Source organism: Lampetra fluviatilis, chromosome 49, assembly GCF_964198595.1.
Source record: "Lampetra fluviatilis chromosome 49, kcLamFluv1.1, whole genome shotgun sequence".
Classification (NCBI taxonomy): Eukaryota; Metazoa; Chordata; class Hyperoartia; order Petromyzontiformes; family Petromyzontidae; genus Lampetra; species Lampetra fluviatilis.
In genome coordinates, this window is record NC_136323.1 from 438,604 (window position 1) to 709,404 (window position 270,801).

The window sequence follows — 270,801 nt, forward strand, 5'->3', positions numbered from 1 at the left end:
CTTTGTAACAATCACTTTCTGGCCCAGCATTTCACTCACGCTGCAGACCTGGTAACAATTATTGGGACATGAAGATACTCTACCACTGAGAATGCAGCTGCAATGACATCATTTTTTATTATCAATTTATATTTTAACTTCACCACTTCTTACCCTAACCTCAACCCCCCGCCCTCATTGCCAGCGTAAAGCACCTTCAGAATGTATGAAAGGCGCGCCACGGTGGCTAGGAGATGTTAACTACCTCGCCTGGTATACAGGAGGTCGTCGGTTCGAACCTGACCTCTGACGCCTGCTGCTGTATATTTGGAGTTTGCGTGTGTCTCTCCGAGTTAATTTTTCTCCAGGTCCTCCGGTTTTCCCCTCCACATTTAGAAACATGCGTTTAGAGTCATTGGTTGCTATAATTTTCCACATGATATACTCCACGTTGTTGGGCTATCATTTGTGGCCACGTCATTTCTGAAAAAGAGTTATATTTCTCAGTGGGTCTTGCCTGGTAAAATCAAAATTAGTTTAGTTTATATGAGCTGTGATTATAATTGTTATCAGCATGGTGATTGTGGGGGCTTGGGTGCCAATAATAACGTGATTTTATGAGTTTTTTGTTCTCTGTCATTTATTTTTCAGGGATTTTATCAGTGAATCTTCATCCAATCATGTTCTACTTATGTAGAACGTATGCACAATGAACCCAGCCGCCAGAGTTTGAATCCTGGGCACGGCTCACATCAATGCAGCCACGTTAAGGTAAAACGTTTCCCACGATGGACAGGAGGCCAGTGGTATATTGATATGATCGTCATGATCAGCCATGCTCTATCCACTGGTGGATGAAGTCCTTCCCAAGTCATCACCATTTCTCACAATCCATCGCTCAACGCCCTTCCCGACCACACTGCACAGTGGCGTGATGTTAACTACCTCGTCTGGTATGCAGGAGGTCGGGGCTTTGATCCCAACCCTCACGCCTGCTGCTGTATATTTTGGAGTTTGCGTCTCTCTGTCCCCGTGGTCGTGTGGCTTTTTTTCCTCCGAGTCCTCCGGGTTTCCCCTCCACATTTAGAAACATGCAATTACATTATTTGGCTGCTATACATTTTCACGCGATAATCCACTTCCCTGATCTATCATTTGTGCCCAGATCGCTTCTAAAAAAGAAGCTAATAGCTCAGTCAACTTTTTTCTGGTAAAATAAAAGTATATTTGGATGATATATATGTCCAGTGATTGCTTCCCTTTCCTACACTTTGCACTCCTGTCGTGTTTGTGTATTGTTTGTTGGACATCTGTGACAAAGAGCTGCATAGCTCATCGCATTCCTCCAGCAGTCTAAATACATACTCAGATGATTCTGATGCCCTCCGTTAGCCGCCAAATCCCAACCACCAGCCATCATCCCTTCTCGTCACGTGACCTGCCCAAGCACACATACTTTTCTTAACAGTCAAGATTATATCTGTAGACCTGCTCTGGTTATCTAATCCAAGTGTAGATTGTTAAAGGACTTAAAATATTTACTCAACAATGGTTTAAATGCTGGGCCGTTTACCTATCAAGCAGCACAGTGTGCTTAAAGCAGCATAATGTCCCCAACAAGAGAGTATGTTACATCTGCAAGAGCGTTCCCCTTCATTGAAACCCATTGTTAATCGTCAGTCATTTCAAAGCAGTGGGTCTTTTTCAAGACAAAGGCTTTTGCGTTTCCACCCCCTGGGGTAATTATTTTCAGGAGTTAAGAACTTTGAGATTCAAAAGCAAAGAGTGTCGTCACCAAAGGCTGTGGGGATACAAGTGAGTGCACGTTTGTAACCATGACGTCGTTCAGAATATCAAGAGACTATAACGTCGATTGAATACAGTCGCCTGAAATTAATCCTCAAAATTGTCTCTGAGAAGAGAAAGGTAAAATGATTTCCCTTGTGTCTGCTTTTGACCTTTTTTTTTAAATAACAAAATGAACACGCCTTCCTTTCCCCACGATGTGCACATTCGCCACTGGGGTTGTATCGCACCTCCGATCAGCACGGTTGGCTACGTACGGTGCGAAAGAAGTTCATCATACATACAGACACGCGATTGCATTTGGCCGCTCTGTAAACCCAGCGCGTACTGTATTCCTCATTTCGGCTGCAACGGATGACGACCAACACTTGGGGCTTTCTCTGTTGCAGAGCGCTGACCAACAACCACGACTCACAGCCCCGGCGGTGGCCACGTGCGCCACGGCTCGCTCGCCACGTTGTCTGTGAAGCGCTTTTGTATTTAGGACATTTGCGAGTGCGCCCCGGGGAACACTCGTGCATACTCCATGCCCCAAAGTGGTGTGCTTTTAAACGGAGCCCAATACCGACATAAAAAAACTACGATCACCTCTCACCCCCAATTATCAATGATAATTGGGGGTGAGAGGTGCAGCTGGCGGATGACTTGGGGCAATCGCCACCCCATGTCTTGAGACATCGATGTGGACAGTATTTTCCGCTTCTGTCGTATAGCTGCTGATGTAGATGCAGAGCATCTACATTTCACATTCAGGTGATACACTCCGCTGCTGCTGCTGCTGACGCAGCATTGCATCGTTATACGTTGTACTGCGGTCTGTTCTGGATGACCACAGTCGCACCACTACTGGAGCGTTTATTTTTATTTTCCTTTTGTGCATCAGGTATCCATAACACATATATATATTTATGTTTAAGTTGGAGACAGTGGCAGTTGTGTTTTTGGTTGTGTTTGGCTCTCAACTAAGATAGAGTATATCTCAATAAAACTAATTAAGCTGCTAATTCCAACTAATTTTAAGCTGAACTTTAATTAAAATTCAATGTTGATTTAAAAATGCAATCATTTAATTAAAATTTTGATGAAATTTGGCTCACGGAAATAATGCGTCACCAAACAAATCGAGGAATGTTCATACACACGCCCATGGGGTTGCATCAGCGGCAATGGTGTCATCGTGAACGTTCCAGACCCCGAGCTGCACCAGACGCTACCTCGCGTGGTGGGTTTCTTGCCCTTTGCACATCTGTGGTGTGACCAGTGACGTCAGACACGGCTCTACCAAGTCACCACCGGCACGTGGGGCAACACTGCATTAAAATAGCCCTGAGTCCCAGGTTTACTGGCTCTGCTTAGATTTAACAAGAATACAGTCCACACAAAGCGTGTTTGTCAAAGAATCTTTGCCGCAGAAATAAATTGGCTCAATCTCCCCAAGCAAAACACACTGATTCAGAGGACGCCGAGGGTAACGATTTTAAACAAGGCCACTATTATGAAATAACTTTGCCTCTCTTGGGATGTCAATGTGTCACCATCGCAGCCAACGACTCTACCACACCTCTCCATTCCTTACTTTTGATCGATGCCCACGGTTAAAAATGTGCGCTTCCCTTCCAGTGGCTGCTGTGTGCGTCTCCCACGGTCTTCACCCTTTGGTCTCTGACCTCCGGGTGCCACTACAGTGCCGGTCTCGGTGACCTGCCCTCCTCCACACCGCACACACGCCCCACCGGTCGCAATTTCTTAATCACGACGGACATGTACAACAGTCCAAAATGTACAAGATTTTCATTGTTTAACAAGAATTTCCCACCATGAAATGCCCACACACGTGTGTATGTTGAATTTATGTCGCACCCTACGGAGCCAAACGTGCCGATGCGCAGCAGAATCCCCGATAACCTGAGTCGCCGTGACAGAGATGTGACGTCGACGAGGCGTGTGGTGGACTCGACGAGGCGTGTGGTGGACTCGACGAGGCGTGCGGTGGACTCGACGAGGCGTGCGGTGGACTCGACGAGGCGTGCGGTGGACTCGACGAGGCGTGCGGTGGACTCGACGAGGCGTGCGGTGGACTCGACGAGGCGTGCGGTGGACTCGACGAGGCGTGCGGTGGACTCGACGAGGCGTGCGGTGGACTCGACGAGGCGTGCGGTGGACTCGAGGAGGCGTGCGGTGGACTCGACGAGGCGTGTGGTGGCCTCGAGGAGGATTTAGCTGCGCGACTCCAAAAATCCACGAAACGTTTCCGGACTGTCGGGTTGAGGGTGTTCCGTGCGGCTCCATTAATGTGCGACACATTCACCGCTGGAGGCGCCCATTTTTCTTAAGACCCAAATGGAGCAGTAACATGAAGAGCCCATTTTAAAAGTGATTTGCTTTTTTTAGACACATTTCTTGACTGATATCAAGTCTACAAAAATGTAAACTCATTTAGGACTCGGCAGATGACATCAACACGGCTCGTGTTGCTTTGTAAATTAGCCGGCAGCTTCTGTGAAGTTTTTATTTAAGTGCTGCGCATTGCAAAAAGGTCGCCAGCTTCTTGCAACGTGCAGTCAACGTCTTTAAAGCGCTGTGCATTGCAAAGACAAATTACAATATGCAGACTCCACCGGCTTGCGGTGTACAGGAGCAATTAGCCACGACTGAAATAGATCCAGGCAGTGGGAGAAGTTCAGGGATTTGTGGATTCTGCTGTACTCGAGCAGGACATTAACACATGCCTTGAACACCCCTGTACTTTTACACTTGAATTGACATCTCTACACTTTCAAAGTGGCTCTATTTAGTCAAAACCCACGCTTCCTAATATATCTTATCACTACAAAGCCTTGTATTATGCACATTTCCTAGCCCTCAATTGCGGTCACATTTGATCACTTTCTACCGACACCTGCTACATGGCCCATTCCCCAACCACTGCCATTTAACTTCTTGTTTCACAAAAGCAAATTTATACTGAAATGCATCAGCCAAAGTTATATAAGTGCCTCTACCCGATCCATGCTTTTAGTGAATAGCCAAGCATGACAAAGCTGGGATTTAGAAATTAACCGAAATTGGTGTTCTCTCTCAAGCTTATGGGCAAGTGTGTGCAAATCACAGTGCAAGTAGTTGTCTGTGAAGCACGCGACAGCTTCAGGAGTGAGGCGACTCATGCCGCTCCAGTCCCGCCGGAGAGGGGGAGGAGGATGCGGCTGTTCGCGATGTGGTTCCATCGTCTGGTTCGGGTGGCCGCGGTCACACCGTGGGTTGTCTGGAATCCTCCTCCTGTGGAGGTGTGCGTAGCGACCTCTTGCTGTTCTGAAACGGTGAATGGAGCGCCGTAGTTTTCTTGGCAGATCAACGCAGTGCATAGCAGTCGTGGGGTCGTCGTTGAGGCTTTTATTTGGAATGTCGACAGAACTCCACAGTGTTCGCCAGCGGTCTTCAATTGACCCCGCTTCATCCAATTGTCTCGCACGATCCCAGATTGGTTTCCGGGATCTCAGATGCGTTCGTGGAGGGTGTCAAGCAGGTCTTGTTGTAATGATACAGGTCCACTTTCTCAGATTTTTGCCAATAGGTTTGCTGGCGTAATGTTGGCCAGAACCGGTAGCCACTCAGTGGGAGTGGATTTCAGATCTGGACGTCCAATTTCTGTGGGCGCTTGATGCCCCAGACCGGCGCGCAAGACTCGGCGCTGGAGCACGCCGAGCGCGGTTGTTTTTGGTGGCGGCTTCCCACGTTGTACCGCCCAGTTTGCGTAACAGAGCCCCTCTGCATTGCTTTTCCACACACCTTTTCGACGGCGAGGCTTCTGTCTCGTGTTATGCTCAAGTCCTTGGGATATGGGTCACTTTTGACGGGTTACCATAGAATGTCACTTACAACTGGGCCAAAAAAGCTGCGGGATTTTTTGGCTTTGGTGGCCAGAAAAGCGCCAGCAATCTCTTCCCTGGAGTATGGACGGGAGAGATCGTGGAGCTTGTTGGTAGGCTCCTGAAGGTTGCAGCGAGATCTTTGCGCACATCTTGTTTGTGTTGTTGCTTGTTCATTGTGGTGGCTTTGTGCAGGTTAGGAGGCGAGGCGATTTGGTTGTCGGTGATTTGCTGCACCTTTTTTTTTATAAATACGCTGGCGCCAAGATGGTAAAGATTGCACGCTTTGCGGCTGGAGTGTGCAAAGTTAATCTCAACGGTTTCTCGCCATCGCTGTTGTCTGGCCGAAATTAGAGCCTCTAATCGTGCTAATTTGGTGTGGATGCTGTTGTGTGCACTACCAATTGTTTCGGTACTCTACACGCCATTAGAAAGTCAAAGGATCAAGAATTCAATTCAGCTCAAGCATAACACGCAACAAAAGTCTCAAAGTGAACCTTTCAAGGTTTGTTTTATTTTATTACCCAAAAACCAAGATACTGGACGACCAAGACTGCATGGTAAAACATCACGAAATACCAGACACACCATGGCACTTCATCCTATATACCCTGTAAATTCTACAGGCTTCAAGACATCACAGATGCATTTAAAAGTTAACGCCTTTTACAAGTAAAAACACCACATTTAATAAGAGGTCTTAGTGGGTGCAAATTTGAAAAAGTACAAAACTACTTTCTGCACTGCTATGTTACATGTACTGAATTACAAAAAGCTTGCCAGTAAAAAAATGCCCCATTTTAAAAGTTTTTTTTTTACTTTTAATGCTTCTCAGAAAAGCCGACTTGCATTCAAAAACCAACAGTTCACACGAAACAAAACAGTTTAAGCTTTGTGCCAGTTTAGATTTGTATTACTTCCAACCAAATGTTATGATTTTCATTTCTTTTAATTTGCATTGACCACAGAAACAATCTAAACCAGAAATAGAAACCTTAGAAATGTTGACAGTTTGAAAGCACACAATTTGAACCGTTCAAAAGTGGATGAAAATAATTAGACTTCCAAAAAGGACTCTTTTACAAACAAACAAGGCAAGCTTTAAATATTGCATCAGGTTAACGCTTGGCAGACAACAGGCTTGCAGTAGCATACAGTCGAAACACGATCTCAAACATTTGTCTGAGACTTGTAAGATACAGCACCCCTTTAAGTATGTCCGAACAAGTTATGTTTTAGTAAACAACGACTCCTAAACAATTTGAATATTCTGGTATTGTATTATTGCAACGTGATTTGCGTTAATTTATATAAAACTAAAAACGCAAGATTCATAAGCAAAGAGAAAAAAACGTCAAAGGCTTAAAATAACTGTTTAAAAATAAACGGTAAAAGCAGAGACTACATTTAACCTTGAATGAGAATTTAAACGGAGCATTACATTCTTGTGAACAGCCGAGGTTGCTCAGCCCGTGTACCAGCCAACGAGAATCAAAGTGCAATCTAAATCATAAGACAACGACCGCGTGGGATGGGCAAGAACACGCACACACACACAGCAAAAGCTAAATAATTATAATCATTCACTGCACTTGTGATATGACTGTTAACAGTTAAATAATGATCAAGGAAAAAAATTAGCGTCAAAAATGTATTATAATCCATTCGCTACCATGAGCAGTGGCACTAAGCGGATGGGAAACAAAACCAAAATGCCCCACGAGAATCTCGCACGAGAAACACATCATGGGTGGTTGTTATTGTTGTTACGTTCACTCATTTCTCCTCGCACCAGGTGAGCAGTTTCCGGAAAGGAATAATAAAACCAAACAAAAAAACCCTGAAAACAATCGAGGGTGACGGAGAACGAAGGGACACAGCGGTGGTGACGACACGCGCGGCTCAACGGGGACGACGAGCGGGAATGGCGGCGGCGGTGGGAGTGGATGGACGGGCAGGGAGCGGCTCGCGCTGCCCTAAGCCTTCTCGTCCTTGTCGCTGTACACGGTCGGCGTGTCGCCGCTCTCGTGCAGCAAACACGTGCGGATCAGCGCTTCCGTCACGGCGTACGGGTTGCAGTTGGCCGAGGGGCGGCGGTCCTCCATGTAGCCGCAGCCGTCCTGGCCCACCTGGCGCGGGATGCGGATCGACGCGCCGCGGTTGGCCACGCCGGCGGAGAACTCGTGGATGCTCGACGTTTCGTGGGAGCCCGTGAGGCGGCGCGCGTTGTCCAGGCCCCCGCGCGGGTCGTACGCGCGGATGTGGAAGCTGTGCCGCTTGCCCAGCTTCTCGATCGCCTCCTCTATGTGCCTGGCGTGACGGGGGACAGGCGGAGGACACGCAGAGGGGATGCGAACGTTAGTTGCGTTACAATTTGGGTTTGCGTGGATAATAAAAGTCCGTGCGTAGGCAGGCATGTTCACCACCCTCATCATCATGGAGGAGAAAACCAAGCTGTCAGTTCAATTGCGGAAATTAAAATTTTAATTTAGTCCATATTCGTAATTAGAGGTCTTTACCAGATGCAGGAAGTAATTTAAAAAGTGATAGCTAAAATTGAGTTTTGGTCCAGGGCTATGAAACACCTATTTGATTCCATCCACAGGGTAAAAATAGATAAAAGCATTTAGCAATAGGTCGATGGGCCAACACAAATAGACAAAGTCCATCTCTCCATGCACACGTCAACAGACCCATCCAGAGTGCAAAGCTCACGGATGTTATTAAGAAAGTTGACGACTATACTTTGATGCCAAATGATGGCCCATCCGGCCCAGATATTGCCAATTTGCGCAGCAACATTTTACAAACGGATCGTTACGACCGGAAACAGAATGGGAGAGGAGAATGAAACTTACTGCAGGCCACCCTCCTCCCGCATGGGCAGGGTGCTGAAGTTGGTGTGACAGCCGGCGCCGTTCCAGTTGCCCGTGATGGGCTTGGGGTCGAACGTGGCCACGACACCAAAGTCCTCGCACACGCGGTGCAGGATGAAGCGCGCCACCCACAGGTGGTCGCCCATGTCGATGCCTTCGCAGGGCCCGACCTGGAACTCCCACTACGCAGGGGGGGGGGGGACCAAGGACGAGGTTAACATCGTGCACAAATGGGCAGGCGGAAGCTGACGAAGAGTGACCGACCGCGGAGGCTGTCGAATTAAACGCCGTTAACGACCACCTATTGGGGCACGCGAGGTATGCGAGTGGCCAGTGTAAACCACAACACACGACACCGTTGCCAGGAATTAAACACGAGTAATCGGATTTATAGCACTGATGTACAACTGCTCCCTTCATGAATTTGTAAAAAAAGACCCCATATACTTCATTGATGAGAGCAGGCCTTCTTAACTGGCTGCCACTGATGTTGAAGAAGTGAAGAAATCTCAACATCAATGGTAAGCACTCGGAATACAATTTTAAGCAGGGTCCAATATTTCTAATGAAGCATCATGTCCAAAAATGCAATTACGAACGCAATTCTGTCAGGTAAAAGCCATTTGTTCTCAAGAAAATGCTGCACAGATAAAGTAACATTTCACAATTTGAGTTACTGGGTGCAGTCTTGACATTTTCTTAAACGGCATTTTAAGTGTAAATTAATTTCCTTCTGCGACAACTACTTGCGTCATTTAATGTGCGATCTCGGGTGACAGCAGTTCACACCGTGGGTGTGGATGTCAAATAGTTCACATTTTAGTCTGCCTCTGCAGAGCCAGAGGGGAAATGTGTGGCCAATAATCCCAACGTCGTCAAATACATAAACAAACATTTGATCCCCACTGCTTCTTGCACAAGACCGACAAAATATTACAACTGCCAAAATAAGAATTTCTTCACTTCGCAGCAAGTGCGTGTTGACAGGATAAAACCCATTCCGATTAACGAGCACTCGGTAGTAACGACATTTTGGCTTCCCAGCGTTACTACACCCCTTTCGCAATTCTGATCAGAGGTCTAGTAAATACACCGAGCAACTGAAAACATATCTAGCACAATTTAAACGCGTGTGCAGCTATCGCTTCAATACATTGTGAACAAGAATTGCGGCAATAACAAATGCGGAAAATGTAATTGCTAAAAGTGCCGATGGTTCTCGCAACAAGATTGTGTTTGACTGCCAGTCTAGGGTATGTATCAACATGCCAACTCATTAGACACGTCTACAAATGTAATTGGATAAACAGAAAGCATTACCCTATAAACTTTAACATATATGAACAGGTCAACTTTAAATAAAAAAAATGCCAAGACAAACTAAAACGAGGCCCTTGCCTTCACTTCCAGAAAACATCGTGACATTTCATTTAACCTTACCCCATCACGATGCAATAAAGCAAAATAAATCAAGAGGCCAAACAAAGTGCATCGACCGAGTTTGACGAATCGATCCATTTGACTGGTCATTTGCACATGTCACGATCGAGACGAGCGTGTCAAGGATGCCGTATCCCCCTTGTTTACCTGCGAGGGCATGACCTCTGCGTTGGTGCCACAGATCTTCACGCCGGCGTAGAGGCATGCTCGGTAATGCGCCTCCACGATGTCCCGACCGTAGGCCTTATCAGAGCCCACACCGCAGTAATATGGACCTGCAGGCACAAAGACGGGGCAGTTGGTCAAACACTCGCCCCAGTCATTGGTTGCCACCACATGTACTCACATAAACCAGGCGTCCTTTATTTATAACTGTGAAACACCACATTGCCAGGTACAAGGTTTTTTAAAACCATCTAGAGCAGCCTTCACCACCGTTTGCCACCACTGCCAATAGCCCAATTATAGTTGTGATTCAATGGTAAATCACATAAGAATTGGAACCTATACTACCCAAGTTAGCAGTTTATACAGAATGGCCATATATCACCGCAAGAGCAGTGCTGCCAGGAAATTTCATGAGAAGGAACAGTCAAATAACCTGAAACATTTACGATTCAGCACAAATGCTCAAGACTGAACAAAACAGGATGCATACCGAGAGAAAAGTCCTGCACCAGCCTACAGAGCTGCTTTGTTTCTTCAATAGTGACCACATTCACCCGTGCAGCCCACAACAAAGACTATGCACGCGTCACCCCCAGCGCTCACCCTGGGGCCCGGGGAAGCCGTTGGACGGCCAGCCGAAGGGGTGCCCATCCACACCGAGGATCGTGTACTCCTGCTCCATGCCGAACCACGGCACCTGCGCCCGAATGCGCTCCATCACCATTTTACAGGTCCCACGCAGGTTTGTCTCTGCAGGGCGAAAAAAAAACCACACAAACACAGAGACGGTAAGCAAGTGAACATTCAAGAGGCTCCTCGGAGCGAACTGGAAATTGTGGCATGGCCCCATCTTAGCTCCACCTCGAGTTGGCCCACACTGCCCTCCAAATGCACAAGCGGCGCTTCATTTTAATATAAATCACAGGCCTGGCTCTATAGCGCAGTTATCCGTCGTTTACAAAATATCCTTACAGGCAAATAGGAAATGTATAATGTGGCTTGGTCTAAATGTAATGTCAATAATCCGCAACAAAATTGAAGACGTATATACTCGCACATTTGAGGCCTTATTTTAAAACAATTCAATCCAGCTATATATACACATTCAAGGAGCTACAAGAATGGATAGTTTTTTTTTGCAAGCAAAAACACAACGTAAATCAGGTAGCCAGGCAAGTGGGTCGACCAAAAAAGACAGGCACTTGCAGAAGCTCACCGGCCGGCTTGCGGTTGTACTTGAGGACCTCGCAGAGCACCAGCTTGTTGGGGTCCTTGCGGAAGGGATCCTTGAACATGGCCACAGGGATCAGGTACATGTCGCTGTTGGACCCCTCCGCCTGGTACGTACTCGAGCCATCGAAGTTCCATTCGGGCAGATCTGTACAGAGATTGGCAAAGGAAGGATTCACAATTGATTCAACCAGCTCCCATTCAAGCCCCCAATGAGGATGCTTTTATTTGGTATTTCTGCTAGCTAGTTTCAAGTGTCTTGTTGGTGGTTTGGACCAGAGAGGAATCACAAGCCACCCAGCCAAGTGCAGGGGGGGGCATCAGCCACTTCACAATCATTCACGACAATTGTTTGGCAGATTACCAAGTTTAGGTCCCTGTTAGAATTCCGATGCGGTGCCAAAAAGGTAACGGCTTACTGTCGCAGGCTACTTCACACAATTATAAGACAATGTGCAGGTTTTATAGCAAATAAAGTCCCCTTCCCCCATTTAATTACAATGAGGTGAACGAATTTAGATTTAAGCTGATAACCCCTGGGGCGAAAAACAAGAGTGCAGGCCTCACAAAGCCACACAGCCCCAGCAAGCGACGTGTACAAACCTCAGGAGCGGGCCACCAAATAATCACTTAACAGCCAAAACAACAAACCACTAAATTATTTCTCCACTACATCTTAAGATTTGGGTATCTGCGCGAAACATTTGAGGGATAGGTTTGAAATATTTGGCAAATTCATTTGTATAACACTACAAGAGAAACCCAACAAACCCGAGCTAAATCTGGGCTACTTGCCGTACTGTCTACAGCTAGATGGTGCCAGTCATCTCGGTCAACCCAAAACACCGGGCAGGGCTCCGTTCTGCCAGGTTCTGCCATCTCCTGCCACGGTGAAAGCCACCGCTACTGTGGTGAATAGGGGGCTGTTGTGGTGGTTCACGCACCGGCCACGGTTTTGGGTTCCGTGTCGAGGGTGCGCGTCTTGCAGCGCAGGCCCTCCCCCGTGCCGTCCAGCCAGATGTACATGGCCTGCACCGCGTCGCCCTGCGGCAGCTCCATGTACTTGCTCTTCACCATCTTGTTGAGCCGCGAGCTCTCCGAAGTGGCCATGGCAGCAGCTAGGTTCTGGAGGTGGGGGGGGGAGAAACCCGCACATTTTAGTCTCGCCACAAACGATGGGAGAAGAAGACACCGCGTCTCTGCAGCAACACGACTACACGTGGATAGACAATGGCCTGGATTGTAATTCATCAGGTGGCTGATGCTGAAGCAGATTAATCCAAGCGCACAAGCTTTAACGAGGAGCACGAAGAGAGCATTCACGCCACAAAGCTTCAAGTTAACAACCACCTCACATGGTGGATGGTGACCACGAAACCATCTCCCCATCAGTACAACTATCATGCGTTCTCATTTAGGGCAGCAAGCTTAGCAGCTGGACGTTTAAACTCCATGTATTCCACAGATTTCACAATTATTCAGCTTCACTCCAGAGTTAGAAATTTATTTTATTTCTACCTACGTGACTTTACCAAAATAACCAAAGAGTAAATATTATCGGAATTTACGTTTGCTACTGCTACAGTTTGAACAAAAAAAAGAGGCCAACAGAACCCCGGTTACATTTTAAAACCGCATGTGAACTCCACTGCCCACTCTTCAGCCAACTGAACATCGTCTACAATCTATTTAATTTCTTATGTAACCTAAAATTATGTTGCCAACAACATAATCTAACACCGGATTGAGGGGAGATGGTGTATGCAGCCAAATCGGGTTTTAAAAAAAAGTCCAACTAGTTTAGCATTCAATTATTCAATCCATCTTATCTGCTGTAAACTCTAATCTAAACTGTAAACTCTCATATAAACTGATCGAGGGGGAAGGTGAAACTGCATACGGTGCCAGGTCTCGACAAGGGACTATTCTCTTTGGTTTTTTCGGTAAAGTCACGTAGGTAAAAAAATAAAATAAAAACAAATAAATCTTTATTTAGGTAAAAAAATAAAATAGTATTTATTTTTATTTTTTTACCTACGTGACTTTACCTTAAAAAACCCAAAGAGTATGGACCCTTGCAGTCACGAAAACTTCAAATCTAGAATTAAGGGCCTTATTGGCCAGCAGACCAAAACTACAATGAAAATTGTGAACCCTTTGAATGGACATCGCGGCGCTCTGGGTTTAAGAGGGGCAAGAGGCCCGGTCTGTTTGTGGCGAGACACCCACTTTTCAAGCAAAGATATTATTGCCAAAGAGATGGCTCCCGGAACGGAACTCCAGCTGTATTGAAAATAAACGCTCACGGTTTAAAAATAGGTGCTTGTAACGATAGCCAAGCACGGACTTACTACAACAGAGGCATTTGAAACAACCCCCTTACAACGGCTGGATAAATTGAGAAGCCATCATTCAAATGTAACCCTAAACGTTCCAGAATTTCTCCGCAAACGTCGTCCCCAATTTTCAGGATGGAATTCACGAAAAAAAAATGTTCAAAGGCATTCTTAATTTTTTTTTTATGTGATCATTATACAGGAGCCATGATAAATGGGCCAATCTGAAGAATCAACTTTTGCGATTGCCAATCTAAGGATCGGTTTGAAAACGCCGTTTTTCATTCTATCCTGTTCACCTATATAACACTTGCCAATCAGGTGGTCTTGACACCATTCATCATTAATGTCGAGTCGCCTTGCAATCACGCGGATTCGTGTGGCCGAGAGGAGAGCAAACGGAGGCTCTTTGAGGACTGCTTCGTGACATCATTTACACAAATTAATTACGGCTCTTGAAAGATTTAGTTTTTTGTTTACCCAATTCCAATAAAATGGCTCTCCGTGTGATTTTGCTTTGCGGCCCGCTGGTCTGGGCTGGCACCTCAAGGTGGAGTACACGAGTAGCTGTGATGTGGGCTTCGTGCCCAATGTAAACCATCGTTTAGGGCAGATTCCTCACATGGCCGGCACAGCCAGTGGAGTGCCCATCTTAGAGTCGCCCTAAGCCACCAAGGAGGGACCTCAATGCCCTCTGCCACGAATGCCTTTGTGTGGCGGCACTCCGCCTCAACCACACACGGCATGTCCTGGCAGCAGCGATAGCCACCATTGCGTGACCAAGCAAAGGGTTAAAACAACAATCGCCTTGCCTCCCAGGTCATCCCGGCAGACACATTCCACAATTTATCATCAAATTGGGAATAAAAATCTCAAAATGTCACCATCTATTGCATTGGCCGTGGTATAGCAAAACGAAGCTCATCGCGTTTACTGAAGGTAATCTCACGAGCCTGCGGATTCGCCTACATTCTCTATCGCTCCCCTAGACTCGTCCACATCCCGTGGTTACGCAATGGCGTATCCCACCATAATTTATAGAACATCCACATCGATTCTGTTTCACCAAAATACAAAATGGCATTCCAAAAATATATACAAATTCGGCTTAAAACACCACACTATTAACCCAACACAATACAAAATTACACATTCACAAATATACATCAGAGTCTAATACTGTAATTGTATAACATCCACATCTTAATCCACATTATCAGGTCGTTTCTGTACTAATGTACACATACATACGTAGATTAGTGCAATTGATATATTACCGAATGCAAGCCTACACACACAGCCAGAGCTGGCAAATTCGTGCCCACGTGCTCTCTGAAACAAAGGATAACGCTACTCTGCATATCACCATTTCGTGTAAACATTTTAAACAATTGCATTACGAATGTAACCCCCCCCCCCGACTCCAAAGCGTTGTGTAACACTCTGCCGTGTAGCACTTGGCAGGGGTTCTCATTCCGCTGCCCTCTGGCTATTATTGTTCGGAGCTGGTACACAAAGACCACAATTACTGCACCGCAAACCCCATGGCAACACATCCAGCAGCAACAACAGCAACAACGTACCTGTGCGCGCTCTTGACAAATAAAAACCGAACAAAATCGGGGCGGGAGAGAGTGCTTCCCGAACCTGAAATGAGCAGGTTACACCTTGAGACCAGTCGGCAGGTGTCGTGTTAGTTCGAGTTGGATGCCACGTTGCCTATCAACTGCTGGCTTAGACAGCGACCCACCCCGCGCACCGCTCAACAACAGAAAGAGGAGACACGTGGCGGCTACAACTGGCGACTGAATGGCAAAGACGCCGAGCGCTTTTATTTATAGCCGAAGCTCGTCGATGATTGGTCGGTCGGGCGCGTGATAGAGCCATGCTCGGCGCGAGACGCGTTGTGATTGGTTGAGGGGAGTGAGTGGTGGACCCCCCCCGCACCCCCGCCCCTGTGCCCCCCCCCCCCCTTTCAGGAACGAGGAACTCCTCATTGGGAGTAATGGCCACGTCGGGTGTTGTTTTCCATTCTTCACAGAACACGGTTGTTCAATTTCGTAGGCAGCAACAACACCTTGTGACGGTCAACAGCGAGACGAACGACAACTTTAATTCGCCATAAAGTCTAAGAACAGGTCTCCCTTGACAAAGGTCCTTTTTTGGGCATAATCCCAAATAGAAATGCTAATTAAACAGCTTATTTGTCATTACAATGCTGGATGAACGCTTCCACCCGCACACCCTTTTCGTAGTCATCGGGGTTGTTTCTACCACACTTTACCAAGTTTTCAAGTTTAATTTATTTCAAGTTTCATTTATTTGGTATAGCCCTGTGACACCAAAGTTATGTACAACAAGTTGACAACAAAAAACCCGGACATATATCTGTATGAGAGACACACGTGTAAACAAGCATGATCACAATGAGGTGAATGAGTGTGTCAACAAAACAACCCGCGGACAAACACGAATGGAAGAAGGCCGTAGTTCGAGACTAAGGAAGAAGTGGCCTCTAAAGGAGGATCTCCACCGCAGAGATGGAGATCGTCTTGAGTGGAGGAGCTTGGATTGACGTTTGCACCTTGAGATTCTGAGAGTCATGGCTTTGGGTAGCATTAAGCTAGCTGTGGATAGAGTGTGGCTGCTGATGGTGATGTTAAAATCATTTTCTTAATTTAGATATGGGATTTTACTGTGGTACACATTATTGAGTCGTCTTGGATAGTATATGTCTAACACTTAATTCCTGCTGTATTTAAGATGCACACCAACACGCGCGCTTAAATGACCAGTTCGCTGTACACGGCATGGAGCTGTTGACCGCCAGTGGCACAGTGGAGATGAACATCTCCCGTGGCTGGACGTAAGAGGGCTCAAGTGAAAAAACACATTCACAAGATGTTTTCTGGGCAGTCGTCACTAAGGTGACACCATCACACTCACGACAGTAGAGAAGCTGGCTTTAATATGGTTGACTAAAACTCAGATTTGAATTCAGGAGACATCTATTCACCTATAAATAATGGTGTTGGGAACTAACAGGAAAGTGTAAACATCATCAGTGTTCTTTGGTTCTTTCGGTTAAGTCACGTCTAAAGATAAAATAATAAATTAAAATAATAGCAATTATTTTAATTTATTGCTATTATCTTTAGACGTGACTTAACCGAAATAACCAAAGAATAATTCCTGCAGTCACGAAAGCTCTAAAATCAAGATCATCAGAGTGTTTAAACACAAAGCATAAACATATAAACACTGATTTTCACATGAATTACATCCTCAATAACCCCAAATCGTTACCCTGTTGCTATTTTTATTACAGGATCACTCAAACATGTATACAACAATTTGTATTTACAGTTTAAATGTAGTTTGGTGCATTCACTGCTGGATGAAAGCTTCCCCACACCAATGCCACCCCTCATGGTACGGCAATGCCATCATCAATCTGGCTACTCCACATGAGCTGAACATTTTGCGTTGCTGTTTCTCAGCACAGAATTCTCAACGCATTTTTAAACGGTGACCTGGTCTGCATTTTTTCCACCATACTGACGCAACAATTACTTTTTGCATCTCAAGGTGTTTTCCTTAATAGTTAGCAAAACAACGTCACCCATGGTCTATCACAACGTGTAGTCAGCATCACATGGAAAAGCATGATTCCCGTATAGGCATGTGGCTGGGTGACACATTGGCATTATTTGAGTCACAACCAACGACATTTTGTGTTCCACTCTGAACATTTAACCATACATGTGGGACGTATCTCAAGAGGTCCACAGCTGAAGGTGGAAGAGTGTGAGAAGTGGAACAGGAAACTCCGCGAGAGACACTGAAGATCGCGGACGATGCAGAGTGTCTGTCAGGGACATCAGCCACTCACTTCGAGGATGACACTCGGATTGGGAGACCCTGGTGGAGTTCACTGACGGCACTGAAGCCATCAGTCTTTTTGTGCTTCGTGTGTTGTTCTTCCCCCGCACCTTAGCATGGTTGGCTACGTACGGTGCAAAGGAAGTTCAACATACATTCATACAGTTGTAACGCTAAAAGCAGATACCTTTGCTATATCTATATGCCTAATTTCCAGAGTGTACCTCACAAGTATACATATTGTATATTTTCATCGTCTTGATACTGCCAAAAAGGTCCCCCTAGATATATTCAGTTTTCGTTCAGATTCCCATCGCCACCCCTGTGCATGGCCAGGAATCGAACCCAGCGGTGACCTGAGGCTCTGGCGTGGTGTGACCCATTCCACTCCTCTCGCGCGCGCGTCATGATATGCACAGAGCTTATGCCAATGTTTGACGTGCGCAGCCGAAATAACGCCAAGAGGCAATGTTTGGTGTTGGGATCCCGAGCGGTGTCTGCTCAAGAGATGACACGTATTGTAGAGAAGGTTACTTCGAGGGTGGTCATTTTCCACTCGACGTGTGTCTCTACATTCCGGCGGCTCTCGTTTCGTCCGGAACGCTGGCGAGTGGCGAGTTCGTGTTTGCTGTAAATTCGCACTTTTATTTGAGTGAAATAGCACAGCGCAGTACGTACGTACAGGGCCGGCCCGAGGCATAAGCGAACTAAGCGGCTGCTTGGGGCCCCCTGGCCACCAGGGGGCCCCCGAATCGTTTTTTTTTTACAATTAAATAACTTAAACAAGTGATATAAATGAATTAATGAATGAATGAATAAATGATTCAAGACAAGAAAATTCTGTCGACAACTGCTGCTTTGTCACGGCTCACGGATGTCACGGCTCATTGACAATTCGCGTGGGCGCGGGCGCGGGCGCGGGCAGGTGCGCGCAATTGTACGTCACGATAATAAATACGCCTAAGCCATGTCACAAAAAAGGACGTATCCCTCTGGTGCCGAAAAAAGAAAAAAGAAAAGGACCGAGGAGGAGAAAAAAGAGCGAGTAATCTTCTAGCACAGATGAGTCTGCGTGGTGGGAGGGGGGCCCCCAAATCAAATTCTGCTTAGGGCCCCCAAGAGGCTCGGGCCGGCACTGCGTACGTATGTAGAACTTCTTTCGCTCCGTACGTGGCCAACCGTGCTAATCTAAGGATAGAGGGTTACACTGACAGAAAAGCAGGAGTTTAATTTATAAAGCATAGTCAAGAACAACATCTCGCACAAATTGAATTAAACTTACTTTGATGTATTTTATTAGGCAAAGTGCACGTTTTGTGTACCAACGCCACAAAGTATAAATATGTTTCATTGTTTACCCATCTTGGCATTCCTACAAGTATCTACATACTGCTGTGGAGTGCTAAAATCAGTAAACAGGTCTAGCCTCGAGAAGTTGATGGTATATGTGGAATATGACTTTCTTTTCTATAAAATATAAGTACTAAACTATGTATATACACTCTCTACATGACGTCAAATTATTGTTATAAAACCTCTTGATTGTTTCTACGCCGTATAAATCCCAACCCTATATAGTATTGCTGAGGTGCGCACAGTAACACAACGTTTAATTTAATCCCATGAACCTCTCTTTACACAGCACGAAGGCGCGCCATCCAGAGTTGCTCAAGAGTCGCTAATTGAAGTGACAAGCTGGAGGGTGGAAGGCTGCGTTCTTCATCGCAAGCCTGGCGGGTCACTGGCGCCCCCTGGTGGCCTCTAGTGCGGCCCCTGACAATACACACCGAGTGAGAACACCACCACCACCCATCATCAGCATCGTGCTGCTGTCAAACTCCCAATGGTTTCAAATGTGTGGCGTCCTTCACACTGACGATGTCTTATCGGCGTAAGTGGCCTCCCCTCTGAAAATGAGTGAGGAACGGACACTGGTAGATGGGGTTATCTTCTGGGATTATTCCCCGACATTAAAGTTGTGTGTTTGAGACAATAGAACCGCAATCCATGTGGTCCTCTCCATGGTGCTCTTTGTAAATTCCCAGCATCCATTGTTGTGTCCGTGCAGTTGTCGAGAATTCTCATCCCAGGGCAGGTAATTAATTGGTAATGATTGAAAAACTTTGCAGGCTCATTGGAATGTTATTTTTAATTGCCAAATATATTTCTTCTAAACACATCTATCGTGCTCACCTTCACTTCTTTACGTCAAATCATTTTCATCCCAATCTGCCTTCACACGCTAGAATTTATTAAAGCCACTGAACAAGTGTCACGGTGGCGAGAAGTGAACTTTCTCGCCTCGAACACAGCAGGTCGGGAGTTGAATCCCGGGCCTGACACCTCTATAATTAGAGTTTGCATGTTCTCCCTGTGGTCGTGTCTTTCTCTCCACATTTAGAAACATGCATTTAGAGTGTTTGGTTGCTATACATTTCCACACTACGCCACTTAGTTGAGCCATTATTTGTGGCCAGTTCGCTTCTGACAAAGAGCTGGAAAGCTCAGTGGGCCTTACCTGCTAAAATAAAATAAAAATACTGGTGACAGAATGGCAGCAAAAGGTGGGAATACACCTGATAGTACGAACACCATGGAGATTAAGTGATGAAATCAGTTTGTACACAGTAATAATATAACATTTGTGTAGTGCAAATTCACGGTCGTATTCAACATAATCAGCCTCTGTCTATGCACTGCTGGATGAAGGTCTCGGAACGCCGAACTCGTCATCAACATTCCTGAGAAGAGTCCATATGGTACATCCCATGTGTGATGCCTGGTGAGTCGAATCCGCAGCTATTTCCAAGCACATCTTCTAAAGGTCGTTTTGCAAAGCCATTAAATTATCCTGAGTGATGCAATGGTCGTTTGCTGCAACGATAAAAAGTACCTTTGTAAAAAATATCGGTTTTAATTACTTATTTGAATTTCGCCCCGATAAGTGCTGCCTGCAAAGTGCACTTTCGCCCCGATACTTGTCATGGTCACAGATAAAGTTCCTGGAAAGTCTGATTTTATGGCTACTACAGAAGAGAGTGCATGTGTCTAGTGAGCACTGTAGTATTACGTAATGCAAGGATGTCAAAGGCTTCGTTGAGTCGAAAAGTGTAGTGTAAGCATGGATTCATTAAATTGCATGTCAACTCTTGACTTAAAGCTTTCGTGACTGCAGGAATTCATATTCTCTGGGTCTTTCGGTAAAGCCACGTAGATAGAAAAAAATAATACAAATATCACGACGTTACGATCGCAACACAAGTAATCGTCATCAGGTGAAACAATACTCGATCAGATGAGTCTTCTTGTCTCGAAGTTAGATCTTTTAACAAAATTCGAGACAAGAAGGCTCATCTAATCAAGTATTTTTTCACCTGATGACGATTGCTTGTGTTGCGATCGAAACGTCGTGATATTTGTATTATTTTTTCTATCTACGTCACTTTACCGAAAGACCCAAAGAATATGCATGCCAACTATTAATTTATGTAACTAGCATCGCCGAATTGCAAAATCGCATGACTATAACGGTGCATTCATGTTCAATGTTGATAGTAATATGAACCAATTGCTCACAAGTGAAATGTGCATCACGATCCAGTGTGTTGTTGTAACTTTATTTAGGCCAGCAAATTATACGTATGGATATCCAACAAGCAGTGGCAATGGCAGCAATGAGCTACAGCAACTCGTAGTTTCCACACCTGCACACCGCAAGAGGGCACGCAGTTTGCACACACCCATTGCTTATCTCTTGCTCAGTGTCTCACTAAACGACGTGTTATCTCTGTTGCAAAAGTGTTATTTTTATTGGTGGTGTACGCACGCTCTGGGTGGCCCAACAGTTATGGTTACCATAATAAATGCGTTGTTATTTTCCCACTGAACCAATAAAACCCACAATCATTGATGCCATCCTGTATTATTATGGTGGCATCAATAGTTGAGACTGTTCCCTTACAAGCAGTAGTGGTTGTGCACGAAGAACGGAGCGGCCACGAGTTGCTTCAGAGGTAACGTGAACATCGATTCTTACCAACGTGATTCGATACACGTATCACTATGAATCAATTAATCAAAACATGTCTACACGCCCAATAGGGCAGTGTTTAAAAATATAATAATTTTAAATTAAGCTCCCTTGTCAGACTCAACTCACTACTGGATGAAAGTCTACTCATGCTGTGTTGGTTATGGTAACTGTTTGACTATACTTCCACCACGTTGGTCAGGAGCACCTGTACAGATATCGCTCAGAACTGATGTTCGGTCGGGATAAGAATTTAATTGAAAAGGGCGCCGCGGTGGCTAGGAGATGTGAACTCTCTCGCCTGCTCTACAGGAGGTCGTGGGTTCGATCCGGACCCTGACGCCTGCAAAACATTTGAAGTTTGCGTGTCTCTCTCTTCGTAGCCGCGTGGATTTTTCTCTGATATTTCCCTCCACATTTAGTTACGTGCGTTTCTAGTATTTGGCTGCTCTACATTTCCACGTGACAAGTCACTCTGTTGAGCTATCACTTGTGGCCAGGTCGCTTCTGGAAAATAGCTATATAGCTCAGTGGGCCTTACCTGGAAAAAATAAACATAGTTTAGATTTGAAGCTTTCGTGACTGCAAGGATTCATACTCGTAGGTTTTTTCGGTAAAGTCACGTGGGTAACAATAAATAATCAATAATAAAAATAATATAAATAATAAATATTTTATTTCTATTACTATTTATATAAAGTTTATTATTTATTTTTACCTACGTGACTTTACCGAAAAAACCTAAGAGTATAAACATAGTTTAGTTTTACATATTTTTAGTTTAGAATTCGTGTGGCCAACAAGTTCACAGCGCACTGCACGAACCACTGGATCACCGCCCCTGCGGCAGTGATGCATCATCATCATCACCATCGTCATCGTCATAGTCCGTGCTCTATCCACGGCTGGATGGAGACCTCCCCAAGCGGTCGCAGTGAGTCGAAGTAGACCAATATTTGTTGGTCGTCTTCCGCCATCTGCTGACAGCTCACCAAACACAACCATCCGATGTGTTTTCGGGTTGGTACAGTACAGCGGTGTTGTTCGGTACGATGTCCGACGTTTCACGCGACAGGCTGGAATCAGTGCCGGATTAAGCGAGTGGGGCTGTAGCATATGTTATAAAGGGGCCCTAAGGGGCCGTCCATAAGTGACGTCACGCGATTTTGGACCATTTTTGACCCCCCCCCTTCGTCACACGACGCCACAAAAAGTCATACCCCCCCCCCTCAAATATGACGTCACAAAGCTCTGCCCCCCCCAAAATAAAACATGCTTCAAATCGCTTTAAACTATTGTCATTGTAGAGCGTATTTAATGTGGCGCTGCACTCTGATGTTGTAGGAGAAAACATTTATTAAAAAGTCTATTTAACTAGCAGGACGTTTTGTCTATATTTATTTAAATTTGCGCATTTTGATGTGACGTCACATTTCTCACCCCCCCCCCCCCCCCCCAGGTGCGTGACATAATTTATGGACGGCCCCTAAATTTAAAAAAACCCACATAGATATTAAAACATACATTTGTAACTTGTGTAGTAACATTGAATGGGTCACTGTAGCGCGTGGCGCTGGGAGACTGGTAGACAATGGGATTGGGGGTAGCAGCGCGTTCTACCACTTGGAGCTGTGGGCTGTGGTCTTCGCCTCTTCAAGCTGTGGGTCTGGCAGCGTGTTGGCTGTCCTGACTCGGTGTGTGGTTATCCCCTAAGGCTGTGGAGGCCGGAATAAACAAGGGAGAGTGCCTCCTACTAGTGTCTCAGAATTAGTACAATACACTTGCATAGTAAAGTAATTGTATCTTTTCATTTGCTATACAGCCAGATTATACGACAAATCGCTCACCTAAAACACCCAGTTCATAAAAGTTGAAGGCAGTATAGTACTATAGCAAGAGCATGTGCAGAATCACTGAACCGGAATTGATAGCTTGGACGCATTTAGCACGGGGCCCTTGATAGTGCGGGGCCCGTAACATTTGTTACTTTTGCTACAACGATTATCCGGCAATGGGTGGAACCTCCCGGCACGTGGAGAGATACAGCACAATTGCGATAACATACACGCAGTAGCTCGTCCAAAGACCTGTACACTTCACTGGATTGATATTTGTTATACATTTAATTGGAAGTTGAGAAGGGTTTTACCCAACAATACTTGTCTGGCATTGACATGTCTTACTATATTAGAAACACGTTTTGCTGGCTGTATTCATGGCTGCCTGGCTGGCTGCCTGGCTGGCTGACTGGCGCTCGGATGTTCGCGTGTACGGTGGCGACGTCACCGCGCACATCTGCGTGATTGCGTCACCAGCACTGTGAGAAACAAGGTTTGCTCGCTGGCTGGATGACCCATCACCATCACTCACCACCAATAATCACGACCCATCACCATCACTCACCACCAATAATCACGACCCATCACCATCACTCACCACCAACAATCACGACCCATCACCATCACTCACCACCAATAATCACGACCCATCACTCACCACCAACAATCACGACCCATCACCGGCACTCACCACCAACAATCACGACCCATCACCGGCACTCGCCACCAAGGGGCGCAGCTTACCTGGAGTGCCACAAGCCAGCGGGTATTGGTGAGATTCTGCATGTGACTTGTGCTTGTTGTATCAGACATCGTCCTCAAACCTGCCTCCGTACATGGACGCCTCACGAGATAATTCTTGGCAGGATCCTCCTCCCGACAAAACAGGCTCGACACTCAGTGAGGCGCTCGTGGGTGAACACGTGTAGTGAGCACATCAAATTGTATCCATGGCGCTCGGACTGAAACGGGCCTTGTCTCTAAGCGTTGGGTGATTCGTGTCTCTGTGTGTGGGCGCAAGGGAAGTCCGCTCGCTCATCTCTAGTGGTAGCCACGACCTCATGGTAAACATTCCACATTCGTCTGACGGGCACCATGCACACACATAATTAAACAAGCACTTCATTTAACTCCCGAGTGCTTAAATCTCACCAAGGGTTCCGTTTACCGACCCCAGGAGCTATGATGATTGATGATTGGACCGTGGGGTGAACATGATGCAGCTGGTGATGGCGTTGTGGGAGCATTGCCCTCGAGCGCCACTTGAAGTCACCGACCTCAACTCTTGAGCCCGATTGGTCCCCCAACTAAGCCAGAATGCTTCCACTCTGTGCGACTTACACACACACCATGTCTATACTGTACGTGGTATATTATATACAGCACATGTGTGTGCTTACACATATATACTGCACCTATGTACTTACATAGTATGTTGAACCTGTTTCGCACCGTACGTAGCCAACCTTGCTAATCGGAATGGCGGGGTTAAGGACGAGAAACCAAACACCAGTGCTAAAGAAATTAGTTTTCAATGTTCAATTACGTACTCTGTATACATGTACAAATATAACAACAGATGCCATTCCCTTACTAAGTGACGGCAACATCGCCACCACCACAGTACTGTGCTTGTGCCAGGCTAGGTGCACATTGACGCCACCCGAAGTCTCGAAGGCTTGCGGCAGGAATGAGGCCACAGGATTGACGCAGGTGCCATCGGTTCGACTGAGATGTCTGGCACATGCACCACCTGCGCTCCCCACGCTGCCACCTGGGGCAGACGACTGCCAAGTGATCGTAATCATTCGTTGTTTTACGGCGTTGTTGTTCATGCAAATGAGCATCTCACAATCCCCGAGAACCCGCAGACAAGCTGGGAAGCAGTCAGGCGGTGAGTCGGTGCGCACAAGCTTCGCACTCCTGCATACACTAAGATGTTCGCGTCCAAATAATGAGAGTGTGTGTGTGTGTGATATACATGTTGGAGGAAACCGGAGCAGCCGGGAGGAAACCCACGCGTGCGAGGGGGCAACGCTCTATCCCAGGGACAGATGGCGAGCCAGGGGTCATGGCTCCTCCACATTTCGCACGGCGGTTGGCTACGTACGGTGCGAAAGAGGTTTAATACCCGGGTGCTTCAAAATAATGTTAACACTTGTATGGGACTCTCGTGATTAATAGAGCAAGCACGGATAACACTGCGACATGATAGCAAATGTATCTTGATAGCTTCAAAACGTCAAAGAGTCTCCACTTGCTCGCCGTCATTGCCGACACGTGCCTGGAATCTTCTCCAGGTGGTCTCCAGAGCTCGGAGGAGGAGGCACTTTTCTCGTGCATGGTGTTGTTGAAAATTCTCGGAAGTGTTCACGTTCTTTTGAAGCGCCCTGTACGTGTACACACCGGGGGTTTCACGACGTCTCCGTGATCCATCAACCCTCGCTGATGCATCCACAGGCCACGTACTTCGCTACCCGGCTAAGCACCTACACATGGGATACACGTGTACATATATATACAGTACAACAAAGGCAACGAGCCCCTTTTATAGCCTCAGCAGACTGTTTTGGCGAGTGCTGCTAGCGAGTCGCTGCACCTATGAAGGTCGCATGGCACACGATGGAGTTTGGTGAGAAAAAACCCACACCCGGCCGCCTTTGTCCCCCCAGTGTTTATGTTCACACACCGCACAAGTTACTCATTTGAGGCTGAGTACACACACACAAGACAAAGATCCCCCGTGGAGCCTTCACAGACTGTCCAGCCAAGTGCCGTTAGCAAACACCGATGAAGGCCGGAACGGTGCACGAGGAGGTGGGTGGCCAGCACCATACCCGACCGCCTTTGTCTCCCCAATGGCGATGTTTACACACCGCACCAGGTACTCATTGGAGGCTGAGTCGACCGAGGGGAGGCCCGGGAGCGGTTCAGGTAATCGTCACCGGTGTTGGCCGTGAGCGGGAATCGAACTCGGGTGGCCGGGTTTGGAGCGCAGCACGCTAACCGCTACACTACCACTCCGCACACATACACACACACGTGCACACACGTGCACACACACACGTGCCCACACACACGTGCACACACAATAACAACCGCCATTCGCCACTAAGTGGCGGTGACGTCACCACGACGCTTGTGCCAGGCCATGTGCACCTTGAGGCCACGTGAAGTATCGAACGCCCGCTGGCAGGTCACGGGGCAGACCCAGCAGGTGCCACGGGTCGACTGACTGAGATGACCGAGATGACTGGCTGATGCACCACCTGTGTCCCCTACTGTGCCACCTTGTAGTGCTTTAGCCACCCGGCGCTCCGCTCGTTGTTGTGAGCGTCGCTCCTCTGCCCTCTGTTGTTGCTGGAGGGCGACTGCCTCCAACTGCCCAGTAGCGTCCTTCACGAGCCTCCTCCACAGAGGCCGATCATGACACCGCTGGTACCGGTCATCGGCAAGTCTACTCCGCTCCACGTCCTCCTGTGCCACATCACTCCATCTCTTCTCTAGCCCGTGCCGCGCCCGTTTAGACCCCTCGATCCGGCCGAACAAAAGCTGTTTCGGCATGCGGTGGCTGGGTATGCGGGCTACATGATCCATCCAACGCAGCCTTGCCTGCCGGAGGAGCTCACCTATTGGACTTTGCCCAGATCTTGCAAGGATTTGTGAGCTCCTCACACAATCCAGCCTGGTAAAACCCAGGATGGATCGTAGGCAGGCCAGCCTAAATATTTCCAACCGTGGCTTGCCGAGTTGCGTCGTTGTCACTCGCTCAGCGCTTTGTGCCTTCCTGCTCCTGCTGCTGCTGCGGCGGCGATATGATTGCCTCGTGCGTCAGCCAATGTTTGTATTTGCCGGTGCAATGTCGAGCACGTGTGGGGTGGGTGGCTCAGCTGGTGGACAAAAGGCGTTCAGACTTTAGATCGCTGGTAAACATGGCAGAGTTCACCTGAGCCAGTGCGTGTGTGTGTGAGACTGAATGGAAAATGCCCGAGACTTTGCAATGTAGACTATAGCACATTGTGTTCGTGTGTGGTGTGTGTCAATATTTGTGCATGATGCAGCACAGTACAGGGAAGTCAATGTTATTGTTCCCGCATCATTGGTGATATTCTTTCTCGAGAAAACTATCAACGAATATTACATTTTTACATATAAAAATCTATTTAGCTTTTTTCTTTTGTATTTATTTTATTTCCCCCCCCCCCCCCCCAATCGAATTGTCGATTTGGCTTCTGATTGTCATCCGTCATGAGACCGGGCATCCAGTCCGCTCGCCTCTGTGTTGCGGTCGGAGGTTTGGAAACTGCACCGGTCCACACCATGGGGGGGGGGGGGGGGGGTCTGATGAGAATCACATTGAAACCAAACATTCTGATGACCAATTTTTAAACGGCCATTTGATTAGTTACCTACTCGTGGCTATTGATGATAGGAATACGTTTTATTACAGTAATACTTTTGAATAAACTCATCAGTATCAAATGTAAAATTGTAAGGTTTGTCCGGACAAAATGAAAGCGTTCATCACGCAAAACATGTGTAAATTAGGCTTTTTAATATATTGTTAACCTGCACAGAACCGGGGGTGAAGACATAACATGTTCGTTTTTATTTCTTCTTAAAGTAATCGTGTTTACTTGCTGACGTGATTGCGGTCACGTGGGGCACCGAATCACCGACCCTCGACGAGTGAGGAGCGGATGTGCACAAAAAAAGATTTCATATATTTTTCCACATCCCTGATAATCATGATTTAGTAAAGAGTTGTATTTCTCAGCAGTGGCAAAATGCGTTCATTGCGCTGATGCTCGTGGGCTACCCACAATTTGGTCCCAAAACCAAAACCCTTGCATGGTGTATTAGACAAGGCACGTGACCATTGATGCACGGTGGTGCTGGATCATTCTCTGCAATGCGGCACACAGTACTGTATTCCTTTAGAGCAGGGGCGGGGAACGTCCGGCCCGCGGGCCGTACAAGGCCCGGGGAATCATTTCGTCTGGCCCTGCCGAGGCAACCGCAGGCGGGACTCGAAATTCAATAAATCTCGGAGCAAACCTGGAAAAGCAGTTGCGAGTAGCAACATCATCAATACCAGCTAACATCACACGCCTCACCAAAGAGAAGCAGTTCCAGCCATCGCATTAGGGGTGAGTTAATTAAATGTTTGACCAAATATAACGGGCTAATTTTTAAGTTGTTTTAAATATCCAAATGGCCCTTGGTAGAAAAAAGGTTCCCCACCGCTGCTTTATAGAATCGTCACTCAGATGACAAAGTGTCAGTCGCCACATCGGGCAGTCACTGTTCATTTCCTACAAGATGGTACCTGTTTTATTGACACCGTGGGGATGATGGGCTTCACAAAGAGGGAACTTGAAGATGGGGAGAGCTCACACCAACGTGGTGCGATTGGTGTGTTGACATCGCCCTTTGACACCGCAACAAACGATTTGGCACGGTGGATCGGCAATTGCTGCGATGATCCACTGCTAGATGAAGGCCTCCCCAGGCCGTCGCCAGCCATGGGGCTCCGAGCTCGCGTTGAGCGGCCTGAAATACTCGCTCAGTCCGAACATGTTCACAAAACGAGAGCTGTGTAATCGTTGGGCCACATTTCCCTCTTTAAGCGCCAATACAAGTTCTCCCCTCTGTAGATTTGGGCTCCTGTGAAAGTGACGCTCATTGGCTGATGCAAGTCCCACTGGTGGAGGGGCTCATGGCAGAAATTTGGCCAGAACATGACGTGGCCGAACTTAAGAATTAATTACGAATCATAATACTGACTGTGGGAAAAAAGGTAATAAGTTCCACTGTGTTGTAGAATTTCTGTCAATCTGTGTCAAAACCCATCACTCACAAGGATACATCACTTTTCTCATTCTACTATTGAGCATGAAGCTAATGTCGAGGTCTGCGGCTCGCCACGACGAGAGGGCTTCAGGAGACAGAGTTGGTGTCGTTTTGCTGTTCCTCGTCCACTGAAGGAGCCCAACCCATTGTGGTTTATTAGACTGTATATGGCCCAGAGTTGTCACTTATTAATGTGCGTCAATAAATCCAACCCGTATTTGTTTTTAGGTTAGGGCCACGCACTAGATGTATGCCAAAATTATTCTCATTAACCCTCCACAACCCGACAAGATATTCCCGTTTATACATATATTATTTATACGTGGCCAGTGTAGTCATAACATCCTCACCGATGAAGCTCTTCCTCACCGATGGCTTCAGACTTTTCACGACTGAGTTCAACATCAACGTGCAACGACGTTTCGCTCCCACTGCTGAGCCCTCCATCAGGAAGTGAGCACGAGGGTGGAGATGAACCAACCCACCCCTCTCACCGCCGCTCAGTACGACTCCTCAGTTTACCGGATGTCTGGGCAGGAATCATGGGTCACAAGTTACACAGTCAGGTTTTATTGCCACTAGATTTGGGCAGGAGCGCATGCAACTTTTGCACCCGCAGTTATCAAAGTTCACTTTGGAAATAAGGAAAATGGATTTAAACGGGTTCTCACTCGGTGAATTAAAGAACGTAGGTGTGTAGGTCGACTCAGCATCATGAGCACCTGGTGCGGTGTGTAAACATCGCGACTCGGGAGACAAAGGCGGCCGGGCGTGGTGCTGGCCACCTATCCCATCGTGTGCCGTGCCCGTCTTCATAGGTGCTCGCGAACAGCACTTGCCCCAACAGTGTGTTAAAGCTACACGGGGGATTTTTGTATTTTTCCTGTATATAATGAAAATTCTACATCATGGGACCTCCTTTGCTCTCATTACTCTGATGGTGCATTGTCTTTGGGCTGTACGCCCTTTGGCGTCCTCTGGTCTAACACCGTTTGAGATAAAGAAAGCTGTCTGGTGTGGACCAATCACTTTCAAAGACAATGCATATATTATAATATATGCATAATTATCAGAGTACGTTTTTTTTGCATTTTGACCACAAGTACTGTGGTTAATGCAGACATGATTCCTTGTAAAAGGTTTCGGTTTGGTGTTTTAACAAGTTAACACCTGTTTTGTTGCCAGATAAAAGGGGAAACCCTATTCTCACAATGAAAATTCATAAATGGTGCTCTAAAACTGTGCAGTTATTTCTTGAGTTAAAATACTAAACGGGCGAGTTGTGGTGCAGTGGTTCGTACAACACGCTCTGAACCCAGCAGCCAGAGCTCACGTCCGGGCCATGGATAACGTGAGTGGCGAGTGATTATTAATTATGGCGAGTGATTATTGATTATGGCGAGTGATTGCTGAACTGGTCCCAGGCCGGCACCCTCACCTCCTTACCAACCCGTTCTGACCAGCGTGGTGAAGTATGGTCACACAAACCCTCAAGAACAACACAACACAGGGAGGCCCAAATGCCGCGGTGGACTGTCAACGGGCTCTCAGTTGTTACCATATTACAATACAATATAGACACTATGGATGTGGGTAATTGAAACAGTAACACATTTGCACGTGTGCAACTTGACGTACGTTCTTTGTCGTCACTGGACGTATGAAAGAATGAACTTCTTAGCTCAGTTGGGGCCATACTCGCACTCGTCTGACTGCCTGACTTCGTCATCTGTGAGACGACCGCTGCCTTTGCTCCCTTTGCTCTCTCACGTGGAAGACAAGAAGCGCCGTTTGCGGCATATCGTTCAGAATCGGAAACCAACAACATCGAGAGCGCGTGCTGAAATTTCAGCAGCCGGATTTCATTTCATTTTCCTTAGCGTGGCAATTATTGTACAACAAGGGGACGACTCTGAGCAAACAATGAGAGACAAGACGTGGCGTGGACACGCGGCTCGGGAACGTGCACACATCCCGGTCCGCCCTGGCATGCTGAGACACCGCTGCTGCTGCTGCTGGGTGCGCTTTGTAGCGCGCTCCTACAACTCAACTAAAAACATTATGTTTTATTTTAACAGATAAGGCCCACTGGGCTATGTAGCTGTTTTTTTCAGGAGCGACCTGGCCACAACCGATAGCTCAACGAAGTGGTTTATCACGTGGACATTTATAGCAGCCAAATACTCTAAACGCGTGGTGTTGCTTCTCAATGTGGAGGGGAAAAAACCCGGAAGACCCGGAGAAAATATCCACGCCGACCACGGCATCAGGGTCAGAATCGAACCCACGACCTCATGTGTACCAGGCGAGGTAGTTAACATCTCGCCATCGTGCGCTCGACTACTCGCTCACAACCAGCACCGCACGCACCACCACGGAGGGGCTGGCCACGGTCTTGCCAGCCAGCCCACCATGTTGATCCCTGCCAGTGGTAAAGCCTGAACTAATTTTAGGATGAGTTAACCTAGAGGAAGACCAGATTCAATCCAACTAAACGATGTCAGCGCATAATGCGGTCGCGTCTTTACGCGTTGCTGAAACCGACGCGTCACCTTCGTGAATGACTAAAGCGTCTGGAGCGCCGTCTCTGAATATTACTGAGACTCGCCAAGTCCTCCCTCTATGCCTTGCTGACATGGAAGATGCCCAGCTTCATGCATCGATTAAACAATTGACGAGCGTCTTCATGCACGACTGATTTCACATCACGCGAAGACGTGGTCACCAAGCTGTCATGCTGGCACTAAATCCCATTGGCCGTAAATCATTTGCGATGAGCTATAAAGACAGAGGGATAGATGACCTCTATTTATGAGCAGATAAGTGCTCATTGGAGGGCAGGAGGAGTGGTGGTGCAGTGGTTAGCGCACTGCACTATTGAACCCTGTTGCCTGAGTTCATCATCCAGCCACGGCTGACGTAGAGTCGCGATCTGTCTGGGAGTGACCCGCACGGTCCAGGAATCGGCGTCCGTGTCCGGGTGGCAGGAATTGATTTTCACCGAGAGTTCGTTCCACTTACTGTGTTGAAATGTATCATTGCCTGCTGCTGCTGTATATTTTGAGTTTGGGTGTCTCTCTCTCTCTCGCCGTGGTCACTGCGTGGATTTCCCTCCGGGTCCTCCGGGTTTTCCCTCCACATTTAGAATCAACGTCCCGCGTTTAGAGTAGTTTTGGCCGCTGTATATTTGCCCGTGATAAACCACGTGGTTTAGCCATCATGTGTGGCCAGGTCGCTTCAGTATATAGCTTAGTGGGCCTTACCTTGTAAAATACAAACATTGCAGTTTTAGTTTATATTCTCCACGAGGTTCCATGACAATGACGTTACCGGCTGCAGAAATGCAAAACAACAAACGGATACACATCGAGAGCAGCTGCTAAAACACGCGGCAGTCAAAGAGAGACGCGGCACTTCCACGTAGAACACGAGAGCGCCTCCACTCACATCGCTGCGAGCTGTCGGGAATAATCGTTGCGTGTCAGCAACCACCCCTTGGTGGCTGTGGCTCAGATTGCCTGGCCCCAGTGTTTCATAGACACGACGATGCCTGTTTACTTCGCGTGATGCAGCAGCAGCAGCGAATAGACTGCGAATTGTGTGCCGGGCGGGTGGCTTGCAGGACAGATGAATAATAACGATGATGATGATGACTGAACGCTCAGACGACACCAGCACCTCGGCCACGAGGACAAGAGACACTGGGAAACACAGCGGAGTGTGCAGAGAGACACAGTAGACACAGAGAGACACAGAGTGACACAGACACTGAGAGACACAGACGCAGAGAGACAGACGCAGAGAGACACAGACACAGAGAGACACAGAGGGACACAGACGCAGAGAGACACAGGGGAAGACACTGGGAGACACAGGGTAGACATTGAGTGAGACAGACACAATGGAGTGGTAGACAGTGAGTGAGACACACAGAGAGACACTCGGACAGAAGACACTGGGACAGGAGACACCCATTAGGTCTGACTGGGACGGAGCTGTACAGAGATAACCGCATTAGGATTTGAAGACAAATCGTCAAACAGAGAGACATGTGGATATAGGATTGCCAACAGGGTGATAGAGACAGTAGCACAGTGATAGAGAGACCACGGTGTTTTAGGAGACAGGATCTCTGGTTACATGGACGGATAGATGGCGTGAAAGAGAGATACACGGTCGAGACAGACTGATAGCAGAGTGACAGGCACAGGCTGAGAGAGAGGGAGCCTGTGATAGTGACCCAGCCAGACGTGGTGATTGAGAAAGAGTGATAGTCACAACGTGATAAAGACATTGAGACATACAGCAGACAAAGGTGTCAAATACACATACACAGTGACACAGTGTGAGACAAACACACACAGTAGCACAGTGTGAGAGAGACACATACACAGTGACACACACACAGTGACAGGCACAGTGAAAGACACACACAGTGTGAGAGACACACACAGTGACACACACACAGTGACACACACACAGTGTGAGAGAGACACACCTACACAGTGACAGACACAGTGAAAGACACACACAGTGACACACACACAGTGAGAGAGAGAGAGAGACAGGGGGAGGGGCGCGCGTGACAGGACCGGGGGGGGGGTGAGAGCGTCCTGCCGGTGCCAGGCACCACAGCACCACGACCTGCTGCCACTGCCGCTGCTGCTGCCACTGCCGCTGCCACACGCAGTGACACACTTGGTTCGCACGCGCCCAGCACAGGCCCGAGTGTGACAACAGCAACAACAGCAGCGGCAGCAGCAGCGGGGTCCACGAAGCTGCGAGCGGCTGGGAAGGCCCCCCCCCCCGGGTGGAGGTGTCGGGATGAATCCAGGTGAGCACTGAGGTCTACAGCCACTTGGCAAGTTGGTAGCTTGTGCATTTTTGTTCTTGAACTTGTTTTTTTTTCGGCAAGATTGTTTATTTGTGTTGTTGTTGTTGGTGGTGTTTAGAAAGAATGCAATCACGAGGGTTTTCAGTTGGTTTGTGTTTAACCAGGTGAGCAGTGAGGGGAGAGTCTCATGTGCAAGAGTCCCGACAGAGACCTTCTGTAAATCCACTGCTGGATTACGAGGGCCTCACTACGCCGTGCGGTTGTTTCACCAGACTCTCACCACGATGGTTAGTGAGGACCGTAGATGTGGTGACATAGAACTACAGTACAACAATCAGTTTTTTTGCTGTACAATTATTATGGAGTTGCCACCAGCGTAATTCTCATTGTGAGGTTTTGCTCCTCACGGCATCGTATAGACATCGTTTCTTACGTTGATTTAGCTGTCAAATTGTATTTAGTTTCTAATTGTTTTATCTGTATGCATCTGTAGTTTGTTGTTTAGCTGGATATGCACTCAATACAGCTATCCGCTTGTATCCATGGGTTATAAACTTCTAAGTGTCATCATTTTGCCAATCCACTGCTGCACGAACGCCTCTCTATGTTATGTCAATCACTCAAGGTGGGGGTTGTTGTTTGACCATACTTCACCACGCTGGTCATCGTGAAGGGCGTGGCGAGGATTGGTTGATGTATCATGCGAGCCATGTCCATCATTCATCGAGAGCGGGGGGTGGGCGACCTCTTCAAAAACGTGCTCGTGACGTTATTCACGTTGCACGGCGCCTCTTAAAACGTTGGAGTGAATTACCGAATTCGCCAAAAATGTCTCTTGTTTACTCTTTGGTTTCTTCGGTAAAGTCACGTAGGTAATAAATAAATACATAAATAATGGAAACAACTAAATTAAATCACGACGTTTCGGGCGCAACACAAGCGTCCGTCTCCAGGTGGGGACAACGCAGCGGAAGCACAACCGCTTCAGTGTGTCTAAGAGATGGCTGTGACGAGGAGTTATATATATGTGTGTGTCTCAGAGATGGCTGTGACGAGGAGTTATCTTGTCCCCACCTGAAGACGGACGCTTGTGTTGCGCCCGAAACGTCGTGATTTAATTTAGTTGTTTTCATTTTTTTATTAAATTTATTTTTTACCTACGTGACTTTAACGAAAAACCCAAAGAGTATATGAATCGTTGCAGTCACGAAAACTTCAAATCTAGAATGTCTCTTCGTGTTCTTTGGGATGCCGACCCCAGATCGAGATTCTAGACAATCTGACGTCTTCCCTCCTAGACACTCATCAAGACCATGGCCTGGACTCGAACTCAGGTGACCGGGTTGATGGTACAGTGCAATCACCGCTACTGTTACCTGGCCATAAATCAAGCAATCTCCTCGGCCTGCTGCAGCTGCTGCTGCTGCTGCACAGAAGCGGCACAGACACTCGTCAGGGGCTAGGATGCATTCCTGAAATACTCGACACTGTTGCAGTGGCGATGGCCGTGTAAACTTTGTTCATGAACCTAATTACAACTATTGTCGACAACAAAGTGTTTATCTTATATATATATTTTAGTAACCGGTTACTTTGAGTTGACGATAATCATCAAACGTGAAAATGACTGAAATTATCCACCAATATCACCATCAATGATATCACCATCAATGACGTGATCATCGATGATATCACCATCAATGATATCACCATCAATGATATCACCACCATCACTCTGGAAGACAAAGATCCCCCGTATTGCCTTAACGTGCAACAAGTTGATGACTAAACCAAGACATTGACTTGGGAGACTGCCTTGAATCCCACTGTTCTATTGGCCGGGTCTGGATTAACCTAAAAGAAGGTGACTCATTGATCCATGTACCTACTATGATGTTCAACATCTTCCTGTGTGAGTCCATGCAACAACCCTGCAGCATGCGCCGTTAACGCTCCATTGTCCAGGGCGACAGATGAACCGCGCTCATCCGTCCCGTACTCAATGAACTCAGCCCGGTGTCATTATTGACTGCTCCTCACTCGTCGAGGGTCGGTGACTCGGCAGTGACGGGGATCATCGCAAACGTGGCGAGAAGTAAGCCGCTTGCATTCATAAACGGTGCAAAGTAAACAACGTGAAGCACTCTCCGGCTTCACCCGCAACTCTACGTGGGTAAAACAGTAAGTTTGTTTCGAAATCCTCCTGAGATTTCTGTTTTACCCGTGCCGTGACTCCAGTCAATGAAGCGTTGGCTTGTAGACCACAGACATCGTCATCCCGGGTCTCTCGGCGCCACGGCTGCATCCGAGGAATCAACCATACACCCCAATTCAGAACCTTCCAGAAATAGATTTGAGACTCGGCAAGGCTGTCAAGGATAAACACGTGACGACGTCACCATCATTAGACCGGAGACAGACACACGTGGGGAGAGGCATCCTTGGAATCGAAGTGAGAGACGGAGGTGCCCGTGGACTGGAGAACATACAGCAGGTTCGCGACGTGATCCAAACTGCTTAAAAAAAGAGTGGAAGCCAAGGAATGGAACGCGTCTGATAATACGTCCCCCAGAGAGATGGAACGATAGAATCAGCTTGCGTGCAGGTGTGCTCGGTGGAGTGTTACATCGCGTGATTGCGACAGATGGTGCTGGCTTTCGGATGTCTTCATTCAGCAGTGGATTGACCATGGCTGATGATGTTGATGAAGCATATCCCTTGGTGGAAAGTCAACAGTGGTTGTTCTAATCACGGGAGGATTCTGGTATTGGCTCACGCTCAATACTCGCGGTAGGATATACACATTTCGTGTTGTAAAGATGTCTTCAGTTTCAGCGCGGAATGTTTAGCACACATGGAGGCGCGCGCTGGATGGAGGTGGCAAGAGTTCGCGAGAAGTGGAAGGCACGGGCGGAGGTCTTTGGCGAGCAGTGGGGGACGTTGGAACAGCTCACAGATGACATTGAAATTCTCTCTTTTCACGGAGGGTCCAATGACATCGGGATGCTTGGCCGGCACCAACACCGTACGCGCCGCACGCGCTCAGCTCTGGCAGGTAACGGGAGAATGCGGAGAAAAACCCGCGCGTGTCCCTTCTGCCGTCCGCGCAGAAAACGAAGACGGCTCGAGCGGACGAGACGCCGCGGGTGCGGGCTCGGCCGAGTCGGCGCGCCGGGGGGGCAAGTCGGAGCTCGCCGGCGCTCCCCCGGCCTACACCAACGCGGGCTTCGTGGGCGACCCGCCCCCGTACTCCCCCACCGACCACAAGAGCCCCACGCCGCCGCCGTTCTACCCCGGCCCGGGCGGCCCGTCCGGCGAACTCGGCTACGCAGCGTTCCCGCCGGGGCTCTACCCAGGACCGTACCCGGGACCGTACCCGGTGCCGCCTCCCGGCGTCGGCGTGGGCTACCCGATCCAGCAGCAGCAGCCGCCGTACCCCGTCTTCGCTGCGGGGCACACGGTGAGTGCGCGGAGCCTCGCCTGCGAGTCGGCGCCGAACCCCTCGCACGTGTGAGGGTTTCCCCCGGGTGCTCCGGTTTCCTTCCACATGGAAACACTCACTGACTGGCCGGTAACAACTTAATGTATAGGGGACTGCAGAGATGGGGGGGGGATTGAATCAGAATATTTATCCTGGAGGAATCTGATGAGCTATGAAGCTTTTTTGCGCGAATGTCCAGTCGGGGCAGGTCAGGACGTTACAACAACAAACAATACAACAACATAATACAGCAAACAATACAGCAGCAAACAATACAAAAACAAACAATACAACAAACAATGCAGCAGTAAACAATACAACAACATAATACAGCAAACAATACAGCAGCAAACAATACAAAAACAAACAATACAACAAGCAATACAGCAACAAACAATACAACAAACAATACAACAACATAATACAGCAAACAATACAGCAGCAAACAATGCAAAAACAAACAATACAACAAACAATACAGCAACAAACAATACAACAAACAATACAGCAACAAACAATACAGCAACACGATGGGAGTGTGGCTGTAGCCCTGCCCAACACCCGTCTGTGTTCTCTCCCCGTGCCTCTCCGAGTTCTTTCTCTTCGCGAGCGAGCACATCCTGTGTGGCGTGTTAGAAGTTTAAATTATTATTATTATCTTTAACTCTGCTGATGACACTGAGAAGGTCGAAACCCATTCAGAGTTTTCTTGCAGAAATGAAAGCTGTTGGATAATAGGCATGGCTTTTCTCCAGGTCCTCCAGTTTCCTGGTGTAAATAAAACAGCATACAGGATCATCATCTTTATTTATACTGGAGGAATCCGATAAGCTATGAAGCTCTTTTACAATGCCATCGGTGTTCGTCAAACATCGCAATGTAACAGGACCCTCTTGAAAGAACATTTAAACTTAGTGTGGCTTTTCTGAGTAGGGAAGTAATTATTATTATCTTGAAATTGTCTGGAAAGCAAATAGTTTGATGGACCCGAGGGGGGGGGGGGTGTCAAGTGTAATGGTGGACTCAGCTTGGTCACCAGTGACTTCAAATACAATTTGGGATTATACTGAGAATACTCGTTTCAGTTTGACTGCCATGAAACAAACATTTAATTTAGCAGGTTGTTGCGGGAAAGTAACATGCCCCCAAGTGTGTGTGTGCATAAGAGGCCACTTGAAGGAATTTCAGAATTATTTCTGTGATATCTGCCTCCGCGGGACCATTTCTAGCACTTGACGATGCACCGCTCTGTACGAGTCCCAAATGATTGCGTGGGGCCTGGTTCGTGTCGCTATTTCTGCCGCAATTCCATCGCCTTTTGATAGAATGATGTCTCATTCTGCCTCGCTCTTCAGAAAAAATGAAAAATTCACAAATCCTGCGTGGCCAGTATTCGCACAAAAATGTAACCAATCCGCTGCTGCTGATGGCACAATTGCGTCTGTGCGTTAGCTCTGGAGTGCACAGCTTTTGCTGTGCACTCCATATGCACAGGAAGATGACTTTGAAGATATCAACGCAAAATAAGATATGATGATATGTAAAGATGCTGCTGCTTTATTGATTATTATGAAAGATGAGTTTAGTTTAGTTAAGTTCATTTATTTTTACTTAACCTGGACGGGCCCATTGAGCTAAACAACAATCTGTCAAGGGTGATGCTGGAAGAGATGATGATGATGATGATGCAGTAGCTGCTGATAATGATGATGACAAAAGTGGTGGTGCTGATGATGATGAAGAGGATGATGGTAATGTAAAATGATGATACATTGATGCTGCTGCAGATGATGATGGTGAGGATGTTGCTGGAACCTTTGTTGCTGTTATTGACCCGGGGTGCAAGAAGGCCAGGAGTGGATGAATTTTGTTTTCGTTCACCACCAACTAGGGGGTCAGCGGCCTGCTGTTGGCTGTGTGCTGTTCTCTGCTAATCTGCGCATTGCTGCCACCCAGGTTTGCTGTCTTCTCAACCTTTATTGCTCCGGCGTATCTTTCCCTTTCATCTCGAGCCATACAAACATAATTAGTGTGGAGCCCTTTGTGGGGCGGCTGCCTTTGAGTTTACGGTAAATGTGGGGGATTGTTTTGCATTTTGCCCTATGAACCCGCCGACTTGCACTCAATGACGAGCCACACACACACACTTCCGTGGTGCCTGTTCTGAGCCTCCTTTAGAGCGACTCAGCCCTAAACCGGTGCCTGGTTTGTTGTGTGCGTTGGACGTGAGGGTTGGTGGATCTCTATGGGGTAGGGGCTCATGTGGGTTGGAGCTGACATTTTAAAGCTCCCGCTCGCAAACCTCCTGGAGGAGGTGCTGACGAGAGCACCGGCACCAAACTGAGGATCAACTCACGCTGGAGGGGACACGGCACGCCGCCCCGTCTCCATTATACCCTCTCCACTCTAACCTCCCAGTCTCCGTTCTAACCGCCCAGTCTCCGTTCTAACCGCCCAGTCTCCGTTCAACCTCCCAGTCTCCGTTCTAACCGCCCAGTCTCCGTTCTAACCTCCCAGTCTCCGTTCTAACCGCCCAGTCTCCGTTCTAACCGCCCAGTCTCCACTCTAACCGCCCAGTCTCCGTTCTAACCGCCCAGTCTCCGTTCAACCTCCCAGTCTCTGTTCTAACCGCCCAGTCTCCGTTCTAACCGCCCGTTGTCACTTCAAAGGGTGCCGCAGATCTTTGTAAATTCGAGGTCCAAAGCTCAGGCACTGGCACGCCGCTGACCCCCCACCATGCGGGTTTCAGCGGTCAGCGCGAACCCCGCTCCGAGCACGCCGCTCCGCACTCGCAAAGCTGATTAAAGAGGGACGCTTCATCATGTTCCCCTTCTTCTTTCGTACGGCGGCTGATGTAGACGCAAAGCAACGACTACAATCTCACATTCAGCTGGTCAAGCCCAGACAGCTGCGTCAGCAGCAGCGGAGTAGTGTATCATCATCGCCGTGGTGTCTCCTTCGTGTTTGTGCGGGACATCAATGTCACCGTGGGTTGTCGTCACGTCGCCCGGGAGATTCCCTTAATGTCCATTTGGAGGATCCTCTTCCCTCGGGCCCATGTGGCGCGCTGCTGGGCCCTGAGCAGGGCCCAGCTGCTTGGCCCTGAGCAGGGCCGTGGCCTCGTAGCTCTTGTTGTCGCTCTGGAGAGCGCGAGGTCGACTATCCATGTTCAGTCGCCGCGTTGACCGCATCCGTCATGGTTTGTCACTCAACGGAGTGGGCCGCCTAAAGGCTGCTGCCATCTTCCACTCCCAACGGGACGCTAACCATGGTGGAGAACGGCCTAGCGGCACACTGGGTTGGCAACGCAGAGGAGGTCGCCCGTCTGATCTCCCAGCGCGGCAATCGGAACGGTGCAAGTTTCTTAAACCCACCGCCACTGCCTCCGTCCACCCAGCAGCAGTATGATCGGCAGGCATCACCGCAGCGAGTCCGTCGACAGCTAGCGTGTGGTGGGGTAGAGTGTGCGTTTACCAAATCTATTCCAAGATGTCTGACCAGCATTGAAGAGGAGGCCAACATTCACCTATGAAGCGTCGTGACGGAGAAGCGTGTTGTGTGCGTGTGTTTGTGTGTTTTCGTGTGTTTGTGTGTGTGTGTGGTGCGTGCGTGTGTTTGTGTGTGTGTGTTTGCGTGTGTTTGTGTGTGTGGTGCGTGCGTGTGTTTGTGTGTGTGTGTGGTGCGTGCGTGTGTTTGTGTGTGTGGTGCGTACGTGTGTTTGCGTGTGTGGTGCGTGCGTGTGTTTGCGTGTGTGCGTGTGTTTGCGTGTGTGGTGCGTGCGTGTGTTTGCGTGTGTCTGTGTGTGTTTGCGTGTGTGGTGCGTGCGTGTGTTTGCGTGTGTGTGTGTGTTGCGTGCGTGTGTTTGCGTGTGTCTGTGTGTGTTTACGTGTGTGTTTGTGTGTGTTGTCCGTGCGTGTGTTTGCGTGTGTTTGTGGGGAGCGGTAGTGTCGGGGTTAGCGCTACGAACCCGACGACCCCAGTACGATTCCCGCTCAAGGCCAAAATCAGTGACGATTATCAGAACCGGTCCTGGGCCTCCCTTAGGTCGACTCAGCCTCAAATGAGTACCTGGTGCGATGCGTAAACATCGCCACTGGGATGACAAAGGCGGCTGGGCGTGATGTTGGCCACCCACCTCCTCGTGTGCCGTTCTGCTCTTCATAGGTTATCGCTAACAGCACTTGCCCCAACAGTCTGTTAAGGCTATACGGGGGATCTTTGTTTTTATGTGTGCGTGTGTTTGTGTGCGTGTGTTTGTGTGTTTGTGTGTGTGTACACCAGCAGTGACGGCCACGGTAGTCGTCTCGAGGGCACACGTGCTGAGCGCATGCTTCAGCAGCCACATGCTGCCATTCTAAGGAACTAATTAACAAAACTCAACAAAATTCCGTGAATAACGCTGTCATAAAAATATATAATCAGTCACATTTCGGGCGATGCTTAGAAGAAGCGCCATTGTATTTGCTTGTTGAAGAGTGTTGATTTTGTTTGTTAATTATGCTTCGTGCACCACTGACAATGCAGTATCATCACCAACTAATTTATTTAGCATTGGTGAGGTTCCCAAAATAACTATGATTCAGGAGCAGACGAGATAGGTTTGGACATCTATGGTCACCCTAACATTTCAATTAACACCACCCTGGTCACTGTATTGGCCTCTTGAGTGAGTTCCCACCTATTGAAACAAAATAACCTTGAAACCTAAACAGAGTCCAACAAGTTGTAACATATTTTAGGACTCGGTAAACTAAAAAAATGCCCCCTCCCTTGGAAGTTTTATGGCTCGAACCCCATAAGAAACACGGCCAGGATTTGGCTCTCAGTACATCACCGGCTTACAACTCGGTGTGAACGGGGGACGTGGGGGGCAGTGGCGCTCAGCGGCTCCCCGCCGCCTCGGTGACACGGGGTGGTGGGTCAAGCAGATCTTGGGAAGCTCCCAAAGCCCCGCGGGAGTTGGCTTGGAGATGGCAGAGTGGGAAGTGGATTCGTGAACACATCTGTGTGGATTCTGTGAGCGGTGTCCCCTCCCCCCGGTTTGGGGTTGGTTGTGATCGTTTGCTCTCTATGTTGTTTTTGCTCCACGTGTAAAGCACCAGAACGGACAGGTCAACCATCCCAAACGCAGGCCCCCGAAGTGAGCCTTTCCTAGTTTAAATAAGGACTATTATCACGATTATTATCACGATTACATTATATCATGTAGGGTTTCAACCGGTTGAGACAGCACTGAAATAACGCATATTTTTTGCGAGGTAGTTGGCGTTTTATTCATTAAGATCACCAGCTTCTGAGATGAGTGATTACCTTCCCTGGGTTAACGTGACCTCAAATGAGCACTTGGCGGTCTGACATTTACCAGCACAGACCAAGAAGGGGACTTTGGCCACTTCAGCGCCCTGATCAGCCCCGCTCACACTCGATAACCGACTTAACCTGTAATCTCACTTCTCCACCGAGCAAATAAAACGCATACGGTGTTTATATCCCATATAAAGGGATACCTTTAACAGGTGGCTTATCTTACCATGAATGCCTTTAAAATCTTCAACCTCAACACGGCCCTGGCATTTCAGTGGCAATGGCACCCAGCTGTGCATGCCCTCTCACAACAATCGATCTTTACTGCGATTTTGGGCCTTTTGAATCAGAATATATATTCATACCGGATGAATCCGATGAGCTGTGACGCTCTTTTTCACAGACATCTATGAATGAAGTCACCAGAAAGTACTGCACGATTGAATTAATTATATATATATATACCGTATATAAAACAATTGTAGTGCTCAAAACAACTTTGTAAAGAATAACGAACTCCATTTTTTGCAATCCATCCGTGCTGTCGACTGACTCCCTGCCCTCTGTTCAAGTCTAAGCTCAAGGCCTTCCTCTTTTCCTGTGTATACCACGTAACGCCTCTCTCTCTCCAGAAAATACAAAAAAAACATTCCCGTGCCGTTCCTCTCTGGCAGAGGTGACCAACCTGTAACAGACTGAGTCAAACAGCACCCAGGAGTTCTGCAGGGAGCCAATTGTATATATATGTCTGTATGTGTGTGTATAGACACAGTTGTTGGCAGAGCACGGGAGACATTCGCTGTTGTTTGCTACGCCTGTGACAGCGGCGCGTTCCACGTGACGCCCCTTCCACAGAGCCGCGTGCGGTGCATTGAAGAGCCGCCGCACGCGGCTCGGGAGACGCCGGGCGGCCCCCGCTGCTCTGCAGCGTCTCGATGCGCTGCAGGTTCCCAATTGGGTTCCCACTTGGGCCGGCGACGCAGCTCCGCGTCGCGCGTCGTGAGATGAGCCGAGAGCGCCACGAAAGCAAAGCGGCGCACACGTACACACACACACGTACACACGTGTGTGTGTGCTCGCTAACAGCACTTGCCCCTACAGTCTGTTAAGGCTATACGTGTGTGCGTGTGTGTGTATGTGTGTGTATGTGTGTATGTGTGTGGTGCTGGCCACCCACCCCCTTGTGTACCGTTCCGGCCTTCATAAGTGCTCGCTAACAGCACTTGCCCCTGCAGTCTGTTAAGGCTATACCGGGGATCTTTATCTTTGTGCGTGTGTGTGTATGTACGCGTGTGTGTGCGTACGTTTAACTTCTTTCGCACCGTACGTCGCCAACCGCGCTAATCGGAGGTGCGGCTGACGGCTCTCCCCGCCGCCTGTGCCCGTGTCCAGGTGCTGGACCTCAGCGCGCAAGTCCAGGCGCCACCCAAAGACTACCTGCTCGAGTCCATCCTCGTCACGCTCTTCTGCTGCCTGTGTACCGGCTTCTGCGCCATCGTCACCTCCAACGAGGTGGGGAGGGGGGGGGCTGCAACGGCGCCAATGACGACGACGATGATGACGACGACGACGACGATGATGATGATGACGACGATGACGACGACAATGACGACGACGACGATGATGATGACGACAATGACAATGATGACGACGACGATGAGTCGCCGACCATTGCTGGTGACGACGAGAGCCCGCTGAGACACAGGACCCCATAGCGCACTGGGCCCCAACTAGACGCAGGGATTCTAGGAACCCACTGGAGCTCCGTGTGGGTGAAAGCGGTGGCAGAGTCGTTTGCGCACTGCACTACGAACCTGGTGGCCCAAGTTCGATTGCAACTCATGGTTAGCAGGAGCATTTAATATCTGAAACCGGTTTTAGGCCTCTCCGAGGTTAACTGACCCACCCATGACGACCTGGTGAGGTGGTGCAGACACCAGCACTGGGAAGACAAAGATGCCACACCAGTAGCACTTGCCCAAACAGCCTTTGAAGGTTATATGGGGGATATTTGTCTTTGTCCGACCACGTGTCCATGCATTCCATGTTTTCACGTACCTGGCGTGTGTATATGTCTAATTGTCCATCTGACCATAACTATTACCGTGTCTCTATGCGAGTGGATCGGCCGTGCGTGCTACGGGCTCGGCTATCTCCTCGTGCGCCGTGCCGGCCTTCGTAGATGCTTAAGAAGAGCACTTGCCCCAACAGTCTGTTAAAGGCTATGTGGGGGATCTTTGTCTTTGTGTGTCGGCATGACCATGCGTATGTGCCCACGATTGTGATCATGTGACCATAGTACCGTTGTGTGTCCACCTGTTCACGCGTTCACGTGAATGTCCGTGCGGTCTCCACTGCGTCCATGCAGGCATCTGTACGAGCGAGTGTAGTAGTAGGTGTGTGTAGTAGTAGGTGTGTGTAGTAGTAGGTGTGTGTAGTAGTAGGTGCGTGTAGTAGTAGGTGTGTGTAGTAGTAGGTGTGTGTAGTAGTAGGTGTGTGTAGTAGTAGGTGTGTGTAGTAGTAGGTGTGTGTAGTAGTAGGTGTGTGTAGTAGTAGGTGCGTTTAGTAGTAGGTGCGTTTAGTAGTAGGTGCGTGTAGTAGTAGGTGTGTGTAGTAGTAGGTGCGTGTAGTAGTAGGTGCGTGTAGTAGTAGGTGCGTGTAGTAGTAGGTGCGTGTAGTAGTAGGTGCGTGTAGTAGTAGGTGTGTGTAGTAGTAGGTGTGTGTAGTAGTAGGTGTGTGTAGTAGTAGGTGCGTTTAGTAGTAGGTGCGTTTAGTAGTAGGTGCGTTTAGTAGTAGGTGCGTTTAGTAGTAGGTGCGTGTAGTAGTAGGTGCGTGTAGTAGTAGGTGTGTGTAGTAGTAGGTGCGTTTAGTAGTAGGTGTGTGTAGTAGTAGGTGCGTTTAGTAGTAGGTGCGTTTAGTAGTAGGTGCGTGTAGTAGTAGGTGCGTGTAGTAGTAGGTTCCTTGTAGTAGTAGGTGCGTGTAGTAGTAGGTGCGTTTAGTAGTAGGTGCGTTTAGTAGTAGGTGCGTGTAGTAGTAGGTGCGTGTAGTAGTAGGTTCCTTGTAGTAGTAGGTGCGTTTAGTAGTAGGTGCGTTTAGTAGTAGGTGTGTGTAGTAGTAGGTGCGTTTAGTAGTAGGTGCGTTTAGTAGTAGGTGCGTTTAGTAGTAGGTGCGTTTAGTAGTAGGTTCCTTGTAGTAGTAGGTGCGTGTAGTAGTAGGTGCGTTTAGTAGTAGGTGCGTTTAGTAGTAGGTGCGTGTAGTAGTAGGTTCCTTGTAGTAGTAGGTGCGTGTAGTAGTAGGTGCGTTTAGTAGTAGGTGCGTTTAGTAGTAGGTGCGTGTAGTAGTAGGTGCGTGTAGTAGTAGGTTCCTTGTAGTAGTAGGTGCGTGTAGTAGTAGGTGCGTTTAGTAGTAGGTGCGTTTAGTAGTAGGTGCGTGTAGTAGTAGGTGCGTGTAGTAGTAGGTTCCTTGTAGTAGTAGGTGCGTTTAGTAGTAGGTGCGTTTAGTAGTAGGTGTGTGTAGTAGTAGGTGCGTTTAGTAGTAGGTGCGTTTAGTAGTAGGTGCGTTTAGTAGTAGGTGCGTTTAGTAGTAGGTTCCTTGTAGTAGTAGGTGCGTGTAGTAGTAGGTGCGTTTAGTAGTAGGTGCGTTTAGTAGTAGGTGCGTTTAGTAGTAGGTGCGTGTAGTAGTAGGTGCGTTTAGTAGTAGGTGTGTGTAGTAGTAGGTGCGTTTAGTAGTAGGTGCGTGTAGTAGTAGGTGCGTTTAGTAGTAGGTGTGTGTAGTAGTAGGTGCGTTTAGTAGTAGGTTCCTTGTAGTAGTAGGTGCGTGTAGTAGTAGGTGCGTTTAGTAGTAGGTGCGTTTAGTAGTAGGTTCCTTGTAGTAGTAGGTGCGTGTAGTAGTAGGTGCGTTTAGTAGTAGGTGCGTTTAGTAGTAGGTGCGTTTAGTAGTAGGTGCGTGTAGTAGTAGGTGCGTTTAGTAGTAGGTGTGTGTAGTAGTAGGTGCGTTTAGTAGTAGGTGCGTGTAGTAGTAGGTGCGTTTAGTAGTAGGTGTGTGTAGTAGTAGGTGCGTTTAGTAGTAGGTTCCTTGTAGTAGTAGGTGCGTGTAGTAGTAGGTGCGTTTAGTAGTCGGTGTGTGTAGTAGTAGGTGCGTGTAGTAGTAGTAGGTAACGTGTAGTAGTAGTCGGTGCGTAACCGCTCGCTGTGCACCGTCTTCCTTCGTGCCCTCCCTCCTCCGTAGACGCGCAACGCGTTCCACCGGGGGGACCTGCTGGCGGCGCAGGAGTCGTCGCGACGCACCCGGGCCCTCGTGCTCTTCAGCCTCTCGTTCGGCCTGTGCCTCTGCGTCTGCTGGCTCGCCTTCGTCATCGTGCAGCTCTACATGTGAGCGGTGGCGGGCGACGCGGCCCGGCGCGCCGTGTCCCCTCCACCGCGAGGGGATCCTCGGTTTGATCCCCAGTGCTCTCGTCAGCACGCCTCGAGGAGGGTTGAGAGCCGGGGGTTTGAAATGGCAGCTCCATGCGACTCCGTGGCTCTTCACAGAGACACCGTCACTCTTCACAGAGACACCGTCACTCTTCAGAGACCCCACGTCTCCCTACAGAGCCCCGTGTTTGCTCACAGACACGCAGTGTCTCCGGCGTGAGATGATTCTCAGTTTGATCTCCAATGCTCTGGTCAGGCCCTGGGAGATTTGAGAGCGGGGTTTTAAAATGGCAGCTGCAAGCGACATCAAGTGTCCTGACAAGGCAGCCTGTGACCCCAGTGTGAGGCGATTCTTGGCTTGGAACCGTGGTTCTCTTTAGGACTTTAGCGATGACGTGGCCGAGCGGTAGCGCACTTGCCACTCGTTGCACAGGTTCGAGGTCACGAGCCCCCTTGGCCGCCCTGGTCAATACTACGGCCGGATTAACCAAACGCTACTCATCTTCCACAACACAGGGGGCGTCAGCTCGGTCGTACGTCGAAGGTCCCGCGACGTTATTCCACAAAGTTGGCCATTGTGTGTCGTTCACGGTCCAACTTTGGCAAATTTGAAATCCGATTGGAAATGACCTAATCGGGTAAACCCACATAGACGACCCCCCCCCCACCCCCTGCAGGCTCTCACTGTCTGTGTGGCACAGCGCCTTCGCGACAGACAGCCGTGCACCGGAGGCGAATACCGCGAGGAGTGAACGTCACCCCTGTGATCTCATTCCTCTGGGAGGTGTGGAGAGCAGCGCTTTAATGGCGGTTCCAGGAAGGGGCTTTTACGACACTGCCCCACATCCTATTGTAGCCCAACACCCCACTCCCTACCGCCATTAAGCGGTCGTATTTGGCCTCTTAGATGCTCTCAGTTTTATGCCGATGGCGGCGTGCGGCTGATGTGCTGGCCGCATGGCCAATACCTCTGTCGCAATCATTCACCCGCCATCTCTTTAGCCCATTGACAGTGGACGCACTGTGTTTTATAGCTCCAGCAGTGTTTTATGAGGGATGTGTGTAATGCACCACAGACGCAAAGATCCCCGTATAGTCTTCAACGCGATTTTACCCAAAAAAACCTTTATTATGGATATTGGTCGCGAAAGGCTTCGTGTTAAACGTGAACGGACCCTTGGGGCAAGTCCTGTTAGCGAGCACCTATGAAGGCCAGCGAGGCACACGAGGGGGTGAGTGGCTACCACCACGCCATCCGCCTTTGTCTCCACAGTGCTGATGTTTCCGCACCACAACAGGTCCTCCTCCGAGGCTGAGTAGACCGAGGGGAGGCCCAGGACTGTATTCGTCACTGGTGTTGATGGCTGTCAATGGGAATCGAACTTGGGTCGCCGGGTTCGTAGTGCAGTGCGCTAACCGCTAAACTACCACTCACCTCAATATGATACAAGACGATGCCAGATCACAATTAGACACCAATACAAAGCCAGGCCATGACAATGAGAGGTTAAGACAATGCCAGGTTGTGACAATTAGAGACCAAGAGAATGCCAGCTCGTGACAATGGGACAACAAGAAGATGTCAGGTCATGTAGGAGCATCAGAGGCCATGTCCCAGTTGGGGCGGTGTCTTCTGCTCCGTAGCGTCGTAGATTTAGTTCCAGTAACAATGGCTGGCTTGCATGACACCAATGTCAATACTTTTCTGTTTATAATTAAAAACGTGTGAACGGTACAGAATTAATTCACAGCGATATTCAATGGACGAGTATATGGCACATGATATGATAATGTAGGACTGAGGATGCATATAAATAATGTTGCATTGTATAATGTTGCATTGTATAATGTTGTATTGTATGTTATTCTAATCGGGTTTGTGTGAACAAACAGCACTTAGCGTGGGTGATGATTGATATGCATTTGCATAAGGAATGTCTGTTCATTATGAACACACGGGTCGTTCAACATTTTGACGTTTGTATTCATACTCGTCATAATCACGCGATCTTAGTTAACAGCAACCAAAGATGGTTTAATTATATTAAACGTGTAAGAGAAACGGGTAACTTAAGTCGTTTTTTTAATGTACGTAGATAATTAGAATGGCATGGTGTTCAAGGTTTCCACTACAATGTCATCATGATCTGTATTTAGACTGGGGGAATCCGATGAGCTATAAAGCTCTTCTCCACAGATGCTCAGCACGTCTGAACATACACGAAGGGTGCCCATAAAGTATTACCCCACGTCTTTTTTCTCGGCCAGAATCCATTGAAGAAAAAGTGAAACCTACCGTCAGGAAGAGCAAATTGATTTGTTTGAAGGCGCATTGCAATTCCACTGTGACCCCCTTCGACCCCGACGGCTTTACGCCATCGCGGGTATTCCTTGGCAGTGGCCAATTCGTTTGTGGGCGACCGTCGTCGTCAGCTGCCCTCCCCTTCTGTTCACACCACGGCTGTCTACAGCGGACGTTTTGGGCAGTGAGCGGTATGCTTCTATAGCACGCGGTTTGTTTTGTTTGAATTATAAACATTTTTGAGTATATTTAAAGCACGTTTTCATTTTTGTGTAATCCCATCACCATCATCAATAATAATAATAATAAACACATTCACGAGATGTCAGACGACGATTTCCAGTTGCAGCTCGGAGGCTCGGCAGGGCCAGGCTCGTGGTTCGTTCTCATCCGGCCGAGGAAACCGATCCCAGCGGCCTTCACCACCGTCTCGAACACGCAGTGGTGATGCGATGCTGCTCCTGTTGCCCATGTGTTGAAGTATACATAGTGACACACCGTACCGACACGACAAAGTTTGAGTTGCTGTTGGACGTTGCGTATTGTTACCAACGTATGTGTGATACCACAAAAGTACTTTAATTGCCTATTTTTCTCACATTTTAATTAAATGATACATTGACATTCATTCATGGAAATGTCATGCCATGATCATGTCACGTGTAAGAAGCCCTCCCTCCTACATGACCGTGCAAGGCCACGCACGCGCGTCACTCTGAGATGACCGCGGACATTGCTGGGTGGACTGTGCGTGCCCATCCACCGTACAGCCCAGATCTGGCACTCTCATATTTTCAACTTGTTTGGTTATTTAAAGTTTGACCTACGTGGACTACATGTTGAAAATTATGCTGCAGAACTGCACAGGATGATATTCGCAGACCGCTTAAATGGCACCAATAAATATTGAACTTATTTTCGCACCGAATGTAGGCAACCGTGCAAATTGGAAGTGTGGGTGAAGGACAAACTAAACACGAAAACGAAATTCTAAAGAAAGGAGTTTTATATCGAGATTTAAAAGTGCAAAGCTCCAGCAGCTTCCTAATATCTGAAGAGCGTTCCAGACGGTCGCAGAAGCGCATCTGAAAGTGCGCGATGCAGTGACTGCTGCGAGCATGGCCAGAGTTTGCGTGATGATCGTTTATACTCCTCGACGAGATCAGCGACGTATTGTCGTTCAAATCCTCCGAGTGATGGAATTGTGGCCCTGGTTTGCACGTTGGTGCAAATGCGTGGGAAAGGTCGGAGGATGTTGACAAATGGGCAAACACTGGTGACATCTCCACGAATGCGAGGGTTGATATCTGTTCAATACAAAGTTGTTGCAACAGGAGTACAGTGGCATAACTACGTTAAGAGGAGCTTGCGATGCGACATGAGGAAGGGCTGCTCTTCATGAACACCGTCGTTTTGTCACGGTATTCACGGAAAGCGTGAGTTTTAATAGTAAAGTCCATGTAATCCCACCATGTTGGATGAGGCACTTCCTATAAAAAATGCCGTGTGTCAGGTGGTTGAGGTGGGCAAGGCTCTCAGCGTTATTCCGTGAATGTTTTCTGGTACCTCGGCCATGAATTTTGCTCAAACTTCCCTTGACAAAGTACAAAGGGGTCGGGCGACTCAGATGTTAAGGGCCAACACCGCTGATATATTAGTTTTGAATCCAGGTTTCAGCCACGACTTGTGGTTAAACTCGGTACTTGAGTGTACAAAGTTGATGGTTTCTGCCCGGTCACCAATGACTGCACAAATAAATAAGTAAATATCACATTCAACTTGGTTCTACATCTTATTTAGCTAATTTGCAGCTCGCAGAACGATATTCGTTTGACTATCACGCGACAATCATTACTCTGTCAAGAGTGGGTGGGAAAATGCTGCCCCCTCGTGCTTACGAGGTCTTTAGAGATTTCAGAAGCAAATCTGTGACGTTTCCTTCTGCAGTCCGTTCTCCAACACAGGGGGCTGATGCACGACTCTGTGACTTATCCTCCTGCATGGTCTCATGACACGAACCTGCACCTCCGATTAGCAATGTTGGATACGTACGGTGCATAAGAAGTTCAACATACATACAGAGCACAATCGGGATGAAGTTTGGAAAAAAGATAAAAAGCTCAATATTGCTATTCTCTGGTTCTTTCGGTAAAGTCACGTAGATAGAAAAAATAATCACAATAATATTGTTGACTTTATTTAGATTTAGATTATTTTTTATATCGACGTGGCTTTACCGAAAGACCCAAAGAATAAGAATAAAAAATAAATAAAAACCACGTTTCGATCGCAACACAAGCGGTCGTCATCACGATGTGATCGAAACGTCGGAGTTCAATTTTTTATTCACTTCATTATTTTTTCTATCTACGTGACTTTACCGAAAGAACATGAATTCCTGCAGTCACGAAAATTTTAAGTCAACATTGCTGCAGTTAGTTTTGTTTAACCAGATGAGAACTCAAGGGTGCGGGATTTGATGGTAGGGGGCCCACATCAGCGCCAGCCCTGTGTGGGAGCGGCGTCGTAAGATGAAGAAACATCCTCTGGTAGAACTCCTCCAGTCAGCAGAGCCTCGCACCCAACGGTCTTACCAAAGACGTTTTAACTTTCTTTCGTTTAACAAGGCGCTGACTCAAGAGACCATGGCTTTCCGCTGTTTCAGGAGTAACTTGGGGGCATAAGTCTGCTAGTAGGGGTGGGCGACTATTGCCAAGTCGTCCCAGTTGAGTGTTGAGGGCAATTTTCGAATTTAAAATGTGGACGCGCTGCCTCACCGCATTATGCAACCCGGTCACAGGAGCCAGAGCAGCAGAGAATTCTGCGCAGTGCTCGAATCCGTCTCGAGAACAGCCACAAAAGCCAAGGCGGCAATGCTTTCATTCACACAGTTTATTTTTAGTTTTATATTACTATCGCTTGCACAAAATGTCCTGGAAACATGCACGGCGGGCCGCTCGCAGCGCTGTGGCGTCGCGGCAACGGGCACGGAAGCGAGCGACGTAAGACATCTTCATGGGGTGGCGCGGCCTCGTTGCAGCCACGCCACACGCGGGGCCGGGGGCGGCAGGGGGCGGCAGGGGGCACGAGCGCTCCCGAGAACACCGCGCCACGCTGTACCGGGGAAGTAGCCCAAAGCAAGCGTGGCCCGTTTCTTGTGACGGCAACTCATCATCTCACTTCCCCGAACTCCACAGCCCGACTTTCCGCAGCAGTGGTACCAAATTTAAGAGCTGCTTCTTGTATCTGAATGTTGAACTTCTTTCACACCCGATGTAGCCAACCTTGCTCATCGTAGGTGCAGGGGAAGGACAACAAACTCGACTAAATCACTCCACGCAGTGCCAATTTCTCAATGACTCGGGCTCGGCCACGTGCTTTTGCGTTTCGTCTCTCAAGCTTTGACCACACACGACTGGGGGTGGTCACCTTCAGGCATCTTCAACTCCTGAAGACGCTCACAGCAGTGCATGGCGAAAGCGTGAGAGAAACGTTTAACGCGTGAGAGAAACGTTTAGCGCGTGCGCTCACGTGGAAGACCATTCTCGGATGATGAATTGGCTGTGATAACCTACGAGCTCCATTGACATTTCTGCATGTCCAGACAGGAACCGTTCTCGAGCGTTCGCCTCTCGTGTGTGGGCGCTGCAGCCTCCTGCCACAGGCAAAAACACTCAACAGGGGATTTGGCCAAACAACCCCGCTGAAAAAAAGCCTTGAGACTCAGCGAGGCCTCGATGGGTAAAGGATACGAGTCATCTTTATGCCAAGTGGACAGAGCATGGCCATCATGCTTTTGTGAAGGTCACATCTCTCATATTTACACTGGAAGCAACGGTGAAATCAAACTGCACAGAGTACCACAGCCCAAACTGCAGGAGCCGCATGCATCAACAGCAACTGCAAAACGGGTTTCGCCGTGTCCGGTGAGGAAGGGGTTAAAATTGGCACCACCACTGCCACCACTAACAGAGTGAGAGAGTCTCCAGCCACAGGGGAACGCTGTACACTCATCTCAACAAGCAGCTGTTCAATTATTACATTTTCACATGGCGCACGCAGACACACACACACAAAAGTACATTGACACACACACGAGTCAGCAATTTACAACAATTCTGAATTGGGAGTCATGTAGTGACCTACTTCTGAGCCTGACCTTCACATTCTAAATTGGTTAAGGAATAGTTTCAAACTTCAATAAAAAAACACTGTCTGACCCTCAAACGTCTCGTGAAGCAGCAATAACTTCACAAAGCGGTGCCTCGTTCAGCCAGACGATAGCAACAAGTAAGCAGAGCACTGGAGGTTCCAAAGCGTTTATACTTTCTGCCCGCAGTACCCTGAACATGGAATTAGCTGACAAAGGTAGCAATGCATTACTTTTTCAAACACCAGCGCTTGCAACCTTGGTCCCTGAAGTCAATTCACCTCTGAAAGACTCAGTCCAGACAGTTTTGTACTTTTCTAGGTGAAACAAAAGCATGCGATGGAAACGGAAATCACAAAAAGAAGAAACCAAGCGTTGAAAATGGCAGAACGTCCACCGATGATTTGTTGGATGTTGATCACACAGATCCGCCAAACTCCCAAACGCGCAGAGTCGCACACTGGCCAGGAGACAGCAGTACAGCAAGTAGGTTTTAGACCTGCCTGCACTACACTTTATTTCCCTGTAAGGATTGGGTATCTCCAGATACTCATTCCACAGTTGTCAAACGTTCTTCGAATGGAATTAGCCAATCAACCCCAATTCAGGACTCTCCTGAAACAAGAGTCTAGAGACACGGGCAGTACATGGACTATGTTTTTGAAAACCTACTATTAATTGGCTTTTCCTGTAGTCTGATTGGATCTTACCGACGAGTATTATGACAACTGGATTTTTATCAGTGTCTGCATTCTATCCGCAGTGCGAGTGTAGTTATTGTTATTGTCGGGTTTTCCCATATTTCTATCGGATTTTATCGACACTTGCGAGTTCGTTTTCTTCTTCTGTATAGCACTTTTGAGATATTTCGATGTGACAGGTGCTTTATAAAATAAATAATATTATTGTTATTATGTTTCTGCAGCCAGAGCGGAGGGGGTGGAGACCCTGCAAATCACTTCACAGTGTAAAGTAGAGCGGGAGGAATATGAACACTTTGGTGCAGATTCCCACGCGCGGAGGAGTGTACTTTAAAGCATCTCTACCAAGATAACGACAAGACTCCAGCGAAAGGAGTAGGCGGAAACGATTGAAGTCTACGCTTGAATTTTAAATGTGGGAGCGCAACTTGAAAAAACAAAAACACAATGCACTAAATAGAAGCGCACACTCAGCCTCAGAGGCGTGTGTGCGTGCACACCCCGGTATTTAGAAAATTTGGCTTAGTTTGCTAAACATTTAAGGAGAATCCAGTTGATGCGACTGGCATCGTTCGGAACGGATCACCGAGTAGGTCTGGCCTTAAATGTCAATAGCGCTCCGTAGTTAAAAAGAGAACTTAGTTTTCTGGTAACACTCCTGCAATGTCGCCATTTGCTACGCGTAATGCGACTCCTCTTGCGTGCCAACGCGACCCCATTACACACGCGCTTTGTGACGCAAGCTGGAAATTTTTTATCAAATTATTGTCGCCCCCCGCTCACCGCTTTGTGACCTGGGTAGTGGCCCTCATCACCCCCCTCCGCTCCCCTGAGGAGCCCTGCCACTGCTGAGAGGGCAACAGAGACACGTGCCAGTTCCATGGCTTGAGGGTTGCTCAATACACAACACTCCATGGTTTTTTTGGGGAAATTGACTTAAAAACGCATTCCATCAAAATCAAAGTGTCCACTTGGTCCAGAAAATGAATGGCGCCCATGACACCAGACGTGTATGGCAATACAACGTATACACCCAAACAAGGAGAGAGTTCATAAAAATGAAAGACTTTTAAATGAAGTATCGTAGTCCTAGACCGACTTCTAAATTACACACAGACACTGCACATGGGCAAAACGTTTATGCTCAGTATTCCAAGAAAGCAGCCGGAATTTTTTGTTGTAAATGGTTGCAATGACGATCGTTCAATCTCAGTCTGGCATTCGCTTCAAATCATTTGTCACCTTCTGGCCTGAAACTAAAACAACCCGAACCGACTTGGAGATTCCAAATGAATAAGAGCCGCATGTGAAAAAACACATTCTCTTTTGAACGGACAAACAAAACTGAACAGAGAAATGGGGATGCGCGTATGGAGGAAGCCGACTGCTCAGCGGAGACCCGGGCAGCGGAGGCACCTCCAGGGAGCCTTCAAGCCTGCACGGTGTGCTCTCAATTAAGCAGCTCAAGGTACGTGACCGGAACTTTTCCTTTCTGGTTCCCGCGTTCCCCCATCAGCCAATCCGAGTCCATCCCCGGCAGACTGTACACCGTGACCACCTGCGGAAAGATAACCACAGAAAAACCACGAGGGATGTTTAGACTCGAGATGCCTGAAGGCGATCCGGCAGACTCGGCGTTCAAGAAGCCGGGGCTTCGCAGTTCGGTTCTGGCTTGGCACGGTAAGAAGCCAACGGCAACCCAAATAGGCCGCAGAAATGCGGGGGCCCTGTGCTGGCTCAGCTGGATGTGCCGGTGACAAGTGGGACAGAAGCCAATGCTTGAGCCAGCACCTCGGAGATCCTGGCCTCGCGACACAAGCTCAGACATCAGCACTGAGACGCACGTGTCGACCGCCCTGCCCGCTCACCCCGTTGGGGAGAGCCCGCTCACCCCGTTGGGGAGAGCCCGCTCACCCCGTTGGGGAGAGCCCGCTCACCCCGTTGGGGAGAGCCCGCTCACCCCGTTGGGGAGAGCCCGCTCACCCCGTTGGGGAGAGCCCGCTCACCCCGTTGGGGAGAGCCCGCTCACCCCGTTGGGGAGAGCCCGCTCACCCCGTTGGGGAGAGCCCGCTCACCCCGTTGGGGAGAGCCCGCTCACCCCGTTGGGGAGAGCCCGCTCACCCCGTTGGGGAGAGCCCGCTCACCCCGTTGGGGAGAGCCCGCTCACCCCGTTGGGGAGAGCCCGCTCACCCCGTTGGGGAGAGCCCGCTCACCCCGTTGGGGAGAGCCCGCTCACCCCGTTGGGGAGAACCGGCTCACCCCGTTGGGGAGAGCCCGCTCACCCCGTTGGGGAGAGCCCGCTCACCCCGTTGGGGAGAGCCCGCTCACCCCGTTGGGGAGAGCCCGCTCACCCCGTTGGGGAGAACCGGCTCACCCCGTTGGGGAGAGCCCGCTCACCCCGTTGGGGAGAGCCCGCTCACCCCGTTGGGGAGAGCCCGCTCACCCCGTTGGGGAGAACCGGCTCACCCCGTTGGGGAGAGCCCGCTCACCCCGTTGGGGAGAGCCCGCTCACCCCGTTGGGGAGAGCCCGCTCACCCCGTTGGGGAGAGCCCGCTCACCCCGTTGGGGAGAGCCCGCTCACCCCGTTGGGGAGAGCCCGCTCACCCCGTTGGGGAGAGCCCGCTCACCTCGTTGGGGAGAGCCCGCTCACCCCGTTGGGGAGAGCCCGCTCACCCCGTTGGGGAGAGCCCGCTCACCCCGTTGGGGAGAGCCCGCTCACCCCGTTGGGGAGAGCCCGCTCACCTCGTTGGGGAGAGCCCGCTCACCCCGTTGGGGAGAGCCCGCTCACCCCGTTGGGGAGAGCCCGCTCACCTCGTTGGGGAGAGCCCGCTCACCCCGTTGGGGAGAGCCCGCTCACCCCGTTGGGGAGAGCCCGCTCACCCCGTTGGGGAGAGCCCGCTCACCCCGTTGGGGAGAGCCCGCTCACCTCGTTGGGGAGAGCCCGCTCACCTCGTCGGCGAGCAGGGACAGCTCGCTCATGTCGGCTGCGTCGTAGTCGTAGAGGACGCGCGCTCGCCGCGTGCCGGTCACCAGAGGGGGGGCGCCCTCGGCTGACGGGAGCCCCAGGATGGATGGCGTGGGGACCGGTGGCGCAGAGCCGCCACCACCGGTGCCGGCCGAGGCAGCGCCGGAACCCGCGGCCCCCGCCAGGTTGTTGTTGGAGACGAAGGACGTGGGGAAGCTGAGAAGACGAAGGGGTTGGTGGACTCCGTAAGTCACGTGGGAAAAAGCATCGGTCTCCGACGCGTTGTTGTGTTGCGCCGTGCGTTGTTCGACATGGCAAATTCGTGCCGCATTTTCTACTTTATTTTGCAAAGCGTCTTGAAATGCGTTTAGGTTATTACTGCCAGATGTATCCTATCATACTATGTTACAAACAAAAAAAACTTTGCTGGTTGGCTTCCAGACAGGACATCAGTGAAACACAACGCCATCCTTCGTGATGACAGCATTGTGACTGACAGCACGGATTTAGAGACTGAGAGCCTCTCACCTGCCCAGCTCCTTCTGCAGCTCCACCATGCTCTGGTAACACTTGGCATAGTATGCAGCCTGGGCCTCCACAAACTCTTTGAGTGCACGGTGGTGGTTCGCCTGTCACACACACGCAAACAAACACGCAAACACACAGATCCCTGTTTAGTCTGACTGACTGCAAGTGCTGTTAGTGAGCACCTATTAAGGCAGGCATGGGACACAAGGTGGTGGTATGGCCAGCACCACACCAGGCCATTTTGTCTCCCCAGTACTGATGTTCAAACACTGCACCACATACTCATAGGGGAGGCCAAGGACCAGTTTGGAAATTCGTCACTGGTGTTGCTCATGAGCAGGAATCAAACTGGAATCAGCAGGTTTGCAGCACAATGCGCTAACCACCACGAAACCGCTCCAACACTCCATGCACACACAGTCCGAGTACCCTCCACCCGTTGACTGGTGCCATCCAGAACTGCACAGTGCCAAGTCTGCAGCTTGAATAGCAGCAGCGTTTCATAGATCACCTGTCGTACACTCCTGGAATGTGGGGTAGATGGCCCATGCCAAGATTACGTATGCGAGACACCCAACTTGCAGGGCTATAAATTGGCCAGTAAATGGCAGTGGAGCAAGTGGATTAGTGCCCTAATCTGTTCATTCTGTTGAGTGTTGGCCCAATATATGTTTTTCACCATTAGGATTCACTGCATTGGCCAGCAGTAACGACGTGTGCACGTGCCCGTGTGTACATGTCTGTGTGTGTGCTGGCAGAGGGGTGGCGTCGTAGTTAGTGCACTGCGTTGTGAACCCTGCATCCCAAATACGGTTTACAGCCAGAGTTCACATCAGTTGGGATTATCTGATCTCAGCCTTAAATGAGTACAAGGTGTGGTACGTACATCAGCACCTGGGAGACAAAGGCAGCCCTGGAAACACCACCCACTAATGCTGCCCTAAATCGGTTAATGGCACTTGCCCCAGCAGCCTATGTAGGCTATATGGTGGATCTTTGTCATTGTCTCTTTAAGCGTGTGTGCGTGCACTCACATGCGTGCTCCCAATCCCTTCCAGCAACAGGCGCGTGATCTCTGCTTGCCGGTCAAACTCCGTCTGCGTCACACGTAGCTCTTGTTCGGCCTGCAAAGAACACGAGCGCACGGGCAGCACACACGGGCAGCATGCGCACGGGGGGAGGGGGGGGGAGCGGGACCGCGTTATTAACAACGGCAGCCGAGGGCGGCGAGCCCGATGAGAAAACACAGATGTACGTGTTTGTGCGTGTTGAACTTCTTTCGCAGCGTACGTAGCCAACCGCGCTAATCGGAGGTGCGGGGGGTGAGGGGAAGGACACTCGGCGGACGGGGCTGACGAACGCCATCACGACGAAAAGTGTGCAAATCCGTGCTCGCGCGGTACTCACTCTCGCCACTTCGTCCGCCCAGAGCTTGGGTCACGTAAAGCACAACAAGGGAGACACACGCCGTCACTTTCACTTCAAGCGCCATCACAGGGCTCATGAGGTGTGCATGGGATGGTTATGTTGGTGCTCGAATTTAAACTAAACTTTTTATTTTACCAGATAAGGCCCATTGAGATATAGAGCTCTTTCTCAGAAGCAATCTGACCACAAATGATAGCTCAACGAAGTGGCTTATCACGTGGAAATGTATAGCAGCCAAATGCTCGAAACAGACGTTGATTTTAAATGTGGAGGGAAAAGCCGGAGAACCCGAAGAAAAATCCAAGCGACCACAGGGAGGGAGACACCGCAAACTCCAAATATACAAGCATTACGGTCGGGATCGAACACACGACCACGTGTATACCAGGTGAGGTAGTTAACATCTCGCCACCGTGGCGCCCCACAATACTTCCACTATGCCGGTCAGTGAGGGTTACTGAAGACGGGGAGCAAAGAAGCAGAAGCATGGTATATTACAACAATAATGCTGCTCTATATGGTCCTCAGCTGCCCACACGGTAGCCCGGCCACAACGTCGTATAGCCGATGACACCTGCCATGCACGGTGGTCGCCCATCCGAGCAATATCCAGGCTCAATTCCGCTTAGCTTTTGATTTGGTCATTGGCCATTGAGTTTGGAGGTGATAATTATGTTCTTATAATCTCTTCAATTATAAAGCACCAGCAAGTCACGTGGCGTTCTTTATTAATATTTGTGGCGTGCATGGCCACACGAGACTCTGGACAAAGTGTGGACTAACAGATTCACGCACGGAAAACCAAAATCTCTTTTTTAAAGTTTTTACGCCATCGCCTCTCCGCCCAGGGAATTCCATTTCACCAGAGTCGTGGCGTATGGCGAATTTAGACTCTGCCACCGTGGGCTCTGCCACGGAATGAGACACACACACGGGACGCAGGCCCGTGGTGCCAACATCGCGGTCGCGTTTGCACCACAGAGGACGTGGCGAGGGGAGGGGAAGCCCGGCAGACGCTCGTGCACTCGCAGGCCAAGGCAGGGAGAGATGCGGTGATCCACTGCAACATCTTCCCTACCATGCTGGAGGCTGTGTATGTGTGGCAATGTATATTATATATATGAGCTGCAGTTACTTTTTGGCTAGTTTATTGGCGACTGCTCAGATTTATGAGATGAGAGTTAGTTTATTACGTGAACGCTAGGCGCGCAAGACATAATCAATCTTCAACTCCCCCCAGATTGAATTAACTGTCATGATTTACAGTTATGAATCAATTCGTTTTTGCCACGCTACACTGTCGTTTGTAGACTCTGCCTGTCAAATTGTGTTTTCTGTCTCGTTCGTTCCAACCAATGACCTAGAGGAAAGCTGTGGCCAATTCGAACATAATTCTCAAACGTGCAGATATCTGCATTATTGTGACCATAGGATACATTCAAAACAGATATTTTACTCATTATTGCATCCCAATTGTGGTATCGATGGCATGCCATGAGATGAATGAATCCATGAGAACCCTCAAAGAGCCGCCCCTCATGTTACCGAAGCGGATATCACTGAGCTCCCTCTTGAGATCCCTACCAGTGAAACTCCAGTCCACAGCGTATCAGGAGAATGCCTTCCCTGCCAGCTCCTATGTTCGTCGCAATACAGTCAATCCGATACTTTTAAATTCTCAGACCCGGGGTTTAGCCAAATTAATTGAAGAACCACGTGACCAGTCTGAGACCCAGCATCAACTCCCTAAAACTGAGAACCCAGTTTAATCACAGCAGTGGCATAGGCACTCTGACCACTGAGCCACGCGGTCACTGACAACGTGGGAGTTCATTTCAATTGACGAATCATCACATGACGATTAAAAACGGCATCCGAATAGTCAAGGTGCAGAGAGCAGCATAGACTCACCCGATACAGGACCCTCATCTCATTTTTAGAAAGTAATAAATTCACTGTCCGAGTTCAGTCAATAGCAATTAGCCATTATCTGCAGTGCATATATATCAAAATGCTGGCATTCATTTCCACAGCATGTTGGATATCCCAGAATGGAGCACACCAACAATTGGCACCAACAAGATTAAGGGAAAGATGAATGCGCATGCATTTAAATAATAACACAAAGGTCCCATTTGGCCTTGAGGAACGTCAGTTCATGTACTGTAAGCGAGCACTTATGAAGAATGGGACGGCACACGAGATGGATCGTGGGGTCGGCATCACGCACTTCCGGAACGAAAGTTGACCACATGGCCACATCAAGCAATCGGTTAAGATGCAGCCAACCTAGGAGAGGTCCCACCAGGTTCAGATCCCCAAATTGTCACGAGGTGATAATGTGCCAACGGTCATTGCAGACAGGTATCAAAGGTCGCAGTGATGAACAGAACACGGTGCACTACTAACTATTACACCACAGGCAAACCCACACACACACAACCGCCCCCCCTTTGTCGGACCCGAGGCAGGTGTTGTGCTACGTTTCCACGACCACTGGCAAGAGAGCCCGGCATTTGGCCCAGGAGTGGCTTACAAGGCCCCGAGGTTCCGTGTCTCCACACTCTGTGAGCTGCGAAGCTACGTGGGCTCCGCACCACCACCTCTCTGGCTGGTGGGTGAAGTTTAGCAAGTGCTCAAAACTAAATTTGATTTTAAACGTTTAAAAACAAGGCATTGGGAAAGTTTAGACTAATGTACGCCAACATCTAATTTGTCAATTTCCAGCACATATATTAAACATCAACTCGGCGAGGGAGCTGATCTGAGTTAATCGTGTCACGGCGTGCGTGTCCCATTTCTATGTTGACCCCATGAGCGCATGCGCACTCCCGGGGTCGAGCCAGGTGAGTGCACGCAGCACGGGATGGAGGGTGCTCAGAAGTCTTGGAACCGTGCCCACTTTTACCACTTTTCCACTGACACATCAAAGCCGATCTAACGCAAGGCCCCCATAATATGGATGTATTTCAACTGGTTATTTCTGAGGTAAGATTTTTCTGAACCATGAAACACTCTGGTCTCACAAAACATCTGATTCTGGCTCTGGCTCAGGTTAAAGCTGGACCAGCGACATAGTCACGCGCACGACTCAACTCGTCAATTGAATGTGACGTCAATGACACGGCTTGGGATCTGTAGTGGAAAAAAAACAACAAGGTACCTCCTGAGCCACGCACGCCTCCTGAGCCAGCCTCGGCACGGCCCCCGTGCGGTAATGTTTAATACGGTGGAATCGAGGGCTCGGGTATCGTGTCCGCCCTAGTAAGGCTGCCAGCACTCTTCCCCCAGCGGTCATGAAAACCTGGCATCAGCTTCCTGGCCCAGGGAGCGGCCGGCAGATCGGCAGATCGGCAAAGCGTCCGCCGCCTTACCCCCGCCGCACTGGCCGACAGCACGTAATTTCGCGGGCGGGTCTCGTTGAAATCCGGCTCGGTCTGCGGAGGTGGTCCCAGAAGCGGGTTCCGCAGGGGGGTTACGGGGCGTACGCACGTTCACGCGGAGCCGCAAGAGTCAGCGGCCGAAGAGAGGGAACGAGGAGGAGGAGGAGATGGGAGACACAGCGGGCGATGAGAAAAGTACACGCGGCAAGTTTGTGGCCACGCAGCGTTGAGTGCCAATGCGCACACGCGGCACTGGAGAGCGCCCGTTTTTTTGCAGTGGCTCCAAAGAAGCTGCGTACTGCTGGCCGTTGTAAGACTTAAAAATGTGAACTGCGGATGACATTTTTATTTACCATGCAAGAAATACGCACGGCGATTTTTCTATGCGGCTTGAGCTCACATGACGGAATAAAGCGGACGCATGTGCGGTGAAGGAGCGGTCATGTGATCTTTGGGGCCCGTGAGAGGGGATGATGGTGAATGTGTACCACTAAAGTGCAATAACGTAGTTCTCGGTTCTTTCGGAATTTCAACATTACTCATGAATACAAGGTTGTATTGCATTTTACCAGATTAAAATAACTGTCACTGTCCAAATATGAGGGAAATGACTCAGACCCAAAACCCTGTCTAGGGCGCTGCTCGTACGCATGGTCGTGCTGCCAGCTGTGGGAATGACCACAACATTCCACGCGACATCGTCATGTCCACAGCACTCGGATTTGTCCACACATTGCTCCAGGAATGAGCTTTTGGCCGATGAGCCATAAAGGAGGCGCCGAACCCCATGTGTGAATGTTGATGATCACCGTCATGTGTAGCTGCGAACCCCCTGCTGCTGGTAACCTGAACAAATTGTTGGGGCGAGTGCTGGTAGCGAGCACCTATGAAGGCCAGAACGGCACACGAGGGGGTGGGTGGACAGCACCACGCCTGGGCGCATTTGTCTCCCCAGTGGTGATGTTTTTACACACCGCACCAGGTACTCATTTGAAGTTGAATCGTCACTGGTGTTGGCCATGAGCTGGAATCGAACTCGGGTCGCCGGGATTATAGCGCATCGCGCTAACCGCTACACTTACCGCTCACACGTACACACGATGAATCTCTCAGTCGAGTTATATAATTGGAGTCCGCATTGTTTGCGAGCACCTATTGAGGACGGCGTGACATGCAAGGCAGTAGCCGAGGTCAGTGCCACAAAAACACGCGCGTGCCCAGCCAGCCTCACTCTTCCCCGGCGCTCATGTCGGTGAGCAGATTCACACGCACAGCGATTACGCTCCGACTGAATGGATCAAAAACAACGCGCAAGCACGTTCGTCACAAAAGTAACGCCTCCACGGACGGGGGCATGGGTGAAACGTGGGTGCGAGCGAGCGTACGCACGCACAAGCGCGTGCGCTGTTAACTTTGTGGATGCGCGCGTGGCACTCACCGCAGCCTTGGCCTCAGCGCTGCGAGCTTTCTTCAGCCGGGACTTACATGCGTCCAGGTCCAGGCGCTTGTTTTCCAGAATTTTCTTCTCCTTCTGCATGCAAGAGACAGCAGGAAGCCCACACCACCACCGCCACCATAGTTCTTCGCAACGTCAACACGACCACCATCATTATCTTGGTCATTCACTCAGAGTTCTTGGTCGAGTTTTGCAAACACTAGATTTGGGGTGACCCCACATGTATTCATAACGATAACAGATAACATTTTAAACCAAAGAATAAACCATTAAAAGATTGTAATGGCAGTGTCATATTGCATGACAGAACCGCATCTTCATCAAGACCTGTCCACTCTACCTGCGCATTACTTGTGTTCCCTTTGTCAAACAGTCGAACATAACTATTCACCCAGCCACTAATATATGCATCGAAAATTAGCAAACAGTTGGTTATTTAAACAAATAACGTTAACGTCAGAGAGCATACAAGTCCCATCTGTACACCAGAATCTACCATTGTTATTAAGTACGGACATCTACACTCAAACATGAGAATAATACATTATTGTTGGTAGCGCCAGCTCATCGCGTGGCTGCTGCCTTCCTGCTTGCCTGCGGTTCCTCCTCGTGCCTCCGCGTCATTCTCTCTCTCTATGAGAGTGAGCGAATATTGCACGGTTTACAAGTTGAAATTATTACTTTATTATTATTATATTTTGAACAGTACCAAAAAAACCTTTCCATTATCTCGAGAGAAAACTATGACGCAGATTCGATTCAACATGTGTACAACTGTGTGCATGGGGGCACAGTTGTACAATTCTGGACGTACATATCAGACGTTTTAAACGTTTAGTAAATCGTTGGAGTAATTTTCAATTTCCTTTATATTTGGGTGTCATCTGTGAATCAGTGAGGAGGAATTCATGCGGGAGAATAGCCATAAAGTACCGCAGTCAAGTCGAGCGCACTCCGATGGACTGACTTTCTCATCCACGCCGAAATGTGACTGTGCAATAAATTTTCATATACATCCATAATACAGTTTTTTTGGGTTAGCTCACGTAAATATAAATGTGTCGTTAAACCCGCCACCACCTGCCACAACCAATTAGTAAGGTTTGGCACGTTCTGTTTATGTCACAAACAGAATGTGCCAATTCGTTACTGGTACAGCACACCAGTGTGTTGAGGAGCAAATCCACAACATTTATACATGTCAAACCACTGTTGAATTCCATATATAAGCCATGTGTTTTTTTTACTGCGGTGGGAAGCGGTGGTGCAGTGGTTAGCGCAGTGACCTTAGTGTGATTTCAAGGCACGGCTAAATTTAATTGCGAGTGATAACAGAAACCGATCCTGAGCTCCTGAGCAGTGCAGTGAAGTATGGTCAACAAACCCCCACGAGTGACACGACACGACCATCAGTGGAGTGAAGAGCTGTACATTACTAAAAATGGAAATACCTTCAAAATGACACTTCGTGTGGATTGTTGGGATTGTGAAATATTCACGGTAAGGTCACATCATTTGCGGAACTGGCCCGTTGAAGAAAAACAAAACCGTCTATTTTTGTGCACCGCGCCCGACTCAATGTTTTGACTGTCAAGGTGTGGCCACAGGGAAGGTTGGTTGGGGGAGCGAGCGAGCAGGCGAGCGAGGGAGCGAGTGAATGAGCGAGCGAAGCTATCGGGTCGGAGCGTCCCGGGCGAGTGTGGAGCCTCACAGCGATCGTCCTGAAGTCGCCGTCCAAGAAGTTGCGCAGGGGCGTGAGGAAGCCATTGGCCGTCGTCTGGATAAAATCCTTCTCCGAGATGCCCAAGTCCTTCTGTGTGGTGCCGCACTTGATGAGGGCGCAGCCTGGCACCGGCACACATGCGCACACGCCCACCATATTTGTGTGTGTGCATGTGTGTATGTGGGGAGGCGGTAGTGTAGCGGTTAGCGCGCTGCGCTACGAACCTAGCGACCCGGGTTCGATTCCCGCTCACGGCCAACACCAGTGACGATCATCTGAACCGGTCCTGGGCCTCCCCTAGGTCGACTCAGCCTGAAATGAATACCTGGTGTGGTGTGTAAACATCACCACTAGAGAGACAAAGGTGGTCGGGCGTGGTGCTGGCCACCCACCCCCTCGTGTATCGTTCCGGCCTTCATAGGTGCTCGCTAGCAGCACTTGCCCCTACAGTCTGTTAAGGCTATACAGGGATCTTCATCTTTGTGGGGAACGGTTAGCGGTTAGCGCGCTTGCACCTGCCAAGCTTGAGCCAGCTCTGAACATGGCTGAGCCTCTCTCACGCGTCTATGAAAGCCACCGAGCAGCTCAAGGCTGAGCTGAGCCACGTTAGAGGCCACGCCCAGAGCCGTGCGGCGACCAAGAACACATCCCCGAGTAGCGTGCGATGTTGTGCTATCCTGGGCTGTACACACGAACCCTACCATAGGCAGTGCCCGGTCCAAACTCTTGCCCGGCCTCAATCATGTACTGGCCGAGATACTCCGAGTTGGTGGCCCGAAGGGGAGCCTTCCCTTCCAGCTTCTCAAAGAAGTAGTCTTCTATTCTCGCATCTGGGAGAGGGAGGTGGGGGGGAGAGGGAGGTGGGGGGGGAGAGGGAGGGGACGTGAGCAGCCATCGCAATAAACTAAACTTTTTTAATTTTACCAGGTAAGGCTCACTGAGCTGTGTAGCTCTTTTTCAGAAGCGACCGGACCACAAATGATAGCTCAACGAAGTGGCTTATCAAGTGGAAATTTATAGTTGCCAAATACGCAAAACACATGTTGAAAAACCGGAGGATCCGGAGAAAAATCCATGCGACCGTGGGGAGAACATGCAAACTCCAAACATACAAGCATCAGGGTCAGGATCGAACCTACGACTTCCTGTATACCAGGCGAGGTAGTTAACAACGCCACCGTGGTGCCCAACACAATCAGACCCTCTCAACCCATAACCTCCGCACGTCCGTGTCACTGTTCGCCCTGCAATACGAACTGCAGACAGATTAGTTCCTGGAAGAAAAAAAAACATTGTCAATATCTGATCAGTGGTGCTTGTAATGTCTGGAGTGTGGTCGTCACAAATAAGACAATTTCCTTCTCAGAGGCTCAAGACCGAACCAGAGAGCAAATCAAACCTGAGAAGTTGTCTTCTCTTAATCAGTTATCACAGTATCTGGGTCAGAAGGTCAAGAGGCGATCGGGTTTCTCTCACGGCAGTCCACTGACAATGCCTTTTGTTCTTGCAGTGGTTTTATGTGTGTGCGTACATACTGTGCGGATGTATTATTCAAGTGTGTGTACTGTATTATGCATGTGGGGGTATCATGCTTGTGTGGACATTAAAGGAACGGCAACTCGGTATGCAATTAATCAGATTCTTACGTACGCTCACCCAATGATGACAATAATTTAGGTCCGTTTATCAATCCGCTGCTGGATGAGGGACCCCCCATGCTGTGTCGACACAGGGACAGTGTGACCACACTTTCCTTCGTACAAGACATTTACAACCGGGTTTTAATGCATGCGATATGCGCTGCTTAAAATGGGAAATTTTAAGTGGGGTTAAAATTGCCTCGTCAAAACGGCTCGGTCACATGCTCAGCCATCGTGAAAGTATCAGCACAAAGATCCCTCCTGAGTAGAACCCTTCAGGCCTCGACCAAAATGGCACCGTACAGTCACACGCATGACAGAGTCGAAATCAATTAAGCAAATAAATGTCTTGACACACTGACATTTATTCCTATACAGGAGGTTGGACCCCCAAAAAGCAAAAGAGCTCTCATCTTGTACGTGCATTTCGGCCGTGTGCCCTCTGTCCAACATGAGCTTTCAGCGATAATCGGCACATCCCTGCAATTACTCCATCGCACCACTGCTGGCGGAAAGGCCTCCACTAGGGAGAGGATTTGGTCTTTCTTCCATCCTGATCAAATGTGTTGGAAACGGTGGCAGTACCTCCACTTTACTCCACCACATGCTGGGTGTACAGAGGTGTTGGGACGTAAGAAATGTGGTCACAACTTCACATCCCCGCACGAGAAGATGGTCAGCACACTGCACCGTACGTAGCCAACCGTGCTAGTCGGAGGTGAGGGGGAAGAACAACAAACTAAATATAAAAAGCAGATTTAGAGTAATGAGTTTTCCATCTATATTTAAACGTGCATAGCTCCAGTGGCTTCCTAATACCGTATTATAGTGACTCCATGCCGCTGCGATAAATGTAGAATTTCCCGCAGTTTCTTTACTTGGTCCCACAAGCTTGTGGGAAAACGAGGCGTGGATCGCCCTGTAAAACTATAGAGATTTAAAAAAATATATGCAATCGATAAAAAAGTGAGAGTGAGGCAATGGAATGGCACCAAGGTCAGCGATCAAGACAAAGGCGTAACGAGACGGGGTGTGGACTCCGCAACGCAGCTGTGCGGGCACAAGGAAGTTGATGGCGAAAGGCATTCTCAGATGCTCGATAAATCTCCACCATATTAACCCTTTCCCATGATGTGCATGTACGTCATCAGTTTTTCTTCCGATTCTATTCCGATGACATACGTGTACGTCGTGACATACGTTGTACGTCGTGACATACGTGTACGTCACTGGAACGGAACCGGAAGACAAACTGAAATAAGCTAAGAAGGTTGTCAGAGTACCACGGCTCCCACAGTCTGGCCCCAGCTATAATAGTGCGGTCGTGTAGCTACGGTTCTCTGCGGTGAGCACATTGTCTTCAAAAACAACGGCGCTGCTACGCCTCTCCACAATGAACGCCAAGCTGCTTGCGCATTCCGAGATTCAGCGGTGCACGGGACGCCACCCTGCAACTTGCAGGGAAAGGGTTAACGGCATCATCCGCGATGACCCCTTGACATCGCTAAAATGGGACGCCACCCTGCAACTTGCAGGGAAAGGGTTAACGGCATCATCCGCGATGACCCCTTGACCTCTCTAGAACGCGTCGGTGACGAGGACATGGGTCATCATCTTCGTCGTCATCATTTATTATTTATCCTGCGCCTCCCACGCCCTACGTGTTGAGGTGCCAGAACAAAGGGGGCTTTTGAGATGAGTAACAAAGTGTTTTCAGACCAACACACAACTTTAAAAAACAATGCCGTTTTGACTAATGGTTGGAAAAACTCTGCGAAATGGTCCGCAAATTTCTTGGAACCACAATTATTTTCACAAAAGAAAGGTTGGGAACCACTGGCCGAGACAATATACATTCATTTTTTACCTACGTGACTTTACCGAAAGAACTAAGAGTATCAACAACTCATCTCTTAAATAACCGCTTTTGCATTTAGTTTGTTGTCCTCCCCCCGCACCTCCGATTAGCACGGTTGGCTACGTACACCGCGAAAAAAGTTCAACATACATATACACACGCACACACGGGAGTGAACTAAGTTTAACAAGTTGGCTTACGCAACCAATATAATTCATAAGAGGTTTTATGGGTTAGATTGTGTAAATATAAATGCGTCGATAAACCTGACACCACCCAACAGCCAATCAGTAAGGTTTGTCACGTAAACAAAACAATTCGTTAGTGGTACAGCAGCACACTGGTGTGATGGAGAGTAAAACCACAACATTTACAATTCGAGTATAACATATTGTCAGCAATTACAACTAGCTTCATCAGGTGACACCCAGACTTGTGGAGAAATCCACCTGTTCCAGTCTTAAATAGAGGGTCAACTACGTTGACCAAGCTAACCACTGTGCTTGAGACCGATCTCCGTTTTGTCCACCTCATGAGAGGGCGAGAGACGCGCACGGCCCCTACTCACTGGGGTTGGGCTGGAGCAGGGTCTCCGCCTGGCGCATTATCTTGTCCGTCCAGTGCCGGGTCATCTCCGCACGGCCCAGCAGATTCTCAAAGTGGGCATCGAGCTCCGTGCGTTCCGCCTGGCCCAGCTTCTCTTCCGTGAACTGGAAGCGCAAGGGGCGGAGGTAAAAAGGATAAAGCGATTAGCACAGATGTGGACAGGACATTTGAATTTGTATTATTTGTCATTTGCTGCATTTTAACCTGATTGTGCTGCCGGCGTCATGTATCCAGTTGGATCTCTTAGCAGAGCAGTGCGAGCGACCCTTTGCGTTAGACAACAGAATACAGAAGCAGACATCACAGAGCTACCTCCGAGATTCCCTCAAAGAACCTCTGGGAGACACAGTTGAGCACAGCACATTCGCGCACATTCGGCATGAGAGTACGGTTCATCGCATGGCAGTCAAACTGAAATTTTAATAATTAGAGCTGGAATTTTTACAAATTAAGTACATTACCATATTTAACAATAAGTGTTGTGCAGCCTTTGGTGACTGGGCTGAAATCATTAACTCACTTCACTTGAGGACCCAGTGTAATTATCAGGAGCTAAACTATTTGTATTTTATCAGGTAAGGCCCACTGAGCTTTACAGCTCTTTTTCAGAAGCGACCTGGCCACAAATTACAGCTCAACAAAGTGGCTTATTAGGTAGAAATTTAAAGCAGCCAAATACTCTAAACGCATGTTTCTAAATGGGGAGGGAAAAACCGGAGGACCCGGAGAAAAATCCACATGATCACGGGGAGAACATGCAAACTCCAAACATACATGCATCAGGGTCGGGATCGAACCCACGAACTCCTGTATACCGGGTGAGGTAGTTAACACCTCACCACCATGGCGCCCCAATTATAGGCAGCTGCGTACATTCGAAGCAAGGTTCGTCAGCAGCGCCAGCTCGGCGTGCTGACGTTTGGGCCACCCTGCCACAGCAACAACAACGCTCACCGAGAAGGCGCCGAATCACAAATACCAAACTTCTCAAAGTGCTGCACAACGGGAAGTGTACGAATTGGATACCGAGTGGGGGAAAGGAATGGAAAGAAAACGAAACTTAAACTAGAGACGGTGGAAAGCACGGTCAGCCAAAGATAAACGTTTGTAGTAGAGATTTGAAGAGGGCTAGTGAGGAGAGCCGAAGATGAGAGGGGAGTGAATTCCAGAGAGCGAGGGGGGGGGTAGCGACTGATGGAGCAGTCACCGACGTTGGCGAGGAGCGGGTGAGGGGTGCGGAGATGGTCAGAGTTGGCAGAGGGAAGGGGACAAGCAAGTTTGTGTGGCTGGGGTAAGTTACTCAGGTAGAGAGGGGGGGAAAGACCACCTCACGAACAGCACACCTCCCTAATGAATGTGCATGGTGCACAATTACTACCAAGTTCGTAAAGAAATACAGATTTCTAGCCAACGTTAAACAAGGACATGTGCAATTCTTTGTTGGGCATGCCAATAGATCTCACAAACTACCCAGCTAACCAACAAGGCACCATTACGATGAATAGAGAGATGGCAGCCAAGGGAGACTTGGATTCAGAATATATCAGAGTAGATGGGCTTAAACCACAACCGACTGATCCATGAGGATGAGGTTAATGCTGACTGAAGCAGTATTAATATTACCAGTCATTGAGCACTATATTATTATTGTGCACAGCAAACGTTTACACACTTGCCAATATGTATATGAACGATATACATGCAAATCATTGGTTTCAAAATCAACAGCTTTGTATACCCATTGTGGGTGGAGCGGTGGTGCAGTGGTTTGCAAACTGCTACGTACCAGTTTCCTGAGTTCAATTCCAAACCATGGCTAACACCAGTGAAGAGCGATATCTAAACCTGTCCTGGGTCCAACCTTCACCAACTTACACTGACCAGCATGGCAAGGTATGGTCAAAAACCCCGTTACCGACAACTTCATCCAGCAATGAATTCACAAAAAGCTGTACATTTACAATTATTTGCATACCCTATAGGTAATAGGTCTGTGTGTTTTTTGCAGCTGCCAATAGACGCTCCTATATTCACGATAAAAAAATTATTTGAATAAAATAAGGCCAGGACAACTCACTGAATAGAATGGGGGAGAATCATTATCGGCCTAACATTTGCACACAGTACAGTACTTGACAATACACTCAAGTGAGTACAGTATAATTCCATACGCATTACGTTTGCCAATAAACATCCAAAGTACTTGAACATATCTGCGAACGTGGCTGCAGTGTTGTAAAATAATAGATTCCAGACATTCCCAATCCACCATTGGATGAAGGCCTTACATCATCAGTCATGCGGGATTCATTTTACTGCACTTCACCAGTCAGTGCAGGTTGGTGAAAGAGAAAGGAGGGCAGGACCAGTTCTGATATCACTTGCCACTGATGTCAGCCATGGTTGGTTGCAAAGTGTGATAACCACCGTACCACCGCTCCATCATCTGCATGGTATACATGCATAATTGCAAGATAGTGACTGTCGTTCAGACACGAAATGGTTATCTTAAGCTTCTGCGCTGATAATTTTGCTGCTATAAATTTCCAGGTGATAAGCCACTTATTTGTGGCCAGGTCGCTCAGTGGGCTTTACCTGATTATAAAAAACAACTAGTTTATATTTAAGTAATTTGTTTACCTTTGTTATACTTTGCGCTCCTAGCGTGTGTTTGTATCGTTTGCTGTTGTAACGTTCTGAACCCGCCCCTCCTGGACATCTGTCAAAAATATCTTAATATTTCATCGGATTCCTCCTCCAGTCTAAATAAAGATTCTGATTTCAACTGGGACAGGGCGCCGAGGCTTGAAACGGGCGTCCAATACCTCGCTCGAAGCGGATCTTCGCTTGCGGTGACTCATGCGGCACATGACGCCAGGCGGCTGGGATATATATTTCATTAAGCGCCAACCCTCGCCGACGATACACGCCTGGTTTTGGGTTAAAATAAAAAAAGCATCAACGACGCTAAAACGGCACTACAGTACAAAACCAGACGACGAAAATGGGGACCCAGCTTCCTGTTGACGGAGCCTTTGTTTAGCGGTAAGCGTTTCATAAAATGTGTCGCAGAACGACAGCCACCCCATCTCAGTGAGCGGGGCTGCGCTGTTTACACAACGTCCACCGGGGAGCAGCAGCAGCCTCCGTCTCGATTGCAAACGGCGGTCTGCAAAAACCCGGTGCCAAGCCACCAGGAAACACGGTGACTGCCGGGTTTAAGAATCACCACAGTTTGGAGCTCAGAGCGCCGAGCTGGCACGGCCGAGATCCTCAGTTCAAATCCAGACTCCAATCTGCGATTAACCCGGGTCCTCAAGTGTAGAGAGCTGGGAGTCTCAGTTCAGTCACACCAATGACTGCACACAAAAAACCCCACGTTTAATTTAGTTATGCACTTAAGTTAGGTTAATTCCAGCCTCTGTGACTACTGCTTTGCCTGCTATGCGTTGAACATTACTCTTGATGGCAGAGCAGGTAGGAAAGTGCTGCCCCCTAAAGTGTGTGGATCAGATGTCACTTGAAGGGTTCTCAGAGCTAGTACTAAGTTATCCGCTCTGACATGAAGGGATGCACTGCTTTGTGATCGATCAAAATTAATTTTTCGTCTCATAAAATGACGTCAATAGCACAATTGTGATGAAAGGCAAAAAACGTATGGGTTGTACGTGTACATTTAGTGATCAGACTCAGACCATCAGCTCAATGCACTTTAGAACTAATTCTAATCAGATCAGTGCCTCTGACACAGTATAAGATCATGCCTGGCACTAGGTCTCTTCATGTGCGACTGCCTCATCTTGCCCCGCACCTCCGATTAGCACGAGTGGCTACGTATGGTGCAAAAGAAGTTCAACATACATACATCTCCAATATTGGTCAGTTCTACGATTTCCGAGGAACATTTAAGACACATTAAACATATGGGTAATCATTAGTTTAATCATGACATGGCTTTATATTTGCATAATGTGAATGAATGAGTACAGTATAATTCAGATATAAATAACGTGTCCACCTTTCTTGATTAGAGAGAAAAGCTCATACAATACCACGATATCAGACACTCAGATGGACTGACTGTTTCATCAATGCTGGGATGGTGATGGAAAATTAATGTTCATGTACGTGCCAAACCACTGACTTTTCCCATAAATGAGCCATGTGTTTTTTGCTGAGGTGAGATGCTAGTGGTGCAGTGGGTAGCACAGTGGCCTGAGATTGATTCCAGGCCACGGCTAACATCAGTGGCAAGTGATATCTGAACCAATCTTGAGCAGTGTAAAGTATGGTAAGAAAAAACAACCCCACGAGCGGCACTAAAATAATCATAATTTACATTTATTTTTAAGGCGTCTTCCACTCATGTCTCAAAGGGCCGAAATAAGTCAAAACGACACCGCATATGCCACATTATGGCGATTCCGAAATGTTAGCGGTGGGGTTGTTTAATTTGTGGCACTGCCTAATGGAAGATCCTTACTGTAGGAAGGCCACTGAATGATGCGTTCTCAAAGCGAGACAGCATCTGTCCGTCGACAGCGCTCTCTGTTGCCATGAACACCACCCAGGAGCATCGTGACTCAAGGCAGGAGGCGATGGTTCAGGGCAAGGGGTAATGCCTGCATAATGCAATGTTTGTGATGTGGTATTTGAAGTTGATGTCAATGGACTGCTTGTCAAGAGAAACTCATCCAAAGTTTGACACACTGGCCCACAGAATGCCGAACTCGATGAAAAATATATTTTGAAAATACCTAAATATATTCAATTATTTCAACCTCATGCTTACACAGTATACTCACAGGCAAATGTCGTCTGTACAAGCAATCGCTCTTGTTTAATAATACTCAGAGATTACTTGTGGGGGAAGTGGTGGCACAGTTGTTATCGCGCTGCGCTATGAACACATCGGTCTGAGTGGGATTAAAGGCCATGGCTCACATCAGTGACAAATTAAATCTGAATGGTGGTGGGGTATCCTTCTCTAAGCTCATGACACATGAAGTGACGTATTTAAAATTGTATGTTCAATATATATTGGGTTCATGTCAACCGTGAAGCCACTAGTGGCTGCTACATTCCGAAATTAAAATATACATATATCAATTGACTATAATAATCATGAAAATGTGTCAAATTACTTGGAGGGTGAATCGTTCTACCTCTTAGATAAATTAAGCATGTAAAACAATCATGCCCTCCTTGATGTGCTGAATTTTCACGATTCGGAGTAACAATTCCATCTTGAGAATTTTCACCTGCTTTTGTTGTGTCTTGCTCAGTCCATTAGCCTCAAGTTAAAATTTTACGTAATTTTAAGAACTAAACATAACCGATTCCTTACGTAAAAATGTGGTCATGTACCATGAGCAAAGGGACAATGCTACTCAATTAATCGATGAATTAATATTATGCACAAACTATTGTTGACTTTACAATCTCAAGATCGATAGAACCAATCGTGGAAAAGTTCCGGCGATGCCACCACACCATCGTCTTATGGTTTGTGGCCAGAATAGAACCGCGCACGGACTTGGTTCTGAGCGAGCGCTGAGGCTGCGAAGCTACCCCCAGGCACAATGTGCTGGGTGGAGGTCCCTCCCGGCTCAGATCATTCAGGGCTCACGGTTTTGACGGCGGATCACACAGCGTCGCAGCTGGGCCATTAGCAGATGAGCGTACACACCCTCTGGGAAGAGCGTGACGTCCGCCAACGCGCAAGAAACGCGATTTGATTTTCGAGAGTAGGTCAATTTTACCAGCTCTCCGTTAACTTTTTTTTATACGAATTAAGTTCCGTTAATGCAGATAAAACAAACAGGATGAGAAAATGTGTAATATACGTCCGTGTAAACCGTGAATAATTCGTAATTAGATTATTTGTGGTTAGACTGTGTAAGTATAATACTAATGTTTTACTATAACCCTCGACTCGACAGAGCCAATCAAATCAAGTTGTTATATGGTCGAATGTGCCACTTGATTTGGTTTTTCAGTAAAACTGGCGGAATGTTAAAAGGCAAGGTACACTTCTGTATGGAGGGTTCTCGTAAAAAAAAGCACAGTATACTTACACGATCCAATCCAAAATAAAACAAATTTTGATCATAACATTGTTCGTGAAAGGCAACGTATGAAATGAAACTGTGAACAAGCTTTCATTTTCAATGGATCCCATCCAATTACAGCTTTAATGACGCAGCTGTGAAAGCAACGCGTACATCACACAGCACACAACGCTCGAGGCATCCGATCGAGAGAAACCATTCCATGTTGTGAAACGGTAAAGCCAAGGAACTTGTAGGGATATATTCTGGTTGGAATAAACCGAGTTACCAAGACCAACAAATGGAAACCTTGCGAGCGTGTGCGTGTGTCATTGCTGAAATTGTTGGCAGCAGTTTGTAAACTGGGCGTAACACAGCCTCCCTTCAAATGAGCTGTGTGTGACTGAATCAAGCTATCAATAGTATAAAGGCGGTACAAATGTATACGAATGGGTAGAATTTTTTTTACTAGCCACGAGGAAGCCGTTTTGACCGCACTGTACTAAAGTCACTTTACAGTGACGTCATGCATTGAAGAGAAAATGAGTCTTTAAAAAATACCCCAAGCTAAAAAATGCATGGCATTTGAAAGCAGAAGGTGGCTTTCAATTCAACTCCAACATATCACCAGCTTTACTTCCATTTGCTTTCCTAATGCACGTTTCAACCAATTAGAGGGATGAAATTAAGTTACGTTAACGAATTAAATTACATGGGGGCGTTGTGTGCAGAGTACTTTAAATGTCGAAACAAACAAACACCAAAGCTCACACCCAATTATCGTCGCCCCGATCTTAAAAGCAAGTTCTCGTGACTGAAAGCTTGTTCATGTCAGGCGTTTGGGTTTGTGCTGGGGGTCAAGACTACAGGCCGACGAGGGAGGGGGGTGAAACATCTCCAGTGCTATTTCTTGGCAACAGCTCTGACAAGTGATTTACACACACACAAATACTAGATTATTGATTCTGTGTGCAGTGCGAGAAATTTTGCAGACAAACACATACATATATACAGCCCTTTGTCAGTCCACGACTAAATGAAGGTCCTTACTATGCCACGTCGGCCATGGCTGTTATTTATCCACGCTGGTCAGTGCAGTGGTGAAAGTATGGGCAATCCAGGACCAATTCAGACTTCACTCACCACTCGTGTTATAGCTGTGGCTAAGACTTAAAGCTCACATGAGCGGGTTCATAACATGATGCACGAATATAAGCACTGCGCCACCACTCCACCGCTGATGCTTTCATACGTGGGTTTATATATACACAAGCAGTGACACAAATCATATTTTAGGAATGCTGGAAATATGAGTACTTATTCAATGTTTACTGAATGCGTGCTAGTGAGTATAGGGGCTCATTGGTGGCACTGATTGAGCACCGATCTCTTCTGTAATCTTATTTCAGGTCAAGGATGACCACAAGACCTACAGGCACGAGGTACCTTGGGCGAGGCGTTCCAAAGCCTTGGACTCTAGGCACTCTTTGCCAAACGCGGTTTTCTTTTTAACGTCAGTTTTGTCAGGCCCCACGTGTACATTGGCTTTTCCATGAGTAAGACAGCACATCTGCACGTCAAGACTGCAACACCTGTGTAGCAAGACGACACACATGTATAACTGTGTGTGTGTGCGCATGAAGTACTGTGGGTAGTGCTGGAGTCGTAGTTAGCACATTACATAACTAACCTGGCGATCAGAGTTCAATTCACGATCGTGACCAATAACAGTGACGAATATCTGAACTGGACCTGGGCCTGACCGAGGTCAACTCAGCCTTACATGAGAACCTGGTGTGTAAACATCAGCACTTGGGAGACAAAAGCGGCCTGGCGTGGTGCTGGTCATACCATCCCCTCGTGTGCTATGCCAACCTTCGGAGTGCTTGCTAGCATCACTTGTATCAGTGGTCTCTTTGGGCTACATGGGGAATTTTTGTTTTTAACCATGAAGCCTTGGCCACACATGGAAATATGATCCTCACATGCAGTCACGTGGGTTTTATTCTCTGCCATGCATTAAGGTGTAGTAGTGTGTTGTCTGTACCCGATGCACATCTGCTCCGCATTGCCTCAACCAAAACAAACGAGCATCTGGTGAGTCTGCCTCGGTGCACGGACGATGGAAGCAGCTGCGCACACGTCGTACCCAATTTAAGGAGGCTCACGTTGAAAGGTGCACACATGTCAGCGCGTGTGAATGTGTGAGCATATATCTGGGGGAGTGATGTTGTGGTGGTTATCTGCATCTGCTAGTATTCTGGAAAAATGTGTTAAATTCCTGGGAATATGCATCTATACGAGGCCTGAACTTCCCTAAGTTGAATTAGACTAAAATGAGTGCCTGGTGTGACCACACTACTCCACCATGTGCCATACTAGTACTGAAAGGTGTTTGCTTCATAGGACTTGCCCTAAAAGCCTAAAGGTTAAATAGGAACGCTTTGCATTTTGTAAAAAATAATATCGTAGATCATGGTCCCTACATGATCCTTCAATGATTACCAGAAAACAATAACGATGCCTGGTATAAAACAATAATGTATAATTTGCATCACCTAGCCAGACAGGATAAAAAATAGGATGATATAGTTTTTATTCAAATTAGTCAATTAGGCAACTTAACCCATTTAACCATCAAACTACAAACGGTTTTTATTTTACCAGGTAAGGCCCACTGAGCTATTTCGAGCTCTTCTTCAGAAGCGACCTGACCACAAGTGATAGCTCAAGGATGTCGCTAATCACGTGGAAATTCATAGCAGGCAAATATTGTAAATGCATGCCAAATACACAATCAAGCCGGGCGGCGGTGGCGCACAATAACCTTAATATATATAGGACCGCAGACCTTGGGTAATTGTTGGCACTGGCTCTCCGCGTGGCTGCCTGATCGATTGTCTGTGGGTGAGCGAATACTGTGTGTCAGCGTGGTAAAAGTTGAAATTAATATTATTAATACGTATGGGGGTTACATTTTGAAGGTAGGTATAGAAACAAAGCCCGATGTAAATTGACTTCTGTATGAAGGCCTCTGCAGACTGTTACAGCAGTGGTTGCTGTTTGAAAGAACTTCAACAGGCAGGACAGTGTCGGATGATGAAGGGGAAGGCCCAGGTCACATATCACGAACCTTTGATATTAAACCACGGCTGAGAATACAACTCAAGTAGCTGGGTTCACAGAGCAGTGCGAGAGCCAATGGCACCGCTGCTCCACACGATGGATAAACATGCTGTTGGGAAAGAAAAATCCCAAAGCCAAGCAAGCCTCCTGAAAGAATATCAAGACTTAGCCAGGATTTCCTGGGTAATTTGTACTACAGCTGACACACAGGGCCATTTCCTGTGGGTGTAAGAGCTTCTGGAGCTGTAGTCAAACAAACAAAAGACCACCAACAAAAACACTAAAATTGCCAACTGAAGGCATGGGTGAGACCGAGAACCAGGCCAACACACTTCTCTTCTTTCGAATATATCACGTGGCCTCTGGGTGACGTATTTTAAGCACTGACAGCGGCATTACACGTTCACCAATTACGCAAGTGTGTTGAATTCCCAACAGAACACCATAATTCATGCGGGTTTTCAATAACATACACACGTGACAAATTTGCACTCAAGTGCTCACCATAAGTGCATCTTTTCACATTGGGCACACGGTTGCTGGATTATGTGGTGGACGATATAAGCTAACAATAATAATGCCATTTAGTTATACAGCAAAGTCTCGCTGAATATCAAGACTATTTCTAAAAGGGTCCTGCATCACGATGTTTGGCCAATTCTATGAATGAGCTTCATGTATATGTGAGGATACCGAGGGTACCCGGGGAACACCAACACGTATGAAGGTGTAAGGGGAACCCACTTGCTGTACTGCCATTTCCTGGTAACCACACAGTCCAGCAGGTTTGAGAGAATCACAGATATATGCGATCTACCAACCCATTCTTTCAAAGCGATGGATCACAGGCATGTGCCAAATACACAGCGTCTGGCAGGCAAACTGGATGTCTCAGTGCTGGCGAGACAAAGGCAGTGAGGAAAACATTATCAGAGCACTTGCCAGTCACCCAGTTTGCCTGCAGTTAAATGTCAGACACCCATGCCTTGCTTGTGATTTCTGTGATTAATTACCAAAGCTTGTGCATACTGAAAAGTAGACAGATGTTAAAAGACCCCGTGACAATATTCGCACAGCGCGTTGACGTCATGTATGAAATGACAGGTGTTTGAAATGCCCAGCGGAAAATTGCAATGGGATTAAATGGATGTCCATTATCAGAGTTGGCCAAGCCTGCCTCGCAAAAGATATCAGTTCCAACGTATTCTCGCATTTACACAGAGAAGTGAGGTTTATAATGGAATGGTGACACGTACGTATATTGGAACTGCGATGTTTGTAATTGAGAAAACAACTCTTTACTCGTGAGCACTTAGGAGGGCGTGGGCGCGATCCGAGTGCATGGAGCCCCCAGGAAAGCCTGCCATAGTTTTAACGACCGTGCAAAATTAGATAGGCAGCAGGGCAGATGGGGCCACCGCATGAGAACACTTGCTGTCCATAACATGTTGTGAATACTGAATTAGTGCAACACCGTGGGCTCATATCACCGGTTTAAACCAGAGTTCATGTAGCTGTGGGGTTGTGTCGCTTTACTGTAAGTATATGAATATTATAAAACCACTGTTTCCCCCCCCCCCCCAATTATATTCGAGTTGTGCCGAGTAAAGGGAATGCAGATGTAGTGACATCGCGGATGTCACTGTGTAATGCTGGCTCTCGAGAGGCACGGCGTGCGATGTAGCGACATCGCGGGCACCACGAATATGTGGGTGCAGTACCGGCACTAGAGGGGCTCGGTGAGCGCTGTCTGACAGTGCTGAGTGGCACCACGCTCTGCGTGCAGTGCCGACCCCTACAAGATGAGAGTGCCGGCCATGGGAATGGGGTTATACCACGGGGCATGGCACTTTGGTTCACCCAAAAGGACACGTGACCGGTAAAGTCTACACAGGGGCCCCAGGTGGGGGCTAGGGGTGGTCAGGGTCGAGGACCTGCAAGAGGATTCTAGAAGGTGGGCGTGGCTGAGGGCGGAGCCAGCCATGCCAGAGGATATAAGCCGGGTCCCCGAGCGGGACCGGCTGCTGTTGTTCATCTTTAAGAAATCTACGTTTACGTTCCACGTCCTACAGAGTCTCCAACACGTGGAGCTGGACCCAAGTTGGGGTCCGGTCCGTTGCAGCGAGTTACCGTGAAATTAGTGCAGTTAGCCTGGTGGTCCACTACCACAGGTTGTTATAGTGTTAAGGGGCAGTTACCCCGTGTTGTATTAACACATGTGTTGCCTCCAAAGAGTACGTCTGTGACTCAGTTGAACCAACTACACAAATGTTAAAGTATCTCTTCTCAGTGCACCACTTTGTGCCACAGGATGAAGCCAGAAGACAAGATTGTAAAACTTTTGAAGCGAAGTCAGTAGCCTATTGGCCTTGCTCTGAAAAATGTGATAATAAAATGTCAACCAAATGAGAAAAAATACCTTTTAAGGTGGAATACTTAAAAAATAAAGTGAAAAATATAATTTAGAATGATGGATTATTTTGGGCAAGTAATTTTTTACTGATCTGAGCCCCTTTAACTCGCAATACTCGAGAAGCCAGTATAATAATGGGTACTTGATCACATTCAGTTCTTTAATATGACAATATCCTCTTGAGCCACCCAGTTCAATCTTAAACAAATATTTCGAAATGAAAACAGGCCAACAAGCAACGTATGCTTTATTTTTCTTCGTTTTCACAGTTGGTGGATCTGAATAAGAGAAGCACCAGAGGAAGGTATTGAACCTGTATCTAACCAGCTGACAGCTTTGAATATCTAGGGTGGGGGGAAATTATTCTAAACTATGGGTGAAATCTGACAACTGCAACATTGAAATAAAATTAATTCTCACAAGCATGGTTTGACACATGCATCACAAACCGTAGGCACATAGTAATTATCGATGCATCCTTGCACGCCCAGAAAACTGTAACCTCCAACGTTTGCACATACTTTAGTCGACGTGGAGAGGCTTTCAATCTTGTTCAGCGTAAAGACTTGAGTGCAGCCTCTGACCAAATAACACGCAACGTGCCTAATCTCACCACGTCTCGATCAAGCTGGGTTGAGAGCCTGGATAGTGCTCAATAGGGTGCCCGCCACACAAAAATAGGTTGTTATAGGCTGCTGTGGAGCTACATTGTGGGCAGCGGAGGGCAGTGAAGAAAAACAAATATTGTTGGACTGTACTGTGCTATCATGTCTATGCAACCTTCCTTCTCCAACCCGCACGGGCCAGCATGGTGAAGTATGGCGAAGTCACCTCCACGACCCACACGATGCCGGGAGGACCTCGTACAGGAGTGCATTAATATGTAAAGTGTATTCGTTATATAAAATACAAATGAATCCGTTATGCTGCCCCACGGAGTCAATGAACAACGGAGACATTGTGAACAACAAATGTTTTTTTTTAGAGTCACGAAAAAGGCAAACGTCTCTCGACTTTCGCCCGAGTGGTTTTATTGAGCAAAAGTCAGAGAAAAAAAAAATCCGTAGTGACGTTTAATTAGCAGGCTATTCTTTCAGTGCAGTGATGCAGCAGAATTGTACTCAGGCACTGAAGTGTTTGTCAACTGTCAGTGTGACAAAGACGGGCGTGGCTAAACGGTGCTCAATGCGAGAGAAAGTAAAACAGTTAACGATGACAAACAAAAGGGCTTAATCAAATTTACATCCCTGAGCTTAGAGATGGTAATTTCACATTGCCATGGCAGGGGCCGACTTCCATTTTCGACGCCAGAGTTAATGATCCGTGAACATGTACTTCCATACGGAAGCCCTACACCCGCCATATAGACTCAACACTAAACACTGCAGCAAAACAAACACATCAACAACACAAAACAAAGGGCAGGAGCTGGCAGGAGTGGATACTTCGACGGGAGAATTCCTGTGAATTCTACACGGCGTAGGATGTGCTGCCAGGTGGCGAAAAGACGACTGCGTAGCGAAATTATTGAATCCTCCAGAATTCTGATGTTAACTCCTTTGCGTCAACCACCGGTCCCGCCTTAGTTTCCTCCCCCCCAAACACACACAGGCGTTTAATAAACCAGCCGACAGAGTTCGAATCCCGACCACGGCGGGTGATACCTGAGCCAGCCTTCACCTGCCTGCACTGACCAAGATGGTGAAGTATGGTCAGATGACCCCCCCACGTTCGTGACAGATTTTGAACTGCGCCCACCACTCCACCCACACACCTCGTATTGATGTAATTGTCCAAACAACGTCACGCAGGCAAGAACAACAACGTCTCGGTGGGGCTTCCCTAAACCACGACACTGATATTGTGATGTGGAATTACAAGGATAGCCAGAAAGAGGAAGACATGTGATTCGAGACAGTTTTAACCGGTTAAATGTACGTTTTAACCGGTTAAATGTACGTTTTAACCAGTTAAATGTACGTTTTAAATGTACGCCTGCCACCGTAAAGATCAGTGAGTGGGCTTCGGCAGGACGCGTCGCAGGAATGGGAGATTGTCCGATGGTGAGGAACTAGCGGCAGTGGGGGCAGGGAGAGTGGCAGGGACGAGACGCGTCCAAGAGAGGACAAGAGGCCACAGTGACGGAGCCAAGAGATCAGTGAGCGTGCAAGCTGCCGGATCATCAACATCGCAGGGTCGAGATTCATGGCGACCGCGTACGAGAGGACTTCGCAAAGAAGTTGGATGACCATGGCTGATCTTATTGTGTACGGTAGATGTGGAGCAACAGCTACAATTTAAATCTCAGGTGGTCAAGCCAGATAATAACCGCGTCAGAAGCAAAGGAGAAGTGTATCATCATCGCTGTGATGTCTCCTGCGTGTGTGTGCGTGGTGACACGTCTGTTCTAAGTAGTTCTACGCTGCTGTAATTGTCAGTGAACATCATCGCCATGGCTGATGATGTTCACCGACGACAATGCGACTAGGCCGTAGACGCGGCCGACTCCCGCCTCTCGGCTAGAATCCCGCCGGGTACCCGGCACCGAGACCCGGCCGAGGAGGAGCGCGGCCCGGCGTTGGTGGTCGGGTTTTGGGGGAGCAACGATTCACCGGAGCGGCGGGAGGCGAGGCAGGGGGTGGGGGGGGTCTCGTCACCTGCACGGCGCGGCTGAAGAAAGTCCCCGCGTCAGACGCGAGCTTCCTCACGTTGAAGTCCATGGCTCCACGTCTCTCTCTCTGTGTCTCTCTGTCTCTCCGCCTCTCTCTCTGTCCCCGCGAGCAGCGAGTGGGGGGCGCCGAGGAGGAGACCGCTCACCGGACGTGCGTCCCCGAGCAAAGAACGCCCTCGCGTGACGTCATAGCCTCCCGCAGAGGAAACGACACAAAGCCGCCGCCGCCGCCTCTTACGTCACTTTCGCATTAAACGGCTGACGTGGGGCAGGATGACGCCATTCAGTGTTTTGCCGGCGACACACCCGTGACGTCACTGTTTGTTTACTAAAAACCACGCCCCTTTGACGTCACTTTTCGGTTTACGGAAAACACGGCTGCGTGACGTCACCTCACGTGCGCTGCAAACACGGCGCCAGGTTTTTGCGACGGAACTTTCGAATGGAACGTCGTGACGTGGTGACGTCATCCGTATAATGGGCGTGGTCTTGTGGGGGGTTTCCCACCTTCGTGAGGATTGATGCGGGTGTGGCTGGTCAGAGTAATCGGCCACAAAAAAACGTGGTCGGTTATTATTTGTATCAGGTCAATCTGATCAACTGCACCAGCTGATCAATAAAGTAAGAATCGGAATCTTAATTTATATTGGAGGAATCCCATGAGCTATGAAGTTATTTTTTTCACAGATGTCCAGTATGGGCGGGTCTGCAAATGTGGAAAGGTACAGGTTGTAAAGAACGAGTTGTGTGCAACACCCCAGAACTTTTGAGCATCCGCCAAATGATCCAATCAGGCATGCTCATGGGTTAATGGGCCACCAGGCAGTACCTATGAAATTCAGGAGAACCTTTTTTTCAGTAGATTTATATAACAGTACACGTACTGCATACGAAAGCAACAACCTAAACTCAGTGGACCCACGATTAATCACCGCCCACCAAGAATATGTTCAGTTCAACCCTATTTTGACAGATGGGAGTCATGGATTATATCATAAACTAACCTTTTATTTTATTTGACCAGGTAGGGCCCACTGAGCGATGTAGCGCTTTTTTTTAAGTGAGTGACCTGGCCACACAATAATAGCTCCACGAAGTGGCTTACTACATGTGCAAATATATAGCAGCCAAAAACACGCACGTCTAATGGAAAACCGCAAACTCCAAATATACAGGCATCGTCAGGGTCGGGATCGAACCCACGACCTCCGGTATATTCGGCAAGATAGTTAACATCTCGCGTAGAAGACAGGAGGCTAAATAATCGGGAACTTTGACAAACCTAATCGCAAAACTGCACAACACAACTGAGTGTGATGGGAAGCCGACACGGGTACGTGCACGGTGTTCACAACAGCACAGCAAGAAGTCTCGAGTCCCGAATGGCAACAACGGCTCCATTGACGAGATTGCCATTGGAGTGGTCGATCAACGACCCATGCGGCGACTTGCCAGTCCGGTGACCTCCACGTGTTTGTTTCCAGGTACGGAATCACTCGTGCGTGAGAAAGGCAATTTTCGAGTGACAAAAGAAGCGATGTGTTGAGCTGTGAACGAGTGGGTGTGAAGACAGCAGAGGTCTCAATGCGAATCAGTCGAGCGGCATTATCTTTTCATCGGCCGTGTAACGCTGTGTAAGCTACCTGGTCTATCGCTCCACACGAACCTTCGGGTCTTCGCGGCCACGTTCATGCCCTCCCTTCTCTACGTTTGCGAAACGTTGACCACCTTAATGGAGCATCTTCGCCGGTTTGAAACAGGCTGGCCTGTCTACGATTCATCCTGGGTTTCACCAGGCTGGATTGTGTGAGGAGCTCACAAATTCTCGAAAGATCTGGACAAAGTCCCATCGGTGAGCTCCTCCGGCAGGCAAGGCTGCGTTGGCTGGGTCATGTAGCCCGCATGCCCGGCTACCGCATGCCCAAACAGCTTTTGTTCGGCCGGATAGAGGGGGCTAAACGGGCGCGTTACAGGCTAGATAAGAGATGGAGTGATGTAGTAAAGGAGGATTGTGGAGCTGAGTGGACTTGCCGATGACTGGAAGCAGCGGTGTCAGTATCGGCCTCTGTGGAGGCTCGTGAAGGACACTGCTGGGCAGCTGGAGGCAGTCGCCCTCCAGCAACGGAGGGCAGAGGAGCGACGCTCACAACAACGAGCGGAGCGTCGGGTGTCTAAAGCTCAGCAAGTTGGCACAGTAGGGAGGCCAGTCATCTCAGTCAACCCATGGCAGCGGACGTTCGACACTTCACGTGGCCTCAGCGTGCACGTAGCCTGGCACAAGCGCCGTGGTGACGTCACCACCACTTAGTGGCTTCTTTCTGCCTATATTGTGACTCACTAATCACGTGTTAACATTGACTACATTTCATGACAAGGCCCTTGTGGTCTCCTGGTGGGGTTCCAAAGGAGCCTTAGCGTGAGTGGATTTAGTATGTTTATGCTTAAATTGTTTATTCGAGTAAAGCATATACAATACACAATTTAAAAAAAATGTATTCCACTCAACAGTAAGACACACACTTACGTTTATTCGGAATTAAAGTAACATGTAATGGGGGCACAATTTATTACAATGCAGTGATTATTTTAGAATTCTAATTGGAAACCCAGCGACATTTAAACCTGAAATTCATCAAAATATAAAGAATGTGCCAAGACAGCACTTTGATGGTTTGATCACTTTTTCCTGTAACAACTTAAAAAAGAGCCCAAAGCAACACACGCACCTTTGTACAGCACTTAAATGTCAACACTTAAAAAGTCAACGCTCGTAAGCAAAGCCGATTCATGTCCGTGCCCATTATTCTACATTGTGCCTGAGAACAAATGTATTCACAAGCTCCTTTTCGACCTTCAAAACTTACCATTATAAAATCATAAAAAAAACTTTGTCAGACGTATGGTAACTGCATTACATAACTTCTTCTTGACGATGCACTCTCAAGGAGACATTTCCCTTAACAGAGACTTCTGCATTTACCGTTTCTTTCTTCACTCATTCACCCTCCCACTGCAGTAACACTAAACCTAAAATCAAATTACGAACATTCCCAAAACTAAACGAGTAGAAACATTTTTTTCGCATTTATAAAGCGCCCTTTCTAGGACGCTTTAAGATGAAATCCGACGGCGGCGTTCAGCAAGGAAGGTGATGGAATGGATGGAGGGACAGGGGCTGGCGCTGATGCTGCAGGGGTAGGCAAGGCAGAATAAGGTGGAGTGTGATGGCGAGTCCGCGTGTCTGATGGGTGCAGCGTGGGTGAGAGGCAGTGGGGTATGGGGGACATGCGTGAAGTTGTAAATGGCCATGGAGGAGGATAAGTGGAGGGTGGTAGGGGCAGAGGTATGGTGGCCAGACAGTTGAGCTTATGGAGGAGCGCCGTGTAGGGTTGGGGAAGAGATATGGCCATGTGCACAAAGAGCACGTCGGTGCCGGGGAAAAGGCGGACAAAGTGAGGGAGAGGGGGCGTGGAAAGGCCTGGTGGGGGTGGGGGTGTTCAAGAACGGCAACTTCCACTTGTTTGTAAGATAACTTTAACTTGCTACACGTCGCACATTATCCTCTCACATTGGGGCGGTGCACATGGCCCCCGACGGTAGCACGTCTCGCCGCTCATTCCCACATGCTTGCGGTTCGACTGCAACGGGTATCCCCAATAAAGAAAACAAAAATATATATACACGCCGCCTGCTTCAGTTTGACGGTAAACAGTAAGTCCTTTATTTACGTTGGAGATGCGTCCCTGGGAAACACGACTTAAAGTTGAATGTAAATCAAGAGAATTTACCATTGACTTCATATTTTTGGGATACTTTTTTTGGTCAAAATTTGCACAAAAATATTAAAATGATTACCACAGCAGCTATGCACTTTTATATCCAGATTGGAAACTAATTTCTTTCTTACTTTTTCTCAATGCAAATCGGGACGTCGATCGCGGACTCGCTGTACTGGTGCGTCGTTCACAAGACAGCATTTCCTGCACCTCCGATTGGCGCGGTTGGCTACTTATGGCGCAAAAGAAGTTCCAACATAATAATTTCACTTTATATAGCGTCATTCATTCAATTTAATCCCAAACCGCTGCACAGAAATTATCCAGTTCCGTACACATACACACGCATACGTGTGCTGGCGTCGGAATTAAGAGTAAAAAAAACGCCCTGCAAAATGGTCAATTGTACTACATATACATCAGCCCACCACTGAAACTTGCAGGACCCTTCATAGAAAAATCACGAGACTTTCAGAATTGTACACTTAATTTTTTTGTGTGCTTTCACTTTCCTCGCCGCTGCTATAATGCAATTCGGGGGAGGTGGTGGCGTAATGGTTAGCGCACTTCGCTATGAAGCAAGCGATTCAAATTTAAATGCCAGACATCGCAAACAACCATTGCGAGTGTTATCCGAGCCGGTCCTTGACCCCCACCTTTACCAACCCAGTGGCCAGGCTGGTGAAGTATGGTCAAACAACCCCCACATCTGACAGCGTGGAGAGGCCTTCATCCAGCAGTGGATAGACAAAGGTCTTTAAAATAGAATCATTATAATGTAAAGGGCTCCTACGCTAATTGAAACTCAGTTATATGCCTTTGCCACAATATTTCACAAAGGTGGCTCTCGTGAGCTCTGTTCAAGCGCAAATGCCTCTGGGCTGGAAACTAAATGGGGAAATCATTGAGGTCTTCCTCCTTATCGAGGCCAATGGAGTAGCCAAAATCATCGTCCTGCGCTAGCAGCCCCTCCAAGAAGTCCGTGTCCTCATCCGTGCTCTGGTGGTCAGCCAGCCAGAGGTCGTCCTTATCTTGAACTCCCTCGCCACTTTCTGAAACGGCACATCAAACAAACTTCAGCTACCAAACACCCGGACTGGCGGACGTAGGTGGAAAGAAGTCCTACAAAGTGAAGACACGAGGAGAGAGTGAGAGCTCAAGTTATGTGGTGAAAGCCAAGGTCTCAGATACTTTTGTGAGTTTTAAGGTCTGGATCAGACAGCTTCACAAAGGCCGTCCTGTACGCATGTTGCACTTCTTTCGCACCGTACGTAGCCAACCGTGCTCATCAAGGTGCGGGAGGACAACTGAAGACAAAAGGCTATTCTAAACAAATGAGTTTTCTATCTAGATTTAAAAGTGGATAGCTCCTATGGCTTCCGAATATCAGAAGAGCGTTCCAGACGGCCACAGAAGCACATCTGAAAGGAAGCAATGCAGTGACCATCTTTGTTCTATGGCTAGCCAAAATATTCTGCTGTGAGGATGACCGGAGTTCGCGTGATGGTTTATGCTCCTTGACGAGATCAGCAAGGTGCTGTGGTTCATTTGTGGCAAGCGCACTTTGTGTGTGATGAGTGCGACCTGGTGTCCCGAAGCATTCGCAAAAATCTGGATTTTGTCCCAGGTGAAGATGTTCTGCTCTCATACTTGACCCGTGATATGGACGATGGGCGGTGCTTACCTGAGTAATGGGCGGGGGCTACCCAAGCAGTTGGCAGGGCTAAATGAGCCTGTAACACCCTGCACCACCGTGTGATCGCGCATCGCAGTATTTGGAGTGCGTGCGTGTACCTTTGGAAGGAGCATCTTCAAGGATGTCGACCTCATTGGGTTCACCAACCATGCCCTCTGGATCCTTCTCCCCACCTGGCTGCAATGAGCGCAGAGACCGACACCGTCTACAAACCAGGCATTCTCCACGGATCATGCTCACCTCTACTTTACTAATTAAATAATCGGTGACGTGTAAAATACTGACAACCCACATATATAAAATAAGGTAACCCACGCTGGTTGCATTGCAACTTGTCAATCTGTGATTGATAAGTTCGTATCGTCCTCCCCCTACAGGTGGCCAAACTTGTCAATTCATTTACTTCCAGCCACTTCATGCAAACATTCTTAACAAAAACCTTCCGCACGTTTTTGCATTTTTCCAGACATTGTCAAATGTTTTATAATAGTGCTTCCTTTAATGCAAACTCTTTCGCAAATGCAGGGCTGCAACTTTACATGTTTTTTATCCATATGGGGAGTGGACGGGGGGGTCGGGGATGGAGGCCAGGGTGGGTGGGAATCAACTGTTCTGTAATTAAAACACCACCTCAGTACAGCTGTCCAACATTATTTAATTGGTCAAAAGGTTCAAGGAAACGAGACCCGAGTAGGTACAGGCCATAATAGACGGCACACCCTAAATATACAAACACACATCCACGTCATCCGAGAAACAATTCCTTTCCCAAGAGTAAATCCCGAGCCAACACTGCCAGCAGGGGACGCTGCCTACTCTCCGTACCTGCTTCTGGGCCTTCGTCATGCCCCACTTGCTCGATCCATGCACTTGGGAAGTCTGCCCGGAGCCGCTAGCCTGCAGGTGCTTCTGCAACGCGGTACATCCAGCAGGGCAGCGCAATAGAACGATTTAATCCAAAGGTGAAAAACGTGCACGCACACACGTGCCGTGCCCAGAACTCGCGCACGCACAGCATTAAACCCTTGAACCCAACAGACGCCTCAGCTGCTGTCACCTACTCAGCTCAGCACTGCGTGCGAACCCGCGTCGTTAATTACCTCCGCACTTTGCTGTGGTGAGTGGAACATGATCGTCGAAACTTGAAACGCAACTGCTCGTGCGCTCTCCACAAAACGGTAAGATAATCCAGGGGGGGTAGCGCGGTGACAGAGGGTTAAAAAACGTGCTGCACTACGAACCGGGCCACGGCTAGCAATATCATGCGCACCACCTTCATCCGCATTGATCAGGGTGAAGACGTATGGTCAAACAATCTCGATGACTCACGCAGAGTGGAGGCCTTCACCATCCTGACAAGCGGTTGGATGCTATTATATTATAAGCTATTAGTCAAATAAAAAAAACATTGCCGTACTATTATAGAGCCTAGGGACAAGCTACGAAGCTGTTATTGCCGATAAGACAATTCTTAGAGATGCTCCAGGTCTGAATGGGCTCTTATCTGTTGTAGGGATCATCTATCTTTCAATCTTAATAAAACAGCAAGGGCATTCGCAGAGACCTAGTCTTCTTTTTCATTGGTGGACACAAAAAGGGAAACACTGTTTTCCACAAGTAACGCACACAGAGGCGAGAACGCGTACAATACGGGCAGCTGGCTAGAGGCAGGATACCGCGTCTGCAGGAATTGGGAGTTGTTGTGGCTCGCCCGAGGCTTGCCACACAAAACCGTAGCTCTTCCGCTGGGCGTGCCGAGTCTGCATCCTCCTTGAGCTTCGCCGTTCGGGGAAAAATCGGAGCGCCTTCCATTGCGGCCATGGGACAGGAACATGTGTGCATTAAAAGTGGCACGCTCTGTCATGTGGGCATTGGAAAATGTGGACATTTGAAATTTGACCGTGTAGGGTAGGAAAGGGGATCTTTGGATGAATGGTGGTAATATTAGGCCCGAGGTTTCCTTTGCAAGCGACCTGTTGTGTTCATGGGCTCTTGGGGCTTGTTGCGTCAACAGGGGACTTGGATGAATGATTGGTGACCGAGTCTGTGAGTACAAGCACAGCTGAAGATACCACGGTTCGGGTTCAAGTGCGAGTCGAAGGCTGAATACAATTGACCATTTTGTGCTTGACGTTTTTTGGAGAAAACAAAAATGCCTCTGCCCAAGCAGAGAAAGACCTATGCACAGATTTATATTTTGATAATTCTGGTGGAAAGTGATGGTAAACAGTGGAATGTATGTGGTGAAAGATCCTACACAGGCAATGGCCAAATCTTGAATTGACAACAACAGTGTGGGGTAGAGAAGCAAAGAGGCACAGTCGTAAATTATGGCCAGAACATAGGACAGTGGATTCTCAGAGCGTGCCCACCGATGGTGGTCCGCCCGCCGGTGGCCCTCCAGGTGGTCCGCGGGGCTGTGCTGCCAACGCAGGTTGATTCGGACAATGGCAACATTTTTACCTGTTGTGTCAGACATGAACATTTTACTTATATTAAATTTAACATTTTAATGAGGTAAACTATCTAAGATCTAAATGCCCCCCCCCCCAAAAAACCTTACAGGTGCGTAAAAAAAATTATGATCCAGTACTATAAATAATTTGGTATGACTGGTATTGAGAGAGAAAAGTGAATGTGTTTGGGTGGGGTGGGGCAGAGTGGTCCATGGGCCAAACAAGTTTGAGAAACACCGCTATAGGACGACTGCTTACGATAGAAGGATAGGAGCCATCCATTTAGTACGTACGCATGGAGGGGGGGTTAACTCAAATGCGTTCTCTTGCGTATGGGGGGGGTCTACTGACAATGTACGCGTAGGAAATGGGGGGGGGGGGGGGGTGAAGCCTCGATAATAATGTCTACATTGGCCTTCAAATGAGCCACAGTTCAATTTCTTCAGCTGCCAGACAAGAATTCCAGGGAGAAGTGGGACTGTGGGAGAGGTGTCACTTGTATCACGCTGCTGTGCTTCAGCCTGACATTGCACGTGTTGATGAAATCCATAGAACACGTCACCCATTCGACTGGGTTCACCGGCGTTTGAACCTAGCGGACACGAGACAAACTAGTTTTTATCTTCGGATTGCGAATTGGATAACGTATTAATGATCATGCAGCTAGTGGGAACATTATATATGTTCTAATGTCTGTGTGGGCTGAGGTAAGCATGTCAAATCAGAGTATAGTGAAGGGCTGAAGTTGGATGTCACGATGGAAAAAAGCCACAATGCCATGAACTTTCCCTCCGCTTGTGTGTAAGTACCACATCCTGACAATGGCAGAAAAAAAGATTGCCTTCAATTAAAAGACAGAGAATGCAACTGGGCTTTGTGTTGTTTCATAGGCACCTGTGTGGCAGTGAAGTGGCATGGTTATACACTGCTGATGATCCCATGTAAAAGTGAAAGTGGTTCAATCACCGGGACTTAACTCTTCTCTTCTGGCATTTATGTAAAGTTGAACAGAATTCTTCCAATCCTGCCTTCTCTGGACATGGCAATCAGTGCATGTAAGCCTATAAAATTGCCCTCGATGTCATAAATTCACCTTATGCATGGATGCATAACTCAAACAATTAAAATGACCAGACACTTAAGTTAAAGGTGTATTAGCAGGTGTTGAGACACACCTGTTAACACAGTGATTGCTGGAGAGTTGCTGGATCACTCAGGGATCAGCTAGAAGGCAAAAGGGCAACACCAGGTTGGGCAATTCTGGAGTTGTCTGTACAGCCGAGTTTGAGTGATATATTGCCTGTCATGCATGGATTTCGTCGAGGCACACTGCGATCCAACACTTTGGCAGGCAAGGGTTGGGGGATCATGTATATTTGCGAAATGCTCAAAACCTGCTGCACTGCGAGTATGTATGTACGATGGAACTTCTTTCGCACCGTACGTAGCCAACCGTGCTAATGGCTGTCCAGCCAGCGGATTCACGGATCTGTCTGTGCAGACATTTGAGTGTAAGCCCCTCACGTTTGAGGGGGTTTCTGCTGCTGTACTGGTATCATATCAAGTGAAAAAAAAAATTCTTAAAATTAAATGGAAAAAATCCCAACCCTCCTTGAATGACTGAAAACGGAAAATTATTCAGGTTAAAAATATATAACGGTTTTTTCACGTAGATGCACATTAATAATGGTATTGGTCGTCTATAAATGTGACCACTTATAGGTAAAAATAATCAATACTCAGGGAGGAACTGGCCAAACATCTCAAAATCAGGACTGTTGAGGGAAAAAAAGGTCTTGAGACTCGGCTGCACCTTTCTTCGGCAATAGCGATCATTTAGACTTCACGCAGGGATCGCTTGTTGCTTACCAATAACACATCTGGGGCCTTCAACACTACCAAGGGATCAATATAAATTCAACTCGTAGGCCAGGGTAGTGGAAAATTTTGAAGGCTCTGATGCCGGCCGATTGTGTTGCCACTTAGGCTGTAGCGCAACAACCACGCGTGTGGGCGAAAGTGCGTGAGGGAGGGGGGGCAAATCTCTGGCAGGGAAGCCAAGTGGGACCGGCGGTTGGGAAAGTCCGCGTTGGGTACAGCGACGAAGCGTCCGGGGCGTTTGTTCAGGAGGGGCGTGAGAGAACTGGTGGCATGAGGGTGCGTGGGGGACGCTGCGCTCGGTCGGGCCTTCCCGCGCGTATACCTGAAGTTTGAGAAAGTGAGCGTGCGAGCGGCAGTGAGCCAGCCTCGCCGAGGGCTCCGCGCGGTAGAATTTTTGACACAGGTGGCAGAGCAAGCCACTGACGGTGACGACAAACTCCTCGCCTGTTGGGGGGGACAGGGAGAGGGAGGGCAGAGCAAGGGAAGGCACGAGAGAGCGTTGGGTGTGCGTGCGAGGAAGGAGGTGGAAAGATCGGGGGAGTTCCTCGTGCGTGAAGTGAAAAAAGGAAACGACTGCTTCCTTTAAAGCGATCCGACGATAGCAGGAGATTGAAGGCAGTGGTGGCGAAAGGCTTCTCATTTAAATCGTGAAAGTTCCAGAGTTGAGAGTGCTTGCCAAAGGATGGCGTTTTGCGTGTGAAGGAAGACGTGAAAAACACAAAGACGGAGAGAAGATGGGATCACAGGAAGGGTGGATAAGAGGGGGGGACACGGAGATCTGTGGGTGGGCGCGCAGACGGGATTGTTAATACGATGAGCAGCCACCATCCCAGCTGCAGTGAGGGAAGGAACAGCCGTGGGCTGACAGACATGGCAGGAAAATCCTCCTCCTGGCTCGTGGAATCATAGAAGTGACTTCTCAGAGAGGAATGTGGTTATATGGACAGAACATACCCTCGCACACGCCAAGCGGTCCAAAACTATTCCGTAACCCGGCAATGCCTGTTGACCTCCCTCATCGTGAGCACTGGATGGTTGGTGCTCATGTCATCTTCTCAATCTTATCCAGTGTTGACCAGCCACAGATTGGTACTCAGCATGGTGCTGGTTTAACTGGCTGTGGGTGGGGTTACGTTCGCCATATCTGGGATTTGAAAATTACATATACTGTGTACAAATTAACTATTACAAATTATTCCTTTGACAGAAAAAAATAATTAACTTTTTGGCCAGCAGGCCATGAACAACAATGTTTTACATGGAGCATTATCGAGCACGAGGAACTTAGATTGAGTCATGATTTTAGCACCAATGAATAAGTCACAGCTGATTGAAATACCCCAACGGCATCAGGATGCCTGGACATTACAAGCAAAAGCCATCATTAGGGTATGAAGGCAATTGGAAAAAAACAGTTAAGACGTTAAATCAACAACCCTCTTTCCGTCTGTATATACTGCAGAGGCAAGTTCTGTGATTAACAAAAAATCTGCTAAGGCCAGCAATATGTACGAGGTGGTCATGTGGACAACACCATTGCATCAGATGCTTATTTTAGGACGAGGCCTTGTTCACTTATAACTTCTTTTGCGAGAGCACTGGAATTAACCAGTGCTAAACTCAACACAGCTTCACGCACTCGCACACAACCGCTGCAGTAAATGCACACAGCATCCACACATCACGCGTGTGAAAAAATCCGGCTAGTTCTTACACTCGGATTTAGATGACGATTCTTCCATATGTAAGATGTGTTTGATAGGAGTTTTATAACCCCAGAAGTTATAATAAAAATATGAATTTTAGGACCTCTGTAGTTATTTGGTACTATCTACATAACGCACTACACAACACAGTATAGGTGATTCATAGTATGGGCAATATTGCTAGCGTCAAGTGCCAGATTGACCGATACCTTGCTAAAGAGGGCGACCCTTGATTTACGGTCTTACAAAAATAAGATGTGGTATTTATCACTATTTATCTCACTACGGCAGGAGAACGCAATACGGATTATAGCTTTACTATTTAATTATTGAGTGATACCTCATATCAAGCACGAACTAACAGGCATCACATCAGCATCAAGCCATTCATTGCATTGCCTAGCTCTCACGTAAAGAGTGTGAGAAACACTAATTGATCACTTAAGAGAAGCCAATACTACATTAGGTGTTATCCAAAAATTACTTGAATTTTAGCTGCTGCCCAAAATGGGGAAAAGGCTTTCCCTGTTTGTGGAGAACCACAAGGAGGCGTGTCAAGTAATGTGCAGGACCCCAAGGCCATAAATCCTTGGCCGAAAGTCTTTGAACTCAATGCGGTAACAGAGCAGGCAGCTCCACGTCTCGTGTCTTACCGTACGCCACCTTGGGGTTATATTCCATCTCCGCAGCATTTCCCCCAACACCCATCGCCTACATACACAGACACACAGGTAAATTCATCAGTGTTAGTCGGGCTCGACTGGGGCGAGCGCCGTTAGTAAACCCCGTGAATGCTCGCGTTGTGGCGAGTTTGTGAACGCTAGTGGGCCCAGCTCAGAGGCGTCGCCACAATTATTGAGCAACACACACAGATGTGGCATTCTTGAAACTGTTCCCAGGCTGCACAAGTGCCACGCACTCACAAAGTGATCACAATTCCCCCATCTAGTCTTCCAGCCCGGAAGGGTAAGAGCTATTCATTAAGCACGTTCAGATCGGTACGGTGCGAAAGAGATTGGTGTGACCAGCATTACGCCCGACACTCTGTCCCCTAGTGCTGTTTACACACCACACCAAGTCGTCATTTAAGGCCGAGTCGAACGAGGCCAGACCCAGTCCAGGTTTATTCCAACGGAAAGTGATGGATGTACATCGAGGCCCACAGCTGTACCCCAGTTGTCGATTGGGAGCACAATGTGCGACCCACGATGTCACCGCTCTCAATACAAAAATCAGAAAAACTATGCTGGCAGCAAAAAAAACTGAATCACCTTTTTGTTGAATTTTTCTTTGACGATCTCCGTGCCCGATTGGCTTCCTCCTATCTTGCCGATGTCCTCATCTTTCACTTTGACGTGGAACTTCTCCTCCTCGCGGTCATCGTCATCATCATTATGCTCGTCGATGTCCTCCTTGCTCTCCTGTCCATCGTGGGATGCAGCGCTGTCACTTGCCGGCCTCACGGCTTTTCTCAGCTTCTTGATGGCACAATCCCCTGCGGACTCCTCATTATCCTCATCCTCCTCGTCCTCTTCCTCGTCCTCTTCCTCGTCCTCCTCATCTCCATCCTCGAAGCAGCCCACGGCGTCCACCGTTATCAGCTCCTCCGTTGGCCCTGGGCTCTGTCCAGATTTCCCTGCATTGCCGCTCTGCACCTGTCGAAAGATTAAAATAATATTCCCACAAAAAACGCTAACGTGGTTTGAATTCATAAACTGGTGACAAAACGCAGCCAAGCGGTAGCACATTTCTGCTTGTTGCATGTGTTGTGACATATCATGGGTCACTATGGCGCCTACCGCCATCTACCGACAGAGAGATGAGTTGCATGTGTAGAAACTCATTGCCAGCAGAGTACACGATGTCACGGGAGAGGTCTCTAAGGGAGCATGGTTCTGGGGGCTGGCAGAGTAGGGGGCATTTGAGGATGTAGTAGCCAGATTGGCTGGCAAGGGCACGTGATAGAGCAAGGTGAGGATGTAGGCCAAAGGTGACAGAGGGGACACGTGTTGTAGGGCCAAGAACCTTCAAGTCGGTTCCAGAAGGGGGCGTTACCGAGGGCGCAGAGGGCCACGCCGAGGGGCATACAAGGGGAGTCCCGGGGCTGCATCGAGGCTGTCTGCTCGAATGGAATCCGCCGTGTTACGTCTTCTCCTCGGTCTCCGGTCTTCGTGCTCGGCATCGTGGGTCAGGCAGTGTGCCGACTCACCCCACCCGTTTATATAGTTACCCCGTGGTGGTTACCAGTTATGTAGTTATCCCGTTGTGGTTACTGGTTATGTAGTTATCCCGTGGTGGTTACTGGTTATGTAGTTACCCCGTTGTGGTCGTAGAATAAACGTGTTGCCTCCTGAATTAGTGTGTCTCTCAAGTGAACCCACTGCATCTGTACGTATGTATGCATGTTGAACTTCTATCGCACCGTACGTAGCCGGCGTTCCCCTACTTACCAGCTGTGCGCGCTGCCTGTGCTCCTCCGAGCTCATGTGCTCCACGAACTTGCGCACAGAACGCGTGTTCCACCTGCAGATGGTGCAGTACGGTCTGGTCGAGTTCTTGGCTTTCTACACGCACACAACAACAGCAGCAACAGCCAGGGTTTGTCACCATGTGGCGCTAACATTACAATGATGCACGTGACAGGTTAAGTACGCATTAAGGCTTTGTAGAGCCTGATGCTATGATTTTACAACCTCTTCCAGAAAAAGGAACAGCCCCAGTTTCATCGCAGGATGAGCAGTATGACCCAGGTCCACGTTGCCATACTCCACGAGTCTTGAACATTCCAAAGGCTCAGCAATTCCTGCTCGATCTCCCATGCCCCCTACACCTCCCTACTCTCTATGCTCAAGAAAAGATAATCATTAAAGTTTGTTTTTAACAATGGTTGCTCGGCTGCCTCTCTCTATAAAACTACGATGCACACTGCTTCTATATAGCATCTTGAGATGCAGCTTTGTTTTAAGACACCCTGAAATCCAAACAGTTTTTTTTTTTTATCAACACAGGCTTGTATTAGTGGTGACAATTATATCGGCCCTGGTAAAACTGGGCAAAATGAGAGCGTTTTGGAAGCTCAGCTCCCGAGGCCGTCGGCGTTGGGCTGACCGGGAAGCTGTGTCCGTGTCGAGTAGCTAGTGTGCGCGCGCCAGCGTGCTCTCCCAGTGGCTGTGGAAGCGAGAGCCGCTACCTTATGTATCTGGCTGCGCCGATGTTCCACCACGTTGCAGGTGAAGTATTCCTTGCACGTGCTGCACCAGCGGGAGGCTGGCTTGCCGAGACTGTGGCAAACACACACGCAACACACGTGCCAACATTAACACAAATCAACCGTGGGTCAAGGGGCTACACGACTCATATCGAAGCACTAAGCCTACACCAAATAGATCCTGGATGCCTGCTTTCTGCTTTCAGTAGGAACTAGGGTTTCTGCGAAATTATTTTTCACAATACAATGGCATCAATTTCAATATTACATTTATTGTGATATCAATTGCCCATAAAAGTACAATTATATTTAACATTTTAACTGTATTGTTTTCGTATTTGTCTATACTTCAGTACAAATAAACATGACTTAAAAGTTCCTCAATTACAGTGCACTAAGTTTGAAACCCTGATAATTATCCCAAAAGGGTGCAACTGTGCAACCTCCAATGCTGACAATAAAGAATGTGTCAGTTACACAAAAAATAATGAATTCACCTAAACAAGCCACAAAAAAGACAGTACACCTGCCTGTGAATTACTACGGAAACATTTTGGAATGCGCCAACTGGAAAGGCATTTGCCTGCACTGCTGCAGAAATCCTGATTCAAATCCTAAGAAGGCCCGAAGCAGTGCATGGCTAAAGCTTGACAAAATTCACACTCAATACGAAGGCCAATCCAGAAAAGCACACTTTAACGTTGAATATCACCTTAAGTGGATGGATAACATGTTATTAAAACCCAAGCTTAGCTTTGAACTGGTTTAAGTGGTGAGATGTTAACTGCCTCATCCAGTATATAGGAGGTTGTGGGTTCGATCCCGACCCTGACGCCTGCTGTATATTTGGAGTTTGCACGTCTCTCTGCCTGTGGTCACGTGGATTTTTCTCCGGGTCCTCCCGATTTTCCCCTCCACATTTAAAAACACGAGTTTTAGAGTATTTGGCCGCATAAAATCCACTTTGTTGAGCTATTATTTGTGGCCAGGTCGCCTCTGAAAAAAGCTAATAGCTCAGTGGGCATTACCCGGTAAAAAAACAAGTTTATTTTAATCGTTTACATACACCGTGGGGGAGGGGGCGGGAGGGTTGGAGGGGGTACGGCATCGCTGGTGGGACTCACTCAGGCGACACGACGCTGAGGAGGCAGTGTTCAGCTGATTTGGAACCATCCTGGGCGAGCAGCATGGCCACCTGCACGCTGCTTTTCTGCTGCACCTCCTGCATGCAGCGTGCATGCATCGCACCGTTCATGTGGTTCTTGAAATGCTGCGGGGTGAGAGCATGGGCGCACAACGATCAAGCATCAGCCGAGCAGCAAAGCAGGAAAAAGACGATCGGTAAACAAACAAAAAACTAGAAGGACCCGAAGGGTTAATCTGCCTGATGATTCAATAACCCGTCATGAATTGTCTATTCGTATTGTGCTGTATGTACCGTCTAATTTATACCGTTTCTTGGAGTGTTTTGCTCTCGTTTGTGGAGTTTTGTTTGTTCGATCCAAAGTGTCGATTGGCATGTTTTTTGCATATATAATCGAGTTTCATGTCAATAATTCAATGCATTCACGAGCATAAAAATCCACATTAATTGGTTATGACATGCAACTTAGACAAACTAAAACAATATCATGCGGTGAGTGCCATTGATGGGCGAGTGTGTCAGGTTACCCACTTGGTTCACAGCCGTGTCCAAATGTGTTTACCAAAACAGTGCAAAGGAATCCCAATGGGCTATTTGCCAGTCACTTGGAGGATTCAACTGATGTGGTCTTTATTATCCAAGACACTTGGCTGGGGCATTGCTGTTTTTTTGGCAGTTTTCGTTACTGAAGCTGGGCACTGGGGGCCTGCGTTGCAGCTTTTTCGAAACGAAGCTGCCAACTGTAGTTAGGAGTGGTTCTCAGTAGGAATAATCAGAGGCGCTAGGGAAGTTTATCCATTAGGCCAGTCGCGTGAGCAATGCAGGAGGTTGGGATGAAGAGATGTTCCGTGTCAGCACAAACATTTTACCACTTTGGAAGGGACGACAGGTCAACTCCGGTGTTAACAGACAAGTGTCTGTAACTGTGAAGACCAAAGAGTTGAACTCTAAGTAACAGCATTAATGTGTATATAGTAATGTATATTTATCCAGAAATGCACTCTTTACAAAGAAGACGAAATTTCTATATTGGAAAATGATCATTTCCAAAGTATAAAATCATAATCCTGCACTTAACTAGAACAGTAATAATGCACTGCTTGACAATGTTTAAGTCAATGATAGTAATGCCTCCCTCTGCCAAGGGACACAGGCCAATACTTAGGAAATGACCAAACAACATCACAACCCACACCTTGTTCTACCAGAATAACCCAATGACAATCGTTCTAGTGATGAACAAACCAAATCAAGTCCATATATTTGTGCCTTAGTTATAGCACTGCAAGGCGATCATGAAGGCACCATGCTTCAGCCTTCTGTAGTTTCAAGTAGAGGGCAATGATACAATGTTTATTCCCAATTAAGTACGTTGTGGGAAAATGTTCTAATTTGAACTATGACACCGGCACTAAATGGAATATTATTTTTGAATAACGTAACGGCATCGTTGACGTCCACTGTGAAGCAAGCGGAAGCATTAGTGCTGCAACAAGTGGCGGACGCGCTACCGCTCGACCGCGTCACTGCCCCGATGATAACCAAGACAACGTGATGCCCAGCAGTCTGAAACGAATGCAGAGGAGTGCAGGCGGCACCCGATTGTTGGCGCAGGTGACGTTGCAGAGGTGGCACGTGATGGGAACTTTGTCTTCCACCGCGTCGCTCTTTTCTGTATGCTTCTGGCTCGGACTGCCACCCTTGAAGGCTCTGCTGCTCTCTCCGCGCTGAATCGTCATTGTCAGCAGGCTCTTCTGCGGCAAAGGCCATGCAGAGGACGAATACACAATGAGGGAGATGGATGGGAAAGAATTTCACCGAGCAAGATCGACCACTATCACGTGGCTAGGTATGGTGGAGGGTACACGGGCAGGTGGGTCGTTTGATGAGCGAGTGGATAAGTCGGTGAATACGTTATTATGTATGTGAACAGCCAAGCAAGTAGACAGACAGGAATGCAGGTAGGTAGGTAGACAGGCTGGAAGGTAGGCAGGAAGAAAGGTAGTTGGATAGGCAGGCAAATAGTCAGATACATAAGCAGGCAGACAATAAGGGAGATGGGTAGTAGGCTGTTAGGAAGGCAGGCAGGTAAGGAGGTAGCAAGTAGCTAGGTCGGCACGGAAGTAGCTAAGTAGGCAAGAGCCTCCTACCTCTGAACTGTTCTTGTCATTTCCATCGGCAGCAGCTTCAGTGCTGCTCTCTGTTAACACACACAGAATTCATTTCCCATACATTCTTATTATATATATAGCACATATGCCGATAGGCTCTGTACATGCAAGCATATTCTACATGTAGATTGCAGTACAAGTTATGTATATGCACATATATAAATGTGGATGGTAGTGTACATTTTAAGAATAATTCCACTGACTTAATTACAAAAAATCTACCTTTACAACCTCAGTGTTTAGCCTGAGACCCCATAACAACGATTTAGAGCCCTTTGTCAATCCACTAGTGGACACGTGTCCCATATACTGCGTTGATTATGGGGGCTGTTTGACCATACTTCACCACACTGGTCAGTATAAGGTTGGCAAAGGGGGGCAACGTCCAGGACTGGTTCAGGTGTCTTGTGCCACACCGCTATGAGCTGAGGCCGCGCACAAAACTCAAATGCACGGTGCACTGTGGCGATGTTCTACTGCCGGAAAATAGTCCAATTGCTAGTTCTATTCTCGTTTGGCAATATGTACAGGAACTAACTTGCAATTTCGAGATCTGCCAGTCACTACAGGGCTTCAGGACAACGTACGTGAAGGTTTGCTATGTCTCCGTTGAAGGAATGCAGAAGACAGTGGTTTACTAAATATGGCCCATAGTTTGAGTCGCATTACCACAATCGCAGTGTGGCTTGACTTTAATTTCCATTTATGAAGGAGTTATGCGCAACGGCCTGTTGATGTAATAATAATTAAATTTACGTAGCGCTTTTCATAAAGGATCTCAAAGCGCTGTCAAGAGCCAGGAGGTACAATGTTTGGGTCTCAAATTGCCAGTGTAGCTGTACAATCATGTACGTATCGTGCATTGATGCGAACATGAGCGATTAATTAATAAATTTTGCGTGCATCATACGAACTAAGTTAGACCAATGTGTACGTGTATGCGGGGGGTGTGCGCGCATGGATGTTTACGCTTGTGTCAAAGAGGTTTCATTTCCCCCACCGTTGTCGCCTTTGTTCCCAGCTTTGGCCGAGGCATCGGAATGTTTCTCCAAATCCTTCGCTCCGTCGCGACTGTGAACATTACAACAAAATAAAAAAACCTGCAAACGATTCTGTTCAACAGATCGTTGAAATGATCCTGGTCTCTAATATCTGGCAGTTTACCAGCATTGTTCCAAGGAAGCCAAGATTTTAATGAGACGCTGTGTGGAAACCAGTCCAGTTTGTTTGCACTTAATCAATGCTGCTGAAATTATTCACTCCCAGAAGGCCATATTTATATTCTCCACAACAATGCTAATGATTATTTCGAGTAATTTGTTTTATAATTGTACAAAAAATTTGGACCCATGTTTTAAAGAGAGGGTCCTTATCTTCAAAATCTGGCAGTTCAACAGCATTTTTGCAAGCAAGCATGACTGCTGATAAGCCACGGTGATGAAACCAGTCCAGTTTGTTGAATCAATGCTGTTGAAATTATTTAACCCCAGTAGGCCGTAGGGCCGATGGATTGTGCACATAATAACTTATGTTGTTTTGTGGAGACAGATATATATCAAGGAGATTGTCTTCTTGTCTCTGTTGCTACATATTTTTTCAACAAAGACGGTATTGATTATTTTGACTCCTAAAAGTGAGGTTTTCCTGGGTACAAAAACATATTATTGCCATTCTGAGAAGCCTCTCTGAGAAGCATTAGCATTGCTAAGCTCACAAATGCATTGAGTGAAGTTAACCTTCACAATTTACCTGCAGCCAGAGATCGAAGATCCACATGACTAAGTTTGAGGGTAGCCTCTGCTGAAATTAGATCGTCACCGTCAACTTCTTTGAATTAAGTCAAGCAACTCGACCACATTCCACCATATTACTGACCTAAGATAATAAGAATACTTTAATTTTATAAAGTTTCATTCATGCTAATAGGATCCCATAACGCTGTACATTAATTATATATAAGGACCCAAATCCAGTATACAGCCACTACCAAGCAAATGAAAATCCTACTACCAGGCAAAATACAAAAAGAATAAACAAATAAAGAAATGGCAAATGATGATCAAAGTGAAATATGTTCAACCGAGATGACGCTGGTCAGAACTGAACTCCCATTTTCACAATCTGTCCTCCCAAATGAGAAAGTCCTTGCATGTAACATGGACATTATCATGAAACATTACTGGTTGGACTACAATGGGCTACAAAAAGAAAACGTGGTGATGTATGTGTGTTTATAAAACACAGAATGGCTGGTTTACAAAGAGGAAGTGTATTGGAATGTGTGAATCTTACGTCTGTAGCTTGGCTTTCTTTTCTGGGGGTGCTTCTGAGCCATGTTTTCCTGCTGTGCTTATCTGAGAATCCCCAGTGCCCCCAACACCTGACCAACACAGACACAGCAAGACACAAATCAGGTTACCAATAAGCAGCTATCCTTGGGCTGCATCCATCTCAGGCCTCGCTGTGGCGGTAGCGACATTGACAAGCTCACCTCTCACAATACAATGGCCAGCAGCCCATCAGCTTTGGGGTGCCCTCGATCTTCCTCCGCTACAAATTACATTTATATTGCACCCACAACTTAACAAGACGCCTCAGAGCACAATTGTGTAGACGAGGGGCCCCTAATGGGAGATTATTTTGTAACGCAAGCCCCAGTGGTATAGGACACGATTGCGCGAGACAGAGCGAGCAAGCAAACGAGCACAGGGAGGGCAGCGAGACGCGCAAACCGGTGGCGTCGCTTTTGAATGAGCAGCGGAATGACTGCATGGGGGTGGCCGTCCAGTGCTCGCCCAGCTGCATTGGTTTCCGGTTGCCGAAAAAAGACGTTGTAAGGTCGCACTCATTACACACAAAGGGCATGCTACAAATGAACCAAAATATATTTCTGATCTCGTCAAGGAGCATAAACCATCACACAAACTCCGATCATCCTCGCAGCAGCAGCAGCTTTTGGCTAGCCATAGAACAAAGACGGTCACTGCATTGCTTCATTTCAGATGCGCTTCTGCGGCCGTCTCGAACGCTCTTCCTTCTGATATTCGGAAGCCAAAGGAGCTATCCCCACTTTTAAATCTAGATTGAAAACTCATTTGTTTAGAATTGCTTTTTGTCTTCAGTTTGTTGTCCTCCCGCACGTTGATGAGCACAGTTGGCTACGTACGGTGCGAAAGAAGTGCAACATGCGTACATTAGTATATATGTCAAAGGGCTGCGAAAAGGCGGGTAGGGGAAAATTTGACAGAGGGAGGGCCCCCATTTCATTCCTTGCACCAGGGGCTATTCCAACCACGCTCGGCCACTGGTATCAGAATCATTATTCATCCTGGAGAAATCCGATGAGCTATGAAGCTCCTTTTAAGATGGCCAGTTGGGCCGGGTCAGAAAGTTAAAACAACAATACAAAACACAATTGTAGTGCAAAGTATATAAAAGGTAAGCAAATCACTAAACATAAATATGTAAAATAAAGTATACGAGTTCAAATTGTATAAGTACACCAATTCCCAAACTTGCGCAAGACAGCAAAACAACAGCGAAGGCAGTCCCAGACCACACAACACACAGTCGCCATCAATAAAATTCCACAGAAATATTTAACTATCGATACATGAGCAAGGATGAAAGTTACAAATCACAATTGCAAAGGATTGTTGTATCCAGCACTAATCTTCTGCTTCAGGATATTTTTAGAAGGAAGATTTATGACGTTAAGGGAGGAAACAAGGTTGTTACAAAACGTTGGTGCTGCAATGGCAAAGGCTTTTGCACCTCATCGCATTCTTGTTCTTGTATAAATGCGTCAACATCTCTACACCTCCGGCAGCCTTAACTCACCCACCCCGCCGCACCTACCATGCGTTCTTCCTCTGGAGGCGGTGCCCCCGTGCCCGTTGGCAGACTGTGACCGCTTGTTCGCGGCAGACGTGTTGAGTCGGCCTCTGCTGCTGCGCGTCTGCCCACCGCGGGCACGGCTACGAGACGCGACACGGTTGTCCCGCTCGTAAGGCTGTGACGACAGCAGTGACAGTGCGGAGGAAAAACCAAATGCTGATCACATGACATTATCCACGGAGATGTCTAGTACTCCATTGTCCTCCGCTATTATATTGTCTCTCCACTGGTGGATGAAGATACAGTAACCCTTGGTAGTTCGACACATGGAGTTCTGGTCTTGCCGAATTGTCCAATATTCCGAATTATGTACAATGGTATTCCCCAGTGCTTCCTGCCAGGCGTGTTGAATGTCCACACCGAGGACATGAACGCCAGCTGCACGCTCCTGTGTGGACCCACTAATATACCGCACTATCAAATCAACAAACTCTGCAGCGTTGATCCTCTTCTGTACCTTTGTGGAGCTGCTAGGATCCTCCAAGGTTAAGGCTCCCTAATCTTTTCCCGGCCTTTCTTGATGTCGTAACAGGTGCTTGATTTTACGTCAAACTCTTCACACACCATACGCATTGACACACCTGCATCAATTCTATCCCAAAACTTTGTATTTGTCTCACAGACTAAGGGATTTATACTCCAGTCCCTATCTATTACTTCATGTAGGTGTAGACGACATTTCTGAGAGGCTTGGCTTCCACAGAGTGCATAAACAAGGTAAAATCCAAAGCAAGGTGTCTGCACTGACGCTCACCAGGCGCGCCGCCACCAGACTGAGTCATTGTTTTGGTCGTGGCGAGTGGCGTCGCTCCAAGTGTATGCCGAAATTGGACTATTCGGTACAGCAATTCGGCTCATGGCGAATAACTAATACAGCGTATGTGCCGAAGGCGCAGCCGAATTATCCCCAATTATGAATTACCAAGAACCAAAATAATGAGGTTTGACTGTACCTTCTTCACCATCATGATGAGACATTGTCTAGCCACTGTCCTTTACATCAGCATGAGACTTTTTCTAGCCACTGCTCAATGAAGGCCTCCCCATGCCATCGCCATCCCTCTCCATTCTTTGATGCGGCAATCCATTTCACTCGACTCATCACTCCAATTCACATACGCAAGTATATACATCTATACAGATACCTGTGTAGCCTACACAGTGAGAACCTATTAAAATAAATAAAGTGTCAAAAAGCCCACAAGGGAGTGATGTGGCGAGTATCATGCCTGGCAACTTTTAGCTGTTGCTAAAGCAAAAACAAGTGGAAAATTCCAGGCCATGTCATGAGAACTGATGAGAGATGGACACAATAAACTCCACAAAGCAAAATAAAGTTCATTAAGCATAGGAGGACCGTGTAAGAGATAGTGGTGAGATGAAATCAACGAGTTCATAGGCCACTCCTGGTCAGGCGCAACTTAGTAAAGGAACGAAAGAAAACTGGGGAAGATTTTTTCCAGCAATTGAAAGTTTGAGGCCGACAACAACAATAACAAGCTTTCAACATGCAGTTGCCAACTGTAAATCAGCCACTTACCCCGACGCGTCTGCGCACTGGCAAAGGCAGGGGGGTGTGCAGCAAAGGCAGCACTGGCGGCGCCACTGCCGGCCGCGGCATGTCTGGGTCCCCCAGCAGGCTCGTCTGCGGGTGTAGGGTCTTCAAAAATTACTCACAACGACACGTTGTAACAAGTCACCTGCTTACACTTTATTCACCTATTTTTGCGCCAGTTAAAGTAGGCACTCCTATAACTATCTGTACGGTCACATATACTTAACTTCTCCCCGCTATTATCTATTCTGCACCTCACTTATCCTGCACTCAGTAGCTCTGCACTCAGCGACTCCGCACACAGCGTCTTCGCACTCAGCGATTCTGCACACAGCAACTTCGCATCTTCACCGCTGTCCTCACCTACACTCCCTCAGACCCACTCTCCCGTCTGTCCCGGGCGGGGGGTTCAGCCAACATCTGCCCAGTGACGGCGTGAGGGTTGAGGTCCCGTTGATGGCTGGAATGGCAGCGGTGAGATGACTTCACTCTTGGTTCCCGGCAACAACTCCCCGCTCCGCTCACACACACTCCTGCTTATATCCCCCTGCTCATCCCTAGTCCTCACGTGCTTTTACTTAAGCTGCCGCCAGGCCGGCGCCAGTTGTCCCATTAATCTCTTATCATCACCCCCCATCTCCCGTCTCGGTCACAGCGTAGCACCTGTTCGACCTCAGCTGCACCCGCTTTCCCCCTTAATTACTGGTGGTTTGTCTGTGCAAACCTCATGTTGCAACGCGCACACCTGGTTGCCCTCTGCTGCACCCGTTTAACTGTGCGCACCGCGTATTTCTCTCCTCTACGTGAGAACCTATTAAAAATAAAGTGTAAAAAAACCCACAAGAAAGTGGTGCGGCAAGTATCATGCCTGGCAACTTTAGCTTTTGCTAAAGTAAAAAAAAGTGGAAAATGCCAGGCTATGTCATGAGAACTAATGAGAGATGGACACAATTAACTGCGCAAGGCAAAATAAGCATGGAAAGACCGTGTAAGAGATAGTGGTGAGATGAAATCAATGAGTTCATAGGCAACTCCTGGTCAGACGCAACTTAGTAAAGAAACGAAAGAAAACCAAGGAAGATTTTTTCCAACAATTGAAAGTTTGAGGCCAACAACAACAATAACAAGCTTTCAACATGCAGTTGCCAACTGTAAATCAGCCACTTACCCCAACATGTCTGCGCACTGGCAAGGGCAGGGGGGTGTGCAGCAAAGGCAGCACCGGCGGCGCCACCGTCGGCCGTGGCATGTAGGGGTCCCCCAGCAGGCTCGTCTGCGGGTACGGGTTTAACTGCGGTGGCGGCACCAGGGGTGGTGGCGAACCGAGCAGCCCCCGCCCGGAACGCGGCACCTCTGGAGCCTGCTCGTAGGCCGTCCCATATGGTGCCGACGCTCTCTCGTACGGGTCGGGCCCCGTTATCTCGTACTCGCCGCCGTCCGCGGCAGGCGCGTAGCTTTCACGGTCGTACGCGTCGCGTCGGTAGGGGTCGCGTTGGTAGCGGTCACGATCGAACTGCTCGCGTTCGTAGGTGTCGCAATCGTAGTTTTCACGATCGTAGGGGCCTCCCGCTATGCTGCCGCCATCCAGCGGTGTCGCTTGGTGGCCGTACTCAAAGCGTTGCTGCGTGTGATGCTGAGTAACATAGTCATCGTTGGAGGGCACACAGTCGTAAGAGTGCGAGTCTTGCGCCTCTCTGTACACGGGTGCGTCGTCGCCACGCCCACCGTAGTCTTCGTCGCGGGCGGCCATGCGGTGTTTCAGAAGCATGGGCCGGGGCTGGTCGTTCGGCGGGGGGCGCAGGCCCAGCGGGGGAGGAGGGCTCAGTGTGCGCCCTTGCCGCGGAGGCAACTCCCTTCCGCCGAAGGTGGAGGAGTGCAGGTAGAGGTCCTCCTGCCCAGGAGCCGGCCCCAGGATGCCCACTCCTGGAGATAAAGCGCAGATTGTCTGCCGTGTACAGCGTAAATAGTGGTGTGTGTGCTATGTATGCTGTGCTGCGAAGAGTACGGTGTGTGTTGTGTATAGTGTGCTGTTTACTGGGTACGATGCGGTGTATATAGTTTGGTTCGGTGTGTTCCATGTACAGTGCATGTTGTATATAGTTCGGCGCGATTGGAGTGGAGGTCGTGTGCCAAGTATGGTGCGCATTGTATATTGTGCGCTGTGCCGTTTTCTCCGATTACGGCATTATTACGTTGTCTGACGTGGTTGCCGTGCGGTTGCCGTGCTAGCGTACCGGATCGCGGGTCTGGCATTCCGGAGAACTCAACGTGGTGTCTCCCACCCATTGCAGCGGCGCTGAGTGGGTGCGCTTGCCGCGGAAGCATTTCCCTCGGCGGCCTGCCGAGGATCGGTGGGCGCCCAAAACCCAGCGGCGGCTGCTCGTCGGAGTGCGGGAAGAGCTCCTCGTGCCCTGGCACCGGTCCCAGGATCCCTTCCCCTGGAGATGCGTGGCCACCATCACGGCGAGCATGGTTAGTATGTGTTCTGCGCCTGGTAGAAAGAAGCTGCGATTTCACGTGAATATCCTTATGTTGAATCCTTGTATGTGAAAAAGAGCTCCGTAGCTCATCGGATTTCTCCAGGATAAATAAAGATTATCATTCTGAATGGTTGACTTCTGCAAATAACACAAGTGAAAAGGTGTAAACTGTCCCGTCGCCAATGTGTTTTCACGTTGTACTGGAGCGAGATGTCAGATGTCACACCAAATAAGCTGCAGTAAAACCTGGAACACGCCGCGCAGCAATAAAGCACACATATAAAAAATCTACACAGGAGTAAAATTATCCCCAATTACCTTTTTTGCTGGGCAGCTGAATTGAAAACATGTTGTCAAGGAGGCTGGGAATTCGTTTCGCCATAACTGCAATCCTGCAGGCACACGTTACACACGTTACACACGTTACACACACACCAGGCCACTCAACGAGTAAATTGCCACAACCTTGGTAGGCCACAAATCTCAGCCAGCATGTGAATTGTTACGGCAGCTCATGTCATCAGTGGCTGGTCAAACAACCAGACCTCAGAAGCTAAGCAGGTTTAAGCCTGGTTCATACTTGGAAGGCAGAGTATTTTAAACCAGGTGTTGTTGTAGGCTTGGGTTGCAAGGTGATTGGGGGATGGTAGTACAGCAACGTGACTTTACCGAAAGACCCAAGAAAATGAATTCCTGCAGTCACGAAAGCTTTAAGTCAAAATTTAAAAAAAGGTCTCTCTTATTTTTGGAGCGGGTAAACCCGCACACGTCCAAAAGACGCGCGGCGTGATAGTTTACTTTTAAAACATTGATTGCTGATTACCAGTTGTTAAAAGGGCATATGAATGAGTTACCTTATAGTAGCTACTTAATAACCGACCCAATCTTCAATAACACAAACGTATTATGAAAATAAACGCATTTACGTAAAAAATATATACATTGCAATGCATTGATGGGATGTTTATTCAAGGTACAACGCACCTAGGCAATGCATTCCTGGGCCGAATGACCATTTCAAAAGAAGGATTAACCGCCCCACATTCCTGAGGAAGAAAAGTCTAAGAAATAAGATGTCCTTGTGCACCACTGCCCAAACACCAGCACCACCAACTCTTAAATCAATGTTCTTCCATCGTCACCGAATGAGACAATTTAACACGTGCAGATAATTGCAAAGGCAGCTGCCTATTTGCAACGCGCATTATTTTAAATACTCTCATTAATCGATATATAAAAAATTATACATTTGCATAATTAATCGAGTTCGCATCGCAAAGAATCAAGCCCAAGATTGTTTACACGGAGCGCGGATTTTTGGAGTTCAGTACAGTATCACGAAATGTGGCGGAGAGTCTGTAATTGTCAATATACACTCCACATGCACACATCAATTGATGCAATAATGCACAAACATCTTTACTATTCTCGGGGTCCAATGCCATTTCCTAGGGCTCAAGAGAGCGAGACGAAGGCGGCACCTCTAAGGCGCTTCACAAAGCCACATGGCGCAATCGTTTTACCTCAAGGCGCACAAGTCCAGGCCTTGTGGGTACCAAGGGTTCACAGTGAATGTCTGAAATGAACCTGTTTAAATGCACATTGTTTAAACTCGAGTCGAGTGGTGACGCGGCGGGGCACACACCGCAACACGAAGAAGCGCGTTCGACTCGTGACCGCGGCGATCAGCGCCTGGGCCTAGCTGCCAACCCCCGTGAACGGTGGCCTACATCTAGCACAGGGATTGCAGATTTGGTATTTTAGAATAATGTTCGCTTACAAAGAAGAAAGCATATCGCAAATGTTTACCGTAAGTAGGTGGCTGGGAAGTCGAGCAGAGACACCGGGACAGTCCTAACGATAGACGCAAGGGGATGTCCTGCAGGGAAACTCGACTAGATCGAGGTCCCGCAACGGCCGACCACGAGCGGGGGTCCCCCCTGGGGTCCTCTGGGGTCCGCTACTCCCACAACCTCTGCACCTGCGGGCACGAATGAGTGGCGTTGTTCAGATACTAAACGTTGTGAGTAATTTTTATCGCAACTAATTATTGTTTTTAGAAGGTAACTGCCTGCGCGCTCTGCCCCTGGCAGGGAGAGAGAGATGGCTTCCGTCCAGCAAGAGGAGTCGGCGGGCGGGTCGTACCAACTGCGCAGCGCCACAAGGGGCGTGGGGTGGGCGGGTGATACCAACTGCGCAGCGCCACAAGGGGCGTGGGGTTGACGATGGGGTGGGCGGGTGATACCAACTGCGCAGCGCCACAAGGGGCGTGGGGTTGACTATGGGGTGGGCGGGTCATATTGGGATCGACTGGTCCAACACGCTTTAGAAGGGGGGTGTTTATAATCTTGATTGAGACTTGGGGAGGAGGAATCCGATGAGCCATGAAGCTCTTGTTTCACAGACATCCAGTCGGGCGGGTCAGCAAAGTTACAACAGCCAACAATACAACAACAACAACGATCGGAGTGCAAAATAGACAAAATGGGTAAGCAAGTCACTAAATCTAAATAAAAATGAATTTATTATATAAGTGTTATTTTTGAATATTGGGAAAGGCAGCAAAAACAACAACAACAAAGCGGTCCCAGACCACACCAAGAGATCGCGCAGTCCTCCGAGTATGACTACGTCCATTTCGCCTGGATGAGGGTGAGCTTCAGGTGACACGAAGCACCACGCAAGAGGTTGGCCACCGCGAAAATGTCGAGCTGCATGGAGTTCAAAAGAGCTCCCAGACAAACACCGCTCGTGGAAGACACAACACGGCGAGATGCCTGGGGTTTGACCTTCCACGAAGCTCACGGTCCACCCTAACTCGCATCCACTGCACAAACCATGGCAGCAGCAGCAGCAGTAGATGCGGATACCGGATGGTGCACAAATGTAAAGTTTAAAACGACGCAGTGTGACGACTGCGGTCATCCCGAACAGACCGCACACCACGTGATCACGACGCACACCACGTGATCACGACGCACACCACGTGATCACGACGCACACCACGTGATCACGACGCGATGCCCCGTCCACAGATAGGAAGGAGACACCGCACGGGGGCTTGACCGCCTGGACGTGACGTCTTAGTTGTTGCTCTGCATCTACAGCAGCAGCAGCAGCCATACGACAGGAGGAGAAGAAGACCGATAAAAGGCGACCGCTTGCCACCCACAAACTTGCAGGAACGGCCTGGGACTCCTCAGCTGATGCCCTCCGACCTGCCGACCCCCCCCCCCTCAATGAGCTACTCAGTGGCAGAAGGAACAGATGGCATTCGTCCACACGTGCTGGCACCGCCGTCTCCTGGCGAACCAGGGTGTGTGGCGGCTCCTCGACACGCACGGGAAGGGGGCATGGCCGACTTGTCGTGTTCCACCACCAACCCTCGTTGCTTCGAAGGAGATGGGATACGGCGAGGAGCCACCCACTGAGCGATCAGCTCGTGTTCAGAGGAGGCCCGGCCACTCATGATGTAGCTCATCCAAGTGATTTATCACCACCACCATGATCATCATGTGTGGACATGTATCGCAGCAGCGACATAATCTAAACGCATGTTTCTAAATGTGGAGGGAAACATCGGAGGATCCTAAGAAAAATCCACGCGACCACGTTAATACATTTTTATTTAAATTTAATAAATTAAAATCTCCGCTCATTCTGTTTCTTTAGCCTCTGGCCGCTACGAGGCGCTCTCTCCGCCGTGGGATTCCCGCATGAGAGTCAAACAGAAGTCTGGCACAGGGCTGCAGCAGCATGTCGTACCGGGGGATCCTTGCCTGTGCTGTGCAAGGATGAGAGCCACGCGCGCGTTGCTGCTGCTGCTGCGTTTGTCTCGCGGGAGCCGCATTCTCGGCCTGGCGCGTGTGCAGCGCGGCGGGGAGACGCGGAGAAGCGCGCCTGAGAACCCGCCTCTCTCTCTCTCGGTGCACCACTCAGCACCACTGCCAACTCAGCAGCAGCTGCTGCAATAGCAGCAGCGAGTTATCTAATTCCTGGCTTCCACCAATGGTCGCAAAGAACACGGGGCACACCCCCCCCTCCAGCAGCCCCGGGGAGTGGCATTGGTCTGAAGAGCTCCGTCCCCACTCCCCCGGCTCCCCAGGGTGGTGGTGATGGTTGTTGTTGTAGTCGTGGACCCCGACGTATCCACCACCGCTCGCTCCGTGCTGGCAGACGGGCGGGCGAGCGAGCGAGATTCCAGCCCGGTAAGTTAAGAACGCCTGTCTACTAAACTTCTGTCGCTCCGTGCGTAGGCGAGTGTGCTCATCGGAGATGCGGGGAGACGGGCTGACAGACGAAACGCAAACACGAAGTTGTTGAGCTCTTGCAGTCCTCCGTGAAGTCAGACGAGCCCAGAGCTCGTGTTCTCTCCTCTAACGGCGACACTCGCTTCGTGCGGGTTCCACACTTGGAGCGATCAGTTCCGCGCGACTTTGGTTATGACACCGAAGCGCGTCTGCGTGGAAGATTGCGCATGCAACGAGTCGGACGTCCACGTGCAAGCAGACACTCGAAGTTGCCCGGTTTAGAAAGCAACAGATCGCGCTCATATACAGCAAGCAAGCAAGCAACCCCTGTTGACCATGAATTGGATAACTGTGTACCATGCGTCCATGGTCAATTCGCTGTGGTATTCAAACTGTTTGGTGCTGGGAACGTTGTTTCCCAACGTAGTAGCGATAAGAGTGACGTGGAGGCGGCTGTTCACCGGTGAGCAAGTGCCTGGAGTCACCCTGACTGCTGGATGCTGAATTCTGAGGTCGTTAGGATTTGGGTGCCATACCCCAGATATGACTGCAGTATAGTATTCCGTCAGCCGAACCTCTGCTTTATATGATGGGCGCCACGGTGGCTAGGAGATGTTAACTACCTCGCCTGGTGTACAAGAGGTCGTGGGTTCGATCCCGACCCTGACGCCTGCTGCTGTATATTTTTTGGAGTTTGCGGGGTCTTTCTCCGCTGTAGTCGCGTGGATTTTTCTCCGGGTCCTCTGGTTTTACGCCACAGCCTACACGTTTAGAAACGTGTTTGAGTGTTTGGCTGCTATAAATGTTTACATGATAATTCTCTTTGTTGAGCAATCATTTGTGCCCAGGTCGCTTATGAAAAGGAGCTATATAGCTCATTGAGCCTTACCTGGTAAAATAAAACAGTTTAATAGTTTGATATCGTAGCAGTAAATGCGAATATCCAACACCATGGAAATATGGAATTTCCACCATCGCCAACAATGAGTATTGGCCATGCTTGTTTGAGGAGGGATACATCTTCACGTTGTTAATGTTATTTATGCGACACTGATATTCTTAAACCTTCAACAGCAATCGGGGTGTTCTGCAGCCTCGGTGTGCATGCAGCTGTTTCTCATAGCCACCTGGTCCACAAGAGTAAGCTCCTGCTCGGCACACTCAGCTGGTGTGTTGTTCACTCCACTATCTATTGATGAGTGCATCTCGCAGTTCACGTATTTTTGTGTTTATTCTGATTGCTATACTTCATTGCTGGAGCAGTGCTCGACTTTGTTCATGGTTGTGTCATTTTGTTGGCCCAGGCCACGTTTGCAAATGAGTCTCTTCTTGGTCTCTTGAGTTCCCTCGCCTGGTTCAACAAAAAACAACTTTCAACTAAAAACAACTTTAAACTAAAAGCAACTTTAAACTAAAAACAACTTTAAACTAAACGCAACTTTCAACTAAAAGCAACTTTAAAGTAAAAGCAACTTTAAACTAAAAACAACTTTAAACTAAAAGCAACTTTAAACTAAAAGCAACTTTAAACTAAAAGCAACTTTAAACTAAAAGCAACTTTAAACTAAAAGCAGCTTTAAACTAAAAGCAGCTTTAAACTAAAAGCAACTTTAAACTAAAAGCAGCTTTAAACTAAATGCAACTTTAAACTAAACGCAACTTTAAACTAAACGCAACTTTCAACTAAACGCAACTTTCAACTTGACAGGTCACTGCTCGGTGTTACGTGGCTTCATCTTCCCCGTGGCCATTGCGCTCTGTAACGTGTGCACGCCGAAAACAATGATTCACCATCAGCCCCACGGCCTATTGCGTCGCCACAATCCAATCCCGCTCCTGTTGCACGTGAGCTGATCAACATATCTTCTATGTGGTTGTGGTCGTCCTCCGGTTTTCCCCTCCACATTTAGAATGGACATGCGTTTCGAGTATTTGGCCGCTAGAAATTTCGAGACGATAATGGCACTTAATTGGGCTATCACTTGTGGCCAGGTCGCTTCTGAAAAAGAGTTATTATCCAGAAAACCACTTTTTTATTTTGACCAATATAATCAATGTGATCTTGAAAATTCAATTTTGAATCAAAGATGACCCCAATATACTTATAGATCTTGACTTGCTCTATTTGATAATTATTTAAGGAATGTAATTGGGGAAAAATAACTTTCTGCTTTAGTCCTGGTGAGAAGTATAGCACCTTGGTGTTGGAGGTATTCAGGACGAGTTTAAGAGCAACTAGCTGATGTTGTAGTTTGTTGAAATCACCCTGGAGCCTAGCAATCACGTCATCCAGAGAGTGGCCAGCAGTAATCAGTATCGTGTCATCTGCAACAGATTTACCCTGGAATGATCCAGGTCAGTGCCCAAGTCATTGACATAAAGAGAGAACAAGAGGGGGCCGAGGATGGAACCCTGTGGAACCCCTTTTGTTATCTTAACACTGTTTGACCTCCAAGCATCTATGAATACAGTTTGGGTGCGAGAAGAGAGGTAATTTTTTAACCATTCCACTGCTTGTTTGGAGAAACGGAGGCAACTTAGTTTACTAAGCAGGGTGTTGCTACACAAGCAAGCCTGGCTCTGCTGATGGGATATTGCACGTCAAAACCAGTCCAGAGTTTGCTTGTGTTCGATCCGTGCTACTGAATGTATGCCCTCCCAAAAGGATGTAGGGCTTATAGGTTGTGTAAATTATACTATTACTATACACTTTCCTCTTCAGGCACAATGGTATAATAATGAATGCCGATTTTTATACTCGCATCGCTAAATAGAGTTTAGTAAATCAAAGTGATGTTCTATCTCCCATGCTTGCATCAATTGGATAAAGAATACATTTTCGTTGATGCATCGCTCCAGCCCTACTGCTCTTCATCACAACATTCTGTGCACGCGTGCCACTTGCTACCCCTGTTTGTCTCTGCATCTGTGTAGGCAACTCTTATGCCGATTGAACTCCACTCAGGGTGCCTCATGCTCACTGACGCGTGCAGGATGCACTCCCGTTTGCCGGACTAATCCGAAAAAAATCCACATCTCAGGCCTGTGTATGTATGCATGTTGAACCTCTTTCGCACCGTACATAGTCAACCATGCTAATGGGAGGTGTAGTGTTGAGTCTATGGGTAGTGTAAGTCTATGGGCAGTGTGTATGTATGTGTGTTGAACTTCTTTCGCACTGTATGTAACCAACCGTGCTAATCGGAGGAGACGGATTGGAATTGCGATTTTGTGGAGCATAGCAGCAAGCAGCAGCTTTGGCCGTCATTGGTCACTGGCATGATGCCAAGCTGTGGCCTTCTCAGAGAGAGACGTGGCCAGCATAAATGTCTTGAGGCTATTTTCTTGCTCAGACATGCATTTTACCCAATCTAGCATCTTTACACGAAGTTCCATTGCAAATATTCCCTGGCCAGCATTGGAAATAAAAACAGCAATGCAGGCTACGGGCAAAGGCCTGCTTGGAAAGTATTATAACAGACACACACGCAACAAACTATTCATAATTGCATACAGTACGCACAATGTTTCATGCACATAATAAACAATGCATATAACTAACCCATACGTACAATGCACGCATTACCCACATCACATAAACCAAATACATAAACAACGTTGTATAATAAGGCACATTAAAATTATGATACATTACATAACCACTATGCAATACGTGCACAAAATAAAACTTAATATACACAAAAATCTGTATTTCAAACAGACAAAAAAGGCCACGGGGGAGGGCTTGCGGCACAGTTTGTCGCCTGCCATCGTAGAGTGCGGGCGTGTCGCTACGGTTTACTGCGGTGAGTAACAATGTCTTTAAAAACAACGTCGTTACTAATGTAGGGTTGTTACGGGAGGGCTGTAGGTGCATGGGATCCAACGGGGAATAAACACAGTGGGCGGAGCTCCGGGAGTACACGGGGGGGGTGCCCGCAGCGACGTCCGCATCAGGCAGCCTGGGGGGGTTGTGATCCTGACGGGGGGTATAAAGGGGGAGGACAGAGAGAGCTCGTGGCTCAGTCTGGGAACGAAGGAGGAAGAAGGAAGATCTCCTAGTTAGAAGCCCTGGACTCCCCTCGACGCCGCCCTTGTCAGGGCTGCGGAGGATCAAGCCAGAGGCGTGGTTCCGTGAACCAGGGTCAGTACCCTGGGACTCCGGAGACCGTAGCCCGACTCACCAGTGTCGGGCCAGTTAGCCTCCCCTAGCCCGTTAGTGGAGGACTTGGGAGTAGGTCAGGATTAGCTAGGGTGTATCCCCAGTTATCCGGGTGAGGGGGCCGCTACCCCCTCTAGTGCTGTCCTGTACCGACAAGCTTGAATAAACATACGTGTGCCTCAACCTGGGTGTCCAGCGTACTTACCGGTACTTCATCTGGGGTCAGAAGTATTACGAACATGGATACACGTCAGACAGCTCGAGCCAGAGTACCGGAGGGGGACACTGCTGAAGTCATTGAGCCCGAGACGGCTCACCAAGACATGGCGCAGCCGGGGGCCGACGCGTTCCTACCGGGGCATCGGCATGAGGAGGGGCCGCAGCCAGACGCGCTACGGCTGGCTCACGAGAGACTGGCGGAGCTACTGTACGCCGCTGCCGCCACGCTGGAAAACATCACGCGGCTGGGGGCTGGTGGTCCACCACGGGGCGAGGGGAGTCGTCGACCTGAGCGCCTTCCCGCCATTTCTGAAGACTCCAACTTTGAATTTCCTGCCATCGTTACGGCAGCTGCAGAGGGCGTGGCCGGGCTCAACCTTGGGTCCGACACCGCTCTCGCTGGGACAGCTGCGTCATCACCGGCGGAGGGAGCGTCATCACATCGGCGACAGGCGATTCCATCTGCCATTCGCGCCGACGCACAGCCGAGTCCCGGGAATAACAGCCTGCAGACTTCCAAGGCGAACGCTGCGCTGCAACAACGGCTGCCTCCGCTGAAAGAATTTGTTGGTGCAGAGGGCGACTGGGGCGGCTTCCAGCGACGCTTCATCGCCCACCAAGAAATGGCAAGGTGGTCCGACGATGAAGCCCTCTGCGCGCTGCCGGCGCTCCTCGACGCAGACGCGCTCGCCGCCCTCACATCGGCGCCGAAAGAGAAGCGGTCTACTCTGCCGAAGGCGCTACAACTGCTGGCCGGGGTCTATGGACCTTCAGCAGAATGCAGAGAGCGGTTCTACGAGCGCAAGCGGGGTGAAAAGGAGTCGCCCCTGGCATACAGGACGAGCCTCCTAGCGCTGGCTAAGACGGCTTTTCCCCGTATGGACGACGATGGCGTGGACGCGATGGTCACGGAGAAAATACTCCTCCTGGCAGACGACCTGGACATCGCTGTCGTCGCACAGGAGGACGCTGAGATGACCTCTCTTCAGGCGGCGCGCCTCCTTCACGCCAACCTTCTGTCCCTGCGGCGGAAAGCCAGCAGGGCATCGGCAGGGCGTGCGGTGGCTGCAGCCACCCTTCCGACGGAGGAGCTCTTCGCCGTCGACCATCGACGGCAACAGGCGCAAGAAGTACGCTCGGCCCGGGACGGGTCAAGCCGTTTCAACCGCCCATCGTCTCCACCGGGGCTCCCGCGGTGTTTCAACTGCGGCGTCCGGGGCCACGTCGCCTCGGGGTGCCGCTCTCCGCGACAGCGCGGGACGACGCCTCGACGGCACGCCGGCCCTCCTCTTCCCAAGCTCCAGCAACATGATCCGGCGAGTCGCGGCACCACACATGCTTGGCCAAAGCACCCACCCGTTGCACACTCTCGCACCACAACAAACGGGGGGCCGATGTCGCGTTGCAAGGGGCCAACGCGGATCACTGCGGGGACTCAAATCGAGCCCAAACAGTGGTCCGTGTTGGCCCATCGCGTGGTAGCCGCGTCGTCAGGGTCGTCGGCCGTGGTCGGACACATCGACGGGGTAGAAGTACGCATCTTGGTCGATACGGGGGCATCGGCGACAATCATTTCGGAATTAATTTACAATATTCTGCCCGTACAAAGCCGGCCTTTAATGCCGGTTAACGTCCCATTCTATGCCGCTAACGGGGGCTCTCTCGGCATCATGGGACAGATTCGAGCGCAAATTTCTATTGGGGACATCAAATTGTCGGGGCCGATTTTCGTTTCCTCCTCGCTGGCGGTTCCGTGCCTGCTGGGGACGGATTTCTTAGGCAAAATGCCCATTCGTATTTTGATCGACCAAGGATGCATTGAGCTTCCGTCAGGGCGACGCATGGCCTTCCTGACTTCCCCTGCGGCGGCTCGGACGGCGTTCGCGACGGTACCGGCGTTCGTCGTCAGAACAGTTAGTGTGCCGCCGGGAGCTCAAATGCTAGTGCCTCTGAAACTTCGTAAGCCCTTCGCTAAGGGCGTAGGGGATCAGGGTGTTTTGCTGGGACCGTCTAGGGCCGGGGTTAGTGCACCTAATTTGATTCCGGCCCAGACCGTCGTAGGAGGGGACGAGGACCCTTTCATCGCGGTCCTCAATGTGGGGTCGCAGACAGTGGTGGTTCCTCAAGGGACGGTGCTCGCTCACGCGACGCCGGTACCCTGCGAGGAACCTGTCGCGAACCATGTTGGCACTGCTTCCCGAATGCTCCCACATTCGGACAGCGATGAAGGGTGGCTCGACGCGCTTTGTGCGGGATCGACGGACCTGACAAATTCAGAGCGCCAACAGCTTAGAACGCTACTGAGGGAATTTTCCGACGTTTTCAGTCGGGATAAATATGATTTGGGTTGCACTCACCTGCTGCGTCACCATATTGACACGGGTGACAGCGCGCCAATTCGCCAAAATCCGTTTCGGTTAAGTCCCGCCGAAAAGGACCATGTCAAATCGGCTGTTGATGACATGTTAGCCGCCGACATCATTTCTCCCTCCACCAGCCCTTGGGGAGCGCCGATCGTCCTGGTTAAAAAGCAGGACGGCTCGTTGCGGTTTTGCGTGGATTTTCGGCGCCTTAATAAAATTTCGGTTGCCGACGCATACCCGCTCCCACGGATGGACGAATCGCTGGACGCCTTGGCGGGAGCGCGATTCTTCTCCACACTAGATTTACTTTCGGGATTCTGGCAGCTTCCTCTGGACGATGATTCTAAGCCTAAAACTGCTTTCCGTACACCGCACGGCCTGTTCCAATTCAACCGGTTGCCGATGGGCTTACACTCAGCGCCGGCAACTTTCCAGCGATTGATGGAATTGGTTTTGGCTGGATTGCAATGGGAATCGTGCCTGATTTATTTGGATGACGTTATTGTCTTTGGTAAAACTTTTGATGAACATCTCCAGAGGTTGCGGGCGGTTTTCCTAAAGATGCGGGCTGCTAATTTGAAATTTAAGCCCCAGAAATGCCATTTGTTACGCGAGTCGGTGCGTTATTTGGGGCACATCGTAGGGCGCTCGGGTATTGCTACCGATCCCGCCAAAACGCAGTGTGTCAGCTCCTGGCCGACTCCCACCTCGGTGGGAGAGGTCAGGAGTTTTATTGGCTTCGCATCATATTACCGACGCTTCGTCGCTAATTTTGCAACGATTGCCAAACCCCTACACGCGTTAACATCTAAAGGGGTTCGGTTCCACTGGGGTCAGGAGGAGGAAGCTGCTTTCTGCTCCCTTCGGGACGCCCTGGTAAAGGCTCCTCCCCTGATTTACCCAGATTTTTCTAGGCCGTTTTTGCTCGACACCGACGCGAGCAACACGGGTATTGGAGGTGTGCTTTCCCAGGTGGTTGACGGCGTGGAACGGGTGGTTGCGTACGGCAGTCGGGTGTTGTCTCCAGCGGAGCAAAGATATTGTGTCACCCGTAGGGAACTGTTGGCAATTGTCTATTTCATCCAACAGTATCGCCCATATCTGTACGGTCGGCATTTCACCGTCCGCACAGATCATGCGGCACTGCAGTACGCCCTGAAGGTTCAACAGCCATCGGGACAATTGTCCCGATGGTTGGAGGTCCTCCAGGATTTCGATTTCGAAACCACCTACCGTAAGGGCGTTCGCCACACCAACGCTGACGCTCTGTCACGGATGCCAACCGCCTCCGAATGCGCATGCCTCCTGGGGTCTGGGCGTTGCAAGCCGGCAGGGGACATGATGGTTCCGGTCCTGGCGGCCGCCGCCAATGACGAAACATTGGTCACCAATGATATCGCGGAACAGGGGAAAGATTCCCTGCTTGGGTTGCCCGTTAATGAATGGGGGCGCCTCCAAATGGAGGATACCTCCCTCCTCGCGTTGCGTCGTCGCGCCGGAGAGAGGGGGCGGGGGACGGGTGAGGCCGACGCTTGGGGCATGCACGCAGGGTTGCTCATGCATTGGGACAGCAAATCCCACCGTCACCGGCTGGTGGTCCCTTCGGGATTACGGGGTAAGGTGGTGTGGGCTGCGCATGAGCGCCTCCTCCACCTGGGGACCCAGAAAACTCTCTCCTTGCTCCAGCTGAATTTTTTTTGGCCAGGCATGACAAGGGATGTCACTGATCTGTTGGCAGCATGCCCTCGGTGTGCGCAGCGCAAACCACCGGCACGGGAGTCGAACCCGCCCTTGCAGTCCATCCAGGTCTCCCGAGTAAATGAACTGGTCGCACTGGACATTCTGGGGCCATTCCCCGCCACCCCCAGGGGTAACAGATATTTGCTTACTGGGGTCGAATATTTTACGCGCTGGCCTATGGCCTGGCCCCTGCCAAATCAGTCGGCAGCAGCCATCGTCGACGCCTTTGTCCAGGGTTATGTCATGGACAAAGGTGCTCCGGAGCGGTTGCTGACCGACCAGGGTAGAAATTTTTCCGGGAAACTCCTAAAACAAGTCTGTGATCTCCTAGGAACGAAAAAAATTCGAACCTCTCCTTATCACCCGCAAACGGACGGGATGGTCGAGCGTCTGCATCGCACCATCTCGTCTATGTTGTCGCAGCAAGTCTCGGACTCACAGACTGATTGGGACTTACAAATTCAAGGGGTTCTAGCGGCATACAGATTGGCTCCCCATGCTGCGACAGGATTTTCACCATTCTTTCTTATGTATGGCCGCGAACCCGACCCACCTGTTCCGGCACAGCTGCAGATCCCCGCGCCGCTGGGTAAAATTAAATTGGATGAACACGTTAAATTTAACCTTGACAAACTGACTGAGGCGCGGGATGCTGCGAGGCTAAATTCTGACAGGCGTCAAAAGGCGAACGAGCGCCTCAGGCTGGCTCGCGCGCACGTGCTGCAGTGGAAGCTGGGGGACAGGGCATGGCTGCACTGTCCCCAGGTACCGCTCGCGACCTCCTCTAAACTCGTGCGCCCGTGGCGGGGCCCCGTCGAGGTTGTCGAGGTTTTGAGGCCTCAGTGCGTTCGAATCAAATGGGGCAGGCGCCGGTGGTTTGTACACCCCTCTAGGCTAAAACCGTTTGTTGCGGTGCGAGGGCCCACTCCACACGCGCGGGGCCAAGCATGTGGGGGGTCGACCGACTCGGAGGGTCCGTCGCTGCTCTCGCCTGATGTGTTGCCGGCTGTCCCACCCACAGGTGCACCGGGAATGACGGGCTCATGCCCTACAACCCACACGGGTGATGCCGACGGTCGCGCCACTTCAATCGCGACCTCATCTCGAAAGGGACAGCCGCCACCGGATGGTCCGCCGTCCGGGGTTGCCCCGTGTGACGGGCCTGCGGCAAGGACGCGCGCTAAGATGCGCAGACTCTTATAATATACAAAAAGAAGAATTTTTTTTTTATTTCACGTGTCATGGTTACTGTATGCTGCGTCGGTGGTGCGCTCCTGCCACATTGTGTGTGTTGTGTTGTGTGTGTGGGCGGGGTGTGTGTGTTGTGGGTGCGTTGTGTGTCGTGGGTGTGCTGTGTGTGCTGGGGGAGTTCCTGGCTAGTTGTATATACGCGCTTTTACGGATTTCGTATTTATACGGGGGGGGGGGTGCGTCGGACATTCCCTTCGGGGGTGTGCTTGTTCTTCTTGTTGTTCTTGTTGTTGTTGTTCAATTTGCATTTTGTTGAAAAAAAAATGAGGCACACACGGGGTTGAGGGGTAAATGTTCCTTTATTGGAATTGTTGCAGCCGGGACGGCTGCGAGCTGTAATGGGGGGAGTGATGTAGGGTTGTTACGGGAGGGCTGTAGGTGCATGGGATCCAACGGGGAATAAACACAGTGGGCGGAGCTCCGGGAGTACACGGGGGGGGTGCCCGCAGCGACGTCCGCATCAGGCAGCCTGGGGGGGTTGTGATCCTGACGGGGGGTATAAAGGGGGAGGACAGAGAGAGCTCGTGGCTCAGTCTGGGAACGAAGGAGGAAGAAGGAAGATCTCCTAGTTAGAAGCCCTGGACTCCCCTCGACGCCGCCCTTGTCAGGGCTGCGGAGGATCAAGCCAGAGGCGTGGTTCCGTGAACCAGGGTCAGTACCCTGGGACTCCGGAGACCGTAGCCCGACTCACCAGTGTCGGGCCAGTTAGCCTCCCCTAGCCCGTTAGTGGAGGACTTGGGAGTAGGTCAGGATTAGCTAGGGTGTATCCCCAGTTATCCGGGTGAGGGGGCCGCTACCCCCTCTAGTGCTGTCCTGTACCGACAAGCTTGAATAAACATACGTGTGCCTCAACCTGGGTGTCCAGCGTACTTACCGGTACTTCACTAATTCTCTCTAAATCATATTCACGCTGAGCGGCTTGCACGTTGTGAGATTCAGCGGTGATCGGGACACTCATCCTGCCACTTGCAGACGTCTCGAAACGGGAACGGGTTAATAGTGTCTCTTAGAAATGTGTTAGGTGCCGTATTTGCTATACCAAACTCTAATGTGTGGACCTGTTTGGTCCTAATATAGTTCAAACTCTTTGGACACAGCAATGAAAAACTCTTTCAGCTCATGAAATAATATGTTTGTTCCTTTTTCAGATTGAGCATTTGAAGACAGAGGAGGAAAGGTGAGTGGAATAACAGGACGATAATCAAGGGAAGAAGCAAAAGACGGAAACAATTTAAAGTTAAAACAACACAGAAATACAAGATAAAGAAATGTGCAATAATAACTAAAGAAGGTAAGAGAGACAGGGAAACAAGAATAGAACTGTAATACAAATTTAAGTAACCCATTGGTAGAAGATTCTATTAAATGCAGGATTAACTGTGAAACAAGGAAATTAAATTAAAATCTGTAAAAGAAGGTCAAGCAAATAGATTTTAACAAAGCACAAGCAGACAAAGAGTAACGCCACAAGAAGATACCAGGCAAGTGAGAGGGTGGGAAGAGAGGACGATCAACAAAATCAATCAATCACGAAACTGGTAGAACAATAACGGCGTAAAGTAACACGCAGTAACAATACCAACGAGCTGAACACGTGGCAGGAAAACCAGAGTGCGTCGAGTAAGAGGACCGATCTGTCGCTGTCACTGACAACGAGGAGAGATGGCGCAGGTTTGCCGGATCCTATCGCGGGCCCCGGGCTCGCTGAGCAGGGGAACGCGTGGCCTGTCCGTGGCGGCCTCGTTGTCATCATCGTCGTTGTCATCGTCGTCGTCGTCGCCACCGTCGGCAGGGAAGGCCGTGCCGTACGCCAAGACGCTGAAGGAGGACGGCGGCGGCGGGGCGAAGGATCCCGGCGCTCCCAGCAAAGCGCTGCCGCGGCACGCGAGCGTCGTGGTGGTGGGCGGCGGTAGCCTGGGATGCCAGACGCTCTACCACCTGGCCAAGGCCGGCGTGACGGACGCCGTGCTGCTCGAGAGGGACCGGCTCACCGCCGGCACCACCTGGCACACGGCCGGTGAGTGGGCTCATCATTGTCATCGTCATCGTCGTTATGATCGTTATAATCGTTATGGTCATCGGCATTGTCGCCAATATCATCAATGTCATCAATATTGTCAATATGTGTGTTGTTGGACTTCTTTCGCCCCGTATGTAGCCAACCGTGCTAATCGTTGTCATCACAATGGTTAATTTAGTGCTAATTATTCTCGTTGATTTTGAAGAAGAAAGACAAAACTGCAAGGTGACATTCCTCCCACCGGCAGGCCAATGTCCCCCTGCCAGCCGGCGCCACAGGAATCCTGTGCTGAGGTGGGGGGGGTGCAGCTGCCGCTGGGAGTCCGCTTGGCAAAACTGCGGCAGGCTTGGGAATGGTTGAGATGCGGTGTAGGGTGCTGTGATTTTCTTAGACGTTTAAGCACTATTTACATTAAAATCCTTATCCATATCTTTCACGGTAAAATAGATTTCAGTGGCAGTGCTTTGCATTGGCAAGTCAACAGTTGCCCTCTGAAGAGTTTGGCCCCTTGCCATTGCAACCAATCACGATTGGCGATGAGCAGAATCCGTGCCCTTGTGTGCGGTGGTGACTGTACGTCAGCAGATCTGCTGCTGTGCTTGTTTCACCTGATGACGGTTGCTCGTGTTGCGATCGAAACGTCGTGGTCTATTGATTTTATACTTACATGACTTTACCGAAAGAACCAAAGAGTATGGAATCCTGCAGTCACGAAAGCTTCAAATCAAGATTGTATGATACTGATGCATAGGTTATCGCAGCTGTGCTGTATCGCTCTTCAGGAACTGAATTAATTTACAGCACATGGAAGGAAAAGTCAGACATCATACCAAACAACAATTGGGGCAACCCGGAAACTCATCGAAAAATGATGATGATGATGATGACGCTGCTGATAATACTAATGCAATGCATAATGTGCGCAATATTTAACGTATCTAGATGACCACGACTGATTTGCGGAGTCAAGCTCAGCGTGGCTCAAAAAGCCAAGGGATAGAGGTGGAAGCCTTTAATGTCTCTTCAAAGTCGGCGTGGGTTGAACGCTTACTGCTGTGAATGTGCAGCAGCAGCAGCGGGATGACAGTGGTCGCGCTCCACACGGCGGGGGGGGGGGCTGCCGTGGAGAATCGACGCCCGGCAGAGGCGTAATTGCTTCTCGGTGCAGAGAGCAGGAGGAGGTTGTGAGTCGTGCTGATGCGAGCCATAGTGCAGGGTCTTCTTTTTCTCTTCATGGTCCACCGCAAAATCGCATCCACTGCACAAGCCATGGCAGCAGCAGATGCGGATACCTGATGATGCAGAAACGGAAAATGTAAAACTCTCCAGGAGTGTTGCAACTGCGGTCATCCAGGACAGACCGTACAAACGCATAACGACGCAATGCCCGATCCACAAATACGAAGGATACATCGCACTCCGCTACTCCTGACTCGGTTGTCTGACTTGACCCACCGGAATGTGAGATTGTAGTCGTTGCGCTGCATCTACATCAGCCATACGAACAAAGCGCAGGGTGACGGGAGGCGGAGAGAGAGAGACACGGCGGACGACCGAGCGTAGAGACAGAGGCACCGATGACGACGACGACGATGTTGTCCGGGCCCCAGGCTTGCTATGGCAGCTGCGGCCGAGCGACACGGAGGTGGAGCTGCTGAGGCACACGCGCCGCGTCGTCTCGGAAGACCTGGAGCGCGAGACGGGCCTGCACACCGGCTGGATCCAGAACGGGGGGCTCTTCATCGCCTCCAACCGCCAGCGCCTCGACGAGTACAAGCGCCTCATGTCCGTACGTGAAGGGCACGGCCGCCACCGCTGCTGTCCGCGCGCTCGTTCCCCAAAGCCTCCGCCGCGTGGGGGTTTTGCGGGTTTTGCCGCGTGTGGCGTGCGGACACGATGTCCGACGTTTCCATTCACATGCTTGGGGGCTTGTTCGGAAACTGATTAGAGTTCCAATTCAATTCCTCCTATCTCTACCGCTGTCTACCATATCCATAACTGTTTGCTATTATCTATTATCTATGCTATATATCTAACACCATCTACCATCTCTAGCACCAAGTCCTATCTCTAACACATTAATGACACTGACTCACATCTCCAATGCTGCCTCCTATCTCGAACACTGACTGCTATCTCCAGCACCGACTATCTCCAAGACTGACTTCTCTTCGACTTTCTAGGACACGTATTTTGGTTGTACTGCGTGTTGTTCGGCACGATGTCCGACGTTTCAGTCCACATTCTGGGCGCTTCATCAGGAACTGAAGAAAGCTCCAGTTTAACCACATTTATAAAAAACATTGATGGGCTGCCTCGAGGCACTCTGGTTTCCTCCCAGACAAAGCGCGGCCCACATCTGCCTCGCCTAGAGTGCAGGAGGAGGTCCGGGGTTCGATCCCGACCATGACACCTTTATATTTGGAGTTTTCATATTCTCCCTGTGGTTGTGTGGATGTTTCTCTGGTTTTTCTCCGGTATTTCCCTCCACATTTAGAATCAACATCACGCGTTTCGAGTATTTAGCTGCTAGAAATTTACACGTGACAAGCCACTTCATTGAGTGATCATTTGTGGCCAGGTGCATAGCTCAGTGGGCCTTAACTGGTAAAAGAAAACAAGATCCACTGGTCTACATCAGACATCAGCAGCTCCTCCGAGCTGAAGCCCTTCCGCCAGCAGTGGGGAGGTAATTGCAGGGCTGCGCCTTTACTTTGAAATGAACATATTGTCGGATTTTTTTTGTTCAACCTGTTCGTGTGAATAACGATTTCCCATTTTTCTGCCATGCAAAGTGGTTCCCCTGTTGCCTTCATAACTCTTAGGAACGCAGATGAAAAGGGTACTTTGTCTTCACTGTGGAGTCAGCACATTTAGCCCACTCGTGTATTTATATAATGAAGTGCTTATCCATTTGTTTGTATTGTGTTGAGCCATTAACCAACTGGATCAATATTTGCATCCAAAGAGCTAACAGTGACCGTGCACTCTTAAACCATCCACTTGCCGTTATTATTTGGCTGTACACAAGCATCAACACTCGCGCATGCACACACCGACTCCTGTGTTTAGCTTCCAGACTGCCGGGGCGGGTGCTGCTCGTGTGAGCCTGTCCACAGTGGCCCATCTAGTGGTGGAGTCAACACAGCACGCATGCCTGTGCTGTCTTACTATAAAGACAATGTTAATAACCAGGTGTAATCGGTAAAACGAGCAACCTATTACTCGTGGCACACCACAGGAAGGAGAGTCAAGGATGGAAAACACAAAAGGATTAATCTTCTTGGTTCATTCGGTAAAGTCACGTAGAAGGGAAATAATAAAATAATAAAAATAAAACAATAAAATACAATGCAGTCACGAAAGCTTTAAATCGAAACACAAAAGGAACTGGAAAGGGAAGAGAGAAGCAACATACTGAGGGAATGGATGTCAAAAGGGGCTAAAAGGTGTGGAATGATGAGGATGGGGAGGAAGAGGCTCCGTGAGGGCAGCGATGCTGCTGCTGCACTGAGGAGCGGCGGAGTCTGTTTCCACGGGGGGCGGGGACAGGGGAGCGATTCAGAATGGGAGTGGCTACGCAGAAGTCACGTGATTAGTGGGAGGTGTCACCTGATTAACAAACGTAGATCATTTCTTAAGTATTAAGACATTTTTACAGGAGGATCCTGCACTGGTATGTTATTCTTCCCATTTGATTATTAAGGCATGTTTTATAATATATTTCACGTTTTATATTATATTTCATGTTTTATATTATATTTTATATAATATTTCATGTTTTATATTATATTTCATGTTTTATTTGTTGGAGGAATCTGGAGTACCCGGAGCGGGTGCCACGGTGGCTAGGAGATGTTGACTGCCTTGCCGGGTTTTCAGGAGGTTGTGGGTTCGATACCGACCACCACAATCAATGCAAATTATATTAAAAACATAATTTCGGGAGATGAAGTTAAAAAACCCCCAATGTATTCCTTCACTCGGGACAGTATCATCTAACATTTAAAGCAACCCAATTTCGGCACAGAGTACTGTCAGCTATCATGACAGTTTTAAATGATGTAACCTCATGTAACCTTGTTTTAGAGAGGAGGCAAATGTTTGGTTGTATATGTTGACTTAAATAAAAAGCCTTTGACATGATAAATAATTCACTTTCTAATCTCCACGCAGATACTCTGTGGTGGTGGCGGCAATAACGCAGCCACAGACTCGGATGCCAGTGTGATCAGCTGATCCAGCTGCATTGGATTAACAAGGCTGACTGCTGATGAGAACCAGAATGTCAAAACCGGTCCTGAGTTTGCTTCCTTGAATGAATGTCTCTTGATAATATTTGTCTGGAAAGCTGATAGGCTGATTGGACTTTTATATATCTTTGTTTCTTTATTAAAGTTCTGCTTATATCTCGTAAACAAAAAAATTAGACGCTTCTCAAGTAATCTTGCGGAACATTTAGAAACAATTCATTGGACGTCTGGCAGCCGTGGAAGAGGAGTCCCTGAAGCCTCAGATCGTGGATCCACTCTCTCTTATCCCTTTACATGAACAGTGCTGCCTCAAAGTCAACTCACGAAGAAGAAGAATAATCATCTTGTCCTGGCAGCCCCCGCTGCACACCCTTTGTATATATCCGCTTTCTTTGGAGTGGGGAGGGGGGGTGATGGGGTGATCACCTCCCCCTTGAGACCTCAGCAATTGATATTTTTTTGTTATATTTGCCTGAAAATGCATTGGCATTTATTATTAATGTAGGGCCCTATGTCAAAAACTTGAACTTTTGTAACCGTTGCCGCCACCCAGGGAAGTTTCTCAATCCGCCTTTGAAATGACAAATAGATTTACGAAACGGTCTGCTCCACGGTGATGATGACGACGACGACGACGGCGACGGCGGTGGCGGTGGCGGTGATCGCAGCGGATGGCACTGACCCTCCTCCACGTCCCCCTCCCTCCGTGCCCCCAGCTGGGCAAGGCGTACGGTATCGAGTCGCACGTGCTGTCTCCCGCTGACACCAAGGCGCTCTACCCGCTCATGAACGTCGACGACCTTTACGGGACGCTGTACGTGCCGGGCGACGGCACCATGGACCCCGCCGGCACGTGCTCCACCCTGGCCCGCGCCGCCACGGCACGCGGGGCCCAGGTGGGTAGACTGCGGCGTCCCCCTGGCAGTGGGCGGCGAGGGTGGGAGGTGTGGCGGACGACAGAAGGGGGCGCAGGTCCCGGGGTGTGGGAGGCCCGGTGTTGAGGGTGGGTGCGGCGCAAGGAGAAGGTGTTGAGTCTGCACAGATGCAAGGTTGAGTACCGGAGACGCGGTGCTCAGAAGCCGCGTTATAACGGTGCGCGTTCCACATTGCGCGAAAAGTGTTCCCTCGTGATAGGACCGCGTTTTAGGGACAAGGCGTTGTGTGAACACCACGTGTGAAGCGAGGACTTAGCGCGACGACCCTGTGTGTGGCTACTGCTGCTGCTGCTGCAGGTGGTGGAGAACTGCGCGGTGACCGGCGTGCGCGTGGAGGAGGACGACCTGGGCGTGGCGAGGGTGCGCGCCGTGGAGACGCAGCACGGCGTCATCCACACGCCCTGCGTCGTCAACTGTGCCGGTAACAGCCTCCAGTGACGGCCTACAGTGACGGCCTACAGTGACAGTGTGCGGTAATGACCTCCGGTTCCGCCGCCACCAGTGTGAATGGGGCACTGCGGTGCCGAGATGTTAACTACCTCGCCTGGTATACAGGAAGTCGTGGGTTCGATCCCGACCCTGACGCCTGCTGTGTGTTTGGGGTTTGCGGTCTCTCTCTCTCTCCCTGTGGTCGTGTGGATTTCTCTGGGTCCTCCGGATTTTCTCCTCCACATTTATAATCAGCAAGCATTTAGAGCATTTGGCTGCTTTACATTTCCACGTTGTAAACCTCTTTAGTGGATGAATCATTTGTGGCCAGATCGCTCCTCAAAAAGACTCAATAGCTCAGTGGATCTCACCGGATAAAAAAAATGTATGTAGGTTAGCATCGTTTAATTCGTGTTCGTAGCCAAGTCAAAGTGGTGATCTGCTCATATGAGTATTGAGTTGGGGGTTCATCTCCCGTTTACAGTGCTTCTGAGCCTTTGGTGGAAATTTTACGTTCCGGTCGTTAGGCAGTCTATTTGGTACAATTAATGGGTCAAAAAGGGTTCCTTCATCGGGACTGCTATGGAACTTGATGCCCATGTCAGGATTTCTTTTTTCAGTGAAATCCCATTGGGACGGGCTGAGTTAGAAGGGTTAAAGTAAAGCAGAGCGTGTTCTACTTCTTGCACCTTGAGAGCTCTATGATAGATGGGGGGGCATGTACACTCCTCACAGACTGAGGGGGCGGGGGGGCGGGGGGGGGGCACGTGGGGAGAGGGCCCCGCTCCGGCCCCGTGGGGGAGGGGAGCTTGCGCGAGGCCGTGTGCTCACCCACTGCATCGATGCGACTGACCGCAGGACTCACCCGCAAGAGAGACTTGCACTGCGTTGTGTTGCAGAGCCGTCCACGCGCTTAACAACCGCTTCACAACACCCACCTGCGCTGCTACGCGCCGCGTTTGTTCATCGTGATTGTTCGCCACGTGGAAACTTTATTTATTGGCCATGTCGGGTGGAGGAGGGATCACGACGCACATTTTTACTCACGTGATCTGACTCGAAACTCAATTGTGAGTCTTAAATGAGTCCCGGCTGCGGCCGGCTCTGGTGGAGTTCACCCCCCGCCCCCGTCCACCTGCGTGGCACGCCAGCCTCAATGGGTGCACTTCTCTTTGCAGGGGTGTGGGCGAGGAAGTTGGGACGAATGGCGGGCGTGAATGTGCCTCTCTGCGCCATGCACCACGCGTACGTGGTGACGGAGCGCATTGAGGGAATCCAGGTAACCCTTGCGGCGAGTGTGTGTGTGTGTGTGTGGAGAGAGCGGTAGTGCAGTGGTTAGCACGCTGCTCTACGAACTCGGGGACCCGAATTCATTCCTGCTCACGGTGAACACCGGTGACGATTATCTGGACCGGTCCTGGGGCCTCTCCTAGGTCGACTTAGCCTCAGATGAGTACGTGGTGCGGTGTGTAAATCTCTCCACTCGGGAGACAAAAGTAGCCCGACGTGGTGCTGGCCACCCACCCTCTCGTGTGCCGTGCTCACTAACGGTGCTTCCCCCAAGACAGTCGTCTGTTTAGGCTATGCGCGCACACGAGCAATGAGACTCCATTCTGGCCTCTTCAGGTCTCACCTGGTTTAACGATAGACCAGCGTGCCACGGTGGCTAGGAGATGTTAACAACCCTCGCCTGGCGTTGGGTTCGATCCCGACCCTGACGTCTGCTGTATATTTGGGGATTGGGTGTCTCACTCCCCATGGTCACGTGGATTTTTCTCCGGGTATTCTGGTTGATCCCTCCACGTTTATAAACTCCATGACGCGTTTAGAGTATTTGGCTGCTATAAATGTCCACGTCATAAGCCACTTAATTGAGCTATTGTTTGTGGCGAGGTCGCTTCTAAGAGCTATGTAGCTCAGTGTACCTTCCCTATTAAAATATATTAACAAAACATGGTTTAATAGCTGCTGCCTTTTGTTACCTCATTTGAAGCGATGAGAGCACGATGTTTCTTGTTGTGTGCGTTTGCCCTAGAACATGCCCAACGTCCGAGACCACGACGCCTCCGTGTACCTGCGCCTGCAGGGCGACGCGTTGTCCGTGGGGGGGTACGAGTCCAACCCCGTCTTCTGGGAGGAGGTACGGAGCCCGTTACCCGCCCCCACCCCTCATCGCCCGACGTAGCCACACATTGACAAGGACGAGTTATAACACGCGCACAATTCAGCACCGCGCGGCAAGTCGCGCGACGCGTTTTGGGGCGCGTCACCGAGGGGCGTGTTGAGTTGCTGCTGCTGCTGCTGTGGTCTCTGAAAGCGGCGGGTCGCGGGGGGCACCGCTCTCGCCTCTCTCGCTTCGTCGTCGTCGTCGTAGCCCCGGTGCAACACGTCGCTGTTCAGTGGGCGAGGGGGCCTTTCTCAACTGATCAGAGAAGAAGTCTACGTTGCGTCCTGTTCATCCACAATATTCTGATTGGCAAACCTGCGCTGTACCTGGCTCATTCATTGTCCCCATTGTCAACCCCAAGAAACCTCAGACGTCTGTCGAATTGCCTTTTAAATATCCCTGAAATTAAGAATTGTAAAAGGTGACAAAGCCTTTGCCGTTGCAGCACCGTTTTGGAACAACCTTGTTCCCTACTTAATATCGTTAATGTTCCATCAAAAAATATCCTGAAGCAGGAGATTAGTGCTGGACACAGTCACATTTGCGAACGTGATTAGTAACTTTGATCATTACCCGTGTATCGGTAGTTCAATGTTGATGTGCCGTTGTATTGATGGACTCCTGCTGTGTGGCGTTATCTTGCTGTCTACTGGAACTGCATTGTTGTTGTTTTTGCTGCTTTTCCCCAAGCTTGATAAATCGGACTTTATCATGAGTACATTATATATTTACAAATTTTTTCTTACTTTCTTACTATTTTATCTATTTTGCACTGCTGTAACTTTGCTGACCCCGTGCCCATACTGGACATTTGTGAAACAGGAGCTTCATAGCTCATCGGATTCCTCCTCCTGCCATATAAATAAACATTCTGATTGATTCTAATTCTCTCTCTCCTGCGTCGAGCGCAGGTCTCCGACAGCTTCGCGTTCGGCCTGTTCGACCTCGACTGGGACGTCTTCGCGCAGCACATCGAGGGCGCCGTCAACCGCGTGCCCACGCTCGCCAACACCGGCATCAAGTCCACCGTGTGCGGCCCCGGTGAGGCTCGGCCGTGGCGTGCCGGGGGGGATTGGCGGTGGCCCGGCTGGCTCGGCGCGCTCGCGCGGTCTCCGGCGCGGCCACGGAGCCCGTGACAATTCGGGCTTCGGCGTTTCGGAGGAAAACGGCGACGGGTTTGGCCGAGTACCGACATCCCGAGCGAGCGCCTGGGGCCTGATCGCCGCAAAATCTCGGAGAGTGAATTTACACCGAAACAAGAACGGTTTGTTTAAAAAAATCGAATCCGCTCCATCTCGCGTCAGATCCTCCCACTGTGACCTCTGGAAAGTCGTGAAAACCCCGTCAATGATTGCGAAATCGCCAACCGGACCATCGACCACACGGCAGTTGGACCACTGTGAACTCCGAAAGCTCAGCGGAGGCATTGAATCATATCCACCACATATCAGCTGAAGCCAATTCCTGGCTAACTAATGTGGACGTAGACTTATGTAACTTGTTATTCGCCCGGTCATACGTAGAGAGAGAGAGAGAGGGAAAGTACTGAGCCAGCACTGCTGAGAGCCTGGGTTCAAATTCGGGTTTCAGCCACCTGTCATTAAACCAGTGCATGGAGGATTTTTGCCTGACCAATAATGACGATGCAATATTACACTGATTTCCTGTTCGAACGAGGATTATGACAGTACTCATGCCCTGTTACACCCCTGAGATAATGGTGGAAGCTCCATACTCCTATGGTGGGGGCGAGCCTATCCCACACAAAGTGGTACTCATTTTATCGAGCACAGATGGATGATTGGCTGAGTGAACCCTCAACCAGGAATTGAACTCTCAACCTTCCGATTGCGGACCGGCATTCTCTGCAGCCCATTGCTAATCCGCTGCTGGATGAAGGCTTCCCCACTCCATGGCGATGCTCCCACACTTGATCAGAGCGCACGGGAACGTGGCCTTCTTGGCCAGTAGATGGCACATCCTGCATGTGGTCCTTGAGCTCGTAGCTTTGCCCCAGTGGCTCCGAGATTCAGTATCCAAAGACTGTACTTCGGCAGTGATGTGGTCGAATAGTGGCGCGTTTTCTGCTAAGTTGCAGAGTTCGTGGTTTGAACCCAGCGGCTGCCATGGTTAATACCGTGAGTGTATTGACTAAAGAAATGCACGCCCTCTGCTTTCACAGGCAACGCTAAAAGATCCCGTGACGTTGTTCGAAGAAGAGTGGGCAATGTGTGCCGGCGTCACGGTTCAAATTGTCCAAGTTTGAAAAAAATAATAATGTATTGCAAATTATTGATTCGGGTAAAACAACAAAGCAATGTCCACACCCCCTCCTCCTCCCCCCTAAGGGAGGACTTTATCCATCTGTGACACAGCACCTTCTTGACATCCTTGTGCTATAAGAATAGCACAAATACCAAATCAAATTACTATAAATGTAAAGCTAAACTTGTTTCCACGATCATGTGGTGGTGTGCATCTCTGTTGGTAAACTTGACCCAGTGGTCGAAATTCCACATTCCTATGACAGAGATATGCTTTTATCTTGGGCTCGACTCATTTAATAGATCAAGTTCCAGTGAGACCCATTATCTCTGGCATAGCGTTCTATAAACGTAATTACGTTGATCCTATTATCGATAATAATTTAGTGTCGTGCCAAATGACAATTTCCCCCCGAAGGAAATTTTGACCCTGGGCAGTGCATCACCTTGTGGCGAGATGTTATCTCCCTCGCCCGGTACGCGGGAGGTTCGCGGGTTCCATCCCAGCTGCCTGCTGTATATTTGGAGTCGGCGTGTTCTCTCTCCCCACGTGGGTCGCATAGATTGTTCTCCGGGTTCCTCTGGGTTTTCCCTCCACATTTCGAAACACACGTTGAGATTATTTGGCTGCTACAGATACGATGCTTCTTGTTTTGGTGCCATTTCTTAATTAGTTTTTTCATTTTATTTTGCTTGATAGTAGGCTTTTCATTTGCTTGGTAGTGGCTGTATATAGGATTTGGTCCTTATATATAATTAATGTACAGCGTTATTGGATGCTATTAGTTTGAATGACGTTATATAAAATTAAAGTATTATTATTAGATCAGCCACTTTGACGAACTATATAGTGTGTGGCCAGGTCGCCACTAATAAAGAGCTAATAGCCCAGTGGGCTTTACTTGGTAAGTAAAATAGTTTAGTCATTTTGTGTCAGACAATGGTCCTAAAAGATGATGGCACAAACACAGCCCTGGAGTTACTTCAATTGCCTCCTATCCACACGAGATACCACATCAATTTGTCATCATCATCATCAGCAGCAGCAGCAGGCATGGGCAATCCACAATTGGATTAAGGCCCCTCTCCAAATTGCCGCCACCATTCACGATCCCACCATCTCCGAGGCGGACGACCTCTCAGATTCGTTTCCATACCCGTGTAAAGAATGTTACGCAGAGATCAAAGTGTCATTTTGAGTTCTCCATAAGAAATTGCCAAATTTGGTGATTAACCGAATTTAATATGCCGCGCAACCACCGGGCGACTGAGTTGTGGCTATCAGCTCGCCGCCCACACCGGACAACCCAAATCTATCGTGGGCGGCTGAAACCTAAAATAAAAAAACCAGGAACTCAGTGGGCTCACTCGTTGGCACGCAGCTGCTTCTGTTATAAACTTACTACTACCTGTGGTTTACCTGGCACGTTCGTTTATTAGTGGGCGTCTTTAAAATTTTATATCCGGGCTGAGGCACCTGTGTGCGGTGGGTTAATTACTCTGGTGAATAGATTGCGGTGTGGAATCGGAAAGGTCACCACAAGCCTCATTTATTTAATTCTGACTCCTCGACGCCCGGAGCACAAGTGTGATGTGATTACAAGTCGAATAACGCGGCGCAATAGGCAGCAAGGTCAAGAGGTCATCTCGGGCACTGCCGTTGATGCAGCCATCACTCCCTTCTTTCTGCCAGATTCCCACCACTGTTGCACCGTCGACAACTCTCCTCCAAGGAGTGACATCTCGATCACCATCACGTGTCTATTCTGCTGCGAGCTCATGAGCGATATTCATTTATAAGGCAATTACCCAAAGATCTGTACTTTATACTCTTTGGTTTTTTCGGTAAAGTCACGTAGATAAAAAATAGAATAAAATAAATGAAAGCAACTAAATTTCATTTATTTTATTTTATTTCTTACCTACGTGACTTTACCGAAAAAAACAAGGTATACATCCTTGCAGTCACGAAATCTTCAAATCTCGATCTGTACTTTATTTATCAGATGTATTAATACCGAAATCCACCAAAAAATCTTCGACGTGTGTGTGATTATTCACGATTCCTAGATTTCGTACGCTACTTGGTTTAAAAGCGTTTCATGCAGCTGCTGCTGCAAGGCCTTGGAACCAACTTGAGTCTCTTCTCTGAGGATCGCCGCTCTGCCATCTCTCTACTCTCTTATACATTATTGAGGTCAAAACAATGCACAACTACAGAATTGTTTGGTAAATTCCTTTGGTTTTAATTGCTTAATTTATATTTTATATCGTGTTTATTTATTAACGTGTAACTCTTGCTGCCGTGTGTCTGTCTGCTGGCCGAGTCACCCTTGAAACAGAGCCGCGTAGCTCAGCGTGTAACTTACTCGGATACTCAACTCCTGATTCTATATAACTCACCTCTGCCATGGGTCCCATTCTGTAGCCAGTATTGCTGCCTCGTTCAGTCGCTATGAAGGTTTGGTAGCGGCGTTCGCCGCTTGTTGCAGAGGTTCACGGTTCGAATTCACCGGCCGCCCTGGTTATTACTGCGATGTGCACGTGAACCATAACAACACGACCCGCCGTAGGCTTCACAGTGGACGATGGAGATCCCCTGGTGTAGTTATGCAGGAGTGGGCTCACCGTGTGCTGGCACCAGAGTCTGCATTTGTCAAATTTAGAAAAATTGCACCACAAATTGCTCATTTGGGACCCTACGTAGAGCGGCCGACGTGCCCCTGCTCACACACTCGTGCCCCGAGTCACTCTTGTTGATGGCATTCACGCTGCTCTCATGAGCCCTCACCCGGTTCAACAAAATCAACTTGAAACTTTACTTCTTCCTGTTTGTGACACAGTCAGCGTGTCCTTCAAGGACCACTGTTACATCCTCGTCTCCAGCTTGATGTAGTTCACCACCCTTCTTGTTATTGCGCTCGTTTACCCGAGCGAGCCCCGCCGAGTCTCAAGACTCTTTGTCAGGAGGGTCCTGTCAAGTTTTTCAGTCCGGGGCAATGTTGCTGGCTGCTGTGTGCAATCCCAATTTAGTCAGAATCAGAATAATTATTTAGACTGGAAGAATCCGATGAGCTATGTAGGCTAATTTTCAGTGTCATTTTGCAGCATCGGGATGTTGTTTTTGCCCAGTATCAGCTACATTGTATGGTTTTCTTTTTTAGTTATGGGTGGAAAGCGGAGAACTCGGAGGAGACAATAGGAGATCAATAGGAGAATGTACACACTACACGCACAAAGGTTCCCCGGTCAGGAATTGAACACAGACCCTTCTTGCCGTATCGACTTTGGGCGGCAGGGTGGCGCAAGTGGGGGACACTGTCAACGCAGTCCACGCGCCATTCAAAGACCACTCGCAGAGTTTCATCATCGTCAGCGAGCTTGAATCAACAACTCAATCGTCATAATCAGCCGTGTGCAATCCACTGCTGGATGACGGTCTCCCCCCAAGCTGCCGTCACCTCGCACGACCCTCGCCGTAGTAACGCGGCACACCTGCACAAGAGCTGAGTCTCATCGCCCCGTCTCGCCGGCAGACGTCCCGTCGGACGCGTCCAGTCCCTTTGGCCTCCACTCCGTGACTAATGTTGACCGTCGACCATCGTCCCTTCTAATGACGACACAGGAACATCAGGATATGGGGCACCATGGCAGGGATGGTGCGCTGAGAGGCGAAACCGTGCCCTCTGGGTGTGCTCAGCGGTGTGGGCTGGTCACATTGCATGGATATTAAAGAACGTCGCACTCCCCTGGCCAGATTAAATGTCACAGATCATTGCGTGCGTGCGTACATGTGTGTGCGTGCGCCGGCTTGTCACCACGTAATCATCCCTCGGGGCCACCTAGAGACCAATGCACAGGCGTGATGAGTCCTCAGCCCTGCTACGCTGTTTTGTGGAAGATGGAAACCAAAACGAGGGAGAAGGATCACGGATACGCGTAGATTCCGTAACGCGGTTCCAACATGCGCTTGTCTTTGGAAGTGTTTATTTGGAAGTGTTTATTTGCAGTACCCGGGACAAAATGCGTTTGCTCATTGCTACTTATGCTTTTAGTGCTGTTTTGTGTATCTTTAGAGTTTGGTAAAATATTTTAATGATCTTGACTTAAAGCTTTCGTGATAGCAGGAATTCATAGAACAAAAAACCTGATGACGATTGCTTGTGTTGCGATTGAAACGTCGTAGTTTTTTTAAAAAATATTTTGTTCTACGTGACTTTACCCAAAGACCCAAATAATACCTTTTAATGATTTTCTCATTTATGGCAGAGTGAGTGGAAAAGTGCTACCCGTAAGTTGAGTGATGGGCAACCTAGACTAGTTAGTGGGCCACGTGAGCAGCCTTCCTTCACCTCAGTGGGCCGCAAGCTTGACGTGGTGCTTGTGCACTCATCATCATGACCTCAGGCATCACCCTGGACACCCCTAGACCAGGCCACCACGTGAAGCTCCACCCTGGACACCCCTAGACCAGGCCACCACGTGGAGCTCCACCCTGGACACCCCTAGACCAGGCCACCAGGAGGAGCTCCACGCTGGAGACACCCCTAGACCAGGCCACCACGTGGAGATCCACCCTGGACACCCCTAGACCAGGCCACCACGTGGAGCTCCACCATGGACACCCCTAGACCAGGCCACCACGTGGAGCTCCACCCTGGAGACACCCCTAGACCAGGCCACCACGAGGAGCTTCACCCTGGACACCCCTAGACCAGGCCACCACGTGGAGACCCACGGGCCGCAGGTTGCCCCCCACTGCTCTACTATATGGACCAGAGGCCACTTGAAGAAGGGGTCTCAGAGGTAGCTCTGTGACGTCTACATCTGTGGGCCAATCTCTGACACAAAGGGGCTGCACCGCTCTGAGACAGTTCCGAACAGGCATTTCGCCTCAAGACCTAACGGCATAACACAATTGGAATTGGGAAAATTGCAATAATAATACAAAAGATTTCTACTTTGTGAAAAGTTGACAGTGTTTTTCCTCTGGACATGGCAATGTGGAATTTCCACCACGGGCTCAGTATTGCTGCATTCTTTTTCGAGACCAGCACCACCACGTGCTCGTGTGAAAGAGTGAGCCACTTGGGACTTTGTTGCTTTAACGCTGTGAAACATTGTGCACGTGTTCTCCCAGAATCCTTCACTGCAGACCACAAGCCACTGCTGGGAGAGTCGCCGGAAGTGCGTGGATTTTTTCTTGGCTGCGGCTTCAACAGCGCAGGTGAGCACTCTCAAGCTCTGCATCTCTCTCCCGCTCACTCTCATGCACTCACACTCATGCACTCACGTGCACACATGAACCACAGCATGATGGCTCGTACAGTCCTGTAGTCCAGCGCTGCGGAGGCAGTGAGTGTTGGTGGATAACACAAACTCGTGAAACTAATCACACAAATGCCCCACCCGTGTGGCATCAAAGTCACAATCTCCTGGCTTGCCAGGGTATGATGGCAGCACAGCAAGAGGGTTTATTTCCACCTGTTTCCATCTGTATGGGGATTGTGCGTTTACCCCACATGCACATGCGAATTTCTCCAGGTTTTCTCCAGTTTACTCCCGCGTCTATAATCGACTCATTAAATCGAGTTTGTCAAACAAACCAAACTAGGACTACAGAGCTTGGGACATTCTTGGCACCCGGTTCTGCATTGCCTTCCCATTCGCCTGTGATTCCCCGTGCCTCTAAATCACTCATTCTCTGAAAAGGAACAAAAACTGTGCGCTTAATAAAAAACACATTCCTGCGGAGGGAGCTAATAGGAACGTTGGGTTGCTCGGTCAATGGCCAGGGTCAACGGCGGCGTGGTGTATTCCGCAAATATGCCCGACTGTGAGGGCGGGCACAAGCCAGCATGAGTAGGTTAAACGTTGAGTTTTATAAGGGCACCACGGGGTGACCAGCCCCTCCCCACCCAGCCCCACCCCTCCCACCCCCCACCCAGCCCCACCCTCCCCACCCAGCCCCACCCTCCCCACCCAGCCCCTCCCCACCCTCCTCACCCAGCCCCTCCCTCCCCACCCAGCCCCTCCCTTCACGACGGACGGACACAATAATCCTCTGTGGGCTGGTGGAACCAGTGGGTTCCTACCAGTAAAATGTCTTCTTATTATACATCTGTGAATAGAGTTGAAACTTAATAACAAGTGCATTCCAGTAATATTCAACAGGGTCTTGCATCACAGAGGAGTTTTTCAAAATGCAGGCGAAGTAAAATGTGTATCCTCAGAAGCCCCAAATGTTTACTTGAAAATAAAAATAAATGTTTTACATATCATTCAGTGAAGATACGCATAAAGAGTGAACGGATTCAAGTGAACATGTTTTTGGCATGATATTTGAAACAGAATTAAAATTTTCAGTGAGATTAATTTTAATTGAGGCAGAAGCTTTGATTCATCGTAGCCTCTTACGTTCATATTCGACCAAGCTAAAAGTTTTAATTGCTCATTAAATGTCACTTGTGGGAATAAGTTTAAGAGGAAAATTAGATACAGTGTTGTGCTCGCGATGAACTGCACTGTGCAAGAACGAATCGTCTCAAGATTTAGAATTTACTTTTGGGACGTAAGGCAGAAAACTTCGAGGCATGTCTTAAAATAGTTAATCGTGGAAATGTATTAATGCAGATGAACTGGTTAGTAATGCCTTGGTAAACGTGTAGTGACATGGAATGGGTCACTATGGAGCATAGCGCTGGTTGCTGGCAGAGAAGGCGATCTGCGGTGGCAGCAGCCCTGTCTGTCAGCAGGTCACGTGATAAGCAGAGAGAGAGGGATGCAGGGCAAAGGTGAGAGAGGGGTCACGTGAGGTCAGCCCGGGACCCACGAGTAGGTTCCAGAAGGGGGCGTGGCCGGGGGCGGAGCGAGGCCACGCCAGGAGGAGAAGAGGGGACCCCGAGCGTCTGGAGTGGATCCCTCGTCGTGCTGCTGGAGTCGCCGTGGCCGTGTTCACCTTCTCTGTCAGTCAGGCAGTCTGTTAGCTGTCCTCACTGAAGTGTAGTTACCCCTGTACCCTGCGAAGTCTTTAATAGAGTGCTTCCTACTCATAGGGTCTCAAAGTGTATCACTACAAATGTGTAAAATACAAACTCAGGCGAGTGCCCATGTCTCCGTGTGGACAAGAGGAGGTCTCCCTCCAGAGATCACAGAGATTCGTGGAGTTTGTAATACAGCGCACGAAGGCAGCCAGAACCCACACCAACAATTGCTCAAGCTCTGTGGTCCTATATTGACATGATGTTCCAACTCCACTCATGAGCGTCTCATACGTGTGGGGGGAAACCGGAGTACCTGGAGAAGACCCACACTGATGAGGGGAGTTACCCTCAATCCCTGCACAGGTGGAAATTTAACCGCTTGCTATACTGCAATCACATCCTGGCCACACCGTAAGATGGCGACCTCAACTCCCACGGGTGGAGATGGCGTTTCACCGGTGTGTGCGTGATGCACCAACCCTCACCTCCACAGTGCTGGATTACAGGTCAAGTGCAGCATAGCCACAGGCACGCTGGCAAATGTTGAGCCCTCTGCAGCGTCCGGTCACTCAGGCAGCAGCCTCGGATGTGCAGCTAGCACAACGAGTGGTGGGCAATGTAGGATGGCGAATCTCCCAGTCACTGGAGTCTCTTAACCCTCCACACCTGGGTCTGTCACGTGATCTCTTGCTGGTGAGCCCGCGGCACTCGGTGTATGGAGCCGTGGTGACATCACCGCCACTCGGTGCATTTGATGCGTGGTGTGGTGCGGTGCGCGTTTTGCGTTGATGCTTGCGAAGGGATGATGCTGGGAGGTGGCTGTGGCCAGGAGCTGGCTCACTGGATCATTCACGGACGCCCAGAGAAAGACATGTTCAGCTACGACATACGGTAGGGAACGCAACGCATTGTCACGCGAGACGATGCAGTACAACGTCGCATATCCGATTCCCTGGGGCCTGAGGCTGTGGGCGGATATGTGAAAAGGTCAGATACGTGAATATCGCCTGCACCTATTAGGAAACCACTGGAGCTATGCACTTCTAAATCTTGATTGAAAACTCATTTCTTTAGAACTGATTCTTGTGTTTAGTTTGTTGTCCTTCCCCCCGCACCTCCGATTCGCTCGGTTGGCTACGTACGGTGCAAAAGAAGTTCAACGTACGTACATACATCTCACCCCTGCGGCACCCTCTATACGTACGTGCGGCGCGTGTTCCCCCCTCTCCCTGCCTCGCCCCGCCAGACGTTTCCACGGCTCCATGACGAATGACAACCGCTGGATTCGCGAGCGGAGTCACGAGTCGTACGCCAAGAACTACTCAGTGGTCTTCCCGCACGACGAGCCGCTGGCCTTCCGCAACGCTCGCCTCGACCCCTTCCACAAGGTCGGCTCGCGCTGGGGCGGCAGCGCAGCGGGAAACCGTTGTTGCCACGCAGCTTTAAGAGCCTGGGTTCGATTCCCAGCTTGCGGGAGTTGGGGTGTCCTCTTCCCCCCCCTCTGTTCTGCATGGAGTTTTGTCCTGTTTCTCTGGCTTCCTCCCGTAGCTAAAACATAAACAGCATGCACAATGGAACTGCTATTGGCCAAAGCTGTCGGAAAGACAGCGTCTGAATGAAAATATGCTGTCTTTCCGACAGCCCTGTTCTTCACCTGAGGACGGCTGCTTGCGTTGTGGCCGAAACGTCGTGAGAATTGTATTTTATAATGTTTATTATTTTATTATTTCCCTTCTACGTGACTTTACCGAAAGAACCAAGAAGATAAATTTGCAGTTCTTGACCTTCCAGAGACACGTGTTTTCCCGAAAGAATCAACGGATCAAGGCTTTATGAAGAGCTCGCTTGAACAAAAATAAAGCAACAAGCATCCAGCCCCGGTCACGTGACCCTGCCCGGTGCAATGCGAGGAGTCGGCGGCGCCGCGGCCGTTAAAGGTCACGGCGCGCCGGTCGTCGGGAATAATTTCATGCTCGGAGAGTCCGGTCCGGTGAGCCCCAGGCTCCACGTGTCCCCCAAAATCAGTGAAAACCTTCACAAGGGCCAATCGAGCGGTGGAGGGGGCGACGACTAACGGAAGGAGGCCTGAATAAACCCAGTGGGCGCACGTCTGCGCCGTACATAAAAACTACGAATACATAATGTGGGGTGACACACCTCAGTGGAGTAGATAACTGAGATAGTTTTTATTGCTGTTTTAGAATATTCCTTTGAATCTCTGTGCGTGTATTTATTCCGCGTTTAATGCGTCAGTTTTGTCGACGTGCACTCTCCCTATAGTCACCGTTTGTGTTTTGGAGATGTTCTTCGTTTATTATTTAAAATACGCTCGGATAAGTTGTCTAGTTTCCTGCAAAGCAAAGCCTCAAAGTTGATCTTTTCCCCCCAGAACTGCGCTGGGTTGGGATGTTTGGTAACTTCCTTTTGTGTTTTGTGCATGGGCAGAAACCCAATACCCAGTGGTGCGGTCATAAGACTCTCTAACGTCCACACAGATGGGTTCACGAACCCCACTTGCTGTACTTCCACCTCCTGGCCACGTCGCAGCCAATTTGTCTCGGGGGATTTTACAAATGTGCGTGATCCACCAGCCGCCTGCATCCGAGGCACTGGATCATGGGCGTGCATAGCAAGCGAGCCGGCTCGGACGCTCTTGATGCATCTGATTTTTTAATTTTCATTGTGACACAACGGGAGCCCAGTACGATGCCGCCGATCGCCATTGGAAGGGAACAGAAATTCCGCGAGCGGCAACTCGAATTGGGCGCGGCAGGACTGGTCCGCAGGGAAGTGGGGATCGGACTCGCTGTCCCGGCCAAGTGGGGGACCACGCGCAGGGGACGTGGATGATTTAAACGGAGAGGGAGAAGGGCGGCGGGGAAAGGTAACTCACATGCTGAGGGAAGGCCGAGGGAGGGGTGGGGAGAGGAAAGAGGGGATCTTGATGTGTTTGTTAATCTATCAAGCATCCGAGATGGCCTGAGACAATCCTGCTTTTCATATCCCAGATAATCTGAGATGATCAAAGCCGTCGCATCAATACAGCATTTGTATCCCCCCCGTCAGAAATACCCCCGGTTGGGTGAAGGCAGTCAGTGCAGCTCTGCTTACACGATCGTTGGTCCTGCACTGGTTTGTCTTTACGGTGTCAAGGTCCACCTTCCTATGGCGGGGACTGACCTGTCCGTAAGACATCCACTGTTGATGGTGCCTCATGTCGAACTTGGAACTTAAAAAACAAAACAATGTATTTACAACAACAACAACGCAACAGTGACGACAGGGAGCGGTGGTGCTCGTCTCCCTGAGCTGACATGCGCAGCAGCGGGGGGTCAGACGACGTCTCCCGGCAGCAGGGGCCGACCGAGTCGGAGGTAACGAGAGGGCCGGAGGAGAGAGGGAGCGCGGGACGAGGCATCAACATTTAAACCCCTTGACATTTCATTTGCGTGTCAAACGCTCCGACGACAGCGGCACTCGGCCACAATGTTGGGTACGCAGAGAGCGCCCGTTTGTGATGGGGGAGCCTGGGGGGGGGGGGGGCGGTGGAGGGGGGGGTCGAGCAGCCGCAGTGAGAGCTCCGGGCGAGTTGAGTTGACATTTAATCAGGCCCTAATGAGATGAGATGCCGAGCTGATTGCAAGAGGATTTAAATGATCTTGTGAAGGGGATGGAGGATCTCTCTGCCATGATGCTTGTTGTGTCAGGGTGTGGAATTTAGCTTGAAGTGATGCCAAGGTTAGGCGCTGGGGTGGGGGAAGTTAATTAATTCCGTAATTCATTAAATTATCTTTACATTACACGTGGCCAGGCGCCACTGTGGTTAGAGAGCGTAATTCACATCAAGACGTGTGTGGGTTCAAATCCGGCTCAGTCGGCGCCTCGCCTCGTGATCCCTTCTGGGGTGGTTGATCTATTCCTCTCCTCTTACTCTACTTTTTTCCACGCACTCTCCTGCCTCTCCCCTCTCATCTCACTCCACTCCCCTCCACGCACTCTCCTGCCTCTCCCCTCTCATCTCACCCCCCTCCACGCACTCTCCTGCCTCTCCCCTCTCATCTCACTCCCCTCCACGCACTCTCCTGCCTCTCCCCTCTCATCTCACTCTACTCCCCTCCACACACTCTCCTACCCCTCCCCTCTCATCTCACTTTACTCCCCTCCACACACTCTCCTACCTCTCCCCTCTCATCTCACTCTACCCCCTCCACGCACTCTCCTACCTCTCCCCTCTCATCTCACTCCCCTCCAAGCACTCTCCTACCTATCCCTTCTCATCTCACTCCACTCCACGCACTCTCCTACCTCTCCCCTCTCATCTCACTCTACTCCCCTCCACACACTCTCCTACCTCTCCCCTCTCATCTCACTCTACCCCCTCCACGCACTCTCCTACCTCTCCCCTCTCATCTCACTCCCCTCCAAGCACTCTCCTACCTATCCCTTCTCATCTCACTCCCCTCCACGCACTCTCCTACCTCTCCCCTCTCATCTCACTCTACTCCCCTCCACGCACTCTCCTACCTCTTCCCTCTCATCTCACTCTACTCCCCTCCACGCACTCTGCTACCTCTCCCCTCTCATCTCACTCCACTCCACGCACTCTCCTACTTCTCCCCTCCCATCTCACTCCCCTCCACGCACTCTCCTGCCTCTCCCCTCTCATCTCACTCCCCTCTCCTGCCTCTCCCCTCTCATCTCACTCCACTCCCCTCCATGCACTCTCCTACCTCTCCCCTCTCATCTCACTCTCCTCCCCTCCACTCACTCTGCTACCTCTCCCCTCTCATCTCACTCCACTCCCCTCCGCTCACTCTGCTACCTCTCCCCTCTCATCTCACTCTACTCCCCTCCACGCACTCTCCTATCTCTCATTTCACTGTAATCCCCTCCACACACTCTCCTGCCTCTCTACCCTAAACTCAGTCCAATTCTCCTCCATGCCCTCTCCGTCTGCAATGACAGCCTGTGAAATTTGATTTCGCGGGAACGTATTTCCCGACCTTTCCCCGGTTGCCTCCTCTCCACACGAGGCCGTGTCGCCTCCTCGCTGGCTCCTCGATGGATGTGTTGGTCACACGCCAGTCGAACTGAAATGTCGACTCCTCTGAGCTGCAGTCAGACAGTTTAAGTGACTCACAGATATCAATAACGGGGGCTGTGGGAGTGGGGGGGGTTTGTTTTGACAGTCATCGGTGAGCGGGCCAAGATCTTCATACCTCTCCATTGGACAACCCCACGTTGATTCACAGTTGGCTGGAACCCAGTACCCGAGTCAAGAGCTGCATGGCTCACAGGGTTATACCTAATAAATGAAAAATAAATCAAATAAATTCAAAGCTAATACTCGACCCAACAGTGATCATTCCTGACGTCGGTCCGAACCCGATGCACAAAATACTGCTGGCTGGCTCTTCACGGCTGGCTTTTCCCAGACAGCGAGCGGGTGAGTGTGTCAGTGTGTAAGTGCTTTTGTTTGATTTAATGTGTATCTGTGTGTGTGACTGGGGAGACAAAGGCGGGCGGGCGTGGTGGTCAGGCCACACCACGCCCTGGTGCACCGTGCCTGCCTTCATAGGTGCTCGCTCACAGCACTTGACCCAAACGGTCTAAAAAGCTACGCAGGGGATCTTCGTCTTTTTATTGTTGTTGTACGGTGCCGATTAATTAGTTTGGATTTTATTCCAAATATGATTCAGAGCTAGTTATTATTGGTGTGTGTATATACCCAGGAAAGCCTCATTGAGTCTCAAGACTCTTTTCCAGAGAATCCTGCCAAACTGTTAAAGTAGGGGGCACTGCCATTGATCACCGTTGAGTTGTTTGGCCAATGTCAGTTACCTTGTGGGGTTTTATTAGCTACTTGCTTTTTGCCCGTCCAAGGACGGGTGTATTGCAGTAAATCTGAAACTTGTGTAGGGTTGTTACGGGAGGGCTGTAGGTGCATGGGATCCAACGGGGAATAAACACAGTGGGCGGAGCTCCGGGAGTACACGGGGGGGGGTGCCCGCAGCGACGTCCGCATCAGGCAGCCTGGGGGGTTGTGATCCTGACGGGGGGTATAAAGGGGGAGGACAGAGAGAGCTCGTGGCTCAGTCTGGGAACGAAGGAGGAAGAAGGAAGATCTTCTAGTTAGAAGCCCTGGACTCCCCTCGACGCCGCCCTTGTAAGGGCTGCGGAGGATCGAGCCAGAGGCGTGGTTCCGTGAACCAGGGTCAGTACCCTGGGACTCCGGAGACCGTAGCCCGACTCACCAGTGTCGGGCCAGTTAGCCTCCCCTAGCCCGTTAGTGGAGGACTTGGGAGTAGGTCAGGACTAGCTAGGGTGTATCCCCAGTTATCCGGGTGAGGGGGCCGCTACCCCCTCTAGTGCTGTCCTGTACCGACAAGTTTGAATAAACATACGTGTGCCTCAACCTGGGTGTCCAGCGTACTTACCGGTACTTCATCTGGTGTCAGAAGAACTACGGACATGGAAACACGCCAGACAGCTCGAGCCAGAGTACCGGAGGAGGACACTGCTGAAGTCATTGAGCCCGAGACGGCTCACCAAGACATGGCGCAGCCGGGGGCCGACGCGTTCCTACCGGGGCATCGGCATGAGGAGGGGCCGCAGCCAGACGCGCTACGGCTGGCTCACGAGAGACTGGCGGAGCTACTGTACGCCGCTGCCGCCACGCTGGAAAACATCACGCGGCTGGGGGCTGGTGGTCCACCACGGGGCGAGGGGAGTCGTCGACCTGAGCGCCTTCCCGCCATTTCTGAAGACTCCAACTTTGAATTTCCCGCCATCGTTACGGCAGCTGCAGAGGGCGTGGCCGGGCTCAACCTTGGGTCCGACACCGCTCTCGCTGGGACAGCTGCATCATCACCAGCGGAGGGAGCGTCATCACATCGGCGACAGGCGATTCCATCTGCCATTCGCGCCGACGCACAGCCGAGTCCCGGGAATAACAGCCTGCAGACTTCCAAGGCGAACGCTGCGCTGCAACAACGGCTGCCTCCGCTGAAAGAATTTGTTGGTGCAGAGGGCGACTGGGGCGGCTTCCAGCGACGCTTCATCGCCCACCAAGAAATGGCAAGGTGGTCCGACGATGAAGCCCTCTGCGCGCTGCCGGCGCTCCTCGACGCCGACGCGCTCGCCGCCCTCACATCGGCGCCAAGAGAGAAGCGTTCTACTCTGCCGAGGGCGCTACAACTGCTGGCTGGGGTCTATGGACCATCTGCAGAATGCAGACAGCAGTTCTACGACCGCAAGCGGGGTGAAAAGGAGTCGCCCCTGGCATACAGGACGAGCCTCCTGGCGCTGGCCAAAACGGCTTTTCCCCGTATGGACGACGACGGCGTGGACGCGATGGTCACGGAGAAAATCCTCCTCCTGGCAGACGACCTGGACATCGCTGTCGTCGCACAGGAGGACGCCGAGATGACCTCTCTTCAGGCGGCGCGCCTCCTTCACGCCAACCTTCTGTCCCTGCGGCGGAAAGCCAGCAGGGCATCGGCCGGGCGTGCGGTGGCTGCAGCCACCCTTCAGACGGAGGAGCTCTACGCCGTCGACCACCGACGGCAACAGGCGCAAGGAGCACGGGCGGCCCGGGATGGCTCAAGCCGGTTCGACCGTCCATCGTCTCCACCGGGGGGTCCGCGGTGTTTCAACTGCGGCGTTCGGGGCCATGTCGCCTTGGGGTGCCGCTCGCCTCGACAGCGCGGGACGACGCCTCGACGGGACGCCGGGCCTCCTCCTCCCAAGCTCCAGCAACATGATCCGGCGAGTCGCGGCACCACACATGTTTGGCCAAAGCACCCACCCGTTGCACACTCTCGCACCACAACGAACGGGGGGCCGATGTTGCGTTGCGACGGCCCAACGCGGATCACTGCGGGGACTCGAATCGAGCCCAAACAGTGGTCCGTGTTGGCCCATCGCGTGGTAGCCGCGTCGTCAGGGTCGTCGGCCGTGGTCGGACATATTGACGGGGTAGAGGTACGCATCCTGGTCGATACGGGGGCATCGGCGACAATCATTTCGGAGTTAATTTACAATATTCTGCCTGTACAAAGCCGGCCCTTACTGCCGGTTAACGTCCCATTCTATGCCGCTAACGGGGGCTCTCTGGGCATCATGGGACAGATTCGCGCGCAAATTTGTATCGGGGACATCAAATTGTCGGGGCCGATTTTCGTTTCCTCCTCGCTGGCGGTTCCGTGCCTGCTGGGGACGGATTTCTTAGGCAAAATGCCAATTCGTATTTTGATCGACCAAGGATGCATTGAGCTTCCGTCAGGGCGACGCATGGCCTTCCTGCCTTCCCCTGCGGCGGCTCGGACGGCGTTCGCGACGGTACCGGCGTTCGTCGTCAGAACAGTTAGTGTGCCGCCGGGAGCTCAAATGCTAGTGCCTCTGAAACTTCGTAAGCCCTTCGCTAAGGGCGTAGGGGATCAGGGTGTTTTGCTGGGACCGTCTAGGGCCGGGGTTAGTGCACCTCATTTGATTCCGGCCCAGACCGTCGTAAGAGGGGACGAGGACCCTTTCATCGCGGTCCTCAATGTGGGGTCGCAGACAGTGGTGGTTCCTCAAGGGACGGTGCTCGCTCACGCGACGCCGGTACCCTGCGAGGAACCTGTCGCGAACCATGTTGGCACTGCTTCCCGAATGCTCCCACATTCGGACAGCGATGAAGGGTGGCTCGACGCGCTTTGTGCGGGATCGACGGACCTGACAAATTCAGAGCGCCAACAGCTTAGAACGCTACTGAGGGAATTTTCCGACGTTTTCAGTCGGGATAAATATGATTTGGGTTGCACTCACCTGCTGCGTCACCATATTGACACGGGTGACAGCGCGCCAATTCGCCAAAATCCGTTTCGGTTAAGTCCCGCCGAAAAGGACCATGTCAAATCGGCTGTTGATGACATGTTAGCCGCCGACATCATTTCTCCCTCCACCAGCCCTTGGGGAGCGCCGATCGTCCTGGTTAAAAAGCAGGACGGCTCGTTGCGGTTTTGCGTGGATTTTCGGCGCCTTAATAAAATTTCGGTTGCCGACGCATACCCGCTCCCACGGATGGACGAATCGCTGGACGCCTTGGCGGGAGCGCGATTCTTCTCCACACTAGATTTACTTTCGGGATTCTGGCAGCTTCCTCTGGACGATGATTCTAAGCCTAAAACTGCTTTCCGTACACCGCACGGCCTGTTCCAATTCAACCGGTTGCCGATGGGCTTACACTCAGCGCCGGCAACTTTCCAGCGATTGATGGAATTGGTTTTGGCTGGATTGCAATGGGAATCGTGCCTGATTTATTTGGATGACGTTATTGTCTTTGGTAAAACTTTTGATGAACATCTCCAGAGGTTGCGGGCGGTTTTCCTAAAGATGCGGGCTGCTAATTTGAAATTTAAGCCCCAGAAATGCCATTTGTTACGCGAGTCGGTGCGTTATTTGGGGCACATCGTAGGGCGCTCAGGTATTGCTACCGATCCCGCCAAAACGCAGTGTGTCAGCTCCTGGCCGACTCCCACCTCGGTGGGAGAGGTCAGGAGTTTTATTGGCTTCGCATCATATTACCGACGCTTCGTCGCTAATTTTGCAACGATTGCCAAACCCCTACACGCGTTAACATCTAAAGGGGTTCGGTTCCACTGGGGTCAGGAGGAGGAAGCTGCTTTCTGCTCCCTTCGGGACGCCCTGGTGAAGGCTCCTCCCCTGATTTACCCAGATTTTTCTAGGCCGTTTTTGCTCGACACCGACGCGAGCAACACGGGTATTGGAGGTGTGCTTTCCCAGGTGGTTGACGGCGTGGAACGGGTGGTTGCGTACGGCAGTCGGGTGTTGTCTCCAGCGGAGCAAAGATATTGTGTCACCCGTAGGGAACTGTTGGCAATTGTCTATTTCATCCAACAGTATCGCCCATATCTGTACGGTCGGCATTTCACCGTCCGCACAGATCATGCGGCACTGCAGTACGCCCTGAAGGTTCAACAGCCATCGGGACAATTGTCCCGATGGTTGGAGGTCCTCCAGGATTTCGATTTCGAAACCACCTACCGTAAGGGCGTTCGCCACACCAACGCTGACGCTCTGTCACGGATGCCAACCGCCTCCGAATGCGCATGCCTCCTGGGGTCTGGGCGTTGCAAGCCGGCAGGGGACATGATGGTTCCGGTCCTGGCGGCCGCCACCAATGACGAAACATTGGTCACCAATGATATCGCGGAACAGGGGAAAGATTCCCTGCTTGGGTTGCCCGTTAATGAATGGGGGCGCCTCCAAATGGAGGATACCTCCCTCCTCGCGTTGCGTCGTCGCGCCGGAGAGAGGGGGCGGGGGACGGGTGAGGCCGACGCTTGGGGCATGCACGCAGGGGTGCTCATGCATTGGGACAGCAAATCCCACCGTCACCGGCTGGTGGTCCCTTCGGGATTACGGGGTAAGGTGGTGTGGGCTGCGCATGAGCGCCTCCTCCACCTGGGGACCCAGAAAACTCTCTCCTTGCTCCAGCTGAATTTTTTTTGGCCAGGCATGACAAGGGATGTCACTGATCTGTTGGCAGCATGCCCTCGGTGTGCGCAGCGCAAACCACCGGCACGGGAGTCGAACCCGCCCTTGCAGTCCATCCAGGTCTCCCGAGTAAATGAACTGGTCGCACTGGACATTCTGGGGCCATTCCCCGCCACCCCCAGGGGTAACAGATATTTGCTTACTGGGGTCGAATATTTTACGCGCTGGCCTATGGCCTGGCCCCTGCCAAATCAGTCGGCAGCAGCCATCGTCGACGCCTTTGTCCAGGGTTATGTCATGGACAAAGGTGCTCCGGAGCGGTTGCTGACCGACCAGGGTAGAAATTTTTCCGGGAAACTCCTAAAACAAGTCTGTGATCTCCTAGGAACGAAAAAAATTCGAACCTCTCCTTATCACCCGCAAACGGACGGGATGGTCGAGCGTCTGCATCGCACCATCTCGTCTATGTTGTCGCAGCAAGTCTCGGACTCACAGACTGATTGGGACTTACAAATTCAAGGGGTTCTAGCGGCATACAGATTGGCTCCCCATGCTGCGACGGGATTTTCACCATTCTTTCTTATGTATGGCCGCGAACCCGACCCACCTGTTCCGGCACAGCTGCAGATCCCCGCGCCGCTGGGTAAAATTAAATTGGATGAACACGTTAAATTTAACCTTGACAAACTGACTGAGGCGCGGGATGCTGCGAGGCTAAATTCTGACAGGCGTCAAAAGGCGAACGAGCGCCTCAGGCTGGCTCGCGCGCACGTGCTGCAGTGGAAGCCGGGGGACAGGGCATGGCTGCACTGTCCCCAGGTACCGCTCGCGACCTCCTCTAAACTCGTGCGCCCGTGGCGGGGCCCCGTCGAGGTTGTCGAGGTTTTGAGGCCTCAGTGCGTTCGAATCAAATGGGGCAGGCGCCGGTGGTTTGTACACCCCTCTAGGCTAAAACCGTTTGTTGCGGTGCGAGGGCCCACTCCACACGCGCGGGGCCAAGCATGTGGGGGGTCGACCGACTCGGAGGGTCCGTCGCTGCTCTCGCCTGATGTGTTGCCGGCTGTCCCACCCACAGGTGCACCGGGAATGACGGGCTCACGCCCTAGAACCCACACGGGTGATGCCGACAGTCGCGCGACTTCAATCGCGACCTCACCTCGAATGGGACAGCCGCCACCGGATGGTCCGCCGTCCGGGGTTGCCCCGTGTGACGGGCCTGCGGCAAGGACGCGCGCTAAAATGCGCAGACTCTTATAATATACAGAAGGAAGAAAAAGAAAAATTTGTTTTTTTATTTATTTTCCTTCACGTGTCATGGTTACTGTATGCTGCGTCGGTGGTGTGCTCCTTGCACACTGTGTGTGTCGTGTTGTGTGGGCGCGGTGTGTGTGTGTGGGTGCGTTGTGTGTCGTGGGTGTGCTGTGTGTGCTGGGGGAGTTCCTGGCTAGTTGTATATACGCGCTTTTACGGATTTCGTATTTATACGGGGGGGGTGCGTCGGACATTCCCTTCGGGGGTGTGCTTGTTCTTCTTGTTGTTCTTGTTGTTGTTGTTCAATTTGCATTTTGTTGAAAAAAAATGAGGCACACACGGGGTTGAGGGGTAAATGTTCCTTTATTGGAATTGTTGCAGCCGGGACGGCTGCGAGCTGTAATGGGGGGAGTGATGTAGGGTTGTTACGGGAGGGCTGTAGGTGCATGGGATCCAACGGGGAATAAACACAGTGGGCGGAGCTCCGGGAGTACACGGGGGGGGGTGCCCGCAGCGACGTCCGCATCAGGCAGCCTGGGGGGTTGTGATCCTGACGGGGGGTATAAAGGGGGAGGACAGAGAGAGCTCGTGGCTCAGTCTGGGAACGAAGGAGGAAGAAGGAAGATCTTCTAGTTAGAAGCCCTGGACTCCCCTCGACGCCGCCCTTGTAAGGGCTGCGGAGGATCGAGCCAGAGGCGTGGTTCCGTGAACCAGGGTCAGTACCCTGGGACTCCGGAGACCGTAGCCCGACTCACCAGTGTCGGGCCAGTTAGCCTCCCCTAGCCCGTTAGTGGAGGACTTGGGAGTAGGTCAGGACTAGCTAGGGTGTATCCCCAGTTATCCGGGTGAGGGGGCCGCTACCCCCTCTAGTGCTGTCCTGTACCGACAAGTTTGAATAAACATACGTGTGCCTCAACCTGGGTGTCCAGCGTACTTACCGGTACTTCACTTGCAAGCAAAAAGCAGACCGCGACGTGATATTCATAGCAACAATTCGTGTGCAATTTGTAAGGGCGCGATGACACAGACTTACTTTATTTAAAGGTTATAATCCCTTGTTCATCACGACGTCCTTTTTACTTCGATGTCTCAACAGCGTTAGGGAGATCACGTGATGACATGAGGGTTCTGCCTTTGTAGTGAGGGTTGTGAGTTGACGCCGAGGAGGGGGCAGGAGGCGCCTCGCCTCCCCCATGTGGAGTGACGTCACCCGCTGGGTGTCCATTTGGAGGACATCACATGTTCATGATTATTAATGAGGGGGGCTGTTCGACGTGGAGTGACATCACGCGCGGGACACACAGACATTCTCGGCTCCTTATCGTAGTGAATGCGCAGAAACCGGAGATGCCGTAGGAGACCCACGCAGAACACGGGGAGAACATGCACACTCGACACAGCAAGGGATCCCAGTTGGGTATCGAACCCAGGCGCTTCTTGCCGTGAGGTACAGGTGTTACCACTGCACCACCCTGCAGCGCACACCGACACCTTCACGAGCGGTGTACGCATTCATATGCTGAACAACCGAGGGTCAGTGCAAGTTGCTTGAGTCACACCCGACAGCCCATTCCCCCGCGGGTCGACGGTTGATATCCAGGGATTATAAAAGCGGTGCGAAGTCGGCCGAGGTCCCCCTTGTGTGTGTGTGGACGGCGAGCATCAGTTAGACCACCGGGGGGTCCGCCCCACTGAGGAGTCCAAGCTTTGTCACGGCACTTCACCGGTTAAGTGGTGCGAGGGGTGGGAGGGCGTATGGTGGAGCGGTGTGGTGAGCGCGCCGCACCACAAATCCCGTGAGCCGAGTTCAATTCCTGAGCACGGCTAACGTGGTTGCGCGAGTGATGTCCGAGCCGGTCCTGGACATCTGCCCCACTGGTTCACCAACCCGTACCGACTAGCGTGGTGAAGTATGGTCAAACAACGCCAATCACTAACGTGGCTGACATTATTTGTAATTATTATTACGAGTGTGTATAAAAGAGCAATGCATGATTATGTTTTATGATTTCCTTGCACGATCCCTTGATTGATCTTTTTTACACGGGTGTCCAAGGGTGTCACGGGACACACGCACACAGATAGCCAAACGCTTCGTGAGACATTACAAGCGTTTTAAACAGATGCACAACAGATGCTTGAAAACACGGTGATATTAAATTTGTTAAAATATTATGCTTTTCCTAAAATAATGTCGAGGATTGTTGTCGTGATGCCCATAATCCTCGCCAAAGCTTTGAGTTTAATTGCCGGCTCATTCGTGACATTGGCGGCCACTGCACGAGCTGAATTATTGTTCCCGCTTAATTAGAGGAGCTAAAAGGGACCTTGCACTGAAATCCAAACACAGCCAAATGTCAGAGGTGCATGCCTCTTGAAGTTCTCGCCAGCTTAGGGAGCGTGCGTGGATACTTAACGTTGCTCCCCACAGCAGAACGGATGTTGTGGAGGTTTCCCGCGCTCTACTTCTTCTTAGCACTTAAATTTCGATGTAAAGCTTCTTTCGTGACTGCAGGGATTTATCTTCTTGGTTCCTCGGTAAAGTCACGTAGAAGGGAAATAATAAAATAATAATAAAAAACATAATAAAATACAATTCTCACAACGTTTCGGTCACAACGCAAGCAGCCGAAACGTCGTGAGAATTGTATTTTATTATGTTTTATTTTTATTATTTTATTATTTCCCTTCTACGTGACTTTACCGAAAGAACCAAGAAGATTCTTCGCACTTCTTCACATTTCTTCGCACTTCACCGTTGAACCGGTTTGTTGGTTCAGTGGCTCTTAATTTTTCGCAATTCATTTAATCCCCTGGCGTCGCTCGTTATGTCCTCGATTACAAAGCAAGACGGAGTGGCACCGTGGGAGGAGGTTGTGGCCTTGGCCGTTGCGGGTCACGGTGGCATTGAAAAATAAAAGGGACATTTCACGTCACATCTCTTGGCCTGCCTCTAAAACGATGATGATTGTGGGATGATGATATTATTTAGTCGTGGTGGTCGGGCTATTGGAGAAGCCAAAGATGGCGGTTATAATAATGATGGTCATGTTGATCATGAGAATGGTGGTAGTCGTTATGATGATGATGGTCATGGTGGTGGTGATTGTTATAATGATGATAAAGATGGTGGTGTCGACGTCGATGGTGGTTGATAGTGATGACAATGACGGTGGTAGGAGTGGTAAAGGTTGTTGATGGTGGTTAAGGTTGTTGTAGTTGTGATGGTGATTTTGGTGGTGTTGACGATGAAGACTGGTAGTTATATTGACGACGACGACGATGATGATGATGATGGTCGTAGTCGATGATGGTGGTAATGTTGATTATAATGGAGGTGGTGCTGATGATGAATGCGGTGTTAGTTGTGATGACAATAATAGTGTTGTTCGAAGTTGATAGTTATGATGTTGCTAATGGTCACGATAACGATGATGGCGGTGGTGATAATTATTGTTGTGTTGATGAAGAAATGTTGAATGATTGTGTTGATGACGGTTATGCCACTGCTGCTCCTGCCGATGATGATGATGATGATGCTGATGATGATGACCACGTGATGCTCATGGCCGTTCTCTTTGTTGACTCTGAACAGGTGCTGCAGCAGCAAGGCTGCGTGTTCCAAGAGCGCCACGGGTGGGAGAGACCCGGATGGTTCAACTTGGAAGGAGCCGCTGACGTACGTGCTCAATTGTTTTACGTCTCATTTCCCTCCGTCACGACCCCGCGCCGTCGCGTTGCAATTCTTGCGGCGCTTTGAGACACAATTTTGCGTGCATCACGCCGCTGTGTGAAAAATACAAAATGTGTATCGCTATCGAGCAATAGGGCAGCACAGAAGGCAGAAGTTTTCCACCTGAGTAAAGCCCATTGAGCTGTACAGCTCTTTTGCTCGTGAATACGTATTTGTAAATATGTATAAATATGTAATATGTAGTTCACTTTAAAGTATTTTTTGTTCTCATTAATAAAGCTTTAAACTGCACTCTTACAAACTAAGAGGTTCATAATAAAGGTTTTTGGGTTAGATCGCGTCACTAGTGTAGGCCATGCTCGCCCCGTTCCCCCTCCACGGGAACGCTTGGTGCCACGGGCTTAGGAGGCGTTCTGTCAACGTGCCGGTATCCACGCGTGCGCACGTACGTACAGCTTCACCGCACGTAGCCAACCGTGCTAATCTACGGTGCGGTGGGAAGGACAACAAACTAAACACAACACGACTGTTTAAAAGATAAGAGTTTGGTGTTGTGGACCGTGACCGGCGTGGCCTACCATTGCATACTGGCACGTCTTGGCCACTGGGTACTGGTTCATCGCAACGCAATTGGCACGGATAGGAAATTGCGTACGTCCGTGCGCATACTGCCACGTGTAAGGGTGCGTGTGTGGGTTGTCTGGGTTTTGGTATAGAGGGACCACTCCTCTGCCAGCAACGCCTTCATCATTCAAACGGCGATTGTCGCCGGGTCTCTGACGGCCACTCACGTGATGTTATTACACTTCGCACGAGTCGGCGTGCTCTGATCATTCCCCGTCCTCATGATCACATGACCATAGCAGAGCTTGAGCGCCCGCTGAACATTTGCCAGGTCACTGATATACTGGAGTATGGCGGCACCTCCGATTAGCACGGCTGACTACGTACGGTGAAAATGCAGCTCAACGTACAGGCGTACAAGGCTCGTAGCTAAAGCCATAGGGAGAGGCAAAGTGGATGTGGTGCGCCGGGCACGGGAATATTTCACTGGTTCACCGACCTGGATGGAATCGGCGGGAACGAAGCTCCGAGTGGCGTGCACCCGGAGCTTTGTCCCCTCCGTTACCGAGTGACGCCGTGGCAAGCGCAGCGAGGGCCGAAGCGCAGAGTCCCCGGCCGCACGCCAATCGTCCCCAATGACCGCCAACCCCACCCCTGGAAGAAGACATCGTTCGTAAGTGTTGCGTGTTACCGTATTGTGCGAGGAGCGGCAGAACGAGCGCAGGGCTGGAGACCCGGTGAGCTGGATTGATTTCCCTGCTGGCGACTGTGATTTGGCAAAGTCCGTCGCAGCCAAAGCGGCGTTTGCGGCCGACGTTTTCTGCAGGAGAAATTAAATAAATAATTATCGATTGGCTCATTCCACTGTTAATCATACGGCGGCACCAGGGGTGTGGGAAATTAGTGGACACCAATCCCATCATGATGGCGCAATTACGATAAGACCATGCAGGCAGCAGAGAGCTGGGAATTACTCTGTTGTGACACAATATAATCACAAGCGTCATTTTGGAGAATATAAATGAATAGACAATATGCGTGTGTGTGTGCTCCTTAACAAATCCGCCTCTCCGCTTCAAAAAATATGAAAAATTATTCTTACGCAACCCATCGGCGGCACGGCCTTCTGGGAGTGCATTATTTCAGCAGCACTGTTTGAATACAAGCAAACCCTGGACCCGTTTTGGCATCGGCAGAGTCTGGCTGGCCTGAATCACTCAAGATCAAGATCGAGATGCCATCATGGACAATTTCCACCACTGCCTTAAGGGCCGCCATCACAGCTCTGCCAAGCCCAATGTGTATTTGAGACAAGGGGCACTTTGAATTTTTGAATTGGTTAATTGTCAAGACAAAGTCATGTTCAACTCGTCGACCGATGAGTTTTCCGGATCAGTTTATCCCGGTCAGGTTTTTACTTGCACAAGCAAATGCTGGAGTGGTTTCTAGCTAATCTGGGCCTCATCAGCACGGTTTGGCCTCTGAAACCAATGCCACTGACTAATCCAGCGTTAGAGCTGCGAGCCATTCATGGACCTATTCCAGAACACAGTGCAACTGCAAATAACCAACTGGAGCAATACCGGTTCATGTTGGCGATGCGTCCCTGACAGGCGCGACATTTGTCGTAAATTAAAGCAAATTGTTTAAATTACCAAAACACCGCACGTCAATAATATATAGCACTCTACAGTACGGTGCATTTCCTTATGCGCGAAGCAAAGTGGTTCGTGTACAGGGTAGTGGGTGACGGCTACGAGAGAGGATGGACGATTCTGTTAGCGACGTAAGTGTGGGTTGAGGCGACGTTCATCAGGGAGCAGTGTTCACGTACAACGACGACATATTTGTGAAACGACATAAGGGCGAGACGTGAATCGGGGTATGACTGTATAAGCAACCGTTTCCCGTGTCGATGAATTTCCTCGTCACCTTTTTGTACCATGTTCAACTTATTTTGCACCGTATGCAGCCAACGATCCGACTTGTGAAATCGTGCCGTCACGCCCGCTGCCACCGACGAAACGACATCGCCACTGTGATGCGTTCTGTCCCCTTTGGCCAGGCGTGCGTCCGGCCCTCGGTGTGTGGCAGCGGTGTTAATCTGGGGCCCCCATTCTCGCCCACACATCCAGCCATGTGGCCCTCGAACATTCGGAGTCGCAGTTTCAATCCTATTTGCGTCATCCTCGAAACGTAAACCGCAGGTGCAAACAAAGTCTCAAAATGCTTTGTGTTACTTGTGCCACATTGAGCCATGCGCACAGTATAAGCACTGTAACAGAAGCTGATATAAGCGAGGTTCACATTTGTGATAAATATTACAGTGCTTACCGAGTGGGTGGGATGGGATGCGTGTGTGTGTTTGTCTCTGCTCACGGGAATCGCTGATGCGAGGTCGAATTTTATAAAAGGGAGCGGTGATGTTGCGGTTAGCGCTACACTGCGCTATGTACCCGGCCACCCGGGTTCGATTAACAACATCAGTGATGATTATCTGAACCGGTCCTGGGCCTCCCTTAGATCCACTCAGCCTCAATGAGTACCTGATGTGGTGTGTAAACATCGTTACTAGAGAGACAAAGGCGGTCGGGCTTGGTGTTGGCCACCTATCCACTCGTGTGCCGTGCCCGCCTTCATAAATGCTCGCTAACTGCACTTACCCCAACAGCCTGTTAGGGCTACACAGGGGATCTTTATCTTTGTGTCTCTGCTCACAGGAATCACTGATACGGGAATCGAACTCGGGTCGCCGGGCTCGTAGCGCAGCGCGCCAACCATGAGCACGCAGGCAGGCAGGCACACTCCCACGCTCTTGTGAGGACGCGTCTAACCGACCTTGAGGGATGACAGCGCGGCTCAAACTCCAAGCGTCCCGTTTTGATCACGGCTTCATTGTCGCTGCGCGTGGGACACTGGCGGCAGTAATGAGCCAACTGCTGCGACAATAAACAGCGCTCGTGACAGGGGGTGGGGGGGGTTGCAGCATCTTTGAATTTTTAACGAGCCACGTAAATAATGTCGGCAAATTACGGAACGCGCCGATCGCCTCCGATCCTGGAAGCTGAGCGGGGTTGATGATGGATAGTGATTGGATGGGCAACGATCTTGCATGACAGGTGCTATAGGCTGTAGGGTTTGCTTGCGGGTAGCATGGGGCATTGCAGAAAAGCATTGGTTGTGCTGTACCAATATTCTCCCACGTCTTTGATTCCTGTTCATCAACCCGCACTCACTAACGTGGTGACGTATGACAAGATAGCCACCGTGGCCCACAATTGCACTGAGACTGGTTTTTAATGTATCTCTGCGTCTCTGTGGGTCTCTATAGGTATATATGTGTCTCTGTGGGTCTCTATGGCTCTCTGTGGGTCTCTGTCGGTCTATTATATGGTCCATAGTGTTGGTTGCACTGAGTTCTGTTGATGTTCTGATGCGATTGATGGTAACACCAGTAACCATCAATCCTTGAGAAGTAGCAATGAGGTCTACCGTTGCGTTTTCCAGGCCCTTTGCCGTGTCTCAGTGACGCTGTGTGTGTGTCGCATGCTATAGGCTCTCCCATGTCACAGTGACGCTGTGTGTGTGTCGCATGCTGTAGGCTCTCCATGTCACAGTGACGCTGTGTGTGTGTCGCATGCTGTAGGCTCTCCATGTCACAGTGACGCTGTGTGTGTGTCGCATGCTGTAGGCTCTCCCATGTCACAGTGACGCTGTGTGTCGCATGCTGTAGGCTCTCCCCATGTCTCAGTGATGCTGTGTGTGTGTCGCATGCTGCAGGTTCTCCCCTACGACTATTATGGCTCCTACGGTCACAAGCCCCACCAGGATTACAAATACAAGAGCCTCCTGTCGGACGAGTACACATTCGACTTCCCTCCCCATCACCACGTGGTGAGTCCCCCGTGTACCATCGTCATCGTCAGCACCACTACCACCAACGTGTTCAACAGCAACTGCATCGTCATCGTCAGCACCACTTACTGGCAGTTGTTTCAATAATGGCAGCTTCACCACCAGCAGTGTCACCATCATCTTCAACAGCAGCAGAAGCAGCGTCGCCAGCAGTACTACCATTGCCACTGGCAGTTCCATCATTATCATCAGTGAAAGCAGCAACAGCTTCATTAGCAGAACCTCTACCACGCTCTAACAGCAGTGTCATGATAGTTTTATGGTGATTGATGGGGATAATGGTGTTGATGCTGTTCATGATGAAGATGCATTTGACGACGATGGTGATGATGGTGATCAGGAAGTTTTAATCATGGCGATGGTGCTGTGCTAATGTTGATTATGTCGGTGATGATGTCGTTGATGATGTTGGTGACGACGACGACGACGACGATGATGATGATGATGATGATGAGGTCATTGTACTATCGCTCGCATCGCATGTAGATCCGAGACGAGTGTGTGTCATGCCGGAACGCCGTCGCAGTGTTCAGCATGTCGTACTTCGGCAAGTTCTACCTCGTGGGCCCCGACGCTCAGAAAGCTGCCGACTGGCTCTTCACAGCTGACGTCTCCAAGCCAGTGGGTGAGTGTGGCCGAGCGTGGTGCTGGGCACCCACCCCCTCGTGTGCCGTGCCGGCCTTCATAGGTGCTGCTCGCTAACAGCACTTGCCCCAACAGTCTGCTCAGGCTGTATGGGGGATCTTTGTCTTTGTATGTGTGTTTAAGAGGGAGCGGTGGTGTCGCGGTTAGCGCACCGCGCTACGAATCCGGTGACCCGAGTTTGATTCCCGCTTATGGCCAACACCAGTGACGATTATCTGAACCGATCTTGGGCCTCTCCTAGGTTGACTCAGTGTCAAATGAGTACTTGGTGCGATGCGTACACTTATCCACTGTGGAGACAAAGGCGGCCAGGCGTGGTGCTGGCCACCCACCCCCTCGTGTGCCGTGCCGGCCTTGACAGGTGCTCGCTTAACAGCTCTTGCCCCAGCAGTCTTTTCAAGGCTATTCGGCGGGATCTTTTGATTTTGCGTGAGTGTGTACGAGTGTGCACGCGTGTGTGGATGTGCACTGCTTGATGGAGGCCGTCATCCCTCATGGACATGTGATGCAACCGTCAACATCCTGCCCGAAACGGGAGCAGCTGAAACGCGAGCGGATCTCTAGGGTCGGCCTCCGCCGCCGGCCATCAACCCGGTTCAAACCCCACGACCCACGTCCCCTCCTTAACGGTCAATCCCACGTCCCCGAAACTTGCGCACGTCCTCACATCCACGTGCTCCTCTCTCTTCTCTCTGCCGTGCCCGTCTGTGTCGCCCGGTGTCATTTGGAGATCCCTCTTCACCGTGCGATCTGGATAAGAGCGCGCACGCGTCAAGAGTTGTGCGTGCCTAGGGCAGGCGGTGACGGTGGATCCGGGGGATCTACGCGATCGGAATAAAGATGCTGCACACGAGATCGGGTCGGGGTGCGTTCAGAAAGCCAAACTTGAATAATTGAAAGCAGCTCATCAACGTGGCAGGCGCTGAGCTAAACAGACCCTCATTTGCGTATCGAGCAGGGAGACAGATGGCACGATCATTTGGATGGGTTAGGGAAACTGGGCTTCTCCTGGGCTGACAAGACTCCAGTTCCGCGCCAGCGTTGAGATGTTAACGGGTGCCACGGTGGCTAGGAGATGTTAACTACCTCGCCTGGTATACAGGAGGTCTTGGGTTACACCCTGACCGTGGTCGCGTAGATTTTTCTCCGGGTCCTCCGGTTTTTCCCTCCACATTTAGAATCAACATCACACGTTTAGAGTATTTTGCCGCTATAAATTTACACGTGATAAACCACCTCGTTGAGCTATTATTTGTGGCCCGGTCACTTGTGAAAAAGAGCGATATAGCTCAGTGGGACTTGCCTCCATATATCTCTCCACGTCTCTCTCAAAGTCTCACTGTCTGTCTCTGTATCTCTCTCGGTATCTCTCTGCTTGTCTGTCTCTGTATCTCTCTCGGTATCTCTCTGCTTGTCTGTCTCGGTGCACGTCTCAAGAGGTGGGAGTTACTGCACCTCCGATTAGCACGGTTAGCTACATACTGTGCGAAAGAAGTTCAACTTAATATCATTATACATGTACACACATATGGCTCCTACTTTCTCTCAGTGTTTTACTCCATGTCTCCCTCTATCTGTCCGTGTCTCTCTCTCCGTGTCTCCCTCGGTGTACGTTCTCTGTCTCCACGTCTGTCTCTGGGGCCTCCCTCTGTGGCCGGGCCCCCGTTGATTGTCGCGCTGCCTCGGGGACCCCGTCGTGACGTCCGCGTGCCGCCCACCGCTGATCGATGGGCCCCTTCCCCAGCAGCAGCGGCGGCCCTCGTTAACTCGCCTTTGGCACCAGGTGTTTAATCACCGCCGGGTATCGACGCCATTGATCACTCGCCAAGCTCCGTCTGTCCCATTTTTAACGTCGTTTACTTATTTACCAGTCGTCCACTTTTGCCCCGTGCTTTTTGATGTTGTGTTTTTTATCGCCGGCTTTTATCCGAGGTGGGTGGCGCTGCCATCCAGCAGAGGGCGGCTCGACGATCGGAGAACCCGCCTTGTGGGGTTCAAATCCCGGTCTCACGGCGACTCAGAATCAGAATCTTTATTTCGTGAGAATCAGAATATTTATTTATACTGGAGCAATCTGATGTCCAGTAAGGGGCAACGGGTCAGAACGTTACAACAACAAACAATACAAAAACACGATATGAGTGCAAAGTATATGAAAGGTAAGCAAATCACTCAAAGAAATACAAATAAAACTAAACTATTTTAATGTTACCAGGCAAAGCCCACCGAGCTATTAGCTTCTTTTTCAGAAGCGACCTGGTCACAAATGAGAGCTCAATGAAGTGGCTCATCATGTGGACATTTATAGCAGCCAAATAATCTAAGTAATTTAAACGCATGTTTCTAAATGTGGAGGGAAAAGCCAGAGAGAAAATTCACGTGACCCCGCGGAGAACACGCAAACTCCAAATATCCAGCAGGCGTCAGGGTCGCGAACGACCCTCGACCTCCTGCATACCAGGCGAGGTAGTTAACATCTCATAGCCACCGGTTGATTAAATGATTTTCTCTGGGTGCGAAGTCCACGTTGTTTGATGACAATGATTCATAAACTCTGCCTTCGATGAGAGTTGGCACAGTGGAATGGGCACCCAACTCGCAATCGTAAAATGTGCGAGTTCAATTCCTGGCTGGCGATCACCATGGACCATCATCCCTCTGGAATCGATCAAATTAGTACCGCTCTTTTTGGAAAAATGGAAAACATCCACAATTTGACTTTTTCTGAGTTATCTTACGAGGTGTCGACAGACATGTCCCGTAAAGAACTACTTCTGAGTCGCTTCAGTCGGCCTCTCTCACTCGACACTACAGAGTTTCTCCTTCTTGTGGTGGAATAGCGGCTCTCCTCGTGCCAGCCGTCTAATACAGCGTGCCTCTCAGAGCAGGGTCCGCTACAATGCATCCTTCCCCTCCCGAGACGTCTCAATCTCGGAGCGCGCAAGCCGCTCGGCGTGAATTTTATTTAGAGAGGCGTAGCGCCGTTGTTTTTAAAGACATTGTTACTCACCGCAGTAAACCGCAGCGACACGACCGCACTCTACGATAGCTGGCGCCAAACTGTGCCGCACACCCTGTGTACGTGTACGTCATTGGAATGGGAAAGGGTTGATTGAAAAAAACTAATTAACTTTTGTAGGATTTTTTTTTTGCAGTTAACCTTGACCTGACCGAGACCATCACCTCGCTGGTGTAATCATCGCGACTGAGACCTGGATTCAGACTTTGCTCTTAAATCTCTCCCGAGGGACTCCAGTTTTATATTCTGTTTATGCGACACGAATTGCACTCTGCTTGTAATTTGCAGACACGTGCAGGATTTCTGGGTAGCACAGCTGCTCTGTGGGAGTTATGATTATTATTATTATTTTTAGTGCGAAGAATGTCAAGGTGCCATTCCTCCTGGGAATTAGTGCAGTTAACTGTGTCGTTATCATCAGAGGTTGGAGGTTGTTTTTTTTCTTTCTACTTTGTAAGTGCCGGTCCACTCTCGGAACGACGTGCCCCATTACCCTCCAGATGCTTTTCAGCTGCGAGGACTCGTGTGTGAGTGTGTGTGTTGCCGAATGAAATAAATATACCGACTCCATCGTAAGCCTCGTTCAATCCAAATTATCTCGTGAACCCACCCCGCACTTGTGCCATTGCGCCGTTACAGCGTGAAATGGCGCGGGGGTAACCGGGTGGCTCGGAGGTCGGAGCGCTGGGCTGGCAACCGCTGACATCCCGGTCTTGTCTATTGTGGTTGCGTCTCGTGTGGCATGTTTTGTGTTCCTGCGTGTGAGCGGTTTGCCAGGTGGCACGGTGCACACGTGTCTGATGAACACTCGTGGTTTGCCAGGTGGCACGGTGCACACGTGTCTGATGAACGCTCGTGGTTTGCCAGGTGCCACCGTGTACACGTGTCTGCTGAACACTCGTGGCGGGGTGGAGGGCGACCTCACTGTGAGCCGTGTGGCACCCGGGAAAGGAGACGACCCACTCGCTCCCGAGTTCGAGGGTAAGAGCAACAGCATCATCAGCATCGTCATTGTCGTTGTCATCATCATCATCACCATTCTCAGCAGCATTGTTGACCCTTTAGCCATTCGGAAATGACTGCAAGTTGCAGGGTGGGTGTCCTGTTGACCGCTGAATCGCCAAACGCACAAGCGGTTACCATTAATTTAATTTAGAGAGGCGTAGTAGCGCCGTTGTTTTAAAGACATCATACTCACCGCAGAGAACTGTAGCGACACGACCGCACTCTATGATAGCTAGCGTCAACCTGTGCCACACGCCCTCCCGCGTGGCCTTTTTATTTGAGATTTTATTCTGATTCTATGCCGATGACGTACGTGTACGTATGTGTATGTCATCGGAATGGAATCGGAAGAAACGGTGACGATGTGCAAGTACGTCATCGGAATGGGAAAGTGTTAATGATGAGAGCGACGTGCGTTTGATTCGAGCCGCCCTCCTTCACACCGGGGACGTCTCGGAGCACTGTACACGCGACATCTCACCTCGACGCGTGTTTGAAAGGGCACCTCCCCCAGTGGCAGCTGCCCCCGCGCAGCACAAAGTGACTGGGCACCCGGCCTATGCGCAGGCATGGGTCTGCCAGTAGGGGGGCGGTGACTGTGCTACTGGACATCTGTGACAAAGAGCTTCGTAGCTCATCGGATTCCTCCAGCAGTCTAGATAAAGATTCTGACGATTCAGGCTGCTATGTGTAATCCCAATGGAGTAGTTTGCGGTGTAATCTTCCAAATTTGTCAAATCCAGAACACGACTCTGGCTCACGGTGGCCTACTCACTCCTGAATCACGTCAGGGGGAACTGTCACGGTCGCTGTGAAGAAGACGGCGCACACTTTATGATGAATATACCCATACAGCAGTAATAATATATATTCAGAGCCTCCTGCAGGATTTTAACCGTGAATCTGTGCAACGAGCAGTCGGACGATCCACAGCGGCGTCGCCTCCCCTTCGCCGTGCCATGGCACAGCGGGCATCATCCTCCTCCTCATTCTCCTCATCGTCCTCCTCATCCTCCTCATCATCCTCATCGGCCAGCAGTATAAATGGATACATCACAGTTGGTCGCCCAGCAGATCACATCAATCAATCGATCAATCTTTATTGTACGCGCCACTATAGCCCCCAATGAAGTATGCATCAGTGCACATGACAACGGAAGGGAGCGGTGGCAGGGAGGGCACGGAGCAGCCGGAGCCGGAAGAGAAACCCGTCACGACCTCAGTGGCTAACGCCGACTGAGCAGAGTCGATTACAACAGCGCACACAATAAAGTGCAACCGTGCACAACGAATAGCATAAGAAAGGTAAGTAGTAAATAACAAAATGTAAAATAAATAACGAATAAAGAGACAGTTTTTTTTTCTATATATTTTTTATTTCATGTAGAGGCGAGTCTGAATAGATGTGGTGGGGTAGAGTGTGGGTACTCACACCTCTTCCCAGGGTACCCAAATGCACCTCATCGGAGCAACGGCAGGGCTGCACCTCGCTTCCATTGGTGACACGCAACGGAGTGCTGTTACCTTGATGATCTCGTCAAGGAGCATAAACCATCGTCACGCAAACTCCTCCGGTGGTCATCCTCACAGCAGCGGCAGCGGCAGCAGCAACAGCAGCTCTTGGCTACTGCCATCGCACAAAGGCGGCGGTCACCGCATCGCGCGGCGCTTTCATGTGCGCTTCTGCGGCCGTCTGGAACGCTCCTGCTTCCGATATTAGGAAGCCACTGGAGCTATGCACTTTTAAGTCATCATCAAGGTTGAAAACTCATTTCGTTAGAGCTGCTTTTTGTGTTTAGTTTGTTGTCCTTCCCCCGCACCTCCGATTGGCACGGTAAGGCCCACGCACGGTGATAAAGAAGTTCAACATACGTGCACACGTACACGATTGGGTCTATTGGCTGCTACTCTTCCTGTCCATCAGCCGCGCCGCTGCCCTCGCGGATTTTGTGTGGGCGAGCTCAGCTCTATTGCTCTGCACTCTGAGTCTGCCAGATGGGGGCGATAGCTTTGGCGTGGCTTATGATGGAGCTTGCAAAGCTGACGTTAAGCATTGCGGTTGTCATGCAACGGTGAAGGTACAGGCGCACGCCACTTCTGGCGTGTCCTGCCCAATTGGCTTCTCGAAACATTCAACACTTGATACACGCGCTCCCGTTTTACGTGTCGCCAGGGCAGAATCGGAATCTTCATTTGCAGGAGGAGGAGGAATCCGATGAGCTATGAAGCTCTTTTTCACAGATGTCCAGGAGTCAGAAAAGTTACAACCACAAACAGTACACAAATCGATAGCGGTGTAAATTATAGGAAAGGTAATCAAGTCACTAAATATAAATACATAAAGTATCCAAGCACGAATTGCGTATGCTCACAGTAGTGCCACATCTGTCTGGCACCAATCGTCGTCGTCATCGTCAATCCACTCTCCGTGAGGTCTTCCTCTCTTTCCGCTTCCTTCCATTGTTCCCCAAACAACACACGTGCATTGTTCCCCAAACAACACACGTGTATTGTTCCCCAAACAACACACGTGCATTGTTCCCCAAACAACACACGTGTATTCATGTTTTCCTTCAGCATAAACAAATATTACGATTCCGACCTTGTGACATTCCGGTATTGGCGACTGCCACGGTGGCTACGACACCGCCCCCCCCGCGTGCCCCCCCCGCGTGCCCCCCCCGCGTGCCCCCCCCGCGTGCCCCCCCCGCGTGCCCCCCCCGCGTGCCCCCCCCGCGTGCCCCCCCCGCGTGCCCCCCCCGCGTGCGCCGTCTGGGTGCACCGCAGGTGCCGGCTTCTACCTGGCGGTGGGCGGCGCCGCGGCGCAGCACGCCTGGTCCCACGTGAGCTCCGTGCTGCAGGACGGCGCCTTCAGGTGTCGCCTCGTCGACGCCTCGCCCCGCTTGGGACTCCTCAGCGTGCAGGGCCCTCGCAGGTGCGGTCCGACAAAGCACAACGTGGCTTGACGTGTTTCCGGACTTGACGGCGTTCGTACAACGACAGAGGCCCCCGTGTAGCCTTGAACAGAGTGTTGGGGCAGGTGCTGTTAGTGAGCACCTGTGAAGGCCGGCACGGCACACGAGGGGGTGTTGATAGCTACACACGGCTCCAGGTACTCATCTGCACACACACACACACGCTGAAGCATATTTACACTAAATTGTTTACGTGATGCACCGTACTAAATTAGCTGTGTCGGGTGGTGGCGGGTTTAACAACACATTTATATGTATGCGATCTAACCCAAACACCTCTATTATGGATTATGTACGTATACGTGCGTACACTGTCTAAGTTATCGCTGACAAAGAGGCACAGTGTATTTGTTATTCTCCATGGACTCTCACTGTTGAATGACTGATTGAATCAGAATCAGAATTTATTTTGCGTCATTGTGGAGATATGGACGTCTGTCTATTGAATGTTTCCATAGTGGAGGGAGTGGTGGCGCAGTGGTTGACTTACCGCACTGTCAACCCAGCAACTGGATTTAAATTTGCGGCCACAGCTGGCATCAATGACATCTTAACTAGTCCTAGTTCCTCCGCACCCCCCCCCCCCCCCGTTCACTAAACCGCACCGACCAGCGTGGTGAATACTCTTAGGTTTTTTCGGTAAAGTCACGTAGGTAAAAATAAAAAATAAAAATAATAGAAATAATAATAGAAATAAAATAATGAATCACGACGTTTTGGAGGCAACACAAGTCTCCGTCATCAGGTGGGACCGTCACAGCTAAATTTACTGTATAAATTCACCCTTGAAACAGAGCCAAGATAGCTCAGCGGGTAATTGACTCGGATACTCAACTTGTGATTCTGAAAACAGTCCGGTAGAACAAGTCGCCGACATGGGGTGGAGCAATCAAAGAGTGGACAGTTCACAGGAACAGCAACCATGGCAGTAGCAATAGCAGAGTGACGAGGAGGTGACCGTAGGTGACCAGGGGGCCGTGTGTGTCTGCAGCCGGGAAGTCTTGGAAAAGGTTCTGGATGCCGATCTCAGCAACGAGAGCTTCCCCTTCTCCACGCACAAGGTCGTGAAGGCGGCTGGGCACGAGGTGAGTGTGTGATGCCAGCGGCAGCTGTTCACTTACGGCACTTGCATGTTGAACTTGTTTGCACACTGCGCTTGTATGCTGAGCTTCTTTCGCACCGTACGTAATCAACCGTGCTTACATCGGAGGCACTAGGGTCTTATTGTAGGCTGCGTTCACCGAGGGATAACCCAGGATCGTTTCTGATACCGCTGATGTTAGCCGTGGCCGAAAATCTTAATCGAGGTCGCTGGCTTCATAGTACAGTGCGCTAACCACTACGCTGTTGCTTCCCACACCTATACAAAGATAATGATCCCTGATATAGCGTCCTTGTGGGGGCAGGTGCTATTAGTAAGAACCTATAGAAGACCGCATGAGAGGGTGGTGTGGCCAGCATCGCTCCCGGCTGCCTTTGCCGACTCACCACACCAGGAACTAATTTAATTCTGGGCGAATCCAGAAGAGGCCAAGGCACCGGCTCAGATATTCGTCACGTGACATTAGCTTTGGCCGGGAATCCAACTCGGGTCGCCGGGTTCGCAGCGCGGCGCGCTAACCGCCGCGCCACCGCTCCAGTGCGCTGTCTTTCCGTGCGTGCCACACACGGCACGCAGACACGCGCGCCACGTCTCCACTCGGACTACTTTAGGCAGCGCGCTCTGCCCCCTAACGAGCCTGGAGCCCGGCGCCGACCTCGGCGTAACAAGTCCACCCTCGGCAGCCGTGCGGGCGTCATACTCGGAGGTGTGGGAAGTCGCCGCCCCTTGGCCCTGGGTTCGTTATTCCGATTATCGTCAGTCGACGCTGCCTTGGCAGCCGGCAGCTTTGCCTCCCTTGCGTTTCTTCGTTCGCTCGCCTGGGAGAGCCTTGCGAGTGTGCGTCGTTTCTACAAACACTTGGAGCCGGGCCTGGCCGGGTCGGCTCAAGAACAACCCAGGGATGCGCTGAGACCTTCCACACGCCCTGGTCGCCATGCTCGTTAAGCAGTGAGGCTTCCTGGGTTCTTCCTCTCCCATACCACCCCCTAGGAATGAGTTTTGGATTTAAAAAAGGTTAGACTTTTGAGAAAATATTTTTTTGGATTTTCAGATAATTTACCATTTTTTATTTGTATTATTTGAACGTTTGTCTTCGTGCTTACCAAAGGTATGTCACTCGATGCCAATTGGGGGGGGCGGGACGTAAATATTCGTGACGTCACTGCCCGTGACGGCGTACTTTCAGATCGATCCTAAACAAAAACAAATTATTGTACGGAAATCTTTTTGTCTAGGCCCAATCAATCAAGCTGGGCTTTTGCGAACCAATCAACTAACTCAATATAAAATTACAGCTGTTGCTCTCATCACCGTACTGTGAAGTAGATGAAGTCGCAGGCCATCGTCACGCTCGATGGTTTTCACCGACGCTACACACACCGAGCCACCCGTGAACAACGTGGACATTGCTGCCACCGATTTCGCTCACGCAGGGGTCTGCAACCGGCGGCTACGGGTGCGCACGCAGCTCTTCAAAGCGCTGCCTCGTGACGTTATTTACGAACGAGCGTCTCGCTTTCACGAGCATGGCGGCTCTTGAAACATTGAACCATTTGCCCAATTCGAACAAAAAAGGCTCTTGTCGTTAGTTTTCGGATGCCGACCCCTGCGCTAACGGAATGACCGCCGTGTCCCCCCCCCCTCCCGTCGCGGGAGCAGGTGCGCGCCATGCGCGTGTCGTTCGTGGGGGAGCTGGGCTGGGAGCTGCACGTGCCAGCGGCCGCGTGTGGTGCCGTCTATGCGGCCGTGATGGAGGCCGGGCGGCCCCTGGGCATCGTCAACGCCGGCTACCGCGCCATCGACTCGCTCTCCATCGAGAAGGGTGGGCCGGTGATGGGCTGACTGTTCCTTCCCAGGGTCCCCCACCCCCGTCAGGGCTCAGGACCTGGGCTCGAATCCAGGTCTCAGCCGCCTGTGATGAAACAAAACTGATTCTCAAGTCTAGTTGAGTCGATGGCCTCCACCAACGATTGTGCAAAAAAAAACCCATCGCTTTAATTTGTCTCACGCGATGAACGTTACTGTCACGTACGTATATGTACCTATGTTGAACTTCTTTAGCACCGTACGTAGCCAACCGTGCTAATCGGTTGGCCAGAGGTCACGTGAAGAAGGGATCTCGGAGGTAGCTCTGCGATATCCACTTCCACGAATCGCTTGAGCTGCTCTGTGAGAGAGAGAGCCGCACGGTCGCTGCGTCTCGTGACGCCGTTGGCACAAACCGAAGCGCGTGAGTTGAGGAGGGCCCCCGGCGGAGTCTCGACCGCTCTGCCGCTCCGGCACCGCCGTTTACCCCGCCGTGTCCCCGGCACCCCCCCCCCCCCCCCCCCCCCCCAGGCTACCGCCACTGGCACGCCGACCTCCGCACGGACGACTCTCCGCTCGAGGCCGGCCTGGCTTTCACCTGCAAGCTCAAGTCGTCCGTCCCGTTCCTGGGCCGCGGCGCCCTGGAGGAGCAGCGCCGGCGTGGGCTGGCCAAGCGCATAGCCTGCTTCACCATCGACGAGTGAGTTCCCCGAGCGCCGCGTCTCTCCGATCCCACGGCTGCTCTCGCCGCCCCTGTACCAACGGCGGTAAAGAATATAAACACGCCGCACCTGGGCGCTGACAGAGCAGAGAATTTGCGCGTTTGCCACTCGCTCCCTGCAGAGATTTGCGGTTCGGGTAGAGCAGCCACCCTGGTTAATACTGCGGGTGCCATCGTCATGGCGTCGTCACGCACGGTGTCCGTGCCCGCGACCGTCTCTGCCACGTCTGTGTCTGCGTCTGTCTGTACCGTGTCCGTGCGTGTGTCTGTCTGTGCCGTGTCTGTGCGTGTGTCTGTCTGTGCCGTGTCTGTGAGTGTGTCTGTCTGTACCGTGTATGTGAGTGCGTCTGTCTGTACCGTGAGTGCGTCTGTCCGTGCCGTGTCCGTGCGTGCGTGTAAAAGGCTTAAGTGCTGCCGCGTCGGCTTTGAGAGAGTGCGGTCAGGGATGGTTGGGCCGAGTCAAACTCACCGCTCCCTAAAAACCCTTTCAGAGCGAGCGGCTCCTTACATTCATTATTCACCTCCCCTTAAACGTCTCTCCGATGCACAGGTCCCTCGCCTTTTTATTTCTTTCTTTTTTCAAAATCCAGGAAAGCTTCACTGAGTCGTTGGGATTCGTTCGCAATCAGCGCTAATGCTCGCTGACGAAGACGGCCTTGTAGGAATCTTGTGTCGTTGCTGTTCCTACCGCCGTTGAAAGAAAAACTGGTAAACGTTTAACTATTTTTTATTTTACCAGGTAAGGCCCACTGAGCTGTGTAGCTCTCTTTCAGAAGCGACCTGGCCACAAATGACAGCTCAACAAAGTGGCTTGTCACGTGGACATTTATAGCAGGCAAATACTCTAAATGCGTGATGATTCTAAATGTGAAGGGAAAAAAGGAGGACCCGGAGAATAATCCACGCGACCATTGGAGATGAGACACCACAAACTCCAACTATACAGGCGTCAGGGTCGGAACTGAACCCACAACCTCCTGTATGCCAGGCGAGACCCGTAACGGCGCCGACCGTGGTTGACGTGTATCGCGGGCGGTGGAGGCCACGCTGCAGGTGGCAGCCTGTAATCCTGGACTGCCGAGGCAGCAGCGAGAGTTGGTGGGTCCCAGGCAGAGCTGTGGCTGGCCAGGAGAAGGCGGTACAGCAACGGTGGGCTCCATCTGTTCCATCAGCACGGGATAGAGTGTTGCCCCCTTGCACGTGTGGGTTTTTTGCAGGCACTCCGGTGTCCTCACACGTGTATACACACTCATTAATTGGCCGATAACACCTTCATATTTAGAGGACCCCCAGAGCTTGGGGGGGGGGGGTATTTGGTGCCATGTAGATATTTCTGCAGCTCTCATCTCAAACAGTTCTGATGGTTTCTTGCTCAAATGAGCATTGAGGTGGTGAGCATCACCTGTTCACGGCCCTGGTGGATATTCCAGCGGTGGATATTCCTATGGCTGGGACGAGTCCCTATATCGGGCAGCCACTTTTTACTTCCCTGCAAAGTGTCCTCAATTTTATCCACCCCGGAGAGATGATGGGCTGAGTCGACCCCCCCCCAACCAAGATTTGTAACTCGCAAAGCTTCCAATGCCGCTCGCTCTACCACTGAGCCACATTGCTCTCATGTCGCCACACCTCTCTCTCTGTCGCCAACCTCTCGTCCGTCTTCTCTCGACGGAGAATGTAGAAGATTGTGGGGGGAGGGGAGCGAGGTGACTCAGCCTCAACCGAGTACCTGGTGCAGTGTTTAGCAACGTCGCCACGAGGGAGACAAAGGCGGCCGGGCGCGGTGCTGGACACCCACCCCCTCGTGTGCCGTTGTGGCGTTCATAGGTGCTGCTCGCTGACAGCACTTGCCCCAACAGTCTGTTGAGGCTATACTGTACCGGGGATCTTTTTCTTTGGGGGGGGGGCAATCATAATTCCTGATCTGTCGCCCCCCCCTCTCCCCGCCCCCCACCCCAGTGGGCCAGCACCACTGCTGGAATGACGCACGAGCGAGCGGCAGCGGTGTTCACCAAACGCCCCCCCCCCAAACCCCCAGCCCCCCCCCCTTCCCGCTGCCCCCCGCCGTCTCCAGCTGTGCTCAATGATTCACGCGTACACGCCTCGTGGCGTCTGTACGCGTTCATTATTCATGACCGCAGCGTGTGCGTGCGCGTGTGTGTGCGCACGTGTGTGTGTGCGCGCGCGGTGTGTGTGTGCACGCGCGTGTGTGTGTGCACGCGCGTGTGTGTGTGTGTTTGTTCTCGAGGAGTGGCAGTGCTGCAGCGGTCAGCGCGCTGCGGCTGTGATCCCGGCGACCCGGGTTCGATTCACGCTCACGGGTCAACACCGGTGACGATTACTTATCTGACCCGGTCCTGGGCCTCCCCTAGGTCGACTCGACCTCAATTGAGTACCCGGTGCGGTGTGTCAAAACATCGCCACTGGGGAGAGAAAAGGGGCCCGGGCGTGGTGCTGGCCACCCGCCCCCTCGTGTGCCGTGCCGGCCTTCATAGGTGCTCGCTAACGGCACTTGCCCCTGCAGTCTGCCGAGGCTACACGCGGGGGGATCTTTGTCTTTGTTTATTCCTGGCGCCGCGTTTGCGACGTGCGGGGAAGGCTGATGACGCGGCGACGTTAAGCGGGGAGCCGCCTCCGCCCCGTGCCCTCCTCGTTACCCGGGGTATCTGCGGAGTGACTCAGAACCACGGAACGTCATTAACGTTGCTCCCCTTCGCAGACGAGGAGACGATGGCTCCCGGAGGGGGTGTTACGTCAAGGATGTGTTTAGAAAACATCTTTACCGACGCGAGCGAGCGCACGGAGGGAGCGCGACCGTAGGGACCCCCCCAGTGGCGTTAGCGAGCGCCTATTAAAGGTCGGCACGCACCAAGGGGTGGGTGGGTGGGTGAGTGGCAGCAGCACCGCAGCACCCAGCGGCTCTCTGGTCTCTGGCGATGTTGACGCATCTCGATGCTCGTTTCAGGCCCAGCGCCTATTTCCGATGCCGGTGCCTTCGATGTGAGCCCAGGCCGGGGATCAAACTCGGGTCACGAGTTTGCAAAGCGCGGAGCGTTAACCACCGCGCCACCACTCCGCACACAGACGTATACACAGACAAAGATGCCCCGTGTAGCCTTAACAGACTGTTGGGGCAAGTGCTGTTAGCGAGCGCCTATGAACGGCAGAACGGCACAGGATGGGGTGTGTAGCCAGCACCAGGCCCGTCCGCCTTTGTCTCCTCAGTGGCGATTTTTTACGCACCGCACCAGGTACTCATTTGAGGCCGAGAAGGCCTAGGGGAGGCCCAGGACCGGTTCAGATAATTGTCACTGGTATTAGCCGTGGGTGGGAATCGAACCCGGGATTGCAAGATTCTTAGCGCAGCGCGCTAACCGCTGCACCTCCACTCTCAACACACCCACGCGTACACACGCGCGCACACACGCGCACACGCGCGCACACGCACGCACACCCACACACGCACACACCCACGCACGCACACATGCACACACACACGCACACCCGCACACATGCACACACACACACGCACAGCAGCGCTGCAGCCTGTGTTTGGCAGCTCAGTGTGCGTGAAGTTATTAATCCACTCACATTAGCATCACCACCGCAGTCCACGGCCACACGAAGCCCTGGCGCCCGTAAAGACAACGTGGCTCAGAGGATCCCCAGAGGCAGAGCGGGGGAGAGATGGGAGGGAGATGGGAGGGAGGGGGGAGGGAGGGGGAGAGTTTTGGGAGGGAGATGTGAAGGGGGAGAGTGAGGGAGGCACGAGAGAGGTGCATTAGAGACAGCGGAGAGAGAGAGAGAAATTCAAGGAAGAGCCAGCAACGGGGGACAGAGTGCGTCAGATATGAGAGAGAGAGAGGGGGGAGAGGGGGGGGGAGAGGCATGCTACAGAAACAGAGAGGGAGGAAAGATAGAGAGAGAGAGTGAGAAGAGCACGAGAGGAAATCGAGAGATGAGAGAGAGAGGGGAGAGGCAACACGTGAGAGGAAGGAGAGTGAGCGAGAGAGGGCAGAGAGAGAGAGGGAGGGAGAGAAGGGGGTGAGAGGGAAGAGAGAGGTGGGGGGGGGGAGAGACCCATGGGTCACGCTCGCAGCGCCCCTGCCACTGCATGCGTCGTCGCGACCCCTGCTGCTTGCAGAGTAAATCCCCTTCCAGCCTCGTGTGTGTGCGTGTGTGTGTGTACCGTGTGTGTCACCGTGTGTGTGCAAGCCGTGTGAGTGTGTGTGCACTGTGTGCGTGTGTGTGTACCGTGTGCGTGTGTGTGTACCGTGTGCGTGTCTTGTGTGTGTGCACCGTGTGTGTGTGTGCACTGTGTGTGTGTGCGCACCGTGTGTGTGTGTGTGTTGTGTGTGTGCACCGTGTGTGTGTGTACCGTGTGTGTGTGCACCGTGTATGTGTGCCAGGTGTGCGTGCCACGTGTGTGTCCACTCGTGCCGGGTGCGTGTGTTTGCAGGCCACGTGCGTGTGTGCGCGCCACGTGTGTGTGTGCGCGCCACGTGTGTGTGCGTGGCGAGGGCTCTCGATGAACCCGGCTGTGGGTTGAGTGCTGAGGCACACACGGAGGACACGTTTGTGCGTGTGTGTGTGTGCACCGTGTGTGTGTGCACCGTGTGTGTGTGCACCGTGTGTGTGTGTCATATCCTGGGCAGCGGTAGTGTAGCGGTTCGCGCAATTCGCTATGAACCCACGACTCGAGTTGGATTCCCGCTCACGGTTAACACCGGTGATGATATCTCAACCAGTTATGGGCCTCCCCTAGGTCGACTCAGCCTCAAATGAGTACCCCAGCGTGGTGTTCTAAACATGGCCACTGGGGAGACAAAGGCGGCCGGGCGTGGTGCTGGCCGTCCACCCCATAGTGTGCCGTGCCTGCTTGAGCAGCACTTGCCCCAGCAGAGTCTGTCGTAGGCGACATGAGGGGATTTCCGTCTTAGTCTCGATGTTATCAGTTGGGGAGGAATGATTGAAAGGCATAGGGTCGTATCTGCTCGGTAATAATAATGGCAGGAGGCTTCAGGATTTGTGTGCGCTGCCCACAGGCAAGTAATTATCACGACGCGCCGGCGAATGTACACAGCACCTTGGGTGCATTATCCCGGCGCTGAGCGCAAGCATCTGCTCGTAGCAGAAGAGCGAGAATGCAAACCCTCGCCTTTGACGCGAGCAGCTGCTGTGAAGCTGATATGTCGTCCATTGACCCATTGAGCTTGCTCATCTTGAGGGTGCACCTGGCATTCGTACCCTTGCGGAAGTAAGGATCATCCACTTCGCTTCGCGTTCAAGCGCGCAAGAGCCCTGGTCTTGGCCGCTTGTTGAAGATTGCGAGAATGAAGAAGTTACATTTTGATTTAAAGATTTCGTGACTGCAGGGATTCATATTCTCGGTTCTTTCGGTAAAGTCACGTAGAAGGGAAACAATAAAATAATAAAAATATAAAACAATTAAATTCTCACGACGTTTCGACCGCAACACAAGCAATCATCATCAGGTGTGAAAAAACACGGCAAGAAATTTTGAAAAAAGTGGCGGTTTTTTATTAACGTCAGGACCACGGACAGCGATTTGGCAGTTGGTCAGATGGACGAGTCCATCTATGTTTGGAAAAGAGGAGGGGGGATAGGAAGAGAATGGAATGCGGTCTGAAAGTCACCGTAAGCGTGAACACAATCAATTAAGACCCGAAATGTGACTTTACCGAAAGAACGAAGAAAAATAAAGAAGTTGTTCACGGCTGCTGCTGCTGCTAGCCACTGCCCCCCCCCCCCTCCTGCGACTCGACATCTGTGAACAAGAGCTTCATAGCTCATCGGATTCCTCGAGTCTCAATACAGATTCTCATTCTGATCCTCCTTCCAATCGACGGAGGGAATGAGTGGCCAGTCCAGACCTCCCCATGAAGCTGTGGCCGGTGGAAGGGAGGTGATGGAGCCAGCCTCGCGGGAGGAAGAAGCCGGCCCTCTGTCTTCCTCCACGGGACTCCTCCTTGCCGTGTCTAGTTTGTTATCGTTCCCCCACACCTCTGATTAGCACGGCTGGCTAGTTCAACATTCATACATATAGCATCCATCCACCAAGCTCTCTCTCCTAGTATCGTCAAATTCATCAGATTCACCACCTCCATCATCATCACTCGCATGCTCGCTACTTGCATCACCAAGCGATACGATTAGCACGGTTGGCTACGTATGGATGGTGCTGATGAATGTACACTCGCTCGCCGTGACGCGGCCTAGCAGGCTCACGCATGCGCCGCTTGTTGTCGAGGTTCACGGTTCGAATCCAGCGGCTGCCCTGGTTATTAACGCGTTAGTGTCGGAACCGTAACTGTACCAGTCTGCTTCTCTCGCAGTGGACTCTACATCTCATCTCATTCATATTTATGGGACGCCTTCGCGCGAGGCACTTGACATAGCTTACAAAACGGTGACGCAGAATTTAATGATTTAGATAGCAGGGGCGTACACGGATCGGGCAATGAGTGACCGCGATTGAGGGGTACTTCGAGGTCACGAAAGGGCAGGGGAGGGACGGGGAGGAGTGGAGGGGCAAGGGGAGGGAAGAGGAAGGGAATGGGCGATAGAGAAGAGGCGAGGCTTTGAGAGAGGAATGGAAGGCGGTTAGGGAGGGGGACTGATTAATGTACAGAGGCAGTCTATGAGCAGTGTTGGGTCTATGGGCAGTGCTGTGTCTATGGGTAGTGCTGAGTATATGGGCAGTGTTGAGTTTATGGATGGTGCTAATCAATGTACAGGGGAAGTTGATTCCAGTCGAGGGGTGCAAGGAGGGAGACATTATTAGGCCGTTAAATGTGCCAGCGTCAATGGTCCCAAATTTGCCAAATTTGCCACGGTAGCAGAGGAGAAGAAGGAACCTCCCCGGAGGGTGATGGGGGGTGGTGGGGGTGATGGGGGTGATGGAGGTGGTGGGGGGTGGTGGGGGTGGTGGGGGGTGATGGGGGGTGGTGGAGGGTGATGGAGGATGATGGGGGGGTGATGGGGGGGGTGATGGGGGGGGTGATGGGGGGGGTGATGGGGGGGGGGTGATGGTGGGGGGGGTGATGGGGCCTTTCATCAGGAGGCGACAGCTGCTCGAGTGAAGCTTCGAAGCAGGAGAGTAGAGAGAGGGTAGACGAGGGGTAGACGAGGGGAGGAGGAAGAACGTTGAGGCTGTTGAGTAGAAATGAGGGCAGATGTCGTCAGTGACTCCAGCTGGAATTGGGAGCCGCCACCGCTGCCACCTGAGTGATTTGAGAGCTCGCTCAGTCCGAGTGGGTGGAGCTAGTCCGGTAGCCCGAGATATGGCGACCATATCTCGGCTTTCCCAGCACTCGCGCGAGGCGGTAAGCAAGGGCTGCTCATGTCCGCTGACTTTGAGGATCTCGCGCTAACTAACGTGGCACTTTAAAAGTAATATCGATTCATCCAACCCCGTGTTCTGTTTAAGTTAAATATTACATAGCCCCATTAATATTCCCTGGGAATAGCCTTTGTACAAGTGTTTCCTCTTATGTAAAATCGGCAATCTGCCGGAACATTCCTAAATACGTTCCTAAAATAATTCATTTGCTACGCGATATAATTTTAATTAGCCAGCAAACCTGAAAAATTATCCACAAAAGTGACCGTTTACACTTTAACTTAAAGTCCGGTACCCTTTCTACTTGTCTGCAAAACTAAAATACATTCGCGAAGTCACGAGATCCGCGTGGCTTATGGACGAGCAGCGTGACCCGCGGCGGCGCGGGGTGGTCGCTGTCCGCAGTCATGTTTTATTTCTTAGCCGCTTCCTGTCGTTGCGTTTTCAGTGTTTAATTTTACTGAATCACCCGTGTACAATAAAACTGTAATTCTCAACTCCTAAAATTGAGAAGGGGTCTTCTTGGATGGAACAGCGTCCCGGGGGGGGGGGGTGGGGGGGTTGGTGTGGTGAGTAATGGACTGCTTGCAGTCAGAACATACGTTTAACGCGTAGGCTTTTGCGACAAATATCCTACATAAGAGAGGATTTTGGGTTAGATCGTGTAAATATAAATGTGTCGTTAAACCCGCCACCACCCGACACAGCCAATTGGTAAACAGAACCTCCCAATTCGTGACTAGTGCAGCACCTGTGTGTTGTCGCGTAAACCCACAGCATTCACAGCTGTAAATTGTAAAGAGAGTAAACCCACAACATTCACAGCTGTAAATTGTAAAGAGAGTAAACCCAGAACATCGCGAGGTCAAGTTCCAGTTGTCAGTCAGCTCGGTCGTTTCTGATTCTATACCAACGTTTGTGTTGGGCCCTCTGTGCGTGTGTCAGGCGCGTGCCACTGCTGGGTCTCGTTTGTGATTCTGCACCACGTTCGTGTTGGGCCCTCTGCGCGTGTGTCAGGCGCGTGCCACTGCTGGGTCTCGTTTGTGATTCTGCACCACGTTTGTGTTGGGCCCTCTGTGCGTGTGTCAGGCGCGTGCCACTGCTGGGTCTCGTTTGTGATTGTGTACCACGTTCGTGTTGGGCCCTCTGCGCGTGTGTCAGGCGCGTGCCACTGCTGGGTCTCGAGGCGGTCTGGAGGGACGGCCGCGCCGTGGGGCACGTGCGGCGAGCCGACTTCGGCTTCCACATCGAGCGCAGCCTCGCGTACGGGTACGTGCGGGACCCCGCGGGCATCGCTGTGAGTACCCCACCACCACCCCACTCCTCCTCACACTCCACCTCGTACTCCACCTCGTACTCCACCTCGTACTCCACCTCACACTCCACCTCACACTCCTCCTCACACACTCCGATTGGCGTGGTTGGCTAACTACGACTACGTACATACAGACGTACAAAGACTTAACAGACTGCTGGGGCAAGTGCTGTTAGCGAGCACAGACGTACACGCTCCTCCTCACCCCCCTCACTGCTCCCACACTGCACACGCCTCACACTCCTCACACTCCTCACACTCACCACACTCACCACACTCACCACACTCACCATGCTCACTACACTCACCACACTCACCAAACTCACCCACACTCACCACACTCACCACACTCACCATGCTCACTACGCTCACCACACTCACCAAACTCACCCACACTCACCACACTCCTCACACTCCTCACACTCACCACACTCACCACGCTCACTACGCTCACCACACTCACCAAACTTACCCACACTCACCACACTCACCACACTCACCATGCTCACCACACTCACCACACTCACCAAACTCCCCACACTCACCACACTCACCACACTCCTCACACTCACCACACTCACCACGCTCACCACGCTCACCACACTCACCACGCTCACCACACTCACCACACTCACCAAACTCCCCACACTCACCACACTCACCACACTCCCCATGCTCACCAAACTCACCACACTCCCCACGCTAACCAAACTCACCACACTCCCCACGCTCACCACACTCACCACACTCACCACACCCCCTACACTCACCACACTCACCACACTCGGGTGCACGAGGTGTCCCACTCAGCGCTGCTGCTGCTGTTGTTGTTTTTAGTTCGTCACTAAGGACACGCGTCAGATGTTGGCGTTGGAGCGTTTAGATCAGCATAGTGGCGGGGAGTGGTGGCGCTGTGGTTAGCGCACCGCACGTCGAGCCCCGGTGGCCCGTGCCGAGTGCCACACGAACTGTGGTGGATCCACGTGAGGAGGCTGGGGGGGGGGGGGGGGCTGTTGGGACGATTGCCCCCCAACCTGCCATCCCCTGAGACCCTGAATATGATTATTTTATTGATACATGCCACAGAACACACTTTGATGTCTTTTCTTATTAATGTAGTGCTCTATTTATAAAGCTTAACATTGCTGAACACTGCCGCCCACAACCCCCCCCCCCCCCGCTATTGAAGTTTCTAGATCTGCATCTGTGTCTGGACTTGTGTTCCCACACTGACCAGCGTGGTGAAGTATGGTTAAAGTTAATCAGATATAATAATATTAACTCCTACGTAACTGACACATTGTGTAGAGGCCTTCATCTAAACACTGGCATTGACACACAGAACAAAACAAAGACAAAGATCCCCCGTATAGCCTTAACATGCTGTTGGGGCAAGTGCAGTTAGCAAACGCATATGAAGGCTAGCACGGCACCACGCCTGGCCGCCTTTGTCTCCCCAGTGGTGATGTTTACACACCGTACCAGGTACTCATTTGAGGCTGAGTCGACCTAGGGGGGGCCCGGGACCGGTTCAGATAATCGTCACCGGTGTTGGCCGTTAGCGGGAATCGAAGTCGGGTCGCCAGGTTCGTAGTACAGCGCGCTGACCACTACACTACTGCTCCCAATACACACACACACACGTGTACACACACAACCCATGCACGTGTGCGCATATTGCAATGTATGTTTTAGTCTTAGGGGAACATTTGCTCGGCTAATAGCAATTCTGTTATTGCAGCGGGCGCCGTCGGAGAAAATGTTTCCTACGTTTAGATTTATTTATTTTCCTATTGTCAAGTTCCCGCGAGTTCACGCGTGAAGAGAACGACCCCGTGTGTGGCAGGCGAGACGAAACTCCGTGTGCCGCCCGCGTCTCGTGCGCCCTGCCGCCTGAGCCACTCTGTTCACTAATAATTCATGGCCTCCCCTGGTCATCTGTGAGACAGCTTCTGCCGCGTACAGAAGTGTGGTCAATTTATGGGGCACCCTGACCTGGGAACAGTGCTAAGAACAAGAAGAATAAATAATTAAATAGCAAACACAACGTTAGCCCCGTTCAATCTTGATTTGAAGCTTTCGTGACTGCAGGCATCCAAACTCTTTGGTTCTTTCGGTGAAGTCACGTGGGTAGACAATAAAATAAATCGCGACGTTTCGGGCGCAACACAAGTATCCGTCATCAGGTGATGGATACTTGTGTTGCACGTCGTCAGTTATTTTATACCCTTGTGACTTTACCGAAAGAACCAATAAGTATGTTAACCCTGTTCTTCTTCTGGCACACGGCGCATTGCACCGACGGACCACCTGATTTGTGTAACCGCCACGAATGTTCTAAACGGTGTCCAGGTTCCTGAGCCACTCGACGGCGCCGGCCGTGAGCCGGTGGATGCTTTGGTGCCGTCGTTCGATGGTCCTTGGGGGAGGGGCGGCAGTTGGCCGCGTGCCGTCATCTGTTCCCTCCGCGGCTGCAGGTGCAACCGCCTCGGGGCTTCCACTCGCGCAGGAGTTCGCGCCATCGTCCTGGGCGGTGTCCGACCGCGACGATTCTCCGTGGTGCGGCGTTTACGGGGGAAGCGAGAGCCCTGGTGGCTTGCACAATCCTGGTGGCTTGCGCAATCAACGTTTAAAGTCGGGTTCCACGCTTTGGGTCGTGGCGACGGCACTCGGCAGCCTCCTGTTGCGAACCACGTGACAGGGTCTTCAACACCCTTGTTCACAAGACGATAGTTGAAGTGCCAGACGCACACACAGCAGCCAAAACACAGCGTCGCCTGCATGGGGTTGGTTGCCGCGGTTGCCCTGCTTCGTTCTCGAGTGCGCTTCCAGGTTGTCCCCCCCCCTTCCCCACCGAGTGTCGTTCGGCACAAATGTGGCGCGAGTTTCAACGCCTGCAATAGCTTCAGTTCCCGAAGAAGCTCTCGGTACGTGGGGCGAAACGTCGGACATTCTTGCCGAACGACACATGGGGCACAGCCCAAGCACGCAACGGAAAGCCGTGCAGCATCGCCTCGGCCATTGTGCCGTCGCCAGAGACGCGTGCGTCGCCACGACGCCGTACGGGACGGGAGCATGGGGAGCTCTCCGTGTCGCTCTTCTCAAACGAGCATCGATGCGGCGCTCATTTCCCGTTTGCAGTCCTGAGCCAGTGGTGGAAATTCCACATTCCTATAGCGGGGGACGTCTAGCCAAAGGGCAGCCGCTAATGACTAATGAGGCAACTCTCAACCGGGATCTGAACTTGTGATTGTGAGCCACTCACTCTTTTGCCTGTACCACCTGGCCGGTTTATAGTTACCCCGCTTCGATCATAATATAAATTATACAGAAAACAGTATTTCAATTCAGAGCCTCTACACATCTCCCACCAATCTAAATTCTATTATTATTTTTAAAAACTCAACACATTCATCAATTACATTCTGGCCTTACAAAGATAAACATATAAAAGGTGACGTTTTGGACAATAAGGCCTTACTCTTCTTGGTTCTTTCGGTAAAGTCACGTAGAATGGAAATAATACAATAATAAAAATTCAACATAATAAAATAATATAATATATTATATTATAATATTAATTTATATAATTTTATTATGTTTTATTTTTATTATTTTATTATTTCCATTCTACGTGAGTTTACCAAAAGAACCAAGAAGATGAATCCCTGCAGTCACGAAAGCTTTAAATCGAAAGCCCTTACTCATTTAGCAAATAAAATTGAAGCTGTTTTCACGTGCTATAATGAACAGCAGTTTACTGAAACATCGCCTGTTAAATGTATTTCCCCCCTTTTAAGGCCACACAGCGTTATTGACAGATGTGGTCCGTTTTCGTTGTTAGTTTGTGCTTTTGCACCACTGCCAAAGCAGCAGCAGCAGCAGCAGCAGCGCCAAATAATTTCCGTTTCGTATTAAATCGTTGAACACTCTGCTGATACACGTTGTCCAACACATCGCCCATCACTCTCACAACATTCAATCGCCTGCTGAGAGGAGATTGCGACAGTCAGTGGAAATCGGGGGGCTCCACAGCCACAACGGATTTTAACCTCGGTGTCAAATGAAAGCTGCCGCTGCCATTTGCTGGATCCACCACAATTGCAAATTGATAACGTTTGAGTTTTCTTTTTTACTTATTTTGAAGAAATCTATTTGCGTCCCGTGAGCTCAAAAGGAATATTATCAGTGGGGCACGTAAAACATAGAATGAGTTTGTGCGCGCGCCCCGGCATTATCTGCCGTGCACACGAGTGGGATTATGGGTAGGAGTAGGACCCGGGGCGGTTTGTCATTCAGGGACCTGTCGGGCCAGACCTCGGCATGTGTGAAAATACAAAAGGGAAAATATAAAACCCTGGCGATATGTACCGGATTAATAATTGATGTTTGGGTTGGGTCATGGAATGCTCTGGCAAAATTTCTGTCCGGTGGGAACAGTGGAGAAACTATGTTTTAGCCCAACTATTTCCACGTCATACGGTTAGTCGCGTAACAGAACGGATAATTAATTAGGAGAGTAATCGCTTGATTAAGTCATCGATTTCTTTAGTAGTCGATTAATAAAGAATCGATTCACTAAGTAACCGGAGAGCCCAGATCTCTGGATCAGTCATTTGGAAGGAGTTTTGGCATCGGATCAAAGCCGATTATTACGCTCGTAACACGTGTAGACTCACGTGCATGAGATTATAATATTTTTTACGATTGGTGCAAATTTTATTCAAATACTACCGAACGAGAGGGAATAGATGAGACAGAATAACTCGTGGGGGGGGGGGGGGGGAACCCCATAAACACGACGGTAAAGATGGAACGAAAAAAACAATCAATTTGTGAATCGAATCGCAGCGCCCGAATTATGAGAATCCATCTCAATCGCTTGTCTGTGGAAGCGAATCCTTTGAACGTCGGGAAAAACGTCCCGCGCCGGCTTTCCCGGCTGCCTTGTTTCATTGATTTTAATTTTAATTCGGCCTGTTCTCGCCCGCCCGCCGACCTCTCGCCGCCCACCCGCCGAGCCCTAAAAGCCTCGTGCCCCTCGCCGCACCGGGCGTTTCAAGCGGAATTCGTGTCGACTCGCCCGATCAACGCGAACCCACTCGCTGACCCCCAGCGGGGCCCGCTCGCTCCGCCGCGCACGTGGGAAGTGTTCCTCGCGCCGCTTGAAGTTCCTCTGATGCGCCTTAAAAGCCTCGGGGTGGGGCGGCCCCGGTGTGTGCCCAGGGAGAGGATGGTTGAGGGACGGTGCAGTTCAGTCAAAGTGCGCCTCCCCCGCTCAAACAAAGCGTGGGATGCTGCTCGTCCGTCTTTCTCACTCTCTCTGCCACAATGGAGTGACACATGCGACGTCGTTATGACACTATTTAGCACATCCCATAGGGGCCTCTTTCATTCGTGCCTGTACTGGCTCATTGACTGATTTTGGGGAGCCAGTGCAGAGAATAATTGTGGCCGGAGCAGTCCAGGGCTGAGTTCTGGAAAATAGTTAATGGGGTTTGGCAGAGTGTGGGGTTTGTGGTTGGGTGGTCCCTGAAAGTGTTCCAGTCTATGTGTAGCGTGTTCACTGTCACCTTGCCGTGGCTTTGTTAACCTTCAAGGGATGAGGGTCTAAGTTGACCCGCGAACCGGGATGTGAACTTGCGGCCTCCCAATTGTTTTGTTCTAAAACGCCACTGCGTGTGTCACTGGTCACTCATTCCTGCACGAGTAGCGTGCACACAGAAAGAGAGAGAGACACATACGTTTATATACAAAGATAAAGATCCCCCGTATAGCCTTAATATACTGTTGGGGCAAGTGCTGTTAGCAAGCACCTTTGAAGGCCAGCACGGCACACGAGGGGGTGGGTTGCCAGCACCACGCCCGGCCGCCTTTGTCTCCAAAGTGGCCATGTTTACACATCGAACCAGGTACACATTTGAGTCTGAGTCGACCTAGAGGAGGCCCATGACCGGTTCAGATAATTGTCACTGGTGTTGGCCATGAGCGGGAATCGAAGTCGGGACGCCGGGTTCATAGTGCAATGTGCTAACCGCTACACTACCGCTCCCCACATACACACGGGCACAAACAGACACACAATCAGAAACGTACATGTATTAGTTACATACGTTTTGCGTACGTAGCACATTTAACGGTGAGAAACCCCCCACGTGACACCGCACGGCATGGGAAGGCCCTCATCCAGCAGTGGATTGATAAAAAGCAACACTGTACATACAGCCATATGCGCACACACGGAGGCACGCGTGTTTCTATTTGTTTATTTATATGTGGCATTTTTTATTTTTTAGACATGTCAAATGGGACCACAAGAGAATGAATTAAATATTTTTTGACTCGGAAAATTCTTGGCACAAAAAATCCGGGGGAAGACAGAAAATTAAGTGACGTCAGTCGAACACACAAAGCTGTCGCGACCAGTGGAATTCATAACAAAGGTTGTATGTGTGAGATCGCGTGAATATAAATGTGTCGTTAACCCACCACCACTCGACACAGCCAACGAGCAAGGTTTGTTACGTCACCAAAAACGTGCCAATCCGTGACTACGTGAGCACAGCGGCGTGATGGAGAGTGAACCCACGTCAATCGGGTCGATTGCCGGCCGCAGTTGTCTGTCGCCGCATCGCTGCTGCTGCTGCTGCTGCCGCCCCTGTCAGTCGTTCACATTCACTGAAACAACCTTCGTCGTGAATCAGTTACATCGGCAATGCGACCGGGAGGGGTATCCGATGCAAAGTTCCCGAGTGAACATCGCGGACAGAGTGAAGTGTAAGGAAGAAGGCCACGACCGCCGACGTCTTTGAGAAAGGACGCGGCACGGACGGACGGAGGGACGGAGGGATTCACGCGAGCATCTGCGTGCATCGTCGTGCACGCGGCTTTGTATCCGACGGCATGATGCGATGTGCACATTCGCCTCGCATAACAATGCTCTCGGTGCATGAGCCGCGCTCCCCCAGCGTTCGCCAGGGGTGGGGGGTGGGGGGGACGCTTCCCAGCTGCCCCCATTCAATAGCATCGATCGGAGAGCTTTTAATGCCAATTCTACGCATTGCCCTGCCGGCTCTATTCCTGTGTGTGTGTGTGTGCATGGAGCGGTGGCGCATCGGCCAACACCGGTGACGATTATCTGAACCGGTCCGGGCCTCCCCTAGGTCGACTCAGCCTCAAATGAGTACCTGGTGCGGTGTGTAAACATCGCAACTGGGGAGACAAAGGTGGCCGGGCGTGGTGCTGCCACACACCCCCTCGTCTGCCGCTCCGGCCTTAATAGGTGCTCGCTAACAGCACTTGCTCCCACCACACCCTGTACACAATACCAGCAGATGTCGGTACAAATCCATTCCTGTTACCTGAACACTGTTGCACATTCTCAGACTGTCTGGTTCAATCCCGGACATGTGCCAACGTTAAACACATAAAGACTGTTCCCCATATTGCTATCCAAGGGATTATTGGGCAAGTGCTGTTAGCGAGCAGCACCTTTGAAGGCCGGCACGGCACACGGTGGGTGGGTGCCCAGCACCACGCCTGGCCGCCTTTGTCTCCCTAGTGGCGATGTTGACACACCGCACCAGGTACTTATTGGAGGCTGAGTCGACTTAGGGGAGGCCCATGACCGGTTCAGGTAATCGTCGCCGGTGTTGGCCGTGAGGGTGGAATCGAACTCGGGTCGCCGTCTTCGCCGTCGTGTTGAGCGCCGTGGTTTGGCCTCGGCGTTCCGTGGCTCCCCTGGGATTCCTCTCAATCTCCGATCGCTCTCACGCGACAATCTGCTTGATAATTATCCCTCAAGGATCCCACACAATTATGCAGGGCAGCAGCCTTATAGATTTTAGCATCTCTTTCGTCGCGAGCGAGCTCTGTCCGTGGGCCTTTCGTCAGTGACTTGAATGTGCGTGTGTGTGTGGGTGCAGCGCGTGGTGCTCGCCACCCATCTCCTCGTGTGCTAACAGCACTTGCTCCAACAGTCCGTTAAGGCTATACGGGGGATCTTTGTCTTGTGTGCATGTGTTTGGGTGCTGGTGGAAATGACGATTATCTGAACCAGTCCTGGGCCTCCCTGAGGTCGACCCCATGGCGTCTCGCGTGCGCCGCGTGATAGCGAGCGCCTGCGATGGCCGAGCGCCGCACGGGGTGTGGGTGGTTTGGTTGGTGTGGGTGGGGAGGGCGGTGAGGGTGGTGTGGGTGGTTTAAGTTGTGTGGGTGGCGAGGGTGGGGAGGGTTGTGTGGGTGGTGTGGCCAGGACCTGGGCAGCGGTGGTGTAGCGGTCAGCGCGCTGCGCCACGAACGCAGACAGCGGCGTAGAGTCACCGCGGTTATTACACCCGCGGTGATAATCGGGGCGGTGGCATCAGTTGAACCACGAACCTCTGTGATCAACCATCGAACAAAAGGCCGTTCGACGGTCGCTCGCACCGCGAACCGCTGGGCCGCGTCACCGCGCTGGCGGTGCAGCAGTGGAGGGCCCGTGAGCTCGGAATGTCCCCAGTCGCGTTCTTGTTTTGTTTCTTCTCAAACGAGAGAAAGAAATCACCTCGCATCCCGGCTGCCGAAACATTTTCACGACGTAATGGACAGTCGTGTGTGCGAGTTACGCCTTTGAACGGTGAGTGGCGGCGCAGTGGTTTCCGCGCACCGCCCTGTGAACCCGTCGACCCGAGTTCGATTCCCGGCTACGGCTAATATCGGTGGCGGCTGATATCCGAACCGGTCCCGGCCTCCGCTTTCACCAACCAGCACTGGCCAGAGTGGTGAAGTATGGTCAAACAGCTCCCACACGCGACACGGTGTGCAGGAGTCCTTCAACATAAGCAGAATTCAGAATGTGCGTTACGCCATTTAACTTTGAAGTTTAATTCTTAATCGTATTTAAAATTCAAACAAATGTGCAAGTTTATTAAATCCTCTGTTCACTCGGCAGTACAATTGGGTTCACCCACGGTTGATCGGTCGGTAGCGTGTGGTGGGGCACAGTGTGAGCACTCCCGTCTTAGCTCGGCCAACGACGATCTGAACCGGTCCTAAGCCTCCCCTAGGTCAACTCAGCCTTAGACGAGTACCCAGTGTGATGTGGGTAAACCTCAGCACTGGGGAGACAAAGGCAGCCAGGACACAGTGTTGTGCGTATTTTGATTTGCACCGTACTTGGCCAACTGTAATCGGAGGTGCTGACCACAAAGACAAAGATCCCCCATGTAGCCTTAACAGACTGTTGGGGCAAGTGCTGTTAGCAAGCACCTATGAAGGCCGGAATGGCACATGAGGGGGTGGGTATCCAGAACCTCGCCCGGCTGCCTTTGTCTCCCCAGTGGTGATGTGTATACACCGTACCAGGTACTCATTTGAGACTGAGTTGACCTAGCGGAGGCCCAGGACCGTTTCAAATAATCGTCACTGGGGTTGGCCGTGAGCAGGAATCGAACTCGGGTTCCCAGGTTCAAAACGTAGCGCGCTGACCGCTACACCACCGCTCCCCAGGTGCCGGCTACACCATCCTCACCACCCTCACCACCCTCACCACCCTCACCACCCTCACCACCCTCACCACCGTCACCATCCTCACCACCCTCACCACCCTCACCACCGTCACCATCCTCACCACCCTCACCACCCTCACCACCGTCACCATCCTCACCACCCTCACCACCACCACCATCACCGTGCGGCGCTCGGGCCTTCATAGGCACTGGCTCGCACGCGGCGCACGCGAGGGGTTATTGGCGTGTTTTTTAAGTCGCTCGACGATATTAATTCCCCCTGACCTTTTCATGGCAGCTGGGAACGGATGAGGCATCGATAGATGCGGCTGAGTGGGGAAAGACCGGCGATGAGAGGCGTTGTGGCCAGATCGCAGCGTGCGTCCGCGCCTGGTGAACACGCCGGTTCACACCGAGTGCAGTGGGTTCATCGCCATCGTCATCGTCAGCAGCCGTGGTCCATCCGCTGCCGGGTGAGATGGGGCTTCCGTAAGCCGCCACAGTCTGCCACGATCCTCGCGGCGTCGGCGCGTCGCGGCCCCGCGGCGAGCCATCGCGATGGGCTACTTCCGAGGGCGGCGTTGTCACGGCGTCTTCAACGGAGACTTTTCAGCGAAAGCGCGAGCCGCAAACACGTCGGCGGCTCGCGAAAAGATCGCACGAACCCCCCGCCCCCCCCCCTCACCGCCCCCCCCCCCACCGACCCCCCTCACCGCCCCCCCCTCACCGCCCCCCCTCACCACCCCCCTCCTCTATCTTCCAACGCCGTCTCTCATCTCCGCTTCTCGCCAGGCCCTCTGGTTCGTGCGCGCGCAGCGGCTTTCACGCTCGCAAAGAGAAATGGCGCGATCAGCATTCGTCGTTTTTGAGTCTGGCCACGTGGTGGTAGTTTGCCAACACTCCACCCCCCGGCGAGATCGCCTCCTGTGCGCGGGTGCATTGTTGTTTCTATTTATACATTCATCAAAGTCTGACCTGTAACGCTCTTCCTCGACGGTGGCTCGAGGCTTCCGCGACTGAATTCGGCAATCGACGTCGGGCGCCGTTTCGCTGACGCTGCTCCGAGCTTCATCAGGCGGCGGAGACTTTAAATTCGACCCCCCGGAGTTCGCTCCCTGGTGAAACGCGACGCGGTCTGTTTAAATAATAATATTAGTGTAGACGTGACAATCAGGTAGGGGAGGGTTTAATGGTAAGGTTTTTTAGCGTGGCCCTGACTCAAAAGCGAATATGGATCATTGCATTGGCTACCAATGCCCAAGGTTTAAAAATGTTTTACTCCCCTCCCAATTGGCTTTGAATTGTGCAGTCAGCATCGTGGCGAAGTATTGTGATATAACTCCCGATTCGATATGGGGAGGCCATCATCCAGCAGTGGATTGGAAAAAGGACTCTACGTCACGTAAATCAGCGTCATGTCTATTCTAGATTTTAAGTTTTCGTGACTGCAAGGGTCCATACTCTTTGGTTTTTTCGGTAAAGTCATGTAGGTGAAAAGATCAAATAAAAATGTAAATCACGACGTTTTCGGAGGCAGCACAAGCTTCCGTCTTCAGGTGGCACCGTCACAGCAACATTACTGTATCAAGTGGAGAGAACTCTAACCCCCCCCCCGGCCCATCCTGGCTCCTCCCCCCACTTAACCTGTATATAGTCTCGTGTCTCTTAGAGTTCTCTTCACTTGATACAGTAATGTTGCTGTGACGGTGCCACCTGACGACGGAAGCTTGTGTTGCCTCCGAAACGTCGTGATTTACATTTTATTTTATATTCTTCACCTACGTGACTTTACCGAAAAAACCAAAGAAGTACAGCGTCGTGTCCTTGAGTCCACGACACTTACATTCAGAACTCGAGCAGTGAGCAGAGCACCGCCTCGTGTCACGAGATGACACCTGGAAGAGGACATCGCAGAACTACTTCCGAGTGTGCCCTCTGTGCAGTGCCGATGAGACGGTCGCCTTCTGCGCAGGCTGTGCATTGTGCAGCAGCGTTCAAGGCAAATTAATGTTCGCCAGTGGAGCTGGAAAATTATGATTTTAAGCAGACATCCAAATTTAATGAGATGGCTTAATTTGTGCATTTATTGGTGACCAGATAGAGACTCACAAACTCACCGAACTTGAGTGAGCTATTTCATGTCATTTGGCCCAAAACCCAACTTGAAACTCAGGATCTCAGCAAATCCCGGCTCGTTGCTCCGAGCCACTTGGAGGTCACCACCTCTGGCTCGTGGTGTCGAGCCAGCAGATGGGGCTGAACGCGGCGGCGCGAATTCGCGAGCGTCGGTCGGAAATGGATGAAACATCCACAAGGGTTAACCCGCGCTGACGCCGCGAAATATCAGCGGCCTCCACGTCAAATCACCGCCGCGCAGTTTACGGCTCGCAGAGCTGCCGGCGATTTCCTCACCGTTTCCTCCCACCCCCCACCCCTGGTCCTCCCCCCCCCGCCCCCACCCCTGGTCCTCCCCCCCGCCCCCACCCCTGGTCCTCCCCCCCACCGCCCTCTCCGGCTTCACTGCCACCAACCCCCCCCACCCTCGCTCGGCCCGTGATCCCCCCCGGGACTCTGCGATCGATCAGGGAACTTAGCCGTGTCTCATCCCCCACGCAGGCCCCGATGCTCCTAAATAACGCCACGCGTGACGCAGCGGAATTTTCGGCGGTGTTTTATTTTTGCGCGTGAATGTGTCACGGGGCCCAATTTCGTTCCCGCTCACAGTCTTCCGACCGCCCGCTGTGGACAACGGTGGCTCGCCAGAGGCTTCGGCTGACAGTTTTTGTGAGCTGGATATCCATTTAACGTTGGGCCCCGACTCGCAACCTTAACATTTTGTTCGATGAAGTCAATCAGCAACGTGCGTGTTTCCGTCACTCGGAATTGGTACCAATTTGAGCGATTAAAATCAATTCTCTCTCTCACGATACCTGCATTGAATGGCGCCTGCAAGGATCGATTATTTCCAATTGTACTATGGTAATGCTACCATTGTTTGCGACTGGCTAACGGAGACGCTGCGTCCGCTATGGATTCCCCTGTGCACCACGAGGGGCCAAAGAGCCGTGACCCCGGAGTGAGACGATCCATCGAGCCACGTGGCGGGGGGCGAATCGTTGCACCTCCATTACACTCCCGAGACCCCCTGCGATGCAGCTCAGAGTGTGTCGCTACCGAGCTCTCGTCGCTGAGAGCGTGAGTCCTAGTTCCAGATATGGTCAACTTAGTTCGAGTGTCGTCGGCACGATTACCATCGTCAAATAATACAGATTGGATTTGGGGGAAGCTGTTGGTGCAGTGAGTCGCACAAACCGCGCTGTGACCCCAGTGACCTCAATGAGATGCCCGGTTGCGATTAATAGCGTCAGTGGCCAGCAAGTTATTAAACCATCCTGGACCCCCCCCCCCCTCCTTCCACCAACCCCCACTGCCCAGCGTGGTGAAGTATGGTCATGCAATCCCCATGGCCCACACAGCATGGGCAGGCCTTCAGCAGTGGAGTGACACAGTGAATTATGTAAAAATGTTTTATTCATTTTGGTTCATAAATTATCTACAAGATGGGGGGGGGGCATGCCTATTGCAGGTACTTGGAGAGAAGGATGGATTTATTTATCATCGTTTGAGCAAAACTTATAAAATACTAACCTACGTTGACAATGTCTTATGGCCAGTATAAGCGCATATATTAATTTGTTTTTCCAAAGTGTACCAAACTTCTTTTTTATAATTATAAATTCTTTTTCGTATAAAAATGATTACATAAATCTGCGGGACACTGTGCCGCTTCAGCAGACGGCGATAGATTTGAGGCGCTACGCAAAGCGGCATGCTACATTTCACTCGAATCGGTTTGTAAAAGTTTTCCTGAACGTGATTCAGACATTAACCCTTTCCCGTTCCGAGATGTCTGCAAGTCGCAGGGTGGGTGTCCCGTTTACCGCTGAATCTCGGAACGTGCAAGCGGCTCAACGGTAATTTTATTTAGAGAGGCGTCGTAGCACCGCTGTTTTTTTAAAGACATCGTACTCACCGGAGAAAACTGTAACGACACGACCGCACTCTACTATGGCTGGCGCCAAACTGTGGCACGCGCTCTCCCGCGTGGCCTTGTGGGAGCGTCGGTACATCTTCCGATCTGACGTACCAATTAAGTTACGTTATCTGATTCCATTCCGATGACGTGTGCGTAAAAACTACGACGTACACATACGTCACGGGAAAGGGTTCAATTCGATAGCGGAGAAACTGGCCGTGTGGCACTAATTACGACGGGTGATTGAGCCACGGGCCGTTGAAGCGGTCCACACGTTTGTGTGTAATCCCGGGAAAGAAAAAACCCCACAAACACAAATTCACTGAAGAATCGTGTTGCGTGTTCCCCGGGGGAAAGCGTGATTTTATTTCGATGCGAAAGGGCAAGAGTTTTAATCAGACATTTTGCGATGATTCGTTTCTTTTTGAACGTGTTTGCGATGCATTTCCTTGCGAAGCAATTAGGCGCTTTGACCCCGAGTTTACGTATTATACCGGCGCCGTCTGGCTTGACACAAAAAGCAAATTCCGCCCCTCGTAATCAAAGTCCAATTTGATTTCACCCCATTCCGCAAAATTACTTATTGCCTACAAACGCATTTTACATAAACTGTCTTGACGATATTAGCCGTGACTCTTTAAGCGTCCCATTAGAGCGCTGGCGGCTGATTGGCTCGGACATTTGCAAAGATGTGAGGTGGCTGAGCGTCTCATCGGAGACACGTTAATGGCTGTGTCAGAGACTCTAAGCCGGCACAGATGAGATTCCGAGTTCACGCACTGAGTCTGCGCATCTCTCTCTCAGAGGGCTCATTAACAGCTTTTTCAGAGGTAATACATGAATGTTTAAACATCTCATAATTCATTTTACATACCATAGCCTCGTTCATGTAAATTGCATCTCTCATAAGACAAGGCTGACAGCCAGGGAGCCGGCAACAACAATTCAGTTGTCTACATGGTCAAATGTTTTGGCCAATTAATAAGTGTTTATATACGTGGAAGGAAAACGGAGCACCCGGAGAAAACTCACGAATGCGAGGGGGCAACACTCTATCCCAGCGGTGGGCAACCGGCGTGTCCCGAGCCGCATACGGCTCTTTAAACCACCACATGCGGCTCTATCGAAGGGGCGTAACGTAGAATTCACTATCACAGTCGTAGAAAACAATAGTGAGTGTCTCCCGTGCTGTGCCGAAAACTGTCAATATACACACACATTTATATATATATACACATTTAAATATGTATACACTTGGCTCTTTGCAGAACTCCTGGGTAGGGTTTGGCTCTTTGATAATTATTAGAGGTTGGCCACCCCTGCTCCATCCCACAGAGAAGGACAGGTGACATCAGGCCACACTTTGCTGTGCCGCATTCTGCTGGCAAGCAACGGTCTGGCACCTCGATACCCACGGGGAGAGAGTCTCGCAACATTTGGTCACTCGTTGTGCGGATGACCCACCAACCCTGGCCGCTGCCTGCACAGTGCTGGATTGCAGTCCACGTGCGTCGCCACCACCGCCCGGTGCTGAGCCAGTGATGCCGAGAAATAAGTTGTAGCCCTGGGTCTGTTGGGCCGTCTCAAGGGGGCTCATTCAATGCTGTCAGACTTTTAAATGGCACCGCTGCGATCCTGGGTTCAAGGCCTGGATCTGAGTCTCCCAGCCGGGGAGCTCACAATGGCCACGCCAGGCACAGAGGTTACATCACCTCGATCCTGGGGTCAAATCGCGGCTTCAGCCTTCCGCTGTTACTTGTAGCCATGTGGCTCAGCGGCAGAGCGAACGACTCACAATTGGAAGGTTGTGAGCTGAAATTCTAGTTGGGGGTGAGGGGATGGGTCGACTCAGCCCATCATCATTTTGGGGTCTATAAAATTAGTACCACTTTGTGAGAAAGTCAACAGTGGTTGTCTTACAGAGAGACTCACCCCAGTCATAGAATTGTGGAATTTCCACCACTGGTTCAGCCGGGGTGTGACTAGGAGACGACCACTACCCCAGTGCGCCGTGATGTAACGGCACTTGTTACATCACGTACACAATGTGAAATCCGGTCTCATTCTAAGTATTCTCGCGTGGCCTGCTACACAAATGTCTGCTGGGTTGCCTGTTGTCATTGCTCAGATCACCCCGTGGGGCCCCGTCAGTGCAGTACAGCAACAGGCACCGTGCTGCAGAATCAATACCACCGCATTTGCGGATCGCGGGTAATGAAGTAATGAAGAAACTATAAGAATTCTAGATTTGAAGCTTTCGTGACTGCAAGGATTCATACTCTTTGTTTTTTTCGGTAAAGTCACGTAGGTAAAAAATAAAATAAATGAAAACAACTAAATTAAATCACGACGTTTCGGGCGCAACACCAGCTGCAGCCCAGGCGAGCCGATGTCACCTCCCGCTCAGAGAATGTCTCAGCTGGTCCTGAGCCTTGCCTAGGTCCACTCTGCCGAAAATCAGCCACTGGTGGGGTGTGCGTAAACATCGGCACTGGGGGAGACAAAGGCGGCCCGGGCACGGTGACTGGCCAACACCCACCCCCTCGCGTGCCGTGCCAGCCTCCACAGCTGCTTGCTGGCAGCGCTCGCCCCAACAGCCCCTGTCGGCTCCACGGGGGGTGGAGATCGTTGCCTTTGTCTTGTACACACACACACGTGTGTGTGTGTGCGTGTGGTACGTTTCTAACTGAATATGCACGCCGCCCTTTCAATTCCGGCGTTTGACCTCGTGCCTCGTGCAGCCGTCCCTGTGAATGAGCTGTCACGCGCGAGCGGTGTGCGCTGATTTAGCTCGAGGTACACGCGCTGTGTGTGTACACACACACTGTGTGTGTACACACACAAGCTGTGTTTGTACACAAGTTGTGTGTGTACACACGTTGTGTTTGTACACACTCACCTTTAGTTTTGCTCATCCCCCCCCCCGCCCCCCATGATGTCTGCCCAGCGTGGAAGAGTAGGCCAAAGTTCCCTCCTACGGGGAGACGCTCTCTACATCTCCCTCTTGTGGAGGCCCCTTACCGCCAGCAGCGTCGTACGCAAGAAATTGCAGGGCTGCACCTTTGTACAAAATTGCATTCGCGGGCCATACAAAATTATGAACTTAAAAATTAGCCCGTTAGATTTAGTCAAACATTCAATTAACTCGCCCCTAACGCGATGGGCTGGAACTGCTTCTCTTTGGCGAGGCGCGTGATGTGAGCTGGTATTGATGATGTTGCTACTCGCAACTGCTTTTCCAGGTTTGCTCCTAGATTTATTGAATTTCGAGTCCCGCCTGCGGTTGCCTTGGCAGGGCCACACCAAATGATTCCGCGGACCTCGTACGGCCCGCGGGGCGGACGTTCCCCACCCCTGGTGTAGAGCTTCAGTGCTCGCCGGTGTGGTCGGAGTTCCGCCTACGCGGCGCGGAACGCGATCCCACTCCACATTCGCCGAATCAATTCCCCTTCCACTGCTCGAGTTCCCATCTACAAACCTAGTTTTGTTAACTTGGACGTTGACTGGAGTTTGCCTTGGTCTGGGTGCCCTCAGTGTCTTGCGAGGTGCAGCATGCTTTCTTTGTTTATTGTATTGCTTTTCATTCTTAAAAGTAAATTAACATAAGCACCTTAATTAATGTATGTATGTTGAACTTCTTTTGCACCGTACATAGCCAACCGTGCTAATCTGAGGTGCAAAGGAAGGACAACAAACTAAAAATAAAACTCAGTTCTAAAGAAATTAGTTTTCAATCTAGATTTAAAAGTGCATAGCTCCAACGCATCTGAAAGTGTATGACGCAGTGACCACCTTTATTCGATGGCCAGGCAAAAGCCGCTGCGAGGATGACCGGAGTTTGTCATGATAGTTCATGATCTTTGACGAGAGCAGTGTGAGATGCAGTTTGGCAGGAACGACGCGATCTAAACATTAAATATTTTTATTATCGTAATTATTTTCACCAAAAGTGTTTGTAAGGAGGAGGTGTGAGAATGCGAGCCTCACGTCAACACCTCCGCGTGCGAGTGACTTGAGTGTGCCTCTCCTCACAGGACACTCGGCCCAACACCCTTCAGTCCCTGCTGTTGCGTCCGGCCTCTTTTCAGCCGGCCTCAAAAGCAGCTGCAACCCTCGGCCGTGGATCACCGCTCAACGCCAGCGGCTTTGGCCGCTGACTGTCGCCTTTCTCGAGCAAGGCGCGCCTTTGTCTCGAGGCACATCGTCGAGTGGCGTGTGCTTAGCGTGTGCTTAGCGTGTGCTTGGCGCGCGCTTAGCGCGCGCTTAGCGCGGTCTCCAGCCTCGCCAGCTCTCCCGTTTCTTAAAAACCGGAGCAGAGAAGGGGGGTGGCGGAGGGGGGGGGGGAGAACAAACTAATTTGCCTCGTAGGGTTTTAAGTCAAGTTCGCAGCGCAGTGAGCGATCCACTGCACCAGCGCTCCACCCAGCTTGCAGGCATGTGTGTAGTAGATGTCGAGACATGTTGTGCCTACATGAAGACAACGATCCCCCGTGTGTCGCCTACACCGACTCTTGGGGAGAGTGCTGTAAGTGAGCGTCGTGTCAACCTCCGATTGGCACGTTTGGCGACGCACGGTGCGATAGAAGTCCAACGTGCATACAAGGCCGGAACGGCGTATGAGAGGGTGATGTGACCAGCAACCACGCCCCGTCGCCTTTGTCTCCCCAGTGCTGATGTTCACACTCTGCACCAGTGGCTGTGAATCTGACTCGGTTGTCCGGGTTCATACCACAGTGTGCAAACCACTTCACTCCTGCTCCCCGCTGTACTCGCACACACGCACACACGGGGTAAATGTGCTGGTGTTTGCGTGTAAGTGGTCGTTGGTGACCGGGTTGAGGCTATCGACTCATGCCACTTGAGAAACTGTAGAATTACGTTTGACTGAAAACCATCTTCAAGCGTGTCGGTAAATCTCCACTCATTGCCCTGAGCCACTTGGTCACCTCTGAGCCACTTGGTCACCTCTGTGCTGGGAGGTCACCTCTGTGCTGGGAGGTCACCTCTGTGCTGGGAGGTCACCTGGGAGGTCACCTCGGAGGTCACCTCACAGCACGGCTCCGCCTGTGTGTGGACCCGTGCTGTCTCAGCGTCTCGCGGTGCCGAGATGTTAACTCCCTCGCCTGGTATGCAGGAAGTCGTGGGCTCTATCCTGACCCTGATGCCTGCTGTCTGCTGTATATTTGGAGTTTGAATGTTCTACCCCCTGGTCGTATGGATTTTTCTCCGGTTTTTCGCTCCACATTTAGAATCGACATCAAGCGTTTAGAGTATGTGGCTGCTATACATGTCTGCGTGATAAGCCACTTCGTTGAGCTGTCATTTGTGGCCAGGTCGCTTCTGAAAAAGAGTTGCATAGTTCAGTTTGGTTAAATATTCGTGATGATTCTGGTGGTGACCAACTATCTACCGCACGATTGTCGTTTTCAGGTGACCACAGACTTCCTGTGCAACGGGGACTATGCCATCGAGAGGATGGGCGTCAAATACCCGGCCAAGTTGCACCTCAAGTCTCCGTTCGACCCCGAAAACAAGCGCGTGCGCGGGAATTACGAGTGACGCGCGCCGCTCACAGCGCGCCCACCACTGCCACCAGCAGCCGCTCATCTCGAAGCGTCGCCCGTGACGTACGGCCTACACAAAGCGCGATCGCTAAGGCCTGCGGCGATTTGCCCCCTCGGCCCCGCCCGCACGGCTAGACAAATTGTCGCAATTCACGTTTGCAATTCTATTCGAGAATCAATGGTTTTCTATCTCAATCTTAGCGAGGCGTTTGTATTTTACGTCTCGTGCCTTCAGCCTGTGCTGTCTGCCTCGTTTGCTCCGTTCAATCTCATCGTAGCCCTTGTTCCGCTAAATCCCAGCTCCGAGAATGTTGAATATCGGTTTGACCGTCGTGCGACGAACACCACTCTCATATGCAGAGCGAGTGGGAAAATGGTGCCCTCTGCTATGTGTAGACCATTGGTCGGTTGAAGGGTTGAAGGGGGTCTCAGAGGTTGCTCTGTAGTGTCCGCGTCTGTGGGCCGTTCTCCAACACCAAGGGTTAACCGCACTGCCCTGCGAGAGATCTGAAAGGATGCCTCGTAACAGTCTGGATAAAGTTGAAGGATTATGACAAGAAAATAACATTAGCGTATAACTAGCACGAATCGTAAGTAGTTGGTTCACACGCGTATGAAAAAACTAGAACAGACTCACATTGACGAGTCGATGAATCTTTACCGCAAAGCAGGCTGGATATTTGCTAATATGGAGAACGGTGAGCTGTGAGCTGTTAGTCAGTGGGCCAGAGCAGCGGAAATGTGTACCACATAGGCCACTCTAATCAATAAAGGTTTTTAGGTTAGATCGTATAAATATAAATGTGCCATTAACCCACCACCACCCGACACAGGGAATTAGTAAGGTTTGTCACATGAACAAAACGTGCTAATTACATACCTGTCGACCCCTAATCAGTGCCCTACCTTATTACAGACTAATTCAGACCTTATTGGTCACCCCGTGCCCTTACAAATCTCAACGTTCATCGTACAAAGTCTCAGGGAGAAACACAAACAAATAGGCAAAAAAGATGTGCCCGTATTGAAACGGCTGTACGCCGTATGGAGCTGGAAACTCAATTTCCCTGTCCAATAATACGGGTAAACCGTATGGGTTGACAGGTACGCAGTTAGTTACTACTTCAACACACCGGTGTGTTGACGAGTAAACTCACAACACTTATAATTAGGGACAACATAGGTAGTGAAACCTTAGTCGCATCGATTTATTTCTGCAACTAATACAAATTAATTACTTGATAACCCAACTCATTTCAAGTGCATAACAGAGGCTTTTTGGGTTAGATCGCGTAAATCTATAAATGTGTCGTTAAACCCGCCACCACCTGACACAGCCAACTAGTAAGGGTTTTCACGTAAACAGAAGGTGCCAATTCGTCACTAGTACAGCACTAACCGGTGTGTTGGAGAGCCAAGCCACAACATTTACAATCTGAGTACGACGTTTCGACAGTAATTACAACCAGCTTCATCAGGCGACAGCCAGATTTCAAGTGGCTATCAAACAGGTCACCGTTGTTGGTCACACAAACAAATGGGGACCACGAAAGTTATCCCACCTCGGGTGGCAGCGACACGCGAGAGACGTCTGATCTCGACTCGCGGACTGCGCGAGACATCTTGTCGTGTGATTCATTACCTGGTGAAGGGAACCGCCAAACGTGATGGCATTGTAGGAGGTTAGCAGTACGGCGCGTCTCGCACGCTCGAGTCTGAGCGTTGGTGCGGAACGTTTAGGAACGGGAAAGAGTCGGTGAGACCGCGACGAGGATGCGAGAGCGGACGTCCTGACGTGACTACGCAAATGACTCCACGCTTCCGGCGATGAAGGCGTTATGACGGTGACGAGACACAAAGTGAGTGCGGTGTGGCGGGTGGAGTCTTTGAGACCGACAGGGGAAGTTTCCTTCATTTCACTCTCACTTAAGATATTCTACAACGAAAAGTGTGGAGTTTGCCTTGAAACCACCCTGGTAATAAAATGGCGCTTTTCGTGATTGTGGCCGGGTTCCATTTCCCGCGCCGTACTTCCGTCATCGTGGAATCGACCCGATTGTGCGAATCGCAAATAGATCCTGTGCTTGTTGCTGTCAGCCGGTAACGTCTTACTGCTGGGACAAGGCCTCACATTCCTTCCTTACCCCAGTTGCTCCTGTCCAGGGCGCCACGATGGCGACATGTTAACTCCCTCGCCTGGTGTGCAGGAGGTCGCGGGCTCGATCCCGACCCTAGCGCCTGCTGCTGTATATTTGGAGTTTGCGTGTCTCTCTCTCGCCGTGGTCACGTGGATTTTTCTCCGGGTCCTCCGGTTTTTCCACCCACAATTAAAGTATTTGGCTGCAATACATTTGCACGTATTAATCCGCTTTAGTGAGCTATCATTTGTGGCGAGGTCCGCTTCTGAAAAAGAGCTACATAGCTCAGTGGGCCTTACCTTGTAAAATAAAAATAGTTTACTTTTTAGCAGCCTCCCAACTCTACGGTCCTGTCTCGTTGCTACCGTCTCTTCTGTGGTCTCTCTCGGCTCGGCTTGCCCTTCTCTCGCGGGCTCCGCTCGTTCGTTAATTCTGTTTCTCATCTCTCGTCGGGTTCGTCTCGTGCCGTAATTCTGCCCCATCTCCACTTGATTTCTTCAGGTTTAATTCTCAGCAACATTTACTTACTCCTAACGTACTCATTTCCGTAGGTCATTGGCTTCTTTTATGCGTGTATCGTGAACGTGTGATTACATACAATATATATGTTAATTATTGCACCCTTGTCCGTGTTTGTTAATGTGGTTGGAATTGGCCGTTCGGGATGATTTCAATACGGTAATTAACCACTGCGAGTGGAGTGCTAGGCGTAAAGCTCCCGACGGATATTGAATGGATGTCATTGCTTCATCTGTAAGGGATTCATTGAACTTCTGCCAGTTGTGGGCTGAGGCAAAGCTCCCTTAAAACCCCACCAAATGGCATTCCTTCTTCCACCACTGTGGAATAGTGACATTGATTATATCATTCAAACTTTAGTGACAATTGTGCTACAGCAGGCACAGCCTCACAGTCGTATCGTCAACCGGCCCTGGAAGTTGACGCCACAGAACTACTTCCGAGTCCCTTCAATTGGCCTTTCTCACCCAACACTAGAGGGCGCCTCTTCGCGTTCTGTCAGTGGCTCAAAACATTTAGAAATATTCGATTTGTCATCATCATCGCTACCTGCCATGATCTATCCACTGCTAGATGAAGGCCTCCCCAAACTGTTGCCATTCCTCGCAGTCGTCCTTTTGATGCAACAATCCATCGATCTTGCACCTGCACCCGAGGCCAAATACACAAAATAAAAACAACTTTATTACGCTCTTTTATGCTTCCCAATTAAGGTGGAAAGTGGAAATGCATTCGCTCCGATTCATGATTTATTTTCGGATTAGGCCACGCAAATGATCTTGACCAAATGTGTGCCACCAAGGACCTCCATCACCCGACGTGGCCAAAACAAATTAAATTGCCGCGCGGCGTTCAAGCGCTTAGCGACGAGCCAAATGTTACTGTGTCACATCGCCACCGGCATGGAAGAACGAATTGAATTAAATACTTTATCGCTCGATTTGCTCGTGAGAATTGTCGTTGGGTAACTAAGTAATTGTCATTTTATTTATTAGAATTATCGCTCGGGACGAGGGATTCGTTACGAACGTTGGGCGTACGGCCGATGTGAAATCCAACACAAGGGTGGCGCGGGTTTGCTTCTTGCATCTTCAACGGTAATCGATGCTCCACATTCTGCCCCCCCCCGACCCCCCATGCCGTGGGGTACATCACGTCCCAACGCCACGGAAATGACTCCCACCCCCCCTCTACCCCACCGACCCCACCGACCTCCCCTGCCCTTCCTCTGAAGAAAATGACACAGGGCTAACAGAAGCCCTCTCGGGGTCACGACCGCTGACCCCGTGGCATCTTCGGTGATCGTGGCTTGAACATCGCGGCCGCGCCGACCCGCACCATCGGAGCGGCCGGGAACGCGATTATTTGTTTGGCGATTTCCGAGTGTGTGCGTTTATTAATTAGATTACGCAGCTTAGAGGGCGAAAGCAGCTGCGTTTGCATTTACTCCTCTAGCGAATTTGGCCCTCGTGAGAGTTTCCATTAATTGCCTTTTTAGTTATGAGTTTGGAGCACGAATTTATATACATGTGAGTAATAATGCCTTCATTAATCACTCAACGACGGCTGAGTGCCAAGCCCCGTTTATAAAAGGGGCCCGCTTGCAATATGTAGATACACCCTTTAAGATGCATCATTTTGGGTCAGTCCCACGTAGCAATCTGACATCAATGCGTGTCGTCAAGACCGTCCGCCACCCGACACAGCTCGTGGCGGTCGCTCTCGAGCTTCGCCCGCGAGCCGAAACCATCGCGGACTTGGCGCCGCGTCCCACGGCACGAGAGCCGCGGTGGTCACGCACAGCGCCCCTCGCCCTGGCCACCTGGGTGCCATTCCTCGTGGCGACCTGTCCTGGTCCTCCCTTAGGTCGACTCGGCCTTAAACTAGCGCACAGCGCCACTCGCCCTGGCCACCTGGTGCCATTCCTGGTGGCGACCTGTCCTGGTCCTCCCTTAGGTCGACTCGGCCTTAAACTAGCGGTGTGTGTTCCCTATAGCCGTGAGAGCCACAACTGGCTGGGATTGCGTGGCGTGGAGCACACTCCACCCTGCCCTCCTTCCCCCCCCCCCTCAGCATTGCTGCGCCAGCCTTAATAGGCGCTCGCTAACATAATTTGTCATCCCTGTGTGTTCCGTACGAGTCGGCCGCGTCTCGTTGGCAATGTGTTTGTACATCGTTGCCTTGCGTGTGGTGTGTGTGTTGTCCGTGGTGTGGTGCGTGGTGCGGTGCGTGGTGTGGTGCGTGTGGTGCGTGGTGTGGTGCGTGGGGTGCGTGTGGTGCGTGGTGTGGTGCGTGGTGTGGTGCGTGGGGTGGTGCGTGGGGTGCGTGTGGTGCGTGGTTTGGTGTGTGTGGTGCGTGGTGTGGTGCGTGTGGTGCGTGTGGTGCGTGGTTTGGTGTGTGTGGTGCGTGGTGTGGTGTGGTGCGTGGTGTGGTGTGGTGCGTGGTGTGGTGCGTGGGGTGCGTGTGGTGCGTGGTTTGGTGTGTGTGGTGCGTGGTGTGGTGTGGTGCGTGGTTTGGTGCGTGTGGTGCGTGGTGTGGTCGTGGTGTGGTGCGTGTGGTCCGTGGTGTGGTGCGTGGTGGTGTGTGGTGCGTGGTGTGGTGCGTGTGGGGCGTGGTGTGGTGCGTGGTGTGGTGCGTGTGGTCCGTGGTGTGGTGCGTGGTGTGGTGTGTGTGGTGCGTGTGGGCGTGGTGTGGTGCGTGTGGTGCGTGGTGTGGTGCGTGGTGTGGTGCGTGTGGTGCGTGTGGTGCGTGGTGTGGTGCGTGTGGTGCGTGTGGTCCGTGGTGTGGTGCGTGTGGTGCGTGGTGTGGAGCGTGTGGTGTGGTGCGTGTGGTGCGTGGTATGTGTGGTGCGTGGTGCGTGTGGTGCGTGGTGTGGTGCGTGTGGTGTGTGTGGAGCTATGCGTTCACTGGCGCAGGAGAAACTTGGTCCTGTGCCGACACCCAGGCGCGCCGCGTCAGACCCAGCCACGTGTTTCTGCGGATGAGAAGATCTCGCACCGTCTGGCCAGATAATGATAACCCCACCGCGCCCACCGGGTAAGAGGACATGAGGAGCTGAGGTCAGCGCTGCCCCCTGATATGATTTTGGATATTAAAAAAATGCTTCGGTATGCAGAAAAATTCGCCTCTGGATTCTGCCTTCAGTGGCTCGGCTCTGCTCGAATGTTTTGAAATCTGGCTGGAAGATCAGAAAATAAATTATCCTTCAAATAACACCAGCTGCTTGGAAATATGTTTTGCCTAAATTGCAAAATATTTCCCGACACTGATATAAATGCGTATGTGTCTGTGTGTGTATGTTTTGAGCGGTAGTGTAGCGGTTAGCACGCTGCGCTACGAACCCGGGTGATCCTAGTTCGATTGCCGCTCACCACCAGCACCAGTGACGATTATCCGAACCGGTCCTGGGCCTCCACTGGATCGACTCAGCCTAAAATGAGTACCTGATGCGATGTGGAAATATCGCCACTAGGGAGACAAAGGCGGCCGGGCGTGGTATTGGCCATCCACCCCCTCGTATACCGTGCAGCCTTCATAGGTGCTATTCGCTAACAGCACTTGCCCCAACAGTCTGTTAAGGCTATACGGGGTATCTTTGTCTTTATATATTTTGAGCATTAGTGCAGTGGTTAGCACGCTGCGCTGAAATGCCGAGCTCATGGCCAACATCGGTGACGAATATATGAACTGTTCCTGGAGCCTTCCCTCTGTCGACTCAACATTAAATGAGTGCCTGTTGGCAGTGTGTGAGAATCAGCACTGGGGAGACCAAGGCTGCCGGGTGTGTTATTAGCCACTCACTCTCGTGCCGTGCCGGCCTTCATCGGTGCTCGCTAATAGCACTTGCCCCAACAGTGTTAAAGTCCACGTGGGGGATATTAATCTTTGTTTGCAGGCGTGTCAGTGACAATCAGAATAATGATACTGAAATATGTATTTGATGTATGAAACTAAAACGGAGGACGTACACCGTGGAGATGGAGCGATGAGATCAGTTGCTGTGTACAGGTGCTCCGTGGATTGCGGGATCGTGAGAATTGGCAGCAGTTTTTGGAAGCCTTCATCCAGCAGTGGATAGCTGATGATGATGAATTAATTCACATCCCCATTGTCAATCCACTGCTCTATGAACGACTCTTGTGCAGTATCATTCATGGGGTCCCTTGGCCTCTACTTCTCCAAAATGGTCAGGTTTGTGACCAGCACGGGTCCAGGTTCAGATATTCCTTGCCACTGATGTGAGCCTTGGACGGGAATCGAACTGAAGGTGGTCGGATTCATAGCCCAGTGCGCGAACCACTGCGCCACACATCACCGCACCAATAATAACGCCATTAGAATGTAATTTTTTTTCATTCGTAGTGTCAACTTCCGTGGTCTCGTCCACACACTCTCCACAGTAGCCCAGCCTGTACACAACACCGGCCGTCTAACACTGATGGCGCTGACTGAGATAGCCAACGACTCTCCTTCGTCGTCGTTCAGTGTTTAGCTAGCATGCACGTTCAGCGACGACGGCGACGAGACGACAGCGACGACGAGACGAGTCCACTCCCAGCACCGGCAGCCTCGAGCCCCCCGCTCTCGGCTCCTTTTATGCTCCCGGCGCGGCCTGGCTCCGCCCTGACCACGCCCCCTTCTCGAACCCGCCGGCAGGTTCCAGGGACCTCCAGACGGGGTCCTCCGTGACCCTTGCCCCAGTTCCTCTGCTCTGCCCACACCCCGTGCTCACGCCCTCACCGGCGTGTGCGCCGTCTGTCCACCACAGCTGCCGCTGCTGTGCGCCAGGCAACACTATTACACTACAGATTTATTTCGTCATCTTCATATCCAGTGCTGAGAAAGGGGAACTTTTGAAAACGAATCTGGTGGCTGAGGACTTTAGGTTTAGCAAGTAATGTAAAGTATTTACAAAATATTACCGATGAACAATCGATCAGCCACACGGCCTTCTGGGAGTGCGTCATTTCAGCAGCATTTATTCAGTACAAGCAAAAGTCTGAACCGGTCCCGACGTAGGTGACTCATCAGCTGAGTCAGGCTCCATTCAATCAACGCTGGCCAACTGCCCATCTTACAGGCCACCCCATATTTGTTCTTCGTGATTGAACTTACTTGAATCGCCTGATTACTTTCACGATTGCTCATAAATAACCACACATGGTTAATGTTAAACTCATAAACAACAAGGCTGTGATCTGTGACTGAGGCTGTGTGGCCGTGATCTGTTACCCTGGCTGCTGCTGCTCCTGCTGCCCTCACGTTGACCCGATCTGCTTCTGCAATCGTCAGATATACACACGTACTTTAAAAAATATTACGATCAAAAGTAATGGTAACAAAGTAATCAGCCGATTATATTCAATTGCCTGATGACGCAATAATAGGTAAAGGACCGCAGAGCTTGGGAAATTGTTGGCACCGGCTCAACGCGTGGCTGCTGCTGCTGCCTTCCGGCTTGTGGGTGCCTCCTTGTCCTGGCGCCTCTGAGTGGGCCTCTCTCTTTCTTTACTTCTTTATTTAGAAAGAGAATGCCGTGCGGCAGCACGCTGCACGTTGAGATGATTGTATTACAGTCTTGTATTACAGTCTTGTTCTCCCATAACGTGTTCGTCGCATTCCTGAAGAACACCGCTTTTATGGGAAAATTGCGTTACAGTAACCATTTGTAGTGACATTGAATGAGTCACTGTAGCGCGTGGCGCTGAGAGATTGGTAGACAAGGTGGGGTATAGTCAAACAACCCCCAAAACCGATTCATCGTTGGGGGGGGGGGCTTCATCCAGCAATGGATTGACAAAGGGCTGTGAAATCGCGCTTGGGTAACCGTGACATTGCAGGCGATCAAATATTACTCGTGCACAGTAACTCAGCAAGCCCTTACAGGCAAGGAGGTACTGTTGGGGATCTTTCGACAAATACTTTCTTTAAAAATGAAAAGTTCAAGCATCATCCGGCTCTAATAAGCGTGGTGTGACACTTACCTCTGAAACAGCATTGGAAAGTCTACGTTCATATTACGGGGGGGGGGGGGGGGGGCAGTTTATAGGACAGCCACTGTTGAGTATTCATCGGTGTGGCTTGTGCAGGAGAGAAGGAAGCCAGCGAACGGAGGGTTTCTGCGTGACTCAAGGGGTTAAGGCTGCGTCAAAGCACTCTGAGCCAGTAGCGCTGAGGTCTTCTTGGGTTCAACTTCAAGGTTTAGCCACCCGAGATTAAACAGAAACCTCAACACATTCTATCTATCATGGGGCCTGTTTTTTGCCAGTATCAAAGTATGAGAAATAAGAAGAGGTGTTACCCTTCGTGACAATAAAACAGGTGATGTTAAGATGTTCAAACACCAAATAGATTCCTTTTGCAAGGAATCTTGTCTGCATGAACCACACGCACTTGTGGTGAACATGCAAACAAACACGTGCCTCTGATCATATTTGATGCGTTGTGTTTGAAGCTGATCGGCCTACACCAGAGACAGCCGCAGCCTTGTTCTATACGGCTGCTGTCGCTGCTCACCCTGAGATACACACGCTCTGACACGCGTGGCGTTGTCTCTGCGCTGTCCGCCTTGGGCGTCGTTCGCTGCTCTGACACTGGCGGTGAGATTGGGTCGTGAAGAAGGCTGCTGTGTCTGGTGTAGGCCAATCAGCTTCAAAGACAACGCATCATCTATTATCAGATCCATGAGGTTGTTTGCCTGTTCACCACAAGTGCGTCTGGTTCATGCAGACTTGATTCCTTTATTTGGTGTTTGAACATCTTGACACCTCCTGTTATATTGCCAGAAAGGGTCAAACCTCTTCCTATTTCTCATACATTCATCTCGACGGCGCTCTCCGCTCGCCTGGCTGATTGTGAGCTCAGTCTTTGCCCAAGCCTGGCCGGCCAGCCGGCTCAAACACTCAAGACATAATCAATGACACTCATCAATAGTATTGCCTTACAAAGACTATATATATATAAAGCGGCAGACGTTTCGGGCCATGGCCCGTCTTCATAGGACATAGCACACAAGGTTAAAGAGGAGTCTCGAGTGGAGCGAATGGCGATGGGCTCAGCCTGCTCGGCCCCACTGGACTTCACCGTCAACGTGGCCTCTGCCCTTGAGCAACTGCGGGACCCAGAGCAAGTTGACTTTGATTGCCGTGTGACACACACACACACCCCTGTAGCAGGGCATGCTAGGAGGTGCATCACAGACTGTGCATATGGAATTAAACACGTAATTTGGTGTTGTTGCGTTGGCAAGTAAGTATGTTGAACTTCTTTCGCACCGCACGTAGCCAACCGTGCTCGTCGGAGGTGCGGAGGAAGGACAACAACACGAAGCACAACAAAGCAGCTGTAGCCGTGCAAGTGGTGCACGAGCACAATTAACAAAGCACATTTGCGTGCTACGAAAATTGCCATTGTCATTAATTTTACCCGCTATATTTGTTTTCCATTCGAGGCCACGTCGTGTTATTGATGAGCGTGATGCGGTGCGTGTTGTTACAACGTGCGCGCGAGGACATTTGAAGGAGAGCAATGCATCCGCAGCGGTTTCACGATGTCACCTTTTCCAGACGGCCCTTCTCTCTCTCAGCACGGGGTGACGCACTGCTTTCTGCTGCCGCCGTTCCGATTGGAATTTTTCCCCGTCTCGTGACACAATGCCGATAGCACGATGGGAATATACCTGTGGAGGACGGGGGGGGGGCGCAAGCTGTTGACTGCCAGGCTCGTTACAATTTGACGCAGCTTTCGAGGCGGTGGTGGCTTTTTTGACAGAGGAATCCATCACAATCAAGGGCCGAGAACAAGGTCGTGCGATAAAGACGGGGCCCTGAATCTCAGAGCCACGAGGCTGGGCAGCAGCGCCACGTGGGGGGGGGGGGAGGGGGGGACTACGGGTGGCGTTCCGCAGACTCAGCAGCTCAAAGACTGCGGTGGTGGAACCGACAGTCGGAGACCTCGACAGGCCCCGCGGGGCGCGCGTCTCCTTCATGAATGGGGAAGTTAACGGCACAAGACGGAGCCACGGTGGTGCGATTGTGTCCATGCCACCCAGAAATAAATGGACCGGATAGCAAACCGCTGAGTCTCACGACTCTCTCGCAGGAGGGTCCTGCCAAGGTATTGTTGCAGTTCGGGGGGCGATGATTGCGATGTAAAATCCAATTAAACAAATTGGTTGGTGATGCTAACTGCTGCGTTGGCAGTGGTCCACAAGCACAAATAATTGTTTTTTTATATATATAAAATAAGCTAACATCAGAGGCGAGTTATAACTAAACCGATCCTGGACCTCCCCTAGGTCGACTCAGCCCCAAATGAGTACCTGGTGCGATGTGTAAAAATCGTCACTGGGGAGACAAAGGCGGCCGGGAGTGGTGCTGCCACCCACCCCCTCGTCTGCCGTGCCGGCCTTCATAGGTGCTGCTCGCTAACAGCACTTGCCCCAACAGCCTGTGAAGGCTACACAGGGATCGGGCTGAACGATTAATCGATTTCAAATCGAAATCGCAATTTGAAACCATGCGATTAGCAAATCGTAAAGGCTGCGATTTTTTGCGATTTGAAAAGTCCTCTTACTTTCTTATTGGAATTGTTTTATTTTTTATTATTATAACTTTATTTATTTAACTTAACAATTGTTCTATGTTTGATTGTTCTATTTCAATCAAAACATTTTAATAAATACATGTTGGAAGCAATTCATATCTTTTAAGTTCTCATCCTTGCATTAGAATATATAGAGCAGTTCATATTTTGATGGTATCATGTGGTAATGCTCCATCACATGTTTAAACATCTATTACACAGTGAATATTGAACTGAAGCTTGACTTTAAAAATGTAATCGCAAATAAAATCGCAATGTTATAAAAATCGCAATTAGATATTTCCCCCAAATCGTTCAGCCCGACACGGGGGGTCATTGTCCTTGTTCCTGTCTCCTCGTGTGTCTCCTCGTCCCTGCCTCTGTGTGTGTCTGCACGCGTGTGTCTCGTGTTGGTCTGTGTCTCTGTGTTGGTCTGTGTCTCTGTGTCTGTGTGTCTCTGTGTTGGTCTGTGTCTCTGTCTGTGTGTGACTGTGTCTGTGTGTGTCTCTGTGTTGGTCTGTGTCTCTGTGTCTGTGTGTGACTGCACGCGTGTGTCTCTGTGTTGGTCTGTGTCACTGTGTCTGTGTGTGACTGTGTCTGTGTGTCTATGTGTGACTGTGTCTGTGTGTGACTGTGTCTGTGTGTGTCTCTGTGTTGGTCTGTGTCACTGTGTCTGTGTGTGACTGTGTAGGTCTGTGTCTCTGTGTTGGTCTATGTCTCTGTGTTGGTGTGTGTGACTGTGTCTGTGTGTCTCTGTGTTGGCCTGTGTCTCTGTGTTGGTGTGTGTCACTGTGTCTGTGTGTGTCTGCACGCGTGTGTCTCTGTGTCTGTGTGTGTCTCTGTGTTGGTCTGTGTCTCTGTGTTGGTGTGTGTCTCTGTGTCTGTGTGTGTCTCTGTGTTGGTCTGTGTCTCTGTGTTGGTGTGTGTCTCTGTGTCTGCGTGTGTCTCTGTGTCTGTGTGTCTCTCTGTGTTGGTCTGTGTCTCGGTGTCTGTGTGTGACTGCGCGTGTGTCTCTCTGTGTTGGGTTGTGTCACTGCCTCTGTGTGTGCCGTTGTGTCTTTTCACGGCTGTATATTTCTGTGCCTGACGCCTCCACTCGCCATATGTTGCAACATGTTTCGTGATCACTTCGTGTATATTCTGGACATAAATGGGTACTACATACGTCGTACGAGTAATTGCATTAGTCCACGTGTCAATTTGTTTCAGCTGGGGGTGGGGGGGGTCTCAGCCTCCGCGCAGTGGCTCACCTCACCACGAAATCTCATCAGGGGAAATGAAACTGTCAAGGCAGGATCTTGCTCGGTGATGTTGATTGAAGCCAGGGTGTTGGATGAAGCTCCCATTGCCCATATCTGGAGCGAGAGACCCAACAAGATCAGCAGGGCGGCCCCGTCACTCGCTCGACCCTCAGCGCTGTGAAAGTGGGAAGAAATACACTTCACCTAACAGCTATCATGGGTAGTGTGGGTTTTGTCAGCGTTCCCCTCGGATAAAGCCATCCTCGTGGTGACGGGACTTCTATTTGAGGCTGCACCCAGTCGTGGCTTTCAGGCCGGGGGGGGCCTCTGAGGATGAGGCCGGAATCAAGGCCAGTGATGGAGTCTCTCGGAGTCGAGGCCAGTGATGGAGTCTCTCGGCTGAGGTCATTCTCGAGGCTGGGTGGTGCCACGAAGCCGGTGGGTTTCAACCCGCGCGATGCGCCCATACTTTTGAAAAACAAAAAAATGTGTTTTATTTTGCCAGGTAAGGTTTGACCGCCGCTAATTGCGAAGTTGTCGCAATGTTTCATTCGAGCCAGCGGTGTAAACACGCTGCGTAGAAACCGCACGTTCGCACAAACACAAAGATCTCCTGCCCCCCCCCCCCACCGTTATAGCCTGAGCTGAGCGGACTGTTGGGGACAAGTCCTGTCAGCGAGCACATTTTCTATTCTATATTATTATTTTATACTACCAGGTGCAGTGGGCTCCACAGGGCGCACACTCGAACTTGGAGACAACACGTTGATGTCTTAACACAACAGGGCCACCATATAACCACTCGAAGGGATAACGATATAGGGCGGTAACCACCACGCGTAACTACATAACCACTCGACGGGATAACGACTTGGGGTTAACTAGACACTCGGCCCAGGTCGGCGAGCACGCCGCCTTGTCGACGATGTCTTGCACGAAGACCGAAGACGACGAGGCGCAGGGCCCAGGGCTCATTCCACAGACGAGCCCCCCTCTCGATCCTGCCAGGAGCTCCCGGCTCCCAATCGCGTGTCCATCGAGCCCCCTGTGCCCCCCTGTGGCCCCCTGTGACCCCCTGTGGCCCCCTGTGACCCCTTGTGACCCCCTGTGGCCCCCTGTGGCCCCCTGTGATCCCCTGTGGCCCCCTGTGACCCCCTGTGACCCCCTGTGGCCCCCTGTAGCCTCCTGTGCCCCCCTGTGGCCCCCTGTGACCCCCTGTGGCCCCCTGTGACCCCCTGTGGCCCCCTGTGATCCCCTGTGGCCCCCTGTGACCCCCTGTGACCCCCTGTGGCCCCCTGTAGCCTCCTGTGACCCCCTGTGGCCCCCTGTGACCCCTTGTGGCCCCCTGTGGCCCCCTGTGACCCCCTGTGCCCCCCTGTGACCCCCTGTGGACTCCTGTGGCCCCCTGTGACCCCCTGTGACCTCCTGTGACCCCTGTGGCCTCCTGTGGCCCCCTGTGGCCCGCTGTGGCCTGTTCTGATTACATGACAAACCTTACTAATTGGCTGTGTCGGATGGTGGCGGGTTTAACGACACATATATTTACACGATCTAACCCCTCAAAAAAACCCTGTGTTATGGATATTGGTCACGAAAGCCGACGTGTTAAGCTTATAGAAGCCAACTAGTCAAGACACGTGTTGCTAAATGTCGAGGGAAAAACCTGAAGACCCTGAGAAATAATCCACGTGACCACGGGGAGAGACACGCAAGCTCCAAATATACAGCAGCAGGCGTCAGGGTCAGGATCGAACCCACGACCTCCTGTACACCAGGCGAGGTAGTTAACATTTCCTAGCCACCGTGGCACCCATGTTTTTTAGGGTCGTCGCAGGCTGTGGCATGGATACCGTGCAGGATGAATGTTGAACGTGTGCAGGGGAAGGTCAGTGCCACGCTGTGGCAACAACACGCACGAATATCTAAGCCACGGACACCTTCTTGGCATGCAGCGCACCGTGCCCGGCTTGTGTTAGCCCGTGGACTTTTTTTATGCCGGTTGACTCTCGCTGGTTAAACAAAGGGACATCGATATGTATGCTGTAGTATAGTGTGATCATTACTCTTTTATTCTCACACAATCACCTGGAATCGCGCGGACACGTAATATGTTCAAATATTTAATCATAATTAGTTTAACATTTTGGGCTAGGATCGTGTGGATCACCTAGCCAGCTTTTGAACATGTTTAATGTATTCCGTGACCGTGTGATGTTTCTTGCTTGTATACCCCCCCCCATTTGATGAAGATCAAGCCACAGCATTGGAAAGGGGGGCAGGCGATAAGGGGATGAGACCTCAGGATAGGTGTAGATATTGACACGCCACCGATGTGAGCTGTTGCCGGGAATCGAACTCAGGTCGCCGGGTTCACAATAACCACCGGAGCCACCTCTTCACCCGATGTACTGAGCGACGTCCTCGCAGAAATACTCACACAGCGGTAGCAGACGCCGGCCTGTGTGAGGTGCCACTCTGCACGAAGCGTCAGCCTCTCGGGGGTGAGGAGGCTGCTCATGAGAAGGGGTCACCCCCACCCCGACTCGCCCCCTCCGCTCAGCACACAATCCACCCGGTCTCCCCAGCGGAACCACGAAAGAAAGTTCCAGCAGCCAGTCGCTATCCATCCACCACCCACGCGCTCGCCTGCTGCTCGTGGCACGAAGCCCAAGCGAAGCAAGCAAAGGGCTCGGGGCCCCTAGCAGCTCAAGGGGCCCCCGAATTCAGGAGAAAAAAAAATCGGAGTGCGCCAAAGCCGAACCCAATATCAGCTCAAATTAATATCACAGTAAACGTTAAAATTAACATAAACACGTTAATTAATGTATGTAGCTTTGAACTTCTTTCGCACCGTACGTAGCCAACCGTGCTTATCGGACGTGTGGGGGAAGTGTAGCAAACTAAACACAAAAAGCAGCTCTAAATAAATGAGTTTTAAATCTGGATGATGATTTAAAAGTGCCTCGCTCCAGTGGCTTCCTAATATCACAAGGAAGAGAGCGTTCCAGACGGCCGCAGAAGCGCATCTGAAAGTGCGCGATGCGGCGACCGGTTGGCCAAGAGCCGCTGCTGTGAGGATGATCGGAGTTCGCGTGATGATGGTTGATGCTCCATCTCTCATCCCTAAATTGTCTGTAGTTCCCATCTCTCATCTTACTCCGTCTTTCACTGTTGCCTACAACTCTCATCTCGCTGCATCTCTGTTGTCGACATCTCTCTAATGTCACGATACCTTTCCCATCGTTATCTCTATCAACTCGCGACATCTCAAGCTCGGCTACATCCCTCCTCCCGTCTCACTGCATCTGTCTCGTCTGCATCTTTCACCTCGCCGCGATTCGATTTGGTGTCTGCATGAATTCTCACATTCGCTCTCTACGCTCCTGTCGCACTGCATCTATTTCTCTCGTCTCCACCATCTCTCCTGCGGTCTCACGAGGAGATGGAGTGAATATTGAATCATGGTGAACTGGACTACCTTGGTGAGGGGTCGGCAACCAAAATAACAAGAGGAGACATGCTTTTCGAACTCGCCAATAAAACCCCTCAATGTTGCAAGAGTCTCAAGGCAGCCCTGAAAGAGGCACCTGCCTCTCCAGAGACGCAGGTTGCTGACCCCTGGGATACACCACCACTCCCATCACCCCCCACTCGACCTCCCCCTCGTCCACCACTCCCATCACCCCACTCGATCCCTCCCTTACTCCACCACTCCCATCACCCCCCACTCGACCCCCCTTCCTCCACCACTCCCATCACCCCACTCGATCCCTCCCTTACTCCACCACTCCCATCACCCCCCACTCGACCCCCCTTCCTCCACCACTCCCATCACCCCACTCGACCCCCCTTCCTCCACCACTCCCATCACCCCCACTCGCCCTCCCCCTTCCTCCACCACTCCCATCACCCCACTCGACCCCCCTTCCTCCATCACTCCCATCACCCCACTCGACCCCCCTTCCTCCACCACTCCCATCACCCCACTCGATCCCCCTTCCTCCATCACTCCCATCACCCCACTCGACCCCCCTTCCTCCACCACTCCCATCACCCCCACTCGCCCTCCCCCTTCCTCCACCACTCCCATCACCCCACTCGACCCCCCTTCCTCCATCACTCCCATCACCCCACTCGACCCCCCTTCCTCCACCACTCCCATCACCCCACTCGATCCCCCTTCCTCCATCACTCCCATCACCCCACTCGACTTCCCCCCTCGTCCATCACTCCCATCACCCCCACTCGCCCTCCCCCCTCGTCCACCACTCCCATCACCCCACTCGCCCTCCCCCTTCCTCCATCACTCCCATCACCCCCCACTCGCCCTCCCCCTTCCTCCACGGCTCCCCCCGCTGCGACTGTATGGCGGCGTCATCACTGTTAGGAGTCATCAACATTCACTTTGCCCCCCCCCCCCCCGTGCTCCTGCATGCAACCCATCCTCTCCATCGCGGTTACCCATTCTCGTTTCCGCTGCCCTCCACTCATCAACCCACTCGCCCATCCATCTCCTCCACTCACCTAACCCCCCACCCTCCCCCCCATCTATCTCATGCCTCGCTCCTCTTTACCACAATCCACCACCCACCCACCACCTTTCTCCACCCACCCCCTCTGTCCACTCATCCACCCACCCGCTCCCTCCTTCCCCCTCACCCCAACCCTCTCCTCCACCCAGCGACCCCCCTCTCCGTTCACCACCCCTCCACTCACCCCATCCACCAACGGACCAATCCATCCCCGCACTCACCCCGCTCACCCCACCCCTTCTCCTCCACTCACCCCCCCACATCGAACCACCCCCAGCACGACGGGCTCAGCCCCATCCCTCTGCTCCCCACCCCCGACTCGGGTCCCACCCAACCAGCACCGGGGGCACCTCCCTGCACCTCCCTGCATCGCCGCGAGTCGAGGCGCAGTGGAGACGCATCCCGCTCAGCGTGCGGCGAGACGGGCGGTAGGGACACAGAGACGCGCTGCTGCTGCTGCTGCTGGTGGTGCTGCTGCTGGTGGTGGTGGTGGTGCTGGTGGTGGTGCTGGTGGTGGTGCTGGTGGTAGTGGTGGTTCTGCTGCTGGTGGTGGTGGTTCTGCTGCTGGTGGTGGTGCTGGTGGTGCTGGTGGTGGTGGTGCTTGTGGTGGTGCTGCTAGTGGTGGTGCTGGTGGTTCTGCTGCTAGTGGTGGTGCTGCAAGTGGTGGTGCTGCTGCTGCGAGCGTGCAAGCCGTGAACGGCCGTGCTGGTGCTGGGGAGGCACCGCTGCACCCCCCCCCCCGCTGCCCCCCCCCCCCCGCTGCGAGCTAGCGGCAGACATCCTGCACACAGTCGTCATCCTGCACACAGTCGTCCGCCTCGAGTCGTCGTCGTCTTGGACGCTGGGGAGGCTCCTAAGTCGCAGGCTCCGCCATCACGCGCGCTGGCTGAGTGAGGCTGGGCGAGGTGCGAGGTGCCGTCTCACGGCGCCCGCGAGAGACGTCGAGAGACGAGAGAGAGACGGCGAGAGAGACGAGACGAGAGACGGCGAGAGAGACGAGACGAGAGAGACGAGAGAGAGAGAGAGACACGAGAGACACGAGAGGATTGCATCGAAGCGGCCGCTCGGACAAGAAGACGCCGTGCACACAGGAAACGTGTGGACATCGACACCATCAACATCATCAGCAACATCGAAACCATCAACATCATCAGCAACAACATCATCATCAGCAACAACAACATCATCAGCAGCAGCAGCGCCCAGCAGGAGGGTGATGTCGACGTCTCCCACTGGATGAAGTCGTGATGAACCCGGCGATCTAAAAGGGGATATCTGCGAAAACTCACCCACAAAAAAACCCTGCAGACTATTTCAGGAGCATTATAATTCCTATTGTTGTGCGCGGCACAACGCGGCGAAAGTTTAAGGCGAATGAATGTCTCGTGTTCAATCATCACCGCGTGAAATCGGCAGCGCGTGAGCCGGACGGATGCATCTGCGACGTTGACTCGCTCGCGCCATTGGACTGGAATTAGAGAGCAGCAGCAGCAACGCCGCCCGCCGCATTCCATCATCAGGACAAAGGTGCACACGGACACACGCGGCGCGTGTCGGGAGAGGGGAAATGCTGCCGATGATGACGACGATGACGACGGCGGTGGTGGTGCTGCTGGTGCCGCGTGCAGCAGCACCCACACGCACTGCTGCAGCTACAGCTGCTGCCCCTGCTGCAGCTGCGATGTGAGTGCTGATTCCGAGACCCCCGCGTGCGTCACGTGACGCGTTCGTCTCTGGCTCCGGGATGTCGCAGAGCTAAGAGAGCGCGCGAGATGCTGCTCCGGGTAAGGAGAGAATCATCCTCCTCGTCTCGCTCTCGCCTCTTCCCCTCTCGCCTCTTCCCCTGTCACCCACCCCGCGATGCTGCTGCTGCTGCACACGCGCGCACACAGGGCACACGCAGTCCTTGTGTGTGTGTGGAGTCGGACCATGCAGACGATGCTCTTTGTACTGGGCAGTCGCGGTTTCAGCTTGGATTGAGATGATGCATTTTTTAAATCTCGCATCTAAAAACGAAGATTCCTATATGAACGTGCGTGTGCGTGTGTGTGTGTCTAATGCGATTTGGGTGGTGGTGTGTGCGCGTTTGTGTGGACAAGGGGGTTGTATGTACGTCTCGTACGGTCGGCTACGTACGGTGCGAAAGAATTGCTACACGTTGGTATGTGTTTGTATATGAAGGTCGACTGCATCCAATGAGTCTCTGGTGCGCTGTATAAACATCGCCACTGGGGAGACAAAGGCGGCCGGGCGTGGTGCTGGCTACCCCACCCCTAGTGCGCTGGCCTTGGTAGGTGCTCGCTAACAGCACTTGCCCCGACAATCTGTGTAGGCTACAGGGACGGAGGGGGGATCTTTGTCTTTGTATGTAATTGTGTATTCTTAGCGGTACGTGTTGTCCTGTATCAGCAGCGTATTGTGTCTTTGTATTTGGTGTGTCTGTGTGATTGACATCTGTCTGTGTGATTGACATCTGTCGGTGTGATTGACATCTGTCTATGTGTGGTCCGTGTGTGGTACGCACGGTCTGTGTGTCTTGTATGTGCCGACTGTGTGTCTGTGTGATTGACATCTGTCTGTGTGATTGCCATCTGTCTGTGTGTGGTCCGTGTGTGGTACGCACGGTCTGTGTGTCTTGTATGTGCCGACTGTGAGTCTGTGTGCCTGTCTCCATGCGGCTCGTGTCTGTGGACCGGTGTACTTTGTGTGACGGCGTGTGAGCACTGTGCGTTGTGTCTATTTGGGTGTAATGTGAGTCTGTGTTTGCATTGTATGTTTTCCCTGTAAAGTATGTTTCTGCATGTGTGCTGATATGCATATTGTGTGCGTGTTATTGTATCTGTGTGTAATATATGCGTGCACAGTATGGTGCATGTGTGTCCGTGTGTGTTGTGGGTATTGTGTTGTGTCTGCGATGACCCATAACTATTGCAAATATTTGACGTCTGTGAAAAACAGCTTCAGAGCTCATCGGATTCCAGCAGTCCAAATAAAGATTCCCATTCTGACGAGTATTTTGATTGAACCGGTTGTGGGCCTCTCTTAGGCTAACTCAGCCTTAAACGAGAACCTGGCACGGTGTTTAAACAGCACTGGGGAGACAAAGGCGGCCGTGGACGTGCTATTGGCAACGCCACTCCCTCGTGTCCCGTGTTGGCCTTCTTAGGTGCTGCAGGCTCACCACAGCACTTGCCACCACAGGCTGCTGAAAGGCGACACGGGTGAGGAGTAGTCGTTGTCTAGGGGGTGTGTGGTTTGTGTTGAATACTTGCGTGAGTAACAGTATCATCAGCTTGTGAGATTTGGATCAGAAACTTGGACATTGACCACGACGATGTGTCATCGACCACAGCATCTTACAAGTGGGCAACGAAGCTGGGATGACGCTGCTTAGCTACAGCGAGGAACACGTGGAATTAGACAACATACGCAGGTTGACATTACATCGTTTTGACTGTTAAGAAAAATGGAGTTGGGCAGAAGATTTTCACCCCAAGGGTCGATGGCCGATGGGCGAGAATGCATTCGAGGCTACGTTTTGCATGGAGATGGCGTCGTGAAATAATTTAGTTTGCAGGAACTGGCCAGGCGAATAGCTCGTGTCTGTGCACACGAGTACAGCACTTGGCCCAACAGTCTGTTCATGCTACACGGGAGCTCTTTGTCCATTGCGTGGATACGACATTTTTAATTATCTGAAGAAAAACAACTAGTTCAGAATGATCTGGAATGTGATGTCGAAGTGACGTCACTTCCACGGCATCACTTTTGTGCTTTACCTGCCAGACGCTGCAGGAAGATGATCTGTGTACGACGAGTGACCGTGACTCTCATCAACAAACCTGGGGCCCAGTTAGTGGACTGTGATTGAGGCGAGATGTTAACTACCTCCCCTCGTATACATGCGGTCTTGGGTCCGATCCCGACCCAGATGCCTGCTGTATATTTGGAGTTTGCGTGTCTCTCTCTCCATGGTCGTGTGGATTTTTCTCCGGGTCCTCTGGTTTTCCCCTCCACATTTAGAAACATGCGTTCAGAGTTTCTGGCTGGTTTAAATGTCCACGTGATAAGCCACTAAGTTGAGCTGTCATTTGTGGCCAGGTCGCTTCTGAAAAAGAGCAATACTGCTCAGTGGGCCCTTCGTGGTAAAAATAAAAATAGTTCAGAAGGGTGAATGATGGAGTTGGGAGGAGCTAAATTGAGCCCTCTTGTTTTGACCAGAATAATCCAGGAATCTTCGGTGTTGAATTTGACCTCTGTACGACCTATGGCTTTTGACCTAATGCAGTAAATTATTTTAAAAGGCCAAAGTGGTCATCGCATTGAGTGACGCGCCGCCTGCTGGACGAAGGGCGCCATCCTCATCGTGACACGAGCGGCACCTTTTCTACGTCGGGGCAATGAAGAAGGGTAATTGCCCGAAACGTCACCTCTTATATTTTCCATTTTGAGGCCACCGTGTTATTGATGAATGTGTTGAGTATAGTCGGGCTTTGCTTCGGAATTTTTACAAATAACTTTGTAATCTTTTTATCAAATATTCTGATTATCGAATTATTCCCGTTTTGTAATTAACATGTCTTCGTGATAACAAAAGTGACGTGTCTGTTGGCATTGGGCGTGACGTCACTTTCCCGTGACGTCACAATTTCGGATGAATCTGAAATGTTCTTGGAGTTTTTTTCCAGAACGCGTTGATCGTCTACAAAGTACCAGAAGTGAAACCTTTACGCGTTGTCCCAAACTGTAATGGAGAAGCGAGTGGCGATGACTGGTGTGAGATGGGCAATGTGTTGCCAGGTGAGTGGTGAGTATCTGGTGAGTGGTGTCAGGTGAGAGATTGGTGAGGTGAGTGTGTAGTGCCAGGTGAGTGGGGGTGAGTTGTGTGTTTTGCGAGTGTGCGTCAATCGAGTGAGTGGCGGCGTTGTGTCCGCTGAAGGGCGAGTGCCAGGTGAGGGGGGTGAGTTGTGATTGTGGTCACCGTGCGAAGGGTCGACAGGTCAGGGCCTACGGAGGGGTGAGATGGGGATGGCGGTGGCACCGATGTTGTCACGGCTGCCTTGTCACGAGGGCCGCCAGCTTGTCTGGGTTTGACCCTGTACATCGTGGGGAATTGGCGTCTGTGTGTCAGGTGGCAGCGATCGATTTGGACCGGGATCTGGTGCCGGTATTGTGCTTAACTTTATGACGGGAGACTGCGCGGTGTTGATAGACCCAGGCCGAGAGACGTGCCGAGGTTTTCTCCGCAGCGGAAGAGGTGGCGACCCCGATCGGCAACGCGACGCAACAAGACGTCATTTGACCATGTGCGCGTCTGTCGGTTACAACACCCTGAACCATTGTCATTGTGCAGAGTTGAGGAAGGGCTCGTTCTGAAAGGTCATCGGTCACCAAAGGTCTAAATTCAATGCCATAGGTCCCCGGTTTATTCTGGTCACGAGGGATCATCAACCCAGTCCAATGAGTTACTCTCGAGTGCTACGGCTGACACACTGAGAGAGTCACGAACACATTAACGTGATTACAGACATAAACATTACCCGCTGAGTGGGTAGCAAGGTCGACATGTTGGGCGGTGATGTGCACAAGGCTTAATTTCAGCCGAGTACACCAATGACAGGGTGCCACCTGTCGGCCTGGAGGGTAATCGCGGGGATGGGCAAGTTGCGTCACGACCAGAGGTCGCAAACGGGTTTTGATTCCTTACCCGTACCCGTACCCGGCCGCACCAGGGTCGCAAACGGGTACCCGTACCCGGTCGTACCCGTACCCTACCCGTACCCGGCCGGGTACGGGTAGGGTACGAGTATCGGGTACCCGATTGCGACCTCTGGGATGAAGCCATGTTGCAGGCGCGGGTGGGTTGATTCTAGGAACTTGAATTGTGAGAAGAGACAAGACGTTGGGAAATGAGTGACAAACGGTGACTCACCAGTGACTCACAGTCTACCCGTACCCGGCCGCACCAGGGTCGCAAACGGGTACCCGTACCCGGCCGGTTACGGGTAGCCGGGTATCGGGTAGGGTACGGGTATCGGGTTCCCGGTTGCGACCTCTGATCACGACTCGCTAGAAGGGGGCGTGTCTGGGGTGAACATTCATTCCTGCCACCCGAACACAACAGAAGCTGCAAATCCACGGACTCCAGGTCAGATCTGGACAAGTGGCAACGGCAGTGCATAATGTTGCACAATGTGCTTTGTGTAATGGACAAAACACAGTGACGTCGTTTATCTGAGAGCCTGGCCGAGTCTAAAAACACCTTTCAGGAAGATCCTGCTTTGGGACGTTTAGCCTTTCTAAAAATATAAAAGTATTTTGTGCTTTCTCAATTTGCTTCCATTTTCACTCCTCTGCCCGTCACGTGGTGTGGGGGGGCGTGTCGATGGGGAGCTCTCGCAGGACTGGGAAGTCGCGGAGCTGATGATGGTGTTGCGTGGGAAGTTGGAGCTGGCCAAACATCCAAATAGAGAACCACAGAGCTTGGGCAAGTGTTGGCAGCAACAGCTCTGGCTGCCTGCCCACTGGTTTGTGGTTTCCAGTTGTGCGTTTTGCAAATTGCGTAAAAACAATGAAAGTCAAACTAATGTGAATTTTTTTTATTCTCAAGAGCTGGAATTTACACAACTCAAGTGGCAACCCAAATTGAATGCAGCTTCTTTTTTGTCGTGAAATCCCTCGGCATCAGGCTGAGAGCATCAACTAAAATAAAACATCGTCTAGTTTTATTTCTATTTTTGTTTAGCGACTTGTTTACCGTTTCTATACTTTCCACTCCTGTGTTTTCTATTGTTTGTTTTTGTAACGTTCTGAACCGCCCCTACTGGACATCTGTGAGTAAAGAGCTTTACAGCTCATCGGATTCCTCCTGCAGTCTCAAAACATATTCTGATTCGGATCTGTGCGAACGTTCGTTTTAATCGCAGAACTACCACTGAGATCCTCCATTTGAACCCAGAATCTCAGCGGTGCTCGCTCAGTCCTCCAGTTCCTGAGCCACAGCGGCATTTGCGAGCCGATCGTTATTTAGAAGGAGTGTGTGACACGTGGAGCAACACGAGCCCCCAGGGCATCACGCTTAGGCGTCTGCAGAGACGAGGGTGGCAGCGATGGTTCAGAGATCAGAGCACAGAGCTGCTGACACCGCTGAGATTCTGGGCTCGAATTCGGAGTCCTCAACGGTAGTTCTATGACTCCCACTTTCGTGGGCCGCTGTCTAACACGGTTTGTGACAGCTCTGCGGGAGATCCAAATGTCAGCCTCGTCTCGTGATGTGGCGATATCGCGAGCGGGATTGAATTGCCAAAAAAAATACTTCAAAATATGTTTCTGAACCCCACTTGCTCTCTGCCGTCAACTTCTGCTGCATGTCTAGAGTGGTCTAGAGTGGTGTCGTGTTACCCGGGCCATGAACCATCATCACCACCATCACCAACATCACCATCAACCATCATCACCACCATCACCACCATCACCACCATGAACTATCACCATCACCATCAACCGTCACCACCACCACCATCATCGCCATCAATCATCATCACCACCATCATCACCATAAACCATCACCATCATCACCATCAACCATCATCACCATCAACCATCACCACCACCACCATCATCATCACCACCATCATCACCATCAACCATCACCATCATCACCATCAACCATCACCACCACCACCATCAACCATCATCACCATCAACCATCACCACCACCACCATCATCATCACCACCATCATCACCATCAACCATCACCATCATCACCATCAACCATCACCACCACCACCATCAACCATCACCACCCCCACCATCATCACCATCAATCATTATCACCACCACCATCATCACCATCAACCATCACCATCATCACCATCAACCATCATCATCACCACCACCACCACGCGCTAGGCCCCCATTTCTACGCGCATGCCCCATGCTGTGAAACTCTCCAGAGACGGACGTTCGTGAGCGATGCACACGTGAGCGCATGCATGCAGACGGCGTGTGTGCATATCTGCGTGTGTGCCTGCCTGTGTGTGGTGTGCCTGCCTGGTGTGTTCATAGGTGCTCGCAAACAGCACTTTGGGGACATTTGTCTTTGAGTGTGAGTGTGGGGGAGCGGTGATGTAGCGGTTAGCACTACGCTGCGCTACGAACCCGGCGACCCGGGTTCGATTCTCGCTCACGGCCAACACCGGTGACGACTATCTTAACCGGTTCTTGGCCTCCCCTAGGTAGACTCAGCCTTTTATGAATACCTGCGGAGATATATGCGTCTGGGCTTGCTGCTGTCCACATCACCGACTCGGTGCACCATGCCAGCCGTAATTGGCGCCTGATAACAGCACTTGGCCAACAACAGCCGATGAGGCCGTGCTTGGGATCTTATTTTATATTTGTGGGTAGTGATAGATGGCGGTTGACACACTGCGCTGCAATCTGGGTAACCTGGGGTCGACCTCTGGCCACGGTACACATCACCAGTGTCCAATTAGCACCTCGCTTTGCCTTGGGCAGCCCTCCCCCCAACCCACTCCCCCTCCTCAAGGTTGACTCGGCCGGCAAATTAATTCCTGCTTCTGCCCCGTGCGGCATTGAACACGAACTCCGTGAGACGGGGCCGACAGCCACGTGAGCTTGAAGCTGCCCACGCCGTTGGCACTGCGAGCCACAGCGGCGGCAGGAGGAGGGGGTACACTTGCTCGCGGGGTGTTCATTTGTGTTTGTTTGTTTTGCGGACAACAGATATCTTTACAGAAACAATTACAAGAGACGAGGTGAATGTGAATATTTACGAATGACATGAAACGTAGGCGTTGGACTGTAATATTATTACGATTCATAATACAGGTTTCTTTGGGGGGTTAGATCGCGTAAATATATAAAAGTGTCGTTAAACCCGCCACCACCCGACACAGTCAACTAGTAAGGTTTGTCACGTAAACAGAACATGCCAATTCGTCACTAGTACAGCACTAACCGGTGTGTTGGAGAGAAAATCCACAACATTTACAAACACAACATCTAAAACGTTGTGGATTTGCTCTCCTACACACCGGTGTGCTGTGACAGGGTGACAGTTCTTAAGCTAACCCCTGATACGATTCCTACATCTTACAGCGAAGTCACAGGGTCATTCATTTACATTTTCTAAGTGAAGGCATGCTTTGGTAATTCCATATAAAACTTTCCAGGTGCCTGAAGGGAAAAATGAAACCATTGGCTCTGGGCAAACTCGCTCTACGGCAAGCTCTGACCACTGAGCAAATCCTAATTTGAACTATAACCCTAACTCTGAGATGATTCACCCCAGCGGTAATACAATTGTTTTATCCAATTTTTTTTTATAAAAAAAACTACAAACTAGTTTTTTTTTTACCAAGTAAGGCCCACTGAGCTGTACAGCTCTTTTTTAGAAGCGACCTGGCTGCAAATGATAGCTCAACGAAGTGGCTTAGCATCGTGTGGACATTTATAGCTGCAAATACTCTAAATGCGTGATGTTGATTCTAAATGTGGAGGGAAAAACCGGAGGATCCAGAGAAACACCCAAGCTACCACAGGGAGAGAGAGAGAGAGAGACACCGCAAGCTCCAAATATACAGACGTCAAGGGTCGGGATTTAACTCACGACCCCCTGTGCACCAGGCGAGGTAGTTAACATTTCTCGTGTTTTCAGGAGACAAAACGTCCCAGAAAGCAATGCGCCATTTCAGCGCAGAGGATGTCCTCTGGAAGGTGACGTCAGAGACCTCCTCCCAAGGTCCCTTTCTGCATTGCCTCGTATTCACCCGAGGCGCCCGTCACCCCCACAGCAGACGCCTATAAGTGTCTGTCACCTCCATAGCAGGGCAACCAAACCAACAAATGTATCCGTCATTCGAGTATAATATTAAATTCGGTGACAAACGAAATAGTAATTAACATTAAGGGTTTTTTTGTACGGTCTTTTTTTGTGTCAAGGTTGCTGAGCACAGAATTAAAGGCCCCAAAATACGACGTGGCCAGCAACAAGCAGCGATTGTGAAGTTGTAATCGATAAGAGTGCCACTCGTTTCTTGAATCGAGCAAGATTGTTATTATTACAAGAGCTTGGGAAAAGATGATGGTGGAACGAAACGTCGTGAGCTGTGGTGCGGGTGGGTGGGTGAGCAAGTGGGTGAGTGAGCGGGAGGATGGATGTGTGAGTGAGTAGGTGGGTGGGTGAGTGAGTGAGCTGGAGGATTGGTGTGTCAGTGAGTGGGTGGGTGGGTGAGTGGGTGGGCGGGTGAGTGGGTGGGCGAGTGAGTAGATGGGCGAGTGGTTGAGTGAGCGAGTGGCTGAGTGAGCGGGTGGGTGAGTGGGTGGGCAAGTGACTGGGTGAGTGGGTGAGCAGGAGTGTTGTGGTTGAACAGAGTGTGGATGGGACGAAACATCAGCAGCAAGATCTTCACCATTAACAAATAGCATCATCAGACAAAAAAAACTGTCGTATCATAATCCTATTAACCAATCAGTCTGCTCGACAGTTCTCAACGTGGTTTTCGCAGGGCTTAGAATATCAACTCACGACATCTCCGATTAGCACGGTTGGCTTCATACGATGCGAAAGAAGTTCAACATACGTACGTAACAACCCGGCATAACCACAGGCGACTGCAACCCAAATGGGAATCCAGGATCTTGGCAGTAGCAGCTCAGTGCTTTTGCAACAGACTCGACTTCATACTGCGCAGATGGGCAGCCAATGCCTCTGCTTCAGATGTATTCAACTGTTGCTAATCAAGACCGAACAATTTGCACACGACATGAATATATATATCAAAATTAAGTGCATCGTACATTAGCGAGTCCAAATTAATTGGACTCGCTAATGACGCATCCCGCAACAGTTGGTTTATTGAAGCTCGTTAGGAATGCCTCGGAGTGAATCTCCCAAGCGCGAGTCCATTGTTACCTCGTGTTTTCACGCGCAAGGGAGTTGCAGACACAGCCTGTCGATACATACATCGGTTCTTTGTTTGTCCAGGGGGTTGGTACTGCGCCGTGAACTCAGCCATCCGAGTTTGTATCTCCGGCCACAGATGACCTTTACCGAATTCAAGAAACGCATTTATTCTCATTCCTTACAGATCTTCATAACAGAGCTCATTGTTGCTGTCTGCTTGACGGTTTGGACATTTGAGCTCAGCAAACCGGTTAATTTTATGTGGAACGCAGTCCAGCACTGTTTTAATGGTGAGGCTTTCATGTAGCAGTGGACTGACAATGGGGCTCTACATTTGATGGCATCATTATTTGTAGAAATCATTATTTGTAGAGCAAAGCCTCGCGGAGTCTCAAGGCCCCCGGCCTCAGGAGGGGGGTCCCTGTGTTGGGGTGGCTGGAGAATGTCGTCGTCACTGTTTGGCCAATTCGTTTTTTTGTTTCTCACGTCTTGGTCAGTGTCATATTCTGTGTGCGGGAGGAAATTGAAGTGCCGTGTAAGATTAAACCCCACGTGAGAGAGATGGAAATTTAAAATGCGTACAAGTATTTTTTGTTTATTAAACTGGAAGCCAAACTGGAAGCCAGTTTAATAAAATGTGCAGCACCGTGTCCCGTGATTGCTCAGATCTTCAGAAGTTTACAAGGCCTCGGGAAGACGGGAGGGGGTCTGGATGATTTGCATTTTAACACAAATAAATTACCATTCGTGTTTTGTTTACATCCACGTGATGTACATCGCTTCAACTCGTGCCGTCTGCATCTGGACTAAAGCGCCTTGAGGTTTCCTGAAAGGGGGCTCTGGAAGCTGTAATTATGATTAGTCTGTGGACACGTGTGAAAGAAGAGCCTCCTGGCTCATCGGGTTTCTTGTAGCTTAATTGTGATGTCGACTTCATTCCGTAAGTCGAAATCGTAACACAAAAATATCCCAATGGGGAGTGGCATCTCATCTCAGGACTTAAAATTATTTTGTTTTGTGAATTTAGTCCCTTTGCTGGCATCTTTCAACGATCTGCCTTGGGACTGCAGTTTTTTCTATAAACTAAACTATGAAACCGTGTTTTGTATTACCAGGTAAGGCCCACTGAGCTATATCGCTGTTTTTGCAGAAGCGACGTGTCCGTCACGAATGATAGCCCACAACGGAGCGGCGATGCATGTGTAAACGGAGAGCAGTCAACTACTAGAAACGCACGTTTCTAAGCATGCTTTCATCACGACAGAGTATCCCTCCATTATGGTCATCATCATCATCATCACCACTGCACGTACATTGCACATTGTAAACATACAATCCACACACATTACATAACAGACACGAAATAATAGCAATTCAGTCCAGTTGGTGTTCGCGGCACTCTTGCAGAGCAGGGCTATGTCACGCACATTTTACAGACACAGCCGACAGGAGTGTCACAGTATGGGGCGATGTTGTCTCCTGCGCTTGATACAAATCAAGTAATTTGCAGCTAATTTTTTTCTCTCTCTAAATTTTCAAAATTTGCACCGCGACGTTTGCACCCAGTGGCCCCTTCTCCCTTCCGCTCACGTCACGGGGTCTTTAAAGGCCCCGGAGGGCAGCAGAAGGTGCGAGGCCACTTTTGTGGTCACTAGGATCAGCGTTGTGTGCGATCGTTGTTGGTGCTGCTGATGATGATATTCTGCTGATGCTGCTGCTGCTGTTGATGATATTCTGCTGCTGATGGCAGTGGTGGATAGGTGGTGTCGCCGCTCCTGAAAATGATCGTTGCTACTGCTGATGACCACAATGATGATCCTGTTGCTCCAACGGATGACGGTGGTGGTGGTGCTGTTGATGATCGTGGTGATGGTCGCGATGTTGATAATGCTGCTGATGATCATCATCGTGGTGATGATACTTTTGATGATGATGATGATGGTGGATGGTAGTGAGGATAAATATTGCTGCTGCTGATGGTAGTGGTGGATTGTTGGTGGTAATGATGCTGTTGTTGCTACTGCTACTGATGATGGTAGACATGAGGTGGTTTGTTGGTGGTGACATTGCTTGCTGCTACTGAAGATGATGATGGTAGCGGTTAATTCATGGTGATATTTATGCTCCTGATGATGACGGTAACGATGATGGCAGTGGTGGCTTTTTTTGTAAATGACAAACAAACGTGGCAGGGCCCTTCTGAGAAGAAGAAGAAGAGTCTTGAGACTCTGCGAGCCTTTTCCTGGGTACACAAGCGGCGTGATTATCAACAACAATAATAACTAGAATAATAATGATAATATCAATAATAACTATAATAACAACAACAACAACAACGATGTCGGCCCCACGGCTCTCTTCGTCTCAACGGCGCCGTCTGGGCCCAGCGGGCGCCGTCTCCACTCCCCTCGTCCACTTCGCTCCAGGGGCCGTCACTGTCACCACCCACCCCCACCACCATCCCCCCCACCACCATCCCCCCCACCACCACCCCCACCACCACCCCCCCCAGCACCACCACCCCCCCCACCACCACCACCCCCCCCACCATCCACCACCCCCCCCACCACCCACCACCCCACCACCACCACCCCCCACCACCCACCACCCCACCACCACCACCCCCACCACCCCACCACCACCACCACCCCCCCCACCACCACCACCCCCCCCCCCACCACCACCCCCACCACCACCCCCACCACCACCCCCCCCCCACCACCACCCCCACCACCCCCCCCCACCACCACGCCCACCACCACGCCCACCACCACCCCCCCACCCACCCCCCCACCACCCCCCCCACCACCACCCCCCCCACCACCACCACCCACCACCACCCCCACCACCACCCCTCCACCTCCACCCCCCTACCACCACCACCACCAGCCCCCCACCCACAGGACCCCCCCACCACCACCCACCACCACCCTACCACCACCACCCCCACCACCACCACCCCCCCACCCACAGGCCCCCCCACTTCCTTCCCCCCCGGCCCCCTGCTGCAGGGTACGGCAAGGCAGGCTAGCGATCAATGATGCGCGGAGCTCACAGGTGTGTGTGTGTGTCTGTCTTTGTGTCTGTGTGTGTCTGTGTGTGTGTCTGTGTGTGTCTGTATGTGTGTGTGTGTCTGTGTGTGTCTGTGTGTGTGTCATGATGGTGAGAGGGCCCGGGTAAAACTACGTGGCCGGGAGTCAGAGCCATTCCCTGTTAACCTTGGGTTGCGACAGGGATGTCCTCTGGCTCCCACATTATTTAACATCTATTTTGACCATGTAGTTCAGGAAGCCTTCAATAGCTGTACCGGGGGAATTTCCATTTGGTACAGATATAATGGGAGGCTGATTGATGCCCGGGTGCGATCAAGGGATGGCTCCCTATTGGTCAACCACGTTATGTATGCCGATGATTTGGTAATAGCTGCTCATTCAGAGTTGGAGACGCTGCTGCTGAGACTGGAGAGTGCCACTAAGAGGTGGGGCCTTACCATCAGCCCCACCAAAACGAAGCACCTGCCTGGGTATTTTGTACCATCGGACACTCCACTCCCACAACTCCCAATCGGTGATGGGGATGTTGTGGAGATAGTGGAGAGTTTCCCATACCTGGGCAGTGTGCTTATGACCTGCTCCAGTTTAACAGCAGAGGTCTCACTCTGAATCAGTCGAGCGGCAATATCTTTTAATCGGTTGCGTAACGCTGTGTGGAAGCTACCTGGTCTGTCGCTCCGTACGAAGCTTCAGGTCTTCTCGGCCACAATCATTCCCTCCCTTCTCTACGCTTGCGAAACGTGGACCCCCCTAATGGAGCATCTACGCCGGTTAGAAACATTTAGGCTGGCCTGCCTACGATCCATCCTGGGCAAAGTCCCATCGGTGAGCTCCTCCGGCAGGCAAGGCTGCGTTGGCTGGGTCATGTTGCCCCTATGCCCAGCCACCGCATGCCTAAACAGCTTTTGTTCGGCCGGATCGAGGGGGCTAAACGGGCGCGGCACGGGCTAGAGAAGAGATGGAGTGATGTGGTACAGGAGGACGTGGAGCTGAGTGGACTTGCCGATGACTGGTACCAGCGGTGTCAAGATCGGCCTCTGTGGAGGAGGCTCGTGAAGGACACTACTGGGCAGTTGGAGGCAGTCGCCCTCCAAAAACAACGGAGGGCGGAGGAGCGACGCTCACAACAACGAGCGGAGCGCCGGGTGGCTAAAGCACAGCAAGTTGGCAAAGTAGGTGGCACAGGTGGAGCATCAGCCAGTCATCTCGGTCATCTCAGTCAGTCGACCCGTGGCACCTGGGTCTGCCCCGTGACCTCCTGCCAGCGGGCGTTCGAAACGTCACGTGGCCTCAAGGTGCACATGACCTGGCACAAGCGTCGTGGTGGCGTCACCGCCACTTAGTGGCGAATGGCGGTTGTTGTTGTCTGTGTGTGTCTGTGTGTGTGTGTCTGTGTGTGTGTGTCTGTGTGCGTGTCTGTGTGCGTGAGTGCCGTGTGTGCGTGAGTGCCATGTGTGTGTGTGTGTCTCTCTCCCTCTCTCTATCTGCGTGGGATAAGTCCCTAATCTGTGAGCGGCATCTGGCGAATGTCGAGGTGTATTTGTGCACAAACCCAAATCCTCTCCAAATGAATACTTTACATCTGCTACACACACAAACACACACGCGCGCACGCACGTAATACGCAAACACGCAAACACGCACACACACGCTGACCGCAGGTCATGATTTCTTGATGTGTAAGCACAAAATAATTTCAACACGTTCGTCAATAACACCGCCAATAAAGGGGGAAAATAAATAAATGTACTGCAGTAGACAACGTTTTGGCCATTTTAACACGTGATGAAGCACATTTGTTGTGACACTCTGTGTTGTAGATCTATGTCATGTGAAGATGGGCCATTGCTTGAAACGTCACCCCTTAAGGTTGCTCCTTGCAGGCCGTTTCATTGATGATGAATGTGCTGCATTCTTGACTCTGGGTGATGCCATGGCCACAGATTTTGATTTGCGTGCAGCGCAGTGTCCGTGCGTGCTTGCGTTTTTGTAAATGTGTTAGAAAAAGGTCAAAGCGTTTTGTTATATCACTCATCTCCACTCATGGTCGTGAGGTGGTGGTAGAAATTCCATGTTCATATGGCAGGGACCAGGCCAGTCTGTACGTGAGAAGAAACAAAAATCCCTGCATCACATGGTCTCAGAACGTGGTGCTTGTACAGCATTAGGGATACTGAAGGCATGATGATGACGATGATTATAGTTGTGTATATTATGATTTATGATAACCCTAAGTCAGATTTGAACTCAGAATCTCGTGACTGGGAGCCTTTTTACTCAACCAAGCTGAAGACGATTGCTTGTGTTACGATCGAAACGTCGTGATCATTTTGTTATTTTTCTATCTACGTGGCTTTACCGAAAGACCCAAAGAATATGGGCTACAAATGTTCAAAACAAACCAAAGTGATTTCCTGCTCAAATGAGCATTGATGCATTGGTGCTCATCTCCTGATTACACCCCTGCAAAGCCAGTAGAAATTCCACATTCATATGGCAGGGGCGAAATAATCCATAGAACAATCACTGTTGACCTCCTCACAAAGTGGTGCTTATTTTATCAACTCTGCAGGGATGATGGGCTGAGTCAACTTCCAACCAGAGCTTGAACTGGAAACTCTCCGGTGGTGAACCGCTCGCACTGCCGCTGAGCCACCCGGTGGCTTGACCACACACGTGGAGGACAACAGGTGTGTGTGTTCATGTGTACAGGGGGAGCCGTAGCGTCGCGGTTAGCGCTACGCTGCGCTACGAACCCGGCGACCAACACAGGTGACGATTAAGTCGACTTAGCCGCGGTGTGTAAAACATCTCCACTGAAGAGACAAAGGCGGCCGGGCGTGGTTTTGGTCACCCATCCCCTCGTGTGTCGTGCCGGCCTTCATAGGTGCTCGCTAAAACGACATTTCCCAACGCCACCGAGATGTTAACTGCGAGCCGTCATCCCCTCTAAGTGAAAGCCCTCTTACTCTTCTTAACGCTCATTACGACGTCTCTGCGTTGTCTCATTCCGCCCCTGCAATGCCCCTGGAACTGCCGCCACTGCCGGCGGTCTCTACCCGTGGCCGTCCTTGTACCGCAGGGCTGCTTTAGCCCAATGGGGCCTCACCCGCTGAAGCAAAGTTTTGAGTCTCTACAGTTCGCCCATCGCTCCACGCTTCTTTGCGCACTTCTCAGCTCTCGATCTGTTTTCTTGGCCGTCGTCCGGCGAGTCTGTGCCGCGTGGCGTAGCGGGTACGGTGCACGCTGATGAGAATCTCCCTTTTCGAGACACATTGGTGCCTTTGCTTTTTATTTCCAAGTTCGGGGTCCCCCCACCCCACCCCCCCAAAAGCAATCCAATCTCCTCTCGCGCGTCCTCTTTATTTCATTTTTTGGATCCCAGTGGAAATTTGACTCGGTGGAAATTGATGGGTCAATCGAGCTCTCCCGAACCAGGAATGTGACAGGCGGACGCCGAGATTGCACGAAGCGAGTGACGTCATGGACACACTGCGCAGTGCCGGCTCGCTCGGGCGGGGAGAGAGAGAGAGAGGGGGGGAGAACCAGGAGGAGGAGTCGCAGAGACGAGCCGGAGGGCGGCGGCGGCAGCGGCGGCAGCCACGCGCCGGGGAGCCGGCGGCAAGTCGCCCCCCCCCCCCCCCAAGTTCTGCGGTCCTCTATGGAGCGGTGCACGTGAAGACGCGGTGAACGGGGGTTTTGACTCTAGATTTGAAGCTTTCGTGACTGCAAGGATTCATATTCTTCGGGTTTTTTCGGTAAAGTTACGTAGGTAAAAAAATTAAATTAATAAAAGTAAAATAAAAATTAAAAATCACGACGTTTCGGAGGCAACACAAGCTTCCGTCTTCAGGTGGAACCGTCACAGCACGATAGCTGTATCAAGTAATACAGATCGGTAAACCGCCAAGGTATAATGGTGAACAGCACACTGGACTTGCAGTCCAGAGTTCGCCGGATTGACCTCCCAGCGAGGCAGTTGAAACAATGGGGCAAGGTCCTTGAGTCCCCCCAAAACCGCCTATGTCCACCCGGCCGTGTAACTGGGTACCGCCACAGTCTTGTGGGCAGGCCTCGCACGCTCGCTCATTAGGCCACGTGGCATTTAACTCTGACGGCGGCGTAGCACAGCGACGTAGCACGTGGTCTGTCTCCCACTATTAGGGTGGTGTGGGTGCTGGGCTCGTCATCGTTGGTACTGACCCAGCTTCTAATCACACGGTGACACGTGCACAGGCTCGATGCTGATTCAATATCACTTCTGTAACAAAGCAACCCCGCTTGTAATTGGGGTGACCGGTTGGCTCGGAGGTCAGGGCACTGGTCTGCCGCTGATGAGGTTCTGGGTTTGATTTTGGGTTTCAGACTTTTCTGGCAGAGTGAGGATTTGGACACTTCCCTGGGACAGGACGCTCTAAATGGCTCAAGTATGAATTTGATTCGCAGTCTTTCACGACCAATGTTACGACTCGTAATTCGTTTATTTTGGGTTAAACCCCAGCGTCGGTATAGATCCAATTTTCATCTGTAGCCTCCAACACCGGACGGAGCCAATGAAACAAAGTCACCACGTGGGTGATGTGCCAATCGATTTGGTTTTCAGTAAACTGGAGGAGGAGGAGGAACGTTGAAAAGCAAGCAAAATGTTGACAATTTGTGTTCGACGTTTCGCTGCTGGATGCAATCCGCATCATCAGCAGTTTTCTTTTTTGAAGGACAACAAAACTAAACGCAAACAATGTCGGTGGGAGACAGCAGGAGCGGTCCTAGAAGCGTCGACCTCACAGCGGTTTACGGGATCTGGCAGATGGAAGGAAGTGAAGGCGCAGCTCGTTGGTTTCGATAGCCCTGGCCGCGATGACATCACGGTGACGTCATTATCAGTGGCTGTGCAAAAAAAAAATTGTGGGAATTTAATCCTGAATCTCCCTTCACCTTCGTCAAGGTGAAAGCTCGCGCCTTTTGTTGTAAATGATCATGGACTGACGTGAGTGGCCAGACTTTAGTTCCACTGTGGGGGAGGGAGAGGAGTTGAGTTATTGGGGGAACTGGAGGCAAAGCCAGGGCTGATTTGGAGGCGAGGGAAGAGAGGCAGACAGATTCATGTGGGGTGCACTAGACCATTAATTCTCTCGGGCCATGTATAATTAATGTCCGAAATTTGAAAAAGTACAGAAAGTGTCCGAGTCAGAGTCGTGGAACAAGTGGGGCGAGCCTTGCGTAAAGTTCCTTTGTGTTCATTGGTGGCTGAGAAGTCAGACCTTTCATGCGGCTGCCACCGCTGAAATGTGCGGAGTTTGAATCCATGTCACCGGTGACTGCGCGCAAAAAAAAAAAACATCGTAAAATTTGGAATTTCGCCTGATATGTTTTAAATCCCCATCTCTGCCAACGAAATGTTGTTGCCTCGTCTCCTGCCATGCGACGATTCCATGGCAGAGTGCGTGAAGGGCAAAGCGGCCACTCGGAGGATTTATTTTTAGAAGGGTCCTGTGGACATCATAAATCTCTGATCCACGGATCGCACTGCTCTGCGAGATTTCTGAATGGATTCACCGGCGTTGTGCGTTCGAAATGAAGAGATGTGGGGCTCCAGATCGAGGGTTTAATTTTAATATCTGTACAACGCGCTGAGCAGGCCTGCATCAGCAGGCCTCCATGAGCCACGTGGTTGGTGTGGAAACAAAGGTTACCACTCCGGAACTCCGCCAGCCACCTACAATTGACCGCCCGTGTACATACACACACACGTGTACGCACACACACACACACGTGTACACGTGTATACACACACACACGTGTACACAACAACCGTCATTCACCACTAAGTGGTGGTGACGTCACCACGGTGCCTGTGCCAGGCCATATGCACTTTAAGGCCACGTGAAGTGTCGAACACCGGCTGGCAGAAGGTCACGGGACAGACTCGTGCTGCTGCACAGGGGACTTGTCAGGCGATTCCGGCCGCTGCCTCCTGAGCCTGGCTCCGACACGCCAGCCCTGAGGCAGGAGGCCAATGCGTGGGTGCCACGGGGGCGAGATGTTAACTACCTCGACTGGTATACAGGAAGTCGTGGGTTCAACCCTGACGCCTGTATGTTTGGAGTTTGCGTGTCTCTCTCCCCGTGGTCGCGTGGATTTTTCTCCGGGTCCTCCGGGTTTTTTCCCTCCACATTTGGAAACACGCGTTTAGAGCATTTCACTACTATACATTTCCACATGATAAGCCACTTTGTTGCGCTATCTTACGTGGCCAGGTCGCTTCTGAAAAAGAGCTATATGGCTCAGTGGGCCTGACCTTGTAAAATAAAAAAATAGTTTCACTTAAATCGTTTTTAGAGTTGTCCCTCCCTGATCACCACTCCTGTACGTGCTGCCTGTCTCCGCGATGGATGGTCGTGGGCAAGCTGCCGCCAGTTCGCCGTGGGAATGCCAAACTTGGCGAGGTCGACACGCAGCAGACTGTGCTTTTATCTGAGATTCTGCCCTTCGTTCTTCCTCTTGCGTCCCTCCCGAGGCTGCCCGTGCACCCTGACCTGGAGTAGCCATCCCTCCTTTCTCCTGACTGCACGGACAACCCAGCGAGGCTGGGCCCGTGGTGCTGAGGACTTGTTGTCTCCCTCGCCTGGTACGCAGGAGGTCGTGAGTTCGACCCCGACCCTGACGATGCCTGCTGCTGCTGTATATTTGGGGTTAGCGCATTCTCTCTCCCTGTGGTCGTGCGGATTATTTTCTTCCGGCTCCTCTTGCCCTACACATGCGTCTATATAATTTGGGTCGCTGTGAATCCCACAGTAAGCCGCCACGTCGCCGAGCTATTGCTTCGTGGCCCGGGTCGCCTCTGACCGAGAGCTCGACCGCTCGAGTCGAGTATCCCCGCACGCTAAAGGGACCCTCCACGTCGGGACACCCGGCGCGCCGAGGCCCCCATGACGGCGGCGGGCAGTGGCGGGGAGTGTGGAGGGACGGGAGGAGTGAGCGACTGTCGCTGCGAGGTCACGAGGTCACGAGGCGACCGTGGCCCAGCCGGCCGAACCGCCCCCCCACCTCCCCACCATCGCCTTCCTCGCTGTCGTCGGCTCCAATCACGACGATCAAACCACAGAAACGCGGGGGGGGGGGGGGGGCTGCTGCTGGCGGGGGCGGGTGGGGGAGTAGAAATTGCGCCGAACGAGCGCTGGTCTTTAGGCGAGCGGCAGGCGGCACCGCCGCGAGCGGTTACGCGGGCCGCCCAGACGCTGTTGAGATTGCGAGGGGCAATAAAAGTGAAAATTGACTTAGCGTCGAGATTTAGTTTCTCACTCAGATGCTGCCGTCCCGTCCCTGTGCGTCGATCATGCGGGGAGGCGTTATTCATCGAGCCGAGGGCACGCCAGCATCCGTCATCACTTTTGCGAGGTAGTACCCTGAAAACCTGCAAGTAAAGCATTTTATTTTCATCGATTTCATCATCATCATCACAACCGTGAACTATCCACTACTGAAATGAGACCTCTCCATTCCGTTACCATCCCTCGCCGGCTCGGGATGCAACTGTCCGTCTAGGCCAGTATTGGTGATTTAGCCCAAATTTTATCCCAAATGCAACATTGGTGTCGGGTCATGGGACAAAGTATCCATTCGGATGTCTCGCAAAGCAACCCTCTGTGTCAGAGCATCGCCCACGAAAGCGGATATGACAGAGCTACCTCTGAGATCACCTCGTTAAGTGATCTCTGGTCCACACACAGTAGAAGCTCGCACTTGTCCACCCGCTCTCTCATATGAGAGTAATATTGTCCACGTGACAGTCAAACAAATATTTCATTCTCAGAGCTGGAATGTGGCCAAACTGAGTGCAGAACCTAATTTTGTTGTTGTTGTTGTATGTTGTGCAGTCATTGATGACCAGGCTGAGCTCACAAACTCACTACCCCTGAGAACCCAGTTGAAACCACGGCAGCCAAGACCCAGATTTGATCTCAGCAACCTCAGCAGTGGTGCTGGCTCACCGCCCCGACCTCTGGGGGCATGAGGCCACCTCATCGTTTTTTCATCGTTTTTTTTGCGACTGTCGTAGCCAGAGTCACGAGCACGCATCACAACATCCAGGGCATCTAGGTAGCAGTGCTTAGGCTGCTGATACGTGCGTATGTGTTCATGTACGTCCGTTGAAATTCTTTCGCGCCGTACATAGCCAACTGTACTCATCAGAGGTGCGGTGGCCGTGCGGGATGGTTGGTGCGCCGACTTGCAGGAAGGAAGGATGGCTTTTCACTTTGAGTAAAACGTATCTTCGAAGCGCAGCCTTGCATTTTGCACATTGCGTGCGTGAGGAATCTTTTGTCTGCAACGTCAGCACCGATGATTTGCCAGCATTTCAGTTTTTTCCTTTTGTAAATTTGCGTCCACATCATTTTATTCCGCAACGTCGAAAGCGACGACGCTTTTACGGGAAGAAAAAAAAATCCGCCTGACCTTGGAGTTCATGCAAAGCGACTTGTAATCTCTTGCGTGTGCGCAGAGATCCGCGGTATTTTTCTGAGCAATCGGACATTCGCCGTTGCTTGTTGCCACGCGTGCACAGTCGCGCTCACGCACGCACATAGCTGTCGAGAATTCCACGTCGAACTTGATACTTGCAGTTGAAGCGACCAATCGGCCGTTGTTGCACATTAGTCAAACGTGCACGCTTCCACACGGGTAGCCGGGCTAAAGCGTTATCTAATGAGCATTCAGACTATTTCGGTTCATTTGATAAACGCACGCCTATGACCCATGACCTTTGTCAGATGTTGGCAGCTCAGCAGGTTTGAGCCTGGGATAGGTGGCTGTTGTGGATTAACAGGTGCTATAGGCTGCTCCAACATCTATTCGCGCCCCCCTTCGCCAACTCCTGCTGACCAGAGTGGTGAAGTATGGTCATGTAGCCCTCACGGCGCGCTCGGCGTAGGGGAGGAGGAGTGCCCTCCTCCGGCAGTGGGTTGACTGCGGGTCGTAGATATTTGTGCAAATTATCTCGGCTAAGGGAGCGACTGGAATTGTCGGCTAAATGAGGGACATTACAATCAAGATGGTTAAAGAGAAAGGTACAGAATCAATCCTCACAATTGCCTCGGAGAGCCATCGTCATCATCGTCGGGCCGTGGGTGAATCCACTGCTGGATGAAGGCTTCCCCAACCCCACCGCCACCTCTCATGATCCTAAAATCCTACAATCCACCCAGCGCCTGCAAACAAAATTATTTCACCGCTCCACCTCCTCGGTGGATGTAACGCGCGTACACGCCCCGTCCCTTCGCTGCCGCTCCGTTTCTATTCTCGACCGTGGTCCGTCGCCCCTCCTGGCCGCGACATGTCCTGCCCAAGCCCGCCGCCCTTTTTAGCCGCTTGAATTATGTCATTAGCCTGCTTGTGCCGTCTAATCCACGTGTTCCCATCTCTAGATATAATTCGAATCTTGCATCTGTCCGCGCTTCTTTGTGCACTTCTCACTTTCTGCTCTGTATACGTTGTTCACGACCACGGTGTTTCTGAACCACGTATTATTATGATTATACCAAGTGCGTACTGATTAAAATGGAGAGTCCATGGGCTCAGAGACTGGAATGATTGACGCGGCGCTTCAAGCAGAGTAACTGATTTCTAATGCGCACAAATGGAGGTGGTTGGGTGGCTCAAGTCAAGTTGATTTTTGTTGAACCAGGTGAGCACTCGAGAAGCCGGGACGAGTCGAGGTCACCAAACTGATAAAAGCAAAACAAGTCAAACAAAGTTCTGCAATGCAGGAAATAGAAATCGCAGCAAGAAAGAAACAAAGCGATGAGAGAATGCCGAGTCGGCAGAGCTGCTGAGTTTTCTGGGTTCACGTCCAAGTTTTAGCCGCCTGGAATTAAACTGTTTCTCAAATCTAGCAAGTTGTGGTCTCAGCCCGGTTAGCAAAGACTGCATCGACAAAAACAATACATTACATTAAACATTTATATGAATTTGGTATATTCCACCTCTGGGAATTGAATATGTAGGGTTTATTTACCATACAATGAACAATCATCGCAGGGCATATAATTGGTGTGTCCTGGGGATGTGCTCCCGAATTTCAGATGAATCCTAAACGTCTGAAAATCACATGAGACCCGAATAGGACATTTTGTATGATCCGGATATTTTTTTTGTGTTTCGGATTCTAAAATGGCAAGTGACATCACTCATATGACGTCACTTCCACTGCGAATCATTCAAGTGACGCCACCCTTTGCGTGCCCCAAGGACACACAAGTGTACATGACAAAGCGAATGATTCGAAAAGATTCTAAACTTTCCGAAAAACTTTTGACACACAAAACTCATCCCTCGTGTGCCCTGGTGTGGATAAGACGTCTCAAGGGATTTGAAACATACATTCTGTGATGTCATCTTCCAGGGCTGTTCACTCCACACGCGGTAGTCCACCGTTCACACGAGTCCTGAATAGAGACATCTTCTGCTCATGACAAACTGCCAATAATTAATTGGGAGGACAGATGTAAAAAATAAATAACCTTCATTGAAATACGGCCTTAAACAAACGCTGCGTTAAGTTGTCCAGCCGCATTTTAACGTCCCGTTTTTGTATTGACGTATTGATCGACGTCCCGTTTTTGCAGCCCGCCAAGGGTTATGATTCTCACGCACAGAATTGTCGGCATCGGTCAAGGCGACGGCGAGTCGGCACCGCCGAGACCGAGGGCGTTTGAGACCACGGTTCAGCTGGCCATGAACAAAGTGTGCTCTCAAGTGGAGCGACGTTCCGTGGCTCAATAAGCGATGGGCTGCACTGCGGCGGGGACGTAATGGCGTCGAGCCGCGGTCCACCCTAAACCGCATCCACTGGACAAACCACGGCAGCAGTGGATGCGGACAGCTGATGATGCACAAATTGAAAATTTAAAACTCTCGAGTAGTGTGCGATTGCGGTCATCCAGAACAGACCGTAACGATGCGACACACCGATCCACAAATATGAAGGAGACATCACGGCGATGCACTCTGCTGTTCCTGATGCTGTTAGCCGGCTTGAGCCACCTAAACGTGAAATTGTAGTCGGTGCCTTGTGTCTACATCGGCCGTGCGGAAGAAGAAGAAGCCCGGCAAGGGCTCGGGAGGCTCCAGGTTGTTTTTCCACTGCAGAAGCCGAGCCGTGGTGCTGATGTCAAACGCGGATATTACTTGAGACCGTTGAGATGCGACGGAGACGTTGTACCCTGGCAGTGTACTGGCTGTCGTTAGGCGCCATGAATGGGTTATTAGCCCTGCTTCCGCCCCGCCCCTCACCGGCCCTGCTTAGCTCCGAGCCATATTCAGATGTCTTGTAGGGGTTCAGGTTTTTGCTCAGAATGGCAAATAGCCAGTGGAAAAACCACGCGTACCATGAGGGCCCTATGCTGGCTCGGCTCAGGTGTGGCCAGTGGAAAAGGGTGTCTTTGTGAGCCAGAAACCCCCTCTTCAACCACGCTCCATCTCCAGCTGATGCTGGCCGCACTTTACTTGCTGCCCTGAGATTCCAGTATTGTATTTTACTTTTTGTATTTTCCACCAAATGCGTCTGCCATTTTGTCGGTGGGAGGCCATAGCGCACGACTCGCAACTAGAAAGGTCGCGGGTTCAACTCTCGGTCGGCAATCAACTCGGTTCACGATTTCTCCGAGTGGCGCATTGTGGGACGTCAACAACGGCGGTGTATTTCTCCCCCGAGATACAAACCTCCCCCGTAGCAACGTGGTGATTTAAAGAACTGGCTTTGAGTTGTGGAAGGGAGCTTAGCTCCTCTGCACACTCAATTGAGTGGGACCCCCACCACTCGTGACTTGGTTTGTGTCCTCGAAGGAGGTTTCGTACAGACCTGCCGGCAGGGATTCCCTGTAGCTGTGCACGCACAGATCGGTGATTGATTTCCTCTGCGCGATGCGACTGCGTGGAAACGCCCTATCATACATCCGTTGTTGTTTGTGTTGCTCTGCGTGTGTCACAGCTGGCCCTGAGCCAATTAAGCAAACAATTTATTATACTCACGGTTGTTGATATTATTATTATCATGCACTGTCACTGGAGACGAGGCTCAGGGCCACGCGAACGTGGCTTGTTTATTTTGAGTGGCAGCCCAAGTTCACTTAGCCATGTTTCAGAATCCGAAAATCGGGAGCCGGTCATTGTTTCCAGTGCCAAGTTCGTCACGTGCAGACGTACAAGCAGCACAGCGGTATCGCTGGGACCTCTTTTGCCAGGATCAAAATGATGAAACAATAAGAATGGTGTATGTGTACCCTTTCTGGCAATAAAACAGGAGGCGTGTTCAGATGTTCAAACACCAAATAGAAACATTTTGCAAGGCATGGAGTCTGCATTAACCACACGCACTTGTAGTGAACATGCAAACAAACATGCTCTGATATAATATACGCACTGTCTTTGAAACGGATTGCCCGACACTAGAGACGGCCTTCTTCGTGGCCCAGTCTCACCAGTGCCAGACCAGAGAACAACACCAAAGGCGACCAGCACGGTGGTCTACGTCACCGCGTGAGTGATGCATTTGAACTAATTCTCCAGTTAAAAGGTAAATGGTGCAGCCCAGCAAGTATTCGCTCAAGCCACTGCTGGCGGAGGGGCCTCCAAATAGAGGGAGCTCGAAGAGGGTATTTGGCCTACTCGTCCACACTAACCAGACGTGTTTGAGGAGTTTGGCAAGCCCACGCTTGACACCCACCACATACGAGCTGGCAATCGCCCATCTGTGGTGAACCCATTTTCACTGCTGGGTGGGCAGAGGTGGCGGATGTGGGGGGTGGGGGGTGGGGGGGTAATCAACTGGCACCGTTTTGTGAACTGCCACCGCACGAGCTGGCATCGGACCGGTGACCTCAGAATTGCGAGTCCAGCGAGCTGCCCATTACACCAGGGCAGCTCATCATTGAGGACAGGTTCAAGCCCCAGGCTCTCGGAGGCGCTGGGCCGCTGGTTTAGTTTGGGCACCACGGTGGTGAGATGTTAACTCGGCATGGCTCGTGGTATACAGGACTCCTGCTGTATATTTTAAGTTTGCGTGTCTCTCTCTCTCTCTCTGTGGTCGCGTGGATTTTTCTCCGGGTCCTCCGGTTTTTCCCTCCATATTTATAAACATACCTTTTAGAGTATTTGGTTGCTATACATTTGCACGTGATAAGCCACTTCGTAGACCTATCATTGGTAGCCAGGCCACTTCAGAAAAAGAGCTATACAGCTCGGTGGGCCTTACCTGGTAAAATAGAAAATAGTTAAGTTTAGTTTTTAGTGTCTCTGACATGGCCGTTATGAACTCCCTGAGTCATCCATCCACCCGAGTGCTTCATTATCTTACACAGTGCTTGAACCTTTCGGCTGAAGATTTATCTTGATTCTATCTCTAATTGTATTTTAAGACCATTTTTGCAAAAGCCCTCGGGGTATCTTCAGTGCATAAGTCCAATGGCCTCTACTGTACGCATGTGGTCTCTCTGGTCTCTGCCCTGGAATCATTATTTGCTTCCATTGCAGAGACCCAAGTTGAATTATGTTCTCGGGGGCTCGGCACTATCACAATTCCTCTTCTGCCCGTGGTTAAGGGACCTCCCCAAGGTCAACTTGGCCTGGAATGAGCTCACCACGTGTTGAGGTTCCACACAGCTCGGGTTGGAATTCCCAGAAGATGCAGCATCGTTCAGGCCCTCATCGGCACGCCGGACCGGTAACAGACCATGAAATACTCGCATTGGGCGAGCGACCTTTTGAACCTGGATTCAAGCTAATTACTCCGATGAGAGTGCACACAGCAGCAACCATTACCGCTCACTGGCAGACGAATGTCCACTTGCAGGCCCGTGCCACACAGTCCGAGCTGCTGCCACTCGGAGTGCCCTTCGATTGCTTGAGATGGAGAGTGATGCAAGGTTCTTTGTAGTGCGGAGGCATTCAAGCAGCTCCATATAAACGTGATCACTTATTATTAAACTGATGGAAGGCAGTACATCAAGATGGTCACCAGAGTTCGCACTGTATGATGTCAGGCTCTGGTCACTGTCGAGGTGCCTGGAACGAGAAACATTTGCACTTGCTAAGCGGTGGTGTAGTGGTTGGGGCGCCGCAACAGGGATGGGTTTCGGGTAAAACAAAAGAAAGTTACTCTGGATTTTTAAGGGCAGATGTTGAAGATTGTTTTGGTCATTTACATTCTGCGCGAATGAAGAATGTCTTCATGCTCACGATAGCGATGTGACCCGATGCCACGTGACGCCACCGTTGGTGGGAAAAGAGCGGCCGTGAGGTCACGTGAGAAATGTCACTTCTGCTCTAATCGGATCGGTCCGAAACAGCTCTAAACCGCAAGCTATTTTTATTTGACCAGATGATGCCCATTGTGCTGTATCGCTCTTTTTCGGAAGCGAACGGGCCACAAATGATTGCTCAACTAAATGGTTTAACACGTGGAAATGTATAGCAGCCAAACACTCTTCAACGCGTGTTTATAAATGTGGAGGAAAAAACCGGAGGACCCGGGGAAAAATCCACACGACCACAGAGAGACACGCAAACTTCAAATATACAGCAGCAGGCGTCACGGTCGAGATCGAACCCACAACCTCCTGCACACCAGGCGAGGGAGTCAGCATCTCATCGCCACCACGGCGCCAGTGCAGCAATGAAGCGAACAGAAATCAAGACAAAAACAACCGGTTGGTTGGCATATGGATAGACTCACCCCCGTCATAGGAATGTGGAATCCCCCCTCCCCCCCCCCACTGGCTCAGAGCTGTAAATTACATGAGCGGGAATTGAGGTTTAAGTGCTGCTCCCCAATGAAATGGCAAACAGAAAGCATCGTCATCACCATCGTCGCCATCGTTGTTACGCACAGACACACACAGGGCAAGCTTTTAAAACCGTGTGCATCAAACGGCTGGCGCCTGATGCAGCGCGTGGCATACAGAAATAGCGGCGTTTGAACGGTGCGAGTGAGATTTGTGACAATTGGCGCGTGTCGAGGCATTTTGAAGGCTGTGCCGGTAACGTATTTGATGATTTGATTATAGATTTGATAATTTGATAATTTGATAATAGATTTGTCCTCCCTTTATGCAGCTGGATAAATGTGACTCGGACTGAGACAATTGTGCGGTGATGCTGTCAGGAAGCAGAAGAAGAAGAATAATAAATCATCTGACGTGGATGTCTGTAGATTGGAAATGATTAATTATTTAGCACATTTCCACAATTTTTTTATAATTAATGTGCTTGGTATTTAAATATAGCATTGATGCATTAATGGAACACACTAATTATGGTAATTTATGCAAATGAATTGAATACGTTATTCTACTGTGTATGAATTCGCGTGTTTCCTTTTTCCCACTTGTGGCAATGCAAAATCTGAATTAGTGTTCCCGTGCACGAGGGTTTAGTTTTGGGCATTTATATATCGGGGGAAAATCACGGATCGGAATTTTGCTGCACAATACAACGTTCCGTGGTCTATAGCGTCGTCGTTTTTCAAGTAAACCGCATCTCACGATCACCGAGGAACCACAGCGGAGGCAGCTGGAAGGCAACAGCCTGGCGCTGAGCGGGCGCTACCAACACTTGCCAAGGCTCTGTGGTTACCTGCCTGTGAAGACGTTTTTCAGCCAATTAATGAGTGTACACATGCGGGAGATAACCGAAGCACCCGGAGAAAACCCACGCGTGCGAGGGGGCAACGCTTAATCCCGTACGGAGGGAACAGATGGAACAGAGGGAGATTAGTCCACACTTTGCTGGAACCGCCTCTCCTGGCGAGCCAGGGTACGGATCCGCCTCCACGCCGTCGGAAAGGGAGTTTCACGACATTTGTGCGGTGATCCACCGACCCCGGCTTCCTCCGCACTGCTGGCTTACAGGCCACGTGCCTAGCCACCACTTCACGGTGTTTGTATCATTTACCTGATGTTTTATATATTCGTTCGTGTGTCTTTGGGCTCAGTAAAAGTGACGTCACTCGATGTTACGTGACGCTGTTTTTTGGTGGGAAAACCGGTGAAGTGACGTCATATCAGTCACGTTGCTTCGATTTTTACGGAATAAATCCGAGACAAGTTTTATTTTTTGGAATCCTCCGATATTCTGTAGCCAGGCCTGATATTTTTGTTTATTAATCTAATTGACAGCACATCCCTTATGAATATTAATGCTATAGAAATGTGGAATTTCCAACGCTGGCTCGCGGGCTGTGAATACTCACTTGGGCAGGAAATCACTTTGACTTTGCTTCAACGATCGTCAATTACGTGAATCTACGTGAATCCCATGAGATGTGTTCTCAATGTATTGGAAATCAGCGGTTGCAGTGGATTGCACACTGCACAAAGAACGCCGGTGATCAGTTCCATCGTAAACTAAACTATTTGTTATTTTGCCAAGTAAGGCCCACTGAGCTACCTGGCCACACATGATAACTCAACAAAGTGGCTTAGCACGTGGACATTTATCGTGGCCAAATACTCTAAGTGCACATTGATTCTAAATGTGGAGGGAAAAACCGGAGTACCCGGAGAAAAATCAAAGTTACCACTGGGAGAATATCAAAACTTCAAAAATACAGCAGGCATCAGGGTTGGGATCGAACCCACGACCTCCTCCATACCGGGCAAGGTAGTTCACATCTCGCCACCGCAGCACCCATGATACTTGGCCATGGCCAACATTGATGGCGAGCAATATTTGAACCAATCCTGGGTACCACCTTCACCAATTCGTGCTGATCAGTGTGGTGAAGTATGGTCAACACTCACCATGGCCGACACCCTCATGCGATGACGTACGTTTATGTCATCGCAACGGAACCGCTTCGGAACGCAATCGAAAGTCGAAGGCCGCGCGGGAGGAGGGTGTCTGGCACAGTTTTGGCACCAGCTGTCACAGAGTGCGGTCGTGTTGCTACAGTTTATTTCGGTGAGTAATAATGTATTTTAAAAACAGCGGCGCTACGCCTCTCTAAATAAAATGAACGCTGAGCCGCACGCGCGTTCCACGATTCGGCGGCGAACGGGACAAGACAAAGATCCCCCTTATAGCCTTAACAGACTGTAGAGGCAAGTGCTGTTAGCGAGCACCTATGAAGGCCGGAACAGTACACAAGGGGGTGGGTGGCCAGCACCACGCCCGACCGCCTTTGTCTCCCCAGTGGCGATGTTTCCACACCGCACCAGGTACTCATTTAAGGCTGAGTCGACCTAGGGGAGGCCCAGGACCGGTTCAGATAATCGCCAACGGGACACCCGCCCTGCCACCTGCAGACGTCTGAGAACGAGCAAAGGGGGTTAAGAAAGGAAATGGCCAAGAATCCCAATCACAGGGTCCCTCCTGAAAGTGCAACGGGATGCACACTGCTACGGTGGTGCTGCTCACTGACCTTACGACCCCGGAGGTCTCGGCAGCTGAAACAACGGCGCAGCTTTCTTAAATACTTCTTAAACAATCCTCCGGATCTCTCCACCCAGTGGAATGAACGGGCGCAACCTCGGTGACGGGAAGGTCGCGTGCGGTGCGGCACGGCACAAGTCGTGGGCACTCCCACCTCCTCAACCATGTCTGGCCATCTTGGAAGAGTAGGCCAAGTACCCGCTAGAGGGGCTCTCTGAAGCGCCTTCTGTTGGGAGGCACTTACGCCAGCGGTCACGCGAGCAGGCAGTTGGCAGGGCTGCACTTTCACCCCTTTCTACGAAGAGGTGCCTTCACCAGAAAAAGCATTACAGAAATCCCAACATGCTCTGCATTTCAAGCTGGCATCTCCATGCCTGCGCATTGCTGCCTGCAAGGGATATTCAGTTATCCACCTGCAGTCCGGAGACTTGGTGCCTTCTGCTTCTTTATATTTCGCAGTAGCAGGCAGCTGTATCTTGCTGACCCACCCATACCGGACATCTTTGAAAAAGAGCTTCCATAGCTCATCGCATTTCTCTGCAGTCTAAATAAAGACTCTGATTCTGTAGGTTTAATTCTGTAAGCCATTTCCACGGCGTTTGGGGTGGTGGCTGAGCGGAATCCGCTCGCTCCACCCGACTGCGTGCGTGGAACTGGGGTGGGCGGCAGCGATGTGCGCCCCGATGGGTTTGCACCTCGCCGCATTCGTAGCTTGGCGGAGTCCTTGATTGTTCAGTTTATGGAGGAAATATCCCCAACCTTCTCCCACGTGCTGTTCGAACAGGTAAGTACGTACGAATGTTGAACTTCTTTCGCACCGTGCTAATCCGGAGGTGCGGTTGAGAGCGGTCCCCGACCCGGTGAGGGCTGCTTCAGTCGATATCTAAATGACATTAAGGGGGTAACATTATTATGATAATTATAAAACAAATCGATAGACCTCTGCGAGAAGCGTCGGTCGGTCGCGCGCGAGCCTCGCTCCCCCCACCGCTGTTCCTGGCACGGGGGTCACGCGGGGGTCACGCGGGGGGTCACGCGGGGGGTCACGCGGAGGTCATGTGAGGGGTCACGCGGGGGGTCACGCGGGGGGTCACGTGGGGGTCACACGGGGGTCACGTGGAGGGTGGACCGCGTCGAGGAAGGCGTTGGGGACGCCAGCTCGCCCGTGGCCACGAGAGTCTGCGACGATCCTCCGCCGCCTGATTCCACACGAACAAACGTCCTCCTCCTCCTTCTCCCAGTCCTCCTCCTCCCTTCCTCCCTCCTGTGCAGCGGCAGCAGCTGCAGCCGCGAGGCGTTTTTGTTTTTAATTTGTATATAAATATATTCTCGGTTTGATATCTGGCCTGCCTCGGGGCCCCCTGCCTGCTGCATCAGTGCTGGCTGCGCAGTCAGACTTGGGCTGCTGCTGCTGCTGCCACCCCCACTCCTCTCTCTCTCTCCTGCGCCCCCAGAGAGCCACGGCCATGTCCGATCAGTCTCATTCTAGAAGGGAATAAGGGAATGGAATCTTTCCTCCATCTTTAATCCACAGCCATTGTATTTTTTTTCATTTCCCCACCGCCACAGATTGACACAGGTCTAAAGTTAAACATCGATGTCCTACATTTGTCACTGTTTACTGGGTCGGATTGGCTCGAACGTACAAGCCTGACCATCTCCGTGCGTGCGTACATGTGTGTGTGTGTGCTTTGAACAAATGTGGCCCTCGGTCCCTTCCCGTGTCCCATTCCAAATGAACGGGCAGCCATCCGTGACAGGTTTAATATTTGTGCCTCTCAAGCCGGCCACTGATGGGAGCTGAGCCTGGCCGCTGCCGGAATGATTGTTATGCCCTCGCGGACACAAACGCAGCGGCATGGAAACGTTCGCGCCTCGTACCAACAGGGGGCCTGGGTTCGACTCGTGGCTCTGGGTACCTTGCTGTGCGGAGTTGGTACGAGTTGGTATGTTCTCCCCCGTGCCCCCCCCCCCAGTGTTCCTCCCGGGTTCTCCGGTTTCCGGTCAAAGGCACGAAAGACATCCAGCGTGACTGGTATTGTCCATAACATCCCAGTTGCTCTAAATATTGTCCGTGAATTGCTCCTCTGGGACAACGCACACAGCGATGTCTTGTCCGACACGGGAAACCCTCCTGGAAGCGTTGAAGCTCAACAAATAATAAATACAGCTGCCACTGTTTCAGCCGTCGGCGACTAAACGGGGGTTTCAAGTTGGGTTGCTACCTGTCCAGGGTTTCTCGGGATCATCCTCTTTTTGAGGTAGCTGCTTCCCTGGGAAATGTAAAAGTCTTCCCAGGACATTCACCTTCTTTCGTTTTTTTGTTTCTTCTGGAAGAAAAAAATAAAGTAACTTTATTGGTACCGAGGCTCCCACGAGGCCGTTCGGGAGGGCGTCTGGCGCAGTTTGGCGCCAGCTATCGTCGAGTGCGACAGTTCCCTGCAGTGAGTAACAATGTTTTTAAAAACAACGGCGCTACACCTCTCTAAATAAACTGGATGCTGACTGGTTCGCACGTTCCGAGATTCCGCGGTGACCGAGACCGCCACCCTGAAACTTGCAGTCGTCTCGGAAGGGGAGAGCGTTACAACTCCTGGATATGTCCTGCTGCATGATTATGGTGGTAGTAGTAACAAGACACCACTCCAGAGAATGCATTTACATGCAATTCTCCTTTCGTTCGGTTATCGCGAGACGTCCTCTCTGTGATTTGTCTTCGTTGTGTTTGTACCTCAGGTGGCAACCCGATTTTCTCATGCAAATGTGATTTGTAACTTTGATCCTTACCCATGTTATCGGTAGTTCAATGTTGATGTGCCGTTGTATTGAGGGACTCCTGCTGTGTGGCGTTATCTTGCTGTGGTCTGGGACTGTTTTGTTGTTTTTGCTGCCTTGCCCAAGCTTGATAAATCGGACTTGTATAAGTATTTATTTACGTTGAATAACTCGCCGAGCTTTTCACTACTTCGCACTCTTATCGTTGCTTGTTGTTGGAGCTCGCTACCCCCTTGCCCCTGTGACAACGAGCTTCAAAGCTCATCGGATTCCCCGCGTTGCAGCTTAAACAAAGATGCTGATGCTAAGTGCAGTGCGCTGCTGGCCTCAGATCGGTCACCAATTACTGCACACGGGACCACTCGGAAACCGGGGGGCCCACACGGGAAATCTGTGCCCCGGGGCTCACACAAAAGAGAACCCCATAATGGGCCGGTAGCCGCTCATGAATAAGGGGGGGAGGTGGGGGTCCTGGGGGGTCCTGGGGGGGCCCTGCGTGGATTCTTCCCCGGGCAGCCAGGAACCTCTGGGCCGTCCCGATTGCAAGCACCATTTGGATTTCAATTAATTTGGCGTAATCCAGCTCAGAGAATGAACACGTGTGGGTTTGATTGCCCTTCAGTGAACGCACTTGAGCGGAGCTTATTAAACGAGTGTGGATGAACAGTGCCATTGATGAGACGTCATCAATAATTGTGTGGCGGCGGTTTCCGTGCGGAAGCTGGTGCTGAGTGGGAGCGTTTTCTCGCGTCCCTCAACTTCGTTCCAGCGGCACAGAGGGAACAATCGGTCGGAGGGAAATAGGAATGATGAAAATACAATTTGTTTTAAACAAGTCTCCAACATTATTTGGTGACGCCGCCGCCGCTGCTGCTGCTGCTGTCTGCCAGTGGTGCACAATCAACAACAACAAACTCAACACATTCGTCAATAACAACACCGTGTGACCTTAAAATGAAACTATAATGGGTGACGTTTCGGGCAGTGGTCCTTCTTCAGAGCACGTGGAGAGGCATTCTCAGTGGCTCTCGGCCTCTCTCGCGTTCCTCTGCCTTCTGAAGAGGAGCCATGACTTGGAAACTCGCCAATTAATTACTTTTTCATTTTAAGGCTACCCATGGGTGTGTTGAGTTTTTTTTGTATTAATTTGAGTAGACATCTTTAATGTGATTCTTTCTATTAACTGATAGATTTAGATCTTATATTTAAATACGTGACATCTCATTGAGGTTCAAATATCTTTCTAAGATTAAGATTTGGTTTGACTGCCATGACATTGGGACAATGTTTAACACCGGAAATGAACCTGTGTATCGATTACATCACAGGATGGTGAGAGATGGCGCCTCCGGCAGGCCCTGATCCAACAGTGGAATGACCATGGAAGCTCATGCTGATGATGATGTGTATTTCTTTCTTGGAATCTTAGTATGAGACATCAGCACACAATGGCCTAACTCTAATAAAATGATGATTCACCGCCGAAAGGAGGGCTTTCGAAATTTTGTCTAGAAATTACCGGTCGGCAATGTAGCTGGGTGGCTCAGAGGTCAGAGGTTAGAGCCGGCACTGCTGAGGCAGCTTCCCACAATGAAACTGGGTGCTCGAGTGGAGTAGGTTGATGGTTTCGATGGCCCCACAACAAGCCGGCCACATTCACTTTGGTGCTGTTATTTATTGGATGTCGTGCTTCCACCGTGGCACATGAGGGTTTTCCCGTGTGCGCCATGCTAACATCTCGCGGTGGCTAGGAGATGTTAACTACCTCGCACATACACAGACACTTCACCATCAATACCTACACACACACAGACACTGCACCATCACCACCTACACACACACACACACAGACACTGCACCATCAACATCTACACACACACACACACACAGACACTGCACCATCACCACCTACACACACACAGACACTGCACCATCACCACCTACACACACACAGACACTGCACCATCACCACCTACACACACACACACACAGACACTGCACCATCAACATCTACACACACACACACAGACACTGCACCATCACCACCTACACACACACAGACACTTCACCATCACCACCTACACACAGACACTGCACCATCAACACCTACACACACACACTGCACCATCACCATCAACACCTACACACAGACACTGCACCATCAATACCTACACACACACACACACACTGCACCATCACCACCTACACACACACACAGACACGTGTTGTGTAATGGCTGCGTGACACTAAAGCCTGCCCTGTGTTCTCTCCTCCGCTGCAGGTGCAACGAATGCTGCTGAATCAGACTGGTGCATAACGGTGAGAGACGTCCATTCATCCCCATCATGAGCTGACGACGTTGACAAACAAGAATAATGATGATGGGTGATCCGTGTGTAGATACCCCATGGGTTTCTCATGACCCCTGCCTCTGTTGAATGTTGTTAGCGGATCGCGCTGGCCACGTTTGACCAAATGCATCAGTAAACGATACAGCAAGAATATTGAGATGGGTGGGAGACATGTAGAATATTATAAGGCGATGTAATACGATGCTGATGATCATTTGAGCAATCCATGATGTTTTTGTGTTGAACTGGGACCCCATATCGTGACAAGCGGGTCCTTGTGAAATAAAATCGTAAAAAATTAAATTCCCCAGCATTGATCGAGGGCAGCCTGACTCTGCTGATGAGACATTGTGTATTGAGACTGCTCCACAGTTTTGCGTGTGTCACTGAATCAACCCTGATGAAGTGACGCATCCCCAGAATGAAGGGCGTGACCCATGGGTTGCCCAGGGAATGTTGTTGTCTTGTTATGTGCAGAGGCGGACATGAGTGGTGATTTATGATCTCCACGAAGACGCAAATTGTTTTTGTTCGTCAAGGAAGCTTCTGCACTGGGGATGTATTGGCCTAAGTAGCTGGAGAAACCTCCACCGTACAATGTTTATAACTAAAGGGTCTGCAAACATTATATATTAGAAACAAGTTTTGCTGGCTGGATTCTACTACAGCAAGGCCATTATCATCATCATCATCATCGACGTCGGCCATGACCGATCCACTGCTGGATGATTGCCTCCCCATGAATTCCACGTCTCCTGGTCCCGTGATACAGCACATGCACCTCTCTTACACGAGATCATTTAATCGCTCCGTGTCCGTCATAGACGTACTCTCGGGGGCGTGCTCCCTCCTTCCCGAGTTCACCACTTCCTCTCTCTGCTGTCCCTCAATGCAATTCCAAGCACGCATCTCTCCATGCCCTCTCTCTGCCTTGTGTTCCACCGTCTCCGTCAATGTCTGTCAATGTCTGTCAATGTCTGTCAATGTCTGTCAATGTCTGGGTGTCGGATCGATGTGTCACGGCCGGTAGGGTCCTGGCGCCTGCCGGGGGGGGGGGGGGGGTTGCTAGGCTGGGCCCTGCACCCCCCCCCCCACCCATGTTCACTCTCCTGCTTAGTGGCGAATCACTGCTATGGTGGCCCCCCCACACAATAGCCGTGGTGGCGAGATGTTAACCACCTCGCCTGGTATACAGGAGGTCGTGGGTTTGACCCCGACCCTGACGATGCCTTTGCGTGCTCTCCCCGTGGTGGTCGCGTGGATATTTCTCAGGGTAATTTGTTCCCCATCCACGTTTAGAATCGACATCACGCGTTTAGGGTATTTGGCTGCGATACATTTCCACGTGATGAGCGACTTCATTGGGCTATCGCTTGTGGCGAGGTCGCTTCTACATAAAGAGCTGTACAGCTCAGTGGGCCTTACCTGGTCAAATAAAACATAGTTTTAGTTTAGCTCTACAGGCCCCCCAATCTGAGAGTAGATGGAGCTGGACCTGAGAGCGGGAATTGTAAGTACGTTGAACTTCTTTTGCACCGTACATAGCCAACCGTGCTAATCGGAGGTGCGGGGGAAGGACAACAACAACAATAATAACAATGATAGCAGCTTTAATTCTAGATTTGAAGCTTTCGTGACTGCAAGGATTCACATTCTTAGGTTTTTTCGGTAAAGTCACGTAGGTAAAAAATTAAAATTAATAAAAGTAAAATAAAATAAAAATCACGACGTTTCGGAGGCAACACAAGCTTCCGTCTTCAGGTGGAACCGTCACAGCACGATTGCTGTATCAAGTGAGATACAGCAATTGTGCTGTGACGGTTCCACCTGAAGATGGAAGCTTGTGTTGCCTCCGAAACGTCGTGATTTTTATTTTATTTTTATTTTACTTTTATTAATTTTAATTTTTTACCTACGTGACTTTACCGAAAAAACCTAAGAATATGATAGCAGCTGATAGCTAAAAAGGCCACGTGGCCTTTAACTCTGACGGCGGCGTAGCACAGCGACGTAGCACGTGGTCTGTCTCCCACTATTAGGGTGGTGTGGGTGCTGGGCTCGTCATCGTCGGTGTGAGCCGGCTTCTAATCACACGGTGACACGTGCACAGGCTCGATGCTGATTCAATATCACTTCTGTAACAAAGCAACCCCGCTTGTAATTGGGGTGACCGGTTGGCTCGGAGGTCAGGGCACTGGTCTGCCGCTGATGAGGTTCTGGGTTTGAATTTGGGTTTCAGACTTTTCTGGCAGAGTGAGGATTTGGACACTTCCCTGGGACAGGGCGCTCTAAATGGCTAAAGTTTGAATTTGATTCGCAGTCTTTCACGACCAATGTTATGACTCGTAATTCGTTTACTTTGGGCTAAACCCCAGCGTCGGTATAGAGCCAATTTTCATCTGTAGCCTCCAACACCGGACGGAGCCAATGAAACAAAGTCACCACGTGGGTGATGTGCCAATCGATTTGGTTTTCAGTAAACTGGAGGAGGAGGAACGTTGAAAAGCAAGCAAAATGTTGACTATTTGTGTTCGACGTTTCGCTGCTGGATACAATCCGCATCATCAGCAGTTAACAGCAGCTCTGCTCCCGCGTTACTGTCTGTATGTACGTTGGACTTCCTTCGCACCGTACTTAGCCAACTCTGCTAATCGGAGATTCTGGGGAAGTACAACAAACTAAACACAAAAAGCAGTTTAAAAAAAAATAGTTTTCAGTCGAGATGATTTAAAAGCGCACAACTCCGGTGGCTTCCTAACATCGGTTGGAAAAGCGTTCCAGACGGCCGCAGATGCGCATTTGATTATTGCGCAATGCGGTGACCACCGCTTTTGTTCGATGGGCAGCCAAAAGCCGTTCCGAGGATGACCACCGTGGGGGGGGGGGGGAGTTGGCGTGATGATGGTTGATGCTCCTTGACGAGAAATTATCTTCCCGATCTCAAGGCCCTTTAACTCTGCTCCGTCAGCCCACGTGCCCGACACGATGCCGAGGGCCCCTCCACGACGAGTTGTTGTTCTTGTACGACTCTCGCGAGAAGCTTGCATCGACAGAATCACGGTCATTAAAATCGTCGATTATTGAAGGGTTTGTCTCTTACTCAATAGCTCCTCATAGGTATCAATGCATGCGCCAACTTAAAAACTGGGTTATCAAAAAGCATTCTAAAAATAGAATTCTCATCAGGCCCCGTGGTGTAAAGTGCAGTCTTAGTAACTTGTGTATCCACTCTCTGACCTCTATGTGCTATGAAGAAAGGTCGCTCAGTATGGCAAAGGCTGGAAGGGGGGATGTTTTCATCCGGCAGTGGACTGATCGTGGCTGGCCATGGAGCGGATCACAGTCGGCAGTGCACACGAGAGACACCGCGTCCGCGTTGGCGCAGACGTGATAGTATCCTGCCCTTGTCACGCTTGCAGGGACATTCTCTTCTGATTAAACATTCCCATCAAATATTCGGATTGTCATCGCCGTGGCCCCCGCAAGCATCATCCTGCTGCGGCGGCCTCTTCCCTCCACGCCATCGCCCGGCTTGTCAGCGCGTAACTTTCACTCCGGCCATTCTCGCAGCGGCGGCTTTAGGCTGTCCGCCGAACAAAGGCGGTCACCGCGCCGCGCACTTTCGAGGTGCGCTCCTGCGGCCTTCTGGAACGCTCTTCTGTCCGGTATTAGGAAGCTACTGGGAGCTATGCACTCTTACATCATCATGGAGGTTGAAAACTAATTTCTTTAAGACTGCGTTTAGTGTTTAGTTTCTTGTCCTTCGCTCGCACCTCCGATTAGCGTGGTTGGCTACGTGCGGCGCAAAGCAAGTTAAACGTACACACGTGTGTGCGTGTGTGTGCGTGTGTGTGCGTGTGTGCGTATGCATGTGTGTGTGCATGTGTGTGTGCGTGTGTGTGTGCATGTGTGTGTGTTAGTGCGTGTGTGTGTGTTAGTGCGTGTGAGTGCATGTGTGTGTGTTAGTGCGTGTGAGTGTGTATGTGCATGTAAGCGTGTGAGTATGTTAGTGCGTGTGCGCGTGTGTATGCATGTGTGCATGCGTGTGTGCATGTGACCTGCCAGCGGGCGTTCGACACTTCACGTGGCCTCAAGGTGCACATGGCCTGGCACAAGCGTTGTGGTGACGTCACCGCCACTTAGTGGCGAACAGAGGTTGCAAACGGGTTTTGATTCCTTACCCGTACCCGGTCGCACCAGGGTCGCAAACGGGTACCCGTACCCGTACCCGGCCGGGTACGGGTAGGGTACGGGTATCGGGTACCTGATTGCGACCTCTGGGATGAAGCCATGTTGCAGGCGCGGGTGGGTTTATTCTAGGAACTTGAATTGTGTGGAGACAAGACGTTGGGAAATGAGTGACAAACAGTTACTCACCAGTGACTCACGGTCTACCTGTACCCGTACCCGGCCGCACCAGAGTCGCAAACGGCTACCCGTACCCGGCCGGGTACGGGTAGCCGGGTATCGGGTAGGGTACGGGTATCGGGTACCCGGTTGCGACCTCTGGTGGCGAATGGCGGTTGTTGTTGTTGTGTGTACATGCGTGCGTGTGTGCGTGTGTGGTTGGCGCTCTGCACTACAAACCTGGCCAACCGAGTTCGATTCCCGCTCACAGCTAACAGCAGTGACGAATATCTGGACCAGTGCTTGAGGCCTCCCTTAGGTCAACTCGGCATGAAATGTGTCCCTGTCTCAGCGTGTAAACGTCAGCACTGGAGCAACAGCGGCAGCCCGGTGCGGTGTGACCCACCCACCCTCTCGCGTGCCGTGCTCGCCAACAGCACTTTGCCCGACAGTCTGTTAGAGGCTACACGGGGGATCTTTGTCCTTGTGCGTGTGCAGCGGTTAATGGAGAGCGGTGCGGATGACAGCAGGAACCGTTGTCATCACGGGCGGAATATTGGCTACGGTCATCCTTCTCTGCATCATCGCTGTTCTGTGCTACTGTCGTCTGCAGGTAAACGGCACGTTGCCTTCACACCATGACACCACGTGGCGGGTGCGGGAAGGGGTGGGGGGGGTTACTAAGAAAGACTTTAAAATAATATTTGTTTACAACTTGACGGGGATTTCCGCCCCGGTGGAGCGTCGCTGCCGGACTAGCGCTCTTGACGAGGCCCCGTCAGAAGCGATCCGCGAACGCGCTACCGTGGTGCCGCGTGCCACAGCTACGCACATGACCGGCCGCACCTCCGATTGGCGCGGGTGGCTACGTACGGTACGAAAGAAGTTCAAGGCACGCACGCGCGTGACGCTCCGCCAACCTGTGCCCCCCCCCCCCCCCGCCGGCAGTACTACTGCTGTAAGCGCGAGGACCTGGACAGCGACGACGGAGAGCAGCCCGACCTGACCGCGCGGCCCGCCTCCCCGGACTCGCGCTGCTCCGAGCCGGCGACCGACGGGAAATGCAACCACCTGCCCGTGGGACGGCCGCCCCCGCCACCGCCCCCCCGCGCCCCCTCCTGCCGCCACCAGCGGCCCCCCCGCGGCGACCGCGACCCGTGGCTCCCGGCGGGCCCCCCGCCGCCGCCGCCGGCCTCCCGGCCCGACCGGCTCGATTGCGAGCGCAGGACTTGCCGTGCGGCGTCGCGGGCGCCCTACGGCAGCCCGTTCTACGTGCACGTGTCGCCCACGGGCGGCGTGCGTAACGGCGGCGAGAGGGTGGCCTGCTCCCCTCCGCCGATGTCTCTTCTGCCGCCGCCGCACGGATTCCCCGCGGCCGCGAAGCGGCCCGGACACTTTGGCGGATTCTCGCACAGCGTGAGCACGGAGGTATGAAGGCCGCCACCCTCGTCGCCGCCGCCGTCCCCCCCCCGCGCCCCGAGCGCTCGCGTCTCCGCGAGCTCCGCGAGCTCCATGAGCTGCTCCGCCGCCCTCCGCCGTGGAGGAGCGCGGCCCGACGGGCCCAACGTCCGTCCCCCTCCGCCCGGCCCGCTCCGGGAGGGTTGGCGGGTCTCGGTCTGCGGCGGCGAACGGAGAGGGGGGCGGAAGCCCGGCGCTGCGGCGGAGACGGCAGGACGACGACGCCCGAGCCGCCTCGTCACTTCGTTTTGCGTCTCCTCGTTTTCAAAATCCCTCCGACCGCTTCGTCAATTTTATCAACGTGAATGTCGCGACATCACAGCCGTCCATGACATTTGGCCACGGGGCCTTTTTAACGTCGAGAGGGGGGGGGGGCTTTTTTGTTTTCACGGCTGGAAATGTCGCTTGGTTATTTACACACAAACACACACAATGGGAGAGTTCGTGGGACTGTGAGACTTTTTGGCGGGGTGAAAAAAAACATTATTATATCTTTATACTCCTTAGGTGTCACAATGCGTATTTGGATACACCGCTTTGTGTGTGTGTGTCGCTGTGTGGATGTCGACGGACGACAAGAGAGGCTTTTACAAAGTGGGGAAGTCGTCACCAGGACTCGAAAACAGAATTCCGTCTGATTTCGCTGATTAAACACGGCCACATGAGTGGAGTGGAACGGGTCGGCATGAAAATAAGATATTTTGTTAATATTTTACGGAGTGTTACTGAATATATATACACACACACATATATATATACAGATACGGGGTTCCTAATCCAGAGGGATAGCCAGTTCGTTCTCCCCGGGCGCGGCAGTCAAAACCACAGTGAGGTTTCTGAAATCCCTGGCGCTCTGTCCACCCAGCGGCAGCAGCAGCAGTGTCAGCGCTGACTCGTGCACCGCAGAGCAGCGCGCCAGGGTCGACCGCCAGGGTCGACCACCAGGGTCGACCGGTCGCGGGGTGAAGCGAGGGGTTGGGGCGACCTCCCAACTCTCCCGAGATGTCCGACTCGCATTGAAGAGTAGGCCAAAATACCCTCTCAAAATAGAGGGGGGGTCATCTCTAGAGCTACCCTCCCAGCGGGAGGCCTCTTGCAGCAGCAGCGGCAGCAGCAGCAGCGGCAGCAGCGGCAGCAGCAGCAGCAGCAGCAGCGGTGTCACGATGCAGCGGCTGCAGCGCTGCACCTTTACCTGCGAGGATCCCGGTGTGGAGCTGTCGCTTCGTTGGGGACGGGCTCATCCCATGTCCGTGTCACCGCCACTAATAGGCGTTCACAGTGTTACACGATGCACGCGCAGTGGTGTCCCCGAGTGTGATTTGTTGATATGGTTGCACGAATTAGGCTATTTTTAAGAAGAAAAAAATAAACTCCAGGACACGAAGACGAGTTTGTATGAATTGTTGCTTTCCGGAGGAGGGGTTTGCGTGAGCGATGTGACAACGGCTTGGCGGCTGGCTGGCTTTGGCGGGGCGATAGATGGTGATCGTGATGATGGATGTTGTCGAGTTTTTAGCGATGCTGAGGATTTGTGTGCGTGCGTGTGTGTGGTACGCGCGTGTGTGTGTGGTGTGTGTGTGTGGTGTGTGTGTGTGGTGTGTGTGTGTGGTGTGTGTGTGGTGCACGCGTGTGTGTGTGGTACGCGTGTGTGTGTGTGGTGGACGTGTGTGTGTGTGTGGTTGCGTGTGTGTGTGTGGTGGACGTGTGTGTGTGTGTGTGGTACGTGTGGTGCACGCGTGTGTGTGTGGTTGCGTGTGTGTGTGTGGTGGACGTGTGTGTGTGTGTGGTACGTGTGGTGCACGCTTGTGTGTGTGGTTGCGTGTGTGTGTGTGGTGCACGTGTGTGTGTGTGTGAAATTTCACCACTAAAATCCAGCTGAGCATCTGGGTCAATAATGCGTGTATATTAGTGGCGGTTGTATTCTTTGTATGACGGGATGATTGTACAGAGTTACGGAATTGGCCTGCGAATTTGGGTGGAGGGAACAGAATAATAAATACATGGAAATGCATCAACATGTTTTTCTTCCCCTCCGTGAATCCCGCTGTGGCATATGCGCGTGTGTGGTGTGTGTGTGGTGCACGTGTGTGTGTGTGATGCACGTGTGTGTGTGTGGTGATGCACGTATCACCACACACACACCCGGGTCGCCAGGTTCATAGCGCGCTGCGCTATGAACCTGGCGACCCGGGTTCGATTCCCGCTCACGGCTAACACCAGTGACGATTATCTAAACCGGTCCTGGGCCTCCCCTAGGTCGACTCAGCCTTAAATGAGAACCTGATGCGGTGTGTAAACATCGCCACTGGGGAGACAAAGGCGGTCGGGCGTGGTGCTGGCCACCCACCCCCTCGTGTACCGTTCTGGCCTTCATAGGTGCTCGCTAACAGCACTTGCCCCTACAGTCTGTTAAGGCTATACGGGGGATCTTTGTCTTTGTTGTTGTGTGGTGATGCACGTATGTGTGTGTGGTGTGTGTGTGTGATGCACGTGTGTGTGTGTGTGTGGTGCACGTGTGTGTGTGTGGTGATGCACGTATGTGTGTGTGGTGTGTGTGTGGTGTGTGTGTGGTGCATGTGTGTGTGTGTGGTGTGCGTGTGTGTGTGGTGTGTGTGTGTGTGGTATACGTGTGTGTGTGGTGTGTGTGTGTGTGATGCACGTGTGTGTGGTACACGTGTGTGTGTGTGGTGATGCACATATGTGTGTGTGGTGTGTGTGTGTGGTGTGGTGCATGTGTGTTTGTGTGGTGCACGCGTGTGTGTGTGGTGCGTGTGTGGTGTGTGTGTGTGGTGTGCGTGTGTGTGTGGTGTGTGTGTGTGGTGTGCGTGTGTGTGTGGTGTGTGTGTGTGTGGTGTGCGTGTGTGTGGGGGTGCCGTAGCGCGTTGCGCTACGAACCCGGCGACCCGAGTTCGATTCCCGCTCACGCCCACCATCAATAAAGATTATTTTAACCCGTCCAAGGCCTCCCCTAGGTCGACTCAGCCTCAAATGAGTACCTGGTACGGTGTCTAAACATCGTCACCAGGGAGACAAAGGCGGCCGGGCGTGGTGCTGGCCACCCACCTCCTCGTGTGCCGTGCCGGCCGTCATAGGTGCTCGCTAACAGCACTTGCCCCCGTCGTCTGTTACCGGAGCGGTCTTTGTGGTCGTGTTTGTTTTGTGGTGCACGTCAATACTTCAATGTGTGCACCACACAATGAGCACATAGCAAGTGTCGCGAATGAACGTTCCTATAGAGATTATGTAATTAAGCGCAAAACGCTCTGCCATTATTTCACGCGATGATTTTTATGAGCTTAACGGGAGCACGAAGATGTAATTTGTTGAATATTTTTAAACAAGCTGCATCTTAATATAAACAACGGTTGCTGACTTTAATAGTATTATTAAAATCGCTGTGCGGCACAGATTACATACTAAATGAATAGAGCCCGATTCATGCAACCAGATGCTGCTGATGCTGCTGCTGTGACGATGTCATGGTGAGCGACACTGGGACTTGAAACTCAGAGGTGGCCGGGTCAATGCGATCTCCCGGCGTGGCAGCAGAAGCCGCGGGACCAAGTGCCTCAAGTCCCTCCCACTGCCTCCGTCCACCGAGCGGTGAAAATCGCTGCCGCGCAGTTGGATGCCATCGGGAAGTTTGCACGAGGCGGTGGTGGTGGTGGTGAGGGTGATGATGGTGGTGGTGGTGATGGTGGTGGTGAGGGTGATGGTGGTGATGGTGGTGGTGAGGGTGATGATGGTGGTGGTGGTGATGGTGGTGGTGGTGATGGTGGTGGTGAGGGTGATGATGGTGGTGGTGGTGGTGATGGTGGTGGTGGTGATGGTGGTGGTGATGGTGGCGGTGGTGGTGGTGGTGGTGGTGATGGTGATGGTGGCGGTGGTGGTGGTGATGGTGATGATGGTGGTTGGTGGTGGTGAGGGTGATGATGGTGGTGGTGCTGGTGGTGGTGATGATGGTGGTGGTGCTGGTGGTGGTGATGATGGTGGTGGTGGTGGTGATGATGGTGGTGGTGCTGGTGGTGGTGATGATGGTGGTGGTGGTGCTGGTGGTGGTGATGATGGTGGTGGTGGTGATGGTGGTGGGGCAAAGTGTGGGAACTCCCGGCTCTTCCGAGACATTTGCCAGCGTGGAAGAGTAGGCCAAAGCTTCCGAGTGGTAGTGATCAGGCAATTGTAGGGCTGCACTTTTAACGACATTGATCCTCTTCACAATATCCCACGGACAAGCAGATGACAGTCGCGATGAAGGAGCCATCAATGTTGCTGATCATCATCATCATCATGCTGCTGCTGCTGATGATGATGTACTCGATCATCATCGCTCTCGTCGCCGTTGCTGATGGACGTCTGTGGATGTCAATGATGTAATTCACGTTAATGATGTAATTCATGTTAATGATGTAATTCATGTCAATGATGTAATTCATCCACGTCGGCTTCCCTCCGCCTCAAGACTGCTTTATGAACAGACAGAAGAGTCATGGACTGTTTGGCCAGTTCTGTTTTAAAGAGACCCAGTCTCACTGGGTCTCGGTCCACACTCGGATCCTGCGAACACAAGTCTCACCGACTCTCAATGCTGACTCCCTGAGATCCGTCTCCCGTCGGTTTTTTTAATCTGAAAGGAAGCAGCCACCCGCAGGGCAATTCCACACCGCACTCGGCAAAGATGGCACTCTCGTTGAAGCGTCATCTTGCAGCCGAGCAGGGGTCGTTAAACCCGCCACCACTCGACACAGCCAATTAGTAAGGTGTGTCACGTAAACAACACATGCCAATTAGTAAGGTGTGTCACGTAAACAACACATGCCAATTAGTAAGGTGTGTCACGTAAACAACATGCCAATTAGTAAGGTGTGTCACGTAAACAACACATGCCAATTAGTAAGGTGTGTCACGTAAACAACACATGCCAATTAGTAAGGTGTGTCACGTAAACAACACAGCCAATTAGTAAGGTGTGTCACGTAAACAACACATGCCAATTAGTAAGGTGTGTCACGTAAACAACACATGCCAATTAGTAAGGTGTGTCACGTAAACAACACATGCCAATTAGTAAGGTGTGTCACGTAAACAACACATGCCAATTAGTAAGGTGTGTCACGTAAACAACACATGCCAATTAGTAAGGTGTGTCACGTAAACAACACATGCCAATTAGTAAGGTGTGTCACGTAAACAACACATGCCAATTAGTAAGGTGTGTCACGTAAACGACACATGCCAATTAGTAAGGTGTGTCACGTAAACAACACATGCCAATTAGTAAGGTGTGTCACGTAGACAACACATGCCAATTAGTAAGGTGTGTCACGTAAACAACACATGCCAATTAGTAAGGTGTGTCACGTAGACAACACATGCCAATTAGTAAGGTGTGTCACGTAAACAACACGTGCCAATGAGCTACTTGTTGAGCACCCCGGTGTGTTGGAGAGCAAACCCACATTCACCGTGACGTTCCGCTGGTAGTTACGACAACCAGCACCATCAGGCGGCAGCCAGAGTTGTGGAGAAATCCTCCTCCTGGTTCGCTCTTAAATAGAGGGGGTACATGTGATGTTGTCACTGTGAGCCTATCAGATGCGCAGTGGAGCGACGCTCACAACAACGAGCGGAGCGTCTTGAGCGGTTAAAATGCAGCAAGTTGGCACAGCAGGGGCCACAGCTGCAGCATCTACAGGTGCTCTCTCATGGCACCTGCAGGGTCTGTCCCGAGACCTCCTCCTGTCAGCGAGCCTTCGACACTTCACGTGGTCTCAAAGTGCACCTGGCCTGGCACAGGCGCCGTGGTGATGTCACAGCCACTTAGTGGCGAATGACGGCGATTGGTATTGGTGTGTGTGTCATTGGGGTGTGTGTGTCATTGGTGTGTGGGTGTGTGTGTGTGTAATTGGTGTGTGTGTCACTGGTGTGGGTGTGTGTCTGTGTAATTGGTGTGTGGGTGTGACTGTGTAATTGGTGTGTGGGTGTGTGTGTCATTGGTGTGTGGGTGTGTAATTGGTGTGGGTGTCTGTGTAATTGGTCTGTGGATGTGTCTGTGTAATTGGTGTGGGTGTGTCTGTCATTGGTGTGTAGGTGTGTGTGTGTAATTGGTGTGGGTGTCTGTGTAATTGGTGTGTGTGTAATTGGTGTGTGTGTAATTGGTGTGGGTGTCTGTGTAATTGGTGTGGGTGTGTGTGTAATTGGTGTGTGGGTGTGTGTCACTGGTGTGTGGGTGTGTGTGTAATTGGTGTGGGTGTGTGTGTAATTGGTGTGTGGGTGTGTGTCACTGGTGTGTGGGTGTGTAATTGGGGTGGGTGTGTCACTGGTGTGTGGGTGTCATTGGTTCCTGGGTTCAAATACATAGATTTAGCATGAACTATTCCACCTGATGATGATTATATCCACCTCGCTTATTATTATTATGAAGTTCAATAATGGATGCAGACCAAAGGGCTCGGAGTGGCATGTTTCATATAATTTAATAAAACAATACAACACTGACATGACAATGATTTAATAGCCAGAATGGTTCCAGCATCGACTGGGCGTTCATGGCGTAGTGGTGCAACACGGCTGTCTATGGAATAATCAACTCGGGTTCAAGTCTCAGATTTGAGCTCTTGCTAAAAGTTCTATTTTTGCACGTGGCGGTGTGAGTCACGGAGTTCCCAGGTTCAACTCCAACTTACCCATGAACATGTTTTTGCCAATTGAATCATGAAAACAAAGCCAACTCTCGCGATTATCATATTATCTTTCTCACAATCTGAAACAACAATGTTGAATAACGACAGTGATTTAATATCCACAACTTTCGCGACATTCAGCAAGGGCCCTCATAGCGTAGTGGGTGGTATTGCTGCTTTAGAAGTTGTCAACCCAGGTTCAAGTCCCACGCGAGGTTTTTGTGTGTGTGGTTAATATCCACGTGGACGAGCGGGATGGTCGTGTTGTACACAGTGGCGAAGTGTACGCGGTGTCGCAGGATGATTGGGAACGACCCCATCAGCCCCCCCCCCCCCCCAAAGGCTTGGAGGATGTTGCACAACTGCACGGAGATGTGAAAGAAAGCGGTAAAAGTGTTCATGTGTGTTCAAGTGGCAGCTTCCACGCAGCCGGAGATGGAACGCTGCTGAGATGATGGAGAACCTGGGCCAGAAGGGATGTTAAATGTTCGAGACCGTGATTATGCGAGAGAAGTCAACATTTTTTTTAACACTTCTGAGAATTTGCAACAACACCACCACGAGAAATGTGGCTCCAGGCTCTGGAGACCACCTGGAGATGATTCCAGGCAACGTGTGGACAATGATGGCGAATCACTCCAACCCAAGATGGCGGCTCCTCTCGCCCTCATCCACGTCGCCGTGATGCTCACGGTCTCGGACATTTAACGCTGTTGGGGGCGCTCCGTCTTCGCAACATGCACCCACTACAGCCTCCGTAGCAGTGCCTCTTGACACTATGACAACATAGAAATAAACAATAATTAACATTTATTTGTAAGGCGCCTTCCACTAATGTCTCAAGGCCCCTCGAGACACGAGTGGAAGGCGATGCGCAACTTGCAGAAGCCAACCCTGACTGCTCTGGTGACATTAACATCCAACGTGGGACGTGAATCAAAGCGCTGTCATTAAAAACATTAACTAAAACCGCGTTTTAAACAAGTTGTTTGTTGTCCTTTGACACCGTTGTTGAAAACATCTCTCGTGGTGCTTGTCAAGGGGGCCCCAACTCGTGTCTCTGTCCACCCGGGGCCCGTCACGGGGCGTCCCTTGGGGCGGACCCCAGACCGACTTGGGCCCCACGGAGGCGTCGACTCCACGCTGGAGACGGAGTCCAGGGCCCAGAGCTCCCCCAGGGCCCAGGGCTCCCCCAGGGCCCAGGGCTCCCCCAGGGCCCAGGGCTCCCCCAGGGCCCAGGGCTCCCCCAGGGCCCAGGGCTCCCCCAGGGCCCAGGGCTCCCCCAGGGCCCAGGGCTCTCCAGGCGTTGCGTCCCCAGGGTTGTTGTTGCTGTGAGCCTGGCTCGGTCTCCCCCTTGAATCCCACGGCGTTCCGCAGCGCGTGCATTTAGAATCCCCCACCTCCATCATCCACCTGCTAAGGTCACCACCTTCATCATCCACCTAGGTCACCACCTCCACCGGCTCACGTCTCCGGAGACACCACAGCCCCGAGTCTCACCGAGTGTGCTGCCACTCTGCGTCTGCGTTGCGTGTATTTATGGTCGCGCCTGCGTCGAGAAGTCACCTGGCTGGTTTCGCGGGTTCCCGACCTGTGCACGGCATGGCCACGTGGGTCTGACAATCACTCCCACGTGTGGTGCGTACAAAGCTGAATTACACAGAACACGCCGCCTGTACACACACACACACACGTGTGTGTGTACGTTATCGTGTAGGTGTGAATGTATTTGATGTATAGTGGGGAGCGGTCGTGTATCGGTTAGCGCACCGAACTACGAACCCGGCCACCCGAATTAAATCCCCGTTCACGGCCAACACCAAACAACATAAAAAACGAGACGCTTTAGTTACAGCAAATCAATGCATCGCCCATCCAGAACTTGCATCGGCCAGTCGAGATTGTCTTCGATGCGTGCGGCAGACCGTGTCGTGTACGACCAGAATGTTGTTCATCGACCTCAGAGAGACACAAGCGACGAAACGCAACTATCGTCAATACTCACATGATCCTGGTCATGCTGCTGTTGCGTTGGCAGATGTGCACAAGTACAATTAACGAAACATGCGACTCAACACATTCCGTGTCAACAACAGTGGCCTTAAAATATATAGAATAGGCGACGTTTCGGGCAATTGCCCTTCGCAAATAGCGGCTTGTGACTAGCAAATGGGATGCGCTAAGACCTCCCTGCCCTTCGGTGTGGGCGCGACATCAAAAGGCTCCCCGCCCCCCCGAATGCTCCGCTCTGTATTGCGATCGGCTCCTCTGCAAATTGGTGCTATTTGAACGAATAACCAGACGCCTACTCTTCTGCTACCCAATTCAACGGAGAGCTCAGGCAGTGGTGTTTCTGATAGGCCAACGCCAATATTGCTCATTAAGACATAAACTTTACCCAATGAAACGCCAACGCATCTCACATTGGCTGTACAATAAATGTTGTTTTTCTTCATGACCAG

At 50.8% G+C, this 270,801-nt stretch overlaps 6 protein-coding genes across 13 annotated transcripts; 3 read left to right on the forward strand and 3 right to left on the reverse strand.

Annotated features, from left to right (window-relative positions):
* Positions 1 to 6,137: 6,137 nt before the first annotated feature.
* On the reverse strand, positions 6,138 to 15,517 carry GLUL (glutamate-ammonia ligase). The gene is made up of 7 exons (XM_078877821.1): positions 15,285 to 15,517; positions 12,310 to 12,490; positions 11,352 to 11,513; positions 10,739 to 10,885; positions 10,115 to 10,242; positions 8,510 to 8,709; positions 6,138 to 7,961 (listed from the first exon to the last, which is right to left on the reverse strand). The coding sequence occupies exons 2-7, from the start codon at positions 12,473 to 12,475 to the stop codon at positions 7,628 to 7,630; spliced, it is 1,137 nt and encodes a 378-aa protein (XP_078733947.1). The 5' UTR covers positions 12,476 to 12,490; positions 15,285 to 15,517; the 3' UTR covers positions 6,138 to 7,627.
* A 12,182-nt stretch (positions 15,518 to 27,699) lies between these two features.
* On the forward strand, positions 27,700 to 47,297 carry LOC144948342 (proline rich transmembrane protein 1B-like). Its single transcript, XM_078877770.1, has 4 exons — positions 27,700 to 27,745; positions 37,249 to 37,598; positions 44,316 to 44,435; positions 47,151 to 47,297. The coding sequence occupies exons 1-4, from the start codon at positions 27,700 to 27,702 to the stop codon at positions 47,295 to 47,297; spliced, it is 663 nt and encodes a 220-aa protein (XP_078733896.1).
* A 6,968-nt stretch (positions 47,298 to 54,265) lies between these two features.
* Positions 54,266 to 84,511, reverse strand: LOC144948399 (endophilin-B1-like). Of its 3 annotated transcripts, XM_078877822.1 has the most exons (11): positions 84,322 to 84,511; positions 70,038 to 70,179; positions 66,673 to 66,801; positions 65,960 to 66,093; positions 64,231 to 64,323; positions 62,784 to 62,846; positions 59,389 to 59,412; positions 59,016 to 59,105; positions 57,982 to 58,082; positions 57,438 to 57,669; positions 54,266 to 56,046 (listed from the first exon to the last, which is right to left on the reverse strand). In XM_078877822.1, exons 1-11 carry the CDS (start codon positions 84,382 to 84,384, stop codon positions 55,939 to 55,941), a joined length of 1,179 nt encoding a protein of 392 aa, XP_078733948.1. In that variant the 5' UTR covers positions 84,385 to 84,511; the 3' UTR covers positions 54,266 to 55,938. The 3 variants fall into 3 exon arrangements, with proteins under 3 accessions (XP_078733948.1, XP_078733949.1, XP_078733950.1); XM_078877823.1 differs by lacking the exon at positions 62,784 to 62,846; XM_078877824.1 differs by lacking the exons at positions 59,389 to 59,412; positions 62,784 to 62,846.
* A 2,332-nt stretch (positions 84,512 to 86,843) lies between these two features.
* Positions 86,844 to 112,465, reverse strand: LOC144948401 (uncharacterized). Of its 5 annotated transcripts, none has more exons than XM_078877828.1 (19): positions 112,115 to 112,464; positions 110,624 to 110,697; positions 110,060 to 110,263; positions 108,994 to 109,748; positions 107,811 to 107,915; positions 106,232 to 106,385; positions 104,666 to 104,753; positions 103,374 to 103,444; positions 102,353 to 102,402; positions 101,801 to 101,956; positions 100,183 to 100,328; positions 99,041 to 99,131; positions 98,301 to 98,414; positions 97,122 to 97,505; positions 96,504 to 96,561; positions 94,467 to 94,588; positions 90,633 to 90,716; positions 89,906 to 89,984; positions 86,844 to 89,163 (listed from the first exon to the last, which is right to left on the reverse strand). In XM_078877828.1, exons 2-19 carry the CDS (start codon positions 110,685 to 110,687, stop codon positions 89,000 to 89,002), a joined length of 2,889 nt encoding a protein of 962 aa, XP_078733954.1. In that variant the 5' UTR covers positions 110,688 to 110,697; positions 112,115 to 112,464; the 3' UTR covers positions 86,844 to 88,999. The 5 variants fall into 5 exon arrangements, 4 of the variants coding, with proteins under 4 accessions (XP_078733954.1, XP_078733952.1, XP_078733951.1 ...); XM_078877826.1 differs by having other exon boundaries at positions 101,801 to 101,953; positions 107,811 to 107,930; XM_078877825.1 differs by having other exon boundaries at positions 107,811 to 107,930.
* Positions 112,466 to 114,028: 1,563 nt separating this feature from the next.
* SARDH (sarcosine dehydrogenase) lies at positions 114,029 to 205,054 on the forward strand. The gene is made up of 21 exons (XM_078877830.1): positions 114,029 to 114,513; positions 125,439 to 126,307; positions 127,921 to 128,099; positions 131,280 to 131,459; positions 131,796 to 131,919; positions 133,106 to 133,206; positions 133,963 to 134,067; positions 135,006 to 135,135; positions 141,499 to 141,585; positions 144,142 to 144,232; positions 144,588 to 144,729; positions 158,688 to 158,771; positions 163,131 to 163,244; positions 163,752 to 163,890; positions 167,797 to 167,910; positions 170,722 to 170,869; positions 171,901 to 171,994; positions 173,671 to 173,833; positions 174,349 to 174,517; positions 183,063 to 183,198; positions 202,171 to 205,054. The coding sequence occupies exons 2-21, from the start codon at positions 125,953 to 125,955 to the stop codon at positions 202,297 to 202,299; spliced, it is 2,784 nt and encodes a 927-aa protein (XP_078733956.1). The 5' UTR covers positions 114,029 to 114,513; positions 125,439 to 125,952; the 3' UTR covers positions 202,300 to 205,054.
* A 14,567-nt stretch (positions 205,055 to 219,621) lies between these two features.
* FAM163B (family with sequence similarity 163 member B) lies at positions 219,622 to 263,722 on the forward strand. 2 transcript variants are annotated; one of them, XM_078877833.1, is made up of 4 exons: positions 219,622 to 221,000; positions 255,785 to 255,822; positions 260,700 to 260,814; positions 261,150 to 263,722. In XM_078877833.1, exons 3-4 carry the CDS (start codon positions 260,722 to 260,724, stop codon positions 261,633 to 261,635), a joined length of 579 nt encoding a protein of 192 aa, XP_078733959.1. In that variant the 5' UTR covers positions 219,622 to 221,000; positions 255,785 to 255,822; positions 260,700 to 260,721; the 3' UTR covers positions 261,636 to 263,722. The 2 variants fall into 2 exon arrangements, with proteins under 2 accessions (XP_078733959.1, XP_078733957.1); XM_078877831.1 differs by having other exon boundaries at positions 219,623 to 221,101.
* Positions 263,723 to 270,801: the final 7,079 nt, after the last annotated feature.

Bases quoted from the DNA above. Each gene is read 5' to 3' on its own strand.
- LOC144948399 (XM_078877822.1), bottom strand. From the start codon at position 84,384: ATGGACTTCAACGTGAGGAAGCTCGCGTCTGACGCGGGGACTTTCTTC. The intron at 59,106-59,388 runs GTGAGTACCGCG...TGTTCTTTGCAG, and splicing joins GGGCGGACGAAGTGGCGAGA to GCCGAACAAGAGCTACGTGT. The intron at 57,670-57,981 runs GTGAGAGGCTCT...TCGTCTTCTCAG, and splicing joins CTGCAGAAGGAGCTGGGCAG to CTTCCCCACGTCCTTCGTCT.
- FAM163B (XM_078877833.1), top strand. From the start codon at position 260,722: ATGACAGCAGGAACCGTTGTCATCACGGGCGGAATATTGGCTACGGTC. The intron at 260,815-261,149 runs GTAAACGGCACG...CCCCGCCGGCAG, and splicing joins TGTGCTACTGTCGTCTGCAG to TACTACTGCTGTAAGCGCGA.
- LOC144948401 (XM_078877825.1), bottom strand. From the start codon at position 110,687: ATGGCGAAACGAATTCCCAGCCTCCTTGACAACATGTTTTCAATTCAG. The intron at 107,931-108,993 runs GTAAGTGGCTGA...TAATTTTTGAAG, and splicing joins CAGTGCGCAGACATGTTGGG to ACCCTACACCCGCAGACGAG. The intron at 90,717-94,466 runs GTATACGCGCGG...ACCGCGTTGCAG, and splicing joins CTCACTTTCTCAAACTTCAG to AAGCACCTGCAGGCTAGCGG.
- GLUL (XM_078877821.1), bottom strand. From the start codon at position 12,475: ATGGCCACTTCGGAGAGCTCGCGGCTCAACAAGATGGTGAAGAGCAAG. The intron at 10,886-11,351 runs GTGAGCTTCTGC...TTCGCCCTGCAG, and splicing joins GTACAACCGCAAGCCGGCCG to AGACAAACCTGCGTGGGACC. The intron at 7,962-8,509 runs GTAAGTTTCATT...CCGTCACGCCAG, and splicing joins CGGGAGGAGGGTGGCCTGCA to GCACATAGAGGAGGCGATCG.
- LOC144948342 (XM_078877770.1), top strand. From the start codon at position 27,700: ATGAGACCGGGCATCCAGTCCGCTCGCCTCTGTGTTGCGGTCGGAG. The intron at 37,599-44,315 runs GTGAGTGCGCGG...GCCCGTGTCCAG, and splicing joins TCTTCGCTGCGGGGCACACG to GTGCTGGACCTCAGCGCGCA. The intron at 44,436-47,150 runs GTGGGGAGGGGG...CCTCCTCCGTAG, and splicing joins CCATCGTCACCTCCAACGAG to ACGCGCAACGCGTTCCACCG.
- SARDH (XM_078877830.1), top strand. From the start codon at position 125,953: ATGGCGCAGGTTTGCCGGATCCTATCGCGGGCCCCGGGCTCGCTGAGC. The intron at 141,586-144,141 runs GTGAGCACTCTC...ATGCTTGCGAAG, and splicing joins CTGCGGCTTCAACAGCGCAG to GGATGATGCTGGGAGGTGGC. The intron at 171,995-173,670 runs GTGAGTGTGTGA...TCGCGGGAGCAG, and splicing joins TGAAGGCGGCTGGGCACGAG to GTGCGCGCCATGCGCGTGTC.